This window comes from Oenanthe melanoleuca, chromosome 2 (genome assembly GCF_029582105.1).
Source record: "Oenanthe melanoleuca isolate GR-GAL-2019-014 chromosome 2, OMel1.0, whole genome shotgun sequence".
Lineage (NCBI taxonomy): Eukaryota > Metazoa > Chordata > Aves > Passeriformes > Muscicapidae > Oenanthe > Oenanthe melanoleuca.
In genome coordinates this window covers 144527941-144816062 of record NC_079335.1, presented here as the reverse complement: position 1 = coordinate 144816062, position 288122 = coordinate 144527941, and the positions used below count along the sequence as shown (strand labels likewise).

The 288122-nt window shown below is 43.6% G+C and overlaps 1 protein-coding gene across 2 annotated transcripts; it reads left to right on the top strand.

Annotated features, from left to right (window-relative positions):
- Nucleotides 1-123833: 123833 nt before the first annotated feature.
- Nucleotides 123834-256041, top strand: CRHR2 (corticotropin releasing hormone receptor 2). 2 transcript variants are annotated; one of them, XM_056485584.1, is made up of 13 exons: nt 123834-124253; nt 136960-137053; nt 163922-164041; nt 195169-195254; nt 201743-201849; nt 216852-216969; nt 219410-219563; nt 222194-222254; nt 226340-226412; nt 236715-236800; nt 239268-239403; nt 240643-240684; nt 253861-255543. In XM_056485584.1, the coding sequence occupies exons 1-13, from the start codon at nt 124188-124190 to the stop codon at nt 253999-254001; spliced, it is 1284 nt and encodes a 427-aa protein (XP_056341559.1). In that variant the 5' UTR covers nt 123834-124187; the 3' UTR covers nt 254002-255543. The 2 variants fall into 2 exon arrangements, with proteins under 2 accessions (XP_056341559.1, XP_056341560.1); XM_056485585.1 differs by lacking the exons at nt 123834-124253; nt 136960-137053 and adding an exon at nt 163316-163782 and having other exon boundaries at nt 253861-256041.
- The last annotated feature ends 32081 nt before the right edge of the window (nt 256042-288122 follow it).

Genomic DNA, 288122 nt, shown 5'->3' with positions numbered 1-288122 from the left:
CTGCAGTGCTCCTGCCCTGGCTCGCTGTGTCCTTTGCCCTTCAGAGGTCCCTAAATCATTCCAGGTGTTTTTTTAAGCTCAATTACTTCTCTGTTTTAAGTTTTGGAGTACTGTAGATGTTCCCAGTGTTGTTTCATTTGTCTCAGGGCTGTGGCCCATCGCTTCCTACAGCCTCCATCCCTGAAGCTGCATCCCTGCCCCAGGAAAGACCTCCTGGAGGCCAGGCTGTGCAGATTGTCACCAAAACAGGCTCTGTGGGCAGGTTAAGCTGAGCCTGAGGTGTTCTGGTTTCTGCAGAGCTGCTGCAGTGGAGCACAGGCTGTGTGCTAACCACCTGCACTTTTGGAGTTAATCACCTAACTTTTTGGGGGATGAGATTCCCATTCTCTGAGATTCCCTTTCTCCAAAGCCTTCAGAACGATTTTTGGTTGCATTGAGTAGCAGCATCTGCTGAGGTGAGGGATGATGCTCTTGAGGCACAGGGGTGCCTGCCCACCTCATCCCTGTGGTCCTGAAACTTGATTATTCTCCTTCATGTCAGTGACAGCTCCCTGCAGTGCAGCAAGCCCAATTTGGGCAGCACGATGCTCTGTGATCCACAGACAAGAAACCAGCTAGCAGTGGTTTCAATGAGGAAAAAACCACTTTTTTCTGAACCCATCAGCTGCATCCCACCTGCTCCAGTGTCCCAGCTGCTGCAGAGGGACTCCTGAGGCACATTTCCCACATTTCCCACATTTCCCACACTTCCCACACTTCCCTAATCTCTGTCTGAGCTAAGGGCTGCAGAGCAGCCACACTCCAGGGACTTGGCACTCCTGTCTGTGCAGGTCTGTTAATCAGCAGGAGCTGGGGCTGCCTTGTGGGTTTGTGGTTTTAATCAGTGCTGGAGCTCACAGGTGTCCCTGTCCCAGCTCCAGGGTCCCTGTGGGTGGCACTCATGGCACGTGGAGCTCACTCCTGTCACACAGCAGCTGTGGGACCATTTGGCTGGTTCAGCATCACCAGCTACTGATCATAAACATTCTAAAAACATTCCTCTGGTTAGGGGCTAAGGGAGGTGCTCCCAGTAATTTGACAGTTCCAGCAATCCAGCAAATGGGAGGTCTGGAAAGACTCCTTAAAATTGTCTTTGAGCATTGTGTATCTGTAAATACCATTTTTTCCAGAGTGGGTAACACTTAATGAGTGTAATAATTCTGGCTTTTAAGAGGCACCTGACAACTGTTAGCTGACAACTTTTTGCTAGAGAATCTGGAATTCAACAAAGCCTGATGCTATTGCAAAGTAATTAGAACAAAAGTAATTATGTATAGCCTGTATAATTGTACACAGCTAGGTGTGTGCTGCAGTTTGTTGACTCCTTTGTTCTCTGCTCTGTGCTTTGGAGAACATAATTGCACTTAATCTTGATGTTTTATACTCTACTTGTCTAGTTAATGTCCCTGTGGTCTTTTGTGGAAATGCAGAATATTTCATTGTAAGTAACAGCAGAAAGTGAAATGTATTGAAAGAAATTGAAATGTAAAATCCAGCAACTTTGTGTGAACAGAAGGCATTTTTGTAAATAGTGGGGTTGGAGAGTGGCTGATTTGTACAGGAAAGGAGCTGGCTGGTTGGTTAATCACTTTATTGCCAAAACATTTTTTGTCTCTTTTTTTCATCCCTTAGCTTGTTCAGAGGAGCTGGGGGGGAAACGAGTTAAAAGCACCAGAAAGAATCAAATGGGTCTGAGCCACAGAATAAAGAATAACTTAGCTGGGACAGTAGTTGGAAATAAAGATAATGAGGACACAGGACAGACCTGGGGCACAAAGACAGACACTGGCCAGCCCCTCCTAACTCCTGAGCTTTCCATTTCCCTTGTACCAGGGTACCAAAACTGTGTGTGACATTTCCCATGCAGAGATCATGGGGATGTGACCTAGTGTGATCAAAAACCCTCAGAGCCAAGGGGCTGAATAATTCCCCTCAGGCATTTTTCCTCAATTTACAGACTCTGTGTAGTTTGAATAAAAGTGTGTGATATCACATGATGGAAAACTTAGAATTTAAAGTTTTAGAATATAGCAATATATAAAAGGCAAGATGAAAGTTTTAGGATGGAAATTTCTTCTTCACCTTCTTCTTCATGGGTCTAGGTGGGATTTTTTGTAGCTGGATAAAAAAAAATCCACATTGCAGGTCACAGGTCCTTAGTTATTAGATTAAAAGTAAAAATCATTTAAGTGGATTTTCTTAATTAAAGTTAAACCTTAAAAGACCTTATAGCAAGAAAAATGCATTGCCATTTTTAACTTGTTAGCTGGAAGTACTGTAACACTCGCTGTAACATAAATAAGAATTAATAAACATCTAAGTCCAAACACAAAATATTGTCTTTCAAACTTTTAATCCCAATTTTGATTAAAAAAAAAAAAAAAAAAAAAAAAAAAAAAAGCCAAATAATGCTCCTTTTAGATGCTGCCTTTGCTGCCAGGACACATCATTGCTGACTAAGACCTCCACGTCCTTTCCTCACAGACTATTCCAAATCACCACCATTTCCCTCATTTCCCTGATGCACTCAGAAATCTGTTCTGGGAGGACCCATTTCATCATTTCCCCACCAACTGAAGGGAAGCTGAGCAGTTTGTGGGTGCCTGGGTAGAACTTTTGGCCCCTTTTTGAAGCAGCTGAGCCATTTATCTTTCATCAGTGGCTGAGGACCTCCCTGGATGCCGAAAACTGTTCCAAGATGTTGGACAGCAGCCTTGCTTTGATCCCAGTCATGGGTTTGACAAAAGCAGCACATCTTTGAGCCCTTAAAATCTACAGACATGAGCTGTGGGTGAGCTCTGGCTTTTCTGACACCATCTCCGTGTGCCTTGGCAGATTTGCTAAATTCCTTCGTTGCTCCCTGAGATCTATCACGGAGCTCCAGCTGTTCAGGGCTCTTGTGTTGATGTTCTTGTGATTTCCCTTGACCCATGTGAAGGAGCAGTAAGTGCCCAAGGGCTGGATGAGTCTGGCAGCTCCTCCTCAGCATCCCTGACCCAGGGGAAGCAGCAAATCTCCCTGGACAGAGAGGTGACTCTTTATCATCCCATGTGCCAGACCCCAAGGCAGGAGCTCTGGAATGATTTGGAGTCCTGATCACCACTAACATGAGCAGATAAGTGGTTTATGTTGGAGTCAGTGAGCCAGGGGTCTCTCTGAATTCCTGAGAGAAATCAGAGTGCAGGGATTGAATTAAAGCCTGTGGATGGATTGAAGTATATTAAGCTACTCACACGTAGGGTAGAGGTGTAAGTTTAAGTTTTAAAATAAGTTAGTGAGTCAGTAAGTTTAGTATGAGCTCTAAAGCTTTTAGTAAGTGAAAGGTTCAAATGCCAAAGTGAAAGTGTGAGTTCTAGTGAAGGTTGAAAAACACACTAGTGTTTTCAGTGGAGGCTCCAGGCCCACAGTTATCGACAGTGCTTAGACATACCAGAGCTATAGTAAGAATATTGCTGACATTTTTCAGATAGAAAAAGACAGGCTGTATGTGTAGTCTATGTGTAACCTGGAGTGTTAAGAAACTGGAATTGTAATAGGTTAAGGAGTGCAGGTCTGAGTTTGTGTCTTAGATGTTGGGAAGATTCTATATAAGAGCATGCATTGGGAAGAGTTGGTGCTTTTTGCAAAAGCTTTTTGCCATTGCTTTTCTGCTTTTCCTGCCATTACTTTTCTGCTTTCTTTTGAGACTGATGTGCTTTGTAATAAATAACCTTTTTAGCAACTATTAGCTGCTTTGCTTATTTAAGATGACCCAACAAATTTAGTGCCTAGAACACTGGAGGTTGTAACCTCACAGTTTGATTCTTGGCCACCTTCTGAAGTGTCCTTGGAAAGAGGATGAAACTGCCCTTTGAAGCCTTGTGAGAGGAGCTGGAACAGGTTGTGTGGTGGTTTGTAAAGACTTCCTGAAATTCTTCCCTGCCCAGACTTGGGCAGCTTTTTTTGGACCTGACAAGGATCAATCAGTGTTGGATTTTTAGTATTGACACATTGTTATACGAATAAGAAGTTTATGTGTTTTTCTGAAACACACGTGAAGACATGTAAAGACAAAAACTCTGGGAAAGCTTTCTTTCATTTCCAGTCTTTCAGAAGGTAACACCAACCTTCTGATTGGCCCTTAAGGCTGGTTTGCCTTCCTCCTAATCCTTTCTCTCAGCAAACAAATTTCAAATTAACAACCCCAAACCACTACAGCTGCCCAGAGAGCAATGGATGCCCCATCCCTGGAAACATTTGAGGTCAGGTTGGACAAGATCAACCTGATCTGCTTGAAGATGTCCCTGATCATGGCAAGGGGGTTGGACTAAATGGGTTTTAAAGATTCCTTCTAATCCAAACCTGATGGCTGTGTTCCCTGGAATTGCCTTGGGACTGACCTTCCTTTGTCTCATTGTCACAGAGACAGGTTCTCCTGTGGAACTGTTTGTGTGTGTTCTTTGTGTGTGTTCTCGGTCATTTGAGATCTTTGTAAGGAAGGATTGGGAGCTGGACTTTGATAATCTTTGTAGGTCCCTTCCAACTCAGGGGATTTTGTGATTCTCAGAGTGTTATTGACAGTAAAGATGCACCTGAGTGGATTTACAGAGTTTTCTGGATGGCTTGGTAGCACCTTAACTGATTGAACCAGAATCTGTGGTGAACCAGATTCTTTGCTGCTTAAAAAAACATAAATTACTGTATGTAGCTATAGTTTCACCCTACAATTTAAATTTCCTTCCTTTGTGTCACCCCATATAAGGATTGATCTTTGCATATCTGCATTTTATAGATATAATTTTCTCTCCTCTGTGATTCATGCTCTTTATTCACATGAATAATTTTCTCCTTTTTCATTATTATTTAATGCAACAGTACTTGAAATGCTCCATTTTAAGCCTTAAATTAACCTTGGGTGTGAGATATAGATTGGCAACATTGTACTAGGGAAGAACCTATTAAATAATTGACAGAGTCTTTTAAATTGGTGCTTAAGCTCTCGAAGGCTGTGATACCCCCTTCAATTTATAGAATTTGGATTTGAGCAAAATGATGCATTTAGCCTGAACTTGGCTCATTAGTGCAGGTATTGATTAGAAAAAAAATCCATTTTATTTTTGCAGCTGTACATTTTATTTAAAAATGTACAGTAGTTTGTGCTGGCTGTGAACAGGAATACAGGAAATTACTGCTGATACACTGAAAAAAAAAAAGAATTAAAACAGGGAAAGTGTTTTTGGGGTAGGTGAACTGCCCTTGGCAGCAGCTTTGCAGGTTCACATTTGAGAGAATGAGAATCAGTTCTGAGGGTTTATTGACAGCTTTTGTTTGGTCCAATATTTCTTGATTCACTCCCAAGTATGTCAGAGATATGGGAATCTCCCCAAGCTCTGTGTCACAAGAGCCCAGTAAGAAATTCACTGAGTGTTTTTGCTACATTTACTCCATCCAGAATTCCTGGTGATTCCTTAGCTGGCCTCCCACTTTAATGCTTTTCAAGAAATTCTTACCATGAAGCTGAGTGTCCACTGTAAGATGCTGTTCAATTTAATTTCCATCCTCTTAATTTCTTGTTTAGCTTTGACCTGCCATGTTTTATGCTTTTCTGCTCTCTACATGTGTGCAAGCTTTTCACTTCTTCAAATTCTGACCTTTTCCTTCCTAAACTCCCTGTTGAGGCAAACAAAAATTAATTGGATTTTCTTTGATCTTTTTTTCCCTTTGGTTTGTGTTTTATCTGGCCTTCTAACCCAGTATTCTGTGTAGTGCTTACTGTGTTTGTAGATGTGACAGTTCCTGCCTTTGGAGCTGTTCTTTTCATCATTTTCTTGTCTAAGAGCCTTGTTTCTACATTGTTCCATTTCTTCACATTTTTTAATCTTGTTCTTTTTTCACTCATCAGCTCTTTTCTGCAGCAACCCAATTTTGTTGTGAGCACCACTAGAAAACAGCTTTTCCAGTGATTCCACTTGACCTGTTTTCCAAGCACCACTCGAGTCTAAATCCAAAGCAGCATCTTTCCTGTGGATTCCTGTGTAGGTTCTTTGAGAAGTTTTGGGTTTGCATCTCATCCTGAAGAATTGCAGACCCATTTTGGGTACAGGCGATTTAACTGCTCTCAGTCCAAAATTTGCATTGTCTGTGCTCAGCATTCCTGGTCACTGTCATTGCCCTGGTGGGGATGCAGCTCCAGTGTTAAACTGGAATTAGATTATGGGATTCCTTACCTCAAGGGTTCTTCCACATTTCTCTTTTCCTAGAATATCTTCATGCTGTTACACTGCAAACATAAATAATTCTCTAGTGATTCATGCAGAGCACAATTTGCCTGTTTGAGGCTGCTGCAGTCCCAGCCCTAGGAGTCTGTTCTGGCATCTCCCTCCAGAGAATCTGTCATTTAAAGAGAAGATTTTCCAAGTATTATCTTGTTGCCTGTGTTTATCAAACCAACCTTCATTTAAGTGTTGGAAATCAAAGGGAGAAATAACTGGAGGAGTAAAACAATAATGGCAAGCAATTTCATAAAGCTTTTCAAGGATGAGATGTTAAGCTGCTGCTTGAAAGCTGTTACACTGCTTTCCTCCTCAACAATGCTGCTGTAAATCAGTGCTACAAAAATTAGCCTGTCACAATGAGACATGAAGAATGCACTCTTAAGGAAAAAAAAAATATTCAAATACCTCCCACTCTCTGAACACTTAAATACCAAGGTAACTTGCTGCTGCTGTGCTGACTGAAACCAGCAGTCCACACATGGACTCAGTTTATCTTGTTGTCTATTGATTAGTCAGTGTTGAATTGTAGAACCACAGAATGGGTTGGGTTGGGATGGATTGGGTTGGATTGGGCTGGGTTGGGCTGGGTTGGGTTGGGTTGGGTTGGGTTGGGTTGGGTTGGGTTGGGTTGGGTTGGGCTGGGTTGGGATGGGCTGGGTTGGGATGGGTTGGGTTGGGTTAGGTTGGGTTGGGTTGGGTTGGGTTGGGTTGGGCTGGGTTGTTGGGTTGGTTGGGTTGGGCTGGGTTGGGCTGGGCTGGGTTGGGATGGGTTGGGTTGGGTTGGGTTGGGTTGGGTTGGGTTGGGCTGGGTTGGGATGGTTGGGCTGGGCTGGGTTGGGCTGGGCTGGGATGGGCTGGGCTGGGCTGGGTTGGGCTGGGCTGGGTTGGGATGGGTTGCGTTGGGTTGGGTTGGGTTGGGATGGGTTGGGTTGGGTTGGGTTGGGCTGGGTTGGGCTGGGATGGGTTGGGTTGGGTTGGGTTGGGTTGGGTTGGGTTGGGTTGGGTTGGGCTGGGTTGGGATGGGTTGGGTTGGGTTGGGTTGGGTTGGGTTGGGTTGGGTTGGGCTGGGTTGGGATGGGTTGGGTTGGGTTGGGTTGGATTGGGCTGGGTTGGGCTGGGCTGGGTTGGGCTGGGTTGGGTTGGGTTGGGTTGGGTTGGGTTGTGTTGGGTTAGGTTGGGTTGGGTTGGGTTGGGTTGGGTTGGGTTGGGTTGGGCTGGGTTGTGTTGGGTTAGGTTGGGTTGGGTTGGGCTGGGCTGGGTTGGGCTGGGCTGGGTTGGGCTGGGTTGGGATGGGTTGGGTTGGGTTGGGCTGGGCTGGGTTGGGTTGGGTTGGGTTGGGTTGGGTTAGGTTGGGTTGGGTTGGGCTGGGCTGGGCTGGGTTGTGTTGGGTTAGGTTGGGTTGGGTTGGGCTGGGCTGGGTTGGGTTGGGTTGGGTTGGGTTGGGTTGGGTTGGGCTGGGCTGGGTTGGGTTGGGTTGGGTTGGGTTGGGTTGGGTTGGGCTGATTTGGGTTGGGCTGGTTTGGGTTGGGTTGAGTTGAGTTGGGTTGGGTTGAGTTGGGTTGGGTTGGGATATGTTGGAAGGGACCTTAAAGCCCATCCAGCCCCACCCCTGCCATGGGCAGGGACACCTCCCACTGTCCCAGGCTGCTCCAAACCCTGTCCAGCCTGGGTTTGGACACATCCAGGGATCCAGGGGCAGCCAAAACTAATTAGGATCCCTGATGAAGCCTCTCTGTCTGGAATTCCACTTTCCCGCTCTCCAGATGCGCCCCTGCTGACTGTAATCCCTCTCCAGACACTGAGCATCCTCTGCTGGATGTGAGGAATGGGATGGATTGAGGTTCCTCTCTCCCAGCAACTTTAGTTTAAAGCCATTATTATTATTATAGCCCCTGTTATTTTAGACCCTATTTGATAACTGTCATGTTGGTTTGGATTCCTCCAGTGTGGTTTGGTTAATATTTCCCCAAGAACTGTTTAGATGCTGGATTAAAAAGCTGTTTCATTCTGTAAAAAAGAAAAGGCATGGCACCAGGATTTTTTTCCCCCACCATTCCTCCCTCCCCATTAGTTTGAGGATTGGGAATAAAGGACAGTCCTTCAAAACCCTTCATTTTTACACTGCCTGGTAGCCTTGGCTGCTTCTCTGTGCAGTTCTGAGTATTTCAGAATAACAAACAGCGAGCAAGTAATCACAGAGCTGCCAGACTCAGTTTGAAATACAGCATCACCACCCTTTGTATAGCTCACAAACTGGGAGCTGTGGCATTGTTTCAATCTGGGGCTACATCCATCTTTCTGTCTTGCTCCTCTGGTGAAGCAGAACTGGTTTAATGGGCATCTCAGCTTTCTATTACAGAAAAGTTAGGAAACACAGGTAAAAATTAAATTTTTAGAAGAAATGAAAGCCAACAATATGTACTTGCCCACCAGTGAGTTTTATAATTGCATCCAAGGCCTTGAAAGGAAGGAGCTGTGTAATTTATAGTATTATTGTAATATTTCAAGTAGGAATATGATGGATGCTCTTCCTGAGCCCTGTTGTTAAGGAACTGCTGGAATCCTGAATCACTGTTAACTCTAGCCTCTGTGTAATGGCATGTGTGTCTTTTGGGTACAATGCTGTTATTAGTTTCCTAATATCAGGTTGTCATATCCCTGTGATAATTATAATTTAAATAGTTAAAAGCTAATTTAGTCAAAATCTCTGGGACTATTTGCTAATGCAAGGTGCAGGAGGCAGAGACCATTGTCTCACCTTAATGCTTGGAAAATAGATCTGAACAAATGTTGGCCATTATCCTGTTGGAAATATGGAATCAATGCAGCTGCACAGTGGGGCTGTGCTTGGAGCATTCCCACAGCAGCTGCTAACAGCAGCATTTGCTGCTCTTTCTTTGTGCAGCCCTTCCATGGGAGCTCACAGCCTCTTTTCCTTGTTTTCTCCCCATTTTTATCCCATCCTGTCCTATGGGTGACTGTCCTGATATCTGCTGAGCTCTCACAGAAATCCAACTCATAGTGTTATTTCTCCCCTTTTCACTGTTATTTTTATTCAACACTTTCTAATCTTGTGTCCAGTAGTTTTTTGTGGTCTGTTCATCTGTCTAAACCTCATCCCAGTGCCTCAACTTCTTGCAGACCTCAACAGAAGCACTCTGAGTTTGTGACTCACATAATTTTCTTGTTCTACAACGTTCTGCTCCTCAAAGATTTACAGAAATTTTGTGGGAATATTTCACTGCTCCTGAATTACCTCCAGTACCAGCCAACGTGGCTGTGTGGAAAATCAAGAGTGTATTTTGGCATTTAAATAGGAACTGGTGCTGCTGTCAGGAAAATAATTAACTTCAATCCACAGTGAACAATAACACCTTTTGGCACATAGACTGAGAAATAAACAAAATGCAGAATAAATTAGAGGGACAGAACACACAGGGCTGTCAATTCAGATTTCAAACAGCCTTTTTCTCTTTAAAGATTTTTTCCCTCAAGGTACAAGATATTGTTAATACAAGAGTGTGAATCAGATGAATACAGATGTTTTCTTTTTCTCTCATTGCCAGCAGAATAAGATGTTTCCTTGTCCCCATCATGCTTTTGCTGGCTTTGATGGGATCTGTCAGGCCCCCACTCTGGACTAGCCTTGCTCTTATATCTCCTCTGTAAACCTTTAAACCTTTATCCTTGAACATCACTTCTTTCAGTTTCCAGTTGTTCTGACTGAGATAGAAATAAGAGATTTTTATCTGAGATTTAGATCCCCTTTCTTTTTTTTTTTTTTTGCCTTTCAGAGAGGATTTTAAGGAGGACTTAAGATGCAGCAACCACCTGTCTTAGTCACAGGTCATGAATGAATTGAGACTTTCTTATAAATCCCACATGAAATATTTCAGATTTTTAGCTGTTGCTTTTCTTCCCGTTCCTTACTTCTCTCTTGTCTCTTAAGCTATTGAGTAAAACCCTCATTAACAATTTGCTAAGGGCTGTTCATGATAAATGCTGCTATCTTAGAGCCTGCAAAATAAACTGCAATTTATTGATTTAATATTGATTAATTGGCACCAAAATGTGCATCAAAACACTGTTAAGAATGATCAAAGGCCTCTAGTTCCCAAAGTTTTGCCCTCAGATTTCTGAGTCCATCTCAAGCTTTTCCTTCTCCTGTGAGTTTTGAATTTACGTATGAATTATCATCATCTTATGCCAAGTCATTATTTTTCTCTTTGGTTTATACACAGTAACACCAAGGCATTGGCACACTGAGTGTTTTTCTTCCTGATGCCATCCTACTGTCCCTTTTCTAAGGGAAAGTACAATTTCCTGCCTCTTTGGAGCAGTTTTGTCTCAGGTAAATGCCAATACTCCCCCACCATATCTGCAGGGTGGCTGTTCAGTGCTCTGCATGCTGCAAGACAATCTTTTCTTCTCCTAAAATGTCCAATCACTTTCTGACTGTTAAGGAATTCACCTGCTGTGGGAATGTGCCCGATGTCCTTTTTTTTTACTTTTTTCTCTCAGCAATGAGCAAACTGCAGAAGATTATACATCTGTCCTTAAAAATCATTTTTTGACTGTAGTTTTCAAAGGCTCTTTTTTTAGTTTTCAAAGGCTTGACACTTCCTTCTTTTCCTTTACTCTCACAATTTGCAGCCCAGTGTACACTTCTGTTGGAATTGGAGTGTTTGCTCTTCCTGGTACTTTCTGTCCTCTTCCTGAAGAGGGTCACTTTGCCAATTTACAGGGGACAGGCTGTGTAAAAAAACATGGGTCTAATTTTTTTCTTTTTCTCTAGACTGGGGTGCATTGATCATGGAATCCCAGAATGACAGAATGGGTGTGGTTGGGTTGGGTTGGGTTGGGTTGGGTTGGGATGGATTGGGTTAGGTTGGGTTGGGTTGGGTTGAGTTGAGTTGAGTTGGGTTGGATTGGGTTAGGTTGGGTTGGGTTGAGTTGAATTGGGTTGGGATGGATTGGGTTGGGTTGGGTTGGGTTGGGTTGGGTTGGGTTGAATTGAGTTGGGTTGGATTGAGTTAGGTTGGGTTGGGTTGAGTTGAGTTGGGTTGGATTGGGTTAGATTGGGCTGGGTTGAGTTGAATTGGGTTGGGTTGGATTGGGTTGGGTTGGGTTGGGTTAAGGTTGGGTTAGATTGGGTTGAGTTGGGTTGAATTGAGTTGGGTTGGATTGGGTTGGGTTGGGTTGAGTTGAGTTGGGTTGGATTGGGTTAGATTGGGTTGAGTTGAATTGGGTTGGGTTGGATTGGGTTGGGTTGGATTGGGTTGGGTTGGGTTGGGATGGGTTAAGGTTGGGTTGGCTTGGCTTGGCTTGGCTTGGCTTGGCTTGGCCTGGCTTGGCTTGGCTTGGCTTGGCTTGGTTTGGAAGAAACTTTAAAGATCATTCCATCCCACCCTCCTGCTGTGGGCAGGGACACCTTCCACTGTCCCAGGCTGCTCCAAACCCCATCCAGCCTGGCCTTGGACACTTCCAGGGATTCAGGGGCAGCCACAGTTTCTCTGGGCACCCTGTGCCAGGTTCCCACCCCCACAGGGAACAATTTCTCCCTAATATCCAATCTAACCCTGTACTCGCTCAGCTTAAAGTCATTCCCCCTTTTTTAGTCCTTACATGCCCTGGCATTGACCTGTTTGCCTAAAATGTGTTACTTTATTGGGAATTAAAATTAAAAAGGCACAAAGAGGAAGAAAAATTAGAAAGACAGCTGCATGTAGGCTGTATTTATGTAAATGGCTCATTTCTAAAAACCAGGTCATGAATTAATAGAGAATTTGGTATAAATTCCACATGAAATGGTTCAGATTTTTAGCTGTCACTTTTCCCCCTCTCCTTTCTTCTGTCTTGTGTCTTAGAGTAAAAACCTCATAAACAATTTGCTAAGGATTGTCCATGGTAAATGCTGCTGTCCTTGGAGCCTGTAAAATCAAATGTAATTTAGTTATTTGATATTGATTAATTGACACCAGAGTGTGCATCAAAACACAGGAGTATTTCCATTTTGTTGTAAAATGGAGACCTAGATGAGGAAGCATTTGTTAAATACTAACAGAAAGAAATCAGAGCTTGGGCAAGGAATTATTTGGCTTGTCCACAAGGTGGACAGCTGAAATGATTTATGAATACACCAAGTAAAATATGAAGGAATTTTTAAGCTCTTCACTGCAGTCTGATATTGGAACACTAGGGAGAGCTCCTGATTCATGGTTTCATTTTTCCAGAGGCTTTTTTGGAGAGCTGAGCCTCCTCATGTTCTCCTAACTGTAAATAAAGGAAAAACTTTCAACAGAATATTGCCTTTTACTCTATATCACAGCAAATTTGTGACTAGTTAAAGCTGAAATGTAATTTAATACAATAATTAAACTATTTTCTCAGCAGTGAATTAACAAAATGCAGATTTTACAGATCTTCCTCTGCTGCTTATTCTTTTATTTTTTTCTTACCAGTAACAGTTGCAGGTGTTAGGAACTCACTTAACACAGCTTTTTTTTCTTTTATTCCACTCTGAGAACAGCACAGGAGTTTCTTCTGCAATATTAGAATTTCGATCATGCATTTTTGGAATATCTTCCCTGTTGCAGTGGTCCCAACTATTCTGAATTTCCTTTGAGGTATTTGGGAGCGTTTGGGCAAATGAACCACAAGCAGTAGCAGCATTTCCGTTCCTTGATTGGATGAGCAGCTCTGGCATGAATCACATTCTTGTGTGTGTACAGATCCTCTCTGGAGCCTCAAATATGCACCCCTGAGATCTCCAAACTAATTTCTTATGAGTACTTCTGCTAAAAAAAGGAATGCCTGGATGTTTGCTGAGAGCCAAGCTAAAGTCTATCTGTCCCAGGCTCCTGCAGGAATCCCAGCCTTTTGTTGCACAGTAATTTGAAGGATTTCCAGTCCAGCAGCTTGCAAACTTGTTTGGGTTTGGTACCCAGGCTGTGTGACAAATTCAGATTATTGCGAGCTGCAGAACTACAAAATAATTGAAGATGGTTAATGCTTGGATTCAGAAATAAGGCTGAATCAGACATAAGTGTGCATAAGGCCTTGTGTATGTGGTCATGTGTTTGTAGATATATAAAGAAAAAACATGTTGTGGTTGCTGTCCTGGCCATTTTTTCAGCCCTCAGCATTGCCATCAAAAACAAGGCAATTTACCTCTATATTTGCACCCCAACCCTGGAGAATGGCAAGTTCTCACATGGTCTTCTCAAATATGTTTGACTCAGAATTAGATTAACTGATCCAGACCTTACTGCTGGCTTGGAGTTCAACTTTTGGACTTAAATCCATGTTTTGGAGTACCAAATGGAAAAATCTTAGAGTTTAGACTAGATTTACCCAGGTCTGGTCTAGTGGAAGGTGTCCCTGCCCTTCACAGTACAATTAGAACTAGATAATTTTTAATGTCCCTTCCAACCCAAACCATTCTGTGATTCTATGTTTCTATGATATTCCAAAGAAAGAGCAAGAAAATCTGCAGTGCACAGGCCTGGCTAAGTGAAAAAAAAAAAAAAAAAAAAAAAAAAAAATCTGCAGTGCAAGACCTCTTGCTTCTCTTCTCAAATTTTAATGACACCCAGCAGACTTCATTTCCATTGGATTCTCTCTTCTTAACAACAGTTCTGCTGGTGAGGACCTCCATCCATGCCTTGAAAGCAAAGATTCAGAGAATTTGAGTAAGGAATGAGTTTATTGAGATTCATGAGTAGCTGGAGTAGAATTTACAGCTCATCCCCATCTCTCCTACCAGGTGAGCCCCAAGAAGAGGAGCTTGGTTTGGATGTTACCATTTCACCAGTCACTTTTCCCATGTTCTAAGTGGGAGAAATCCTCATGGAGGTGAAGATTCCAGCAGCAGCTGGAGAACAACACTGCTCACTGCTTCCCAAGAGGCGTCTGTGGCCTCTTTGTTTTCCCTCATTGTTTGTGGGTGCTCTCAAAGTTTAGCCCTTTCTTTATTGAGGCACGTTTCCCTCCTAATGTGTATGCATGAGCAAATATCTATTTGCTGCAGCATGACTGTAATGTCACAGTTGTTGCTAACGTGAGAATCACTTCTTTTGATTGCTCTGTTTCCCGGGGTGTTTATTCCCCTCTAACAATGCTCTTCCTTTTTTTGAACGACTGCTTTCTTTAGTGTGATGTTGTTTAATGATAATGTCTAATTGTTAGAGCCTCTGCTTCCCCTTTCCAGATGTGTGGGGAGGTTTTGTTTGTGGTACAGGATTGTTTAGTGAAAACATTCATGGGAGTGGTGCTGGACTGGGAAATGGAGCAGGGACTGATTGCATCTCCACACAACAGGAACATTCAATTGAAATTAGGCACAGTGAAATTGCAGGGGAGAGTAAAACCTATTTTAATGGAGATTCTGGAGAAGAAGTAATGCCAAATGTTTCCACTACAGTTAACCTACAATTAAAATGTTTGGCCATTAAGAGCATTTATTTTCTATGATATCAAACTTGTGTTGTCTCTAAGTCAGTTTTGTTCTTCCCTCCTGTAACAGGACTTTTCTTCCCTCCTGTAACTGCCCCTGAACCTTGAATCTCTTTCAAAATTCAGAGGTATTTAAAATTTGGATTTAAAATGTATTGTGCCTGAGGGCTGTTCCTACTTCACATGTTCATCTCATTTGAATGAAGACCTTGAGGTCTGCCCAGCCATCAAAGGTATTGGAATTTGCTCTTCTGGAGAAACATTAAAATTTTTCACTGGGGGGAATGGAAAGGTAAAATTCCAATGGAAATTGTGTCCTGCTTTTCCAGCAGCCCTAGCAAGCATTTCTCATCCTGTTTCCCTTCCTACTGAAGGCATGCCTTCCATATTAGAAGCCTGTTATAAATTACAAACGTCCAGAAGGAAGCTTTGAAACATTTGTGGCTCTAAGATATTTCTGTGCTCTCTTTAGGATCATCACTCAAGCTTTATCAAAAATATCTATGCTCTTATGTTCATGTTTTTTGAGGGAAGCTAATTATAGATACTAAAACTAGCTGAAGTGGAGGAGGGTTTCTTTTTCTTTTTTTTTTTTTTCTTTTTTTTTTTTTTTTTTTTTTTTGTGGAGGCACCAAGCCAAGCTCCTCATAGAAGGTTGCACAGTTTGTTGCCTGTGTAGACCCAGGGAGCAGATGGAGGGAGGTAGAGGGGCTCTCTCAAGTAGAGCTGGCTGGGAAACTGTGCATCTGCTTTGTGAAAAACAGGGATGCTTTGGAAAACGAGTGGCTGCCAGCGTGGAGCTGTAGGGCTGGTGATGGATGGGGGGAGAAGGCAGCTCCCTGCAGCAGCAGCAGCAGCTCTGCTGTCAAAGACCAGCTCTCAGTGATGTCAAATGCTCTTTTTGCAGCAAGATTTGAGCCCAGGAGTTGCTGACCCAACACCCACAGAGGGGGGAATAAGGAGAAGGGTGTTTGTGTGTGCAAGTTGCTCTAAAATTATTGTAGTTATTTTTCTTTACTTTCCAGTTATTTGAAAGCATGATACTAAAGCCTATAATTTCACAGGACAAAGGGGAATGGCCTTAAAATGAAGGAGTGAAGGGTTAGATGAGGATATTATGAACAAATATTAGGAAGATATTAGGAAGAAATATTAGGAAGAGATATTAGGAATAAATTCTTCCTGTGAGGGTGCTGAAGTCCTGGCACAGGTTGCCCAGAGAAGCTGTGGCTGCCCCTGGATCCCTGGACATGTCCAAGACCAGGGATAGTGAAAGGTGTCTCTGCCCATGGCAGAAGGTGGAACAAAATGATTTTTCAGGTCCTTTCCAAGCCAAACCATTCTGTGATTCTCTGAAAATGCCACTGAAGACCTGCTCTACCCATGGTCTTGATACATTCTGGTTCAATGTTAACTTATCTCAGATGCTGAAGGATTTCCACTGTCCCAGCAAGGGACACCCTGTTCCTGTGGCTTCAGCTTCACATGGTGAAGGGTCTTGCTTGGATCATCCTTGCCTCTGCTTCACAAGGTTGTAAGAATAACAGAATTACAGAATTACAGAATAAATTACAGAATAACAGAATAAGAGAATTAGAGAATTACAGAATAAGAGAATTACAGAATTACAGAATTACAGAATTAATTACAAAATTACAGAATTACAAAGCTGTGTCTCTTCTTGTTAGAATTACAAAGCCATTTAGGTTGGAAGGGATCTCTGGAGCTCCCTGGTCCAGCCTTGGTTTCCAGCAGGATGCACTTCCCAGTCAGACCATGTGGCCTGAGGATTTTATTGGCTGAGTGCTGAAAATCCCCAAGGACAGGGATTCCACAGACATTCCAGGCCCCTGTCCCAGAGCTGCACCAGCCTCACATTGAAAAAAGCTGTTGCTTATTCCTCCCCAAATTCCCTTGGTGCAGTTTGTGTCCACTGCCTCTTGTCCTTTCAGTCTGGGTTTGTCTTCCCCATAACCTTTGTCTAGACAGCTGAAGGCAGGAATTTGATTCCTTGCAATAATCTTTCTAATCTGGTGTAATTGGGACAGGAAAGGAGGATGAGTGCAGCCAAAGGATCACTCATTTCAAGCTGGCCATATATTCATGGATATTTCCCTGCTGACCCAACTCACCCCATGGAACAGATTTCATCAGCACATCCCAATCCCTCAGGTTAATTCCTCTAAGCAACACACCCCAGAGAGCAGAATTTTCCTGCCCTTTTTATTTTAACTGCTCTAAATTAGATAATTACTTAGAATCCTGACAGATTTACAAGAGTAATTGCCTAATTTTATGATGCAGCACTACTGAAAACAAAGATTTCTTGATTTAGATCAGGTCCTGAAAAGGAAAGTCTCTCTGGAAGTGCTTGAATAATGCCTGAAAAATACAGTTCAGCTGTGCTGCACCCTGAAGTTCAGCTGCTCACTGGGGAAGAACCAGTTTAGGTTCAACCAGCTCCAGGGAAGCAGCACAGGGAACTGGAGATGCTTGGAACATAAAACCTCTCAGTACAAAGAGAAGTGTAGGACAAGTGGGAGGACACAAGTAAGGAGATCCACAATAAAGATTTAAAGATCTCAATGAACCTTTTATCAGCAAGTTGAGTTCAATTTCCAACGAACTTCTTGGGTTATTTCTATTTTTCTCTCCACTCCTAGTCATTCAAAACAACTGCTTGTTCCAGCAGTATCGACCCTGGGTTGAATTTGATCCTCTCTGTCCTGTTTCATTTTGACTGGCAGCATTTTTGGGTTCTCTAAGCAGTAGGACACTCTATAATAAGTGCATATATTGGAAAACAAAATAGTAAAATACACAATTATAGGAAATTTGTCTCTTGCTGTTTGGCTCAAGCATTTTTCTGACTCTCCTCACAACCGTAAAATGCCAAAATAACTGTTGTAAATCAAACAGCAGGATTTTGGCTTTTCTGTCCCTTCCCGATGTGCAAGGGAGGGGTCCCAGTTACTCTCTACATGTGGCATTTTGTTCCTCTTGCAATGAAATCAGCCCCCAGCTGAATTTCTTATTGTCTTTAGTGCTGCTTTCAGCACATCAGAAAGGATCCTGGAGCCAGGTATGTTTAAGAGAGTTATAATTCTATTGTACTAAATCACTTCAGAATCCATTTTCCATGGGCATGCTGGGAGAACTGATAATGGGCTTTTCTGCCTGTCCATGAGATCTGTGCCAAAACCAGCCTGCCTTCTGTCCTGGTTCGAAGGACAGGTGTCTGCCAATAAAGGCAGAAGTTTCTCTTTGAAATGGAGAATGTAAACCCCCTCCCTCCAAATTATTATTATAATTTTGAAATTAAGGAGCACTCAGGCAAAGATATGGGAATTAGGAATAACAGTTCTTTACTAGGAAAATTAAAATAGAAATGCAGGATTACAAAGAACAATCCCAAAAACACTGCCAGAGTCAGAATCCAAGCTGACACCCGTCAGTCAGTCAGGGTGTTGGCACAGTCCCATTCAATGGTGGCTGCATCCTCCTGCAGGGGCAGATGTGGTTCAGCTGGAGCAGTGCTCCTGGAGAAGGTGCAGTTTCCTCTGAAGCTCCAGGGATGATGTGGAAAGGTCTGGCTTTCCTCTGGAATCCAGTGGAAAGAAGGTGCCTTGGTGTCCAAAATCTCAGTTTTGATCTGGGTAGGAAAGGCTTGGCTCCTCCCCTGGCTGGAGCATCTCCCAGTGGGATGATGGAATTTTATCAGTCATGCCCTGGGACTCACTGGCCATGAACAGGAGATATCTCCTGGAGGGAGGATGGGCTGTGGGAAGATAAAGATGATTGCCCAGCTGGTTTAAAGATGGCCCATGAGCAGATAATGTGTGCCAGGAGATCAGGGTCACTGCCCCAGCTGGGTTAACAGATGGGGACAGAATTCACATTTCTGGTCACATCCTGTATTGCAACCCAAGACACCTTCAAATCAAAGAGGGCTTTGATTCCAAGAGTTTCTACCCCAAAGACAAGATCTAAGAGCTGTACATGTGCTGCAGTTTCCCTGCAAAGGGAATCCAGTGGGTTGAGGACATCACAATTCACCAGGTCACATAGGGAACTGGGTGGATTTTCTTCCTGCAACAGGAATCATCTGACTTGGACAAGGTGCTGAATTTCTGGGTGGCTGAGCTAGTTTGCCTTGCCAGTGCAGGAGGAAGGTGGGATTTGGTGAGTGGTTTGTGCCGTCTGTTCCAGGCTGGTACCTCAGATAGGTGGGATGAAGCACCTCCTGGAGGTGCCAGTCTCCCCATTTCCTGGAAATTTAAAATCTGGAAGAATACAATGAGATACACTGTGCTAACTGGGCAGCTGGAGTTTACTGTCCAGCTTAGGGGGAGTGAAAATCAATGAAATGGAACCTTCTTGGCTCACATTTTAGTTTTCTTACCCATCTTTGTTAAGACCAAACAGTTAAACAGCTAAACAGGATATTCCACTGAAAGCTGAAGGAATCCCAGGATGGTTTGGGTTGGAAGGGACCATGAAGAGAATCTCAGAGTCACAGAATCACAGAGTTGGAAGAGTCCTTCAAGATCATGAACCCAGCCCTAACACCCCAACTAAACCATGGCACCAAGTGCCACGTCCACTCTTTTCTTAAACACATCCAGGGATGATGACTCTTCCACCTCTCTGGGCAGACCATTCCAGTACTTTATCACTCTTTCTGTAAAAAATATTTTTCTAATATACAACCTATATTTCTCTTGGCACAGCTTAAGGAGATTTAGACTGCTTAGTGTCCTTCCTCCCTCTGCTTCCTTTCACTAGACCACACCTGGATGGATCTGGTCTAAAAAACATCAAGATTTTATTCTCTTGGCACTCCAAATTGTGGTTTTACCTCCAAAAGTTGAACTCCAAACAGCTTTTTCTGCTTTTTTGAGCATAAAGGCCCAGATGCAAATATTTCCACAGCAAGGAAAATAAATCATAGAGTCCTGGAATGGTTTGAGTTGTAAGGAATTTGAAAGATCATAATTCCAACCCTCTGTCCTGGGCAGGGACACCTCCCACTGTCCCAGGCTGCTCCAAGCCCTTAAAAGCTGGACTTGGACACTTCCAGGGATGGGGCAGACACAGTTTTTCTGGAGAACTTAGAGGAAGACCCTAAGCTTGTAGCAGAAGTAAGAATCACAGAATCACAGAATCACAGTGTCACAGAGTCATAGAGGCACAGAGTCACAGAGTCACAGAGTCAGAGAGGCACAGAATCACAGAGTCACAGAATCTCAGAATCATAGAATCACAGAATCATAGAATCACAGAATTACAGAATCACAGAATCACAGAATCACAGAATCACAGACTCACAGAATCACAGAATTATAGAATCACAGACTCACAGAATCACAGAATCATAGAATCACAGATTTACAGAGTCACAGAATCACAGAATAAGCTGAGTTGGAAAGGATCCACGAGGATCACTGAATCCAACTCCTGTCCCTGCACAGACAGCCCAACAATCCCACCCTGTGCCTGAGAGCATTTTCCAAGCCTTCCTTGAACTCAGTCTGTGCCCACTTTGATATGACCTGTTGGTTTCTACTCTTAGATAGTGACATTGCAGCTCTTTTATTGCTATTTACTGTGGTGGCTCCTCTGCTGAGCCAGTGTTTTTTTCAGTCCCAACTATCCCACTGCAAATTGCTATGGCAATAGAAATCAAGCACAAAAACAGTCCTGCCCAAACATGTAAAGATTTATTTACCCACATTATTGGACTGCATACTTTCTCAGGAATATTTTTGGGGTATCAGACTCAGAACAGAACGAACTGAAAAATGGTGTTTAGTATGAAATCTATGGAAGGCAAAATGACAGGTCCTAGATGCCCAGCTATCCCAGGAGGATTGACTTGCAGAAAATAGGTATTGTACATATTTCAAACAAACAAGAATCCTTCCTGTTACAACAAGGCCACTCAATCCCTGATGGTCTTATTTACTTTTTTGGGGGAAAAAATCACTCCAGTGTGTGCCATACTAATGAGGGACAAGTGTACCCTGTTAACCAACTGGGCTCCCTGCTTTCTATGATTGACCATGCTGGTTAATTCCCAGACCCTCCAGCAGAGCCCAAAATCAGCTCCTTTGGGAGTGAAGGCTGGGTTTGGTTGATTCCAGGATTTCTGTAATCAGCAGAGACAGGCTTCTGTATCATGTGTCCTCCAATTTACATCTCGAAATGATTCCAGGAGAAAAGCTACTCTGGCCATATGTGCCAGGGACTGTCAAGTGTTTGAGAGAATTGTGATTCTTTTAGTGAAAAATTAACAATTTCTCATTGAAAGCTGTGCCAGGGGAGGCTTAGATGGAACAGGAGGGAGCATTTCTTTACTGAGAGGGTTTTCAGCTGCTCATTCAGCAGGGGCTACTCTGAGAGCCTGGGGTGTGCCCTGCATTTAGCAAAGAAGTAGGATTATGATTAAGGGGGAAAAAATCCAATAAAACCCCACCAAACACATCTCTTGGTATTTTCAGACTCCTAAAGCCCAAATGTTCAAACAGAAGAGTTGCCTTTTAGAAATTCTGTGCCACTGCTAAAATGAGAATCCTTCAGAATACACTGCAGTGTTTTAGATGTGCTTCCTCAGCACCACTGTAAATCCTGTAAATCACCCCAGATTGTCTGAGTGCCACTTCTGAGCCACAGACTGAGATTTCTCTTTCCTTAAATCAAACCAGAGTTACCCTTAAAATGCTTTCAGTGCATGCTTTTATGTGAAAATAAATAGAGCTGAATTAAGTGTGGCAGAGTGCTTTCTTTCCAATTAAATCAAACATGTAATTTATCACTGAATTTTATTCACAAACTCATATTTCAACAAGTGATTTTTCATATCATCTTTTAATTAAAGCTGATTTACATCCCTGTAGAAGCTCTTAAAATGAACCACCATTATCATAAGTCCATAATCAATCACTTGTAGAGTGTTAACAGACCAGTAACTGCAGATATTTTCTTCCCAACTATTTATTAAGAAGCATTTGTTAAATTTCCCTATTTACAAGCATTTCTCTGTTTTGGCAATCAATCTCAGCATCAAACTGAGTCTAAACATTTGTAGTTTACAGCAGTGATGGTGCCCTCTGTGTTTGCTGGGAAGTGAATTTATACCACAAACTTAAGCACATTTTGGAACCAAGAGTGGAATCATTTTGTGATTCGATTTTCTGCTATGAAAATATCTTCTGGGAGGAGCAGAGGCAGCTTTCCATGAAGACTTGGGGATATGGAGAGTGGAAGAAGCAGCTGGTTTTGGGGTGCAATATAAAATGAGAGGACCTGCACTTACCTGCTTGAATATGCCAAAAGAAGGAAAGGTGAAACTGCTGAACAACCAAAATGGTGGAAAAGTGTGAAAAACTATTACAGAAGGTGTGTTTCATACATCACAAATCAGGTGTCAGCTGGGGCTGCTCCCTAAAACATGAAAATATGTCATTTTTATCTTTTTGATATTTGTAATAGCACCAAGCTTGTGAAAGGTTTTGCCATAGAATCTTAATATGCTGCCACATTCTGGTTGTATCTCCTCAAACCTCACCACTGCCAGGGCTCTTGGTAAGATTATTGTACCTTCCTTGTAGGTAAGATGCAGCCAGGTGCCACCTTCTCCTTTTTTGTGCTCCAGAATTAAAATATATTTTTGGCTCAGACTCATTTTCTGGATGTATCTCACTGGCATTGACTGAATTTCTTTCCATTGCCTTTTTTTTTTTTTCATCACCACAATAAATTGACAGCAAAGTGAAGATGGAGGAAGGAGTGATTCCAGGAGAAAAGCTGATCTGGCCTTATGTGCCAGGGACTGTCAAGTGCTTGAGAGAATTATGATTCTTTTAGTGAAAAAGTTACGATTTCTCCCTCAAAGCTGTGCCAGGAAAGGCTTAGAGAGAACAGGAGGAAGCATTTCTTTACTGAGAGGGTTGTCAAACACTGGAACAGGCTTCCAGAGAGGTAGTTGGTGCTCCAAGATTGTCAGGGTTTAAGAAGCATTTGGACAAAAAGACCTTAGCATGAGTTTTGGTCAGCCCTGGATTGGTCAGGCAGGTGGATTAGATGATCATTGTAAATCACCTTCATCTGATATTATTCTATTCTATTCTATTCTATTCTATTCTATTCTATTCTATTCTATTCTATTCTATTCTATTCTATTCTATTCTATTCTATTCTATTCTATTCCATTCCATTCCATTCCATTCCATTCCATTCCATCCCATCCCATCCCATCCCATTCCATCCCATTCCATTCCATTCCATTCCATTCCATTCCATTCCATTCCATTCCATTCCATTCCATTCCATTCCATTCCATTCCATTCCATTCCATTCCATTCCATCCCATCCCATCCCATCCCATCCCATCCCATCCCATTCCATTCCATCCCATTCCATTCCATTCCATTCCATTCCATCCCATCCCATCCCATTCCATTCCATTCCATTCCATTCCATTCCATTCCATTCCATTCCATTCCATTCCATTCCATTCCATTCCATTCCATTCCATTCTTTTCTAGTCAAGTCTAGTCTATATACAACAATCTTTTTAATATAATTTGGGAAAGGTAATGTTTTATTAATCACAGAATGGTTTGGGCTGGAAGGGATTTTAAATTCACCCAAATCCACCCACTGCCATGGGCAAGGACACCTTTCCCTTATCCAGTTTGCTCCAAGCCCCATCCAGCCTGGCCTTGGACACTTCCAGGGATTGGGCAATCACAGTTTCTCTGTGCTAGGGCGCTTCCACCCTGACAGGGAAGGATTTCTTCCTAAAATTTAAACCTGCCCACTTCTGTTTATTGCCATTTTTCCATGCCCTTCTTAAAAGTCCTTCTCCATCTGTCTTGTTAATATTTTTTGTGGGGCTTTTTTTTCCATTTCCCATCTGTCAATCCTTAATATCCTTATTAGGATGACATGATTTGGAAGATGATGAAGAGACCTGAAATCTTTAGCATTCCTCCAAGTTCTGTGAAAATCTGTGAAAAGTGCTGTCCCCAGTGTGGGTGCAGAAGAGCAACTCCATTTCCAGCCTCAGCAGATCCAGTGTGGGAGAGAAACCCCAGGGATGCCCTGACAGCAGAGCTCTGCCAGAGCTGAGAGAGGCTCAAAGCTAAGCTTTGCTTGGGGAAGGACAACATGGACAGAAGATGTAAAAATCACAATTAATATTTATTTATTTTTATTTTGAAAACTACTTCTGTTTCTCCTTCGAGGTGAAGTCAACACAGCACATTGGGAGTGTGCAGGAACCTTCTCTTCTCAGCTCAAAACACCAGCCCATAAAAATAAAGAAAGCATCTACCCAGGAACTGATACTTGCATTTTCTCAGCTGTTGTAGAAATGTGCCAAAAAGATGCTGTGCAGCATTATTGAGGGCAATTCATTGAAAATGAGTAAATAGTCCTGCTCCTCCAGTCAGCTGGGTGTGCTTGGAGGGCTGTGGCTGGCCAGAAACCAGAGCCTGTGTTTGCAGCTTTCTTTGGCTGCTTCCATAATTTAATGAATGAAATAATGCAGTCAAAGGCTGCCATTGTGAGCTGCTGAGTGATGCCTTGCCAAGCATACTGTAGTAGTGATTAAGACACAAAAGGTGGTAAAAATGTGTATAATTACATCATGTGCAACATGGCTTAATTGTTCTATGCAAGAGCCAGAAGAAATTTCCCCTGTGAAGTGTTACTTCCTTGGATTGGAGATCCACTCTGGTTTTCTTCTTAGTAACATATTCTGATCCCTTCAAGAAGGGGTGTCAGGGAACAATGACTCCTCCTGGGAAAATCACATTTTTGAGAAGCATCTCTGTACCCTGATACACCCAGAAAACAATCCCTGGCCTCTGTCCTGAAGCCTGTGGGATGAATTTTCCAATACTTTAATAAGGTCAGTCATTAGTGAGCCTTGCTTGGGCTGAGGGTGAAAACACCAGAGGATTGTTTTCCCTCCTGAACCGTGTCCTTCCATGATATATTTGCTGTCACTGCTGTTCTGCCTGGTGTTGATCTTGGAAGCTCAAAATGCAACAGCAGCTTTGTTTTACTACTGCAAGTCCTGTAGTTGCTCTTGTCAGTGAAACTGTGTGAGGAGCTGGTTCATTATCCACATAACACAATAAAAGAATTGCTAATGGAGACTCCCAGGAGTTAAACACTTCTGGCCAGGGGCAGGAAGCAGGGGAAGGTGCTTTGTGACTTGTAGCTGCTTCCTGAGCTGCTGTGCAGAGAATGACAGCAGAGTATGGATGTCTAACTCCTACAGCTGGGTGAGATCTGATCCTGCTGAGTGCAGGGCAGAGGAATGCTTGGCTTTCAGAACCCTTTCCAGAGCAGCACTCGTTTCCAGTTGGGATGATGTGATTCTGTGTGGAGAGCAACAGCAGCTTCTGCAGCTCTAGGCACTCTGACCCCAGCTGGGGGCACTGGGAGAGCAAAAGCAGAGGGCCTGGGATGCTCAGGACTGTAATTCCACCTTTCTTTACTCCAGCAGGCTGCCAGCTCGCTGTGTTGTGGTTTAACCCTGCATCAGGAGCAGACCCTGCAGTTTCCCTCGGAGCTCTCGATTTTATGGTCGCTGCTGCAGCTGGATTAAACTGGAGCTTGGGACCACGAGTGATCAACCCAGATGAGAGAATTATCTTTAATTAGCCGTAATTGAATTTGGGAGGGATTACATCAGCGGGCTGAGATGATGAACCACTCACAGCAGCTAATTTTTCTGCTCTCCTGACTCTGTTATCAGAATTTGCCTTCTCTCTACTACTGTTTAATAATAATTGAGACTGGGACAACGGAGAATTGCCAATCTGTGCCCTGGTGGGAAGCTGCAGGAGCTGCCTGACACAAAAACCAGTCTGTGCCTCAGGAACTGTGTTCTCATTCCTGATGTGTGTTTATTTGGTGTGAAAACTGCCCAGACTGGGATTGCCTGCCCCATGCAGCTGGCAGCTGGGCACAGTGAGCACAAGGGGAGCTGGACAAGGTGGAAAGTCAGTCAATAGAAGAGAAAAAATAAAAGCAAGGATAAACCAGCCTCAGATGCACTAACTTAAACAGAAAGCCTCTCTCCTTGAGATCTGCACTTCTTTATCACCCTCTCAAACTATGGCATGGCACAGTGGACAGGAATTTGTAAGATTTGGGTTCCCTGGTGGAGCAGTTCTCAAGGGTGCATGAGAGCATCATTCTGTGGATAACCATCCCTTGCCCTTGTGATAACTTCTCAGTGAGAACAAAGAGGGAAAGGCAGGTGCAGAAAGAGAAATCTATTAAATTTAATCTCTGCAGCTTGCTGGAGCAGAGTGGAATGAACACTGCAGCATTTCATTCCCTGGAGCTTGGGCAGGGTGCAGGATGCAGGATGAAGGATGAAGGATGCAGGATGCAGGATGCAGGGTGCAGGATGAAAGGTGCAGGATGAAGGGTGCAGGATGCAGGGTGCAGGATGATCAGCCCTGCTGAGGAGCTGCAAGCATCACAGGCTACCCCAGCACAGCCTGTTGCCTCTTTCTCTCTCTCTGTGCCATCCTGCCCTAGCATGGGGATTTTTTGACCTCCTCCACCCTGCTCTGCTCTCAGCCAGGCACCACTTGGGAAAGGAAATGTGGGTGCCTCCATTTCCCCAAACCCATCAGTTTTTGGCACTCTCAGTCTCTGGGAGCCTGGGTAGGCCAGGGAGGCTTCACAAAAGAGCTGTTCCCCTCCAGTGGCAGCATGAGGGTGTTTTTCACACCCACAGGAGTGTGAATGCACCCATGTACAAGTGTGGGAGAAGAACCAGTCACCTGAGCTGGCCTCTGTGTGTCCAAAATAAACCATCCCCACGCTGCCCTTGTCACTGGTGGCTGTGGGACCTGCAGCACTTGTCCCTCTGGGTTGTGCCCTTTGGGATGTGCCTGCCAGGAGGGGATTCCTGGGTGGGCTGTGACATGCTGGACGTGGTGCCAAGGCTGAGCTGCACCCTTGGGGAGGGTGGCTGGTGTCTGGGGTGGCTGGTTGTGCCCCACAGTGCCCTGGCAGAGGTGTTTGGGAGGCTGTGATGCCTTGGAGTGGCTCCCTGAAACAGAGGCGGGGCAAGAGGAAGAGAATAAAAGCAGGTATTTATTAAATGCCTTCAATAGGTGCTCGTTGGGCAGTCAAAAACTTCTGAGAGTGGCTCCACCCAAGGTGGATGGTGGTCATGAGTTTTTCATACAGTTCTAAGCTTGGTCCATTTACATACCTGGGGTCAACCCTCCAATTACAGCTTTGGGTAGTGAAGTAATTTACTCCAAGTTTTCTCCCCAAATTCACTGTTGTTTGCATCTCTTGGGACCTGAGACAGCAAAGTGTCCTTGAGTTTCGGGCCTAGACAGGAATTGCTTTGTGTGAATAAAATGGGAGAACAGCAGCTGACAGGTATGGAGTTTTAGAGCTACACACTAAAGCAGCACAGGACCTGAAAAACAGAAAAGCTAAAGTCCTAAAGCCTCAGCTGTGGTGGCCTCCTGCTGTTCCCTCTGCAGCAAACCCACTGTGCATCCCAGCCTCCCAAAAAACAGAGCAGCAGCACCTTAACCCACCCACAGGGAAAGGGCCTGGCACTGGGAATGCTGCCCTGGAGCGTGGAAAACCTCACTCAGATTTTCATGTTTTCAATCCATTATCAGCACTGAAGGTTTTAACAGCAAACAACTGCTTGGATGCACTTCCATCACCCTGTAATAATTTTTCTGTTTTGTCTCGATGGGTTTTGTTTTGTTTTCAAGCACTGCACTGAAAGAAGCCACTTTGGAGCAGAACTATTTCATCCTCTCAATTATTTCTTTTGTGTGAGGCATAACTGCCATCAATTTTGCCATAAAAATAAAAAACTTGTTCCTGGAAACTTAGGAATTAGAGAAATCATGGGTTTTTTTAATCTTTTGAAACATCAGACTTCATCACCTTTGTTGCAATTTTCTTTGGCTGTTTTTCTGTCAATGCTATTAATGCACAATAGTGTTTTGAGAGGGAGGACCTAATAAAGTAATTTAATAATGGCTTTATTAAAAATTGAGGGTTTTTTGGGGTTAGGCTCCTTGACATGTCTCATTTCTTCAATTCCTTCAACAGTTTCATCCCCAAGTTCCCATTTCTGTTTGAGAAACATGTATTTTCTGAATATTTTATATCTTGGTTTGATCATTATCATACTCACATAATAAATAGGAACTACTTGTGGTATCACTTTAAAATAATCATGTTTATGGTGAGCAAGTGGGGATATTAATGTTTGGCCAAACAGAGTTTTCTTGGTGCCACATGAAGCCTCTTTCTGCTCCAGGGCTGGTGTGTCACTCTTGAGTAGATGTAGCAAATAAATCCCTGGGTTTGCATCAAGAGACACATCAGGTATTTTTCTGAATATAGTTGCTCAAACCATTCTGATGAGGGAGAAAATAATCAGATTCTTAGTACAGTTCTGAGGAAATAGTTTGTTACAACTCAAATTTCAGCAAAATTTTGCTGCTGTGAGATGAAATAGCTCTCAGGTTGCATTAAAAGGAAAAATAAGGGGGGAACCCAGTAGTTTTAGCAAGGATGAATTGGTGGCCAATTTCTGACAGAATATGGGAGATCAAATGCCAGGCTGCATTCAAGAGGAAAGAAAATTACCAGCTCTAATTCAACTGCAGCTCACATTTAAGGGTAGGATTAGCACTGAGCCAGTTGCAAACCCTTCCTCTGCTACTCCAGGGCTCCCAAAAACTCAGAGGGTCCCAGGGTGGTGCAAAGCTGCTTTTTGCTGCAGAGGACTCTGAGCTGAGCCTTGGCTGGAGTGTGCTGTGCTGGGGGGAGGATGCTGCTGGGGCTGAGATGGGGAGCAGTCCGTGTTGTGGCTCTTGTCAGACATTTCCACCTATTCTACAGAGGCTCCAGGCTGTCAAAGGGGGAATTTTCTGTCTGACTTGAGCAAAAATAGAGTGAAAAAGGTTTACCAGATTGGTGCCAAGGACAAACAGCCTGGAGATGTGCTCTGAAGAGACCAAAGATGTCTGGACTCTGTTCTCAGCCTGAAGGATTTTTTTTTTTTTTGGTGGCTCTTTGCAGAAGCCTTTAAATCATTTTGCCCCTTGAGTCTCCCAGTATAAAACAAGAAAAACTGTCCCTGTCTCGCTCTCCTTCACTCTTTTCTTTTGGCACCATCTCCAAAGGATGCTACAGCAATTCCCCATCTCAGCAAGACCCCTGATGCTGACATAATTAAGAAAATTAATGGATATTTTCATCCTTCCCTGGAAGTGTTTAAATTTTGCAGCACACTTTGGAAGGGACCTTCAGCCAGCAGTGATCATTATTTTTTAAAAAAAAATTTAATTGTTTCAGTTGTTACCAACTTTTTTGCTTCAAGAGATGTTTTGCCAGGTAACTCAGGGCACCAGTGCTGTAAAACTGACCAGCATGGGTGAAAAACCTTCAGGCTAAATGAGCATGGAAATGATAAGGCTTTTGCTTTCAGGGAAAATGTGCTATTTATTGCACAGAAATTTCTAAGTAGCTCTAAGAGCAGCTGGTGAAGCACTTATTGAAGGCCCAGTGTTACCTCAGAGCTCCTGGTGCTGAAAAATCACCACTTCTACCACAAACTGTACTGGACAGACACAGAAATGGTGCAAATTCCAGGTATCATCCTCTCAGCAAGGAAGGTTAAATAGCTGCTAAATACCTAGAAAATGGGAAAAGAATCAATGCAGTGGTTTTGTCTCCAGCAGATGTGTGTAATTCTGCCTTAGTGTCAATATACTTGTGATAATGAGCTTCTCTGAAATTCATTTCTATTCTTACCCAAGTAGGCACCTAAATACAGAGTTTTTAAATTGCTCATTCTTTGGGAGTGAGTGCATTCATGGCTCTAACAGTGTGTGGGGTCAGTATAATTTCTTGTCCTTGTTTTAAAATTACTCATAAAAATGGAATATGAGTTTCACTTTTCTGCAAGGACAGGCTGAGAGCGTTGGGGTGGTTCAGCCTGGAGATGAGAAGGCTCCAGGGAGAGCTTAGATCTCTTTTCAGTGCCTAAATGGGCTCCAGGAGAGCTGGAGAGGGACTTGGGACAAGGGGTGGAATGATGAGACAAGGGGAAATGGCTTAAAACTGAAAGAGGAGAGGTTTAGATGAGATATTAGGTAGAAATTTCTCAGTGTGAGGGTGGTGAGATCCTTGCACAGGTGCCCAGAGAAGCTGTGGCTGCCCCTGGATCCTTGGAAGTGTCCAAGGCCAGGCTGGACAATGCTTGGAGCACCTGGGATAATGGAAATGTTCAACTTGGTGGAACAAGTGAGTCTTTAACCTTCCAACCTGTTCTGGAGGGAACCAGTCAATAATTCAGACTGGCTTTATCAATGTTTCTAGGGTTGCCCTGATACTGATGCAGACAAGACAGGTGTGGGTCACCTGGCCACCCATCCAGGAGCAGCTGGCAGCAGGGACAGAATTAAGAGCTTTTGAGTATTAAAAAACACACAAAAGAAATGAAATTTCTCATGTTCAGGCTTGGTTGTTTACTAAAATTAATCAAAAGTACAGAGTGTTCAGCAACACTTCTAGCTACCAGCTAAAAGCCAGCAAAATGGAGAGAGATCCAGCTGCTGCAAGGTCTCTAAAAGCTAAACAGTCCAATGGAGAATTAACTCCTGTATTATTTGTTCTTTTAACCCAATAACCAAATTCCCATGACCCTCAGTGTGACACTGGCTGACCAACCAGAAACTACTCCTGAAATCCATGAAGAAGAAGATGAGAAAGAGACACCATCCAAAATCCTCCATCTTGTCCCATATCTATCACTATACTATAAAAACCTCAAATTTAAAACCCTTTACCATGTGAAATCACACACTTCTATTTAACTACACACCTGTGATTTTAACTTCATCACTCCAATTTAAAAGCCTTCTCTGATGCCTCAGGTCATAAGCAGTGTTCTCCAAAAGGTCAGTACCTGACAGCACAAAAACTTCAAAAACCCTAAGTTTCTAAAATCCAGCAGAAGTTAAGCTTTTTTTTTTGTTTTTTAAGATTAAGGTTGAGACTTGCCCTAATCTTTCCCAGCTATCCCATTTCACAGTGTTTTTGGGTCGTAGTGAGTCTGAATCCAGATGTTCACCCAGCCTTACCCTGGTGATTTGCACAAATTGAAGGTCGTGTGCCCCTCCAGGTGGCTCCTCACAGTGGGACACACGTCAGATGCAGGAGCCCAGCTGTCTGCTCTGCATTATTCTTTTACTTTGCACATGTTTCTCATCCATTTCTGGCTTTAAAAAATAATACTGCGCACTTATGGCTAAAAGGCACATGGGAAGTTGGAGTTCATGAACTTCAACTGATGCAAAAAGTAGGATGGAAAGTCAAGAATCAAGGTGGTGATGGGGAAGCTGCTGGAGTGAAATTTGGGAAATAGAGCTAATTCTTGATCTGTTGCTGCCAGGAATGTCTGTAGAGGAATCCTCTATTTCTGCATTTTGTGGTTTTTCAGAGCAATAAAAATGCCTTATTTTATTTCAGCTGGAGTCTGTCTTATCTAATGGACTTCTGAATTCATAAAGCTGGAGCCTTGACACATCTGTGGTCATCATTTGGAAAATCATGAAACTCTTTGGGTTGGAAGTGACCCTTAGATTGCCTGTTCCCAAAACCTAGCCCAGAGCAGTGCTGGCTTCTATCCCAGACCAGGCTGCCCAAGGTTTTAATGCAATTCTGAAAATCTCCAGTGATGGATTGTGGTTGAACATTGTGGTTGAACATTGGAACAGGTTGCCTCAAGAGGCTGTGGAGTCTCTGATTTGGAAATATTCAAAACCCATCTGGACATGGTCCTGGACAACCTGTTGTCACTGATCCTGCTTAAAAAAGGGGTTGGGTTAGATGATTTTGAGAAGTCCCTGCTAATCCAAACCAATCCATGATTCTGTGAGGTTTCACACCTCTCAGAGGCTCCATTCCTGTCCTGGTTTGAAGGACAGGTGTCTGCCAATAAAGGCAGAAACTTCTTTTTGAAATGGAGAATGTAAACCCCCTCCCTCCAAATTATTGTAATTTTGAAAATAAGGGGCTCTCTGGCAAAGATATGGGAATTAGGAATAACAGTTCTTTACTAGGAAAATTAAAATAGAAACACAGTATTACAAAGAACAATCCCAGCCCTGCCAGAGTCAGAATCCAAGCTGACACCCGTCAGTCAGTCAGGGTGTTGGCACAGTCCCATTCAATGGTGGCTGCATCCTCCTGCAGGGGCAGATGTGGTTCAGCTGCAGCAGTGCTCCTGGAGAAGGTGCAGTTTCCTCTGAAGCTCCAGGGATGATGTGGAAAGGTCTGGCTTTCCTCTGGAATCCAGTGGAAAGAAGGTTCCTTGGTGTCCAAAATCCCAGTTTTTATCTGGGTAGGAAAGGCTTGGCTCCTCCCCTGGCTGGAGCATCTCCCAGTGGGATGATGGAATTTTATCAGTCATGCCCTGGGACTCACTGGCCATTAACAGGAGATATCTCCTGGAGGGAGGATGGGCTGTGGGAAGATAAAGATGATTGCCCAGCTGGTTTAAAGATGGCCCATGAGCAGATAATGTGTGCCAGGAGATCAGGGTCACTGCCCCAGCTGGGTTAACAGATGGGGACAGAATTCACATTTCTGGCCACATCCTGCATTGCAACCCAAGACAGTTCCCATGCTCCACCATTGCCATGGCAAAACCAGTTTTTCTTTTTCAGCTGGGAATTTACCTCCCTTCACTCTGTAACTGCTGTTTCATATCCATCTGATGTGCCCTGCTCAGCAGTCTGGCTCCCCATCTCTATTTTCTCCAACTTGAGAGTTATAAGAAGTCATTTAGATCCTCATTGGCCTTCTCCAGGCTGAAAAAATTCTTCCAGGCTCTCCTCATCCCCCATGTTGGTAGACCCCAAACCACCTTCATGTCCCTCACTCAAATTTCTCAACACCTTGCTTGTGCAGGAGAACACACACAACATTGCCACGTGTTGTTTGCCACGTGGAAAGGAATAATAACTTTCCACAGCCTTCCCACAGCAGGCAGCATTTTACCTGAGCATCATTTGCTGTCACCCTGCCTGTCAAATCCTGCCAGCAGTTTAAGATGTGAGTTCAAAGGTGGCTGAAGTGAGGTGAAATTAATCTCATCTCCATCTCAAAAGGAATAATTGATGCTGGGCTGGGCCCAGTTTCTCCTCAATCACTCTGGCATCTCTCTGGGTCTGCAGGGTTTACCTAACACACATGTGCAGCCCAAGGCAAAATCCTCATGCTGTCCTGTGACAGATGGTAAAAAATCCAATATATCCGGAAAACCTGGATATGAGGTTGGCATGAGGAGCCAAAGGGGAATCAGAGATAGAGGGAAATTGCTTCCAGTTACAGGCATTTGTAAAACATCTGGGGGAGAAGGAAGAGTAATTTATTGAGTTATTTTATTATTATTTTTGTTATTGTTTCTGCTATTACTGTTATTTGGCTGTATCACAATGCTCATTTCTACTTTGCACACCTGAACCACTCATCATTTTTTAACTACACCTCACAGTTTCTCCCACAGCCCACTTTGCCTGGGGTGAATCTGCTTTCTGGGTTAAGCTTTCTTGTCCTGGGAGAGAGGGAAGACCTGCAGAAGGGAAATGGATAGATTTGAGAAAGCCAAGCTTGCCCAGCAAAGTAAACGTTTTACATTGCTTCTGGTATTTCAGGAAGGAAAATGTTTGGAAACAATTCAGGTTTTTCCAGCTGGAAAGAATAGCTGCTGAGCTCATGGAGCAGTGAGTTGACAAGAACAGGCTTCCCCTGGCAGCTGCTGCCCAGTGCCTTGACTGAACACGGAATTTGTGGAGTGATCAAACCAACCTGGAGAATAAATCAGGATGCTAAAACCCAGTGGGTGGTGGTAGACTTTCACTAGCCAGGGTGGGTCTGGTTCCAACCCCCATACCATGGGCCTTAATTCCATTAATCATTAATCAAAGCACTGAGGAGAAAATCGACAATTTCAAAATTCATAGAATTTGTTGAATTTTGAAACGTGAGTAATGCCTGCAATATTGCATAATTTACTATATGCAGGGAAATGGGGACCTCATGCCTACTGAAGGCTCTTCCTCTCATAGAAAATCACATTTATCAGCCTGTTTTCTGTCCTCTCAGAACTGTGCTCCCTTCAGGGTATCCACGTAGGAGAAGTTAGATCAGCCCTCTGGGCCAATATCCAGAATAACATTGCAAGAGATAACACAGAGAACAATTCTGATCTGAATTATGGGCAGTCTGGAAGTGTGGGCAAGCAGGTTCCTGCCAGCTGTGAGGTTCAGGCTCTGGGGTCACACGAGGATTTTCTGCCATGTGAGCACCTGCTGGGGTCAGTGGCCCATTCCCAGCACTAATGTGGAGTTCAGGATTAACAAGGTACCTGGGGGACTAAAGATCATTTATTGTCCCCTTCACCTCCACTGCACACTGACACAGGTCCTGCCACTCAGCAGTTTCCTGCTACTCCCACACAGCAGTTTCAGACCTGGAGCTTGTGGGGGAATGATGACAAAGATACCTGCTGGAAGGCAAACCCTAACTCCCAGGTGACTTCAATATTATGGACTTTTCACCTCTTTCTTCTTCAAGAGTGGAAAAATCCAGTCCCACCCCAGACTCCAGTGGGATTTCATTCCTGCTGAGTGCTGAGATGAAAACAGGCTGCCATGGATTTGGCTGGAGCTGGGTTTGTCTGTCATTAAGTCTAAATCTGCCCAGAGGCATCTGTGGCACTCAGAGCTCCTTTCTGTCACAGCCTGCTTATCCAGAGATTGGCTCTCAAATAAGGTTAACTGATTAGGAACAGGTTTAAATACTTATCCATTAGAAAGAGGAATTAAAACTGAATGTTTTGGTGTTCTCTGGCATCTAAATTTTACAAAGCCAGAAAATTCTGCAGTCCTTGACTTAGAAACAATAAAAGATTAAGAAACACTTTGAACAGACAGGGATACATTAACATGAAATATAGAGGACCTGATATTCATCTGGCAAACCTAGATATGGCTCCACTGGGTTTTGGGAGCTGCTTGCATCAGCTAAGATCCAAATCAGGCTTGATAGAGGCTGGGGTGCAGGTTTTGTAGCCAGGAGGTGTCTGAGGGTGATGGTTAAAACAATAAATTCAACCCCATTGTGGTCATGGCCCTTCCAAGAGCAAGGGGGGAGATGCTGACAGATCAATGGTGCTGCAGTTTCTGATTTTGTAAGGCAAAAGATGGTGCCCTTTGCTTGAGGGCTGCCTTTGAGGTCTCCTGATAAAAAGAGAGTTTATAAAAATTAAATTACATTATCATTTCTTTCTCATGGTCTGTGAACATCTACAAAACTTCACACTGCCCTTTGTGAATATCACATGTACCTTGAACACTTGCTGTGCTTCTAAAATTTATACAAAAGGCAGGAAAACTTTAAGGAACAACTTTAGAGACTAGAGCTCTTGAAACTAAGACAACTCCAAAATATTTAAAATCCCTGTCTTTGGCAGACTCTCTTCTTAGATCAGCCTTGTGTATTTTGTGCAGTTCTGTACTTACAACACAAATTTGAGATGACATTGAAGAGATCAAATTGTTTCATTATTGTTTGGGGGCTTTTTTTTACTCACTTATGAAACCTGTAGTTGCTCTGACCATAATCAAAGCCCACCATGGCATTTCTAAATACACTTCAGCAAAATAGTCCTGAAAACAATATGTTCCTGGTGCTGATTAAAGCCAAGCTCAGGTAATCCCAATTAACCCCACTACCAGAACCTGCAGAGTGCTGCCCTGTGGCAACCAGGTCCCATTTTTTTTTCTTTTCAGCAGCCTCAAGTCAGCTGCCAAGAGCAGCTTCAGTTCCCATCTATCAAAGGTGAAACAGCAGCCCTCTGCCCTTGGCTTTTTGGCTCCTCAGCTGTGCGTGGCATGGGGCCAAACCTAACAAATGGAAAGATTGGAGCCAGGAAATAAACACAAAGCAGTCCCTGCTGCTGGGACAGGGGGAAGGCACTGGTGGGGACAGCCCCAGGCTCTGCTTTGGACAGGGGTGGTGTCTGTCTGCAGGAGCAGGTTGGGGAGTGGACAGTGGCTGTCAGCTTTGAAGAACAGCCAACCTGCTCACATCACCATGAAATGTGGTTTTTGGGGGTGAGAGCTGCTCTGATGGAACCACCTGCCCCAAGGGAGCAAAAGGAGCCGTCAGTGGTTGTTGGTGGTGGGAATGACCACTGGCAGTGTCTGGGTGGAAAAGCAGTGTTAGGAGGAGGGTGTCAGTGCTGGCAAGGAGATGTGCCTGCAGTGAAATCAGCTCTCACCCAGCTGGGCCAGAGCCAGGGGCAGCTGCCTCTGCCCATGGTGGTGCTGCATGGGACTAATGAAGCTGGAGGGTTTGGCCATTATGGATAGAAAACCTGACAGGAAAAGTCAGCCCTGCTGATGGGAATGAGCAAGTCAAAGCCCAGGAGATGGCCTTTGGTGCTTGCTGTACACAGTGCCTGTTAATGCTGACACATGTCAGCAGCAGCTCCTGTGCCAGGGCTTTGCCTGGTGCCCTCCCCATGGCAGCTCTCACCTCCTGCCCTTGCCTTATCCCTCTGTTTCCTGTGCATATCTCATCTGGAATTCTTCTTGCAATATGCCTGCATCCTTTAATAGCTCTCTTTTTAATCTTTTATTCCCTAAACTTCTCTTATTTTCCCATTATTTCCCTTTGTAGTGCTTTTTTGTAATGTAGAACTGTTGTAACAATGAGGGATTATAGATACTGAGTTAAAAATGTGCTGGAAGAAACAAGGTCACAGCATGGCAGGTGGGGAACTCTCTTTCCAAGCTCAGGAATAAGGACCTGGAGTATCTTTCCTGACCAAAGGATGGCAGATGGTGCTGGGTGTCTCCTTTTGGCCATAGTTGCAGTGTTCAGAACTCTAATCCATGTTTACAGTGGCTCAAAACTCACAAACCAATTGTGGGGTCACCTGTTCAGTTTGGGGGGTTGGAGAGAGATGATCTTTAAGGTCATCCCCAACCCAAACCATTCTGTGATTCTATGAACCAAGCTTCAAGCCAGCTGTTAATTTGGATTTCTGAACTGCAGAAACATCTGCTCTTTCCCAAAACCTGCTCTTTCCAGAACCACATTTGAGAGGAGGTCACTGGCCTGGGCTGGGTTGAAGAACCAGAAATCAAAATCCAGACCAGGGTACAACATGCTTTCACCCACAGGGACTGACACAAAGGGCAAGATTACAACTTCTGAATTTCTTTCAGTTTAATGTTTCACTGCACTCCAGCTAGTACAAATTATTTAAAGTGTCTGTTCCTTTTACTGAGGGCTTTTGTGCCTTCTTCCTGCTCTGTATAATTATGCAGTCATGCAGCCTGACATTTATTTATATAAGTGCTTGTGGAGAGGTACTGGAGGCAGGATCAAAAGCTGTGCACAATGAGCTCTGGAGCAAGGGCATGGTGTCTGCAGGGCACGGCTCAGAGCTTGCCTAATCCTCACAGCTTTGCCACACAGTCTGCAAGGCTCTTTATCCAGATTTTACAGATGTCAGGAATTGAAATTCTACCCATTAAATACCTTGAGAACTGCTGGTACAGCATTTGGGCTGAGGATTTGTCTTCTCCTCCTGGTGGGTGTGCCAGCTGTGTCTGGGCTGGGCAAGATGAGAGGATGACTCTCAGCTCTGCCTCTTCATGTAGGATCAAATGCATTTCTTAATGTTTGACAGGAGTAAAGGGCCTAAATGAACCTTTCCTGGATTCTCACCCAGCACTGTGTGTGCTCTTTGCCTCCCTTTAGAGTCACTGAAAGGTTATCTGCTGATTTTTGCACTTTCCTCTCTAATTAGCCAGAGGCTACATTAAAAACTGCAGTTTGAAGTTTAGAAACAATATGTTCCAGAGATTATTTCCCCCCCTCTTTCCTTTTTCTAAGCCTTGACTTTTAGCCACTCTTGGGTTTCATGTGGTTTTGGGGGTAGTGGCTTCTGAAGATGCTCAGTCCTTGTGATGCTCTGAGAGCTGGAGCCCCTCTGCTCTGGGGACAGGCTGAGAAAATTGGGATTGTTCAGCCTGGGGAAGAGAAAGCTCCTGGGAGAGATTATTGTGGCCTTCCAGCACCTAAAAAGGGCTCATAAAACAGCAGAAGAGCAGCTTTTTATAGAGGCAGATAATGATAGGATGAGGGGGAACAGTTTTAAACAAAAAGAGGAGAGATTTAGGTTGGATTTTAGAGAGAAGAACTTTACCCACAGGATGCTGAGACCCTGGCACAGGTGCCCAGAGAAGCTGTGGCTGCCCTGGATCCCTGGAAATGTCCAAGGAGAAACCTGGGATAGTGAACCAAGCCCCATGGAAAGAGTTTGGAACTGGAGGATCCTCCAGGTCCCTCTCAACCCAAACTATTCTGTGACAATCTTGGCAATAATGGCCATGAAACAGTAAAGTCCAAGACCCTAATAAAGCACCCTACAAACCCTGGATTTAAAGAGAGTGGAATTCAATTTTAATAGTATAACTCTTTTTTTGTACTGTCTCTAGCTCTGGACTTTATCTACAGAGCTGAAATTCTTCTGTTAAAAAAAAAAAAAAAAAATTAAAAACCACAAAAAAAAAACCAACAAAAAACCAACCAAGAAAGGAGGTCACAAACACTTTTAATTTCCCAAAATGTGTTTCTGCTCTCATGAGAGGAAGTGTGTAAGTCCTGAGCTGTGAGCAGAGCTCTCTAAAGCTGTGAGACAAAACTGTTCACAGTGAGAGAAGTGGGCTAACTCATCCATAAATTCAAGTGGCAAACATCAGATATTTCTTGAAACCTCTTCTGTGGCTGTGAGTTCACACATTTGTGCTTCCTTGAGCTTGCAGTGATAGTGTGAAGTGAGTGGCCATGCAAAGCTAAGCAGGGACATTTCTGGAGGAAAAATTCCTTCCAAATGCAGTTACCTGTGCTATGCTGAGGGGATGGTATTTAGGTTGCTATGGTGATGAGCAGATTATAGAATTATATAGGTAGACAAACAAAGTTAGGTTTGTGTTAAGGTGTTTAAGTGACTGAGGAGCTGGAACATCTTTAATTCAATCTCCACTGCAGCTCAGTCTGACAGAGCCCCTGTGTCAGAGCATCTCTGAGAGTGGGTTAAGCCCAAACAATTGGAAATGTGACATTTCTTTGGGATTCAATGGCATGTGTGGCAGCACTTTTTGAGAACTCAGCAAGGAGCTAATTTTAGAAGTTTAAGTATCAAATAATCTGGTTAACTACATGCCAGTTTATTGGATTTCCAGCCCTGAGCAGAATTAAGTAAAAGCTGATATGGGATTTGATTAGTGAAGGCACAATGCAATTATCCTGTGTGCCAGCATGGCTTTATTGAACATAGGTCTGTTGGACACTTGATCAAGGGAAATTGCAAAGATTTGTGCATAAATACTCCAAAGCATCTTTCAAATGCTTTTAATTAATATTGAGCAATATTTTGGGCAATAATGAGCAATAGATCATGTGAATAGATATTCTTATCCACAAAACACTTTCAAATGATTAAGAACAAGGGTGACAGCATTCCTGTAGCTAATGAAATGACTTTTTGAGATGCTTTACTGGCACTTTAGGAGATTGGCTCTGAGCCCAGCACTATCAACAGTGTCATTAATGATCCCAAAGTAAATATGCAATCACTGTCGATAAAATTTGTGGGTGTCAAAATGATGAAGCACCTATAAATAATAATGAAGACAAGACATTTAGAGGGGGCAATTCTGACTGCTTGTCAGCCAGGCTTGTGCAAATGGTCTTTTTATTGCAGACAAATGTAATCTGCTGCCTCTAAACACACAGGCAATCCTTGGAGAATACAGTGTTTTGCAAACAATGACTCTGAAGACAATCTTGTATAAATGTGTATAAATCTGAGCAGTTCAGTCTGCCCTGGTAGTCACAGACTGAGAGTTGTTTGTGTGGTTTGGAGGGAGGTGTCTGATGGAGCTTTTAGGTGTTTGAGAAGAGGAGCAGTTGGGTAAAAACCTCCTTAACTGGGAGTACTGGTCAAATCCACATGATATCTTTTGGTTTCAGCATGTGGATAAACTAATCAGGGAGGAGAAGCAATATACAATTATCAGAGGCTGGGGAAAGCACTTTTGGATAGTGATTTAAGGAGCTCAGTCTCTTCAGTTTGTCAGAAAGATGATTGAGAGGTGACCTGATTGCAACCCAAAAATTCAAGTTCCAAAATAAAGGGCAAAGTGTTTGAGAGGTTATTCAAACTAACACAAAATAGGAAGATCCAGTGTTGGATGGCAGAAAAAAACCCAGGCAGCAAAGGGTTTTTTTTACCCCAGAGGAAAAAAAATTATCATTGCAGCCAAGGAGCAGAGGGACTGAAGTTCTGAAGTCTCAAAACAAACTGCAGACACTGTGTGTGAGAAATGCTGCTCCCAGGAGCTGCTGGGCTGTGACCCAGGGCAGCAGTGAAGTGACAGATGCTCAGAAGTGACGGTGATGGGTGATGGGTGACAAGCCCTGTCTGCTGTTCACACTCCCAGAGCCTCTGCTTGAAGTCCTGGCCCAGGATCCTGAGACAATGTGAGTGGTTTTGGGCAATGTCACCACTGCTGGAGCTGTGACTTGTACAAAGAGTTTCTACAGTTTGTTAAATTGCTTGGAGGGGTGCAGTAAATGACAATATGATCACATTTCTTCCTGAAACAGCTTCCAAACACAGAGGGACAAAGCCCTGTGTGAAGCACCTGCCCACCAGGAGCAAGCCAGACCCCTCTGGCCCAGGTAAACCCCCCTGGAGCCTGGTGCACCCTCTGCAGGGTGGGTTGGAGGCAGAGCACTGCAGCCCTGCCTCTGGACACCTTCCTTCTGCACATGTCCAACCCAGGTGCTCTCTCACCAGCTGGGTGCTCGTGTGCTGCTGCTTAATCTTCTCTCCAAAAGCAGAGAGGCTTTCAGATGCTATTTCATTTTATATATCTGTGTAAAAGGCTTCTTTTTATAGCTGAAGCTGCTCAGCTTCACAGCAGTGCCAAGCTCCATCCTCCCATTTCACTGCTCGTTCCCCAGAGCCTGGATGTAAAACCTGCCTGTGAGCTGCTCTTAATGTGGTGCAGTCTGTTGCTCTGTGTTAACTTGTGAATGCATTGTCTGGCAGGCTCCTTTTCCTGCTGAAAGAGGAGAGGAAGGAGTGGGGAAGGGAGGGGAGGAAATAGTGTAAATGGAAGCAGCAAGATAGGAATGGCAGAAATCGTTTATTTGCTGCACAACTCTGGCTTTTGGCAGAACTCCCCCAGCTGTGGTTCAGGTCAGAGTTTTCAGTGGCTCTGCTGACCCTTGGATGAGACTCTTTGTGCTGAGGTTGAGCCCTACATTCCTGCAGGTTAGTCAGGTATTTGAAGCATCCACTCAAGTGCACCTCTGCTCCCCTGAAGGGCCACTGGGATCAGCTCCACCTCCCAAACACAACCTGCTCCAGGTCATGGAGTAAAGTCTGTACTCCTTTGTGCTGGAGACAGCACAGAATTGTGGAATCTCCTGAGCTGGAAGGGGGCAGAAGGTCAAGTCCAGCTCCTGGCCCTGCCCAGGACACTCCAATAATCCCACCCTGAGCATCCCTGGGAGTGCTGTCCAAACTTTCCTGGAGCTGGGGCAGCCTTGGGAACTTCACTGCTCCTTGGGGAGCCTGCCCAGCACCCTCTGAGGAAGAACCTTTCCCTGATCTCCAACTCTAAACTCCCCTGACACAACTTCAGGTCTCTCCCTTGGTCCTGTCACTGTCACCAGAAAGAAGAGATCAGTGCCTGCCCCTGCTCCTGTAAGGGTATTACAGACAGGGCTGGGGTGGAGAGAATTGCCAGAGGACAGTGAGCAGGACATCCCTGATGGTGCCTTTGCTCTGATGATGCCATCCTGCCATCACCTCCACCTTACCCTCATCTGCTCTCCTCCTCTGGGTGCTGGAGGACAAGTTTGCCAGGGTTGGGAAGAAGTCAGGGAGGTGATAGCACAGCTTTGGGTGAGAGAAGGTGAGAGAAGTGGGGAGGGAAGCAGCAGAGGCAGGATCAGAAGTTCAGGGAGAAGCCAGAGAGAAAATCACAACTGGGAACATCCAAGGTTTGAGCCTGGAGCAGAAAGAGCCTCAGTCAGCAGCTGAGCCCTCTGCCACAGGCACCTCCAAGCGTGGGGGTAAGAGGAGAGTAACAGCTCAGAAGAGGCCAAATCCTTCCCTCCATCCCCCAAGGAGACACTGGGCCATCTGTTTACAGCTTAAAAAAGAGGATGGAGGAAATGGAAAAAGCTCTGAGTGATTTCAGTGGATCCATCCCAAGGGCAGTTTTAGAGATCATCTGCAAAGACTTCAAAGAGCAGCATTTAGGAGGAGCCCCAAGCCCTCTGCAGGCTGATCCTGCAGCTTTATTGCCTCTACAGCCTCTCAGGCAAGGCTGGGGCACTGGCATAACCCAGCCCAGGGTGGAATTTTATGTGCACCTTGTTGGGAAGGGACCAGCTCTCCCAGCACAGCTCCAAAACAACCAGTCCCTTCAGCAAAAACTTGGCTCTTAGCACTCAGTTATTTTTATTAGTTTCCTAAAATACTGAGCACTTCAGAGGAGAAACAGATGGGCAAAGATACCCAGTGCTACAAGCTCTCATTTTAATGTTAAATATAATGCATGTTTTGGAGAATGAGTTGAAAAGACAGCTTGGAGGGTGCAAAGGACAGTCTTTGCAGGAACATAACAACATCTGTGTGCTGTTGCTGCTCTGTCATTTTATCTACTTAACTACCTGCTTTGTGTTTTTCTAATTCACTTTAAGCCAAAAACTACAGGATTTTACACTGAAGGCTTAAGGTCAGAGAGATACTAACAGACCCAGCTAATTTATACCCTCAAAATATGACCTTAACGTGGGAGCTCTGAGACAGGATACAGTTTAGCCTTTAGGCACTTAATTTTCCCCAGAAATCTTGCTAAAGCTGGGATAGTTATAAAGGTATTACCAAGGTTCATGGCCTTTCCTGAGAAAGCTGCTTCCAATTTGAAGCACACCTGGGCTGTTCAACAGGTTTGCAAGGATCTGGAGCTCAACAGAAAATTCATGATTCTTATTAATATTACTTTTTGGAGACCTATCTCTAAAGGAAATCCTAGTAATTTTCTTTGTGCTAGAAATCAAAGAAAGTGGTAACACCAAAACAGGTGAGTGTAACTATAAACTTACATAGTCCAGACTTCCTTCTTTTAACTTTGGGATCCAAAGTTTTTAGTGAAGTTTGACTATTTCATAATATTATTTATGAATCTACTACAGTAACATGTGTTCTACAGTTCAAGGAAATGATATTCAGGCCAATACAGAGAGCTGACAACTATTTCCAGATGGTTCAAGGAACCAGATGTGGCATTTCCTCTGTGGAGACAGAGGGCACACAGAGATGAAGTGAAGCCTCACAGGGTCTCACACAAAAATCTGAGTCAGGTTTGGGAGTTAATTCTGTGTTAAATCCAGTGGGTTGTTGTCAGCTGGAGTGTTTGTGGCAGGCTAGCTTGTGGGTCTGGGCATAATGTGGGAAGTCTGACATTTTCAGGAAGGATTGGGCTTAATTCTCACCTGGTGTAGACAGATCCAACATTTGTGGTCGTTCTGAGCACCAACAAATCCACAGCTGGGATGAAGCCTCACATTCCAGGTGGTCAAAAAGCCCAGGAAGGAACTCAGGGCATGTCCAGTGAAACCTGGGCTTCATCAGGGTCCCATCAAACCTTGAGCATCCCTGTTTGCTAAAGCAAAGGCATCAAGGAGTTGCAGGGGGCTGCTGGTGGGGCAGTGTCAGCACATGCAGCATCTCATCTGTGACTGTCCCTGCTGCTTCCCCAGCCACTGCCAGGGGATGCTGCAGTTCAGAGCACTTGAAGCTGTCAGAGCTCTCTCAGTGCTGAGGTGCTTCAAGGACTCATCAGCTGGGACTCTTCTCTTTAATTGGCTTTGTGCTGTGTTTTTAAACAGTTCTCTGCCAGGCTGTTCTCCCTCCCAGGTGCAAGTTCAGCTCTCAGAGACAAAGCTGCAGCCTTGTCCTATCACTCCCAGTCCTCTCCTTGTCTCCAGGCAAAGCTGGGGTTTGGCAGCCAGAGAAGGGCTGTGCTTGGCTTCACCCCAGCCCAGCCAGCAGCCTCTGGGGGCTTTGTGCTGTGCCTGGCCCTCCAGGAGTGCTGACTGGGGTCTCAGCAGCCCCAGGGCTCTTCCCATCACAATAACTGCGTTCAGCACAAGCCCCACAGTCCATAAAGACTCTGGGAAGGATGTCAGAGATCAGAGCAATGTGGAATGGTTTGGGTCAGGAAGGACCTTAAATATCATCCAGTTCCAACCCCCTGCTGTGGTTTGGCAGCTCAGCTGATCAGATTCAAAGGTCTGAACAGGGCTGCAGGTTGCAGTGAGATCAATTCCATTCCAGTCAGTACAACCCCAGCTCAAACACGAGTTAGGGCAGCCTGGCTGGCACTGAAAGACCTTTAGGAGTGGAGATAGAGAGGAAATGGATCAAACACCTCTGTCTAATCTACATGCCTAATACCTTTTAATCCTGAGGTAAACCTCCTTAGGGGATTTCAGAGGACTGCATGAGGACCACTTGAGGGCCAGGGATGCCTTTTAGCAGTGCAGCACATCCCTTTTATCAGCTCAACACCTGCTAAATTCCAGTCTGAGCTCACTGGATGTCTCTGGTCCAGCTCTCATCCAAGTGTCCATTTGCATGGCATCACCTTCCACTCCATGGGGATAAGGGAGGGTGAGGCTAAGGCAGCTCTGTGCCCATCCAAGTGAAATCTCAGAGATCTGAACAGCCACAGGGAGCTGAACTGCCTTTGATTCCTGGATTGATTTTTGCTCCTCTCAGTACTGCCACTCCTAAGCTCCCTGAGCTCTCACTGCACACAGGGATTGATGCTCTGCCCTTTCCTGCCTGTGTGTGCCATACTCTGGGAAGGCTCTGGCTGTGGAAGGGGCTGTGCAGTGCCCTGTGACCCCTCACAGTGCAGTTTAATGCTCACCTCTCCTAATGCTGGCTTTGCCCTCGGTGTGGCTGTGATGGGGCTGGGCAGTGTTTTGTTTGTGCTCTAGAAGCTGTTTCTCTCCCAGATTCTCTTCCTTTTGCACTGCTGAGTTGGTTTCTTGTTACTCCAGCAGCAGTAAACATGTGACAGATATTAAGGAATCTCAGGGTAACATACCTTTGGGACAGGAAGAAATAAGGAAGCACAGCTCAAGCTGGAGCAGTGGTAACTCCACAAGACCCTTTTTAACAGCACTCTTCATTTTCACAAGAGATTTACAATGCTGGCGTGTCCTGACAAGAAAAGCAAATTCCAAAAGAAATTCAGCTGATAAATCCATGAGTACAAATGTTATTTTGCTGCAGGACACACAGGGAGGAGAAAGGCAGGTTGTTTTCAGGGAGCTGATGGTGATTTAATTTCCCATCTGGGTAAGGACTATAACTGTGTGTTGGATGCCAGAGAAGGAAGGGCTTTGCACCTAAAATTAAAGGTGTTTTCTTGAGGGATTAGAGCATCCAAGCACTCTGATCCTCCCACTGTGGCTTTCTGGAATTAACACCCAAAGGGACAAATGGTGACTTGATCCTGTTTGCTGTTTTTCTTCTTATAATTCCACTGACTTGACCAAGAGATAATTTAATCCAGCACCCATTATGCCTGAAATCTGTGCACTGCAGAGGCATAAAAAGATGCCATATGGGTCCTTTCTCACTTTATGACCTCTCTGAAGTGCTGTGCTTTGCACATGCATCTTCCAGTCAATTTATTACCATCAGATTTTATAGATGTGAAACCCTGCACAAGATCAAAGAGCTTGAACAAAATGCCTTGTGGTGATTCTGCTAAAAACTCCAAATATGTTACAAATGTGGGTAAGTTCCACCTCAAAGTTCTTGCAGTGAGGAAATCACTCAACAAATGCATAATGATGGAGCTTGGATAGAACTGGAAGGTCTATCAAAAGTAAAATTTCTGTTGTTAATATTAGAGTTGGGATATATTTGCAAACACAAGTGAAGCTGACTCACTTCTCCCTGCCTAGAATGTCACCTGGCTTAGGAACAAAAATGTGTTTAGAGTGGGAAAGAAGGAAAGAAATCACAATTTATTTCTCTTGGAATTATGAACTGACCATGGATGCTGATACAAACTGCTAAATTCTGAGTTCTTTGGGGATCTGTTGTGTTTGCTACAGAGGCCACTCCTGTGCTGGCAGTGCTCCCAGGTGCTCCAGGGCTGTCTCAAACCAAAGCAGAGGAGGTCAAGGCAATCTGCACACCTTGCTGTGTCCATGGATCCAAAAATCCTCATCCAGCTGGACAAGAGGAAGGTGGTGGAGGGCAGACAGCTCCTGGAACCCAGCTCCTGATTATGCTCATCACTCTTCAGAGCCATTGTGTCTGTTTTGGTGGCACTGGTTGTTTTTCCAAGGGATTCTGGCCCTGGCACAGGAGATCTCTGCACCCTGACATCTTCTGTGGCTTTCCAGACACGTTCAACCCTCTCTCTGAAAAGGTTTTTATAAGGAAAAGCCCCTGGTTTGTCCTAAAGGAGGAATGAACCCACACTGGAGGGCTGCCCTACCCAGTGCCATGGTGTGCACATTTGGCTTTGGTTCCACTTAGAAAAACACCTTAATTTCACCTGTCTCAGGTGGAAATGTTTGCTGCCAGCACCAAATGTGGATACAAGGCAAAGTGACAGCGAGGAAAATGCCCTGCTGCAGTTTAAATCCCCAATTTAAATGCACCCCCACTGCTTGCAAGCCCCCAGCTAATGGGCTGATGTCAGGAGGTGATGATGAGTGTGCTCACTCTGCTGAAGGTGCCTTGTTACTCACAATTTGTGTGTTTTGAACCTGAGACAGTATCAGTGAAGTTAAACATGTTGATTCAGTGTTGATTCCCAGCAGAAATGCATCTCTTGGATGAAGCACTCCAAAAATAAATTAGCAGCTTTTCTTTGACACTGACATTTCCTGCTTGCTAATAGCAAAATCCAAACAATAACATTGGGTTTTGTCAGAGTGAAATAGCTGGCACCAGTGCAGCCTGAAAAGGAATTTCAAAATGTTTTCCTTACGATGAAAAATTCTAATTTTCGGCGACCTCGTTCATACTTTTTAATGATAACTCAAATGAAAATTAGAATGTTGCAACAAGCCCTACATACAAAATCTCTACTTACCTGGTGGATATGAATATATTTGAATGCCATAATGGAATAATCTGATTTCATTAGTCACTCTGAGGAGAGTATGATGAATGCTGAAGTCTAGCCAAGGTCTGATAATGCTGATAGGCTTATCTGGGCTTAGTCTGATCAGTCTTAAATGTGCCACAGAGATGCAGAGAATTCCAGGCTCTGACCTCATTTGGTCTATTCCACCTGGACTGCACTTGCATGTGCTTGAGCTCAGGGAAAGATTTAACAATTTATCAGTGTGCCAATTAGAGATAGTTTTGCAATGCCTGTTTCCATCACTTTGGAGCAAAATGTTGTGAGATTTGCACAACTCAGCCTCGATTCAGCTCAGAGTGAAGATTCACAATCTGCTCTGGGGCCCAGATGCTTCCCTCTGCCTTTGGCACCGAGAATTCCTTCTCCTGCTTAAAATACTTCCCATGTTCCCACAGACTCGTGAAACTTGACAGAAGTTAGCTGAAGTCTGAATGCTCAGGCAGTCCTTAAATTATCCCCGTTTAACTCAAGGAGCAGAATTCCATGAGCTCTCCAGGCACCTGATGGCATTACCAGACATGGGGACCTGTGTGCTCCAAAATTTAGGATTTGGAGAAGCAGCAAGGGGCAGGACCCACCCACAGTGCCTGAGATTATGACTGGTGCAAAACTGGGAGCTGAATAGGCTGCACATTCCCACATCCTCCTGTTAAAACCTTTCTGAAAAGCTCTTTTCCCTCCCATCTCATCTTCTCTCTTTGTTTGCCCTTGCAGAGCTCGTGCAGCCCAAATTTTCTTTTCTCCATCCCCTAATAGTGAGATTTATTTTCAGAGCCTGTAACTGGATCTGTCTGGGAACAAAGATGTTTGGGAGGGAGTTTACACTGGAGAGTTTTTTCCAGGTTTGTTTTTGGGTCTGTCTTACTTAAATAATCAGTAGGATCAAACCAAACCCCAGAATGAGGATATGTCTTGGTTAAAACTGGTTTTCACTCTAACTGTGTGACTCATCTGTAATTCTCTGGAAGTGAAGAGCAAGTGAGGTGGCAGCTCTGCCACCTGTTCTACCTCACCCAGCTAGTTTCTCTTATTTCTTTTATTTGTTGTGAGGGTAAATTAGAGGCAGAGAGACTCTTCCAGTGGGTGATTAATTCTTCTCCCTCCCCTTTTAGCATCAAGGGTATCTCTCCTTGGAGAAAGCTGCCCCTTTCCATTGCCTGGGAAACTCATTTAGGCCAAAGTCTAAACTTAGGGTGAATAAATATCTTCTAAGTGACTTGACCAGGGTTTTCCAGGGGGGCAGTGGCAGAGGAAGGAGTGAAACTCTTGCCTCCTACAATCCAATGCACTTTATCAACCATTTCTGCTTGAAATCAGCCTAACTTGTACATAGAGCATGATCAAAACTCTTAGAAAGATCTTTCCCATAGCAATTCTAGTCTGGAGAGTGAAAATTAGAGAGGAGCTTGGGGGTTTATTTATGCATTTATTTATTTATGCATTTTTTAATATGCCAGAATAATTTAATAGAAATCAGTCAGTGGCAAAACAAAGAGGAAATTCCATTCAGGAATGGAGTCTGACTCTATGTGGTATCAACACCTGGGTAAAAGACAACTGCTGGAATACCAGGCAATTTCAGTTCATGAATAATGTATGTGCACTCTCCAAAACACACTGCCATGAGAAAATTAGCAAATATGTCAACAAACTCATCAGGAGTGCTGCTGTAATTGAGTAAAGGATCCTGTTGTTCATCTGAAACACAAAACTAATTCAGAAAGAAAAGTCAGAGACAGGCACCGAGGATGGTGTGATTAGCACATCTAAATGTGCACTCAGGCTCATTTCTGGGCTGACTCTTTCAATTGAAACACTCTCAGTTATCCCCTCATTCCTCAAAGGTGACATTCACACCTTCTTAATCATGTCTGGTTAAGCAAGAGTCAATGTTAAGGTGATTTATCAAGGCTGCAAGGCAGGAAAATGATCAATTTTGTTACTTGCTGCAGTTCTCCCAGGCTGGCCCTAGAGCCCAGCTCAGCTCTGATGGATATTGTCAGGAGTTGAATATTGGCAGGTGTTGGATACTGGGATAACAGAGTTGTCCCTTTTCACTTGTAGAATTCATGACTTAATTTTCAAAGGGACTTACTCTAAATTATAGAATCCTAGAACAGCTTGGGTTGGAAAAGACTTTAAATATAATTTATTTCCATCCCCATGCCAAGGGCAGGATACATTCCACTACCCCAGGCTGTTCCAAGATCTCTCCAGCCTGGCCTTGGACACTTCCAGGGATCCAGGGGCAGCCACAGCTTCTCTGGTAACCTGTGCCAGGTCCTCATCACCTTCACAGGGAACAATTCCTTCCCAATATCTAAAGTAAACTTGCCTTTCTTCAGACCTATCACTCCACAGGAGTAAATTAAATTTCCCCAGACATGGCTCTACTTTGGGAAACCAGCCTCTAATACCTGGTGAGTTTTAAGCTGATCAGCTCATTGCTGTTTATTCCTCAGTGAGCAGGTTTGGGAATGGTACCATGATGTGAGCCAGTGCAAGGGGAAGAAGGGCTCTGCTTCATGTTTAAATTACTAATTAAATTCCTGCTACTAGTTCAGGCTTTAATATCTAGAATCAAAGGATAGAATCATAGCTCATTAATGTTGGCAAAGACCTCCAAGCCCTTCCTGTTGGGATAAAACTCTCCCCAGTCCTGTTGAGAAACTTGCAGCACTGTAGGAAGGCTGTGAGCTACTCTTGAAGTTGTGTGGGAGATGTTGCCCTGAACTTTCATTGATGCCAGGTGGGATTTTTGCAAACTGTCTTTGAAGCTCTGCAGAGGCTCCACGCAGTGGGTAACCAAGATTTCATCACGTCCAGTCCAAATTCTCACCACTTCTAAGCAAAAAAAGACCTAATTGCAGCTCCTGGCCATCAGGCAAAGAGCCCTGTCCATATGAGAAACAGCAAACAGCCCTAAAAATGCCTTGTTAAGGTCAAATCTCTGGCTGCTGGAAATTAGCACAGCTTGATTATTACTTACATGCTTTGAGTGTCAAACACCAGCTGAGACCCTGTAGCTGGAAGCTCCTTGTCCTTCTGGCTTTTTCTGGGCTGTAAGAAATGTGAGTTTCAAGCTGAGCAGAGGCAGCTAATGAAGGCATCTCTCTCTAGAGGGGGTGATGCCTTTCTGCTGGAAGAAATCTGTTCCTGTGCTCAGAGAGAACCATCCCCATTGCTCCCTGATGTCTGGGTGAACTGGGTTCACCTGCCCCAGGGACAGAGTTTCCTGAGCCACTCATGCATTTGCAAATGCTTCAGGTGAAGGGATGTGGATGGTTTTAATATCCCTTTAGGGCCCCTTGGAACTTTCTCCCCTAAGATAAGAAATCCTTCCTTAGGATGACTCATGCTAGAGAAATGTTCACCCCCTGTAGACCCTGTGTTATCTTTTAGAGTTTTTATTGGTCTTTAGCTCTTCTAGGTAATTGGTCATTCTTTACCTAAAACCTTAAGGTAATTGGATAGCTTTCAATTTATAATTCTATTGGTCATTTTCCAATCCACCTTAACCCTCTAAAACCCCTTTGATATTCCATGTATTTGGATTTTGCTGTCGGGCCCCTTCGTAGAAATTAAGTTGTCTACGGAATCTTTGTGCAGCATTCCCAGATTTCTACTTCTCTCTCTGCCTTAGAGAGTGCTGCAAGCAGAAAGGGATCACTAAAGAGCTGATGGCCTAAGCCCAGGCCTTGCTTGCATTAAGCACTCTGTAGCTGATTTCTGCCTTGAAGCAGCCAGGACTTCTGTTCTATATGGAGCATCTATCCAGGCTTGCTGTGGCAGCCTTCAGGGGGAGGGAAATGAGCTGAGTCTTGGGTTGTAATACAGGATGTGACAGAAATGTGAATTCTGTCCCCATCTGCTGCAGCCGGGTGGGGCAGTGACCCTGATCTCCTGGCACACATTATCTGCTCATGGGCCATCTTTAAACCAGCTGGGCAATCATCTTTATCTTCCCACAGCCCATCCTCCCTCCAGGAGATATCTCCTGTTCATGGCCATTGAGTCCCAGGGCATGACTGATAAAATTCCATCATCCCACTGGGAGATGCTCCAGCCAGGGGAGGAGCCAAGCCTTTCCTACCCAGATAAAAACTGACATTTTGGACACCAAGGAACCTTCTTTCCACTGGATTCCAGAAGAAAGCCAGACCTTTCCACATCATCCCTGGAGCTTCAGAGGAAACTGCACCTTCTCCAGGAGCACTGCTCCAGCTGAACCACATCTGCCCCTGCAGGAGGATGCAGCCACCATTGAATGGGACTGTGCCAACACCCTGACTGACTGACGGGTGTCAGCTTGGATTCTGACTCTGGCAGGGTTTGGGATTGTTCTTTATAATACTGCATTTCTATTTTAATTTTCCTAGTAAAGAACTGTTATTCCTAATTCCCATATCTTTGCCTGAGAGCCCCTTAATTTCAAAATTATAATAATAATTTGGAGGGAGGGGGTTTACATTCTCCATTTCAAAGAGAAGTTTCTGCCTTTATTGGCAGACACCTGTCCTTCAAACCAGGACAAGCTGCCACCAGCCCTGCATGCTCTTCATGAAGTGGGACACCTGGACAGATCTGTGTCCCTGCTGAGGGGATGTTACAACCCAGCCACTGCTTTCCCTGGGGAATTAATTTTTGGGGTTTTTTAATGCTGGAATATACTGAATCAGAAATAACAGAAGCTTTTTTTCCAACCCACAGCCCTTGACCTTGTGTTGTCTTCCCATTAATTTTATCTTGTCATGATCCCAAATCACCCTATGGAGAGAGATCCAGAATTTTCTTGCTGCCAGTTTCTGCAGCTCTGAACTGCCTCACCTTCTGCACATGGCAAATCTGAGCCTCTGACTGCTTCACCCACTGAATCTGAGATATGACTCAGTCCTAATTTCCCAACTCATCTTATTGACTGCATCCTGATTAATTAGACCACTAAATCGTCCCATTAGATGCAAAAATGCAGCTATGATGGTTTTCAATATTAACCCATAGGGACAGCTAAAAACCCCAAATAACAGCTCTGCCCCCCTGAAATTGCCTCTCCCACCTTGCAATCACCTCTTTCCTCCTTCCCTCTGCCCTGGGCTGGCATTCTGCACAGTTTGTCACCTGCTCTTGTAGTGTATTTGGGAAAAAATCAAATGTTTCATGGGCAAAGAACCATCTTGTAATCATATTTGCTATTGATTTGGAATCTCTGGAGCAATATTCAGTGGAAGGTGTGTGAAAGAAGTCCTCTGCTGGTGACCATCATAATTAATGTGCCACTGGGACCAGATAATCAGAAGGTGCCATGAGGCAGCACAGCTCTGTCACCCAAATGGCTTCTGGTTGAATTCCAAATTCAATTCCACTTTGTGACTTGAGTGGAGTGGCTCAGGAATTGGGAAGGGTTGTGTAATTATCCCTTCATCCCTCTCACCCCACTCCCTCTGCTCGTAATGTAAATTCAAAGTGGGTCAGAAGGGAGTGACTGGAGCTCTCTTTTTTTATTGATTTATTTCATTTATTCCTACTGCTTAACATCCAAGGCTCTTACTGCATCATAGAAATATGATCCAGATTGCTTTTTTGTCCAAGGATTGATTAGTTTTTGTTGCAGAGATGGTCTTCTGTGGGTCTTTGCCATCTTTGATTTGTGATTAGATTTGTGATCCAATGTTGCAGGTAATGAACCCCACTGACACTGTGGCTTGGTTGTGGCTGTAATTTTGTTAAAAAATCTTCAAATCCTTCCCAGTTTTACAGAGATGACTTCAGTCATGGAAGTCACTTTTTGTTTTCATGTCCACCTTCTGGAAAAAGAAAGGACCAGAAGAGAAAGGACCAACCCTGTGCCTCATCAAAAAAAAGTGCTTAGCTCCTTTTCAAGCAATATTTTTATTATTCTGTATTTTACATCTGTAGCTTTGAGCTACCCCACTGAAGGGAATAAAGCCTAAAGGAGTGACCTGTTATCTGTGGTTGCACAAATTTTTTCTGGCCACTCTTTGACCTTGAGTCTCTCCTGTGGCATTGCTTGATAATCAGCATCAGTGTTCAAACATCCCAGAGGTTCAGCTTTTGGGCCTGCAGAATTGCTGCTCAATTTTCTTAAAACAGTTGTGAAATGGATTTTTGGTCTTTACAGCCCCAGAGGACTCTTTGGTCACAGAGGATTCTTTAATGCAGCAGGTACATGAACAGCTTCCATTTGGGTTTTCTGTAAGGGGGTCCACACAGCAGCCTCCCCTTCACCCTGGAGATTTTTGGGCTGCACACAGGAAAAACTCAGGGAATTTAAATCTTTAAAATGTATGGCTCCTCAGTTACTTTATTTTCCATGATTTCTACTCATCTTGAGGCCACAGAGAGGCTTTGCTGGCCCCATCCTCTCATGGTTTTTGTGGTGCATCTTTGCTTCAGAGCTTGGGAGGAATAGCAGCAGTAGGTCTGTGAGGAAACTGAACACTCCCCTCAGCTCAGCAGCTTCCCCAAAATTCTGCTTTCTAGCAGACATCTCCAAGGCAGTGAGATTGTTGTGGGTGAGTCACTGTGAAGAGGCTCTCAAGAAGTCCCAGGAAATGGTCTTTGAAGAGCTGGGAGCATCCAACAGCTGCAAGAGAAAATGAGCACATTTAGCTTTGATGTGTTTTGATGCAGGACCAGTAATTTCATTTTTGGCATTATTATGGAAGCAAAACATCTATTAACAGGGCGTAATTTATTTTAAAAAGGAGAGCAAGAATGTTTACTGTCTTCCTGGTAATGCAATTGGGCTGTCCCATGATCATCTATCATCATCTCCCAATTTTATGCAGATTTGTTATTTAAGAACATTTTCTGTAGGTGCTGAAGGGGAGGGGGTGTTCTTTCTTTTAGTGTACACCTTTAATTTATTTAAATCAGAACTTTCCTGTAGGGAACTAAAAATAAAATCTTTGTTTTTGCTGCGTGGCAGGAGCAGAGTTTGCAAAGACAGACTCATTTCTTGTCTCCTGAGAGAAACAGCATTGGCAGGGTGGGACCTTCTGTGCCCTTCTGAAATCTCCACTGAGACTTTGATCAGCAGAGCTACAGCCAGGGTTTGGAGGCTTTTTCTCTCAACTTAAATATTAACAAAAGCTGTTCCAGTTTGATATTCCTGTCTCTTGGGAGGGATGGTGAGGAGGGCTTAGGGACACTTTGGAATCACAGAGGCATGGAATCATTAGGGCTGGAAAAAACCTTTAACATCATTGAGTCCAGCCCTCCACCCAGCACTGCTTGTTCACCCCTAAACCCTGTCCCAAGTGCCACATCCATGGTTTTGAACATTTCCAGGGATAATGACTCCACCACCCTCCTGGGCACCTGTTCCAGTGCCTGAGCATCCTTTCAGTGGAGAAATTTCTCCCTGTTTAAGAGCTGTGCTCACACCCTGCTCACTCAGATTCAAGTTAAATCCCACAAAGCCCCACAAAGTCTTCACTAATTTTCTCTCCCACTTTCCCACTTTTCCCTGCCTCTCTGCACAAAGCCATGGAGTAAAATCCTTGTGCAATTAGTGGCAAAATTCCCATTGGCTTCAGCAAGGCCAGGATTTCACCTTAGACCCTTGCCTGTAAATTCCCTTCTAATTAAATTAGTGGGCTGAGCTGTTCTCAGTGGTGCATTGAGAAAGAAAAGTTCTTTCCACTACAGGAAATGGCAAGTTCAGTCCTACGTCCTGCACTATTTATAGGGGACCCACATCCTCCATCCAGCCTTTAATGCTGGTGAACTTCCATAACTTCTTACCAATGGGAATCTCTTTCCACCTCAAGCTGCTGGAAAGGATTAGCCCATAATTACATTTCTGCAGTTAAAGGCCATCTTCAGCATATGAAAAGTCTGCCCTTTTGAGAACTCATAATTTCTCTGCTCAGAATCAGAATAATCACAAAGTAATAGATATGCTTCTATTTTTTATTATTATTTTTTTCCAACACAGAGTGAATGAAACATTTTCTTTTGTGACACCCAGTCTGGCTAATTGATGTTATCTGGGAAGTTTGCCCAGATGTAGCATGTAAGACATTCTGTGTCTGACAAAACAAGAAATACCTACAAACAAACTCATCCCCCTCTGCTCTCTGTGTCTGAGCTCACAATGAGAATGTGTTCAAAGTATCCAGAAATGTGATGAAGAACACAAGAAGCCTGAGCCTTAACCATCCAGAACAGGGGAATTCCAGGGAATTTTTTTCCCCTCCAGCAGATGAAATATTTATTGCTCAGCAATTTTAGAAAGAGAAAGTGTTTTGCATGTTTTGCATCCCTAACACTATTTCCCTTGGCACAAGTTAAGGGGGCAGCAGAACTACCAGGCAGTTCTAATGAGCCAAGAGATCATAATTTACAGATCTGCCTTGAGAGACACGGGCCTGGCCATCTGCACTGCACTTTGCTGGGTGTGAAACTCAGCTCAGGAAATCTGATTTCACACTGCTCCAAGGTAAGCAATGTCCTTCTGCTGCCTCGTGGCACCCAGCCAGCCTGGTTCTTCCTTTCTGCTCCTCCTCAGAGCTCACCTGGAGGCTGCAGGTACAGAAACACCTTGATAGTCCCTGGGATCTTGTGGGAAATTTCCATGTTCTTTTGGCAGGATCCATTGTGTCCAACCTGGATGTGGTGAGAGACCTGGAGAATCACAGAACCACAGGATATCCTGGGTTGGAAAGGACCCACAAGGATCCTTGAGTCCAACTCAGTCCCTGCACAGGACACTCCAACAATCCCATCCTGTCTGAGAGCATTGTCCAAACACTTGCTGGACTCTGGACACTGAGAGATACTGCCCTGAGCTCACCTGAAAATGTAGCCAGCCTTGCTGGTTTCTGAGGAAAAAATAAAAAAGGAAGGGGCAGCAAGAAAATGTTGCATTTCAGAAGGTTTAATTCTATATTGGATAGAATTGCATTAAATTAAATTATTGGTGGATGAAACACCTTTGCAGTGCAAGGGAGTGCAGGGTCTGTCCATATAATCCATTTAAACTTTGCTCAGCAGAGATGTCATCCCAGTAGCTGGACACAGAGGTCAGGAGCCTCACAGCACATTTTTCGCAGGTTTCACAGATTATTCAGAGTTGGAAGGGACCCACAAGGATCACCAAGTTCCAACTTTTCATAGAATGGCACAGGTAGGATGGAACCTGTGACCTTGGTGACATCATCACCATGTTCTGACCAACAGAATTTGTGTCACAATTTTATTTGTGTGACAATGTGTTCCTGAGCTCCCAGCTGTGCTGGGTTCATGCCCCCAAAATCTCAGAATCACAGAATAGTTAGGGTTGGAGAAGACCCTGAAAACCATCCAGTCCAGTCATGACCCCAACACCACCATGTTCACCCTCAGCCCTGTCCCCAAGTGCCACACCCACATGGTTTCTGAGCATCTCCAGGGATGGTGACTCCACCACTGCCCTGGACAGCCTCTTTCAATGCCAGACCACCCTTGCAGGGAAGAATTTTTTCCTAATATCCCAGCTAAATCTATCATAGCACAACTTGAGGCTATTTCCTCTCACCTGTCACTTGTTATCTGGGACTAGAGACCAATCTCTACCTGGCCACACTTTTTAAACAATTTCCAAGGAAAATAACTGTTCTAATTGCCTCCTTAAGGAATGTGAATACCACATTCATCTTCTTGAGAGCTGTGGCCTTTGCTTGTTTGAATGTTTGAATAGCCAGTGGGAGCCAGTTCACCCCAGGGTGGAACATGTTCCCAGTGGAATTGCCAGCAGAAACAGCCCTGCCAAGAAATGAGCCAGCCAGGCTTCTGCTCTGTGGGGACTCCCAGCATTTGTGCACTGGGAGACTTGCTGGTATCTGATCCTGCTGGGAAAAAAAGCATGGAAAAAAAAACAACCTCCATCCCAGGAGCTGTGTCCAGCCATACCACAACAAAAGTCCTTCCCCTGAGGTAAGGACTCACTTTCCAGCAGCTGGATTGGTAGCTCTGAAAAGTCCAGATTGCCCTGGCTCAGCCATTCCCAGGCAGTCCACGGGCAGGTTTCCATCCTGCAGGATGGAATTCATCTTTCCCATTCCCACACATGGGCTGTGCAAGGGAAGGCTGTGCTGGGATCAGGCATGGGGTTGATTGTTCATCATTTCTCCTGCAGCACCCACAGAGCAGAAACCCACAGTGTGCCCTTCTGTGTTATCCCAATTAAAAAGTGGTTTTATTTTTTCCCAGAAGGAATTACAAACCTCAATCTGTGCTCTCTCTTTAGCACTGGAGGGAGATGATGCTTTATAACCAATCTGCTCCTTTAAAAAAAAAATTCCAAGGGTTCTGTGCATTCCTTGGCATATTTTCTATACTCTGTATTTATTTTTCACTCCTGCCTGCAGCTTCAGTTGGAGATAATTGCTCTTTCCTTGTCATCATGCAAGGTGAGCCAGCTCCCCAGTGTGTTTGAAGACCTTCAAATGCTTCCCAGCTAGTCCAGGAGCAAGACAGAATGCAATGTAAAATAGTTGCTTGCCACCCCCAGCAGAATTTGAGCATAGAGAATATGACAGATTATTCAACCTTTAGGTAGCCAATTAAAGCAGAAAAATACCCAACTCAGCAGCAAAACTGTGCTGTTATAGCTGGGACAGGATTGCTTGAGAAAAAAAGACTTCAGTGTCATCTAATTTTTGGAAATTGGTAGTTGCAGTAGGACTGGCTTAGAACAATGTCCCTCTATTTTATTATTTTTTTTAATTTTTCTTTTTTTTTAAAGGAAACTTTGCTCTCCCTAGAATTGCATCTTAGGTATAGCAGTGTAAGGGAGCAACAGAGGAATTGTCCTGCCTTGCTCCCAGCCAAGTTTTACTCATCAGCTGGAGATCCTGGTGTCAGTCAGTGTCAACTCCAGGAACAGCTGAGAGACATCCCTTGATCCTATGGTAAATGTGCCCCAGGAATGGGCTGAGTTAATTGGATTTTGGAAAAATCACCAAAAGGTTGGTTTGAGAAGCTTGTGACCCAGGTGATTCAAGATGTGCACAGAAAGGTCAATTTTACACTGTCCCTTCACCAAAAGAGTGGTTTAGTGTTGGAGCCCAGAGTTCAGAGCTGTCTGTGCTTTCTGACACTGACCCCCTGGAGAGCACTGCTTTGACCTGAGGCCTTGGAGAAGGCTTCCAGATTTGGGTGGTGGAGGATTTGGTGCAGCTAACCCATCACAGGCTCTCCAGGGAAGTGGGGGAGTCACCACCTCTGGAGATGTTGAAAAAAGGGGTGGATGTGGCACTTTGTGATTTGGATTATTGGGCACTGTGGACTTAGGTGGAAGGTTGGACTTGATCCTCTTGGAGGTCTTTGCCAGTGTTCCTGTGATTCTGTGAGTGGTTCAGCCCTGTAAGCTGCCTTCCAAAATCTTTATTTCCCATCTGGGAAGTGCAGTGCAGGGGTCAGCCCTGATATGATTTTCTGCAGTTCTGTACATCCTGGAAAAGAGAAGGATCCCTCCAAAGGCTGCTTTGGATGGAGGGACAGGGCTGGGGCCCATCCACTCATCCCTGGACAAACACATCAGCAGCTGCAGAGGGTGTTGCTGTGCTCAGTAAAGAATCCTTCACTGCATTCCAGGCAGAGCATCCAATAAATGGGAAAACATTCTGCACTCATAAAACGCAGTGATAACTAAAACACAGAGTGACTGAGGCTGCAGCAGCTCTACTCCAGCCCTATAAAAGCAGGAGTCACACAGAGATTTGGAAAAGGCTGTTTATTCCCCAACCTGGCAAGTGCTGTCTCGAGCAGTGGATGCCAAAGCCAGGAAGCCTGGGGGTGCTGCCTTGGGAGCTGTGAGTTTGTGATAACCCAGAGGCTCTGAGCTAACCCAGCCAGGCTCCTGCATTACACCCTGCCTCAATCACATCTCATTTGTCTCAGCAGAGGTGTCAGTGCTCCAGCTGCTGACCTGATCCTTCCAGTGCCCACTGCTTCACTGCCTCTGGCTCCCAGTGCTCCACAGAAAAGCCATTACTGGGCTGCAGAGATACTCTGGCTTTTCCTTTTTAGGCAAAAACAAACAAACAAATAAAATATTCAGCTTTGCCTGCGTGGTGCCTTTGTGGTTTTGAGGAGGAAGGGGAGTGGTGGGGATTTTTTTCCCAGTTCCTGCCATGAAGTGTTTCACTCACTTTTCCCAAAGTGCTTGTGATTTGAGGCAAGACTAAAAAAGGATCTATTAAAAAGTGCTAATCTTTCAGCCAGTCTATCTGATAGACACATGAAAGGGGGACATGTCTTTATTTGTCATCCAGTAGGGCCAAAGCTGCAATCCCTAGTGTCAAATTGATCTGTTTTGCAAGTACTGGCTGGAAAACAGAGAAACTTTTTAAAGCCTGTGGCTCAGTTTATAAGAATAAATGCAAAACATATAAGAAAGGTATGAAAAGGGATCTGGATTTTTCCTGCTGTTTTGCAGAGAAAGGTCACAACAGTGTTCTTGTGGTCTGATTCTGATTTTGCCTCAGGGCTTTACAGCAGCAAGGCCTTGGAGTGTCCCACATCCTGAACTTCCACATTAATTATTTTCAGAAGTAGCACAAGGAGCCCTCCCACCATTTTCTTCAATGGGTTCTCAATGAAGACCTGAAATAAAGCAGATATTTGGGACCTCTGAAACAGCCTAGAGAAGCTGTGGCTGCCCCTGGATCCCTGGAAGTGTCCAAGGCCAGGTTGGACACCTAGAATATTCCATCCTGGGATAGTGGAAGGTGTCCCTGTCCATGGCAGGGGATGGAACTGGATGAGCTTTAAGGGTTTTCCAACCCAAATCAATCTGTGATTTATGATTCAAACAAGAATGGGAGGCCTTAAGCCACTACAGTTTTTCACATCTGGCCTAATTAAATTTTCCCAGTATCCTCACAGAAGAGTAAGAAAATTTACCTTGGTGAAGTCACACATCCTCCTGATGCCTGCCATTGCAGATGCAGCATCTTTGTATTGTCAAACTCTTGAGGAATTCCACCCACTGGCTTGATTATTATGCACTTTGGGACTTATTTGCTCACACAAACAGGATCAACTTGTGACTTTAAAACCCAAGTTTTGACATCTAAGCAAAGGAAAAGATGTTTAGGTCCCACCATGGGAGCCCTGGACCACAAAGATGAATTCTCTAAACCTTCCAAATTCACACTGCACCTCTAGGCCCTCAAGCTGACCACAAATATTTGAAATAACTCATTTGTCACCTCAAATGAGTCATGGTGTCTATTTCTCACCTACATTTTTTAAAGATGTGATTTAATTTCATCAAACAGGCCAAAGAGAAACAATATTGAAACAAGAGAGGATGCAGCAAAGTTTGCTGAGAAAGTTTTCCCAATGCAAATTGCCACAGCACAGCAATCAATCTGACCCCCAACTCACATTTACTATTTCTGAAATGTTTTAAAACCATTCCCACTAAATCAGTATGGTAAATGCATTTAAACCTTGAATAAATAATTTTGAGGAATAGCAAGCATCTTGTTTTTAATTATGACACTGTCATTTGGGAGCCTGGAGGCTCCTGTGCAAATGCACTTTGTCATCACCTGCTGCACACCTGTCTGAGTGCTTGTCTCTGCCTCCCAGGAGACAGTGAGAGTAAATAGGAGCTGATTTGAATTTCTCCTTTCCTAAGGGACTGTCCTGGTTTGAAGGACAGGTGTCTGCCAATAAAGGCAGAAACTTCTCTTTGAAATGGAGAATGTAAACCCCCTCCCTCCAAATTATTGTTATAATTTTGAAATTAAGGGGCTCTCAGGCAAAGATATGGGAATTAGGAATAACAGTTCTTTACTAGGAAATTTAAAATAGAAATGCAGTATTACAAAGAACAATCCCAAACCCTGCCAGAGTCAGAATCCAAGCTGACACCCGTCAGTCAGTCAGGGTGTTGGCACAGTCCCATTCAATGGTGGCTGCATCCTCCTGCAGGGGCAGATGTGGTTCAGCTGGAGCAGTGCTCCTGGAGAAGGTGCAGCTTCCTCTGAAGCTCCAGGGATGATGTGGAAAGGTCTGGTTTTTCTCTGGAATCCAGTGGAAAGAAGGTGCCTTGGTGTCCAAAATGTCAGTTTTTATCTGGGTAGGAAAGGCTTGGCTCCTCCCCTGGCTGGAGCATCTCCCAGTGGGATGATGGAATTTTATCATTCATGCCCTGGGACTCACTGGCCATTAACAGGAGATATCTCCTGGAGGGAGGATGGGCTGTGGGAAGATAAAGATGATTGCCCAGCTGGTTTAAAGATGGCCCATGAGCAGATAATGTGTGCCAGGAGATCAGGGTCACTGCCCCAGCTGGGTTAACAGATGGGGACAGAATTCACATTTTTGGTCACATCCACCCAACACAGGGACAAACTGCTTTCTGTTTACCCCCCAGTGCTGTGCTCAGGAATAAAAACACCCAGGCAGGGCAGGCAGTGTGCAGGATCTTGCTGGTGGGTCAAATCCTTGGAATATCAGTACATGCAGGACCCAGATCTTCAAAGGGATTTGACTCCTTCTGATTGAATCAATTTTGGGGACTCGAGACATTGTAGTAAATTGATGTTCCACGCTCGTATGTCACAAGTGAAAATTTGATTTAAGGTCTTACAGAGTGTAATTCTTGAAAATGTTACCACTCAGAAACATGACTTATCTGGGCTAAACAGCCTTTAAAAATGATCACAGTCTGGCTCCATGCCTGGAACCAAAATGAAAGGCAATCTCTTGGCCTGGGAAGAGCCAGACAAGCCTTGCAAGGGTAATTTTCAGCCATTTTCATCTGCTGTGCAAAGAGAAGATAAGGGAAAGACAGCAATCAGGACTAATAACAACCTGTGCTTTCTTGAAACTTCTAATCTCCATGTTAAGTAAATTAATTTTTATATAGGGGGATTTATAAGAAAAACATTAATGCTTAATTACACTTAGTGCTTTGCTGCTAAGGGCCACGCCAAAGCAAATGTTTTTGTTGATGTCTGTGGTTTTAATTGCACACATCTCAGACAGGAGTATCTGAGGGATATAAGGAAGAAAGAACAGCCTTGCTTTTAGAAAAAGGAGAAGAACTGGACTTCTGGGGCACATCTGCAGTGCTTGAGGCCACCTGAGTTTACTTGAACAGTGCTTTAGGAGCACCTGGAGTATTTGGGGTGGGATCTGCCCATTTGGTGGCAAATCCCTGTTAATTTTATTTGCTGAAAATTTATTTACTTTAATTTATTTATTTATTTTATTTGCTGAAGTCCTTTGCCATTTTGCCCATTTTGCAGCTGGCAGAGACTCCCAGCTATTCTGCAGTGGTTAGACCTGAGTACTCCCCTGCCAAAATGGGTGAGAAGAAGCAGTGTGGACAGTGGGTTTTTCCTGTTGCTGGGACTGGAAACCATGGGAAGAGTTCTCCTGGAACAGCACCTACCTGACAGGAGAACCACAGTAAATAAAGAGTAATTTTGAGGGAGGAACTGGGGTAAAAAGGCATGAGTGGATGGATTAGTCTGGGAAAGAGAGGCTGAGGGAGCTGGGCTGGATGTGAGTATAACAGGAGTGCAGGGGCTTTGCACCTCCTAATCAGTGCTTTGTCTCAGTCTCTGTTTTCACTCAGAGCCAGGATTAACAAAAACACAATTTTTTTCTCATGTTCAGCTTGGATGTTTATTATATCTTATCAGAAAGTACAGAGTATGACAGCACTTAGAGCTACTTGCTGGGAGTGAGGGAAAATGGCCTGAGATGCAGTTGCCACAAGGTTTTTTAAAGCCAAATAGTCCGATAGAAAATTAACACGTATTATTTATACTTTTGACCCAATAACTACTTTATTTGTACTTTTGACCCAGAAACTACTACCTGAAACCCACGAAGAAGAAGGAAGAAGAAGAAAGATGAACAAAGAGACAGCAGCCAAAATCCTCCATCTTGTCCCATACCTACTGCTATACTATAAAAACCTCAAATTTAAAACTCATCACCATGTGAAATCACACACTTTTATTTTAACTATACACCCATGATTTTAACTCCATCACTCAAATTTGGAAGCCTTTTCCAAGGCCTCAGATCAAAGCAGTGTTCTCCAGAAAGCACAGAAAGCTCTAAATCCCCAGGTTTCTGGGATCCAACACATTAGGAAGAATTTCTTCACAGAAAGGGTCATTAGAAGTTGGAGGGATCTTCCCAGGGATGTGGTGGAGTCATCATCACTCAGTGCCATGGTCTGGGTGACAAGGTGGTTTTAGGCCACAGGTTGGACTCAGTGATCTCAAAAATTTTTTCCAACCTGGCTGATTCTGTGATTCAGGCTGAGCAGGGCTTGGGAGCTCCTCCCCTTACCTGCAATTTCCAGATAAAAGCTGTTTATTCTGGGTTTATCCCATCCCAGTGTGGGCTCTGGAGTAGGGAAAGGTTTTCTCAGGGGCAGGAGAGTGACAGCAGAGAGCACAGTCACATCTTTGGGATGTCTGGACTGGGACAGGAACCCAGGGGAGCCCTGGTTTATCCTTCTTGGGCCAGGCCAGGAGCTGCCTCACTGAGGGGCAGCTCTGGGAGACCAGGGAATATTCCAAAATAGAGGCTACAGAGATCCATGAGCAGCCCCAAAACTCTGGGGAGGCAGGAGGACAAACTCAGAGGCACCACTCCCTGAGAAATGCAATGAATACTCAGCCAGATGAATTCCTGTTCAAGAGCAGAGAGTTTTCACCAGCTGAGCTGGAAGCAAAGCAGATGCTCAGCCCAGCCAGGAGGCCATTACTCTGTGATTATTATTTCCATGTGCTTAATTTCCAGTTCTCTGGTGCCTGTCAGTGATGGATGCTGTGACAAAAAAGTGCTCAATCCTGCAGATAACTGAAGCACACAGAGACATAATCCTCTCCCTTTATTCTAGTAAATCTCTATTGTTCAGGTAAACCATCTGGTCTTTATCCCACAGCCACATTTAGGCCCTGAAGGAATAAGTCCAAGTCAGGATAATCCACTGCTGAGCTGACAATGAGGGGTGACACGTGGTAAAATTAATTATTTTTTTTATAGTTAGGAGCATTAAAAAGCTATTCAGCGAAATGAAGTTGTTGTTATCACAAATAAATTACAGTTCAGCAGGAAAGAATTACACTGAAAACTGATTGGCTGTGAAATTAATAATGTTTTGGGCAATGTGCCTGCTCTTGGCACTTCCCTGAAGTGCCAGCCTGTGGCAGTGCTCACACCAGCCCTGGATATCCACACCCCACCTTCTAGGAATCATGTGCTAAGTCTTGCTCCTGGGTATCTGGCACGAATTCCCAAATATTGTGAAGAAATTTAGGATCTGGGCAGAGCTCCACAGGGGACATTTGCTTATGTGGATGGCTGGCAAAAACACCTCTGTGCCTCCTGCACCCTCAGAACGGGGAGAGGCAGATTTTGTGAAAGGCATTTCCACGTCAGCTCTCTCAGGTTTGATGTGTGGTCACACTGACAGCAGGGGAGGAGGATTTTTTGTTTGTCCAAAGGTGAATTTTAGCTTGAGAGTCTGGACTTTCAGTGGAAGGGCTGTCTCTGAGGCAGCTGACAATAACTTGAGGAACAGTGGCCACATCTCCCTGGTGCCCAGTGCCCTTATAGAAACAATTCCAGCAGCAAATAAGGGCCAGGACAACCTCCTTCCCATGGAGAGATGGAGGAGCCATCCCAGAATCTGTCTGTTGGTACAAGATGTGTCTTCGTGCAAGGAAAATCCAATTTTCTTATACAGACCCCAGAATCCTTGAGCTTCCATGAGATAATCCAAGTGTGTTGTGTGTGCTCAGGGTTTTTTGTTTGTTTGGTTGGTTTTTTTTTCCTGTTCTATCATAATGTGCCCATTTAGGATAATACAAGCAGGATTTTTGCATGAGGATTTCTTATCTTGATGAACTCTCATTTCTCAGCACTGAGGGTGGTGCTGGGGTCAGGACAGGATGGACACAACCAATATCCTGCCCCAGCTTCTACACCAAAACTCCTGTCAGAAGTTTGGATGCTTCCAGTCTCCCTCTCTGTCACTTTATCCTCCTGCCCACCCCATTGAGCAGGACTGATTTCCACCAAGAACTCCCCAGAGTGGTCTTGCTGATGTCAGAAAATCCAGTTCCTAATCCAGATTGCAGGGGCACAGCAGTTAAATACCACAGCTATGGTGTCATTGAAGCTGTGCAGAGAGGGGAATGTGTCCTAACGAGGCTCTTTGGAATACATGTAACTGTGTCAGTTGAGTCTCTTTCAGCAAATATCAAGCCATAAAAATGTCACTGAAGGTTATATATATATTCAAGGGAGAAACAGTAAGAACCATCTGAGTTCACAAATCCTCTGCTCCACAATAAAAGTCTCATCTGTAGTAATCATTCATTTTTAAAGTTGTTCAAATCTAAAGTTGACTTGAAGTTATTTCTTGTTTCTTCAGTTTCAGAACCAACTGCAAGAGATTTATCTACTTCCAAATTGTCTTTGCAAACTGTCAGTACCAAAAGGCAATTAAGCTGGAGCTCAGTGAGATATGATGAAATAAAAATTAATTAGAAAAGGCATGTTCCAAAAAAAAAATTAGTTTTCTGGCAAAAATACATCTGTCTTTAAATTCAGATGTGTTACAGGGATAGAGCTGAGCTGTTTGACTCCACTTGTGATATTCTCATCAAACCCATGACACCACATGAGACAAAGCCAAGCTTGCAATTCTTATTCCAGCATTCCAGAGTATACTGGAATTCCAGGCTGTCCTGTAAGTACAGCCTATAGCTCAGGCTTGCAGCAACATCTGGAGCTGATGTGCATCTTCTCAGCTTTTTAAAGGCCACAGCCTCCTGTGGCTCCAGCTGTGTGTAAGAAAACCAAAGCTTAGCAAGTTGTCCCAGTGCTTTTTAAATAAACCTCCATCTCCTCGAGCTGCCATGCTGTGTGGTGACTGTGCACACATTTTTAAGCTGTTGGTGCCATTGCATAAACCCCAATCCAGACTATTTGAGGTGCTGACAACACAGAAAATGTGTTTTTCCCTCAGCCTTATGATTTTGGTTCCCAAGTTGGTTTCCAGACAAGAACTTTTCAGCTCTTGTCTTGAAAATGTGGGCAATGTGAAATTATGAGACACACACACACAGGAGTAAGGGGGAAGCAGGGAAGGCAGCAGGATGCAGCACCTTGATGGGTTAGGCTGGGTTCTGTTCCTAAATCAATGGTGTTTCTCAGCTGCAGATCCAGCTCTGGAGCGAGGATCTGCCTTTGGATGTGGTGCAATGGAAAATTACCTCAGCAAAGTGAGTTGTCATGGAGCAGGGGGTGCTGGTGTCACACTGCAGCTCACTCTGCTCACCTCCCTCCTGGTGTTTTCCTCCTCCTCCCTGCTCCAGTGCCAAGGCTTGGAGGAATCTTTCCAATACATCCAGTGGGACCTGCAGTGACACACTGTGCTGATGCAGATGGAAAAGTGGCAGTCAAGGCTGACATCACACCTTGTTCTTGTATTGTTCCCAGCAAACACAGCTCAATCATGTGAAACCCCCAGTGCTGGTCTTCCCAAGAGGCTGCAGGGATTCATGCAAGGACAAATCCCGTTGGAACACTCAACAGCAGATGGTGAAAATGGCCCTGGCTGCTCTCTGTGCTCCAGGCAGTTCATTCTCCATGTTACCTGCTCCCTTGGGCCTTGCACATTAGAGCCAGAGGCAAGGGACAGGGCTGGAATTCCATGGAGTGCTGGGCTTCCAGCAGAGTGCTTGGATTGCTCCTTTGGAAAGGCTGGTGCCAGTGCCAGGCAGCTCTGGAGCTATTTGTGTCCTTCCCTGAAGTGAGCAGCTGCTGTGGCATCCCTCCCTCAACCCCTCATTCTGCACCCCAGGCATCCCAGTCAGCCCTCCCTGCTCTGCTCACACTTTCTGGAGCTCTTGGCTCCTTTCCTTCCTGGATTTATCAACTCTCTCAGATCTAAAACCTGTTGGAACCCTGGAAACTGAAAGTTTTGAACTTTGTGTGCTCTGACCTCCAAAAAAACACTGCTTTTGACATTAGACCTTGGAGAAGGCTTCCAAAATTGAATGACAGAACTAGAATTACTGGTGTGTAGTTTGAATAGATGTGTGTAATATCACATGGTGAAAAATTTAGAATTCACAGGTTTACAATATAGCGATATATGGAAGGCAAGATGGAGGTTTTAGGGCAGAGGTTTTCTCTCTTCTTCACCTTCTTCTTGGATATAGGTAGCACTTTTTTAATTGGATAGAAAATGCCACACTGCAGGTCATGGGTGTTTGGTCATAGGGTCAAAAGTAAAAATAAGTTAGGTGTTAGCTTTTAATTGGACTGTTTTGCCTACAAAACCTTGTAATGAGAGAGATACATCACCATTTCTTCATTTTTAGCTTGTTAGCTGGAAGTGCTGTAGCACTCACTGGGACATAGATAAGAATTAATAAACATCTGAGTCTGAACATGAAATTCCCTCTCTCATGCTTTTAATCCCAACTTTGGCTGAAGAGAAAAAGGAAGATAAAAAGCAATACATGACCACTGCCTCATGCTTCCCTCCAGACCCACACTTTGCCTTTCAGTCTGTGGGTCTGTGTCCTCTGTGTGCTCCCATCCACACTCAGTGGATTTTATTTTGGGGGTTTTTCCTACTTTATCCTTGATATAAAAATAATTAGTGATTAAAGCACCTCAGCTCCAGCCCATAAAGGATCAGATTGCTGCCTCTGAAGTTCTATGGGTTCAATTCCCCTTTAATGAAAAATTTTGGCATCTTTGTGAGGGGGCTTTGGTCTGTGGCTCTGCCCACATGTTGTTGTATATAAAGTGTATATTCACCACACAGGAGCTGGAATGAGGGGAGAACAGGGAGGCTCCAGAGCTGCTGGATTATCATGGACACAGTTGCTGAGACCCACATTTGAGTCCTCTAAAAACAACATATTTGAGAAAAATATGAAATTTCCTTATTTATTCCCATATCCAGAAGTGTGTTTGTAGGGAGAAGGATCAAACTTGGCAGCAGCTGCAGCCAGATGTGCTGTCCCAGTTCCCTGATCATTGCATGGCACATCTTGGGTTCAGTTCTCCTTGGTCTCCTCTGTCTCTGCAGACTGGCTGGAAATCCTAAAGTGGGTAGGAAGTGAAGAATGTTTGCTGTGAGCAGCAGCACAGCACATGGCAAGAGGAAACTCTGATAAAAATCTGCCTGGTGTTACAACCTGGATGGACACAACCACCATAGATGGTTCCCATCAAGAAGGTCTGTGTGCTGGAAATTTAGATAAAATCTCTCAGTTCCTGGCTTAGATCTGTGTATCCTGTTCTGCTTGCACCTAAACTGCATCCACACACGTGGGAGGATCCCAGGGTCGTTGCTTTATGTGATCTGGGCCATTTTCTTGGCATTCCATTTATCACAGAATCATGGGATCATTAAGACTGGAAAAGACCTCTCAGATCACCAAATGTTAACCCAGCACTGCAAGCCCCCCCTAACCCATGTCCCAAGTGCCACACAGCTTTTGAACACTTCCAGGGCTGGCAATTCCACCAGTATCCCAGGAAATGTTCCAATGCCTGACTACCCACTCAGTGAAGAATCTTTTCCTTAGATCCAACCTAAACCTCCTCTGGTGCAGCTTGAGGCCATTTCCTCCTGTTGTGTCCTCGTTTTTTTTTGCTGACTGTATGAAACCTTCTCCCTCTCACAGGGAATGTGTATCAGACTCTGTCCTCAGGCTGGAAAGGCATTGTGGAAAGGCTCCCTTCAGAGCAGGGATGCTGCAGAGCCTTTTCCATCTGTGAGGAGGCTGAGCTCATGTGTTAGCCTGAATTAAAAGCAAGAACCTCCCTGTGGCTGCACCATCTCTGTCTCACTGCCACGGAGCAGGGGAGAGGCAGACTCACTGTGGGCAGCCTGTGGTCTGACAGAAACCATCTGTGTGGCTGCTGACTCTGAGTTTAAGCATTCTTTTGCACCCTTCCAAAGTCTTGTTGCAAGGAGGAACATGCAGGAGATGCTGAGGAGCTCTGCAGCATGGTCAGGGGGGCTCTGCCAGCAGATATTTGCTGCTCCTGTGCTGAGGGTTTGTTATAAAAGTTACCTTCCAGGCTTCTTGGAATGCCCTGTGCTCTCCATGGAGCAGGTGTTTTTAATGAACTGTCAGCATTTGGCACAGCAAGCCAGTGAAGGATTAATAAAATCCTGGTGCACAAGCTGGTGTGCAGAATTCTGCTGAACACCAAATACCAGGAACAGGAGATATGGAATAAATTCACTCCCAGAGCAGGCTGCTTCAAGCACAAAGCCAAGCATGAAACATTGAGCTATATGCAGGTTCTGTGTTTGTTTAAAATTCAGCTTTTAAAACATTTGTACTCTGATATCCTTCTTGAGATAAGGGATATCAGATCAGATTCTTAAACCTCAGAGCAGTGGAGGAGTTCCTGCCACCCTTACAACCAACAAATGCCTGGAGAATATATACCAGCAGCACCTGCTGCCTCCTGTGCCCTTCTCCTCCCCTTTCCCTGGAAGCAAGGAACAGTTTTGGTCCATAATCACTTGATGCTCTGCAGAGGGCTGGAGGACCAGGAAATTTAATATCTCAATGAAATTCAAGTCTCCATCCTGTGAGCTGCTCAGAGCCCTGCCAGCACGAGGAGTGGAAGGATTTGTCCCTGTTGTGTGTTTAGGACAGGCAGGAGGTTGGTGACAGATCTGCACAGATTTTTCTTTGCTTTTCAGCTTGTGTCAAGGCAATTCTTCCAGTGCCCCTGGGGAGTTCAGAGTGTCAGACAAATGCCAAACATTCCCTTCCACCTTTCCAGACCAATCACAGCCTTACCCCAGCACATCTCTAGGGATTCATACCTGTCTGATTTGAATGACAGCAGAAAAATCTGTGAATTACTGATGAGACTCACACAAATCTGCAGAAAGAGGCTTCAGAACAAGGGAGGCAGCTCTGTCCCCACTGTGTCCAAAGCCAAGCCTTGCTGACATCCCCAGCTGTGCAGCAGATGTGGAAGCACCTCTTCCAGGCTGGACCTGCCACCTTGAGCAGAAGGAACTTCCCTGGCTTAGGGCCCAGCTGTACCACCCAAGAGAGCTCAGTACACCAACATATTAGCAAAAAACCACCTGATTTTACACAGCTCAGGATGGGGCAACGTCTACATCTAACCATCACCAGATGCCTAAGCAGGCTCTGTGTGCTTAGCAAAATTTGGTGACACAAATAAATAAAAAACTTTTCAATTCTCCCATTGCATCATAACAGAGAAAAAGCTGAGGTTGCAAAAAAAAAAAAAAAAAAAAAAAAAGGTTGAGCATGCTGACTTCTAGCTTTAGTAGGACTGGGGATAAAATTCCTGCTCCCTGTGGTGTAAATTGCTGCTCAGGACACTTTTCCACTAGGGTGTCTCAAAAGTGGAAGAGGTCCAAGGAAAAGAGAAAGATGCAGCTTTCAATTTTGGCAACAGCTGGTACCAGTGTGATTTTAGGGTCATAACAAGGCCAGGTTGGACAGGTCTGGGAGCAGCCTGGGATAGTGGGAGGTGTCCCTGCCTATGGCAGAGGGGATGGAACTGGATGAGCTTTAGGGTCCCTTCAACCCCAACCATTGTGTGATTCTGTGATAACACTTCATTAGTTGGGCTTAGATCAAGGTGACAGCAAGAGGGTAACTGGGATCCAGGGAGCAGCTGCTGGATAGAGTTTGTGTCTGAGCCCAGCCACTGGAGGAATTCACATTTGGTGTGTATGTTCTACTAGCAAAATAAATCTATGAATATATATGCATGTGTCTATTTTTATGCACATATTTCTGTATAAACACATGGCACAAACAGACTACCATCCTGACTGGAATCATAGAATCACAGAATATCCTGAGTGGGAAGGGACCCATAAGGATCAGCCCTGCAGACACCCCAACAATCCCAGCCTGAGCATCCCTGGGAGCAGGAGCATCTCCTGGAGCTCTGGCAGCCTTGGCTGGGGCTATGCCCATTCCCTGGGGAGCCTGGCAGTGCCAGCACCCTCTGGGGAAGAACTTTTTCTGATTTCCAGCCTGCCCTGCCCTGAAGCAGAGTTTGGTGAGAGGAGCACCAAGGTGGGACCAAGCTGCTGTCAGTGAGTGAGGGTTTGCACATCCATGTGTGAATTCCTGCAATATCCTCCTGTCTGGGTGTGCTCCCATGGGGAATAAAGGCTCAGCCTCACTGCAGGCAGGATCTGAAGCTCACCTCTGCCAGGTGACTGGATTTGGCATTTCCCAGCAATTAACACAGCAGCTCATGCCTTCCTGAAACCCTGGTCTCTGCAGAATGGCTTTTTGTTGGCTTATGATATTTTCATTCATTTTACTCTTCTCTTTCTTGCTTTCTTCCTGCAGTCCCTGTGGTGTTTGCCTGGCAGTGCACAAGTGCTCTGTGCACAAGTGGTGGTGAGACACAGTTCCCTTCCTGTTCCTCCAGACAAATCCCACTGGGCTGTTGTGCAGGAAAACTCAATTCACAGTTTTCTCCCCATAGTATTCCCACTGTACTTCCATCCTGCCAGAGTTAGAGGCAGCTAAGTTCTCCCTGACAGCCACTATTTTTGATATAAAGGCCCTCACTTGCACATGCTACTTATACCAAATTGCATAAACTCAGCCCCAAAGTGACTTACAAGTTATGATGACAGCTTAATCACGAGAACAAACTGCTGCTTTAAAGCCCTGTAATTTAAATTGCCTGTAAGTAGGATTTGAATCTAACAGTCTACCATTTGAGGCTCAACAGTGCAGTAATTGCAGCTGTACACAACATACAATCAAAGCACCAAGGGGGAAAAAGTTAAAAAAAAAAAAGAAAAGCCATGACAACAATACCAGAAAAAGTAATTACCACATCAGCTCAGGCACTCTGAGGTGTTGGGCACTTCTGCAACAACATGAGCTTTTCCCAACTGGCTGTGTTTAACAGAGGTAAAACAGGCAAGAACAGAATCCAAGGCAATATAGGAATAAGAAGCACCAATCCCCTTGATCCCAGAGTAGTTGTGGCCTCCCCTTCCCTGGAAGTCTTCAAGGCAAGGTTGGTTGGGGCTTGGAGCAACCTGGGATAGTGGAAGGTGTCCTTGCCCATGGCAAGGGTGGAAATGGATGATCTTTAGGGCCCCTTCAAACCCAAACTTGTCTAGGATTGGTTTTATTCACACTACAGTCATTTAAATTGCACCAGAGATTTTATATTTCCAGAAACAACCCCTTGCTCAAGACATAGGCTTAAAACTGCCTCTCTACAATACTTATGTAAAAAAATGTTTTGCTTGAAAAGAGTAAAGTTCCTGATTTCCCTGCTTGCTAATAAAGATGCACTGGGTCATACAGACTGATCTGCTCAATCCAGGCTGTGTGTCCTATAAGCCCAGCACCAAGGGTCAAACTGAACCTCCTAACTCCCCAGGAGATGCTCTTTGTGCAGGATATGACAGGAGGAAAGCCTCCAGTACAGCAGGTCTGAAAAGGAGAGTTGGAATAGGCAGGCTCATGTTATCCCATCAGGTGATAAATCTTTTGATCATGTGTGAAGAAAAACCCAACAAAAGATGAGGAAGAGTGGATGTTCCCAGTACAGCAGAAAAGAGCATTAACAGATCAAGGATATGCAACAGAGAAGCATGAAAATGAGGACAGGGCATGTTTTTAATATCCAGGGTATCATAGATTCAGCAGGAAAAGCCTAACAGGGAAGAGCTGATACAAACACAGGAGTGAGGAAACAGACACTGAGCAGCTGCATCTGAAACCTGGAGTTGGTGAAATGTAGGCATGTGCTGGTTTGAAAGCAAAACCAGTGAGAGACTCCAAGTCAGAAGTACAGTTTAATAGGAAAAAGAAAAAAAAAACAAGAAAGAAAAAAACCATGCAATAGTACAAAAGAAAACCATTGACAGAGTCAATACAACCTGACACGCCGCTGGTTATGGTGGTGGTAGCAGTCCAGATGGAGTGGTCTTGTTGAAGCAGTGATCCTGTAGGAAGGTCTGGTAGCTCTTGTCCTCTGGAAACCAGTGAGTGAGAGCTGCACTGGTGTTCCAAATCTCAGTTTTTATCTGGGTAGGAAAGGCTTGGCTCCTCCCCTGGCTGGAGCATCTCCCAGTGGGATGATGGAATTTTATCAGTCATGCACTGGGACTCAATGGCCATTAACAGGAGATATCTCCTGCAGGGAGGATGGGATAAAGAACATTGCCCCATCTGTTTTTTAACACATGGCCCATTAGCAGAGGATATCTCCCACAGAGATAAGGATCACTACCCCACCTGGTTTCTGCAGATGGTGACAGAATACAAACTTTTGGGGACATCTTTACATTGTAACCTAGGACAAAGTGGCAGCAACCACTCTGTCCTGGGACCCCAGCCAAGGCAAGACCAAACACACCAGGAACTTCCCTGATATGTTTGCCCAGCTGTGAAAAGACTCTTGTTCTCCTCAGCACCATTTACCCCTGAAAGCTTTCCTTTGAGTCCAATTTAAATGTTCACATGGCATTTTCCTTCCATTTTTTTGGTTCAGTGGATTTGCTTTCCCTTCTGCTGCAGCGAAGTTTTCCACACTGGCACATGGATCAGGTAAAAGCCAAACTCCCAAGACAAAATTATTTGAGACTGTTCAGTTCCAGGCAGACTGGTTTAAATATGCTGCAAATTCAGACTTTCTCATCTAAATTCAACAGATTTTGGGTGAACAAAGTGAAAGTGCTATTTCAGCTGAGTACTTAAGCAAACTCAGCTTCTTACAGCTCTGTGTCTATCTGCTCACTTCCATCCAACAACTTTTGAATATAAAGAAATTTAACAGAAAATTTCTTTCAAGAATTGCAAAAATCAGCACCTGGTGATGATGAGAAACCCAAATCAATGGTCACTGAGAAAAAAAAAAAAAAAAAAAAAAAGCAGGAAGTTCTCAGCTTAACACTTTATTTTAAGTGTCTGGCTTTCCATTCACTCTGGAATCCCTGCACTCTCAGGGCTGTGGGGGAGGACTGGTGTGTTGTGGTGGGCTGTGGTGGGCTGGTGTAAGAGAAAACAGCCTGCAAATCTGGAGGAACTTGGGCTTCTCAGATGCCACTTCTTGATTTCCCTTTGCAGGACATCTGCCCATCAAAGAGGAGCAAAGCTGCCTCGAAAAGCAGAACAAGGTTTGGAAATGATTCTGCTGATTTCAGGAGGCAGAAGCAGCTCCTGCACACCTTGGGGCTGCTCATGTTTCCTGAGAAGGCAGTGGCAGAGGTTTGGCACTGATCTGAAATGCACATCCTTGAGCAATGGTGCAGAGCAGAGGGCAAAGTGATGATGGAAGGCAAAACCCCACAAAATTTGCCAAGCTCAAGGTCAGACTTGATATTTGGTTGAAAATAATCCCTCCTCAGGTCACTTCTGGTGGAAGGTTTTATCAGCATGGCTTCGTTTCAATTCCATTTTTCCAGTCTGTGGAGTTGATGCTTCCAGCTCCCACTTAGCACTTTTCAGCATGAATTAAAAATCTGACAGCTTGTCTTGGGTCTGCTCTTCCCTCTGCATTGCCAGAGTGAGGTCAAAGAAGGCATTAAGGATAGTTTAGAGGGCCAAGGGCTGTTGTGCAGTGGGAGGAAATAATTTGCTGCTAATGCACATGACAAAGTGAAACATTAAATGTAAAGGTCATTTTGGGGGTTGGAAAGGAATCAGTGCATTTCTAAATCACTGCCTCATATGCCTTAAAATGACTGAATATCTCAGGAGACAAAAGGCATCTGGAATATTTTGTAAAAGTCTGCAGGAGGGCTTCATGGGTTGAGGAGGGTAATGAAGATCTCCTTCTCCAGCCATCCTGGCTTGTGCTGGAGACCAAAAACAACATTACAATCTTGGGGAAATGCTTGGCCAGAGTCCTCTGAGGTAAGCAAGGAAAAAGGTTTTCTTTTGCTGGACTTTTTCTGGGGGAAAATGGACAAGGATTCAAGTTTAAAGATGAAGACATTGATTCTGATGAGAAGCAAAGAGTCCACGTGCTGTGACTGGAAGATGGTTTCGTGTTAAGCAGTGTGGAAGCAGCTCTCAGGAACAAAAACCACAGAAGATTTTAAGGAATTTTTCAAGAGAGGAGCTGGCAAAAGTCATCAAATTATAAAGAGCATTTAAATCACTAATTAAAAGTCAGTTCTACAATTCAAATAAAATACAGATCACAAACTTCACCTGGAAGGGAACTTTTAGAGAACAATCTGTGCAGCACCCCTGAAACAGAGCACAGTGACCCAATCTAGTCCTGAGATCAGAATATTTAAAAGGGAGCTCCAAGTGAGTGGAAATCCTGAGCAGGAGGTTTTTCACTTGTCAGAGAGAGGGAGCTGAGGAGAATTGCCATAATATACTCAATTTGTGGGATATTTTCTATCATCTTTGGGAAGAGGTCTCAGAGAAGGAGACAGGCTGAACTACAACAGACAGATGTAGTAAAGCAGCATGCAGAATTTGGAGGATGATGCAGAAGAAAGGCCAAGCTGTGAGCAACCCATGAAAGTAACTATTTCATCTGTTATTTTGAGCCCTTTCAGTTTATTTTGCTGTTTACCCAACACCTGCAATTCCTTTGTTTTTCCCTTATGCCCCATGTCTTTGTCTCTCTGCTTATTCTCATCACTCAGTTTTGGAACATTTCCAACTGGGCCACATTTTTCTTAACTCATGGCTAATCCTGTGGGTTTTTTCTTGACATTTTGCTGAGGACTGTGGTTTGCTATCTTGGGCTGAAGAGGACTTCAAAGCCATGGTGCTCACTGGGTAGGAACAGCTGTGACTAAAAGTTTGTTTTTGACACCTGAGAATTGAACCCAGCCCTTTCCACTGTGCACCTACACCTGCCTGCAGAGTATTTTCTGTTAATTAAAGTCAGGTATCAAGGGAATATTTTAAAAAAGTCAGTTAGGTGAGAAATACGTAAATTCTCACTTGGGTGTTATTTCCTTTTCTTCACATCAACAGGGTTTTTTTGCATCTGTAGAGGTGAAGTGGAATTTCTCTGCACTCTGCTCCTTCTGTTTCAATCCCTTTAGTCCAGGCTCCTCATTTCTGTGCTCTGGGGGTGGCAGTGTTTGATGCTCAATACACCCACAGCCTTCCCTGCGACCTCGTGTTCTTACAAATCCAGTTCCCCGGCAGCACAAGGGGCTGCTGGCAGTCAACAGGGAGTGTGGAATCGTTTATTTCCATCTCAGGTAAAAAAACCTGAACTGTGTGGGCAGGCAGGGCTGCTGCTAAATTAATCAGACATGGAGATTTATTCACACAGAGCAGCGTGGATCTGCTGCTTTTCTCCAGCCCAGCACCCCGTGGTGCTCCCTCCCTCACCAGTGCTCCCCACCACCCCTCCCAGAATTAAATATCAGCTCTCTGCTGAGCTCACCAGGCTCTGAATCATCCTCTGGAACCTGCCTGGGGCTGCCTGCAAAGTTTGCTGGCTAAACTCTGTGACTTTGGGACAAGAGTGATAAAACTTTGGGCAAGAGATGCTGCTGGGCTGAGCTCACTCTGCTTCTGCTGTGTGACAAGACTGAGATCCCACACAGCCCCTGGGTGCTCTCTAAGCTCAATTTTTAGTGAATTCTTCCTCTTCAAGCCCCATGTCCTGGAGCTCCTGTTGGCAGCTCCTCTGGGGCTCTCTGTTTGCTCAGGATATTCTTGGTGCAGGACAAGACCTGCTGTTCATTCACTCCCTAAGCATGAACTAGAAATAAATGAAAAAAGATGACACCCTCCAGTCACCCATATGATTTTCCTAAAGTCCCTTATACCATCCTTCAGGGTCTGGTAGCAAAATGATATTTTTATTTTTAATTTGGAGTGTTTCTGGATATTTTCCTTCTTTCAAAGAAACAAAAATAGTAGTGCTTCAGGTTAGTAAATATCAAGGATATCCCATGCATGAAGTAGTTCATGATTATCTGCTGGTAAAGGTTCCAGGACATTATGAAAAGTACAATTTAAATACACATTAGCAACTTTTCATGGTAAGGCTTCCCTTATATTGTTTTTGAAATCACACACACAAAAAAATTACATTATTCTAAAAGGTATTGTTCAGCACAGTGACAAGTATGCCTGTAAAACCCCAAGATATTATTAGCTCTAAAAATAGATCTTTTATTTAAAAAACCCTAAAAAGATGGGAATCTGCTTGCTAAGAAACAAGTATCCTGCCTATCTCTCATACAATACTCAACCAGTTAAAGTGGGGGAAAAATCCAGCAAATTTAAAGAAAGACTGAAATCCTCTTCAGAACTGTTCCACCAAACTGGGTCAAGCTATTTTCAGGCTGAAGTAGTGACAGATCTCACCAGGAATATGAAACAGTGATGTGGCCAGATTAGCAAACATCATTGGTTTGGAGAGCTGCAGGTGGGTGTAAAACTCTGTCCATTTTTCCTGGGAGGAAGCAGCTGCTCCAGGAAATCTTTGCCTATTGAGAGAAGGAGAGATTGTGTTAGATATTTACATTTACATTTAATATCTTCCTATTTTAGAGGTCTCTATGATATTTCAGAGGGCTGATGGAAGGTGTTGGCTGGATGGAAAATCCATGATATTGTAGGATTAGGGATTGCAGCAGGAGGTGAGGAGTGGCCAGTGCTGGAGGATGATCTGAGATTGGACTCAGAATGGAAGTTGAGAGATGGGAAAAGGAGCATAACTTTCAACATTTCTTTCCATTTTAATATTTAACTGTCTCCCACTTGCAAAAACTCTCTGAAATCTGAAAGACTGGGTGCCTCAAGCAACCATGAGCTCCAGTGGTGACTCAAATATTTAGTTTTAATTCATCCATTTAACTTCAAATATTGAACATCTGGCCCCAAGTTTAGCCTAACACCTCATGCAATGCATGGGACATATATGACATAGATTTTTGAAGAAAACAGATATTTGTTTACTAGAAAATGTGTGAAATTAATTGAAATTGAAATTGAAATTGAAATTGAAATTGAAATTGAAATTGAAATTGAAATTGAAATTGAAATTGAATTGTGATTGACTGGGATTATGCTTTTGTCAGGCTTTATAGTTAAATATTATTACAACACTGTCCTGCTTTTTTGATGTCCTCACTGAAAATCACTAAAAATACATCACATTTGCACCTCTTGGTTATTTCTCCATGGAAATTTGAAAGCTATTGGTTTAAAGAGAAAAAAAAAAAAAATGCTGCATTGCATCTCTTCTGTCAGACACTGTGATGTGACCAAGAATAGCTGAGATGTGTAACTAAGATTTAGCCTGGATATCATTCTTGGTGTTTCCCATTTGATTTTTGATTTGATTTTTCCTAAAGCCTCTACAGACTGAACCGTGTTCCCTTTGCAGAAAGATTTCACATATTAGCACAGATAATCCAGAAAGAAGGGAAATCCCTTCCCACTGTGGTTTGCTCCTATTCTGGCTGTGTCACAGAATCCCAGAGTGGTTTGGGCTGGGAGGGACCTTAAAGATCCTGCAGCCCCAAGCCCCTTGTCCTTGCCCAAGAGCTGGACCCTATTGCTGAAGGAACAGCCCCATTATTCAAACTCAGAGAACTGAAGCCTCAAACCTCAGCCTTGCAGATCCTTAGAGGTCCTGACTGGGAACTGAGAGCCTGAATGGGGTTTTTGGGGTGGTTTTGGTCATGGAACAATCCCTCTCTCTGTTTTACAGATTGAAAATTACTGTTTTCATAAATGTCTAGGCAGAGACCAGTTGGATTAAGAAATTATTTAGTAGCATAGATAGAAAATGAATTATTTGTCTGTGATAACAGATTATGGGGAAGAGTTTTGCTTTGCCCTGACTCTGAAGACAACAGGATAACTCAGAACTTCTCCATGTTCTTTACTTCATTCTCCTGGTTTTTAACCAGCTGTCAGTGAATATCACAGCTCCACTAAAAGTGACCTTTCATTCTCATGCACCCATCCTTTGTAGGTACACAACATTTATACTAAGAACAGGAATTGTGGCAAACATGAGGCCACTTGCAGTGTGCAGAATTAGGAAATAACTGGGTGCCAAAGATGTTGGCAAAAGCTTGCTTTATGGTGTTTTTTTTTTTTTTTAAAATCTTCCCTTAAAGAAGTTCTGTGATGGTGTGTGTGTCTGTGTGCTCTCCATTTTTACCAGGCAAAAAAAGAGGCAGCTCCCAAGGATGACAGATGTCTGATGATTCTGAGTTCCTAAAATGAAACCTCCTCAGAGGTGAGTGACTTGTGTTTCCTGAATATGTTTCCTGATAAAGATCTTTCTGTTCTTTGACATTCCCTACATTTTTCCCTCCTGAATTTTATTCTTGGTGAGGACTGCCAGCATTCAGGGATTGCATTTTGCATTCCATAAATCTCAGAATGTACAAAAATGACAACAGCACACATGGGTTTGTGTGAGAGCACATGCACACATTATTCATGGCACTGGCTGGATGCAGAGCTTTGCTTTTCACTCCCAGCAATTCTTAGCTGAGGCAATCTCACAGCCATAAACTGACTGCAGAAAACATGCTAAAACTTGGGTGAGAAATGAAAAGCCTTTAATTCTGAAAGTGTAAATGTATTCAAGCTGAGCTGTGTGAGCAAAATATGGCTTTTAAATCCTTTACCCTGCCCTATTTTATTGCAGGTGCTTCTGACTACAGGGGTTTTACTAAACCATTTTGGCTGAGGCTTGGCTGACCTTCAGGACCCCATGGAGCCACCCCTGTGCCAATCAAATCTTTTGGGAGCAGGTTCTACAGAGAGGCTGTGGATTCCCCTTCCCTGAAAATCTTCCAGGACGAGTTCATGGGGCTCTGAGCAGCCTGGTCCAGTGGAAGGTGCCCCTGCCCATGGCAGGGGGTTGGAACTAAATGCTTTAAAGAACTGAATGGGTTGGAACTAAATGTTGTCCTTCCCAACCCAAACCATTCTGTGAGTCTGTGATTCTGTCCCCACCACCCCATTTCTCTGCTGGTGTCACTCCACAGGCACTGGTGCTGTGTGCCATGCCAGTGATGTGACAGGGACTCAGGGGGAAGAGCTCTTTGGCACAGATTTCATTTCCATGCTCATCCTCGTTGCTGTTTTGGCTTCATTTCCTCACCCTGGTGCATTCCCTGGATGGATCACTACAGGGAATGTACCTGTTCCCTGCTGGGTGCATCACTCTACACACCTGCTTTAAAATGGGTAATTATCCTTATTTCCATAAAGGAATTGCATTGCTCAGGGAGCACATACCCATTTCCATCACTGTGCCATCGTTTTAATGAGTTTTCAGGGCTTTACCCAGGGTTTATCTGCAAAGCAGGTTGCTCCTTTCACTGCCTCTCTCCCAGGATCGTGGTCTCACCACAGGTAGGCACGGGTTCAATTTGGGTGGCATTTATACTGGAGCAGGGAATTTCAACACAGCTCCACCATTTCTGAGGCCAAACCTTGCAGTTCCATTTGTCTGTGCTGCTCTCTGATGATACAGACAAGCTTCTTTCCTCCCTCAGAGCAGAAATCATCACAAGTTTAATTTAGAATCAGCTCCATCTGACTTGACAAACAGGGTGCTTGAAAGGCAAGGCACAGACCTCTCCCATGTGGTTTGGAAGAGCCCTGTCTGCTCTTGGCTGGTCAGACCCCACACGAGGCAGTGTGAGACAGGTGCCTGAAGGTCTCTCTTGGAGCAAAGTGGGAAACAAGTGGCACTGAATGAAACAGAAAATAGAGAGAGATGCTCCTTTTTTTTTTCCATGAATAATGATCAGTGCAAATGTCGCTGAGAACAATGTGATTTTGCAGAACACATTTCCCAGTTTGCAAAAGCCATTAGGATGTGACTTCAGGCAGCACTATTAACTCCCCTATGGCTGTGGACTGATTTTGTAAGTAGTGGTTGGAGCTGTCAGTTTTCACTTGCTGGCACAGGAGAACAGTGATGGCAGAGAAAGCCATTCACTGACAGGTACTGTCTTCAGAGCAAGCCCATGCAGCCAGGCCTGCCTGTGAAGGGATGGATGCCAGCAGCCCAGCACCCCAGTCAGTGCCTCCTCCAGCCCCTGATGCTGCTCTTTCTGTGAAAAGATTTGATTTCAGTGCAGGAAGGGATGACTCAAACCTCCTGGAGATTGAAGTCACCTGTGCATTGCTCAGCCCTGAGCAATCCCTTTGGCTTTCCGGGCTCAGCAGCAATTACTGCCTGAGCTGATCCGGGACAAAGCACTGATATTAATTAGGATAACCTCCATCGGCAGCTGTCTAATTTAGGCACCATTTCCATTTCCTTTTGTGCCTTTATGAAAACACCAGGATGTCTTTTTTCCTTCTGACTGCATTGGTGTTCATTAAAGTATTTCAGAAAGGAACTGAAATATATTTTCCCTCTCCATAATTTCTCTCATCAATAACAAGTCAGTGCCTGGATTCCAGCACAGCACCCTGAGTCATACAAATGCATAACCAGGAGAAGGAGGAGAAGGAATTACAATATTTAAACCAAATTCTGTGGGGAGTTCTCAAGTGACAGCAACCTTTGCTACTGCCATTCATTATGGAGGCTTTTTGTTGAATGTGTAAAGAGAGCCATAATTATTGATTGCTCAGCAGGCTGCAGCTGACAGCTTAGTAAGGAGTATTAATAACTGGGATAAAGAAGTGACTAAGAAATCTTTTTTTTTTTTTTTTTCCTGGGTTTATTCCAGGGATAAATTGCAATTTTATAGCCCTCAAGAAAATCAAGTGCAGGAGCAAAAAAGGTCTGCACACACTTTCTGCCCAAGGAAACACAGAGGTGGAGCAGATTGGTTGTAAGTTAACATTCACCAGAGGATGCTGAGCATTAACACTGAGCTGTTTGGGTGTTATTTCACTTTTCCCAAGCCACTGCATCCAGTGAATTTACAACTCATTTATGTTTTCATAAACAAGTTCTAAGTGCTCTAGTAATGCTCTGTATGAACCATAATCACTGTGAACGTTAGGAAAGAGAGAAGTGGATTTAGGTATTGCAAATATTTCAGTAAACTAGGCAGTGAATTTATTGGAAAATAAAGTTTAGAGAGACTAAAGCTATGTCTGGCTCTTGGCCAAATTTGGTAAATAACTTTGGACTGAAAAAATCTTGGAAAAGAACACGAAGAGCAAAGTGTGGCTCTCAGATTTGCTGAAAAAAATATTTGCCATTTCATTTTGAGAGCAGTGCTTTAGATTGAAAAACGACCCCAAAAATTAATTGATTTATTCCCTTTACATTCATGGAACATTTCATTTCAGTTCAAACGAAATTATTCAAAAATGAGCTCAAATTAATTTTGACTTCACTTCTTCTTTTCAGATGGTTGGGGAAAAAAAAAAAAAAAAACAACATAAAATGAAAATCCTGCATATCTGTGCTTATCCCCTGAGCTGAAACATCCACAGTGCCATCTTTGCATTAGAGAATTCCAGATGGAGCCAGCCAGGTTTTCCTGGGATGGGATGAGCAGCACTGCAGGTCTGGCTCAGAGCATCAGTGGAAGAGGTTGAGAAATGGCCACAGTAGAAACAAACAGGAATTCACAGTAGGATATTGTGAGCTAACACCCTGCAGCTCCAGGACTGGGAATTCCAGGGTTGGGAATTCCAGGATTAAGGCCAAAGAGAGAGAGAGGAACCTCCTGAAGGCATTTCCCATGGCTCAGCCCTGTCCTGGAATGGGTGGGTGGGTGAGGAGATGCAGAACCTGCAGATGAGGAATGGCAGCTGGAGGTGGGAAATGATCCTTTGTGGTTTCTTCACAGCCTCAGTCAACTCCCTGCATCTCAAACTTAGAAAATGTTAGTCCTTAAACTTAGAAAATATTGGTCTTTACAGAACTATTGTTGGTGCTGCTCAGCTCTCACCTGTCACCTGTCTGCACTGGATACCTGATTTACTGAGCCAAATGAAGATTAAAATTAAGATAATCCAAACTGTTATTTTGAAAAATTAATGATTTATTCTATTAAAAACGGCCTTCTGGAATCACAGTTCATTGAGTATTTTATTGGCTGGCATTTTTGTTTCCCTCATCAGGGAGAAGTGAAATTTAATACATAAACACTTAAAATGTTTCCTTTTGGAATAAAGGATGCATGACAAAGGTCAAAACTACATTTACTGTAGTTTTCACTCTGGTACATTGTTAAAATAATGCCTCAATATTATTAGTTTGCTGTTTATTGATTCTTTGTGCTCCATCTCTGATTTTTCTGTTTCCTGCTGTGCTTGGTCATTACTGTAATACTTGGATGTCAGTAATCAACTCAGATTTTTTACAAAAGCACACGAATTTGGACACATGCAGCCCAATTCTGTGTCATTTACATCACAGAAAATAATTCATCACTGCCTCTGCAACCACTGAGTCTTGCTGGGAATGCTCCCAGAGCAAGCCACAACTCCAAGAATCTCAGTGGTGGAATTAATAGCATAAAATATAGCTTTAAACTTAAGCATTAAAGTGTGCTGAAGTGAGTCTCATATCTCTTTGATATTCAGTGAAACTCAGGTCCATAAATGCCTGTCTGACTTTTAAAAAATAAGACTTACTCACAAGATTTCTGGAAAATAAGTATTCTGAAGCAATTTGCTGGGTAAAATAGATCATTCCAGGGAGGAAAAAAATAAAGTAATTTGTGCTATCGAACGAGTTAGAAGGTCATGGGTTGTTCTTGTGCCACACAGCAATCTCCAGTCCCTCTCCACCTCTCAACCTCAACATAAAAAATGTCAAAAAGTTCAAAACTTTCTCCTTTAGCTGCTTGAAAGTTGGCATAAGGCTTGAAAACTGATGGTCAGGATGAGAAATGTGGTTCCCTTGCAGTGGAGAGAGAAAACCAAGCCCAGGGTCTGCTGAGAGCTTGAATTTGAAATTGAGCCCCAGGACAAATTTCCACCTGACTGGAACTGGGGGCCCAGGCTAAGCAGAGCCAAGGATTGTTCTTTCTCCTTGAAGATAAATAATGTGGCATTGTCTTCATCTTCAAACTGAACTCTGCCCTGCTCCTCATCTCCAAAACCTTGTGGCTTCATTCAGATTCTTGTTTTATCTGAAAGTGTGGAAAAGGCAGAGCCACCTGGGCCTGAAAAAGCAGCTGCTACAATAAGAAAGGAAACAACAAAAGATTAATTTTACACTGCTGGCATTTGTGAGGTATTTGACTATTCTATACTTAAAAGATGAAAGGCTTTGTTGTACCAAAGAGAACAAAAGCCCCTTGTCAATCACCCTGTGTCTTACATCCCATTTTAGTCACTTTATACACTGATTTTCTATAGGTTTCTACAGGAAGCCTCTTTTCTGTAAGGAGCAGTGGTTAATTCTTGTTGTATTTTCTGTCTCCTTTAATTTGATAAAATAAGAATAGCTCGAATCAATCACCAGGAAGGATGTCAAATCACCAGAAAGGATGTCACACATAGCAGCTCAAAAGGAGATGGTGGGGGAAACAGTGAAGGTGGAATTTTTGAGGTGAGAGTTGCCTGGAAAAGCAGGAGCTGCTGAGTCCCACTGCTGGATCCCTCTGGCTTGGCACAGCCCCTGCCTTGAGTTCCTGCTCCCTGTCCATGTGACAAAGGGCACTTTGCTCCCTCTGAGTCTCCTGCTCTGACTCACAGCTTAATTTTGAACCTTCAGGCTCCTGTGACCTCAGTGGGTCTGCTCAGCATCCAGGTGAATCCTCAGGATCCCAGAACTGCAGTGGGGTCCCAGGAGCTTCTTGGATTTCATGTGAGGAACTTCTGCTTCTGCCCAGCTCTTGGCACCATGGAAGGGATGGGGAAGCCCTGCCTTGGGTACTGCAGGGTACAGGTGAGGGAATATGGAGTAATGAGAAGTTTGGGCTGTGAGCTGGGATCCCAGCTAGAGGAGCCTCTTTCCAGCTCCATCACCAGTTGTCTTTGGAACAGGGCCCAGGGCTTGTCCTGGCATGTCAGATACTGCCCACATACTCATTAACCCAACCTCCAATTTGCTGTATCAGCTTAAAAGAAGGTGCAATAGCTGTCACAGTGCAGGATATCCCATGTGCCTCCCTAAATCTTCCTTTATTCCTGGCCTGTGTCCCCTGTTACAACTTCTTTCCTGCACCTACATGTTCACCAAATGGAAAATTGGTCCTTTCTGTCACCTTCAAATGTGTCATTTTGGCTATCTTGTGTACAGTTCTTCCCTCACCCACAACAGGAGACAAGACAGTTTTGTGTCAATGTTCAAGTTTCTCATTTGGCAGCTCTATGGAGATCTACTGACATTACCAGAGACTTATCAAAGGGATGGGACTTTTCGTGTGAAAACACCCTGTGCCCATTTCTGGAGCTGGAGCAAAGAGTCCTCCTGCCCAGAAAACAAAGGAAAACTTGTGTCTTAAAACTCCAAGAGCAATTATTTAGAATCATGGACTCACAGAATCATTTAGGCTGAGACAACATTCCCTAAGCACTGCCAAGTCCATCCCAAGTGCCACATCTACCCAACCTCTGAACACCTCCAGGGATGGTGGCTGCCCTGGGCAGCCTGTTCCAATGCCTCTTCACTTTTTCAGTGATTTTCCCTAATATCCAACCTAAACCTCCCCTTGCACAACATGAGGCCACTTCACCTCATCCTGTCCCTGAAGTCTGGAGCAGATCTCAAAGTCCCCCAGTTTCCCCCTCCTGTCAGGGAGTTGTGCAGAGCCACAGGATCCCCCCTGATCCCCCTTTTCTCCAGCTGAGCGCCTTTCCCAGCTCCCTCAGCCTCTCCTGGGGCTCCAGACCCTTCCCCTCCTCTGGACACCCTCCATCAGATTTGGGATGTCACAGTGAATTCAACCCCTCTCCCTTGGAAAGCCCCAAAACTGAGGAGGATCCTATGGTTCTGCCTGGATGGGACAGTGCTGACCCTGGAAATCAGCTCTTTTTCTTGTCTGGGGCTTTTTTTCTGCTGTGAAGGCAGCAATGGGTGCTGGAAGTTTGCAGGTCAGGAGCAGAGAAAGGACCCATCCCTGTGGAGATGCTGCTCAGGAAGGTCCTCAGAAACCCCCCACTCTCCCATTCCATCCTGTACATTCTCTTTGTTATATGCTGAACCCAAACAACCAAATTCTTTGCTCCATCTCCATAAGAAACACTGTGGAAAAGACTGGACTATTCCTCTGAGGAATAACAAAGGTGGGATCCAGTCTAGGACAACAAGGAGACCATCCTGGCTGACCTTTGAAGTTTTTCCAAGGTCATTCTGGAGTTTTCAAATTGGTATAATTAATTTATTTTTTTTTTTCCCCTCCATAATTACTGGGAAACGATTTGTACTGTGGCCTCAGAGACAGGGAGCACTGGGAGAGCTTTGCAACTTATTATTCAGTGTGAGAGGCTTTCAAAGGAATTTTGAATGCATAATGAACTGTGAACATGGAGAGGGATTTCTCCCCCTCTCACCCTTTCTCTAAATTCCCAGCACAATGTGGATAAAATGTGAAATATCAGGTCAAGACAAATGTGGCTGCTAAACTGTGCAGGGAATAACTGTGATCCCTTATAATAAGGATTCATTTCCCAATTGCATCTGTTTAGCAAAAATTGCTCCTGCAGCAAGATTTGGAATTTGGTATTTTCTTAAATATCCTTTTTTCTTCCTTGTATTGCCTTCTTAGGTAAACCTGTGTCCTGAAACTAACAGACAGGAGAACAGGCATGTAAACAAACAAACAAAAAATACAAGAACAAGAGAAAGTCTGAATATGATGGAATTTCAGGGAAGTGGTCTGAGTGGTAACTTCTTCACCAAGAGAGTGAGGCACATTCTGGCCTCACTCCATATCAGAGGTGGATTTGTTTCAAAAATTAAAATTAATCTTTTTTTTTAGCCCCCTAATGTTAAGCTTCATCAGGCCTCACATGCACCTGTGTGAAGGGGAAAGAGTTTGGTGACCTCAGTGCCAGCCCTAAAAAACAACCTCTGAGTAAACATGGCCAGCTCAGCTCAACTTCATTTTCTTAAGTTCAAAACTGCACCAATAACAGAATCAAAGAATTGTTTAGATTGGAAAAACTCTCTAAGATCAGCAATTCCAGCCACCAGCCAGCACTGCCAAGTCCACCACTGAACCATGGCCCCAGGTGCCAAACCTACACAACTTTTCAATATTTCCATTGGTGATTCCATCACTTCCCTGTTCCAATGCCTGACCACCCTTTCAGTAAGGAAGATTTTTCTTTATACCCAATCTGGACCTCCCCTGGCAAAACGTGAGGCCATTTCCTCTTGTCTTCTATTCTGTCCCTTTTAAAAAACACTGGAATGAGCTAATTAGACAAACTTCAATATTGAGGCTAAAATCTGCTTTAAAAAACACATCTCCAGTTAGAAGAGATGATTTATTAAGTACAAGCAGCTTGGTGATTAGGCAATGTTTTGTGATCTGGAAGTAAATTTTAATAAAAAATATGTAAGACTGTGAGTAAACATGCAAATTAAGGAACAAGGAATGCACAGCTGATTTTAGTGCTTGCAAAATGGAGCTGAAAAATAGGAATCTCCCATAATAATATATATCTATATGCACAGACATCTACTTAATGCACAGTTATCCCATATATTTTAAACTTGAAGTGGTGAGTGTAACTCAGAATAGTAAAGAAGATGTTAATTTGACTGTGTAACAGAGAGGGAAAGGCAAAATAGAGGAGTGTGAAGTGCAGGCTTTGTGTTTTAATGGAGAAAAGCAGCTCAGCTTAGGCTGTGTCCATCTGCAGCTCAATGAAGCTGTGAGAATGTGCACACTTTGCCAACATCTGCAATATATCTGCAAATACATTATCACTTATCTGTGGTTTTGTTGCATTTACAGCAGAAAAAGCCCTGCTATTTCCTGGATTGCTCCTTTTCCTGCTTCACAACTTCTCCCAGCTCCATCCTCAGGTTTTGTGTGTCGCCATCTGAAGGAGACAAAGCTCATAAATTATGAAGTTTAAAGACAGGTTTTAATTAAACTCAGTGGTCTAACAAAACTCAAGGGTGCAGTGCTGTGGTGGGGGCTGATGTCCTCCCCTGTCAGCGGTGTCAGCTCTCACTGTCAAGCCAAGGTCTTTCAAACCTGGCTGAGACACTTCCCTGGAACCCACAAATTAAATAATACTGGGAATTTAATGAGTGCACAGCTCATAGAGACTCTCTTGGCAATCCTAAACTCAGAGCATCTGTGGTCCCATGGAAAATGAGCAGCACTCATATTTCCCTCTGAGGAAGTTGCAGGACAAATATCCCATCCCAAATAAACCCTCCTCTGTTGCAAGGAAACCCAAAATTACTTTTTCTTCCTGCTCTGTTTTATGTGATCCCCGGAAGAGAGAAATAACCCAAGGAAAATGGCTTGAGTTATTCAATCTGAGGAGAATATTTGCACCCTTAGGCCACCAGTCCTCAGCTTTCATTGGTGTAGAAAATGTATTTTGTGCCCTGCAAAAGTTTCTTATCAGGGTCACAGTCCCATGTGGGGCTGCAAAGCAGTGAGAGATGTCTCCCCTCTCACAGGGCTGGTAATTGTGGCCAGCAGACCTGATCAGGGCAAGCTGATAGAGAACAGCTGAGAGATCTGCCAAGCCCAGACAGAAAGTGAGCACTGCAGCCCCAGGCTGAGCCCAGATGGGTTTCAGGGCTGGTCTGGGACTTTTCAGAAGGAATAAATTCCAACCACAACAGAGTGAAGGAGGAGACAGGTCCAGAGAGGAGGCAAACCAAAGGCAATGGGGATCTGTGTGCTGCAAAATGAAAACACAACAAATCCTGATAATTTGCATCCTCTGGATCAGAGACATCTGGGGTTTGTTTGCATTTGATGGATAGTGAGTATGAATCAGGTGAAAAAAATTCAACAGCTTAAGCAGATTCACCATCCTATCAGTCAGTTCATTTTTATTTATCACTCCCTTTGATATAAAGACAACTCAGATTTACAGCCAGGTTCATCTCTTTGGTAGCTGGTGGGGCTGTGGAGCTGTGGGTAACCAGCTCAAGGAAGGGTTTTATATCAAATCCTCTCAAACCACCTGAGATGCCTTATTTCAATTATCAATTTGAAAATAGAATTGGTTCTTTATTCCCTGATCCACTGATTCCTGCTTGGGTTATGTTAGAATCTCATTGAGGCCCAGGGGCAGCAAGAATTTAATGAGCATTTAGCTAAATGGGTGATTACTTGGCTGTGTCTTTTCCTTTCTTGAAAGGCTAAAAGATGTGCTACACTGCTTGAACTTTTAAAAATACATCACCAGGTTCTAGTCTGCAGGTAAAAAATTTTTTTTTTTTTTTTTTTAAACCCCAAAGCTATAACAGATAAAAGTACTTAAGATTTGGTAAGAGGTTGCTCTACCCAAAGCTTTTACTCAGTCCCATATCCTGCTGGAGATTTTTTTCAAGGTTTTTTAAATTTTTTTTTTTTTTCCAAGAAAAAAGGTTTTTTCTTCATTAGGAGAGCTACTGTATTTCAGGAGGAAAGAGTAAAGGATTTCCTTAGAAATTTGGCCTCAGTTGTGACTTAGACCCCATGTCATGGCCCTCCCTCTTCTCTGCACATGGCCTTGATCCCCCACTTTATTTGTGTGAGGTTATGAGCCCCTGGTGCTCTAGGCACCAACTTCATTGGGTTATCTTAAATGAGTGAAGCAGCTAATAGTTGTTAAAAGGTTATCTATTACAAAGCACATCAGTCTTAAAGGCAAGCAGAAAAGCAATGGCAAAAAGCACCAACTCTCCCCAATACCAGCTCTTATGTAGGATTTTCCCAACAAGCTAAGACACAAATTCAGACCTGCACTCCTTAACCTATTACAGTTATAGTTATTAACACTCCAGGGTATGTCTAGACTATACATACAACCTGTCTTGTTCTATGTAAAAAATGTCAGCAATATTCTTACTACAGCTCTATTATGTCTAAGCACTGTCTAAAACCCCAGTCATGGAGCCTCCACTGAGAACATCAGTGTGTTTTTCAACCTTCACTAGAACTCACACTTCTACTCTGGCATTTGAACCTTTCACTTATTAAAAGCACTAGAGCTCACACTTAAACTTACTGACTCACTCACTTATCCTAAAATTTAAACTTACACCTCTGCCTTATGTGTGAGTGGCTTAATATACTTCAATCCATCCACAGGCTGTAATTCAATCCTTGCTCTCTGATTTCTCCCTAAAAAATTCAGAGACCCTCAACTCACTGACTCCAACATTTGGTTGTTGCCACAGTCTGACTCCACCAGAGCACTGTAGGCAGCAACAACACCATCCTGAATTCTGTGTGAGATGTGGGATGTGAGATCAATCATGCATTCCCCCTGGCAGCAGCATGTGCAAGAACAAGTGGGCATTTAGGGCCAAGGGGGGTGAGAATTTGGGGCTCTTGGAATCTAAAAAGTTTTCCTGTAAAGGTTTCCTAAAAAGGAATCACTGTGATGACAAGCAGGAGATGTCTGTTTCTCCAGGGAGAGACTGGGGGGATTTCTGGTGCATGAGAAAGGCAAGTCAATAAATAAGCATTTGCTGAAGAATAAAATAGTTTATGGCCTCATCAGGAAAGCAGCTTTCTCTAAACATGGATGGCAACATTGAACATCTGTGTGGGGCTTGTCTGCAGAACAAGGAGAATATATAGAAAATAATAATGTTTGAGAGCAGGAGGTCTGGGGTATTGGGGTTTTTTAGGGGGGTTTTGGTTTTTGAAGCAGCTTTCAGGCAATTTGCCCAGAGAAGTCTGCAATACAGATATCTCAGGGATCTAAGCTCTTGTGTGAAATTGAACTGGGCTTAATGTGTGTTTCTCTGGCAGTCAATAAAATGGGAGAGACACAGAGAAATTTCATTGTTGGGAAAAAAACCACAAATCTGAAGGGCCAGGATTGTCATTTGAAGTAACTGAGGGCAGACAAGGAGACAATTGATTTTTTAGGTCCTGTGGTTAAAAGCTTTTACCCTGCACACAGAGGAGCACAGAGACACACTGGGGGGGGGGGTGACAGACCCCAAAAACCTGCACAGAGGAGCAATCCCAGAACCCTGCTGGTCCCAGTGCTCCCAGGAGAGCCCCAACCCCACAAGCCAGGGGTGACACACATCCCATCTCCAGATAATGCAGAAAAGAGGCTCCTTGTGGGATGTTAGGGGAGGAATTAGAGGGGAAAGGGAGGATGCTGGCTGGTTTGGGGGAGGAACAAGAGCAGAAAAACAGCGGGATAAAGGGCAGGTCAGGGAGATGACTTGGAATCCAGGTGCTGGGATGGACAGAAGTGTGGGCTGGACATGGGAGAGATGCAAGACTGCTGAGGTGCTGCTGGGGGACAAAGGGGTAAAAGCCACAGAGAGCACGAGCTGTGGAGCTCTGCTGAGAGACCTTTTCCTTACTCATGTGTCTGTGCATGAGGCAACTGGAGAGGAGAGGATCCAAGGTCAGCTTCTGGGTGGGCAGGGTCCTAGACCACTTCCTGGAGGCACCTATACTTTATTTTTATTTATTTTTATATTTTAGTATATATTTTATAGATCCTGGAGGGATCTACATTTAATTTATTGCTGTAGGAATCATCTTGCTCTTGGAATTGCATTTCACACACCAGAGCAACTGCTCTTCTCCTGCTTTGCTTTTCCACTGTCACATTCTCCAGCTGTCCTTACCCAGTGTGGTCCTTTTGGATAAAATCAGCTTTCTAGAACCATCTCAGCACCACTGCCTTGCCTCCAGCTGCTGCTCCCCACCCTGCAGGGAGAGTCCACTGAGAAATGTCACAAAGTGATCCAGGTGTCACTGGATTATTTCCTGATCCTCCAGAAACTGTTTGCCACTTGTTTGATCCACAGGAAGTTCTAAATAGAAACTTGACATAAATCCCCACCACCAAAAATTACTTTTTCTGAACCCTGAAAATGCATCTGGAAGTTTTCAGGGTCATTCTGAGATCTGGAGTCAGATGTGGTTCAGGAAGGAATTATACAGGCAGATATTTATCTGGCTGTCTCTGCCTAATTTCATTCCTGAAAACTACTGCTCCTTGTTGGGAATGGGTTTTTTAAATGAAGAATTTATTATCACTATGGCTTGCTTTCTTTTCCACTATTTTCTAAGAAATAAAACCATTTATAATTTCACACCACATCACTGAGCTTTTCTGTCATATTTTTCATGTTCTTATCATAAAATAAGCTGAACTGACTGGTGGGTAAGTCCAAATTCCATACAATGAGGCAGGATCCATTTCTTTCTTCCACCAGTGTGGGCAGACTATTTTATGTATTATTTCAGGTTACCATTTCTGATTAAATAAAGGTTTTAAGCATTTCTTTGAGTTCCTTAATATATTGGATTTAGGATTTTTATAGATCTTTTATATGGGAAATGCTGTCTGGAGATTGGGACAGCAACCTGAGAGTCAAAAATACTAAATGGGACTTCTGAGGTTATGGGCAACTTCTGGTAGATGGATTTTGTCTTCAGATTCCTGCTATGGAAACAGGGAAGGAAATGGAAATGCTTTCCAAGGAGAACCATGGCTGTATTTATAGTCTGCATATTAGTGGAGTGTTTGGAGACCTTTGGAGCAGAAAATGTGAGAGAAGCTCAGAACATTCAGGGCTGTGAACAGCTCCAGTTCTGAGACCAAGGTTTGCCCACACCTGAGTGCCCAAAGTTTCTTTGCCAGGGCCAAACACAGCACTGATAAATTCCTGCCTTGGAAATCAGGAGAATCAGAAGAATCTGCTGGGGGGAAAAGGGAGGCAGCTGGGAATGAAACAGGGAAATCAATCTCCATCCTTGGAAATACTCAAAACTCAGCTGGGAAATGTTTTGGGCAGTCTCCTCTAACTCTGAACCCAACCCTGTCAATGGGAGCTTGCACTGCAGGCATCAGAGGTTCATTTCCAATCTACATTATCATAAACCATTAGAGTCCCTGGTCAATTCATATTCTGTATTTTATTACATTTTATGACATTTTATGACATTTCTGATCTTTCTATGAGGGCTTATAATAAAATTTGGGAAATTTTATAACTTTATTAATCCATTAAACTGGAATACACACAATATTGATCTGTGTATGTGATGCCTAACTCCATCCCAGCCTGACCCAATGCATTTGGAAATGGGGGACAAGTTTCCCTTAATTTATTTTATCTTCTCCTCCTCATTTTCTTGTCTTCTTTCATAAAGAACTATTTTCTGAAGCTATTTAATTCATTGATTTAATGCACAAGGAAGTGTCAGTCACTGAGGAATATCCTGTCACTTCACACAGTTTTTCCCAGATTTCTCAATGGAAATGTAGATGGGTGCTTTAAAATTATCCCTGTAACTAGAATTTGGCAAAAATTCATATATATATGTATATATATGTGTGTGTGTGTGAATGCAAATAAACACAAACCAAAACTAGCAAAACATTTCATTAAAATGATGCTACAACAGGAGGTTTCCACAGTGTTAAAGTACATTTTCTTCAACATAAAAAAAAAAAAAAAGAAAAAAGAAAATTTTTAGTAAATCAATCTAGTATCTTGGGGAGGTTCAGGTTTTTTCTAATAGTGTATTTTCATAGAACAGTCATTAATTTAAAAATATCTGTTCTACTGATGGTGCCTTCCTGAGTGTGACAGGGCCAGCTATCTTCCAACAACAAGTGGGGCAGATTAAGTTGCTCCCATGCCCCAAACTTTTGTGATCTTTGCACCAGGAGACAAGGAAGCTGTTCCTGAGCTCGGGGAGATCCCCAGCTGCAGGCACAGCCTGTGCTGTGGAAATTCCATCAAAAGGGGGGAGGGAGCTCACACCTCTGCAGGGAGGATTGCTTTTCCCCTCCCTTTACAAATACCTGCCTTTGCCTGAAGATGAAGATGAGAACACCAAAAATGAGAAGAGGCCCATGGTCCATGTGACGTGGTGGTGCTGGAGGAAAACTTCAGAAATTCCAGAGACTTGGACAGTCCCAAGTGCAGGAGCAGAATAAAATCTCTCACTCACTTAGGAATGTTTCCTTGCCATTTCCATGCCTGTTTTGCCTCTCTTGGCCATGCTGGCCCTTTACAAAATCCATGCAGTGCTCTTGAGGAAGGCTCCAGTGCCTCCTCAGAGCCCTCCAGCCCTCCTGGAGGAACAGCAATGAGGGAAGGAATGCCAGACTCCAGGAAGAAATTCTTCCCTGTAATGCCACTCTTTATCCTTGGATTTTGTTTGCAATGCTGTGGAAGAATCTGCTGTGGATTTAAAGGTTTGAGGGGATTTTGTTGAAAGGCTACAGAGAGGTATTTAAGGGCTCAGGTAATATTTAAGTAAACTTGTAATTGGTGAGCTCTGGGGTGGACTCCACCTGCTGACAGTGGTAGGGATGCACATTATGTGTGCTGGTGATGCTTTTCTAGGGGTTAAAAATGGATCAGGTTTCCCATCTCTGTATTTTACCTGCTGGAAGAAAACATCCATGAAGCCTCTGAAGCCCTGCCAAGATGCAGATGCAAAAAAGCAACAACAGATTTGTCTTTTTCCTTCTTTCCTACTATTCCTTTAATTGATATTAGTGTGTTTTTCATCCACAGGCAAAGATCTCAGATTTTAAGGGGCTATTCTTCCTTCACTGAACTTCAATGCTAGGTTTATTTTGCAGATGGTCTCATTAGGCAGTAAAACCAAGAGTAAAAAGATTCTGCCTTCCCTTTTTCCAGTCAGTTCCTCAAATGGGTGCTCAAGTGAGCTCTGCCCATCACCATCAAACTGCACATGAGGCTGGAGCTGTTCAGCACTCAGAACACTCTATTCTCATGTGGGCAATGACAGAAAAGACTTCTGCCCAGAGATCTGTGTGTTCTTAGAGAGGAAATTTTCCATCCAGCAGAATTTGTGTGACACACACACCAGGAGCCCCCAGCTCCTCTCTGACTCTCCTGTCTTCAGCAGCATCTGCTCCCTGCTCAGCTCCAGAGAACATTTGGTTCCTCTTGGTTATTCCTGGAGCATCTGCTGAGGGCAGGTGCTTCTCTCCAGCCCTGCATCACACCAGGGTGTTGGGTTATCAGTCTGCCCTGACTGGGGGGATCAAGTGCATCTGAAATACTCTGGTGTGCATCAAAGGGGACTGACCAGCTGGTTTTAGCAAGGTGTGGGATCAGAACAGCAGTGCAGGGAATGGGATTTGGCAAAGCTCTTCATTGAGAGAATGCCTGGTGCTCCTGGAGAGCAAAGCTGAGTGACCTGGGAAAGACTGGAACAGTCTACCAGAGGAGAAAAATCCCTTAAGGAACAACAAACAGATGTTTCATTTTGCTTGCACTCAGTGCTTGATTTTCTCCCCCAGCTCCCAAGCAGCTTTCCTGTCCCTGGAGATGGTCAGTCAGGACCAAACACCAATATCTTGCTCAGCCTACACACACTCCAGGCCCTGGACAGGGAATCTGGAGCCACACAGGTGTTGGCTGCAGGGCTCAGGTGAGTGCAAGGGGAATAACTCCAAGGAAACCCTGTCAAAGCCAGCAGCTGTGTCTGCTGTGGGTCTTAGAAAATACATGGATTATTCCAAGGTGTCATTCTTGGCTTGGTGGAGCCCACTTTGCATGGGAATGTCTTTGTGGAGATTTGCAGCTGAAAGAAGTTTCTGCTTCCCACTCCTGTGAGTGCTGTTGAAAAATTAATAGCTGCTGGGTTGAAAATCAGATTTTTCAGGAAAGTTTCCATGAGGTCATATTGGTATAACAGGGTAAAAATGAAAACAAACCAACAAACAAAGAACTGACTCCAGGAAACACTATTATCTAATGTCCACATGGCTTTTAATTTTTTGGTGGAAATTTCAGTCAGGGTAATTACTGAGTAACCTATTATATCAGCAGAGGGCATTTTGTGAATCCAATGGCATCTCACCTCCTTGTTCCTGGCATGTGTCCCTATCTTAAAAAGAAATTAAGTGATAAGAAGCAGAGAGGGACATAAATCCTTCAAAGTAGAACAGCAGGGACTCCAGTGAGGTGGATGTGATCAGCACAAGAAATCCCATTAGCTCTGGACCCATTAGACTTTAACAGAATAAATCTGGAGAGAAGGATGCACAAGTGTGGGGGGGATTCCATCAGCAGACTGAAAAGTGAGCCCAGGACTTGCAGACAGAGATAATTTTTTGTTGATGGGATGTAGAGTACACATGGTGGAACTCCAAGGAAACTGAAGTCCTGTTTGGGATATTCCTGCAAGAACAGAGCAGGATCTGGATATTGAATTATACAAGCTTTCACAATCTGAGGTGACTTTTGGTAAAGGTTAATTAAAATTGTAAGAATAAGGAGAGAATAGCATTGACATAGTTTTTTTTAAAGGTCTGGTATTTCAATTAATTAATGGTTTTCTTCTCAAAACCTTAAATTGGGAACTTGACCTGGTCTCTTGCTGAAGGGTTATTCCAGTTCCTGTACAGCAAGTCCAAGTCATCCTCACAATGCAGTTTCTTAGACCAACAGGTCTTTGTCCATATGACTGACAACTTAATTATTGATTGCTTATAAATATTAATTTCAATATTTTGTATTTATTATTTGTTAATAACCCACATTAGTTTTGCTGTTAGCACTGGATCACCCCTCTCAGCAGCATCACGTCCCCCAGATATCCCTGGTGGAGGAGTGTGGAAGGAACTTGAGATGCTGTTGCTGGCAGCAGAAAACAAATTAGGAGGAGAGCTCTGACACAGAAAGTGAGATCTGAGAGCCAAACTCTTCCCACCACAGGCAGTGGAGATAACAAAAGGCAACAACCACAAGTTGCAGATGGGCAGCTCAGGCTGGACACTGAGTGTGACATTTCCACCAGGGCAGGGAGCAGAGGAACTGCTGCTCAGAGAAGCTGTCAGGTTTCCATCCTTGGCCCAGCATCCAAAACTCCCCACACCTGAATCAATCCAGTGTTTGTGGTTTGCTTCAAGCAGGAGGTCAGGCTGGAGGATGCTTCCAGGCAGGGAGGAGAGAATTAATCAGCAGAAGTTAATGGCATTTTATAAACCCATCTTCACACTCAACAACCATGTTCACTGAATCTTCCCTCCCTCTGTTTATTGCTTAACTTTTATTTTGCCCCCTACATGTGGCAAGGTATTCTTAGGAAAATGGTGTTCAGCACCTCAAGATTCATACAGGAAATTCCTGGGAAACCTCACAAACATTTTTTCCTGACAGTCTGGAGGTCAGAACAGGATCATTACCAGATTCCTCACTGGCTCCTGTCCAACAAGCACCTTCTGTGATGGAGCCCAGCTCTCAGCTCACACAGCATCTTTACAGCCCATGGAGCTGCTGCTGAAACTGCTTTTTATCTCCAGTACACATTAATGTATCTCCTTATTTAGGATTTATCAGGGGAGATGTTATTTTCTGGAGAAAGGCCAAATATGTTTTTCAGTTGGTCTGTGAGTTGGGGCAAGCAATAACAGCTGCAGAAGTGTTTTTTACCTTGCTGCCTGACACTGTTCTTTTGTTCCCCACAGCTCACAGGGAGCCTTGTTGAACAGAATACAGAACACAAGACCTTTCCTCATATTCCCTTCTTATGACTGCCCTGAGGACTTAAAAATGCCATCAAGCTATTGAGGCTTAATAGGTTATCAGAGTCATCTGAGATGTCTGTGCATTTGTTCTTATCCCAGGGCAAATGGCAGGGGATACAAATTATTCCAGGCTCCCTTCATTGACAGCCACACACCAAAATAAATGAGCTCCTCCAGCCCAGGGGATGTAAGCACACACTGTAAGCACATGAAATGGGCAAGGCTGTGGATGTCCACAGCTGAGGACATTACCTGGTGCTTCATCTGTCATTCCAGAGAAATGGGAGCTCTTAGGGCACAAGTCACCTGTCAGGTTTGAAAAGTCTATTTAGGGCAAGATGAATAATGCTCAGCAAGCAGCTCTTCCTCTCCCATTATCTATGCAGAGAAACCAGGCAAAAAGCTCAAAAGGCACTGTGGTCATCTGGCCTGGTGAGTCTCACCCACTGCCACTTTTTAAATCACCTTAATTGAGTGTCTGACATTTAAACTGGCAAAAAAAAAAAAAGAGGAGAAAAAGAGGTGTCACACATTGCCAGTGCTAGGAGTCAATACACCAGCAAGGACTGGGTAGACAATCTGGATGCTTTCTTTATCAAGGTCCTGCTCCAGGTTTGGTTTATAAATACAGCCATGTGGTATAATCAACAGATTTCAGGGTGTTAAATGGATTCTAAGTGACATTCTGATTGAAGAAAGTACCTAGAGGACACATATCACAAGTGAAGAACAGGTTAAATGTCTGTCAGTAAAGGATTGCTATTACACAGGATATTTGTGATTTTTTTCAGGAATTCCTGTTGGTCCTGGTGCTGTAGAAGATTTCCTGCCACTTTTTGGGTATAGATAAAATGATGTGTGACAATGAGGACAGATGAAGGCAGGACAGCAGTGCCCAAACTTTTCCTTTTGATGCTTGTCATAGAAAATCATCTTCCTTTCCATGTCCAGGTCTACACACTGACCACATTCCACACCTGGGATGAGGACATGAGAGGATATTTGGCTCATTTCCCTCAGTTTTTCCCAAAAGTGGATGCCAGGACTGCAGTCCAAGCTCTCTCCAGAGAGGCATTCCCTGATTCCCTGATGGGAACAGCCAATATCTGGTCAAGCAGGGCTGGATTCTTTGGTAACAAGAGACAATTTTGCATCATGGACAGAAAATATATTAGAGGCTTTCTCCTCCACTATTCCTCTCAAGGAAAGAATGTGGTCGATTAAGTATCTCATTAAACTGTTTCTTTGGTGATAAATGTTAATTAAATTTTAGCACCAAAGAGGAAGCCTTGTCCATCCTATTGCCTGGTGTCCACAAACCTTGGGAAATTATGAGATTAGGTCAGTTCTTCAAAACTTGTCTCTATGCCTGACCTAGTACCCCCTTGGGAATTTGAAATCTTCCAAAGGATTTGCTGGTCCTTCTTGCAATGAGCAGAGAAGTCTCCCAGTGCCTTCTGGCAACTTGTGAAATTCAGTCTAGTCCCAGCTATTTTTGGCAGGTGAAGCTGGTTTAAATATCCAATTTGCCATAGTAGCAGTGGTGTGCAGAGGGGAAAAGAAGATGAGATTAAGCCTGGTTTGAAGCATGGAAACCTGCTGAGCAGGAGATCCAGCTTGAGCTGAAGCTTGTGGCAAGTTTTCCTTGTGGGATAAATTGTAATTTGATTGAGCTGAGGTTGAACAGTCTGAATGACTGATCTGGAATATTTCTATAGTGTTCTCCAGGTTCTATATTCTCTCGGTGTGTCAGATGCAATGCAATTAACTATTTCTTGTTTCTGTAACTGTTGCAAGGAGGTTCTGAGGTAACAGAGTAGCTGTGAGAAAGGAAGGGCAAACTGGACAGTCCAATGTCAAAGAAAAAGATAAAATCATCTGCTGTGCTTGTGGGAACAAAACAATTTGGGTTGGTGCTCAAGTGTGTTTGCAGAGAGCATATTTGAAATTTGTAAACAGAGTTATTCCCTGAGGAAAAGACATGCTAAAAGTTCTGTTCCCTGTGCAAGGAACCAAATGCAGAGCAGCTCCCCAAGACATGCTGAACTCTGATGCCTGTGTTCAAACCTATGGAAAAAATGCTTGTACAGAAAGTGCAGACTTAGAATCTCTCACAGATGTGATCTGACAAATAAATTCATTCTCTGGACTGTTTGCACAAAGCAAACATGGCAGGGATATCAGGATAAACCAGGGTTTATTTAAAACCAGGAGTAAATATTTGCTGGACATCTCTTGCCTTTTCATAGATAAAAGGATCAAAAATAAAAACTCTATCTGCTCTGCTGCTTAATGATTCTCCTCATTAATAAGCCTACTTATTTTTAGTATTGCTAAAAGTCTGATTTCCATGTTCTGTGTGCACCCTGAAATAAAATGTTCTAACCTTTGGCTTATGCATCATTCCTGCAGCGGAATAAAGGTTTTTCTCAGCATAACATCCCAAGTTTTTCACCATTCCTGAAGCACTTCACAATTTAAGCTTGTCAACTGTTGACACTGAGGCAGCAAAATGCTTCTGTTGTGGGTGGGTGTGGAATCTGAGCCAGCTGTCTCCCACATCCTCTTTCCAAAGTGATGAGCAGGGAGGAAACCACCCTTTGAGCACTGCAGCTCAGTGGCACGAGGTGCCCAGACCTCAGGCCAAGGTGATGTGCTCTCACCACAGCCATGGCTGCACACTCAGCAGTTACCCAAACAGGATTTTTTTGTCTGTTTCAATTGATCTTTTGTCTGTTTCTCTGGTGTATTTTTGTTTGGGTGAGCAGCTGCCTTTGGGCTCATTGGCAGTCATCACCCACACACAGCTGGGATGGTGCTACCCAGAAACCATCAGCATCATGATTTGTGGAATTATTTGGGTGGAAAAGGCCCTAGGATCACCAAGTCCAACCTTTAACCACTAAACATTTCTTCACCTGCCACATCCACACATTTTTTTGAACATTTCAGTGCTGGTGACTCCATCACATCCCTGGGCAGCCTCTTCCAGCTCTTGACAACATTTTTTGTGAAGGAATTTTTCCTTATATCCAATCTAACCTCTCATGGCACAGCTTGAGGCTGTTTCCTTTCATCCTCTCACTGATTACCTGGGAGAAGAGACCTCCTGTCATGGATTTTTAGAGAACTACAAGGTCTGTCCTGAGCATCCTTTTCTCCAGGATGAGCCCTCCCAGTTCCCTCAGCTGCTCCTCATCGACTTGTGCTCCTTGGACCACTTTAAAAGCTCTTTTATTTCACTGCCTTCTGGATTCCACAGTGTTCCAGAAGTTTTGTTAACCTGTCAGAAGTTCAATGAGGAGAGATGATGAATTGTCACTTATTGCCTCTCGACTGCAGGAAAGAAACCATTTCTGCTACATTTACATATCTATTTGCAGGACTCTGATTTGTGCTGCAGCTTTGATAATATTTATTTACAGGACCAAATCATATCAAAACCCTTCTTATTTGGTAAATAACACCAGAAAATAAATTAGATTGAGAAATGGAAGTGATTTCTCTGGGAGATACTAATGTGATCCTAAAAATATTTGATAAAAAAAAAATCCTGGCAATTTAATTTTTCCCTTCAAAACTACTAGTGTTTTATGGAAATGAGCACAGCATTTCAACAAGGCTGTAATGTCTGGTCAAGTAAGGGTCTGACTGAGGGAGCAATAGTTCACTGTTCATCCCAGGAGCTTTGGGAGTGAAATTTAAATCACTGTCCTGTCAGGTTTAGGCCAGGGACCTGTACTCACACTCCTGTGTCACCAAGGTGTGCTGATGCTGATTTATCCTTTAATCAGTCAACACCATCTAAGAACACTTTAGTAAAATAATTCTTTTATTCTGCCATCCCCTCATTGTCCTATAGACTCCCTCTGCTTTAGCTTTTTGCTTATTTTCAGCCACACAGTTTTCATGTTGGCTGAATGAAAACAATAAAACAATTATCAGACATAAAGGAACAGCTGTACCCCTGCCCAGCAGAGAGGATTATGTGGGGATGTGTGTGTCTGAACAGGCTGGCAGTAATAGAGAAATGACAGCTCTTCTCCCAGTCAGTCACAGCTCTTGGAAATACAAAGACTCAATACCCAGGAAACAGCATCCTGGTTTCATAAACACATCCACAACAGGGAAAAGCTCTCTGGGAGGAGGCAGAATGAGGCTGCCATAGGCACTCACACATGGGCTGCTGTTGGTATTATCACTGCAGGACCCTGCCAGCACCCTGGGGGGAAATTTGTCAGGAGATCTGCTGCAATAATCCTGCACCAGGCTCAGGTTTGATTAGCAGCCACTCTGGCCTGTCCAGCAAGGCCAAGAACTGCCAGCTCTTCAAACTGGATGGCATTCTGCCTTTGTGAGTGCAGGGAAAGCACAGCAGGACAGAGCTGGGAGCATTTACCCTCCACAGAGTGTGGGGCAGGACAAGGGGTGGCTCCAGCAGAGAAAATTCTCCTGTCTGGTGTCAGCTTGGGGTCACTGCTGGTCCAAATTCTTCACCAGGGCTGGTCAGCAACCATGGAGCTCTCTGGATGCTGCAGCAAGTGTGGAGACCACCACAGACACAGCACTGCTGCTGGAACCAGTGCTGCAGGGGATTATCCACAGGTGCAGAGCAGCACTGCTGATGGAACCAGTGCTGCAGGGGATTATCCACAGGTGTAGAGCAGCACTGCTGCTGGAACCAATGCTGCAGGGGATTATCCACAGGTGTAGAGCAGCACTGCTGATGGAACCAGTGCTACAGGGGATTATCCACAGGTGCAGAGCAGCACTGCTGATGGAACCAGTGCTGCAGGGGATTGTCCACAGGTGCAGAGCAGCACTGCTGATGGAACCAGTGCTGCAGGGAAATATCTACAGCTGTAGAGCAGCACTGCTGCTGGAACCAGTGCTGCAGGGGATTATCCACAGGTGCAGAGCAGCACTGCTGCTGGAACCAGTGCTGCAGGAGATTATCCACAGGTGCAGAGCAGCACTGCTGATGGAACCAGTACTGCAGGGGATTATCTACAGGTGTAGAGCAGCACTGCTGATGGAACCAGTGCTGCAGGGAAATATCTACAGGTGCAGAGCAGCACTGCTGATGGAACCAGTGCTGCAGGGGATTATCCACAGGTGCAGAGCAGCACTGCTGATGGAACCAGTGCTGCAGGAGATTATCCACAGGTGTAGAGCAGCACTGCTGATGGAACCAGTGCTGCAGGGGATTATCCACAGGTGTAGAGCAGCACTGCTGATGGAACCAGTGCTGCAAGGAAATATCTACAGGTGCAGAGCAGCACTGCTGATGGAACCAGTGCTAGAGGCGATTATCTACAGGTGTAGAGCAGCACTGCTGATGGAACCAGTGCTGCAGGGGATTATCACAGCTGTAGAGCAGGGCTATTATTTTCCCCCACTGCTGCCCAGAGCAGTGTCAATAACTAAAGAAGTGTGGACAGCTCATTTGTAATGAATATTGCAAAACAATCCTGACCAAAAAAAAAAAAAAAAATTAAAAAAAAAAAAGAATCCTCCTGGTGTACCTGGCCATGGTAGAGGGATTAGAAGTGCCTGATCTCTAAGGTCCCTTCCACCCCAAAGCATTCTGGAATTCTGGGATTAGTAAGGGCCAAGGAAACCCAGCACCTCTCACAATAAGTGACAGAAAACATCACACACAAGAACTCCTCCCTTTCCAGCAGGCTCTGGTGGCTTGGAACAGAAAACAACTGCTTGTTCCTCAATTAAGTTTTAAGGTTCTTAGAAGTAGAAAAACTTCTTACTCAGAAAAGACTATTTACTGTTAATTTCTCCTTTCAGCTGGTGAACATGGCTCTTTGCAATCCAAGGAAAACCCATCTGAAGAGCCATCCTCTTCCAAGGGGACACAGAAAGCTGCCAGGGCCTTTCAGAGCAGGCTGGTTCCTCCATGCCATATATCACAAACTGCTGAGGGCAGGTCAGAGCCTGGGTGTTACTCTCTGAAGTGTTTCAATAGGAATTTCGGGGAGGTGGAAAGGGGAGAAGAGAAATGAGAACAAAACTGTTGGACCAGGGCAATTTACAAGGAGAAACTGGAGAATAAATCACTCATCTAAGGGTATTTGTTCAGTGCTGATGAATGTGCTACAATTCCCTTTATGCTCTCTTTCCCTGTATTGCCCTGATCAAGTTATGCTTGACCTTCTTTGTCTTTTTCAGCACGACATTGACTGTTTCTATTTTTATTGATCCATATAATCCCTTCATGGACTTGGTGACATTAATATCCTCAGGGGTCTGTCTGGGTTCCAAGTCACTGAGCTGTTTTGCTTTCCCTTTCCCATCTGTGCACAGCAATGGCATTGCTCCTGACAATTAATTCAATAATCCACTGGATTGAGGAACGCCTTTCCAAGAATCTTGTGTGAAGTGTCTTGTAAAAACATCAGGCTTGATTAGACTTTCAAACTGAGCATTCTGAGCTGACAGTGAGCTTTGTGGTTTAGCAAGTACAAACAAAAATCCTGATTTAATCTGTCTAATTTAGAGCTGAAGGACTGCCATTAAACTGTGAAAGAAACTAGAAAGATGTCACTCGTTTTTTAATCCATAGGATTGGGAAGATTGTTGAGTTTAAAAGATCAGCCTACTGGTACAGGACATAATTTACTGAAATAGGGACAGATCCAAGGTTGGGACACTGAGATTATTAAAACTTGGCATCATTTATGACCAATAGGAAATCTGAAAGAAGAACACAACAGAAGCACCTTCTCCTCTCAATTCAAGTACTTTTGAGTACTACTTAAATACTGCCACAAAAACAGGGTTCAGAGCCCAGAGGATCCCTGAGGGTGGATGTCTGAATCTCACATGGCAGAGTAATATTCCCCTTGGATTCTTTCTAGAATTAAATATCCAGGAGGGACAAAATCCCCCTGACTTCAAGGTCTATTAAGGTTTCCACTTCAAGCTTTGCACAGTGCTTGGCTTGCAAGATAACTGGAGCAACATCTGGGGCACATCTGTGTGCTTGAACCATCCTGAATGTTCACTGCTTTGCTTCAGCTCCTCAGAGAGCTCATTCCTTGTGCTGGGGCTCATTCCTCATTCCTTGTGCTGGGGCTCATTCCTCATTCCTTGTGCTGGGGCTCTCTCCTGATGCTCAGCTGAAAACAGCCTGACTTTACTCCTGGTGAAACCAAGGCAAAAGGTGTCATTTTTCTGCCTAATTTTATTCTGTGCTACTGTCACCACAGTGGTGAAACATCCTCAGTATAAAATCAGCAGGAAAAGCAGTATGTGACTCTGAGTGGAGCTGGGAAGGAGCTGGGATGCCTGGATCTGCTGCTGCACAGTCTGGTTCAGTATCTTCAGCTTTCTTTACTTCTCAGAATTTACCTCGAGCTGCTCCTGGGCAAAGGAGGACAGATTTAGACTGTTCAAAGCTGCCTTTCTAAAAATAAACCGACTAAAGCACTCACCATGAGGGTCCTGCAGCTGCTGGGATTTCAAGGAAGAATTTGAAAGTTTGGCTCCACCTTCAGGGTCAAAAAGCCTCGTGCTGACACAATGGGAAATGCAATGGTGAGGGAGGATCCTGTGGCAGGGACAGGCAGGCAGTGTTCCCAAACACACACTGCTATTTTTAAATGAAACAGATGACTTAGTGCTGCAGTCTCAAACAGGAAGTGTGAATGTGTGTTCTGCTAGCTGGGCAAGCAGCAAGATTATATTAATTATTATTTTTGAAATGGAGAGACAGTGGGTGCTGTCACCAGGCTGGGAAGGGTTGTTAGGATAGAAGAGCAGCATCAAGTCAAGCCATGAATATCCTGAATTGAAAAAAAAAAAAAAAAACAAAACAAAACCAATCCCTAAATCTCCTCAAAATTTCATGGCTATTATATTTCCATTACAAACTCTGAAAACCTGATCAAATAAGCTTTCTGCTTCTTCCTGGCTGGCACACTGTACAAAGCCATCAGTGACTCATGATTAATTACAGAAATTCTCTGGTAACTTTGTGCTACCCACCCCTGTGGAAGAGAACATGGATTTCATGCCACACCACAATTCAGTGCTGTTAATTCACACCCTGCACTAGGAGTATCCAAATAGTTCACACTTCACTTGTTTCTCCAGATTCTGTAACAGAACCACTGGGAAGAAACTTAGTGAAGAAAACCCTCAGAGCCCTCCAATTCTACATTTTTTTTCTTTTCTTTTTTTTTTTTTTTTTTTTTGGTTTGGTTTTTGTTTTTGGTTTTTTTTTTATCTTGACTGGTTATGAAGAGAGTCCTGAACACTTGGTGCAAGAAGAAAAGAAATTGCCTATAAATACACTGAGAAACTTATAAATAAGCATCTTCAAACCCTGCCTTTTAGAAGACTTCTCATGGTTTCTAAAAATTTAGCACTGACAAGATCAATTTTAAAAAATCACTTCTGATCTGGGTATTTACCAGAAACTGCCCAAGAAACAGAGAGTGTTAAAGCCCAGGGCTGGTTTAGCTTGCTGTGCCCAATAATAATAACAATAATCAGAGTCAGGATTAGCTTAGCCTAATGAATGAGACTTGGCTGTAGTTTTTTGTTTTTTTTTAATTGGTTTGGATTTTTATTTGTTTGATATTTTTTAAGTCTTATTAAAAGCCTTTTATAGGCTTTCCAGCAATGAATGCAAAGCCTGATTTATGATGCTTAATGGAAAAAAAATCTACTTTTTTTTAAATTGTTTTTGTTGTTGTTTCATTGCCTGCTGGGTCCTCAGTAACCCTCACTGTCATCACTATTTCAGAGGTGTGATAGTTTCATCCAAGCAGAAGTCCTGGTTCTTTCTGCCATTTCACTTCTCCCAAATATCACCTAAAAGCTCCTCAGGTGCACAGCTTTCAGGAGGCTGATGTAAATGGATTTTTTGACCATAGACTTTGAATGCTTTGGGATTTAATCTGGAAAATACTACTTGCTGACATGTTTCAGGCTGATTTGGCAAATATTCTTCATCTTATCATCAGCTCAGCCTTTAAAGAAAAAAAACCAAAAACAAACAATTAGAGACCATAATCTCTTCTTCCAGCTAGTGCCAAGAAATTCAAGATTCATTCATCTTGTTACAGAACTAAACAGCTGTTTCTTGAAATAAAGGAATTATGGTCCCATCTCAAACTGACTTCTTGCATTTGCTGCCTGTATAAGGATATCCAAATGTGATCAGCCTGAGTTTATTCAGGTAATGTCTCCTGGCTGAAGAAAGAGAGGGGGAAAAATATCTGTTAATAATAGCTATGTGTTTAACTTCTATTTTAACCTACTGGTGGAGTAATGCTTGGCTTAAAGATCAAAAGTTTATCACTTAGATTTATAAAAGTACTTCAGAGAGGAAGCTCTAATCAGTCATTGAATAAATGCTCCTCTGCAAACTATTCCACAATTTTGTCATCACTGCTACCCAGTAGCACAAGATCATTTTTATTTTGATCATTTAGAAGTGCCTCTCTCTCCCCACAGCTGGGTTTTGGCAGGTGGGATTGGTTGCCTCAGGGATTTGGAGCTATGAGATGATATTTAAGCCAGATCCCAAGTAATGAAAAATTGCTCCCCGTTTTGGGGGGGGGGTTGGCAGTTTTTGTGATTTTCCTCTCCTGGTGCAGATGCAGGTTGTAGCAGACAGCTCTAAAATGCCCACAGCAGGGAGCAGCTGCTTCCCAAGGCAGGGGGAGCCAGGAGCTGAGGGTGACAAAGCAGAGAGCAGCACTAGCACCTCCCTGGCCCTGATCCTGCACCCCAAAGGGAGCCCAGCCCAGCCCAGCCTAAAGTCCAAAATCCTCGGGCAAGCTCATGGTGATGAGGCAAGTCTGAGGTTAAGGCAGGAAGTCTTAGTCTTAGTCCTAGTCTTAGTCTCAGTCCCAGTCAAGGCAGGATCAGGTGTGGATAATCCTGTCCCTGCCATGCTGGCCCATGGGGACAAGGCAGCTCCCAGGTCAAGCTGGCAGAGTCCAGAGCAGTGGTGTCCCTGCCCAAGCACAGCTTGGACTGGCCAAGGGCACAGATTCATCCAGTGTGACTCAGGCCAAAGCTGGAGGAGCAGGACTGGGCACAAATGCAGGTGGTGCCCACAGGAGTGGCTGGTAAAGCCCCTCAGTGCCCCCAGGACTCTGTTTCTGTCCCCTGGCTATAAAGGGAACAGAGACAAGCTCAGACACCTGCAGCTCATCAGATGCATCTCCCATCAAATCTCACATCCATGTTTTCCTGGGAATGCCTTGGTTCATAGCCTAAAATGAAACCCTGCCTCAAAGGAAACATTTCACCCCAGTTAGAAGCAGGGCACTTTTGAAAACTGGAATACCAGTTATTCATTACTACTTAGCTTCCATAGGAGGGATACACACTGAATTAGACAATCCTTCCTTAGGATCTTTGAAGATCTGTCTGCTCCTGTTTGCAGGGCAAGCAGCAAGCTGAGGTCAGTGAAATCCAAGCTGATGGTGCTGAAATGCAGTAACCAAACAGGAAAACTAGAATTTGTATCCATGAAAAGCATAGCAGGCATTATTTAGGAAGGTGGCATGAAGCTTTCATGAATAGTTTGACTCCTAAGTCTTGGAAAATTCAGATTTTCTTATTGTGTACTGCACCTTTTCTGATGATTGCCATATTTTTCTCCTGCTAAACCTCAGGAATCCATGCATTTATCTCCTTCAGGCTGTGCTGTGGTGGCTCTCTCACAGTCACCTGGAAAGCAGCAATAAAGAACATGACTATTTGTCTCTCCAGGGCTCTGCCAATTCAGTGTCTCCCAAACCAAGCTGTGTAAAATCCCAGGATAAATTCCTGTGTGCCATCCATCTCTTTCTATGGACAATCTGCTCAAGAATTCCCAGCAGCTCCATTCCCTGGTTTTCTTACTGAAAGATTCCAGCCCCTCAATCTTGGAGGAGATCTCTTCCATTTTGAATTTCTCCCACACTTTCTCTCACCACCACAAAACAAAATAACTGAGCCAAAAAATCAGCCTAGCCTTAAATACACTCTGAATCTGGGAAGGAGAAATGCCAGAGAATCTGTGGAATACTGCTGTTGCTCCTGATCCTATATGGAAAGCAATAACATATTTTTGTGATAGCTGACAGCAGATAGATTATGGATCTGTCTCCTGGGAAATATCAACGTTCTGCCAAGGCTGAGATATTCAGTCTAGTCTCAACTAAGCTAATTCTGGACATGGAAACAATATAGTTGTGTCAGTAGGATGTTCCACTCAGATTAATTAGCCTTTGCAGCTGACCCATGCCTGCTCCCATCGAGAGGGAGGTGGCCTGGGACACGATGAGTTTCCATGACTGTCATCCCCAGCTTCCCACAGGCAGGAGGGCTCACACCAGGACACAGCCATGGCTAAAGCAAACCAGACTCAGAAATAAAATATGCCAAATTACACAGGGATTAAATCATGTGTTCTTTCTTCATTGCTAAAATCAGCCTAACTTTTGGTTATTTCACTGGAGTACAGCCCATACCTGATAAAGTGAAGGTGTTCATGTCCATGGAGATTTTTGTGCAGTCACACAGAATCCCAAGGTATTTACATGTCTTTGTGCCTTAAAACCCTTCACAAATTGTTTCTTCTATGAGTTTACCCTTTCTATTGCAATACTTATTCTAATTTTCCTTATTAAATCTAAATATTTTTGTGTTTTCCTTTCTCTTTCTGGGAGTGCCTAATTATGGTGAAAAATACACATTTCTCCTGTTCTCCCCAGTTTAACAGCAAAGGAGAATTTGAATCATCTTCCCCTTTTCTTAAATTAGGATATTTTGCCACAGCTACACACTGAGTCCTCAGCACCTCCCACCATGCACTTTAACCATTCCACTTCTGATTTGGGAAACACATGTTTTAATTAAACCTGAGAGGAAAAGATATTTTCTTTTTCACTTGATACAATGAATGGGGGAAAAAAAAAATTTTAAATGGGTACTAGAGAAGCAAAATTCCCCATAAAATTAAATCAACAATTGCATTGGATACTATTTTGGGGGGTGGAGGGGCATTAAAAATGTTTAATTATGATTGCCCCATCCCTGGAAGTGTTCAAGGCCAGGCTGGATGTGGCTCTGACTAACCTGGGACAGTGAAAGGTGTCCCTGCCCATGGATCATCTTTAAGGTCCTTTCCAACCCCAACCATTCCAAAATCCCATGATCTATGATTCTATGATTCCTGCTCTTTTTTTAAACGGGAAATAAAGTAAAAATAAAATCTGATTTAAAATGGAAATCACACCCTGCTGCTCCTGAAAGACTGTCAGGAGAATATTTCTATGGCAGTGTTCTATTCTGATTTTTCAACACGGTGTTTTATCAACTTGACATATTTCCATGATACAATTTTCTTTTGACAGGTTGACATTTCCTCGTGGGAAATTCCATAGGAATGTTTCTGATGGGTTCCTTCAGATGATCTGCAGTTCTAAAAGTGAAGGCACAACTTGTGGGATGCTGAAAAGAGTTATAATAATTCTGTGGGGGGAGCTGGGACCAGACTGATCCCTGCATTTTGTGTTCTACCTTAATTAATCTATAAACAAATTACAGGGCTTAAAGCAGCAGCTGACCTGGTGCCTCTTTAACATGAGAGCAGAGATGCTGTACAAATTCCTTAATGTGAGACTTAATGCCTTGGCTCTTAATGAGCATTCCCTCATTAATTGCTTAAGTCTCCAGATTTAAGCTCAGACACTGAGAAGGCAGAGTTTGCTATCAGTGTAAAATACACTGCCTGAGAGGCATTTATTCCTTGAAAACAAATGAGCAGGATTGGGATTGAGCTTCCCCACTGAGCTGATGAGAATTCCTGCCTTTTTTGCATCAGTGAGGGCCAGGTCTGGCTCAGCAGCTCGAGCATTTTAAAAGTCTGAAGCCATTTTCTCACTGGCTATGAAAGCAGAATAATTCCAGCAAAGCTGGCTTGCTTCAGCATTAGCACATTATTTCTCTTCTGCTTTAGATGATGATCACACAAAGGCCTGTATTTTTGTCATTATTAAAAAAAAAAAACCAACTTGTGTGCTTTTATGTCCTCTACAAAATGAATGTTTGTGCTATTGCTTCTAGTGACAATCTGTCTTCAGCCATTGAACTTTTAACTCAGATGCATGAACCTGGCAGTCATTATGTCCTCAATTCTTAGACAGCCAGAATTATTGATCTTGGACCTTGAACTATCAGAGAAGGACAGGATAGTCTGTTAGCCAGTGGACTACAAATGGCAAATACAAAAACAAGGGGATATTTGCTAGGTTACCCTATTTTCATTTCACAGTTGTATTCTGAGGCTTTAAAATGGACTATATTGCAAACACCACGGTGTCTGAAAGACTTGGAGCCTTGGAAGGATTTGGAGAAGGTGGTCAGGGAACATTTGTTTACTGTTTCATGCCTTGAAGAACTAAGAATTGTAAAACAAAACTACCAAGAGTCACTGCCTCGAGCTGTGAAACTGCTGTGCTCACACAGACCTCTCCAGGAATCAGTGACATCTGCATTTTGTGTTCATTGCAGACAATCTGGTTCCATAACCATTTATTTCTCCCATCTGAGCAGCCAGGTGCATCATTTCAGATTTCAGGGTGGGTTTGTTTGCCAGTAGGGGTTTGTGCCACTGAGATGAGCAGAGCAGATCTGCTCTAAGTTTGAATCTGAGATACAAACATTCACTAAACACACTCACCCTGATCGATTTTCCATGGCTGTGTTTCCTCAAGCTCTTGGAAAGTTTATCAGCATGTTTGTCATTGAAGTTTCCACTAACTTAAATCACCACTGCCTGTTGCTACATGAAATTAATCCAGACCTATTCACCTGACTGCAGACCTATTAATAACATTCTTTGCATGCTTCAGTAATCACAGACAAGCCATACATCTAAAAAGTGCTTTGGAACTACTGTCAAGCTCCCTTTTAAAGCTCATTAAGATTGGATTACTTGGTTACATTAATCCTGGTGGCCTTGTGCCAGTGGGCCTGACTCACAGCAGTTATTGTGACACATTGGCCATAAGAGTAGGGAAATGGCACATTCAAAGGTGAGACCAAAAGAAAAAGAATCACAGAATAGTTTGAGTTGGAAGTGACTTTTTAAAGTCTGGTATAACCTCCCTGCAATAAGCAGGGGAAGCTTCAGCCACATCAAGCTGCTCAGTGCTCAGTCCAACCTGACTGAATAAATCCAGTTTTGCCACTCTCATACAATAGCTCTTTCTTTATCTAATCTAAGTCAACCCTTCTTCAGTTTAAAGCTGTTACCCCTTGCCCTGTCACTCCACACCATTGTAAAAAGTCCTTCTCCAGCTCTCTTACAGCCTTTTTAGGTACTGGGAAATGCTCTAACATCCCCCTGGAGCTGTCTCTTCTCCAGGCTGAAAGAAAAGCAAGAATTGGTCTCCATGGCCCTTTGAGTGCCACAGGTCAGATGAAGTGAGGAGGCAGCATCCTGTGATTTCAGCATTCAATTACTGTGCAGCTGAGGCACACAGAGCTGCCTTTAGCTCACCTCCAATAAATTCAGTAGCTGGTGCACCCACCATGCAGTGGAAGGGAGCTTCCTGCCTGCCATCCTAGCACAAAAATATTGTTTATGGATATAAACACCACATGTTCCATGCTTTGCAAACTGATGCTGAATTTCATGGTAACAACAGAAGCATTTTGGATCTTTCTAACTTTGAAATCAGGGAAAGTAGAGAGACTTAAAACACATGTCAGCAGAGGAGTGTGTGAGATTTGAATTCCTGGCTCTTGTGCCCTTGACATTAAACCAAGGTGGTCTTTCCTTCATTTTCTGTTTTGGGTTTTTTATTTTTTTCTGAATCCAAGAATCAAGATACCTGCTACTTTGTTAGTTTCTGATGATCATGGGAATTACATGTTCTAGAAAGTCTCATAGTGTAAATCTTGTTTTATGGGAAGAGGGAGGTGAGGGGAGGATGGCAAATAATGGGCTTCCCACACAGACAGACTGAGAGAATCCAGAGTATTATATCCTAACCTTTGGAAAATTTGATATAATCTACCATTTGCATTTTGAAAATCACCTATCAGAATCATTAGAATCATAGAACCAATTAAATTAGAAAAGACCTCTAAGAACATTGAGAGCAACCAGTAACCCAGCACTGCCAAGTCACAGGCTTATGAACAAAGGGAGGAGAAATGGGCATTCCTAAATATTCCCCTGAGTCCCCTTGGATATCAGTGAGGAGAAATTCTGTCAAAAATGAGCCTTTTTGAATCTAGCACCACAGGGATAGAGGCACTGCTGGGAGGGTTCCTCTGCTGCACTCACCACTGCAGTGGCTGATCAACAAAAAGCAGATGTCAGGTGTGTCTAAATTTGCCTTTTCTTGGCTTTAAGTGTTACTTGTGTACCCTGTAGTCTTATTCTGTAAAGGGTTTCTCCACTCAGCTCATGAGGATAAAGCCTGCTGCCTGTTTTAATCCTGATTGCTGCTTGAAGTAGAACATGATTCCTCTGGACAGAGGGGTCAAGGGATGAGTTGTTTTTTTTTGTAGAAGTTAGAAGACAGGTGTGGTTCTATGCCAGAAAAAGGGATGAATCCTCTAAAGCAGGCAGTGCTCTCTGGAGAGAGCTCTGGGAAAACCCCTGTACCATAAATGCCTTTTCCTTTCTTTCTGTACAAATATTTTTAACTGTGTTTCACCCTGTGGCTCTGTGAACTCTGTTTTCTCCCTAATTTTACTTACATAAAATTCACTCTACTTTCCCTGGCTCCATTTGACACCATCTTTGGGAGGGAGGTGTGTGGAAAGCAAATCCAGGTGTTGAAGGAAGCAGGATATCAAGCCCATCCATGCTACACCTGGCTCCTGGTGTAAATCACACAGCAGAGTGTGACCTGACAAGGACCACAATCCACTGATGATAATCACACTTCACTTTTTGCTCCATCAGGATTTCTACAAAGATTTTTTCCCGAAGGAAAAATGTAAAATAAATTACAATGAAATACAAAATCATAGATAAACTTGGTTGAAAGAAACCTCTGGAGGTGTTGACTCTCACTGCTGCTAAAAGCAGGGCTGACTTCCCAGTCAGGCTCAGGGATTTTTCTAACGAGGTACAGAAAATCCCCAAACTTAGTTTTTAAATGCATCAGTTCCCTGTGGCACTGAGAGGAACTCTCTGAATCTCTTTTCCTTAAATAATGTAGAATACATTGGAGTTCTTCCCAATTTGGATCAGAAGCAATGTGCTAGCATGGTAAGAGACAACGTTGGTTTCATTCATTGCTGCTGGTTCTTTATGCCTTCACATAGGGGAATTTCATGATTTATACCTTTTTTTTACTGAAAGACTTGGAATTCTTGTGGGGCACCTGCACAAATTTTAATTTTAAAAATATCCAAACATCCAGATTTTAATTCAAGCCCTAAAAGGATGGCATGGTTTTGTAGCCCAGCTGAATTTTATGCTTATTTTATGCTTATCAGAGATTCCCAGGCTGGTGTGCAGGAGCCACTGCTCTCAGGACATGACTTGTATCTGCACATCTCACCAGCATCCTGAATTGTTTCATGTGGCTGGAAAGAAAGGTGGGGTCTGTCTGCCATTCAGCCACTAAGATTGACAGCTGCAGGTATTTGGGGAATATCCACCATTACATGCTTTATCCAGCAGTTTTGAAGATTTCAAATGAATACAGCCTTTGTTAAGTCTGTCAAACACCTTCTGTACCTGTTCTTGGAGTCAAAAAGAAGTTGAACCATTTTAGATACAAAATTTCAGTCCTATACGGTTTTGTTGTGGGTTTTTTGATTTTTTTTTTCTGGGATGAAACTCAAGATTCAATCATGTACTCCTATCAGCTAATTTGGAAATAGAGTGTCTGGCTTGCTTTCCACCTGAAAAAAGAGCACAAGACAAAAATTACACACCCTGAAGCATTTTAACTGCAGGTGTTTTTAGCTTAATCTCTCTCCCTCTGTTTTCATTAGAGGGTAAATTGCCCCAGCACTGACAATAATCTCTTCCTTTCCTTTCCATGCCTCAGGATGTAAAGCAGCATTTATTGACAAACAAGCAATACCCAGGAAACTCAATTTCTGAGCAAGAGGAAATGCTTTATTACCATATCTCTGATAAATAAACATGAAATGATTCGCCCCCTTCCTGCTACCATAACTCACAAAAATGCTGCTTGCAAAGAGTGCTGACACAGCAGCTCAGTACACACTGGACTAGAAAAATAGGAGAGTAGATGGATGAAAAGATGGTTTAGAAATGCAAAGTGGGGAGCAACCAGCATAAAATTTTGTTCCTTAAAGTGCTGGAAGGAAATTTCTCTAAAGTAGCTTCAGCTCTGCAAGATGCATAAGTGGTGGAATTTTAGAGGAGTGTTTTTATATTTTTTTAAGAGCTGTTTTCCTGGTTAATCCACAGGCTGAGTCCACCCACTTTGCCACCTTCTCTGCAGTGTCCATGGAAACACTGGGGTAAAGCTAGAAATGAATTTTATGGGCCCAAAAAGCCAAATTGTTTTTATTGCTAATGGAGGATCCCCTGCTAACTTCATCTGACCCTTCAGGTGAGAGGCTCCAAGCCTTACACAGGAGGTGTAGCCTGGAAAAGGCTAATCTAAGGCAGTGTGAACAAGGCCATTATATCTGCATAAAAGAAGTTGTGAGCTAAAGAAATCTGATGCAGAGATGCTCTGGAAAGGGATTTTGACTGATAGTCAGCCAGACCAGAGGAAATAAGACAAGAAATCCTGGCTGAGCCACAGTAGGCCCCCAGCATGTGTTTTAATTAGGTACTGCCTGAGTGAAGCATTATTCTGCAAAATTTCAGACCCTTTGAAACTGCTGAGGCTGATTGCTGCAATATTTAGAGGAGAATTAACATGAGTGACTAGCAAGTCCTCCAGCTCTCCTGCCTGGAAGAGCTCTCATGTACAAGAAGGCAGCACAAACAGCTTTGATTCACACTCTGGGAGCCAGATGTTTGTCACAGGGAAGTGTTGCCAAAAGTGGCACTAATTAATTGCTGTGAACAAGATGGGCTTCAGAAACCAAATGCACTCATGTCTAAAACTGGGGCCTCTCAGTGAGGATTTAAAGGTGTGGGGCCAGAGCATCAGTCACTGTGAACTGTCCTAATCCTGTGGCAATGAGGAACAGCAAAATGTATGGCAAGCTGTAACATCTGCAGGGTGATTTCTTCTGTCACTAAATATTGGGTGGGATTCACCTAATTTCAGTTATCTACAATTCCCACCTGAAATCACCGTTTTAAGCTTCTTTCAGACACAAGGAAAGAAACAGAGAAAAGCAGGATGAGCCCTCAGATGGGCCACAGAGCTGAGTTTAGGGGGCTGTGGAGTGAAGCTGGGCTGCTCTGTGTTGCTCAGATGCTGCAAAGGGAGAATGGAGAAACCTGATCATTTGTAGACACTTTTTAAATAACTTTTTTTTTTCAGTCCAATCCTACCTGTGATGGTAATTTGTTGAGCCATAAGATGTCTTAGGAACTGACATCTCATTTCCTATGTCCTTGTTAAAAGTTTAGGGTCCCATACTGGACATCTTGTGAATGTCTTATGCAGAGACTGAAACACTAACAGGAACCTCTGCTTTGTATTCAGTCTGTGTGCTTGCATTTATTTCTATTTATCAACATAATTTCTAGACCCACTGTTTACCACATGGAGCTTTGTGCTGCTGCTGGCTCCAGTGACTTGCAACACTGAAACAGCTGAAGGGCAAGAAGTAAAAGGAAAAACAAATCATGATGTGCAAGTCCCTTGTCTCTCCTTTCTACCAGAAGATAAATAAGTTATTTGTTTATTTATCAGTGTCTTGGCAGCAAGATTTTTGCAAGCAGTTGATATACCAACGGAAAACTGCAAAAGCAAACGGTCACATTTAGGGTTTTATATATCTGTGTCCAACCTGAGAGTCCTGACTCACAGGGCTGCCTAATTCTCACTTTTTAAGAACATGTTACACTGGCACAGGCTGTCCAGAGAAGCTGCTCCATCTCTGGAAGTGGCCAAGGCCAGGCCACTAGTTTAGTGACAGCTGTCCCTGCCCATGGCATGGGGTGGAATGAGATGAGCTTTAAGGTCCCTTCAAACTCAAACCATTCTGGGATTCTGGGATATTGAGTTCTAAGTCTGAAGTGACACAAATGCATTTGCCTCCCTGCTTTGAGTCACTTCAGGCACACAGAATAGAAAAAAAATGCAGCAAGCATGATCCAAAATAGAAGGCAGCTATTCCTGGGAAAAGAGTGATGCTTTTCTTCAGGGATGACACAGCACCATTAGGCTAGAGATAAAGAGAGATAAATCATGTTGACAGTTGAATTCTAGACAAGTGGATGTAGACAATCCCCATTTCATGCATTATTCCATTCACTAAGCCTGGTTTTCCTGTGTGTACCTCCAGTGTGGATTCACTGAAACCCACATGGCTACAGAGTGTAAAATTGGAGTATTATTGCTGTGACTGACAAATGAATATTTGTAAAACTGCTTCTGATTCATTCACCTGCCAACTGCTGAGTCATATTTCCAATCCTCTCCACTAACACTTCCAGTGTCAGGCAAGAATGACAAGAAATATCATGAACCTTTTTGTTTGTTGTGCTGTGAGCTTCCAGAGAGCCTGCAAACAGTTCTTGGGGGGAAAAGAGAAAAATAAGTGATTTTCAAACCTTCCACTAGAAAAGGTAAGCAAGCAGCATTGTCAGATGATGGCAAGAAATAAAACAAACATTGCACTGGCAGAAAACAGTTTTCCAAGGAAATTCCTGATGTGCTGAGTGATAACCCCACACAAGGAAATCCTGAAGTGACTTGGCACATTTGGGGACAGAAATTGCTGACAGCTCTGCTGCTAAAATAATTGAGTCCTCAAGGAATTCAGAGGAGCCTGTAAAGGGAAGAATCCTCCCAAAACTTTGTCTGGTGAAGGTGCACTTCAGCAGGGAAGTTTCTCAGGCAATGGTGAAGTTTGTCAGAAATGTGAGTGAGCCAAAACAGACATCTCTGTTTGGCAGAAAAGTACTTTTTTGGTTTCACTGGGCTCCCTAGATCTCCACTGATTACAATATGAGCTCAGCATTAAAATATTGAGACACCTACAGTTATTTATCTCAGTTCACAAGAGAAATCCTGTCCATAGTAACATTTAAATTGCAGGACTAGATTGGGTATCTGAGCCTCAAGACAGAATGAAAGCTACTTAACATGTACAGGGACATGGCAAGCTGAAGATGAGTAACTTACTTGAGCCCTAAAATCCAGACATTATATTGAACCAGAAAGATCCAAAGAGGAAGGGAAATGGAAGAGGAGAAGAATAAGTTCTATGCATTTCTTTGCAAAGCAGCAAATCTTCCAGTTTTGCTTTATGTTCCCAAAAATATTGTAATAAAAGTTGTTTTTTTATTGAGGCTTCAACAGTAAGCTGTAAGTGATTTTAATCTAAAAGGACTGGGGGTTTAGCCCTTAAGTTGTGTTTTTTATTTTAACTTTAAGACTGATGATATTTTAAAAAATCACCCCTTGAAGAGTGAGCATTGTATGAAGACATTGCCTGTCAAGGGGGAAAACAAATACAAAATTTAGGAAAGAATCCTAAAAACTACATCCTGAAGAAAGAACTTCAGCAGGAAATACATGAGTCAGATTTCAGTGTAATCACAATCGATTAAAGCGGGATGCAGGAACTGTCTCAGTCTTCATTTGATTGTCCAGTGCCACATCTCCTTCAGTGGGGTAAAATACAGGTGAACTGCAATCTAAATGCAAAAGACATTTCTGATAAAAGAGTGAAAGAGAGAGGCTGAATCACTCATTTCTCTCTGCTATTTGGAAATCCAAGATTTATTTCCACTGAAGTGACTTGAAAGTTATTTGGAAATAATCAGGTTGTACCAAGAATCCACCAAAATGTCAGATCTACTTAGAGGTGTGGCTCTACTTACTCAGTGTGACTTGAAATTCTGAACCCAAATTAGGTGATGCCTCTCATGACACATTTCCCTTCTCCCCCACTTTTAAGGTGAAACATCTCTTGATAATACTTTTCACCATATTTTTAAAATGTATCTCTGAAACTGCTTTGCCAGGGAACTTTGAATAGTGTTCAGGTTGCCAGTTGTCCTTCCCAGCCTGGAGCAAGGCACCTGAAAGCTCCAAACACCCAGATCAGCATCCCCAGATGTGGCAGCTTTGCTGTCCCACAGCTGGCTGGGGAAAGGGGAACACCTGGCAGGGCTTGCAGGAACCAGAACAATTCTCCCAGCCCACAAGGGCTCAGTGCTCACTGAGGTTTGTGGTGCCCTTGGGAAGGGAAGAGCCAATTGCATCTCCTTGGCAAAAGGATGTGCCAAACACCAAGCACAGGAAAAGCCCTGGGTTATTCCATGAGAATACAGCAGCCACATGAGTTCCACAGGAAAGAAAGCCAGAAAATCTATTTTATGCCGAAGGGGTGATGCTTTCAGCTCATTTTCCTTCTTTCTCCCCACTCCCAAGGTTTATACTACACCCCAGAGACTTCACTATTAGGAGCCATTTCAGACAATGGAACTTTCTTTAAATATCACAATTTTTTCCTCCATCCTAGTTACATCCCTCCTTCCAGTGCAAGTGCAAGTACTGACCTACTGAAGAGGAAGAAGCTCTCTGCCTTTGCTTTGTCAGAGCAATCTCTGTTTGCCTGAGCTGAGCTTGTTACCAACCCTGACCCTCCATTATTTCAGGAAACCATCACATTCATAATTAATAAGAGCCCTCCAGCTAACTTTCCTCCCTTGAAGAAATGATTCTGGTTTCAAATGTCACCGTGGCATTCACTCACCCTGCAAGGAGCAGGGGGAACTGCTCCCATTCCTTCTCCCAGCCTGGCCATTTCCAGGTCTGGCACTGCCAGATCAATTCCCTGCCACTCTAAAACAGAGCTGAAACCCAGTCAGGAGGGAACAGGGCAGGACATCACTTCCAGGGAATTGTAGCTGTTCTGAGCTGTCACATCTCTGAAAGAGGTCTAACTTTATTAGTTCAGGAGATGAATAAAACATCTGATATGTAGTCTAAATTCGATTTACTCAGATCCTGCACAAGAGACCTAAAACCTATCCAAGTTCCAAATGGGGATCCACAGAAGAGGGCACTGGAACTCACGTGGAGGAATGTGTTTGATATTTTCTGATGTTTCTTTTTAACTGAAAGACATCTCATCCCTCTGAGAGATCCTCCAGTGTTTCAGAGAGATAAAGCTGTCCCCTGATTCAGCCCAATTTCACCCTTTGGTCATTGATGTCTTGTGTGATACTTGTGGTTACTATTAAAGCTGCTTTTCAAATTATTTCATTGTATTGTAGAAATTCCTCAGGGTTATGGCCACAGCACTTTGCTGTGTTAGATATGACACCAAGAGCTGGCCATGCCCTTCCTCCAGTGAGGATTCTTTCTGTACAGCTTCATCACTGAAAGCAGTGGGAATACTTAGAGTTGACGTCTTTCAGGAGTTTTAAAGAGGAATAAAAATCACCACTAAACAAGCAAAGGGGGTTATCCTTGTATGGGCATGACTGCAAGCCATGTCTGGAAGTCACTTAGGCAAGAACTGAGCAATTGGATCCTTGCCATGGTCCCATGTGGAGACTCACTCCATCCAGCTGATCAGGATTGTCTTCTCCTGCATTCCTGAGCCTCTGAGTGTTGATCTCAGGGGTCTTGCTGTGTTTCCTGAAAGAACTAGGTTTACATTTCTCATGCCATATCCACACATGGGCATGTGGACATCAGTGTCTGCACATCTCTGTTTCCATGTTCACCTTGACCAGCCTCACCCATAAATCCAGGCAGGAGGATTCATGATCCTCTGTGTTTTAGAAAAGGACATTACTGGGAGAAGAGTCCAGTGAATGAAGGAAAAGCTGCAACATGAACTCTACCCTGAAAGAATATCCAAACAGGAGTTTGCTTATAAGCAACCCAGGCAACAAAAAATCTTTGGTAGGACTTTGCAACCCAGCTGCAAGGGGAAAAGCCTCGGGCACAAGACTGCAGGAATGATTTGTTTAATCCTTAGATAGTCACAATTTTGGGGTTGTTTTGCTCTGTTTCAATACTTTTCTAATTACAAGGCTCTGGACAGCACAATAAACACAGATAAATCATAACAGAAAGTCATGAAAAACCTTCCTGCTTCCAGGGCACTTGATGTCCGTGCACAGGCAGCTCCAGGCCTCTTTTACCAATTCCCATGAGTTCATGGAATCCTGTCACGTGTGAGTTTCTAGTCCTGGAGGTGGATGTTTAAATGCAAATAAAAATTGGGCTGGATTTATCCCTCCCTTTTGTATTTTCATGAACAAACTCATATTAATTGGAAGCATGCAACTTTGGGATATGGCTTTGTTTTCTTTTAATAATGAAAGGAAACAAATGCTGGTGTGCAACAGGCAGAAAAGGGAAAACTAGGCAAGTTAAATATTTACATGTATTCAAACTGTTGAATAACCAGAGGAAAGTGGAAAATAATCCTGCTTTGTGAGAACTTTTGCAGTCTCTTAGGAGGATTCCAAGTTTTCTAGTGTATATAAGTGCCCATCTCCTTGCTGTGATGTTCATGCTGTCCTAAATGGGATTCCTGGAGGAAATTTGGAATGTAAGTGTTGTTGTAGGTGTTTTAGAGAGGGTCAGAGGCTGTTTTATGCTTTTGTAAGCAAATAAAAAAAAGCAAAATAATTCAGCAAGGTCATAAAGGAAGATATCCAGGTATTTCTGCATCTCAGTCAGGCTTGCTAAGCTTTTGCAAACCCTGAGAATTTGCTGGAACTTTTTCTTCTGTGCCACTATTACCTTTATGCTAATTGATCTCGATTTAAGAAACCCCAACAAACAATAAGGAGGGTTGTGGAAAGGCACTGTCTTGGGGAGGAAAAGGAAGAAAAGGCACCATCTCCCTGAAGGAAACAGCTGGCAACAGGTGACTACCTGCGGGAGACTCCTGGATTCTTTGTATCAGGGTGGACCAGTGGAACAAGACTCAGTAAATGATAAAAGCTACAGTTGCAGTTTATTATAAGAGAGTCTGCAAGGAGCTGCCCGGCACAGCCACATGCAGGTTAAAGAGAAAAAAGGGGGGAATGAAAGAGAGAAGGGGGAGGGTAGAGAGAGAGAGTAAAGAGGGTAAAGAGAGGAAGAAAAAGAGGAAGAAGAGGAGGAAGAGAGCGACTTCCCGTTTGTAACACAATAAATCAATTTCCATCATGAATATTCTGATACTTAAGAACCAATCTAATACAAAATACTAATTCTATAGCATTTACATACAGCCTATAGGAATCCTTATCTTAGCATAGCGTGGGACATTCTAAACTCTAAGATCTAATCTTGGACCCTGATAAGTCTTTTGTGTCTTTTGGCCTTGCCCTCTGGCCGAGAGCATTGTTTTGACAAGAGTGGATTAGCTTCAGCGAGCCATCCTATTGTGTACCTGGTTATTTAGTAACTAGGGCTTTCCTGTAACATCTTCCCCAACAATTCCCAGAATCTGAGCATTCATATTTGCAAGATTCCTCCTTTTCATCTTCTCCAACAACTACCCAGGCAGGGTATGGCACTGCTCCCTGAGGAAATGCAGCTGGTCCTGTCTGCTCCTGCCCAGACCTGTGACCCAGGGCTGTGTGCTCAGGACACAGCTGGGCTTTTGGGGACAGTCCCAGCTGCAGCTGGGGGAAGGTTCTGACTGTGATTCACACACAGCTGGCTGTCCTCTGGGCAGATGTGGTGGAGCAGAAGGGAAAATAATCTTATTAGGCTCATTGCTGGCACTGGGAAGCCCAGGGCTTGGCCTGATGCCCACACCTAACAATGCCACAGACACATCCATTGTGTGGAGAGGCACAACTGCACATGGAGGGCAGGGAGTGATAACCTTGCTAGACCCAGGAACTGGGCCCCAACAGGATCAGGCATTTAAATCTGTAAGATTCCAATTCCCTGATCAACATCCACCCCAGAGCAACCAGAGGGCCAGAAGCTCCTTGGGCAAGTGAGCAGGAAGATAAGGGGTGACCTTGCTCTGCCTTTCCTTGCACAGAGGTCTAGCCTGGCAAGTATCTGTAGATAAGAGCAGGACAAATGTCTTTTGTTTCAGAAACCAAAAAGGCATACAGGCAGGTTTGGGGTTGCCTGGATAGAAGTGTGTACATGCACTGGGGAGTCCTAAAAAAGGCTTGGTGCTGGGAAAAAGGGCATGGCAGATGGGAATAGCAGAGAAAGTGCCCCACAGCCGTGGAGACTTTTGGAAAGCTGTGCTCATTAATTTGGTGACCAGTAAGCCAAACTTTTTTGCCCTGGGGTACAGAGGAAGCTGGGAGATTTGCTTCACATTATCTTTGAGGTGGAGATCCTCGTCACACCTGGCAATGTTGTGTCATGGGCTTGGGAGGGGGTCCTGGAGGATCAGTGGGTGGTTCAGAGTGCACAGTGTCAGGGAGGATTCTCCCTTTTCTTCTCAGGTTTGTAGGGGGCCACAGAATCATAGAAAGACTTGGGTTGGAAGGGACATTAAAATCATCTCATTCCAACCCCCCTGCCATGGGCAGGACACCTTCCACTATCCCAGGCTGTTCCAAGCCCCAATATTCACCCTGACCTTGGACACTTCCAGGGATCACAGCTTCTCTGGGAAACCTGTGCCAGGGCCTCACCATCCTCACAGGGAAGGATTTCTTCCTAGCATCTAATCTAAACTTTTTAGCTTAAAAAGCATCCTACAGCTATGTGCTCAAGCAAAGACTTGCTCTCCCTCTTTTTACAGAACACCTGTAATGCACTGTGTGCACAGTGCAGTTTGTACCTGGGCAGCAGGGGAAGCCTGTTGCTCCTGAAAGTTTCCAGACAGCGGAGTTAACATTTTACCTAATGCCTGGCAGGATGGGGCGGTGGTGACGGGATTATTAACGCTCCTGAGGTGCTGTGTGGGGTGTGTCCATTACACCTAATTTTGGAAAACGATCCCCATGCGCCCAGAGCCTCGGCAGGGAGAATCCTCTTGCTCCTGGGCGCTTCGGAGGCAGTGGAATTTCCAGTGTACGGGAGAGTGGAGGAGGACCCCCGCTATTTCTGGGAGCTGGTGTGGAAGGCGTCCCCGCTGCCTGGGGGAAGGGGGATCTCCATCCCTGCCGGAGCGCACAGCCCCGCGGGCACAGCCCGGGCCCGCTCGCCGCCCTGAGGGTCGCGCTCCCCCGGGGGCCCCCCGCCGCCTCCATCCCCGAGGAATCCTGGGCGGAGGGCGGGCTCGGCTCCCCCTTCTCCCTCCCTCCCTGCCTGCTCTGGGACGCGCCGGCAGCTCCGGGCTGCGCTCCGGGACGGCGGGCCGGGGTCAAGGGCGGCAGGCGGGGAGGCGATGCCGGCGCCGGGGCAGCGCCGAGGGTCCGGCTGAGCCGCCGGCACCCCCGAGCCCTCATGGCGGGGCGGGCGCCTCAGCGCAGCCTCCCCGCGGCGGCGGCCGCCGCGCTCCTGCTGCTGCCCGTAAGTGCCGGGGACGGGGACGGGAACGGGAACGGGGCTGGGGTACGGAACCGGGAGCGGGGAGAAGCGGGAGGGACGCCCCAGGGCCGCGGGGGGCTCAGGGCTCCGTGCGGGGACCGTGCCCCGCGCCCTCGCAGGTGCGTCCGCGGCTGTGGGAGGGCCCGGGCGGGCAGCGCTCCTGCCAGCTGCTGCTGGGATCCGTCCGGCCCCGTGGGTTTGCTGCTCCATCGCAGGTGCTCTCAGACACCTCAGAGCCACCTTCGCTTGCAGAGGAGTCCCAGCTCCCCGCGCTGCGGGAAGGGTGCTCGCTCCCCGCCGGTGTCCCCGGGCCGCGGCGGTGCCTCCCGGCACCGTGTGTCCGGCTGGCCACGGGCAGGGCTCGGCCCCCGCTCCGGTTAACGGAGTGAACCCTTCCCGCCTGGTCCTGCTCCACCTCCGGCATCGCCCTGGGAGATGCTGGCATCAGGTGGAGATCCGCTTGGCCTCTGTCGGACTGGACTTCAGAAGCTTTGCCAGTGCTTTTTGGTGGCTTGTTTGTTCTGAGCGACGGTTTCAATTTTCTTGAAAAGAAAAAGTGAGAGGTTAAGCAGGAGTAACGCTGATCCCGTGCAGAATTCCTAAAGGCTGTTCCCACAGCTTTAGAAAAGTGGCACTTCTGAACCGCAGTGTAATTGGTCTATCTTTAACATTCCCTTAGATAAAGAAAGAAAATCTGTTTTGTTTCCTTAAGTTCTGTCTATTTTGCTTTGGTTTGGGTTTTGTTTGTTTGTGGGGCTTTGTCTGTTTATTTTGGGGCTTATTTGGTTTTTTTCTCTCCTCTCTAACCTAGAAAGAAAGAGAAAGCCAGGCCAACAAGAGGCTTCAGAGACAAGCAACAATTTAATTTTTTTTTTTTTTTGCAGTAGCTTTCTTAGAAGTGAGAGAATACTTTCTCACCTCTGCCAGTGTCAGGTTTTTTTTATCCCCAAAAGAAGGAAGAGATCAGTGCACATGAGATCACAGTGGAATGAGTTTACACACTTGCTGTTTTCAGCCCCAAGCTGCTTCTTCGTGATCTTGGTTTCTTAGTCCCTTTTTTCTCCCAGTTTTCTCTTACTGATTTATTTTGGTCCATAAAAATATCTCAGTTTATCTTTAGAGTGTGGGACTTGACAGTGAGGTTATCAGAAGTACTCAGGTACTGAGTATTTCACCAGACTAATCCATTCTCAATGGATCAAGAAATGTCATGTGTTTCTTTCGTGGATATAATCCATGGATTTTCCAGTTCTGCTGCAACTTTGTATTTTAATTATTCTTGCAAATTTTGGTAGTTGTGTCATTGCTTTAAAGACAAAACTGACTCAAATGAAAAGGAGAAAAAAAGATAGATTAAGGATGAAAAAGTGAAATTTCCATAAAATCTGGTTAGTGCAAGAAATGTGAGCTCTGAGTGTATTCTGTGTGTTTTTATGGGGGAGTTTGCTTGGGAGGAACATGCTGACAGGGGCTCATGTATACCTGGGTGGGAAATAACATTTTGAATCTTCACTTTCAGAACAGCTCTGGTTGCTCCACCTCTAGCAGGAGCTTCTGCTGCTCCTTTGGGGAGTGTTTTAATCCCTGAATGTTGTCAGTAAATCTGGATCTCTGCTCTACAGCTGGAGAGAACTTTGCACCAAGAAGCTTAAGAGCAGTGTTTTAAAACTTTGGCTCAAAGCCAAAGCTCTTAACTTCTTGTTTAACTTGAAAACACTCGAAAGTGAACTCCAAGTCAGTGACTTTATTCACATTTGTGGATTTGAGGAAAGGAGTAGCTGCTTGTGGGAGCAGGCCCTTACCCAATTAAGGGAGTTTTAAGTTTTCACAGCAGCCGAGCAATTGTGTTTTATGGGAGCTGCAGGTTTGCAACGCCCACGAGATGAGGCAACTTTCTGGTACAGAATTAGATCTGCCACATGAAAATGCTGGTGCAAATGACCTGACAGATTTCACAGGGCTGGTCAGCAAAAGGGTGAAGACTTGCACAGAGATTTATCTTCTCTTAAAGGAGTTCTGGACGTGTGATGCACTTGAAAACACATTTAACTGAATGTGGGAAACAAAAAGCAAACCATAAAATGAAGGCAAATGAGTCTTATGACATTTTTATATAAATTCCTTGCTAAGTTCACATAATTTGGAGAGGGGGGGATTATTCATCAAAACCAAAAGCAAAGCTTGCTATCATTTATTTGTTCTCCTGGAGCTGTTAAAAGAGTGTGAGTGTATCAGCCAGCGATGACAAGTTAAATAGTATTCCTGGTCTGAGGCTGCCAAAATTCAGCCCTTTTGTGAATTAATGCTGCATAAACATCTCATCAGGAGAAACCTTTCCTGGGGCAGTACTTTGTCAGGGTTTATTCTGTAACCACCCCGTGGCAATTATGGGATGTTGGAGGGAGGTGGCTGTGTGCTGGTGTTGGCTGGCTGCAGTTTTGCCATAAAACATTTCAGTGATGATGTTCATCACTGCCCTTAGCCAGCAAGAAAGCAGCTTTAGCTTTTGTGCATATAAGGCATCTGCTTACATATTATTATCCTGTCAAGAGCAGAGGAAAAGTCATGATCAAGTCCTCTAAACTCTGTGACCTTCATACTCCAAGCCAGAGTGTGGTTGTGGAGAAAGAGAGAGCAGGGATCTCTTTGCAGGCTGTACATTATCAGGTGCAGAATTTTAATTTCAGCCTCACATGTTCTAACTCCACTGCTACATCAATATCTCCAGGAAAGCTCTCCAGCTTTCAGAAAAAAAAAAAAAAAATGCCAGAGAGTGACTTGTGCTCATGTGATTGAGCTCCTTCAGTTTCTAAGCCAGGGAGATGCTGTGCAGGCTGTGCACAGAGCTGGTGCTCCCTAGATCCCAGACCATTCCCAGGAACTCTGAGATACCCCCAGATTTCTTGGGGCAGAAACGTGGCCAGGAGCCATTCTAAAAATTTAACAGCAGAAGTGATTAAGGACTTGAAACAGACCTGTGCACTGCTTGATTTATTGTCTTAGATGGAGAGTGCTGTGCTGCCATCGCTCTGGGTTCACTGAGCACCTCAGGGAGGGGTTTTCCTCTAAGGACAGCTCTTCATCACTTTGAACTTGGTGATCAGCTCTCTTTGTGTCAGGGATTGCTGCAAGTTCCTGCTGCTGATGTGCTGAAATGAGAGATTCCCCACGAGAAAAATGGAGTAGTGGATGATATGGACTTATTAAGGATGCGTTTTTCTGTTTTCTTTTTATTTTCATTTTGCCCCATATATTAGTAAACCAAATATTTTAAAAATATTGTATTAGAGCAAACATTTGCACATTTCTAGATTCTTTTAATAGCTCTGCAGATCTTATTTTTTGGGGAGAGGAGGAGGTGAGGAAATGTGGGTGGTAACAACAGGCTGCACATGCTGCTGAATCTGTTCCTTTTTAGTTTATATCACTTTCAGGTTTTGCAGCACTGCAAACCCAAGAAGGAGATTTAGGGGGAAAGCTGATTTACTCTAGATTAAAAGTTTATCCAGCAGATGATTTTTGTGCAGGAATTTGCTTTTCCATGTCTACACAGTGTCTATAAATTGCAACAGATTGTGTCCATCTCCTTCTTTCTTGTAATTTATGCCACTTTTAAACCCAAATGTAGTCTGCTCTTCCTTAAAGTGCAAACCTTAATTGTTGGATGTAAAGCTGGAGCTGTCCAGCGAGCCACTCTCACCTCCCTGCCTCATGTGGATGCTCAATTATTAAATTGTATTAAAGCATTGCATTGTCTTTGCCTCCTTATCTTTCTGTTCATGACAACCAAACACTTCATGATGGTTTGCTTTATCAAACTATTCCTTTATACAGAATTTCTTTCTATTAGTGTTAATAATTTTTTTAATCTTAACAGCTTTGAAAGTAGTTGTGTTTAATTAAAGTTGGCAAGTGTTGGGTAAAGTGCTTTAATTTCCTTCTCTGAAAGGTTGGATAAATTTGGCTGTGATCCTTGTTATAAGAGAAGACATAGAAAGTAGATCAGTCAACAGACAGAATTGTCCTTCAGGTGACTGTCTGCTCAAATCTCGTCAGTCATGTCCCAATACATGAAAATTTCATGTCCAGTTTGTGGTGCCAGCGTGGGGATGTTTGTGAGATGCTCCCTGCAGTGTTCTTTGACACAGAGCACTCAGTGCTAAGCACTGCTCTGGCCCTGGGATCATCTCTGTTGGCTCTCACAAGCAGATGTTCTGCTGGATCTGCTCAAAGGTTGGTCCTTTTGGGAAGGGCTGTGGGAGGGAGAGAGAAAACCACCTCAAAAGAAGAATTTTAGTGTTCTGTCCTGACCTCTGGCTCCCACGTCCCTCCTTGCTGTGCAGGGGAGCCAATATTGAGATTCAGGTGCTGGGAGTGTGCTGCTCATTCCCCAGATCTGGTGTGGAGCTCAGTGGCTGGAGAACTTGGAATCTGCCTTTCCAAACATCCCTTAAGCCTCATGTGCCTGCACAGAAACTCAGCATGTTTGCACTAAATAAGAAAGCAAATCCATTTGATAATTCAAGAGCTGACAAGTGCTTCTTCCACAGAGCCGTAAGGAAATGCAGGTAATGAAATGAAGCCAATTAAAGCTCTATAAACCTCTGCATAGTGCTGGCTGAGTTACTGTCCACTCTGGTTGTGTATGCTGGGAAAGTAAACAGTGAGTAATGCAGATGGAGATTAAAATACATGAGCTGTCCTCACTGCAATGCTAAACCCTTGCCCTGGTAATAGTAGCTGAAGTGCCAGAGGACTGGAGAGGAGCCATTTGCTTCGAGGGCAGTGGGATAATCCTGTCACTGTTCCCCAGGTCCTGGGATGCAGGAGTGTTCCTCAGTGCTGTTACCTCTGCACTGCCATGGTTTGGGAAGTGCTGTGCCCTGGCAGGGGTGGCTTTTCCAGCACAATGGAAGGAGGAAAGAGGTGAAAGGGAAGGAAGGGAAGTGTGCTGATGGGCCTGAGCAGGTTTCCTGTGGGGCTGCCAGCCAGGCTCTGCTCGCTGAGGTATCCATTCCCTTTGAGTGGCAGGAGCAGATCGCTGCCCCAGCCATGGCTTGGGTTTCAGGGGGCTCAGGCCAGCAGAGGCTGCTGAGCCATGCCAGGGCTGTGTCACAGCTCTTCCCTTGCTGCTTGCTTGTTTCATGAGCAAAAGTCCCTGCCAGGGGCCAGGCTGCTCCTTCTGCTATCAACTCTTTCAAAGCAGAGAGCAAGCCCAGGGTGTCCCTCTGGCTGCTGAGAATGGGGGTTCAGAGCTCAGCAAGGTGTTTTCACCAGGTGTGCTTCCAGTCAGATGCACTGAGGATCTTTCCTCATCCTGCCTCTAAACTCTCCTGCTGGGAGATCAGCTGTTTAGTCCAGCTTGAACTTGAGACACCTTCCAAAGAATCCCCTATTTTATCAAGACAAGTATCTTCATGAGGATTTTGAAGTCTTGTCTGACTTGCAGTATTTCTTTCCTTCAGAAAGGAAAAAAAAATTAAAAGTATATCTTTAAATACAGTAATAATTTTAAAATAACTTTTCATAGTATTTGGCATATTTGAATTATAATTATGTGAGCAGAGTAAAAAGTCTTAGAAACGTGAGTGAGAGAAACCTCAAAGCCTCTGGATTGATGATTATTGTTCAAGATACAGTCTGTAAGCTGTTTACTGCACTACCCATTGAAAGATTTGGGGAATAATTGTTGTCTGTGATTCTTTTTACCATAGGGACCACAGATCATATAGAATCAAGGAATGAAAAAATAATTTGTGTTGGAAGGGATTTCCAGAAGTCTTGTACCTTCTCAAGGCAGGGTTAATTCCAAAACCAAATCATTCTCATCCAGTTAGGCTGTGAAAATCTGCAAAGATGGAGCTCTCCCAACATCTCTGAAATGTCTTTTTACAACATCTCTTTTCCAATGCTCAGTCGTTGTCATGGTGCATAATCTTTTCTTTATGTTCTGTGAGATTTTTCCTCACTTCAGCTTGTGAATGATGCCTGTCTTGATGCTCTGCTGTCAGCTTCTGAGAGGAATCTGACTCCTCAGAGAACTGAGTCTGTGATTCCCCTTCAGGTAGTGAAAGATAATTCCAGACCTGGAGTTAAATTTCGCTGTGATACTTGGCTTTCAAATCTAAAATTGGGCTCCCAGCCCAAGAATTAGCAGTTTAAGGAAAGATAGAGAGAAAGTTCACTGCTGAAGTGACACTCCAGTGCCACCTTACTGGCTTGTTTTTAAATCCCTGTCAGGAAATCTTGGGACAGATTTTGTGGAGGATACAGAGGTACCACTGTTGTCATTCCATGGGAAGCTGAGCAGGTATCATTAGCTGATAAAGTCTTGATGCAGATATGTTTTTTACCTTTTTCAAGTGGTAGAGACCTGAAAAACAAAGACTAGGAGCTCAGATTTGTTGATCTGAAGCTGGGAGAGCCTGTGAGGGGTGGCTTTGGAACACAGTGTACACAGAGTGCAGTGGTGACAATGGATGGGTGAAGGATCCTTGCAGAAGCTCTGCATGTAGACAGGAGTTAGATCAGGGAGGTTTTGCCATTCACTTGGGTAAATGTGACTTCTAAACTTGAGCTAGTTTGGATTCCCTGGGTGTTTTGTCTCCAGTGCATCATTATCTCATCCTGGAGTCCAGTTTGAAGCCCAAGGGATAGATTGTTCCTCTACTGTGCTTCCTTCTTCCACTGAGCATTAGGGAGCCTGAAGCAAAGCCTGCTGGAACAGGGGTGAGGTGAATAGCATTGGAGCTGCTGAGAGGATTCAGAGGGATGGGAATTGGGTGGGAAAAGGATACTCACAGGTTTGGTGTGCAGAACTAAGGAGAGGGCAGACATGAAAGCAGGAGTCTCAAGCTGTGCCAGGGGAGATACAGGTTGGATACTAGGAAAAAGTTTGTCACCTAAGGAGTGATAAAGTACTGGAGGTGGTGGAGTCACCATCCCTGGATGTATTTAAAAAAAGACTGGATGTGGCACTTGGTGCCATGGTCTAGTTGGGTTGTCAGGGCATGGATTGGACTTGATGATCTTGAAGGTCTCTTCCAAGCCAGTGATTGAGGGGCTTCTCCCCTTCCAGGCTCTGACTATTCCCCAGGTGTGGGGAATAACCAACAAAACTCTTCCAAGATGTGAAATTGAAAAGTCCTTCCATTAAACAATTTTATTTCAGGAGAGCTGCAGCTTGTGGTTCAGATGCAGTTATGCTCATTTTTAATATCTCAGGTTGCCATGGAAGGGCTTGGAGACCTGGCTGGACAAGTCCAGCTCATGGGTGGCCTTCACCAGGTTTGGTTTGTATGTCCTGACTCAGAAAATCCCTCAGCACCTGTGTGGCTTTCAGTGGATGAAGAACCTCCCCTCCAAAAGCTGCTTCAGCAGAGCATGTGGGCAGTGCTCACTGAAGGCAGATCTCCAAGTTTCAAAGACAACAGGGAAGTTCAGTGGTGGGCTCAGTGTAGCAGATGCTCGAGGGGTTTTTTTAATTTATTTTTGCGTAAAGATTGATTTAATTTCATGCCTTAAAACTCAGCATGTGTTTAGTTGCTTTATTGAACTGAGGTCCTAATTCCCATTCCATGCAGACTTTTAGTCTCTTTTTCCAGATTTCCTGGAAGAGCTGCAGAATACATCTGGCCTCTAAGATCGTGGAGCAGTGTCTCCTGGAGCATTTGGTGTTCTCTAGCAAGTAGCAATGTTTTATGTGGCCACTTGAACAAACTCAGAGGGAGTTTAAAGAGCTGAAGGATGACTTGAAAAGGATCCTATTTTTCTTGAACTGTGCTCAGAGTCTTTCCCTTTACTGTAACCTTAGCTGGCTCAGGTTTCAGGTTGCAGGCTCCTGTGAAAACTTGTGTTTAGACTTTCTATCCCAAATGGAAATTATTTTTCTGGTGAAGCTGAGCCAAGCAATTGTACACTGCCAAGTGCTGCTGCACGAGTGATTTTAAGTTACTGGGTTTAGAAAGGCCAAAGACATCTTGATGCAGAGGGATGACCTTTTTGCTTCTCCAAAAAGCAAAGTATTTCCAACACACTGGCCCTCTGAGTACTGTTCTTTAATAAGCATTTCTTTCAGATGCAGCTTGTGGATGAAGTAACCACATGGCAATGGATATAAATCCATCCTGGCCATTGTAAAGGTGACTTTCCTGTCCTCTCCTGTGCCAATCTCTGTTTTTGTCCTGAAGAGCTTTCACTCTTCTGATTGTGCATATTCCTTCAGGTGATTAGTAGTCAGCGAATATTCCAGCTCTCCTCATTCTTTCCCGTGTGTTGCCATCTCTTACAAGGAAGGAGCTGCTCAGATGAACACTGGCATTTGTTACAACAGCATTCCAAGGAATATCTGGTGTTTCTTCTCCCAAAGCATCTGTTTCTCCACACCAGTGATGTAGAACTTGCCAGATGCCCACCTGCCCTGGAAACTGTTTAAACAGAGGATGGATTTTGTCAAGGAAGTGTGGGATTTGCTTTGATTTTGCTGTGTTGAGCTCTTTCACTAATTACATTTTCATTGTGGAGTTAGATTTGTGTTTCCCTAAAATGAACTTCTGTGGACACAAACTAAAAAATTTTGCTTTTAATTGGGCCACTGTTCTGAGCGTGTCCATCCCAGAAGTTGGGATGAGGACTCAATCTCATTGTGAAGATGGAGTGAATTTATTTCATTGCCTAATTGAAGAACTAAAAATTAAATGCAGGTTTCCCTTTTCACTTGCACTCATTCCTTTTTTTTTCCCTGACTTCTGGGGCAAAGCTACTAAGCATCAGCTTTTCTGTGTGCTGAACACAGTTTCACTATAATTTTGATGTTGAAACGAGGTAGCACTTGCAGCCTCAGATATGTTAAAGAAACCCATGGGAAAAGTTGAAGAGTTTTAAGAGCAGTGGAGGTTCCCAGAGATGAAGGGTAGGAAGAAGCATCCTCCTGCCATGATCCATGCAACTGCCAGTGGTGGTTTCTCAGGAGTGGAAATGCTTTGCCTTTATAGAGAGACAGTGGATAGTTCAGGGTGAGACTTCATTCTTGTGTGGCAAAGAAGACACAAGATGGATTCTTCTCTTGTCAGCTGTGGACTGGGCACATTTTGTGTTGATAGCTCCCACATTTTTCCATGTTAGAAGGTCACTTCATCTTGCTCAGTAAAAGAAAGAGCACAGATGATTAAATAAGATGGTGATGTGCTCTTGTATTCTGCAGCCACCATCTCTAGGAATGTTGTGACCTCTCCTTTTGTAGGAAGTAGCTAAAGAAAATTTAGGAAAGATGCTTCTAAGTGAGACTCTGTCCTTACAGTGCATGAGACCCAGCTGATGCAGTCAGTGGAGGCCATTCCAATTTAAAGATTTGAAATACTGCAGATGAACTGCATCTGGAAAATTCCTGCTTCTCTTCCTGAGTTCCAAAGGAATCCCTGTGTGATCAGCTCAGCTGCTGCTGTGTCTGTTTTCCATGTCCCACTGCTTTTCTGGGAGTGGCTTTCTGCTGAGATGCTGTTGTACTTTCATGGGATGGATTTCTCTGGGACCTTGGGAGTACTAGAAACTACTTTTTTTTTTTTAAAGAGTTTTTGCTCTGTTGCTTTGAGGCGGTGTCAGATGTCAGCACCTCTCAGCATGCCACCAGCAGATGTTTGACAGGGAGGCCTGACAACTGGCTTTTATTAGAGCACGAGAATATGGCATCTGGGAATTCTTGTGTGAGAATGGGAAAGGGAAGTGTGTGCATCTCTCCATGTTTGGCACTGCCTCCAAACTCACCTCTACCTTGGCAAGGGCTGTTCCACTGTCATGGCTCATCTTTTTCCACTTCAATCCTTCCCTTCAGCTTTTACTCCTGATGACTTCACCCACTCTGCTGCTGCCTACTGTGAGGTATTTAAACTTTCCAGATGCTCCATTGTATCTCTGGGGTAGCCCCATGCTTGATTTGACATTTCTGATCCTGTCCATGGCTTTGGGGGCTGCTTTATATTCCAAAGCCATTCCTTTATATTCCTGTAGCCATTTCTTCCATGTTTGAGAGGAGGAAACACATCTCCCATGCAGATGAATTTTACAGCACCAGTGTTCATTTGGTTTTATATTTCTCTCAGTATTCCAAACCAAAATTCTTTGTTAATTCTTCTTAAAATGAAGTTTCAAATCCTCTCTAACCTGGATGAAATAACCACAAATTCTGGTGGAAACTGAGAGGAGGCAACACTTGTGTCTCACAGTTGATGTCATCTGACAGAGATAAAGATCTTTCATGAATTTAATGAAGAGCAGTGACCATGTCCAAGGGGAAAGGTCCAACAAAATGCCCGTGAGAGAGGCAGACAGTGACACACCAGAGCAATTAATCCTTTTCCCAAAGTCCTCTCAGATGTGAGTGGGAAGTTGACCAAAGGTTCTGTATTTTTTTCTGAAGACTCAGAGCTGGCCTGCTCTTGGTTGGTGTCCCTGCTTTGGAAAGTAAAGGATTCATTTCCACCTCAGTCTTTGACTCAGTGCATTAGTTTTATTTGTTCATAAATGTCCACAGTGGCTCAGAGGAATTAAGTTGGACATTTCTGTGCATGATTTAGGTAAATTGGCAGGACAAAAAAATAACTGATTTGTTGGGCAGAGGTTATGGAATAGCTGTTTTAAGAGAAATGCAGTTTGAGTAAAGTCATGCATTAGTGACCCAAAGCGATTATTTCAGTACTTCAGAACATAATTTCTGTGCAGTCAGGGGCCCAATTATTCATCTTCACAATTCTACATTACTGAAATGTTTCTCTTTGTTTGTTTTGCTGGTTTTTATTATTGTAAGAGGGTTTTTTCAGTCTTTTGGGGTTTGTCTGCTTTAAATACAGTTTTTTTAAAAAGAAAAGCTTCGTACACAGCAAGACTGTTAAGCATGGTGAGCAGAGAGAAAATGAAACCAAAAGTAACATAATATGTGGAAGGCACTTTTCCCCCCTGGCCAAGTTAACCTGAGCTCACCCTAGGGCAAATGTGACATTTAACCTTTCCTATTGCTGCCCAAGCTGTGCTGAGCTTGACCTCTGTCTGTTCTTGCCCATCCCCTGGGGAGGGCACAGCTGAACACGCCGTGTATTTACAGTACATGGGGATGGCTCGAGTTTCCTCTTTGAAGTGAGGCAGTGCTTTGGCCTGGGACGTGGCAGAGGGGTGAGGGATGGAGGGGAGGAGATGCTCTGCTGTGTCAGCTCACCTGAGTGGCTCTGACATGAGGTGTGGCCACTGCAGATCTGGGTTTTGGGAGCCTCGGGAGGTGGAATCTGCCCCTGGCTTCACAGCAGCCTTTGTCTGCTGCCTTTGACCTGACCATGCATGGAGGTTTTGCTGTGGGAGGCAGGAGTTCTGAGCCTCCCTGGAGGAGAAACAGCAACTTCATGGAGTTTGTATGAAAAGAATGAAGTCTGAGAAAAGCTTTCTGTTTGTGCTTCAACACTTCCTAGTTTGTCAAATAACAGCAAAGTGAGAAATAGATAGAAAAAGGTGCTGTACAAAGAAATAACTGTTCTTTAGAGACCATCACTGCTGATGGATTCTATTGTCATGAGCATTTACCCTCCTTTTTATTACGTGACAGAGACTTCAGTGATACAAAAGAGGTTCCTCAATCACTTAACACACCTTAGGGCAGTGAAATATAACATCAGCCTTCCAGGAGTAGGGTCATTTCCCTGCCAGAATTGTGTTGGAGTCATTCTGTGTAAATAGAAAAGCAAAGCCATTTTTTGTGTTACCATGGCTTTATATCCCCCTCAGAAAGAGTCAGAAGGATTTTGTTTCATAGTTTGAAAATGGAATTCTCTGTCATTGATTTGTCACTCCTGAACTTTCCTGACACGTTTTGTTCTGACTTTCTTAAAGGGATTTCCAAGAGCTTCCCTTGCTCCAAGCAGGATCCCAACTTGGCTCTATATTTTGATGTGCAACTCTGTAGGCTTCTCTCTTCTGTCTGCATTGGGCACTTCAGTAATTTCATTTTGAGTGTGAAAATGAAAATATCTCCATTGATTTTCAATTCTGTTTCCTAAAATTTACTTGGGGTTATACTGTTACCTTGTACTGAACGTACCTGCAGCTTTCTCAAAGTGCCCATGTTGGCATTACTGCTCTTTCTCACTCTTATTTGCCCTCAGTAGAAGGCTCAGCCCTGAATGCTGAGGGTCAGAAACTTGTATGTCATTCATTGGCTAAAAAGAACCACAGGACACCTTACAGAGATGGCAAATTATCCTATATATTCCATGGAAACACCTTCTTCAAGCCCTCTGGACTGCCCTTTGCCAGCTGCTGGATCTCTTGAATGTGCAAAGATCTTTGGCCCCCACATACCAATTAAAGCTCACTGAAAAAACTCAATGTGTAATCTTTAGTGGGATGTGATTCAGCTCTGCTATTTCAGGCATCCCTTTTAGGTGAGACAAAGTGGATCCTGATCTTTGTTAAAGGCATTGAGCAGCTGCCACAGGAGAGATCCAGAATAGGTGGTTAATTTGCATTAGTGATGTGAATTCCATGTGGAGCCAGCAAGAATAACCACAAACCTTCCAGGGGGTGTCTGCACCTGAATAAATCATGAATGGGAACTGCTCTGAGACTGCTGGGGGTTGTTGTACTCATGAATGAGAAAATCTGTCCTAGGCTGCTGCTTCACCTGCTTGGTTTCTTTCTGTTTATCCAGATAGTTCTCCACTGTGAATCCTCTGTGAACCTGCCCTTGTCTGTTCTGCTGGAAAAGTACTGTGAAGCTTTGTCAGCCCGCACCAATGTCACAGGTATTTATTTATTCCTCCATTTCTTGGTGGCTTCTTGTTACTGCAGGATCTGTTTCCAAAGTGCCCTTGCTCCAGGAACATCTTTTCCTGCTGAGATAAACATACTGTCTCCAGCCTTGGCTTTTCCTTGGTGACAATGTGGTGTGACAAGGAAAGAGGACTTGGAATTTTACACACCTGGAGAGAGTTTCAGGGGAGCTGCTGACAGCCCTTCCTCATAGTTTAATCTGTTGAATTAGCTGTACTTACTGACTGATGTGATAGTTGAAGATTGGTGTAGTTGAAGTGTCTTGTCCATTTATCCAGACCAGTTTTTAGAAGCAGAATCTGTAAGAGATGTGTAACTGGATCCAGCTTTGTTTCTCAAGTGGGAGAAGCACACTCAGAGCCACTCAGGGGGCATGTACTGCAATGAGTGGTGCCTCTGGGGGAAAAACTGAATTTCTTCCCTTCCTCTTCACTTTTTTTTTCCTCCCTGTGGAGGGAGGAGTTTAAAGTATAATGTAGGTATTAGCATTCAGCCAGTTCTTCATCTCTGGGAAACAGCAAGGGAAACAAGGCTCAGGGAATTGAAAATCTTTCTGTAAAAGGTGTCAGATCAGCGGTGTTCTGTTCTGACTTTATCAATTCCTTAAGGACAATAAGCTGATCTAGATACCAGACTGAAGTGTGAAAGTTGTGGTGCCTTAATTGCCTCTCAATTTCCATATAAATGGGTGTGTTGACCTGTATTATGAATCTGGCCCAAGCTCTGCCCCTTGGTGCCATTGTGTTCCAGGGAGCAGCTCTCCCTCATGTACCAGATTTGTTTATATCAATTTAATGCCCATCTATTCCATTCCTTAGCAGGAGACAAAGGGAAGATAAATGAGGTTCTGTATTTGGGCCTTTCTTTTAGGTATTCCTTACCTTTTGAATATGTTTGTAAATATTATCATAAAACTTGCCATTTACTCATGAAGTGTTTTTTCTTGTGCAGTGCTTTTGTTTTAGGAAAAAAAAAAATCATGTCAGGCTGTCTCAGAAGTCAACAAACAATTTATTTTTCAGTTGTTGACAAAATATAATTTTCTGGGGTGTTTATGTGATGCATGATCTCAGGGCATCTTCTCCAGTGGAGTGTGGCTACTGGAACAGAATTCTAATGGGAAAAGGGAAGGGAGAAGCCACAGAAGCCTCTCTTCTCTTCTATTCCAGAATCTTGGTGAGGTATCACTGATCAGAGGTAAAGCAACGCTCTGGAATTAATGAAAGTTGATTTTTATAGTCTGTCCAACCTGCAGCTTTTTTAGAAGAAACTTTCCTGTGCTACTTTAAAATCCTGTGAACCTGTAGTGGGTAACCTGTTTATGGGTTTTTACACATAATAAACCCCAAATCTTGTACACCCCAAATCTGCTCAATGGTCAGGCATAAGCAAGAGATTTGGGACATCCTAGGGACAAAAATTCTCTTTTTTGCTTAGCATGGAGCAATGTTCTTCTCTCACTGTGATGGATCATCAGCAAGAACATGGTGGTTCTAACCATGACATGTTGGTTTTGAGCTCCATGAAAACTGGATCTTCCAGACATTCTCATTAAAAACAGAGGTCTGCAATATAATTACCACCTCTTCATGGTCAGTAGAGTTCTCCTGGTACAGTTAAAGACCAAAGCACGATTTAATCCTAAATTAAAATTTAAAATGGAGCAGAAATGAAATGCTTTTTCTTTATTGGGATCCAAGGGTAATGAGCTTCTGTGACTAAGTCTGCTCTAATATTTCAGTGACCCAAATGAGGTGAGCAGTGTTGCAACCCTCATTTTGAACCCTGATGATGACAAGGATGTGTTACACAGGGACATTGGTGAGCTCCATTCAGCTGTGTGGATGGAGAGAACCAGACCACAGAGCCTGCACTGTCTGAGTCTTTTCTCTGGCTCCTGTTCTTTGACACAGTGCAGATATCATATTTTAGAAGGGGGAAAAAAAATATCAAGAAAAGAAACCCAAGGAGAGCCATATTGAACAATCTTTATTTAGCTGGGAGAACAGTAAACATTAAGCTTTGTAATTCGTTATCTTCCCTGTTTCTTTTCCAGAAGATGCTGTTAATTAGTCCAATATGTTAATTTCCTCCTCTTATAATTACTAATTTCACCCCCCAAATATGTTCACATTAAGTATCCCAAACAGATGGCATAAAATGCTTTTGAGAATGTAATGCATGGGTAATTTCCCAGAATGGCTGAGAAAATGACATTGTAAATTCATTCTGAAGCAATTTAAACCAAGAAATACTTTTTCAGAGTTTGAAAGGAACATAACTCATTTTCTCTTTTGGGCATCATTTTCTTGAAAAATCCATGGATGGCACCTTCAGGATTGCTTGGATTCAGTTCCTGATCTTGATGCTGTTGTCAGTGAGTGGTTTAAGTCATTACAGAATCACCATCAAAGCCATTAGCAAAAGTATGTATAGCATGAATTTGTAAATGTGAGTTAGCAAAGTTCAGTGTCAAGGTCTATATCACTTTTTACATGGATGAAAGAAAGGAAAATCGAGTTAGAATTGAGGTAGAATGATTTACACAGAGATGAAAAATGCAGAAGGGTAAAAGGGACCCTTCTGCTGAGACATGAGGGTCAGAACAGACCTGCCTTGGTTGTTAAACTCATTACAGAGCTTAGGTGCAGCTCAGTCCAGTCTTAGTCCCAGACCTGGTCCATGGTTTATATCTAAAGGATTACACATGTAATTAATTAGCACCGCCTAAAGCACCACCATCAGACATATCCCAGCAAAAGGTGATCTTAGGATGTTGCAAAAACACCAATTCACCACACATGGAATTCTTACATGGCTTCTGAACCAGCAGCAGTCTGAGGTTTGTTCACAGTTTTCAGGTGGATCACAAGATTTTTAGCAGTTCCTAATCACTGACAATTTTAACATTGACAGAGGCTATATTTATTACAGCAATCAGTAGAATTTATTACAACTACAGTAATCAATCATTCAGCTAAGATGCAACATTCATACTACACTTTCTGTAGGTATCTAAATTTCCATCCTGTCCACAATCTGGTTAGGTAATTACTGGATTTTTTTAAATTCCAGTGACAGTGGAAGGTAAGGAATGTTCCCAGGCTGTCAGGGAATGGATGAATATTCTCACTGTCATTCCCCACCCAACATGGTCTCTGCTCCCACCCTGGACACAAAAAGTCCTTGCTATGGAGTCAAGGGACACTTCACCACCAAACTCATTTCCAAAGGCCATGGCCCAGCAGGAATTCCTGGGTTCACAGAACAATCCAGAAGAGATCTGGGTAATGGGGGAAATGCACCACTCCACATGGGGAGGGTCTCTGTGTTTGTGAACCTGAAGAAAAAAATGTATTTAATTATTACTTTGCTTTCATATCTAAGAGGAATTGGTTGAAATAGCAGTATTTCTTTTTTTAGGGGACTCAGCTTAAGATCTTTCTGATGTTGTAATTTCCTGGTCTGGTTTGATTACAGTGAAATCCAGGATGAGCAGGTGGCATTCTATACAATTCTATACAATTCTATACATTCAATTCTACAATTCTATATATCTGTATGATACAGGCACTGAGTTACAGCTTGAATTTTTATAGGAACTTGGAGAACAAAGGTTCTCAGTTCACACTGATACTGCATGCACTGTGGAATGTTTTTGCATTATTCCCTTCACATCCCTTGACTTTCCCATCTAATATGTTTCCACAAGAGACTGCAAGTCTCAGCTTGCATCTGATCCTACTTAATTTTGATCTGCATGGAAATCTTTTGTTCCCTATTTGTTCCATTGACACATTTGACCACACAATCTTTAAGACCTTTTCAAAAGACAATTCATCTGAAAACAGGAATCTTGTCAAAAAAAAAAAAAAAGAAAACTAGCATGTGGATGGCCAATGCTACTGTGCTGTATCAGTATACAAATGACATTTTCTGGTTTTCTTCTCTTTCTTCCCCTTCAGTCAGTTTGAAGGTTGCAGTTTGTGTTTATGATGTTTAAGTGTATTCAGACAATCCAGTAAAGGAGAGGCAGTAAATCAGATGTCATGCATTTCATTTCAAGAAGTCCTGGGATGCACTGAAAGGAAAAATGATTTGTTCCTCCTGGTGACTGGATCCTCTTGAGCTGGATGTTGGTTCCTAGCCCTCATTCTGGTCCCTTTGTAGTGAAAGGCTGTTGTCTCACAGAAATGGTGTAAACATCCTCATTCTAAGTGGTGAAGGATTCTACCTGCACAAATTCAGGATTACACTACTCCTGTGCTGTTCCCTCAAGTCTCTGGTGAAGCTGTGATTTAAGGAAAGTGTTGGTGGGTGTGGGAGGAATGTATCCAGGGATGGATCCCAGGGATGGATCATCAAAGATGCTCATCAAGTCTCCAGTTAAGCTGACGTCACTTGGAGTTTGCCATCATTTTCCCAGTTGCTGGGATGGTGTTTTATACCAAAGGCTCCTCCAGCACTTCCAGAATCACAGAACTGGGAATGTATGAATAGTGTTGTTCTTGGCTGGCTTGTTGGTTTTAAATAATCTATTTCAATCATTCTTGAATCAATGATCCTTTTAGTGGATGACAGTTTTATGACACACGAGCATATTTGATAATTTACTTTCCATCCCGAACTGCAGAGGTGAGCCCCTCTCTGCTCCAGGGGTTATTTATTTCTGTACATCACATTATTCTGTTTCCTGGAAACAAAAGATTTGTCATCATTACATCCCTCAATATCCCTCCAGAGTAATGGTATGGCAGCAATTCTCTCTGCTTCCCTTCTGGTTCTCCCAGCAGGCCACATCAATGAGCAGTCCCATTTAGAATGGGACTTGGATGGGTTATTTATTTCCTCATGTGCTGTCACTCCCTTGGCATCAGTGTGCTGGCTGCAGCTCCCCTGCTGCTCCTGCAGCTGCCTGGGGGCAGGGTCACATCCACAGCACCCAGTCACTGCTCCCAGGCAGAAAGAGAACCTCAGACATCAGTGTTTGCACCATCACCACCTGAGCTGGACACCAGCAGCCTTCCCAGCGCTTCCTATTTTCAGATGTTGCAACTGCACTGTTTAAATAGAGCTGATGATGTTGGTTTACTTTCCCACTGCCCCAAATGACATACCAGGCAGTCTAGCTCTGCTTGCTTGTGCTTCCCAAAATAAAGCTGACAGTGCTGGGTGTTGTTGAGCAATTTGCATTACTGCCCTTGTAATTTAAAAAGTTGCATTTTTTTCGAGTCTGGTGCAGTTCCAAACTGAGGGTATGGAAATCCCTTGTGTATTAGGAAACTGTAGCCAGTCCAACAACTTTTGTTTTTCTGGTCCACTAGAGAGGATTATTAAAGTAATAGAAAAATTGAATAGTGCCAAGGTTGTGGGTTTGATCCCTGTATGGCCCATTCACTTAAGAGTTGGACTTGATAATCCTTGTAGGTTCCTTCCAAATCAAATTATTCTGTGATTTAGGTTGGAAAAGGCCTCTAGGATCATCCAGTCCAACCATTAATAAAACACTACCAGGTCCTCCACCAAACCATGTCCCTAAGCACCATATCTGATTTCTACATCTGCTGTAGAAATAAAATATTTATGAGGGGTTTTATTTTTTTGGGTAAATAATTTATGAATGAGATAGATAAACACATCTGAAAGTTCCCACATGTATTCTAGGTGTCCAGGGCCTGATGAGTTCTTCTAAGTTTACAACAACAAATCTCTAAGCTGTGTAGAGGAGGCTGTAAAATGCTGAGCACGAAACATGTTTCAGTGAGAAGTTGCCCCAGTGTCTTAACCATGGAAAGGTGTTTTTGCAGAACCTCAGTAAAGCCCCAAAGGAAGTAAGGTATGTAAAACCCTGGGAATGGACCACTGAGGTTTTGTTCATATTTCAGAAGAGTGGCACACCTTAGTCTGGCTCTGTCACTTCTGTCTGGTGCATTCCCAGCAGATCCTCAGTAGTGACTGTTACAATGTCCCACTCCACCAAATTTTTGATTTTATGTAGTTGTTACAATAAACACCATTTGCTGAAAGTGGTTTCTAAATTAGGTACCCATTTTTGCCCACCTGGTAGATGATGATACATGCTGTAGAACCTCTCATTTTGTCAAGTTCCACAGAACAGATTGAGTGCCTTTTCTGTTCACACAGATTATCTCAGTGTGTCTGCTCCTAAAAAAACCACTCCCTGTCCTTTTAATCAGCATTTCTCTCTGGGTTTGGGGGATGATGAGCCCATCAAGGGTTAAAATAAGACTGTGGCCAATCTAGGAGTAAAGCCACCAGAGGGGTACTACAAATGCACTATTCTGAAGGATGGGTGGTTCAGGGGATTCCAACATCTGCAGTGCTGCAGGATCACTGTTATTAGGAAATGGGAGAGATTGGGTGAGATTTTTGAGAGATTTTTTGTTGTTGGTTCTGATTTCAGTTAAGTGCCTACAAACCCATGACTGAGTCAACTCTCCAGGTTAGGAATGAGCCTTTAGATGTGCTCTTGTTGACACTCAGTCATGGTCTCACCTTTGTCTCCCTGCTCTGGACAAAGGGGATATTTCCATGCTTCTTTTGGAGGGGTGTCCTGAGCCACACTCTAAGCCAGATTCACCACAAAGCCAGACCAAGGTGGGGCTGAGCTTCACCCATTTCCCTGTGAGGGTAAAGTCCGTGTGTCTTAGGCCTCTGTGTATAAAATTGTGCCTGCCAGTGCTGCCTTCCTTCACTAGCAGCTCTGACAGCAAAGAAAAGAGGGTGACCTTCCACCATCCGTCCTTGGTGTGTTCAAGATGTGCCCAAAGGTATTTGAGAATCCACCAGTGGCTGCTTTGAGGAAGAGAAAGTAAAAAGATGCTTCATATTTGCAGGTGCTGTTCTGGCTTACCTGGACTAGAATTTGAACACAGAAAATGGATCAGAGATTCAGCTTGAAGAAATCACCTGCTGTAAAGTTGTAGCTGGCAGCTTCTTGTTTAACTCTGAGTTGCATCACTTGGTTGAACTTTGGTGAATAAACTTTGTTTTGCAGGGAATTAATTTGCCTTGACTTTCAGCCCTGAGATGAGAACATCTTATTGTATAGCCATAGAACCATAGAACAACAGCATTGTCTATGACCTTTCAAATCACTGAGTCCAGCCTTAACCCAGCACTGCCCAGTCCTCCACTAAACCCTGTCACCAAGTGCCACATCTACACCTTTTAAATTCCTCCAGGCTGGTGACTCAGCCACTTCCCTGGGCAGCCTGGTGTCCCATGTACAAAAATAGTTAAGCACTAAAGCTTGTCAAAGTGCAAAGCAACCTGTAAAGCTCCAGCTCTACATTGCTCAGCTTTCTTATTCCATTACCAAATAAGAACTCTAAGGGTTGGGTTTTTTTCCCTCTGCAGGCATTCATCTTCCTCGTTAAAGTGTCAGAGGGTGGGCATTGGCTGTGTAAGAAAGAGATAATGGAAAATGTTAACATGGTTTATGTAAGCCACTCAGACTTGAACTGTTGAACACTTCACCCTCTGTGCATCCCTGTTTGTAGCAGATTCATTCTCTTTGTCGTGCTACTGCTGTGCAGAGATGGTCAGACAAAAGGATTGTTTATGGATGCAGATATTTCAGGTTGCACACAGCAGTAGCTAAGAGGTGACACAAATGAGAAACAGATTGCTAAGGGTACAAAATGCTGGATGGTGTCTCAGCTCCACTGATGTGGAACAGAAGTCTGATTTCAGGGCTCCCTTTTCACCCTCTGGACTCTCCACTTTGTTCAGATATCCCTGATAAACCAGGCCAAGCATTTAGAAGCTGATCTCCTGCCTCCTGACACTGTGAAATACATGCCAGAGAAACCTGGTCCTGTGCAGGAAATCCTCTGGGATGAACATGGGAGCTGGGAGAGTGTTCATTGATCTCCTGTCTCTGTGTTGTTCCCTAAATATCCACTGCTGGAGACTGGAAGATGTAGTAGGTAGACCCTCAGGCAGAACCAAAAGGGCTGCTCTAGTATTTTTTAACAAGCCATGGGGTTTTTTTTATTTTTTATTGAGTTTAAAGGCAGCCTAAGGCCTGCTCAGCTGTAGATGCCTGCTTTGCAATATCCAGAGTTACAGGAAATTAATCACCCCCCTAAGAACCTGCTCTTTCTTTGAAAGTATCCCTGAGGTAATTCCACATAGGTGGGAGACTATTACTCACTGCCTTCTGTGTAAATAAAGGGGAAAGAGTGAATATCAGAAGTGAGATGTATTTGCAGTTTTGCTGTTGATCTGTTCAAGGAGAGTGCTGCTGAGTTCATCCCTGTGAACGTGGGTGTGAAATCTGTAGATGAATCCTCAGTGTGCAGCCACACCTCAGTGGCATCAGCTCCTTGAAATTTGTATCAGCTAAACACAAGATTTCTGACTAAGATGGGCAGCTTCTTATCAGAGCAATTTGTTGTTGGTTGTTAAATATACCTATACCTAGATATGTATAAAAATATGCACATATAAATATATAGCAATATCTGATTATTTTAGAAATGAAAAATATCATGATGCTGAAATTGTCCTTCCAGTAACCACTGGGTAAACTTCCCAGTTCCAGGATTTAGGAGTATCATCAGATTTTTTGCTGTCTTCTCTCCAGAAAAATGTATCTATTCTCTTGTTTGAGTTAATTTAAAACTTTGCACAGACATCCATTTTCTTCATGGATAAATGAACTCAATTTATGCATTTATTTATGCAGGATGCTCACCAAAATTTTTTTTTTCCCTTGTTACTCCTAGAGGTTTTAAAAGTCTTGATTTTCAGAGGAGGGAAATGCTATTTTAATGCCACTGTTGCCACCTAAAGTACTTGTCACTTCTGCTTGGGTGAGTGCCCAGTTCACTCAGATGTGGCTGGTGTTCTCTCACATTGTTTTGATGGATTACTGGTCTTCTTTTATTTAATTTCTTATGAAACCTTCTCAGATCCAAATATAAAATTCTTATTAGCAGAAGAAATACAGTTTCTTGGGTTGCTGTAAAATAGCTTGTTGTGGTACAGATCTCTGAGATCAATGATACAGAAATTCAACCAGTAATGTGCTTTTTAAAAAAAGCAATTATTTTTTACGTGATGACCATGAAAATTAATGTAGCCATACATGTTATTAAATTTTTTGGCTATTATTTCCCCTACCTGGAGGATAAGATTTTATGACCATTTTCAACAGGGTGACAGAGAGCTCAGGGGCAGCAGCTGAAACATGCACAATAAAAATTATTATGGCTTCTATTTTTCTGTTAAAATCATCAGAATTTTATCAACGTCCATGAAACAATGAAATAAACATGTCTGTTTGGCTGGGGAAAACACACAGTAAAGGAAAAATCTATGTAGCATTACATGGTATCTGTTACCTCATTTTTCTGCAGTCCAATAGTCCACAGATGGAACAAGCAAAGAATACTCGATTTTTGATCTGCATTGCAGATTTCAGAGCACTTTGTAACTCCTTTTCTCCTTCCAGGAGACCTGACTGTGGTGCATTATGTTAAGTCCACAATTTTGCAGTTACTTCTCACTCCCAGTGTTACAATAAACAGAAACACTTCCTTCTGGTTAACTTTGTGTAATCTAAAACTTAAAAAACTCACAGCAAAAGCAGAATCCATGGAAGCTGAGGAGTGGGTATTTTTACCTCTGTTCTATGAAAAATGAAATTATTTGCGAAGGATTCAAAGCCAGTCACCAGAATATCAGAACTTGAGGCATTCTCACTCTGCAGGCTGCCTGCAGTGCTTGCTTGGGACTGAACCCAGAGAAATTAAAAGCAAGCAGCTGACATTTCTGCATTGCAAAAGTTTTAAATATTCTGTGGTAGCCTGGCAAGCCCACACATGACCTGAGAGTTTTCTAATTGAATGGTGCAACTGCTCTTGCTTTTGCTGCATCTCTCAAGTGTTGATATCTTCATTTGATCTTCCTCAGAGATGTTGAAGGCCCCAAAGGTGAAGCTCACAGTTACAATCCATGCTAAAAGAATGGATTCCTTTGGATTTTTGGTGGCTGGTGTGAAGTTCCAGGGAATAGAGGTGATGACTCTGGAGAAGGGAGTGCTGAGGTGTTCACAATGAATAATGCAGTGACTGCTGGAAGCTCAAATGAGGGCAGTGGAGATAACTTGTCCAAAATCCCAGCACTAGCTGGAGCTGGGTTTGAAATTCCTGTCTCTCCTCCCCCTGCTCTAACAACCACTCTCTTCCTGTATGAAATGTGCCACTTTCGTATTTTGATGTGGAGAAAATAGAATATGAATATTATGCCACTGGCAGTGGTGGGTGTGTTTTGTGCTGCAGGAAAACACCTTTGTGCCCTACAAAAGAAAGTGTTTAAAAGGTTTTATGGAGCGTGGGGAAGGTGATCAGCATTATAAAAACATCTGTGTTCTTTATATGTGCCATGGATACAGCTGGTTATTGATATGGAAATGTTAATGGTGGATGCTGTGATGTGTCTATAGGGTAAATATATTTGCTTAATTAATTAATAGGCAAGGTCAGCAAGGCTGTCATGGGAGAGAATAAGGACGTGGGCAAGGCAAAACTCTGACCTGGTCATGCCCAGCCTTTGTGTGATCTGAGCAGCAGCTGACAAGGAAAACTGAAACACAGTCCAAGTGAGTTAAAGAAAGCTCTTGAGTGACTTTGGCATTGGCAGACCTCACAGAACTGTTGCAGAATATTCTGGCACAAAGCCTAGGAGGGGGTCAGCTGTGGGTTTACCTCAGAGAGGATTTGCCCAAACACTCAGCACAGTCAGTTCCAGGGTTTGAGGTGTGACAGAAGTGCTGCTAACCTTGTTACCATGACAGCCTTTGGTCTGCCCAGCCCTTCTCTCCTGGAGTCTCACGGGGTGTCTGTGAATAAGCAGCACAAGTGCTGCATTCTGAAGCTCTTTTCTTATTTCTCCTCGTGTCTGTACAGTCTGAGCCAGTGTTTTCCTTCACCTTCTCTACCCTGTTCCTGTAAAGATCCAGTGCTCATTTGGAAATTCCACTGGGTGGGGAGGGTCTGAGCAGCTGGGGCACTGCTGAGTGTGTGCCCTCTTCTCCAAACTTTCCTGAACTCCCTTCCCTCTTCCTTCCTGCTCCTTCCCAAACTCCTGAGATGTAAGACCTCCATCTCTCACTCCATCTTCCTCTTTTCAGCCTCAAGTCCTCCTCTACACCTCACTGCAGATTTATTTCTAGGTGTCCCCACCAGTCTTTACTCATCTTCCAGAGCCTGCTGGGCTGTTGGAAAGATGGGGGTGCTGGAGATGAGATGGAGCAGGATCTAGAGCTGGACTGTGCTCTGGAGATCAGGGGATGGATGGAGATCTGGGACTTTCTGGGGTTTTCTTCTCCTGCTGCCATTTCTGCCCAAGCTCAGTGGTTTAAGACTTCATGGACAGGCAGCTGCCACGGGATATTCCAACAAAAATTTTCTTGCAGTTCCCCTGATGTAGTGAGGGATTCCCAAGGAGAAAATATAATTACAGCCAGAGTGTTTCCTGATCCTTTGTGTTTAGTAATATAAAATTTCTTTTTATGAGAATACAAAATTTCCCATAGGCAAAAACAAAACAAAACAAAACAAAAAAACAAAATCTGCTTAAAACTTCTGGTTGCTAATCATTGCCTAAGTGAGAGTAAACCACTTTTTACCTTTAGGAAACTCCAAATCATGCAGATATAGAAATGTGTTTCATTTTCAACAATTACTGCTAGAGATTAAAAAAAAATCTTGATTTCCGTAAATGTAAATGTTTTCTCTTAACAAGGGAAAAGAATTTAAAAGCTTGGAAAATCCATTTATTAAAAAATATCATATTAAATCCATAAAGGAAAAAATGTCCATAAAATCATTTTTTTTTCCATTCTGTCTAGTCAGAAAATTATTAGAAAATGATTCAAAAATGATTGGACAATGATTAGAAAGTTAGAGGCTTGTCTGAGTAAATGCAGAAGTTTCCACACTTTAAAAAAAATGAAGGTAATTTTAGGCATCCTCACTCTCCATTGTGGATGCCTAAAATTAGGAGAGAAGAATTCTGCCCCTCTTTTTATCATTCTCTTCTCTGCCTGCATTCATTTTAGTGCAATTAAGAGATCATCAACATTTCACAGCCCTTGGCTTGCATTTCTGTGTGTTTCTCCAATAAACTGAATAATAAATATCCAAGGAAATTGCTGTTCTGAGCAACAGGGGTTCAATTAAGGAAAACAGCAAGTTCGTTTTGAAGAATTATCCTAGAATTCTTGGAATAATTTGTGTGGAAAAGACCTTTACAGTCATCAAATCCAGCATAAATCCAAGCCCAGCACTCAGCCATGTCCCCAAGTGCCACATCTATACAGTGACTCCACCACTTCCCTGGGCAGCCTGGCTCAATGCTTGCAGTCCTTTTGATGAGGAATTTTTTTCCTAATATCCAGTCTGAACCTCCCCTGGTGCAGCTGGAGGCCATTTCCTCTTGTCCTATCACTTGCTACTTGGCATATAACATTTATTTTCCATTGCTGTGGGCTTCTGCTCCCACAATTTGTGCACCACTGAAGCCCATTTTTGGTGATTCATAATGAAGGAATCTATTGCTGAGAAGACACCATTTTTTGTGTCATCAGCACACTTGGGTGTAGATTATGTAGTTCAGAAACATAAAGGAAGGGGCTGTTCAGCTCTCTGGCTTCTTAGAACTGGAATTGTTTTTCAAGTGCAGGCAGAATTCTGTGAAAACCTTTCAAAAAACATTTTGTCAGTAGTGAGAGGGACAATTTGAGTCGGGTGATGAAGCCAGGGAGGGCTGCTCATGTTGCTGCAGCTGGGAGAGGAGCACACATCATGTCCAAAGGCAAGGGAACGGCCTTTAGGCAATGGAACAAGGATAAAAAAGATGCAGAGTCTGTTTCTGTCCTCTTCATGCTTCAGTCTCAATATTTTGTCTTCCTGGAAAGGGCCAGGTCACCCAGGTGTCTGCTTACCTCTGAACCAGCCTTCAGTCTTGACTGATTTACAGTCAGGATACAGAAAGAGGCACCTCCAGAGGGATGGCTCCTGTCAGGAGCAAATCACAGGATAAAATAAATGGATTCATGAAGGCATTAGTATTCCTTGCTGGAAGGTTACCAGCTCTTTTTGGAAACCTTCATTTTCTATATCTGCTTCTTTGCAAATCCATGTAAGCTCTGCATTCATAGATTCCCAGCTGCTTTCTATTTTAATGGTTTTTCCTTTGTTTTTACTATTTCAGCCCATTAATGAAAGCTTTTAGGAGACCAATGAGTTCTCATTTTCTAGGGCACTTCTAATCTCAGAGATGGAAACTCCAAATCTGTCTCGTGGTTCTAAATCATACTTTTATTGTTAGGATTCATTTTCTCATTAGGATGGGATCTAGAAGCTAAACCAGATCAGAATGTCTCTTGGGATAAACACTGCAGATCTCAACACAATTAGAATGGAGGAGAATTTAATCCTTTAAACAGTATGAGTTTATAGCTGCTTGTTTGCCTCCTTCCTTCCCTTTGTGTTTATTCTGGAAAGGATGTGCTTCAATGAGATTTTTCTTGTCTTAACTGCTGCTCTTAAAAATTACATCAGTCCCAAACTGATGGGCTGTATTAACAGTACAAGTGTAAATGCTGAAAAATTAAAATCTCTTTGCTATGCAAATGGAAGATACTCAGCAGAAAATCCCCCAAATCAGCAATTTGCAGTAGCTGAGTATTTCTAAATGCTTTGTAAGAAACTGGCAATGTTGAGTTCTTAGTCCTGAGCAGTTCAACTCCTACTGACTCCAGAAAATGGGGCAAAATGGGTTGGTTTAGTGCCGTTGCTTAGCTGGCTATTTGTCACACATGCTTCAACACAGACCATGGGTTTGTGAAGTCAGCAGGTGCAGTTATAGGATACAGCTCATTATTCTAATTATTTCTTCACTTCCCTCTTAGTTGGTGCTATTGGTTGATAAGAACAAATTGTGGAGTTGTGGAATGGTTTGGGTTGGAAGGGATCTTAAATACAGTTTAGTTCTCCTCCTGCCAGGACAGGGACAGAGGAGCCCCTTCCATTATCCCAGGTTGCTCCAAGCCCCATCCAGCCTAGCCTTGGACATTCCAGGGATCCAGGGGCAGCCACAGCTTCTCTGGGCACCCTGTGCCAGGTTCCCACCCTCACAGGGGAGAATTTCTTCCCAATATCCAATCTAAGCCTCCTCTCTGGCAGTGGGAAGCCATTCCCCTTGTCCTGCCACTCCAGGCCCTTGTAAAGAGCCTCTCTCTATCTTTCTTGTTGGCTCCTTCAGGTGCTGGAAAGCCACAGCTGGGTCACCCTGAGGCTTCTCTTTTCCAGGCTGAACAATCCCAGCTCTCCCAGCCTTTCTCACTGCTGAGCTGTTCCATCCCCTGATCACCCTGGTGCCTGCTCTGCACTCATCCAGCAGCTCCATGTCCTTCCTGTGCTGGGGACCCCAAGGACATCATGGGTAGGAACAGGATTCCTGTGCAGCCAAAATCAAATCATCACAGAAAATTGTACAGAAAGCAAAAGCCAAAGCAAAGCCTCAGTGGAAGAGTTCAACTCTGTGCAAAGTGAGGCTGTTTTTACAGGAAAGATCTTCCAGGCTGACTCCAGTTTTATTTTCCCTACAGGTGGAATTCTTGTCTCTCAGTTCAGACATTTGTAGCACAGACATGTCCCAGGGAGCAGGTCAGCCCAGGTTGTCTTTGTTGTTAATGGTGAGAAGGAGACACTTTTAGAAGACAATTTATCTGATCCAATTCAAGTGCTTCCTTTATGGTGGCAGAAATCATCCCAGAGAGTCCTTTGACTTCACAGAGTGGATCCCTCTTGACTTTTAAGGGAACATGGAGAGTTCTCTGCCCTGACAGCTCCTCTGCAGACCATAAACTGAGACAAATGATCCCAGCCACATCAGCTGCAACTCAGAGGAGAGCTGGCACGAGCAGTGCCCATCTATCAACTTTTTATGGACTGCTTAGTTTATATTTTCTGCAAGTTTTTCCTTTAGGAAAGACTTTCAGGGAGCATAATCCATAAAAAAAAGTATAATTCTGCTGAAGAGGGGTGGTGTTTTCTTCTAAAAAGCATAAATTGCTTATTCTTATATAAGAAGTTTCTTATAAGGAGATGATGGGGTTTTTTTATCTGGAGGGGGTAAATTGGGCTGTTCTTTCATCTCCATAAAATATCACTTATTTTAAATGAAATCGTGGCTTTCTTGGTGTGAGGGAACACTCAGCTATTGATTTCTGTGGAGAGCAGAATTTTAATGTTAAATGCACAAGACTGTGTTGGAGAAATAACCTTTGTTAATAATCATAGAATGGATTGCAAAGAACTTTAAAGTTCATCTAGTTCCAATGCTATAAAAAAAAATAGTAATAATAATGTATATAAAAGTCTATATACAGAAATCAAAATACCTAAAATGAAAAATAGAGGTGGAGAAAGAATTCAGCTTTAACAAGTTAAATATAAATAATGTAGACAACCACAGTTAAGTCAGACACCTCAGACTCCACTTCTGGGAAATTGCAAGTGTTGGAACAGGTTTCCAACAGGTCCAACCTGGCCCTGAACACTTAATCAAGATCTAAAATGTAAGGATCCCAACCATTTATTTCATTTGGGAGGCTGCAGATTTCAAAAAAATCTAGGAAAGCAATGTAAATTCCTGCTCAAAATTTTACAACTTTGTTCTTCTGTCTGCATTTTCTGTCACCAGGAAAGCTAAAAATCCAGTACAATTCAGACTAAATAATTAAGGTGTAATTTAAATGACCCCTAGGATGTTTCAGCTGAACTCTAGCTAATTTTATATTCAAAGACAGAAGCAGAGTAACAGAGGCCAAGAAAATCTATTTGTCCATTATCATTGGTATTTTTTTCTATCTGTATTAGACTGTCTCAAAGGATTTGGGATAAAATGACCACAGCCAGGTCTCTTTATTCATAGCTACTTCTAATTCATGGAAAATGAAGTATTTTCTGCCATGCCTGATGGGCTGGCTGGCTTGTATCTCACTTAGAATTAAAAATATTCAAGGTAAGTCAGAGGAGCCATACCAGGATAATGGCAAAATCCACATTCCTCCCTGATTTTAGCTCAGGATATGCCCAAGAGTTTGGGTGAGCTGTGAGTGACAGAGGCGTAGGGCAAAACTGAGTGACACAGGGCTCTAGAGCTGGCTCTGCTTCCTCACAAGGGAAAGGTCATCCCAAATTATTACTCTGGGGTGATCAAAGCTACTTGTCTTTTATTCTGGTATTCAGTATGGCCTTAAGAAAAGATAGAAAAAATCCTTCTGTTTCCACAGAACAATTCAGATTTAATTAACTCAGCCCTTTTGACCAAAAAGTAACAAGGCAAAAAGAAAGAGTCAGAAATTGTCATTTGTCATTTGGCAGTAGTCTGCAGGTACAGCAGTGTGGGCAGAGCATCCCTCTTCCCCCAGGGGAATGGAAAACCTTAAACAATCCCCTCTTTCCACAGGAACAGCACTAATATGAAAAGGATAAGATGACTGATCCATCAAGAGCAAATGGAACCAGCAGGAAATTGGTACTGGGGTGGGAAATAAGTTAGAAATGAGCTGGCAGAGGGCTGAAATCACACCTAGCTGAAAAAGGAATTGGGCTGTGCAGTGGTTTGGGAGTGAAATGATGCAGCGTGGGGAGGAGTGGGTGATGAAGGCAAACATTGCTGGCCATCTTAAACCCATCAGCTCGTGTGCAATGAATAAACTTGTGGGAAAAGAAGTTTTCTCTTCAGGGAAATTCATCTCTTACTGTAGCAATGCTGTTTGCTGCCAAAGGCAGGACAGTAAAATGCATCTTTTTCCAGATGTGGGTCTCTGGATGAACCAGTGAACTCCTCCTGTTTGGATAGCTGCTGATTTTGCATTCAGGTAACTACCAGCAGGTTTTCTTTGCAGTGTTTCTGTCCTCAATCAGACGTTTCCTTTGCAGTAATGAAGAATTAGGAGAGCCCTCCAGTGGCCGAGGGAAAGGGATGAGCCCTGGCAGAGAGCCAGACCAGCCTAGAAACCAGGGACAGAAAAATCTGCTGCATATTTCAGAGGTAGGAACTTCCAGCCCTGCTAAGGATGACTTATACCCTGCTTACATTGACCCATTGATCCAGAGGAATTCCACAGCACCTGTGAGTGAAATAATATGTGTGTATTCCTTTGCTATTTGAGTGAAGAGGATAAACTTTAAGGATAAACTGACAGCTTATATACTTAATAACTTTACAGGAATTGAGAATTAAAAGAACTTGGTCCTCATAAAGGTAATTCTTTGTACTCAGAACACAATAACTGCCAAAAAAATCTCTTTGAAAGAAAATTAATAATAATTATTTCTTCATTTTGTAGCCCCCAGAGGTAAAGCCGTGATGACAAGATCCTTGCTGCCTGAAACATTGCTGTAAAGGATGATTCTGATGATCTTATTAACAGGGGAAGGGAAGAAATGCTGAAAAATATTCTTTCTTCCAGGCATCAATCACAGATTTTGACATCTGCTTATGATAACTGGCAGTGAGCAACATCATGGATGGGCACTCTGAGGGGTGGCAGGAGATTTGGGAAGGTTAACAAGGAGATTTGATGAATCCAGAAGAGAAGCATCACTTGCTTAGCAATAAGATGTTGTTATCTTGCCTTTGCAATTTGTGAGAGCATGTGAGTGGCAAAATGTTGAATCAGAATATTATGTGTTTTCCCCAAACTCATTCTTTAATGTTCATTGGGGTGAGACGTGCAGTTTTCCAAATAAAAAACACATTAACACATCCTGGGGAAAGAAACCCAGCTGTGCTGTCAAGCAGATTGGGAGTGCCACACTTCCCAGGATTAATTTGTTGCTACACCTGTTATTAAAATCTCTATCCCTTTATCAGCTACTTGATGACATTAAACCATATTTTACATCTAGGCTGAAATAAATATTTTTCAATGTTGGTGCTTATTTCAGTTTTCAGCTGTTTTGCTTTGAATTCTTGTGAGTTGATCCTCAGCTTATGTAAAAATCCATTGTACCCAATGCTGATGGAACCAGTTCTAGATTGAGATCTGCATATCCAAAGTCTTGATAAGAACAGAAAACCAACTTGGGTTTTGAGGTTTTAAACTGTTTTCCAAGGTTTATTCTTACTGTGAAAGTTCTTAGCCATAAAATGGACACAGGCAATTTAGAGGCGACTCGGAATGTATGATGTAAAATAACAGGATTCTGTAAGTTTTATATGAGATCATTAAAATTCAGATTAAAACATAGTATTTAAACAAATATGTGTGCATTTCAAAGCAGCATAAAATTTTAGTTTTCAGTTTCTGTCTGGTATGTGAGTATAACTCCAATACCCATCTCAGATATGTGATGTGTTGGCAGGTGAGAGCTCTTTCCAAAGGACAAATGTATCTTGAGGTGAATAACATCCTACTAAGGAGAATATCCAAGAGTTGTAAATTTGAAGATGATATTTGTCTCCAAATTAAATGAATCATCATTCTCTGAAAGTGTCCATTTCCCTGGAGACTGTCAGAGAACCTGATTTAGTCTAGACACCCAAATTTGAGGTGGCTGGAACGAGGTGAGATGAATTCTTCTGCCTGTAAGGAGCTCTCAGCCTAAGACCTGGAGCACCCTGAGCTGCAGAATCAAAAATACTGGCCCTGGTGGTAAAAACAACAAAGGGTAGTGAGCCAAGCTGGGGAGGAGATCTGGAGAGGGATTTTTTATCCCAGGAGGTATCCAGAATTATGTGAGGTCACTGATTCCAGACACAGGCACAAGCTGTTGCCACAGAATTAATGTCCTGACATCTTCTCTGTTCTTCTGGGGCTGCAAATGTGTGCAGTAGCAGTTTGAGGATCACAGATCAGGCAATTATTACATTATTTTTCCTCAGTTATCATAGCCATAATAATATTATGATAATCCATTTTCATGCCTGATCATTCCAGCTGGTGTCTGGTGTGATTGGATCCTCCTCACTGTCTGGTGAAAATGATGTGTTTGAGAACCACCAAAGTCAGTATTCTGCTCATGATTCCTGCCACTTCATTTCCAGGCATTTTCTCTGGTGTTTGCTGAGTAGTGGCTGGCAGAGAGATGCAAATCTATTATACAGTGTTTGTGTTGTATTGATTTCCTCTGGTAAACAATTCCACTAAATCTAAGACATGGAATCTCTAAACATAATGCTGCTGGCATTGTGATAGTCCTGTCCTAACAGGACATTTTTCTTCTCATAGTTATTCCTGATGTGTTTAATTTCAAGTGTTTTTGTTTGCTCTCCCATGAAATGATAGGCCCAAAGTTATGGGATTGCAGCTGCCAAACTCTCCAGGGAGACCAGGTGAGCCAGTGGGGAAGAGCTCAGCAAACAGTTTGATCTTTGTTCAGGGCATCTGGAATGGGATTAATCTGATTAATTCAGACATTTACATCAATCCAAGTTGGTTCCTCTTGCAGACAGCAAAGATCTACTCAGGGTTTTGGTTAGAACTGAGGACAAAGTCAATCTCACCAGGTGAATCTCATTGCAAAATTTCTTATTTTTTTCTGTTGGTTGCACACCTCAGTTACTTGGCATCTCTGGAAACATTTACACTGGGGACATCATAAGAGATGTGTCCAAAATCTGTCTTCTCTCTGAGATATGTTATAAACATAACAGTTCAACCAAGGGGAGAAAATTGTCAGGAAAACTTCAGTTGCCCTACAAGGCTACTGCTTGTGCTACTCTTTGAGTTTTAGGAGGTTTCCCACATTGATGAATTATTTAAATTAAGTAACCCAAGGAATAAAAATCTACTACATAAAGCCTAAGTAATAATGGTGAAAGACTGCCTGTGACATGCTGCTGATGGGATTATTCCCTTTTATGACAGGCCCAGGTTTTGCCCAGTCTGGTATCCACAGCTGTCTCAGAACAGTTGAGATGCCTGAGGACAAAATGTTTGCCCTGGGGCTGCTGCTTCAGAAGGGATGGATCTTCCCAAGGTCCTGGGTTTCTCTGCCAGCTTCATGTGGCTATTCCAGATATGCTGGGGTACCTCAGATCTTGCAGCCTACACACTTTTGGGCAGTGGAATCAGAGTTTAAATCCTTCTTGCTGATAAATGGCAAGCTTTGATAACTCATGGAAAGCAGGGAGGCAGAGCAGTCTTGAGAGCTTGAGCACTCTGCAGTGCTTCAATCTGTTACAAGTCCTCAGTTTTCCACTTGGTTTGGGCCCAAGGGAGTACAAAAGCCACTGGCCCAGGGTCCCAAAGCCAGACTAATGGTGCTCCTCAAAAAAAACCCCAAAATATTCAAATATGAGTTGGATGGTTTAAAACTGGGAGTCACGACATTGTAGCTACCATGTGTGCCAGCTGTTGAAGTTGCTTAGGAAGCCCTGATGATGAGATCATGGCAATGTGGAGCAGGCTGGTTTTGTTGGTGGCTTCTGATTTGGGTCATTTTTAGAGCTGGGATACTGAGCAGCATGATCATGTGTTATTTCTCTCTCTTTTTGCTTTCTGAGCTACCTGCTCAGAATCAGGCACCATGCAGTTCCTGAGTTTGCAGAGGAAATGAGGGACAGACTGCTGAACATTTTGGTGTCTTTTATTTCTGTACTTCCTTCCAGCCTATGATGCATGGGAAGAGTACTCAGATCTTCCCAGCATGCACTGAAAGGCAGCCCAGCAAAGCAGAATGGGAGACAGGGAGGGCAAAAATTTGGTATATCCTGAATTAAGCCACAAGGAATTTCGTGGCTGATGTGTTGTGAGGAGGAGAACAGGACAAGACCCCTGAATCTTTACATCCTTTTTGGCAGTGGTCCCATTGCACATAACAGAAAGAGTGGCACTAATGACACAGCTCCTCATGGTCATCATTTGTTCAGATGGGTTTTAACTCCCTTTTATCTTTGCTGGTTTTTGTGCTTATGCTGTAAACAGAGCACCAGGCATAGATAAATATATCAGGTGGATTCCTTTGTGTTCTTGTGTGTCTGTGAAGTACTGGCTCTGAATTTGACTGTGTATAAAAACAGAGTTATTCTGGAATGTCCCTGTGCTCTTATGCAGTAGATGATGCCCTGCACATTCATCCACAACAACTCATTTCAAGAAAAATAACTCTGGCAGTTTATTGGTGTGTCAAGGTTGGTTCTTTTGTGTGTTTTGTGTTCTTGTAATCTCCCTGCAATGTCTCATCATTTGTCTCATGTAGCATGATTCACTCACACAGGTTTTATAGCTGTAGAGAATGACAAGTGTATTAATGTGCCAAAAGAAATATATTGATATTATATCAAAATACATTGATTCAACAGCATAAATAATAAATGGCTTGTAGCCATTTATTATTTATGCTGTTGGATCTTTTTACACCCCCAGTAAATATTTTCAAGCATCAATGAAGCTGCAAAGATTCACCACCACAGACCTGCATTTATTAATTTTATCTTTGCTCAGTGGAGTCATACTTCATTTCTACCAATAAAGCATGTCTCCTGTTTCTAACAAATGAGTTGATCACCTGAAACAAAGATTTCTGTGTATCTATGTTTGATCTTCCTCTCCACATTTTTGATTCTGAACTTTCAGTGTATGTCCCAAGTAGATGCAGAAGGGACCAGATTTTGATTAAAAGTGTAGTTCTCAGTTTGAGAAATGGTTTTCTTCAGCAGCCTGCTCCTGTAGGAAAGTGGAATTCATTGTGAGGAGCCATTGTGTGGGGTGGCAGAGAATTCAGCCATATGTGCCATATCCATGGCAGTTCTAGAGCTGTCTGTGGAGATCTTTAAGCTGTCCTCAATCTCTTGCTGCTTGAATTACCTTGCTCCCTGTGGTCTGAAAGTGCTCCCACTCTGAAAATTGCATTTGCACATGTGGAATACAAAAATAAATATTCTCCCAGATCATGGTCATGTTGCCACTGCATTTGAGAAGTGCAGTCAGAGCAGTTTTGCAGTGCAGCTTGAGAAGGAGGGCCATGAGGTTTGATGTCCAGGAGCCACTTTGGTAAATTTGTACCTTCCTCAAAGTGTTGCATTTCTTACCAAGGTGAATAATCCCAGTAACTTGAAAGTTTGATGCATTGCAATAACACAGGATTACTGGGGGACACTTTTCAGAGAGGAAAATGAGATAAGAAAAAATGTATTGTGTCATTTGAAACCCTCCAGCCTCAGAAGTAAGAGCTCCCTGGCTGAGTTTACCAGTTTATACATTAGATGGAGGGTCTGGATGTGGATTTACACACCTGGGTTAGGATGAAGAGCCAGCACTGGGACTGTGGCTCAGTGTGATACCTCCACACTGCTGAGGTGAATTCCTGAAAGCCAAAAGGCACTGAGGTGCAGAGGACATTGGTGTCACCAGATTAATAGATGCTGTGCATTGCCAAGCTTGTTACAAAGCAGAACAGAGGTGGCTGCTGCGCCTGGAGAGCAGGAGCTCTTCACATTGACAGAGAGAGAACAGGAGTGATAAAACTGGCACTGGAGTGGGAGGCTGAATACAGTGACTTTTCTTGCTCTGAAGAAGGGAAATGAGGAGAAGAACGTGTGTTCTTCTTCTTTTTGGTTTTTTTTCCTCCTCTCAATAATCATCCTGGGTCTTGAAATGCACAGGAATTCTTGGTTTTGTGTAGATTGAGTGTCTGATGAGAAGTCAGGTGGTTCTGGAGCTCCTTGCATCCTCTCCAAACACTTACAGGGACTGCCTGAGTGTGCCTAGAGATGAGTTTTGATGCTGCTGGATAATCACAGCTCATCCTTGCTACTCATTATTAGTGGGGCAAAGTGAAGGCTGTGTTCTGGCTAATCCCATCAGCTGTGGCTTGGAGTGGGCTGCAGATTAAGAAAGCAGCTGTGTAAGAGTGGTGTGAGGGCTGACAAACAGAGGTTTCCATTGCCATTTATGAGCAGAGCTCGTTCCTTTCCCAGAAGAACTGTAGGTGACCTTTTAATAAGTCCTCTTTAAAGGGTCTTACTGAGCTCTGTGTGTGTGGACAGGTTTATTTCTCTGTCCTGTTCCCTTCCAGAACCTTGCACATGCACCCAACCAACCAGTGAACAGCAGTACACAGGAATGAGCCCACTTTGAAGTTTTTCTGCCTGCCAAGAACCAAATCCCAGCTTTCTTGGCATGCTGAGGAATTTCTAAGGCAGATGTCTGCTGCCTGGAAGGGTCTGATTTGTGTCATGTGCACCATGGCACCGGCAGAGAAGCAGCAGTGTCAGCAGCTGCAGGATTTCTGTCAGTCTTTCAGATAATTGAATTTGCTTCTTGCATAAAGAGCAACATTTTCACATCAAATGAGTCCAGGGACAGAGTCAGGATTTCACTAGATCCAGTCAGAGGGAAGCTGGTGAAGTGGTTAACTGTACCCAGGGATAGCTGCAAAAGTGGATTTTCAGCAGAGGTTACAGTAGAACTGGGATTATTAAATAATGGTGTTGATTTGTGGACTGAGGAACAATAAATTAGTTTCTTCATTCAGACTTAATCCTCAGCATTCATCCCCTCTATATTTATTTTTGCAGTGTATTATTATTATTATTATTATTATTATTATTATTATTATTATTATTATATCCTATGGAACACAGCAGGATTGTACAATACATATTGCTTCTGATTTTCCAAAGTTTGTATTCAGAAGATGGAAATCAGTTTAGATTGAAGATTTTCTAGCTCTTCTCACTTAAATGAAGAAATCATTCTCCTGATCCTGAAAAAATATTTAGTTTAATTCAGGGCTGTTGTTTCAGGTGTTAACCACTACAAAGAACAGAATTGAAATGAAATCCAGCTTAGTGTTCTACTCTGTAATATTTGAACCATTTGAAAAATCTTCAAGAGTTTGTGCTGGAAAACACAGGCAGCATTTAGGAACGTGAAACACTTACCAAATTTTAAAGTAGTTACTTTTCTTTGAAACTGTCATTCGTTTTTTGTAATTTATTAAGTGATGCATTCCTCAAAAAATTCAGGAAACTCCAGTGCCCAAAGCCTCCAACCAGGATTTTGATTCCAGTGTGCTGAACAAACAGTGTGAGAAAAAAGAAAGGGCAGACAGTAGGTGAGAAATGAAGACTTTTGGCCAGGCTATGTTATTTTTCTCCTGCAGAGAGGCAGCAGAAGCAGAAAAAAAATAATCTTACAAGATCCTGGACCAGTGTCCTGCTGACTGCTCAGTCCTGCCTGTGTGGGAGTGGCCCCTGGGCACCTCCAGATGCTGTCCTGGGAGAAGGTCTCAAAGCCACCCCTGAGAGGCTCAGCCTGAGGAACAAAAAGGAATTTAATGAGCTCAACTGCACTGTCAGGAAGGAGAAAAGAGGGTTTACAGCACTTTTATCCCTCACTCTTGAAGTTCAAGACAAAGGGTTTTCTCCTCAAAGCCAACCAGTAGCTGAGTGGTGGTCATGTTACATGAGTGAATCTAAAAAAAATTTCTCACCTGCTTTCTGAGGTTAAATGTGCATGGGACAAAGATCTGTTGGTGTTGACAAGGGTTAATTTGTTGTAATTGAGATTTCTGAGAAGGGCTGGAGTTTTGGGAGCATTCATTTGGGAAGGAGATCAAGGCTCCAAAGAGAGAAGCAGAGAGATGCATTCACTTGCCTCAGAATATCACAGTGTCTAGAGAGTCAGTACACTTGTTATTCTCGTGGGTTTTCACATATTTCAAATAAAAATACTTATCCCAAAACCACAGTGGCACTCCTCCCCTCTCTGCCACTGCAATCTGAAAATGTTAAAAAATCTTCAGATTCCCAGATGGCAAAATAGCATCCTGGCTAGTTCTCTCCTCAGTGCATGTTGTTAATTTATTTGTTGTTCTAACCCAGTTATTTTTTCTTTTTCCTTTCTTTGGATGCCACAATTCTTTTGGTCCTTAAAAAGAATAAAGCCCTTCAATCTTAAATATGAATAAAAGGCAAGTCCAGGCCTTTGCAGGGTAGGAGACAAATGTTATAGGAAGTCCTGCCTTGAGCTCCTTGTAGGTGTAAGCACCTTGTCTGATCTAAAGCCATGAACAGACTGTAAATATTTCATTTTGGGATCCATTTCTTTCTGTCAAATCTTCTTTCCCTTCTGTTTCTGCATTCCTTTCTGCCACTTCCATATCTACTGATCTTTGTCTACTCCCTAACAAGTCAGTTCTCTGTTTGCCTCCCAAAATTCTTCTGAATCTGTGATCATAAATGATCCTCCTTAGCAGTATTTTTGTAGGGATTTCCTCATAGCCTGGTGTAGCAGGTCAGAAAGGCTGCTCAGGTCTGAGCTGCTCTCCATCATGTCCCAGAGTGCAGACCTTCACCCAGTTGCCACTCTGCTGAGCTTTGATTTCCCAAAGATAACCAGCCTTCTGAGTAGCTCCTTCCAAACTTCTCCTTCCCCTTCACCAGACCATTCTCATGCTGTCGCACCCTGACCTCAGTTTGTCAAGCCTTTTGCTCTTTCCTCTCTCCCAGCACCAGGGTTTTCTTTTTAGAGGTTCCTCCTGGTCAGTCTGGGTGCTCGTTCTTTTCTGAAACCTTGCTCTCTTCTGCCAGTGGAAAATGAGAGGGGCATTTCTTTTCTTCCTTGTCCCCTGAGTGATCCATCCTTTGCTTCAGAGCTCTCCGTGCCTTGCCCTTCTCTATGTCCACCCATCCCATCTGTGTATGGCTGAAAGATGAGTTCCTTTGCTGCCTTCTCCCAGGCTGGGCTCCCAGCCCTTCCCTACTCTCCTCACTCTGCCTTTTCTGTGGGTCATTATTCCAGAATTTTTTATTCCAGACCAGGCTGGATGGGGCTTGAAGCAACCTGGTCTATTGGGAGGTGTCCCTGCCCAGGGCAGGGTGTTGGAATGAGGTGACCTTTAACCAACCCAGACGACCTGTGATTCTGTGATCATCTCCTTCATCCCTGCTTTTATTATTTCTCCTCTTTCTCAAGGCCTGCACAGCATCCAGCACTGCAGCTCCTGGACCGGGTCCCTCCTTCCCCCCCACCCCAGCATCCCTGCTCATCCTCAGTTCCATCAGCAAAGGCAGGAATTGCTTTGCTCCATTAAAAAAAAAACCGAGGAGTTCTACTCCTCTGATGGCTTTTCCTGTTCTCCCTGGCTTTGATTCGCAGCGAGTATTTTTGCAAAAGTGCTCATCCCCGGAGCTAACAATAAAACTGTGGCTCCGTGTCAGGGGGAGGGAGAGGGAGGGAGGGAGATGCAGCAGCACAGCGCTGTGGCAAAGTGAGGCGGCATCCGAGCTGCGAGCCCAGGGACCCCGGGGAGCCTGAGCCCCGCAGCCGGCTCAGCCCCATCCCATTGGCTCCCGAGCCGCTGGATTTAAAGGGAAGGAGAGCTCGCAGGGCTGAGCTGGCTCAGACGCACTCCCAGCCAAGTTGGCAGCGCGCTGCGAGCGGCGGAGCCTCGCACACACCGGGCTGCGGGCTGCCCGATGCTCCCCGCGCTCCAGAAAGGGGAAAAGAAGAGGGGACCAAAATAACACAGCCAGCTAGAAAGGGGTGAAGGAGCCCGATCCGGTCCTGCGGTCCCAGAGGGAATAATGGATGTGACCATCTCTCAGTTCATCTTAGAAGAATTTGATGTGAACTGCAGCCTCCTGGATCGTATACACGAGACTTTTTTAGAGAGTTCCTCTATCCCTTTCCTGGGCTTTGATGGTAGGAATTGTTACCTGGAGCAGAGCTCGGGAGAAGCTTTAGAAGCGCTGAGATTCGGTTCGTTTTGTGATGCAAAGTGCGTGGCTTCTGTGCTTTCTCACCTGCTCCTTTCTCCCTTTCTGTCTCGTTTCCTAACCAGGTCCGTACTGCAATGCCACCACGGACCAGATCGGGACCTGCTGGCCCAGAACCTCTGCGGGGGAGCTCGTGGAGAGACCCTGCCCGGAGTTCTTCAATGGGATCAAATACAACACCACGAGTGAGTACAAACTCCTTTCTTCTCCCGCAGATCTCGTGTTCAGAAGGCGCCTGGGCACACCCAAAATATATTTCCATTAAAGAAAAAAAAAATAATAAAAGGGGGAAATAATTGTTTGCTTGGGAATCAACATTTCCTCCACATTCCAGGCTGTATGTTCAAAATTCTTGCCTGGAATGATGCAGATTTCTCAAAAGCGCAGACTTGTGGACACTGTTTCCTCTTTGCTGAAGTACATTTAGGGAGATCCGGGCAGAAAATATCCTCTGCAGTCTGAGGAGGGTTTGTTGTGCTTTGTGTGTCTGTGCATGTGAGCTACTTACAGCTCAGTGTCTTTGTAGCAGTGCTTCAGCCACCTGGGTAATTAGACAGCCTTTGGCTCATGAAATGCTTAGTCCTAACACCTAAGAACTGTGTTTTGAAAGGACAGTCCCTTTTCCAGGCTGGCAGGGTGAGCAAACCGTGCTGGGAGTTGTATCTGACAAACAGAAAGAAGGCTGAGGGCTGGAATCTGTTTTAGTAACTTCATCAGGGACTGGCTGCTGAGGCTGGAGCTGCATCAGCTCTGCACAGGAGACAGGGGAGGAAATTGGGAGGCAAATAATGCTCAAAGCAAGGGAGTCTGGGGGCTCCTTAGAAATCTCCTGGATTCTTTATTCTTTGAGGTAAACAATCATGATGACTCACTACAAATTTATTATTCAGGCTGTGGGACCCAGGCACTCATTTCCTTTTCCTTATCTGTCTATACCCTTTGGATCTTTCATTCAGAGTTTTTAAACATATTACTTCCAAATATGCACATCCCCTTGTTTGTCACTCATTTTTTTCAGTGGTTTTGGCTGTAGAGATAATTTCATTCCATGTTTCACTCTGAGCTGTTGCTTGGGTGTTGGTGGTCTCATTTGCAGGTAGTGTTAATTTTGTGGGGCCAGCATTCTCCTTAGGTCCTGTAAAAGAGTGACCCTGATATTTTAGATTGTATTTTTAAACTTGTAGAAAGTGAATTCATTCTTTCCCCAGCTCTAGGTGTCATGGTCAGATAACTGCCCAAAAGTTTGTTGTGCTGGCTCTGTGAAACAAAGTCCCCTGCCAGATTTGTTCTTAGGGACGAGCTTCCTTCACCCCAGGCTTTGAGCAGAGTAAAAGGTTGTCTCAGAGAACAGCAAAATCCTCTTAAGCCCTCTAATCTCAGACCTGGGTCCTTGCAATACAGCAGGAGGGCACCTGGGTTGGGCTGGGTGATGCTGGCTTTGATTACAGCAGGTGGTTCATGACTTGGACAAATCTCAGCTGAGACCAGAAGAAAATTTCTGAGAAATAAGGGCAGTGCAGAACACACTGGAAAGAATTTAAATGTTTTTCCTATGTATGGAAGAAAAAAAAAAAATTGAATACCCCAGTTTGGTTTTCGTAAACTCTGATGCTTTCACCAGTTCATCAATGCCCTGATTTAAAGTTCTTCCCTGCTCCTCTCCTTCTCAGTGGTGGCTGATGCTTCTATTGCAGTGCTAATAATTTTTCTTGAATTCTCTGCTCTTAAAAGAATGGCATGTTGATTAAATTAAAGACTGATGGAAATATGTTATTGAAATGCTGAAGCATTCTTTTCTGAGGAAATGGATATTTTTCTCCTTTCAAAAAAATGTGACTAGCTATCTCCAGTTGATCTTAGACATTTCCATGTGTGTGGTTCCTCCAAGTTGTAGTGCAGAAAACAGAGGGAAGGATTGTAACAAAAGTTGCTCAACTTTTGGAATCAGTAGCTCCTTGGGAAATAATACTTAAGTAATTAAACCTTGAGAAAGCAGTAGGGACAGCAGGTTAAGGTTTGAATACACAGGTGCAATCTCTTTTGGCATTTGAAAAATATAATTACTGCATGCAGAACATGTCCAGAACTTGGGAAAACAAAACACTGACACGTTCTGACCACTTGCATGATTTCACCAGGTTGGTTTGTGGGCTGCCTCATTTGTGATGAGGCTCATTGTGCTGAAAACCTCAGCTGTGTTCCCCATGCAGATGATAAAATGAGCACAGACAACTGATTAAAGAATGGGAAATGGATCTTGCAAATCTCAGAGGTGAATAATAATACAGCTCAAAATGAAGGTCTGATAGGAGATGGCTTGAATCAACTTAAGATTTCTGCCTAGGACATGTAGTTTTCTTCTATTTTGTTTTGCATTTTGATGAGGCAGATGGAGAAATGATGGTTTGTTATATTATACTGATTTTTTTGCTTTTTTGAGAGCGAAATCAGACCAATTTAGAAAAACCACATTGCACTGCCTTTCTTCTACTAAGAACTTATCCAGCTCTGCTTTGTAACTCAGCCTTTATTATACTATCAGCTATCCCATGTTCATGTACCTTTTAGGAGCTGCAGCTTTTCTTTGCACTGATTTTGTGCATCTGTGAGTATATTTTGTACATGTGTGAGTATATTTTCTGGATCTGTGAGTATATTTCTCATTTGAAAGCCTGTAAAAATTTTGGATCCGTTTCAGTGATTTCTTTCTCAGTTTTAGAAATCAGGCTTTCAAAGGTTCCAATTTCCCACCAATTTTGAAAAAGCAGCTCATCAGCTGGAGGGAATGAACCCAGTATCATTCCCTGTCAAGGAAAGCTTTTACATTATAAACATTGGCAAATCCAGACTGGGAAGTGCCCAAACTATGAAAAACTCAGAGAAGCTCAAGACACTGATCCATGGCCACATTTTGGTACTCATGGGGATATTTCTGCACCTCACTGTATTCTCTGTGCATGTAGGGGATGGAATTCAAGACAAAAACAGACAGGTAGGTTCCTCCACAGATCAGCTCATCAAAGGCTTTGGATGCACCTCCCCTGCTTTGTGTCCATCCTGTCACCTCTCAAGCTTTGATGTTCACTCTAACTCAAATGGGGAATGCCATCAAACCATACCAATGCCAGCAAATTCAATGAAAAAGCTTTTGAGGCAAAAAAAAAAACAACAAACCCCTAGGAAAAAGAACTTGTGCTTTAAAAACTCCCCTCCTGTTTGCCACACTAGAAAAAACTGGGTAAAATATTTCCATCCTAACTGCAAGAAATTCCCGTGGTGATTCTGTGCCTGGGTCTGTGTTTCTCTGGGTCTCCTGGGAATTGCTGAGTGACTCAGATAAGTTTCAGCTGCACTCGTAAAACAAAGTCTGTCAGTCTGTGAGGACTTTTTATCCCTGACATTTTGTTATTTTGGTGATACATTGGGGGTTATTTTCTCCCTCTTTCTTTGGGAAATAAAATCATGTTGACAGATCACGCTCTGGTTACCCTGCAGTGTGATTTGTGAATGTTGGCAAAATGCTCTTTGACCAAGGATCTGAAAATTATGCCATCCACTTACAAACTTGCAATTTTTATGTATTATTCTCAAGGGGAGGGAAAAAATTAAAAGAAACAGGGAAAAAAAAAAGTCTGTGTTGGTGCAGTGTGTGACTGTGCACTTGTCTCTGCTCAGGTTCTATATTTAGCAAGAAAATGACAATATCATTGCTGCCCTCTAGATGTGTTTATGCTTTGACAGTGTGAAGCTTTTAGTCTTGTTTTGGGAAACAGATTAATTCACTTATTAGGATATCCTGAAGCTTGATTAATTCAGCAAATGGACTGTAATGAGTCTGGTTTTGCTGCTTGCTAAAAAGCAGCCATTCAAGCACTTGGAGCATGTTACAGGCTAAAGTATGCCTGCATTAACACTTCCCCTACAGATTTCCCTGTGCAAGGGGAAAATCCAGAGTTCACTGATGGACAAAAAGTGTTGACTTGTGTAGCCTCAGCTGATTTGTCTAAACACCTGCTGTGGCAGGAGGTGTTCTGTGGTGACACCTGGCTGCTCACTTTGCTCTGGGCTGCAGGCAGGAGCTGGAGGCATTTAGGAGGTCTTTCAGATTAATGCACAAATCTGGCTATTTCCAAGTAGTATCAACAGCTAAGGGAAGTATTTAAGCTCTAATACATGTCAGTGGGGCTCTAATTGACAGAAGGAGTGAAGCCTAGGGGGTTACTGAGCTCAGCCTAAATGAAGAGCTCAGCTCAGCAGCCCCTGCGGTAGTGAGAGTGCTGTTTGATAAGCCCAGGGGTATTTTTTTCCTGTTTCAGAGGGCCCAGCCTTGCTGTAGGTTTGTGTTTTATCTCCCAGGTCACACAGGTATTGCAGATGCTCAGTGACAAATGATCCTGTGCCTGTGTTCAGGCAGCTGAATTCATCCCTGGGTGTGGGTTGTGCTGAGCTGATCCCACAGCTGGGGATTGAGATCAAACTGCTTCTGTGATCAACAGGAACAAAAGGTCTCTGTAGCTGCACTCCCTGCCTGCAAACCCCTCTCTGTATCTCAGTGTAGAAGCTCTTTGACTGAAATAGCCACTTCACAGGAGTGGTTTGGATATCACAAAAAGCATCCTCCTCATCTTCTCCAGGGACTGTGCAGCTGGAAACAGGCACACAGTCACTGCTAACCCTGCCTGATGGGGACTGGGCTCCTCCTTGTTCTGAGGAGGTGTGCACCACCTTTCCTTGGCCCTACAAGCAGCTGCCTGGTGAGAAAGCTTTGGAGACTGTTGGTGGCTTAGCAACAGGGCTGATGTTCGTGTGATGGGCATGGGGGATGGAGCCACTGGCACATGGATCTCACCTGGACCTTCAGCAGGGCTTGCTCCACACTGGGAGAAAAAATGCCTGCAGTTCATGGCTATGTCACCTTGAACACAGAGAAATAATCATTTGTATGCTGGGGGAAGGGTGAAGAAGTGAATTAATAGCTCTTCTGGTTTGCATTTTCCCTCTTTCGAAAGCGTTTAAAGGGATGATTCAATTTTTAAAAGAGCTAATTTTCATAGGTTAAAACCCCTTTCTTTTATGGAGATCTAACCTTTGCTGCTTTTCCTTCTGATTAATTATTGTTCAAAGTTCTGGAGATGTGGCTCCAGCCTGCATATAAAACATGAGTCTTGCTAGGAAATCCTTGGTCTCAGAGTCTTGTTCATGTTTTGCAGGCAAGCCCTGTCCTGATAATTACAGAAATGTGCACTTCTATAAGTGGCTGGCCCAGAGGCTCAATTAACATTTTCACTTGTGTTGTATCTCATGTATTTTAGTGTCTTGACCACTTCTGTTGATCACATTCACATGACTTACTTGTTCCCCAGAGGTTTTTCTGGCTTGATTTCTAAAGGCCACAGTTTTGAAAGCACAGTCCTGCTGTGAATGACAGAGACCCCTGAAGTTCTGGTGGCTTTTCATCATTGTTGGAAGAAATAAAATGCCCATCATGGGCATGCATGTGTGTTTCCAGACTCATAAAATTACTATGAAACCTTAAAACTACTCTCACCTCATCTCTCTTCTGTAACCTTGTTAAATGTCCTGAAGTCTTTCATCCCACTGTTTTATGGCAGGGGATTTAGGATAAAATTGTTTTATAGCCAATTTTAGTTAAGGGGTCACTAGAGGAAGACTTTTTTTTGTTGTTGTTAAAAAAAGTCTGCAGCCCTGCAGTACCCATGTATCAGCCATGCTGGGGGGTAAAGCACAGTATTTTCAGCTAGGAAATCAAGAGTACATGAAAGTTAAAGGAAGGAGACTGATGAGAAATAAAACAAACTCGACAGTGGAAAAAAAAAAAGGTCCAGAATTGGAATTCTGGGGGAGGAAATAAAACATCATTTTTAAGCTCGTAAAGGTTCTCTCTGAGGAGATCAAATCTGCAGCTGATTAGGTCAGCTTGTCTCCAACAGCTCTGTGTCCAGTTTGAGATTTCACCCATTTTTGTTCATTTTCTCTTGCTGCTTTTGCAAGAGAAACACAAATACATCTTCACAAATACAGTGGGAGGCTCTGGATTTCAGTCATGCATAGATGGGAGAGGCTTCACTTGTTTCCCAAGATTTTCTTCTTTTTTCCCCTTTCCTTTGTGAAACATAATTTGTGGTAGGAGATGGTTCTGATTTTGCAGTCTGGAAGAAAATCATTGGAAAAAATATTTACAAGGAGGAATGAAAAGAATCCATTTTTCTTGCTCCCTCTACTATCATCATATAAAACATGTGATTTCTTCATTGAGCCCAAGACACAAGTTAATTGCATGTAGTAAAATGAGGAGATTGTTAATGTTAGTTCAGTCAACATTCAAAGACCTTTTCCCCAGCCAATTAAACACAGATTTGTACTTTTGTTCTTTGCTAATAAGTTTTGAGATGGCTTTGCTGTGGTCCTTTTGTACCTGATTTGGATTCTCTTCACTTTAGGCTTGGCTTTTGAGGCAAAATTCACCCAGACTTTACTAGAACTGGAACTACAGCTGCCATTCTGCACCAAAGTCAGTCAGAGCTGAGCAGTGGCACATCTTGGAGAGGGATTTTAACCCTGGGCCTTCAGGAGGGTCAGCAAACAAAGGGTTCCATTATTTTGGAGCTTCTTTTGAGTCTTTCTTTCCCTAAGGCCCCTGCCCCATCCATCTCTCTGTTGTCTAAGCTGGTAGAGACTTCCAGCTGGCAAACAGATGGACTGAAGTCCATTTCTTTCCACCAGTTTGGAATTAGATGATATTTGCAAAAAATGTGTGCTTCTGGAGCATGGGGAGGAAGAGGGAATGGTTCAGGAGCAGATGGGGAAGGGAAAGAATTAAATATATTACAGATCTTCATTTTACCATTTCAAAATGAGAGGGTAAATCCCACCCAGGGATTTCTTGTTTGGTTGTGCTTTATGGCCCATTTTCCATGCAGACAATCCCTCCATCCAGAGGTGGAAGCCAAAGGTGGAGCGGGGCTGTTCTCACCAGTCACTCAACCCCTGAGCCTCTCTGTGCCTCGGGGGTTCCAGCCTCTGTTTGCTGTCACAAAAGCTGGGGACAGTGTCACTGAGGGAATGGCCACCCGCCATTCCTCCTGCCAGCCACAGGGTGTCACTTAGAGCGCAGGTAAAGCCAGTGTCACCTGCGGGAGGGATGGAGGGGTGACCTGCAGGGTGACCCTGGGCTGGGCTGCTCTGCTCCCCTCCTGCTGCACGGCAGAAGAGCCTCACTGAGGTGAGAAGGGACAAGGACACGGTGGGGAAGGATGTTGTGGGAGGGACCCTGTGTCCCCTCCTCTCTGGGGGTTGCAGGTCACTGCCTGGGGCTGGGTGGTGCCTCTTCCCCAGGGCTGCTCTGAAAAGCTGAAGGGCAGTGCTGAGCTTGGTTGCCAGGCAGGTGTGCTGAGGTGGGGGATGTGGAGCCTTGCAAAGCACAGTGCAGCCGTTCAGGGGTTAAATAAATCCATCAGAGGAGCCTGAGCAGGCAGCAAGAAGCTGCCCTTGCATGATGCAGGGATTGCTTGTGCTGGACACACTGTGTCCATCACTGCTCTGCTGCCCTTTGCATCCAGCTGATCTCTGAATGCTCTGGAGCCCTTGGATTTCCCTCAGTGCTCCAGGTGCTCCCACTTCACAGAGGAACTCCCAGCTGTGTGAACAGTGGGGCAGTACCACCTCAGCTGTGACCTGCCTGATGCTCGTGCTCTGCAGAACAATTACATCAATAAATCAGTCAGATTTTGGTTCTTTAGGTTTCCCTCTGTCATGATATAGAAGTATCTTTGCTGTTCATAGAATGGTAAATTTCTGTGGCTTGGAAGAGCAGAACTTCAAGCTGCATCCTTGTCCAAACAAAATTCTCAGGCTCTGACAGTCATTCAAGGCTTTGGCCAAGGTTTGCTGTCCTGGGAAAGGGAACCTCCTACTCAGTTTTGGACCCCAACATCCAGACTTGACACCCAGATTAGAGCAGCCATTCTTAGCAGCTTGAGAAGTCAATGAGAAATGAGGTTTCCCATGGAAATTGAAGGGGAATGGATTTTTAGTAGATATTTTCTTTTTTTTTTTTTTTTTTTTTTCAGTGCGGTTTTCATTCCCCTCAGATGTTATTCTTGGAGTTCATAATTGGTAGCTCTTGGGACAAATTCATAAAATCAATAAAACTCAGATTGCTTTATGCTGACTTCTTTCTCTGCAGTGCTGGGAATAACAGAGGGCCAGATACTGCTCCATGTGAGACTTGTGCTGGGAGAAGCATTGCTTTGAAGCAAATTATAGGAATAGAAACTCAGTATTTAAAAAAAAAATAAATCTCAAGTATCATTGTGAGTTTTCCCTGGGAAAACAGAAGAAGGAAGAGCCTTTCCCAGTTTGGTTGTGTTGTCCCAAACCCCTGGTGGTAGGAAAGCCCTGACCATGCTGTGACAGAATTCATGCAGAGGAGCTGCATTCTCCTCAGTCAGCCAGGGAGCAAACAGAGCTTTGGAAAACACAAAATGTGTTGTGGAAATGAGACAAACACAGAAAATAGGAAATTACTTTGCTAGTGCATCATCACCATTTTAACTAAACTTAGATGTGACTTCCTAGGGACTCTTTTTTCTCATTTCTAAGAATTTTTATTTAACGTAGGAATTGCTGAATTATGCCAGTAATCCCTGAAACATCAGCATTTGTGTATTTCCAAGTATATCATGAGCAGTCAGAACTTGTTGCAGGATCTCCAGGCTCCACACTGATTCCTGCTCTGCAGCTGGAGCAGCTGATGCAGAGTTTGGAAGCAGAAGAATTTCGAAGATTGTTGTTTCTGGGCTGATCTTAACACACTTTAACGACTGAAAACACCAATCTCTGTGTGGGAACCAGCGTGGGAAATGGGAGTTTGGGTGCTGGAAATGGATTTCTGGGATTTGCCAGACAGCAGAGTAAAGGGCTGGGGATGAAGGGGACAGTGAGAAGCAGAGCTCTTCAGAGAGATTTCCCAGTGCTGGCCTTGCACAGAGAAAGCTCCTCACAGGTTCCTCCCTAGTGGGAGTTTTTTCTGTTCCAGGAGCTCTAGGGGAGAGAGACTCCTGATTTTGGAAGTCTTTTTGTGAAGGGCTTATTCTTCTTTTCAGGGTGTAGATGGTGGTATTCTGGGTGGGGTTGCAGGGATTTGGGCAGGGGTGCTCCTGCCTGGGTGGGGACAGGGACCCCATCACCAGCTGGCAAGGCCTTTGTAGAGAGAGCCCCTTTCATTCTTCATTGAGAACACTTTGGAGTAAAGAAAGGATCCCATAGGTTCACATTTTGGTTAATTTTGGCCATCTAATCCAAACTTCTATCATGTATAAACTCACTCCCTTACCCTTATGTCATTAATTACCAAAATAATGTCTGAAGATGCACATTCCACCAGAGCTGCCTGTGACTCAGGAACTCTCCTTAGCAGCCCAAAAATCAGAAAGCTTTTGTTTGGTGTGAAGGTGTGGGAAAGTATTCCCACTTGAGTCTGCTTTCTGTTTCCAAGCCTGTCTCAAAAGGGACAGGGATAAATCCAAGTGCAGTTGTGGTTCACTGCATCACCACTTCCAGGGAGTGGCTGTAGCAGTAGGAACACTGGGTTTTGCTGCTTCTTACTCCTTTTTAGGGAGAACTAAAGGATCCTCACAAAGATCTTTTCACACAGTTAAGTCATCCTTGTCCACCTACAAACCCATGCTCAGTTTGGATTTATTTTTTTCACCCTAATCTGTTTTTAATCCCTTCATCTCTCCTGTGTTCACAGCATGTTTCTCCTGGGAAAAAAAAAATCCAGCAACAGTAATAACAGCAGTTTTATTCTCCATGAGCACTTTGGTTTATTCCTTCAGTGAATGCTGGGGTGGGGATAGAAGGATCTCTGAGCTGACCCAGTGAGGTGAGTGTGTCAGAAGAGCACAGACACCACAGCAGTGTGATTCAGTTTATCCTGGGAATATGTACAAAGCTCTCCTGAAGCTAGAATTATGCTAATCAGTAGTTGGATTTTTCAGCAAACAGGTGCAAAGTCTTTCCTAGGGATTCCTGTTTTACTGATTCTCTGTTAGATCTCAGCTGCAAACCTGTGGCTGAGTTCCTGGGATTACAGGTGAGCACACTGAGCACACTCCCTGCAATTACAGGGCTTTGAGAGAATGGGGGGATTATTTTTTCATTACTTCTTTGAGTGGTTGGACACCTGCCTGTCTCCTGTCTGACTTCAGTGCTTTATCTCTCCTAGGCTCTTTATCCAACACCATTCTCATTTTCCCAGTCCCTGAGCAGGCACAGAAAGAGGCATGAATGGAGTAAATGTGAATGAGTCACTGATGCTCTGGGACCAGGTGAAAATCAACTGTGGGTGCACTCAGCTTCTGGTGCACCTGAGCTAAAATTCACCTCCTGAAATCTCAGGGAAAAAATTGATTTCTCTGTGCTAGGTCAGTTATATGTGTGTGTGAGTCTTTAGGCTCATGAGTAGCTTTGAAAACTTCACTAGGAGTTTATAATTTCCTTCATCCAAAGCACTTCTAGGAATTTCAAGCATGGAGCTGAAGAAGCTCTGGCTTTGCTTGGTGAAAATAAACCTGGTGTGGCAATAGGACATTGCAGGTTGGACTAGATGAGCTCTGCTCTACTTCTAACCAGGCATTTCTGTGGCTCTGTGATATCCCTGCAGATCTCAGATAGATCATTTAGTGGCCTCTATCACCAGCTGTTTGTTTTTCATGGACACCTGTGACTTAGTGATGGTGTTTTTTAGATGAAGAATTTGTGTTACCAGGTGTGCATCAGAGTGAGAGTGGTTTAGGCTCTTGTTTTGATTCCATTTACCTACTGATGTGTAATATCTGCTTTTCCTGCACCATTAAAATGGTTTATTTCATCCTTTGCTTGCTTTCAGGGAAATCAAGTGATATTCATGGGGAACTGACCTTTGTCTAGTTGCCATGTTACCTCAGTGAAAATCAGCTGGAAAAGGCAGGGCTAATTGCTTTGATTTAATCCTGAAATGTCAGTGATTCAGTGATGGCTCATTCATGGAAGTTATCTGCTCGAGGTGGAAGAACTGAATAAAAATAGCTTCCTTGGGATGAACTTTAAATGGTGGAAGTTTCAAATCATTGCATCAAAGAATGGTTTGAGTTGAGTCTTAAAGATCACCTAGATCTGACACCTCTGCTGTGAGAAAGGACAAAGGGCTGGGGCAAACTTTTGGGAAGCAAGCAGAAGGTATTTGTGGGGAGGAACTGCAGTGCCTCTCTGCCAGCTGTGGCACAGCAGGCAGAAATTGGAGTTGCCATCCCAGAGAAAAGCAGTGAGAGGAAGGAATTAAGGATTAAATACCAGATGTAAAGAATAAGGGTGATACTGTCCCTCATCCAAGGCAGGCAGCAGAGGATAACAGACACAGTGTCTGACTGCAGGGCCACCAGAGCCTCTGAGCAAACTAAAATTCAGCACAAGAAAATGTCAGAGCCAAAGTATTTGCCTTGTAAATGAAAAGGGGATGAGCAGCTTGATGTTTAATGTGTTTGGCCTAAGTCCCTTCCCATGTCTGAATGGGAAAGAGATGCTCATAAATTGGTTTTCTTCATTATTTTTCTTTCTGTCTCTCAGAGAATGTTCATGTCCCCTGATTTGCTGGGCAGGCACATGGCAGGACCACAGCCTCCCATTGGAACCAGCCTGGTTCTGGCTGGGTTTCCTTCAGGGTGGGTTCCAGGAGTGCCCTGGCACGGATCCATCTGGGCCATGGGGGTAGAGCCCTGTGCAGCCAAGAGGGAAGGAAGGAAAGGAGGCAGCTTGCAGCTTGGTTCTGTCCCAGCAGGCAGCACATGAGACCTGCTCACACCCTGCTTCAGGCTCCCATCCTTCAGCCCTGCCCTTCCTAAATGAACTCCAATTTTCTTTTTTTTTTTTTCTTTTTTTTTTTTTCTTTTTTTTTTTTTTTTTAGAGTGCAAGAAGTTCTCTGCTAACATGTCACCTTTATTCCTCAGCATCATTAATTTCTTTGGGGCTGAGCCAGGAGAGTTTTGAGGAGACAATCTGTGTTTTGCAGTGCTTCATAAGAGTTTTCATACAAAGACTTTGGGATGTACAAAGTGCTAAGCAGGCAGCTGGATTTCAGTGTCTTGATACTGTTCTCTCCAGGTCCCTCTTATAGCAGTAAAAAATCCTCTGTTCTCAATATGGAGATATGAACTGAATGGAAAGCCTCCCTTTGTGTGGGAAAACCAGAGATACTCTCATTAATACTTTCAGAACTGCAGAAATATCCATGAGCTTGGATATTTAATTTAATTTGTGATGGGTACAGTCACCAATATATTTGTGAGTTTAGCCATAAGTTTTCACAGCTCTGTATCTGTTTTCATGCCTTGCTGTCTTGGTGCAGACCTGCTGGTCTGTAGCACCTGCAGGTTTTCTGTGTGCCAGATGAAGTGCTCACTTATCACAATCACATTTATTCAGCTATTTGCTGCTCTTCTCTGCAATGCAGGGTTGTTTCCTAGGCTACATTTTCTAGTACAATACATATCCTGTTGTCAGATCCCTTCCAGTGGATTTGGCTCATTCCTTGATCCAGTGAAGATAAATTAGTGAACTGTCCTGCTTTATCAATGGAGATGGGCTTTTTTTTTCCATAAGTTGAATTTTATTTTTTCAATTACTTTTTTTTTTTTGAAAACACACTTCAAATACATCGTGCAACTTTGTAGCACAGATGAAGGGACATTTCAAACTCTTAGGCAAAATTATGTGAGACAAGGAAAGGAGGAAGCAGCCTTTGATCAGGCTCTGCATTGCCTTTTCATGCTGAAACCAAAATAAAATGCTAGAACCAAAATAAAATGCTGAAACCTAAATAAGAATGTACTGATTCCCTGAAGGCTTCTTGGTGTCAGCCCCATGGGTGCAGGGGACACTCTGGGTGTGATGAGCAGGGCAGGATGTGACAGGGTCAGCAGCCCACAAGTGCAAGAGATGGAGCAATAGTGAAACCAGCAGCTTAACTCTGGGTCCAAAAAGGGCAGAATCAGGATCTGTACTTAACAAGTAATAGGAGGGGAAACAAAGCTACTGTCAGAACAAGGAAGGAAAGAAGAGGAAAATAAAATAGGGAAGGAGAGGGATGAGGTTTTCCTGGGCTTTGTGGGTTTGATGCACCAGTGACTCTGGAGATGAGGTTTCACACACCCACCTGTGAGGAGCCTCTGGCAGCTCACACTGCAATAAATCAGAGTGTTCTGAGTGCCTGCAGTCAGTGCTGATGGCAGCTGTGTCTGGGACAGGGGGATGGGGCCAGGCAGTTTCACAGGTGCAATCCTTATTCCTCACTGGGTGTCATTAACTCTCCCCTCTGCCCAACCTTCCCAGCTGCTTTCACTGCCAGCAGCCACCCAGAGCAGCTAATTACACAGATTATGCAATTTTACTGCACATAATACATGTAATTTTGTAATGAAGGAGTGGTGCTATGTAATAACAGTTCACACAAACCTGCCCTTGACACAAGGAAGCTTGGCAGGAGAAACTTTGCATAAAAGAGTTAAATAAGACCATCAGATCATTGCTAGGGAAAAAGATCTCCAGACATTTCTGCGTTCTTTTGGAAGTGCTGATACATCCACAAAGATTTATTTTTTAATAGGTAGATTTCAGCTGCAGTAGTAGCAGTGTCCTGAATGCTCAGATGAATTTCATGAATACAAGCAAATAAATGATTCACAGAAGTCTTGATTTCATCTTTTTTTGCATGATCAGGCAAGAGATTATTTTTGCTTGTTGCAGCACTGTGACTTATTGTTGTGGTGGTGTTTGTTGCAGTCTTCTCTCCATAAAATAATAGAATAATTAAAGTTGAAAAGGACCTAAGATCTTCAAGTCCATCCATTAAACCAGCACTTCCTATTTGCTCCTTTCTGTATGGACAGGATTATTGATGGTAAAATTAGCTTCATTTTGCTGGCACTGCTGTGGGGCTTAAGGACCAGATTTTTATTTAATAAACTCTAAACAAACTCTGGAAAATATTTTCCCCAGGCAACTACTGGGAAGCCAGAGAGGAGCTGTACTGGTTAACATGGCAAAGGTTTGGTAGCAGAGGAATGCAGGAGTGGTTATTCTGAGAAGAGGTGGTCAGGGCTGTCCTCACATTTGACAGATCCAGATTAATTAACTGAATTGTTAATTACTCACTAAATTGTCTTTTTCTTATGCTGTGAGTTTTCTGTCTTATTTTATCCCCCTATCCTGATGAGGAGAGGTGCAGAAGGTGGTAGTAGTCAGCCAGGGTCATCCCACCCCATGGGGATATCAAATAAATGCAGGAAAATTCAACCTGATTTTTTTTTTTTTCCAAAATTCTTCAAGCCTGGGAATACAGTCATGAGGGCTGAACACTGCAGAGCACAGGCTGCTGTCCTAGGGAGAGCTTCCAGAAGGCAAACTGGGGCATTTGAATGGAATTTTGACTTGGAATAATTATTCAGTCTCATCTCTGAATGTATTTTGCAGCAGGTGGAAATGTTTTAAATCCAGCCCATGGTTTATAGCTAAATGCACTCCCTGGTTTTCAGTCTCAGAACACAGTCAGGATTTGGAGTGCTGACTCAGAGACATTTTTATCTCTCTGTGAAGTCAGGAGGAAATTCTCTGCCTGTAACAGATATCCTTTCCCAAAACAGAGACACCAGACTAAAGTGATGCTATTTTTATGTGAAATTCCAGCTCAGTTGTCTCACTTCAAAGAATATCAAAATCAGTCATTTTTCATTGAAGCAAAGGCACTGATCTGTGATATCATCACTCCTTACAAACATTTTTAAATTTCCCTGAAGTTTCTGCTGTCATTTGACATGCCATATCCTGTTTGGCATGGTCATTAAAATCCCCCAGTGATGAGTTTCTGCCTCCTCTAAGGTGGCTCCAGAGCTGGGGGTCTCAGTTTCCAGTCTGGTGCATCAGCTGAGTGTTCAGGAGCTGTACCATGACACCTCCAAGCTCTCCTTCACTAAATGCTCTCCATTCAACTTCAGGAACTTCAGTTTCTGCCACTTCAGCAGCATTTGTGAATCAAATTTCCCTCTCAGTTATCACAGGGAAGGTTGTCTGTTAAACTGCTACTGCTCCCCAAACCCTTCTACAAATGCTGTGTAACTCAGTGCTTCAGTTCTGAGACCAGTCACTTTAACAGATCATGAACAACATATTTCAGGATGGAAAAAGGTGTAAGTGGAAAGAAAGCTGTGAACAAAAGGAGAAAATAGATGTTAGAGGAGAGTTTGTAAACTGGCTGTGGTCACTTGTTATGAAGCAGCATTTCCTGCAGTCTGAAGCATCTTGTGAGTGGTTTTCAAAAATTATTTCAGTACAAAGGTAACAGAAGCCCTTGGAGTCATTGGCATGTGCACTTTAAATCTGTAAATCTGTTTAAAGAGATAATGAGCTGTACTCTTCTCTCAGACTGAACTAAATCCTAAATACTTCTCAGAAGTGAAATGTTTCTTCCTAACATATTCGTGATGTGCAGTCATGTATCAGCTAATTACAGTGATTAACTGCATTTCACAGATGATGACCAGAAGAAACTGTTACATGAGGTATATTGCATCTCCTTTGTGTTTCAAAAATAATGAGAGCAAATTTTAATTACCTTTGTACTGTCATTAGAATAATCTGCTAACCTTCTGCTGTTGATTAATCCAAAGATAAATCCTTGTGCACAGGAAAGGGAGAGACATTTTATCCTAAACACTTCATGTGTAATTACTTAAAGAATCTTCTATCTATAGAAAGATTTAGATTCTATTTTAAGAGGAGAAGAGTTTGAGGGTGGTGCATCAAATGATCTCATTTCACATGATATAATTAAGATCAGATAGCTGAGAAGGAAAAAAAAAAAATCTTGGTAATCATTTAATTTTAAAAAGTCATTATTGGGAACTACTCCAGGATGCTGTAGCTGCGTGACAGTAAAATCATCTTTTACTCACTAACATTTCATTTGGGAACTGTTATGTGGGAAATCTCTCTTTATAAGGCACAGCAGGGGAAGTGAAGGTTCAGCTCTGAACTCCCTAATCAGAGATCAGAGGATGGTTTGGGTTGGAAGGGACCTTTAAGATCATCCATTCCAACCCCTTCTGCCATTGCAGGGACACCTTCTACTGGGCCAGGTTGTTCAGAGCCCATCCAGCCTGGCCTGAAACACTCCCAGGAATGGGGGATCTCTGGTTTTGTTATGGATAGGATTTACAGAATCAGAGAATATTCTGAGCTGCAAGGGACCCACAAGGATCACTGAGTCTGATTCCTGCTCCTGCACAGCCAGCCCAACAATCCCAGCCTGAGCATCCCTGGGAGCAGTGTCCAAACACTCCTGGAGCTCTGGCAGCCTTGGCTGGGGCTGTGCCCATTCCCTGGGGAGCCTGGCAGTGCCAGCACCCTCTGGGGAAGAACCTTTCCCTAAATCCAGCCTAAACCTCCCCTGACTCAGCTCTATGCCGCTCCCCCAGGGCTTATCACCAGGGAGAAGAGATCAGTGTGTGCCTCTCCACTGCCTCTCACGGGGGTGTTGAAGACCACAGTGAGTCTCCCCTCAGTCTCCTCCAGCTGAACAGGCCAAGTGCCCTCAGCCTTGGTTTCCCTTCCAGACCCTTCACCATCCTCACTGCCCTCCTTTATTTGAGTCAGGAGCACTCACAAAAGCCATCCCTGCTGGGCTTGTGGCCATCACTCTTCTGGGCTCTGAGCTGTGAGCTGGGACTGGGACTTCTGTTGTGCATTTTGAAGTCTCCTCACTGCCTGGATCCTGCACCCAGCCTCCAGTTTCTTGTTCTTACACTGTTCCTCCCTAGCCTTAGCTCACAGAAATTTTGGAAAGGTGCTCATAGGAATTTTGGAAAGGTGCTGTTTTCAGTCACAGCACCATGAGGGTCTGGGTCCCTGCCTGAGGTTTCTGCTGCTGGAAGTGAAGCCAGAGCTCTACAAAACCACTCCAGTAGAGACTCTGATTCCTAAGACTCAAAATGTTCTTTTGTGGGTATTAATCCATCACTACACCTGCTAAAATCATAGAGGAATCCAAGTCCAGACTCAGGAAGTACTAACTGCTCCTCAGGCTGTGGCTTTCTGCATGGTGTGTGTGCACCTCAGGTGACCCTGCCAGTCCTGAAAGAATGTACAGTTTCATTTAGATTTTATTACTGTCGAATTCTTCTAAGCCTAGTGATAGAAAACTGTAGCACTGAACCTCAAGATCCAAAACAAGGGGGGTTTTGTCCATATGAGCTGGGCTTTACCTCACTGACCTGGAGCCATCTCTCAGTGACGACTCCTCAAAGTTTCTCAGCTCCACTTCTGGTCAACTGAGAGAGGTGAAGGGACCAAATGACCCTCTGAACATGTCCATCTTTAGCAATAATCCCAGAGCTAGGTTTCCACATCTGGACTGTTTCTGTGACTGAAAACAAGTGAGGAGAGCCTTGAAGATGGGTGGGCTCCTTGGATGGGCTTGGAGAGGCACCAGTTCAATCCAAGCAAAGGAGGAAGCTTACAGAATTATTTAGGTGTGTTTTGTGAACAGATAATTAGAATGTAGCACTGTGGACATTTGTATCAAGTTTTGTTACTTTTTAAAAAGCTTTTTCCCCCCTTTTCTTTATTCCTCTCCTCCTGTCTTGTTTAGAGATAAGGTCTGAACCACCTCAGGAATTTCATTCCTTCAGGGGTGGCAAACCCATTCCTGAAGAAGAACTGCAAAAGATTTTTGCCATTTGGCTTTGCTCTGAGAATGGGAGTGACAGAGCAGTTGGGCACAGACAGGGTCTCCCTATGGCACAGTTTTAAAATACAATTCACAGGGTAAAAATGGGAACAAACAGAGATTAATAGAAGAGCACTTACTTCATCCCTTGAGGCACTGGTCCAAAATGAGCATTTCCAGTGGAACTGTTAAGTAATTGCTTATTTTTCTTAGAGAGGAGGCTTGAGGATTTTGATGCTCATTTGTGCAGATGTTTTATGCTGCACTACAAATTTTTTCACGTTCACATTAAATTAAAAGTAGGTCTAAACTGTCATGCTAGCATAATATTCAAAAATATTATGTAGCTTTTCTGTGCCCCATTCATGATGTGCACAGGAGGGTTTTATTGTTATAAAATAGAATTCACTGCTCTTCAGTTGCAATCAATATTTCACTCTACCTTCAAAAAAAAAATAAAAAGAATGAAGTTACCTTTTAATTTGTCTATCAAAGAAAACAACTCTAGTGTAATCATATCACCTTTGCCACATTTGATATACAAGTCAGTAGCTCATCATTATTTAGCAGAGGAAGTCTAAAACTGAATTAATTTGATAAGTGTTGGAAATTTCAGACACTTTTTCATTCACTTCTTTGAAGTCCAAAGCAGTTCATCTGCCCATTCAAGCATCTTTTTTTTTTCCCTGTTATTTGTAGGTTTTTTGTTTGGTTTTTTTTGTTTGTTCTTTTTTCTTTTTTGTATTCTATACCACAGTTGTTCATGGCAAGCTTGGGATTCAAGGTTTTATGGTTTGGTACCAAGGAGAATATCAATTAAGCAGTCCTCACTTGACTACCCAGTGGTTAAATATTGCTCACTCAATTTGCTCTGGGGGAGCTCGTTTTGTAGTTGAAAGGAAATGACACTGGATAAATCTGCCTCAGTCAAAGGGATGTAATGTAAGAGTTTTCCGTAGTTTTTCTTGTCATAAGAGAAGACCTGAGAGAATCTGTTACCAAAATCAGTAATGTCTAAATGGCAGTCTCAGCTAAGTGGAAGTGAATGATGAGCACTAAACATTTCTCTGAGGTAAGTGAGCACTTCCAAACCTATTTTACCTGATTGCTCTCTTTGTTGAAAGGAGATGTAAATCTTTTTTTAAGACACCTTTTTTTTTCATCTAGTTTTTAAAACTTTTCCTGCATTGTCACTGTAAACAACCAATCTTAGTTCCCATCTTCCACATCAGCATGACAAGAAACCAGCAGGTGTTTAAGGAGCAAGGAAACTGAGCTCAGAATGACAGGAGCTTTCCTAGAACTGTACTAAACTAAACCTGGGAAGTGCTGACACATCACCAACTCCTTTATTCTCTTTGGAACACCTGGAACATTTCCTCCACCTCCAGTTCTTGGCTTATATCCTTGCTGGATGCAGCATTTCTGATGGAATGGTGTTGGCATAAGAAGACTGCCCTGATTCCCTCTTTTATTGTTTAATTTCAGTCCAGGTCAAATTTATTGTGCTGCTTCCAAATCCCTGGAGCCAGTGTTTATGTCAAGGCAATGGCCCAGGAAGGTGATACATAAATCTGTGGCTGGTTAAATTGGCAAATTTGGGGTTTGGAAACTTCAGTTCTGGATTTGAAGATTAAAAAAAAGAAAAAAAGGTGAAGTATAGGGAAACAGTGTTGAGGAAAACAGTGAGCTGAGCTGAAACAGTGACAGATGTCATTTTAGTGCTCTGAGAGGGGTCTGGAATATTGAGGGGGGGCTGTTCTGTCCTTTTTTGTACTGTGAGGAGATCTAGATGACAAGCCTAAGATTAATACCCTGAATGTTAAGCTGTGCAAGGTGTGCAGTGTTCAGTGGCAGCATGAGATGATTTATTCTTTATTCCATTTATTCATGGAACTGCATGGAGAATTATCACCCCTGTTTGCTGCAGTTCCCAGAGCTGTTTGAGTGGTACAGGCAGCACTGAGATCACAGATATCTGAGTCTTTAAAAGATGTGTGTGATGTTGGAGCTGCTACACCATGTTTGCCAGGCTGCAGTGGACCCAAAACCACGTGGGCTGGTTCAGAGATGGCCCACTTATCATTCCTGCTTGAAATAAGCTCAGGATCTTAAGATTCATCAGGGACTTTAGCCAAGAAATGAAGCTTTTCTTAGACTGTCATAGCGTGTGCTGACAGCTTTTTATGTGCTATAAAATTAGAAGAGATTTTAAAATTCCCTTTCTCCCTCCCATGCCATTTCAAACCCCCAAAGAGACAATAATTACCAGGTGATAAGAAAGCACCTTCCCACATAACAGCAGGCTTTCCAAACGAGAGGTGCATTGTATTAATCAGCTTATGGCAGAGGAACAGCTTCTCTACCTCTTTTCCAGCTGCCTTTTGCAGAAGATTCTTCAAGGTCTTCCTGGCCAACAAGTGATCACTCAGCTCCTTGGGCATGGGGGAATCTCTTGTGGAGGATCATTTGTGTGTTGGCTGAGATAGAGACCCAGCAGCAGTGCAGACAGTCCCATCTCCCTCTCACAGAGCCAAAGGGATATCTCTGATCTGCCTTTTCTGCTTCCTAAGGTGCTGTGGGCATGAAAACAACCCTTACAGAACAATATGGTCCTTCACAGTTCCTTCTCAAAATTTATCTCATACTTCTTCACTTCCTTTTTGATATCACTTGCAAACCAAATTTCCTGGTGGCTGTACAGCACTAGCAAACATTATATGAAATATTATTTCTCTCAGGTTTCTGATCTCACTTAAAGTTTCATTCTGTCCTGGGACTGGCACATGATTCATATTCCATGCTGTATTTTGGGAAAGTGTAGAAATGCAGCAATGGAAGCAGCAATATAAAGTATGGAAAGGGAAGTCTGGGGGGTTTAAGCAGTTGGTGAATTTCTAAATCCAAGCAGGTGCATCATCAGCCTAGAACCAGCTTATCTGCAAACTCAGCTATATCCTGCTGCCCTTCTTACCAGATAAAACATCTCTGGACACTGAGTTCCCCATAGCAGTGCTGTGCTGGGGGATTAATTCAATAAACTTTTTGGCACTGTTTTCAAGGATGGGAAGAGAAAAACTGAGAGGGACACAAAATTAGAGCTCAAAAGCCCAGTGCTCCTTATTGTAATTTTTTTAATGAAAGTTTCCTGTTCCTCATTGTGGCTGTGTAAGAAGGAAAGTCTGAGCTGGGTGTTGTTTTTCTCCTGGCAAGAGCTGTTTTTAAACCTTATTCTTCACCCAGCAGGAGAAGGAATTTATGTGGAGGGACAGCCCACAGAAAATGCAGCACTATTAGTGTCTGTAAAAGGTTTTTGAGACTTGGAATTACTGTAATTCCCTGTATTTGCAGGGACTTTAGTTTCTCATCTCAAGCAAACCTAATCTGTGATGGTCTAAAGAAGCTATTTATAACCTGCACATCTGCAATCTCCACAGTCAAAATTCAGCCTCTTGATGCTGCTGAATATTTTGCTCATCCTATAAAATTGTATAGTTAGGGAAGGGATTGTATTCAGACACCTTAGGTTCACTTCACAGAAATTGGGAGAACTTGCCCATTCTCATCCCCTTTTTAAACTTACATTATTAGAAGGGGAAATGTGGTTCAGCAAAATGGGCTCATATCTGCCAAGAAACATCTGGAATTTTTTATGTTCCTATATTAGGCTTAGCTATGAAAGCTGGCAGGGGCTGCTTTGGCAAATGGTCACCCTTGTGATGTTTGCAGGCTTTTTTTGTCTTGCAGACAGTCTGTTTCTTGCCTGCCTTCTCCTGATGAATATTTAGGCTTGGGGAAGACATGGAGCTTCCTGGCAGCCACACACAGCACGAGCTGACTGTAGATTATGTTGTCCCAAGAGTGACAGGACCTGTCTGAACCACCCTGTAGGGCTGTGATTTTCTGAAAGGCAAAGGATTCTTATAAAATGCTGGATGTATGATCAAACAATGGTTTGAAATGGAAAAAAAACAAACAAACAAACCCCAAAATCAACTAACAAAGAAAGTCCCTGTAAGGCCAAGCAACTGTTGTGGTTCCTGATGGGCATTCCTGTGGTGTAGGCAAACCCCCAGTGCTGACCCAGGGACAATAATTGGGTTTTGCAGATCTTCCTGGCCTTTTAGCCCAACCCATTCCCTGTGTTGTGTGAAATTTTGTCTCACCTTCCTGGGTTGCTCTTATTTTCTGTCTCTCCTGTGTGCTGCTTTCCTCTCACAGCCTCTGCTGCTGGACCAGAGGTTTCATGTGAATTCCTTGTCAAAAGGTATTTGAACCTTACCAGGCAGGTATCACATAAAGGGGTGCATTTTGGAACCTGCTCTCATCCCTCCTTTTCTCAGCCACCGTTATTTTTGCAGAGTTCTGAGAGCAGGTCAGGATTATTCCCAGTGAATGCTGACTCTGTGCTCCATTCCTACAGCTGCTGTGCTTTGCTTTTGTGACTGCAGCTCTTAAATTCCTGAATAAATTCCAGGCAGTGAAGGCTCTGTGAGAAGAGTATTGCTTCCCACATTGCCACTTTGCTGAGGCAAAAACTAAAGTAGAGGGAGGCTGCACACACTCCTTTCTTTCAACAGGTTGTGCAAATTGTCTTCTTGAGTCATCTGCCCTAAACTCCAGCCTCCAGCTCCCTTCCTCTCCCTCTCCCTCCTGTCTTACTCAGATCTCAGTGCTTCTCAATTCCACAGTGCTTTACTACAGGTAATGAAGTACAGTTACACCTCTCATTATCATTGCATTATCTGTGCATTCAGTAATTATGCCAGGTGACTAATTGAATTTTGAATTTCAGCTAAGAAGCAATTACCATAAAGATCAAACATGATTACCAGCCTGTGCCCTGCCAGCCTTCCAGGAGGGGGTTAGGGAGGGAGTTTCATGGCTCTGTGCTCTCCTGGTCTGTCAGGCTCAGAAACAAATTGTGCTGCAGCCCTGGGTGATGCCTTTCCTCCTCCTGGTGCTCTGCAGGAATTCACTGCCACTACACAGCAAAGGGGGAATTAATGACCCGTTGGACTAACCAGCAGGAAGAGCATTTCCTTAGACTACACCTTTCTCCCATGAGTGTTTTTAGGTAGCTGTGTAGGTGGAAGTTCCCTCTCTGTGTAGGTGGAAGTGTTCTGGGCTGGGGAATCTTTCCCAGTAATTTGCGCACGATCTGTGCAAACACAAGTTGGATGATTGCCTGTTCCTTAAAACAATTGCATTACCCAGAGTGAAATGAGGGAAGTCTTTAAAATAAACATAAAGTGATTGCTCCACATCAAATGACAGGCCCATCCAGGCCAGTGTTTTGTTTACCCCAAGAACCTAAATTTAGGAGTGAAGATGCTTCTATTTGCTGTAGGTGATTAAATCCCTCCAGTTGTCAATGTGGGGTCAATGGAAGAACAACTCAGCTCCATAAAGTAAATGGCCATGGATCAGCTGAAGCTGTCTAGACTGTGCTGGCTGCAATCTTGGGATCAATTAATTAGCTTAAATTTGAAAATTTAGTACAGTTTGATGGCCTGGATTGAGTAGACACCACGGACGTGACAGGCAACCTCAGACTCTGCTGGGTGTGTCTGTGGCAGCACTGGACATTTGTAACCTTCACTCACATGAGAGCATCTGCATCAGGACATCAGAGTTTCAGTGTCCAAATCTTGAGCTCATCATGGAGAGCAGTGTAAGAATAGGGTAAGGATGAAGAAAGACTCTCCTGGGTGTTCTTGTCATTTCCAGCAATCCAGGTGTCAGTGCCTTGCTGAAGTACAAGTCATGTCTGTGCATCTTCTTTTGTGTGTGTTTCCTGGCCTTTCAGGAGAGATTAATTTGTGTAACTGGGTGTGGAAATAAGCCCAACACAAATGCCAAAATTTTCTTTTGCAGCAGATTTTTGGGCAGTCATACCATTTCTGGTTTCTGTTCAACTGGAAGTAAAGAGATTTGGTTGGACTTTTATGTTTTTATATTTATTGGACTTTTTTTTCTCTGTTTATTTCTTTTTTCCTTGTGCTGAAAGCCAGGTGAACTGAGAAACAGTGCTTTGTAATCTCCCTCTTTTATCTTTCTTCTTAAAGCTATGTGGAGGTCTGAGCTGGAACCCTTTGGGTTCTGGGGATGTGCTGTCTCAGAGATTTACCTGCAGACTGCACAAAGCCTTGGGAGGCTGCAGGCAGGATTAACCCAGCATTTGTCAAGTGCTGCTGAGCCTCTTCACTGGGTTTTCTCTCCCTGTCTTCTGAGGGTTCCCTCTTCTGGGTCTTTCTGTAACAGCCCAGCCCTGAATTTCAGAACAAGTTTCCTCAATCACAAGCCATGAAATGATTTCTTAAGGAAATTGATGTTATAGAGGGATAATAATTATATAATTGAATAATAATTCTTTTATTACTAGTAGGAGGGTTATCACAGGAGCTATACACAATTTGGAATGAGGAAGGCAGTTTCCAGGATGACTCCCAAATCATCCTTCTGAGAGGAGTGATTGTCTTGGGAAAGGACAAGTTTGGGAATTTCCTACCACTGCCCTCACCTCAATCCTGAAACAATTCAAAATGAAGCTCTGAAGGAATAGAGTATTTGCTATAAAAGAGTTGTATTTTATGGAATAGTTTTGCTAACCTTGGAGGCATGAGGAGTGAAAAATATTGCAAGAAATTGTTCCTGAGATGAACCATGCAGGGATCAGAGAGTCAAACAGAAAGTGTGGGGGTTTTTTGTGAGAATTTTTACATTAGCAGGTATTTCATGGAACAAGGTTGAAAAGAGCCACTTTTCTGACAGTTCTGCCCAGTTCAGTCTATGGAATCTTCCTAATGTCACTGCTTGCTGCCTGGAGCCCCAGCCCGGGGCAAGGAGAGCTCAAGGCCAGGTTGGACAGGGCTTGGAGCAGCCTGGTCTAGTGGAAGGTGCTCCTGCCCATGGCAGGAGGTGGAACTGGATCATTTTAAAGTCTTTTCCAACCCAGAATATTCTGTGATCCTGTGTACAAACAGAATTCAGTACCTCAGGTGCCCTCAATCTTTGTAGGTCCCACAGAGGGTGCCTTGGGTTGGAAACCCAGAGAAATGTTTTTCTAAACTCTGAAGGAGCCTGGAGCACTTCTAAACTTCTGAAAGGTTCTGTTCCTGCCTTTGCTTTTGACCTGTTCTGTGACCTGGGTGAATCACTTGAGCTCTTTAGCAGATGGGAAATCGATGCAGCAAGTGAGCAGAATTAGGCTGCTTGAGCTTCTTGTAAACCTTTTTAGGATTTCTTGGCAAAGGAAAACAATAGAAAACTCATCACAGTTTCTAATGTGCTTGAAAGCCTGAGGACACATCAAGCTGAGCCAGACAGAGCTGAGTTTAGAAATACTTTTCTAGGGGAACACTTCTTGCCTAAATTATGATTTATCTACCTTCCAAGACTCTCCTATAAGTGCATTGTATTTCTGTATTTCACCCAGCTGTGACATCCAGAAAAAAACCTCTTGGTTTTCAGGTTGATGTTGGCTGATGTACAAAGCAGAAAGCATCAGTTGGACAACTGTTCTTGCCTCTCCTTATTTTTGTCAGAATATCCCTCATTCACAAATAAAATATGTGGAGAAAGATTTATTTTTTTTTTCCCCAGTCTCCTGGATGTCACAATTATGCTGCTGTCACTTATGATTTCTAGAAATAGTAAGCAGTTGTCCTGATGCTTTGTGAATCCTACCTGGCTCGAGCTTGTCACTGCAACAATCAGAAAAAAATAAAGAACCAAAGAGGGAGAGTGGCACATGAATAAATAATTTAGAGCCCCATGATTCAGCCCCTATTTTTAGAAGCTTGCTGTTTTTCTGAGACTCTGAAAAGGGGCTAAGAATAGTCTATACATGAAGTGATGTGTGCCTTATGCAACACAGGTTATTTTCTGTCTCATTTGATCTGACTCCTGTGAAATCTGGGCAGCCAATCTGAGGAATTTGTATCATGCAGTTCCTGTTGGATTTACTGGGGATCATGGTGGATAAGTACCCAAGAGAAAAATTTTTTGCTTAATACCAAGCAAAATGTCTTATTTTGAACATTAAATGTAAAAATTGTTTGGAGGAGACACTGGGAGAATCTTGCAATGTCCCAGTGATTAGAACCCCCTGTAAAAAAGGAATCCTTTAAACTGAGTTTGAATTCCTCATGAAATCCAACATTGGAAGAGACCAGAGTTGGACTCCATGTTGTGAGCAACTCCTGGGTTACAACATTCCACACTGGAATATTTTGGATTGTTTTCCTCCTTTGTTCTTTGAATGTATGTAAAATTTTTCTTCAGGGGATAAAAACCTAGGTCCAATTTACATGTACCAAACCTGTCAAGTGATTTTTGCTGCCCCAAAACTGTATTTCAAAATCCATTTATTCAGCTCAGAAGATGTCATCCAGCTTTAATTGTGGCACTGAGACAAAACAGGTTTTCTGCACTGGCTCTTCTGATTTTACAGACCAGCATATCACAGAAAGTATTTTGATTTATATCTAAGGGAAAACCTCACTTACTTGGGCTTGCTTTCCATTGGAAAATTTGGAAAATTTGGCACAAGCACCTTCATGCTGGGGGCACCATGGGCTGCTGTGCTGTGCCCAGAGTGGGAAGGGATTGGTGAGACATGAATAAGAGTGGCTGCAAGCTGATATTCTAAAATAACAGGGTTGAACTTCACCTGTGACAAACATGCAGAACTAACCTACCCTGAAAAGGATGGCAAATTGCTCAGCTAGGTCAGAGGGCAGTACAGAGGCAAAAACAGCTCAATAGTTGTCATAAAGTGAGGAAAAAATAGAGATATAAGATATCAAAAAAAAAAAAAAAAAATCGCAGTGGAGAGATGTACCAGACTGTCTGTAATAGTTTTACAAAACAATTACTGAAAATTCTTGGGGCTTCCAGTTTCTAATCTGGACTGAGCAATTAGGGAGGTGGATGAGGGGACCCACTGTGCACTGGCAAGGTGTTCATTGCACCTGTGAGTCTCTGCCACAGCCCCTCCTAACCCACTTCCCAAAACCCTGAGTGCTCAGGGAGTGTGTTCAGGGGGTTCTGGATTTCTGATTGATGGACCCTTCATTGCAGCTCAGCTGACATGGATCAGCAAGCTGTCAGAGCAGCCACACACCCTCAGCCCAGGGCTTAACAGGCTGTCTTATTTATTTATTCATTTTTCTGTTTCTTCCCTTCATCCAGTAGCTGATGAACTTGTCTCTTGATTCCATGGCCACTCTGTAGAATGCAGGAGATGAAAGGCACAAATAGCCAGAGAAGATTTCCATTTTAATAACTGGAAATGTAAACCTTGTCAAAAAGTCATCTACATGAAACATGGCAAGACAAGTAAAATCTCTTTCAAAGCTAGCTTGGTTCCAGTTGTCAGGGACAAGATCCATTATAGCAGTGCCTGCATGGAGTGTCTGCAATTGTCTTTCACTCACTAATGACCGAAGTGCTGAACTTCCTGCTGAGAATGACATCCACCTACCTTTACCCAGTGCTCCTGTCTCCTGTTTGTGTCGTGCTTTTAATGGACTTTTACTGACTAAACACAAGCCTGCCACCAGGCCAATCCATACATATTGAGTTACCACTACCTGAAAGGCTTTGTGTTCTTCAACAGAGTCAATAAAAAAAAAGAAAAATACAAAAATGCCACTCATCAAACACTTCCCTTAGCATACCCCATTCGGAAATTGCAGTTAGAAATGAAATTAAGGGCTAGGTTTTGCTTCATAAACTGATGTAGAACACTGTACCTGAGCTGTGTTTTAAAGCTGCTCCAGAAGATAATTTTATGCAGTTAATTACAGAACCAGGATGGCTGAGATCTGATCCAACCCACCTGCAGCCAGTTGCCCAGGAGCATGTTTTAAAAATGTTTAAGTATCTTCAAAAAGGGAGACTCCAGCAAAAAATATGTCAGTGGATTCTAAGGAGCAGACAAATCACAGTTGGGATGACAATTATTGGATGTTTCTGCTCTATTTCCTGTTTAGACACCACTGAAGGCTCTTGAGAAGAGTCTCTGGCACTGTTGTTAATAAAGTGTAATAAATAGGGGTGGAATTCATTTAACCTGAGTTTAGATGACTAAAAGACACATTCCTGTTTGGGTTAAAGGTCCTTGAGCTGATTTGTGAAAAACTGCTCTCATCCCATGCAAGTTTTGCCAGAATTAATCTGGTAATACTGGTGCTGAGTTGCAGGGATGCTGTTATGGGAAAACTGGAAACAGAGTTTGGATGTTACCCCCCTTTATCAAACACCAGAGTGTGAGAAGTCCTTCAAAACAAATAAATGTCTGTGAGTTTCTCTCATGTCCTTCAATGTCAGATGAAAATCATTTTCCATTATTATTGAAGTATGGGCTCAAATCTGGGTTGATCAGTTTCTTTTTATTGAAACAATACATATGCTGTAGTTTCTTAAAAGTTCTGTTTGTCCTGAAATCAGACAGAGTTGTGATTATCACAGTCTGCTTTGTTTGATAAATGCAACACTAATTTTCTTCTACATTCAAGAAACTTGAATTTCTCACCTGCTCTTAAATGGTTGTACTCCACTAAGAGTAAAGCTCAGGCTCTATAACAGCGTGGGTGTGTGGGCATGTGCATATAAATACATAAAAGTGAGACATTCCTGTAGGTGTTTGATTGTTTATCTGGATGTATTCTGTGAAGATCTGTAAAATAATAGACTGAGCTGGACTTTCCCAAGAGCTGGAGTCAGGGAGAATTGGGCATCCCACTTGTATTCCTGCCAAGGCTTTGCTGTAGCCATGCTCAGAGTTTTTACCTATTTGTGATGTGGAATGAAGTTTTTCAGTTGTTTACATCACCTTGGAGTCCAGGAGAGCTGTGAATGTTGGTGTTGCTGTTGTGTGTCTGGGCTGTGCCTGCTGTTCTTGGCTTTCCTGGTGGAATATGACTGATCAGCACCCCTGAGTCAGCCTAAGGGGAAATAGCACAATGCATTTGCAGCCTGGAGGGGCTGAAATCCATCCTGGGAAACCCTGAGCACTCCTGGATATTCCTTTGTGTTCAGGCAGTTCCCTTTCACCTCCCTGCCTGTCTCCTGGACTGATGATTGAGCAGAAGAAACCAAGAGCCACAAATCTACAACAAAAGGAAATCAGCATTTTCAAAGTGGGAGAAGAGACCATAGACTGAGGCCCAGGAGTGAATTTTGGATGATGTGTCAAGAGCTCTGTGCATAAAGGCTGAGTGCTGCCTGCACCATCCTGAGTCATCTGCTGCTCATCAGTCATTTGCATGCACATTAAATCTGCTTGGCCAGTTGTGTTGTACCAGTGCAAGTACACACACAGCACAAATAACCACCTTGTAACCACCAAATCTCTATTTGGTGTATTCCTTCTTGAGAGCAGTCAAGAAGGAAGGGGAAATTATAAGAATAGAAAGCACTCTGAGTTCTTCAGAATATCATTTGTCTAGGAAAATGAAATTTTACATGATTGTTTTTCAACTGGAAAAAAAAATAGTGGTGATAGGTATTTTTTTTTAAATTATTATTAGCTCTTGTTGTCCTAGAAAGATCATGTAAGTGTTCTTTTGTTCTTGGGTGTTTATTGTTTGTTTCTGCAATGGTGTTCTCCCCTATGATTCTTCCAGTTTTTTGGGTTTTGGGTTTTTTTTTTTTTTTGTGACAGTCATTAAGAAAATCTGAACTGTGTCTTTCTGCACTTCCAGGTGCCTCCAGTGAGGCTCTCATCCACTAAATGAAATGTTTCTACTTTAAAGCACTGGGTAAAAGAGCTGCATTATGTCATCAAAAAAAGAGAGAGATAGAGAGAGAGAAAAATGAAAGAGAGGGAGGTGGGGAAGGAAGGAAAGAAGGGAGGAAAAAAGAAGGAAAGGAAAGGAAAGGAAAGGAAAGGAAAGGAAAGGAAAGGAAAGGAAAGGAAAGGAAAGGAAAGGAAAGGAAAGGAAAGGAAAGGAAAGGAAAGGAAAGGAAAGGAAAGGAAAGGAAAGGAAAGGAAAGGAAAGGAAAGGAAAGGAAAGGAAAGGAAAAAGGGGAAGACGTTTACTGTGGGGTATAAATTAGTAATGACAACTGGAGATTGGAATGAGAGATTCCCAGAAGGCAGATCTGCTTGCTGCTGTTGTTTCTGGGATGTGACTGATACTGCAGGAGATCCTGGATGAGGGAAATGCAGTTTGATTTCCCCCCTCCTGTTCAACCCTCATGGTGTGGGAGATCTGCTGTGACAGCTCAGGGAGGGTTGCACCTTCCCAGTGCCTCACAGGGTGCAGTGTGTTTGTGCTCTCCACAGCTGAGCTGGAGGGATACAGCCAGGGAAAATGAACAGTTTGAATGAATAAAATAAGGATTTCATATGAGCAGTACCCTGGAAGTGGGACTCAACATCAGGCTAAGCATCAGCTCATCTGGAGAGTCAGGATTTTTCTGCAGAGGCTCAAAATCAGCCACAATTCTGCACAGAGAGCTTCAGCACTGGCCAAAGGAGGGGACAAAGGCAAGGGCTTTCAGGGATGTAAACCAGATCCTACCACCTAAACCCCACTCAGACTGTTTTGTTTAGTTTGGCTTTGGCACTCCAAAAAGCAACAGTGGAAAAGTGCAAGTAGACAACAGCAATTCAGTGATCTGTGTGGATACAGTGGCATCTGGAGCATCTGCAGGGATTATTTGTTGACTTCCCTTCTCTGTAAGAAGAAGCACCTGTTCAAAAGTCTCTTTACCTTTTTCAAAAGCACCTTTTCAGAAGTCTCCTTACCTTTTTCAAAGGCTGGTGTCAGCAGCACATTTAGGACCATTTAATTTTCCTGCACTAAATGACCATGGCAAAAGCCCAAAAAGAAATTGGGTAAAGGGCAGCAACAACATCATGCAGAGTCCATCAGGAAGTTGCCTGTATTTGTCCTTTGGGGATCTTTCTGGATTTCCTGTTTTATTTTAATTCTCGTGTTTCTAAGAAACAGTTCAAAATAAGAATGGAAAAAATCCAAGAACATCTTGCTTGGGGTTGGATGTGCCTTTGATGAGTGGAGGAAGGTTTGTACAGGAAAACTGCAGTTTTCTCTTGGAATTCCTTGGGATGAAGAGAGTGCTTGCCAGTAATTGAACTCCCCTCTTCACCCCAATGTTGTCACATGTAGTTCCCAGAGCCCTGCAGGGTGATGTTGAATTTGGACATTAAATCTCTGCTTCAGTAATTTGTGATTTTCACTTAGGACCTGTGAGAACTGGCACCTTGGGAAAACACCAGGAATGGTTTCAGTTGCAGTGTTTTCATACCCTTGCTGTCTTCTAAATTCATATTCTGTGAGAAAAAACTATTAATAAATACCTTTAAATACTTGTTCTGTAGATGTGTTTGTTATTTATTTCTCCTCAGTGGGTTTTTCCAGTCTTCACACAAGTGGGATAAATTGATTTGCCTTGTAAATAATCTGTTCTGTCAATCTTTTCTTAAACCTGTGAAATGTCTAGGCTGGTCCAAGTCCAGCACAGAGTGTTCATCTCTCTTTTATTTTGGTCTGTACCAGGAAATGCCTACAGAGAATGCCTGGGCAATGGGACATGGGCTTCCAAGATAAACTACTCTCAGTGTGAGCCTATTCTGGATGACAAGGTCTGTATTTTTCCCTTCATTCTTCTCAATTTCTCAGCATAAATGAATGCAAAACTAAACTTAAGGTTAACGTGCTAATTTGGGACTTCTGAGAGAGATTCCATTTCTGTCTCTGCAACAAAACCTCCCTGTGAATTGAGGCAAATCACTTCTCCTCTCTCCATATCCCCTACTCACATGGTTTTTTAAAAGGATGCTTTATCTTGCTCTGTCCCTGATGATGTGTGTTTATGCAGATTTTTCCTAGCTTTGTTCAGAGCCTACAGCTGCTACAGTAAATGTTAATAACAATAAGACCTAAAGCCTCTTTGGCTATAAAAAATAAGTTCAAGCAGCTGATTCTACCCTATATCTTCCCATTCTGAGATCTCATCCACAACTGACCTTTACAGAGCTCAGTGTCATTTCTCCTTAAGCAAATATGTAAAGGGGCAGCAACAGAAAAAAGCAGACTCAGGAGCCAGCTGTCTTTAAGAGATAAAACCAGTCTTGCATGACATAGGAGTTAGCAGATTTTAATGAGAATATGGGGTTAAGTTCCTTCAGAAGGGCTGTGAGGGATTATGCAAAGCCCTTTTCAGATATCTCAGAGACATCATAGACATTCACCCTCACACAGTTTAAGGCTTCAAGCCCTTCACACTCTTCCTCCTGTGTTGAGTGCTGTGGTGGGACACAACCCCACAAATAAAGACTTTGTGCTGTTTCTGCCAGGAGTGGCTTTTCCCTTTAGGAGCCAGGGTGGAGCCCAGAAGCTGAGACTGGTTTGTTTTGGGGTCCATTCAGCTCATTCTGTCCTTGTAGTGGTGCCATGCCAGGGACAGGCAGGAGGAAGATGAGATCCCATATTTAGTACTCAGGGCTCTCTGCAGTGGTGCTGCACCCCAGGATGTGCTCTGCCTGTGGTGCAGCATCCATCCTGTGAGATCCCTGTGCTTGGTCAGAGTGGGTTTTCACCAGTGAAGCAGGAAACAAGTACTGACACACCAGCTGCTGAAGGGGATCTTTTCTTACCCCCTGGCTAATTTAATCCCCCCTCCTTATCCTAGAGGCTTCTAGGGATCAAGAAAAGCTGTGCTAGTAGCTGACTGTCACCCAGAGGGACATTCCAGGTGTTCTAGCACTGTGGAGAGGCTCCCATGGCAGTTTAGCCAACCTAAGCTGGGACCAACCCAGTGCAGCCCCTCCTTACAATTCATTCCTATGTAAAATGAAAAACTAACTTGCTGCTGGGTCATTTTTTTTTGATGAATCAGGTCCCCAAACCATGTCAGTGCGTTGTTGCAGGAGTGCTGGGGCCAGCACAAGCTGGGGGGACTGGGAGGGACAAGTGGGCAGGAGAGGGGATGTGGGGCAGCCAGTGCTGATTTGGAGAGTGGGGAGCAGAGCTGGGCAAAGACAGGATATCTGTGATGTGGTTTGGTGTTACAGGAAACCTGAGTGACAGCACTGAGCTGCACCCACTCAGGAAAACTGCTGCATTTTAATAACACTTGTTATGTGTTTGCATGGCTGTCTGTGCATGAGCAAACACAGAGGGGTTTTATTTGAAGAGGCTGGAGTAGTGTTGTGACTAGAGGATGGGATTACTCCCTTGACTCTGTTTTTGCTTTTAAAAACTTTGCAGCTATGGTGATAGCTTAAAACTCCTTAAATAGCATGTTTCTTAAACAGATGAAAATGCAGATGTTCCCCCACCCTTGCTTACAGAGGCTTAAAAACTCATTTATTAGATCTTTAAAGATTTGTGACAAGCTTTGTAAATATTAATATTTGTGAATATTTTTGAAATCTCTCATAATGCTCAGTGTTACAGATGAATACTTTGTGATCTCAAAAAAAAAAAAAAAAATAGAATAAAGGAGCAATCTCTGCAGATTTGCTCCATTGTGATTAAAGGTGAGATTCAGGCACACAAGTGGGTCTGTTGTTATTTACTGAGTTTAGCAGATGCTAAACATCAGCTGGGGGAGTAATGCCCTGTGATTTGTGTTTATTTTTAATCCAAAAAAACCAACACTGTTTTTAAACTTGACTACTCACAGGCAGAGTGCCAAAGAATCACATGGTTTTAATTCAGTGGTTAATAACAGGGAATAAGAACAGGACTTTTCAACACCAATCCCATGCTTTATGACAGAGTTTTGGTAATGTAGCAATAGAAGTTTTAGGTTTTTTTCAGCTGTGGGTCAGTGTTAGGGGACATCAGCTCAGTAACACACATTTACTGGGTTATATTAATGAATCATTGCTCTGCTTGTGGTTCAGATCTGTGGCAGTAGCTGATAAAACTCTGCTCTGGGACTGATTTGCTGCTGGATTCCCACTCTGACTGAGATCTAGCCCCTTAAATGTAGTTGTGTGGTGTAGTTTAAAATGTCTCCATGCATCTGGCAGGTGACTGTCCTTTGGAACACCTGTGTCCTTCATGTCCAGAGGAGAGAACAGAGCTGGGGAAAGGTCTGGAGCACCAGGAGAGGCTGAGGGAGCTGGGAAAGGGGCTCAGCCTGGAGAAATGGGGGATCAGGGGGACCCTGTGGCTCTGCACAACTCCCTGACAGGAGGGGACACCTGGGGGTTTGGGCTCTGCTCCAGGGAACAGGGACAGGAGGAGAGGGAGCAGCCTCACTTAGCACCAGGGGAGGTTTAGGTTGGATATTAGTGAAAATTTCTTTACTGAGAGCATTTTCAGACATTGGAACAGGCTGCCCAGGACAGGGGTGGAGTCACCATCCCTGAAAGTGCTCAAAGAACTTGTGGATGTGGCAGCTGGGGACAGGGTTTAGAGGTGAACAGGGTGGTGCTGAGGGAGTGGTTGGAGTCAATGATCTCAGAGGTCTTTTCCAGCCTTCAAAATTCTGATTCAGCAGCAGCCATGGAGGTCAGCCAGCAGGAATGACAAGAGTCCCCAGTGCACCTCAGAGGACACAAGGTGCACTAGCCCTTGCCTTGGGTGGGTACCACGTGTTGGTGTCCTCATCTCACACTCAGTCTCAGCCTCTGAACAAATACTTGGCTCCTCCTCCAGGCACAGGAACAAGATACAGAAATGCTTTTGATCCAGCTGGCTGTTTGGTGGCACAGTGTGTGACAAATGGAAAGATTCTCCTCAGCCTACAAGGTCCTGTCTTGAAAGGGCCTTCACTGCATCTGACACAAATCTCTGCTCTTCTTAGAAGAAAAGTGTCTCAGGCAGCAAAAGATACATCTTAGCCTCCAAAAAGAGCTATAAATCAGAACTTTGGTGTTGTGGTCTGTGGCAGCTGTATGTGAATTTGCTTCTGCTGATGTTTGGAGGTGGCTTCAAGCTGAGTAGCTGAGTGAGCCCCACGCTGGGCTCAGACCAATGTATCCTGCACAGGAGCACGGTCACATCAGCCACAGCAGCTCCCAGCTGGCTCACAACAGGAAAACAGTGAGCTCACAGTCATCTGGGATGACAAAGATACTTTCCAGTTGCTTCTGCAAGTCTTTGGAGAGGTTTCCTTAAGCTGTGCTGGTGCTGAGATCATGCTGGCACCAGGAGGAGATGGGAAGTGAGTGACTGGCAGTGGCTGTGCAGCCTCCCAGGGAGACTGAGCTGGAAACACTGGCAGGGCTGTCAGTGACTTCTGTTAGAGGAAGCAGGATGGTCTAAGAGTGCTGTAAGGGTGGCTATTGATTCAAATCACTCACTGTAGGACAGGTCAAGCAGTCATTCTAGCTGAAGCAAGGGGAGAAGTGCCCTAGAGAATGATTCTGTCATTAGCCTGAAGCCTGCCTTGGGGAACCCACCATGCCTTAGATGTGCTGAGGAGTGCAGGTAAAGACACTGTGCTGCCATTCCTCAGCTCACCTGGGGGAAGCTCCTGGCAGACATGATTGCCATGTCTGATGTCCTGGAATGGGATTGCAGTGGTGAGACCTGCTGTGGCCAGGGGCTGAAACCATCCCTGGATTCCCCATCCCTGGATTCCCCATCCCTGGATTCCCCATCCCTGGAACTGTTCCAGGTTAGGTTGGACCAGGTCAGCTCTGGCATTTCTGACCACAGCAGGAATCATCATTAAGGTCCCTTCTGACCCAAACCATTCCAGGATTCCATGATCTCCTTCTCTAGCTCACTCCTAATCTAGCAACCCCCCTCCTGAGCCTGAATAGGATTTAAATCTTTGTTTTAGTGAAGTGAAGCATCTTCCTGAAAGCAGAAGGATATTGGGTAACAGGAGAAGGTTGTTGACATTTCAGATGTATTGGTGTCCAAGAGGGTGAGCCAGAAAAGAGCTGTGCAAGTATTTTACATGAGCTGAGCTTTGGGGAACAAACACATCATTTTCTGGGCACGTGCTTTTCAGCCCTGAGGGTGTTGCCTCCCATTCCAGCAGAGATGCAGACTGCAAGTAGCTGGTGGAAAGTGATCCTGCCACCCTGCCAGCTCAGCTTCTGTAAGCACCAAGGCACTTCTTGTTTCTGTGATGTTTGAATTTGCCTTCAGGAAACCTTGTTAGCATCAGAAGTAGAAAATATAAAAGTCGTGCCTGTTTTTCCTTCAGCATCAGTGCATCAAACAGGAGCTTAATAATTTTATTTTTCCAATTAATCTGCTCATGTTTTGAACCACACTTTCTTCAAACTGGAGTGAAGTTAAAATAGTGGTTAGGAGCCAAAGGAAGGTCAGACTTAAAAAGCAGGAACCTTGTGCTGGAAAAACCATCTTCCAGGAGGTTTCTAGCACTAAATGAGCAATTCTGAAAAAAGGTTCTTAGTCAGAGGGTTTGGGTTTTCATAGTGCTGTGAGAAGCAGTGAGTTGGATTCAATGATCCTTCTGGATCCCTTGAGATGTTCTGTGATCCTCTGGCTCTGTGAATTGAGCAGGAAGTCAATGAGCCCTGCAGTTTGCCAGGGCATTGCTGAATAAAACAGCATTGCACAGGTGGGCACATCAGGTCAAGTGAGCTTTCTTTCCCTTCAGGTGTCCCCTGGACTGAAGGATAAATAAAACACAGTGTGGAATTTGCATCCTGGAGCTTCATTCTGCTGCTTTTTTTCTTTTCACCTCCAGGCAATTCAGAAAATGGGCCCGTGGATGGGGAAGTTTATTTTAGGGGATTTTATAATGGACTTAAAAATACTCTGCGTGGTTGAGTTCTGTCCAGAAACAGCACATTACTCTGTGAGCTGAAGATACAGGCAGGTTTCATCACAAAAATGCTTCCAATGCTCCCTGGCTCTCTGGCAAAGTGCTGGAAGATGCTTATCTTCACAGAACAATGGAACAGATTAACTACAGCTGCTGGTTGTAGTTCCAGCCAAACATTCATTCACTGACAAATTCCTTTCACTGGAGTAAAATGTTAAGGGAAATTGTAAGGGGAAAAATGAAAAAAAGACATTCAACCAAAATTTAAAAAGAATGATGCCATTTGTAGGGTTTTTACTTTCATATTTTTATCACAAGGGAGGAAATGTAGGTGGTTGGTTTTTAAGAGTCTTGTTCTTCTGAAGGAGGGCAACATCCCAACTTGGGGAATGACTTGCTTAACTTGCAAAGAAATAAATGACAAAATTAATAAATAAATACATTTTCAGGGGCATTAAATCTTCCAGTAGCAAATCTCTTTTTAGCCAGCTTCAGTATTTATCTGAATAGTGTCTTTCCACTTCTTCCTAGCCAGGCAGAGAAAGGAGATGCTTCTCCTTTCTCCAAAGACAACAGCAGCCCACCAATAAAGATGTTTCTGCAAGGTCAGATTTTGGTCACTACATCTGTAAATTCACTGATTTAGATGGCAGCACTTCAGTACTTATTTTTTTTGTTTACAGGATCAAGAACCTACCAACAATCTCCCCCATATCCTAGGAAATAGACACTAAAACAGGAAATTTCAGCACATATTTGGGTTGCTGCTAAAAACAGCAGGATCCCTGGTTTGTCAGGCTCTCCCAGAACTGAAGGGACACCACCAGGCTCCAGCTCTTTTACTCTGCATTGATTCTGCCCTGGGCTTGAAGGATAAAGGTCATAGCCTGCACAGAATGTCCCTCAGAGGAAAATCTGCCTGTAGGGGAAGGGCTTGTTATTTATTCTTACTGACATTATTGTGTGAAAACCAAACCACTTGAGCAGGAAAATGGCATAACCTGGCTCGTTAAGACCGTGCTGTTTCCTAAGAAAACAATGTTTTATAATGTTTGAAACTCTGAGAAAATGTGTCTTTGGTAGGTTTAAAATAAGAACACCCAAGGAAATGAAGCGGGGGGGAAAAAAAGTGGGGACAAAATAACTTTTTTTGCAGATATTTGTGAGAAACTGTGGATAAATCCCAAACTGAAATGACACCATGTGCCTGGGCAGGATGTTTGCCCTCCACAGATCATCAGCCCTGGGACTATGATGTCAGTGTAAAGTTGAGAAAAGTAACTACTGTGTTCTGAAGTGATGAACTGTTCCTGAATGCAATGCTTGGGGACTGATGCTGATTTAATCCTGTTCTCTCTTTACCTCCAGAGGAAGTATGCTCTGCATTACAAGATTGCTCTCATCATAAACTACCTGGGGCACTGTATTTCAGTAGGGGCCCTTATAGTTGCCTTTATGCTTTTCTTGTGCTTGAGGTGAGTAATGTGTTTGCATGTTTCTAACTCGGTTGGGTGATGCTTTCTGGGCTGCTCCAGCCCTTTTCATGACTCTCTCCAGCTCGTGGATGGTCCTGAAAGTGGTCATGGCTTTGATGTTCCTGAGCACATCCGTGGTTTTGCTGACTAATGTGCTGGATGAGCTCCTCCTGAGCACAGGAGCTAAAGCCTGCTTGGATTCAGGGAAAGAATGAACATGTTTTATTGATGCAGAAAAAAAAAAAAAAAATCAGTGAGCACAGTGTTCTTCATTAAGGGAGACTGGGATCTGAGAGTGTCAAGTTGTAAGTTTTGGGGGCAAACTTTGTTTTCTCACAAGGCAGAACATGGTAATGTCTTGCGTTCCCTGACAGCTAAAAACCCAGATCTAAATCAAAGGAGACAGAACAAAATCTTTCCATTTTGCTTTGGGTTAATTTTGGTTTTTCTTTCATTAAAGGGCTTAGAAATTCTCTTAAATAAAAAGAGGAACATCATTAGTGTAGCTTAATCCCCAGCAGTGCTCATGAAATGAAGAATGCAAATCAAGGAGACTGCATAGAAACCCTTCCCTGATCTGGTCCAGGGTGCAGAAGGGAGGTTGGAAAATGGAGATGTCAGTGACAGCAGACTTAGGGCTACAGGGAAGAGAAGGGACAGGAGGGAAGGCAAAATAGAGGAAGTAGATGTGATCAGTCATTATATGTATGTTCACAGCCTGAATCACAGGAGTGTATTTTCAAAGGAGTGGCCTGGTGGGTTAATTCTGTATTATTTCTTGGATTCCATTACTGGCATTTCTGTATAATTTGTGCCGTGCTGTCCAGGAGAGTTCAACCTGAACTTAAAACCAGCTCCACTGAGGGCTGTGCAATGATAATCCTTAAGAAAAACCTTTTCCTAATAGCAGAGGATAAACTGTGGGTGGAGGACCAGGATTACAGCAGGATGATTGACAGTGACCTCAGTGCAAGAATTACTGTTTTCCTGGAGCAGAGCATCCCTGAAGTCTTACCTAAGTCTTCTGAGCATTCCTAACAAGGCCTTTTCTAATAACAGCAGGAATCTTTTCACACTCCAGCATATTTAAACAGAATAATCTATGCTAATGGAGACAACAACAAAAAAAAAAACCTTTTAAAAAGAAAACGTTAAATGAGAATTTTTATGATGCATCAATTTAAACTTCCATTTCAAGCCCTCTGTAGTGCATGTAAAGCTAATTCCCACAGTGCTTGGAGACCTGAATTAATTTGCATTGAATAAAGAATGAAAATCATTCATTGCAGTAACAATATTCCCTGCTTTTATGCTCAGTCTTTTATAAATGCTTGAGTAAATAGCACAAAAACAATTAGGTAAGATGATATAAATTTATCCAGCTTCAAACGCGGAGGTGGCCCAGCTGAACTCTTCTAAATTGTTCTTCTGTTATTTAAACTTTAAGGTTTAAATTTTGCAGTCAGCTTAAGCATTAGAAACAACATCTGAGTAGTGGTAATTAAGTATTTCCCTGAACATGTTGTGAATTAAGATAGTCCATCTTTTCAAACTCACATTGTGTCATGCAAAACGTGTCCAGTGTGCAGCCAGAGTTAACCAGCATGAGATTCCTCAGGGTGTGTTGATAAATATCCATTTCCCAAAGTTCTAGAGATGTTGCAGTGAAGGCAACCCAAATTCTTGTTTCATTCCAGGCTGTCCCTACCCAAATTTTGGGTTATAGACATCTTCATCACATTTACCTTTATAAACTGCCCCAAGAACAAATCAGTTTTGATAAATTCTGTTATTTTGAGGGGTTTTTTTAATGCTATTTTATTTTGGATGGAAGAAGATATGATGGAATTGGATGAAAGGTAATCCTGGCCAAAAAAAGCTAATCTGATAGCTCCTCATCTTGACCTAAAGTAGAAATCTGCCAGTTCCTTATTCCTTCCCCACTCCATCCATCTACCTCACTCCATGCTGAGGGTGAAAATAGAGGAGACCTCCAGGAAGATTCAGTTTTACATCTGCTCCCAATTTTTGTGCTTCTCTCATGACCTGCTCTGTCAGTGCAGGTGGATCCCAAAGGCAGCCCTGTCTCAGGGGGAGGCTGGAGCACACCTGCTCTGTTGGAACACAGCTGCTGGCAAGGCTTTGGGATCCCTCACTCTGGGATTTTTAGGAGCAGGTGAAATATTTGGCTGGCATGGCAAAAGGTGTTGCTGTGGTGTTCAGCTGGTCAGAAAGGTGTTCTGCTTTTGGGAATGAACTTCACCATCACTGGTGAGCCCCAGTGGGGCTCAGTCCTCCAACTTATTCCTCAGTTGTGCTGAACTGGGAAGGGGGAAGGAACTGGATCTTGACCCTATTTTTCCAAATTTATTCTGTCACCTTGTACCCAGTTTCATTCTTCTTTGATTCCTTAAGCAACTTCATCCTCCCATCACAGCCCACCCTCCATTTAGCAGAAAAGTCCTACTGCCCTAAACACTGAGGAATCACACACCTGATTTAAGGGGCAGGAATCTCAGATGGAGCAGCAGGTGTTGAAATAATCTGCAATTATCCATGAGATCCCAGCACAACTGGAGGGGATGAGAGCTCAGCCAGGGCCCCCCTTTTCCTGTGAAAACCTATTTTAGCCTTGTTTTCTCCAGTTCTGTCACATCTGAACCTGTTCAATGACAAACAAGCCAGTAAACATTTCATTTAGCACCTGAATAATAAAAAGTGAAGGAGAGGGCTTGATTGTTGTTGGCACACTGGCTGAATGCCAGTGTCACTGAGGCAGCTCCTGAAGGTTCAAGTCAACATCACTTTCTCAAGGTCTAAATGTAAGTGGTCTTAAAATTGTGAGAGCTGTGCTGTCTGTACCATGCAAAAGCAAACAACTCACAAAGGAAAGGAATACAGCAACAACAAAAAACAATTTGTGCACAAAGTGTGCTGTAGAGGTGGATTGATCTCTGGTGCAGCCCCTGGAGAGATGTGCTCAGGGCACTTCACTTGGCATTGTTGAATGGATCTGCACTGCTGGGATTCTCACAGTCTCTTTTCATTAATAGTCAAGGTTTGCTCCCTCCCTCAGGTGCACACAGGCAGCTCCCACTGACTCAGCCTCATCATCCCTCTGAATCACAATCTTGCACTGCTGAAGCAGAAATTTTCCATAGGAGGAATCCTGCTATCAGTAATACCAATCAATCTGAAGAAAAAGAAAATAATGAAAAGATCCAAAGGATTAAAATACTTATTTTGAATCACATTTTTCTTTTGCTGTTGCTGATAGTGCAGAAACCCAAATTGCTTTGTCCTGGATTTTCCCTTGTCACTGTGCTGTTAGAGCATCCTCTGAGACTAAGAGTCCTTTGTAAAACTCCTGACTTGTTATTAAACAATGTGCTGGCAGTGGCCAGCAGTGACCTGAGTGGATTCCATCAGAAGTTTTATTTGTGCAGTGGTTATCAGAGAAGAAGTAGGGGAAGAAAGGTATTTGTTCTGGGAAGCATCCACATCCCTGCTGAGTTTTGAATCCAATAAAGGACAGTGCTGACAGGAAGATAGGCTGGAGATTAAAAATGGCATGTCCTTGCTGGATAAAGGCAGCTCTAAAAACAACCAAACCCACAAACATTGTCATAACATCTTTTGTCACTACTATGGTGGCAATGAAAGCAAATGGAGCTTTTGAGGAAAATTCTGCTTTCCTGTTGTCCTTAAATTTAGCTCTTTCTAGTTACCCAGTAAAGCATCTGATACATTTTTTTTCATTGTCCTGAGGCACTGTCCCCATTCTTTCTTATGATTACATACAGATTTCCTAAATCCCACCTATTATTTCTTCCCAAAGAACTGGAATTTTATTTTTCCCTAAAATAATATAGTAATTTCTTTTTTTTTTCCTTCCCCCCCCCACCATCTCCTGTCTTAACTTTCCTTTATCCTCTCCTGTTCCAAGCTCCTTTGAACTACCCTGTTGCTCTTCAGTCTGGTGCAGGATTAGCAGGATTGCTGCTGTTTGTAAGACTGGAAGAGTTTGATTAAATGATTTGTAGAAACCTGTCAGGAGAAATGCAGAGCAGGTTTCATAGAGCAAAGTGATGTGACACCTCTCAGAAGCTGCAGACTGAGGATATCTCAGTGGGGAGGAGATCTGCACTATTAATTCTGGTTTTCATTTAAAAGGATGAGGTTTCTGATGTGCTAAGGCACAATCATCTCTTGTTGTGGAGCAAGAGGGAAGATGTCACAGATTAGGACATCACCTAACAGAGTTCATGTCAGTGCTCCATGTCCCCCCATCTCCTCCTTCCCCCCCAGCCTCCTTCAGTCTGTTCCATCTGCCACCTCAATAGCAGAGCCTTCATTAATGACTGAGGCAAGTTTAAACTTCACCAGAAATCCTGGGTGGGATGGCAGCAGTGCCTGTGGGTTTGAGCACAGCTCTGTCCCAGCCTGTCACAGTCCACAGTAAAGTCCACAGAGGAAGGCAGGAATGAAGATTATGGAGCTCTGTAAATAAAAACAAACCCAGTGAGGGGGCATCTTTAAATACAAAACATCTGAAGTGCCTGTACTGCCTGAATCTCTGGGAAGTCTCATCCAGTGAACTCAGATGCAGGCCAGGAACACTTCACCCATTGATTAACCCCAGGCCATTGCCTTTGATTCCCACTGCCTTTACTCACCCCCTTTTCATCTCACATCTGTAGGGTTTGTTCTTTACACTCTTTGTGTAGAGCCTACCCCTCAAAAAATAAAACTCCAGAGAGCAGGGCCCTCATGAGCTCCTGGAATAATATCAGTAATTGAAAGTGTGCCCAGAGAGCTCTGTTCTTAAATGTGAAAGGTTTCACAAGCTGCATCTGAAGCTGTGGTATTGGAACCTAGCACAGTGAAAGCCACTGAGGAGTGTTGTTGCTGCCTATAAATACCTCACCAGTGGATAAACACTGGAAACTGAAGAGCTGCTTCTGATCAAGGACAGTGTCAGTGCAAGCAAAATGGGTATGGGTGCTCTACAGCCAGATTGTGAGTGGATAGGAAAGGATGATTCCCACCCACAGAGCAGAGGGGACCCAGAGCAGTGTGGCAGAGGAAAAAATTCAGGTTGGAGTCAAACTAGAGTAACAGGGATTTATGAAATGTTTTTGTTCATTTCCTTTCTTGATGTGAGGTTTGGAGGCTGCTTTCCATCCTGTGCTGGAAGTATGTTACTGCTGGTATTTTTCTGTTGCTGCCAAGATTTTGGCTGAGAGTTTTTGGAGATGGACATGAACTTCTTTTAATTCTGATAATAGAATTGCTCTTACAAGATCTAGATCTATGTTGACTGACAAGCTAAAACTTGTCTGTGTTCTACTTCTGATGATGATGGAATGGGAACAAGTTTTCCAAGATTTTGGAGAAAGGAGGAAAGCAAAGTTGGGTCTTTGCAATTTATATATAAATCATACTTAGGAGTGAAATTTGATTAAAAAAAAAAACAAAAAACAAAAAACCCCACATCCTGAGTCATCTCTGAGAAGAAAAATCAGAGAATATGTTTACAAGATGATGTTTAGTTATGAACTGCAGATGCACCTGCAGCTGTTCAAGTGCTAAATGGTTCCATTTCAGTTTTCACCCATGGAATTGCACATGTAGGTCCCTCACTTACTCCACTGTAGTTGTTCAGCACTCAGGAACCTTCTCTTCTGCCAATCTAAAAGATTGTTTGGGTGCTGGAGGGTGTCCTGAGAAGGGAACAGAGCTGGGGAAGGGTCTGGAGCCCCAGGAGAGGCTGAGGGAGCTGGGAAAGGGGCTCAGCTGGAGAAATGGGGGATCAGGGGGGACCCTGTAGCTCTGCACAACTCCCTGACAGGAGGGGACACAGGGTGGGTCAGGCTCAGGAAACAGGGACAGGACCAGAGGAAATGGCCTCAAGTTGTTTCAGCGAAAGTTTAGGTTGGATATTAGTGAAAATTTCTTTACTGGAAGAGTGGTCAGGCATTGGAACAAGCTGCCCAGGGCAGTGATGGAACCACCATCCCTGTAAAGGCTCAAAAACATGTGGCTGTGGCACTTGGGGACAGATTTAGTGGTGCTGGGTCACTGGTTGGACTTGATGATCTTGTAGAGCTTTTCCAGCCTGAGCAATTCCATGGTTCTGTGAATTCTGCTGCTTCACATTGCCCTGTCAGTTAAAACATGAGAGAGGGGAGAGGTGGATTTTCTGTCACCCCAAAATGGGCCATGGACCCCCCTGGCAGCCTCTGGGTTACCTCTGCCCATTCTGGGAACAGCTTTCCTGGGGATGTGCCCCAGCTGAGCCACTGGACACATTTCCTAATGCCCAGTGAGCACCATGAGAGTGAGGAATTTACACCAAGCACAGGAATGATTATTGGGGAAGTTTCCAATCTTTCCTGACTTGCTGGCTAAATGCTCCAAAATAATTAAATATTTCACACCATGTCTTGGTGTAAATGAGGCCAAGGAGAGTGTGAACAGCAGCATCAGCAGCTCAGACTTTCCTCCTTAGTTTATCACCACAGTATCTGCAAATGTAGATAATGTGATAAACTTTGCTAATTGTGTAATTGTATTAAAACTAAAATAAAATTTAAAAAAATAATAACCTTTGAATTCACTAGCTGGTCATTTAAATTAATTTAGTTTCAGATTTTGCTTTTTTTTTTTGTATAATCCCATAAGGGGATTATGAATGAGGACATGCTGTGCACTGGTATTTCCCAAACAGTAGCTATAAGCTAGATCAGCTCCTCTGAGCTGGCACTGTCTGGCTTCTGAACTCCTGTCTCTGATTTGTGCAATCCTGCTGCACTGGTCACTCTCCATGGAAAACATTCATCTTTCCACACTGTGGGCTGACAAGTACAACCTGTGTCAGAAAACCTGAGCTGCAAGGTGTTTTCTGCTCAAAAAGACACTTTGCAGCCCTATTTTCTCTTTGTTTAAAAATTACTGACATCTGAGCACCATTTAGAGCAAATTAGAGCAGAGTCCTAAATCTTCTTCTTCAGCCACAATCACATGCTGCACTAAATTAAGTCATCTGTATTTTTATCATTCTTGTGAAAATCAGGAATTTTCTCCAGTGGATGACTTGATGGCACAGTCAAGGCTGGAGTTGTGTTCTCCAAGGCTGGAGCATGCAATTCTCCCTTGTTTAAGCAGTGAGCTCAGCCAGTCTGGGGCTGCCCTGCCTGCTGTGTGTTGTGCTGGCTGCATCCCTCCCACCCTGGAACACCAGTGCTGAAAGCCTTTGTGCCAAAGCAGGCAGGGTGCCCCATGTCCTGTGATTAAAAACTGGCTTGAAGGCAGGAGAGTGATGCTTTGGGAAAGACAAATGCACAGACAGTTCCACAGTGGGGTTATTTTTAGGGTCTTTGCACATCCTAAATGCTCACAGAAGCTGCTGCTTCTCCTCTTCACCCTGAGCATTTCACTCCTGTCCTTGTGATAAAGCTGTCACTTCCCTCCAGGCTTCCATTCTTCCCTTGCTTTTCCCCTTGCTGTTCCTGTGGGAATATTTACATTCCCCCAGGCCACTGCCACCAAGAAGCTGATTTTCCCTGCCAGCCTCTCCAGCTGCTGCTCCCATCTGGAAGCATTAAGAGTTCCAGATTTGTGAACTGATGGAGCACACAGGGAAACCATGGGGACCTCAGGGGAGGTTTCCATGTGGGTGAAAGCAAATAGGGCCTGACAGGCACAGAGCCTGGGAAATAACTTGCTGGGAGGTGTTCTTCCCACTCTGTGCCATTTATGGGCTGTACATGTGCTTTGCCTGCCCTAGAAAAGACTAAAGAGGGGAAATAATTTTTTAAGTATTGCCCATGATTCTCCTTCTGGCGTGTTCCAGGCATGGAATAGGAATGGCTCCATCAAAGTGCACTCCTGTTTCTTTTATCAGCTGTTTCCAGAGAGACTTTGGGACAGTAGTCTTAATTGAACATCATTATTAATGGAATACTACATGAATTAATAGAAGGTTTCCAAGCTTCCTTAATAAAGTTTTCATTTGCAATTATTTCTATGCAGATGATTCAACTAATTCAGCAAGCTTTCAACCACGCTGGCACATTATTATGATTGTTAATGTTAATTGTTTGTCTCATGCTTTGAATCAGAAAACAGTGGCTCTGTGCATCCCAGAGGAAAAATACCACTGTATGGATAGAGTGAGAAAAAAACCCAATAAATCAACAGAAAGCTACTTTGAGTTTTACCAGGGCTATTTATAGATGTCCATTTCTGCATCAATGAGGCCACCTTTACAGAAAGAGTTGATGTGATTTTCTTTCTGCCTTTCCAGATCTCACAATTTTGCAAGTCAAAGGAGTGGGGTTTCTATTCTCTGCTTTCTCTGTCGAATCACACAATTAAGGTCATTTAGTGGAAATAATCAGCAGGACATCTCTCTCTACCAACAATTAGAAGCTCTTCCTGCCCATCTCTGGCCCAGCTGCAGTGGGCTGCTGGAGAATTCTGCTTTTCTTTGCCTCTGCTGCTGTTTTTGTTTGTGAAGCCCAGCTCTGACACCCTGAACAGGCAGTTCAGGATGCTGGTGGTAGGAAACTGAGTCAGGAACAACATGGACTGTTCTGAGATCAAATGAAGGGGTTGTTGTGTGCAATTTCTCACAATACACCTCACTCTTGATTTACTAATTAGGAAGGCCAAGGAGAAGCATGTTGGCTTTCACCTTAATTGCTGCTTCATGTCCAGCCTGCTGCAGAGCTGAGCCCAGTGCTGTGTGTGTGGTGAGAGGGAGCTTTATCCCAAATCCCAGATAATCTCATTGGGTGTGGCCAGCACAGCCAGAGACAGGCTCTGGGGTCTGGATTCAATGCAATACACACACATTCTACAGACCCATGGAGATCCATTGAGGTTGGAGATCACTGACTCCAACCATTACCCCAGCACTGCCAGGTCCACCACTAAACCCTGTCCCCAGGGGCCACATCTGAATGTTTTCTGAGCACTTCCAGGGATGGTGACCCCACCACTGCCCTGGGCAGACTGTTCCAATGCCTGATAATCCTTTCAGCAAAGAAATCTTTCCTGATACCCAATCTGAGCCTTCCCTGATGTAACTTGGGGCCATTTCCTCTGGTGCTGTCCCTTGTTCCCTGGAAGCAGAGCCTGATCCCCCCCGGCTGCATCCTCCTGTCAGGGAGTGAGAAGGTCTCCCCTGAGCCTCCTTTTCTGCAGACTAAACACCCCCAGCTCCTCAGCTGCTCCTCATCAAACTTGTGCTCCAGATTTGTTTCCCATCTCTGCACAAGCTCTGCTACTGTTGTCCCCAAATTCCTGTAAATATAAAACAAGGCACTCCATATCTCAGTCTCCCACGAGAGTGTGCTGTCACTTGCTACACTCCTCTACCCAAAACCTCACATCATCAGCCTTTGAAACAGGTTTGGTGTCATGTAGATCGACCCATGATGAAAGAAACACAAAATTCTCCTGGTGGCACCGTGCTCAGAACCAGGATCTCTTCCTCTTCCTTCATCATTCCCTCCAACTGGAAGGATAGAGGAGAATGCTGTGTGTGCTTCTTGTCCCTTAACCAGTTGTCTGGGTCATGGAGACATGAAAACATCAGGATATGAAGATATGCAAACACCAGGATATGAGGACAGCTCTGCTCCAGCCCACAGCAGGACTCCTGTGCATCAGGCCCTCACCAGAAACTCCTTTTTTCAGGAGGAGGTGTCTGGATACCATTCAGCACTGGTTCTTAAGAAATCATGAGGAACCAATGAACCCTTTCATTTACAAAGCCAAGATGCCTCCAGTGGCAGAATCTTTTCTCTGCATGTCAGAAATTGTCTGTCATTTTCTCTTCTCAAGGAAATCCTTTTCCTGCTCCTTCACTCAGGGTGACACACACCCCTTGCTTGTGCCTGTGCTGTATCTCAGGGGGGTATTTCCTGCCCAAAATCTGCTGTCAGGCACAGCCAGAAGTGAAATTCTGCATGAAGTGTGTGGCTGCAGGATGCAGCACCAAGCACTCCTCCCAGCTTGCTCCCACAGCCCATGGATGAGCAGTTTCTTGCTGTCCAGATCCAGGTTTTTTCTGTCCTTCACCTTGCAGCTCCCAAAGGACAGGAGGGGTGCATTTGTGAGGAAATGCCTCCTCATGCAGCCCTTGGGAGTGGGCAGACAAGCAAAGAGGAACCCACACAGACAGAGGTGTTCTGCTGTGAATAACAGGTTATGAGCTCTTTAATCCATCCTGTTAGTGGAGCAATCCATGGTCTGACCCCAGTGAGCATAAACCACAAAAGGAGTCCAGTGACCCCTGGAGGAGTTGGGGTCACCAGTGAGGTCATTTGACAAGTTTAAATGCAGTCTCTGAATCAGGAATATCTTCTGATTGCCAGGAGCAAGGAGCTAAGAGCAAGGAACAACTTGCAGTTCAACTCCCCTCTTTCCAGTGCTCTTTCCCAAATTAATTTTTACTGATCCCCACAGGGACTGATTCCAGCCTCAATGGCACATTGGTCTGAGTAAACATGGAAGTTCTTATGTCTTTATGTTCCAACCTCAATCTAAGTCTGTGGTGAGTGAATTACTGCAGCTTCTCTCTTTATTCCATCCATCCTCAGACCATGCACCAGGGAAAAGCTACCAGAAGAGTCCTGCCAAAGCTTTGACCAGTGATTTTGGTCTGAAAAGGATTAGAGTAGGAAGGAAATAATTAAATCCTCCTGAGTCTGTGTGTCTTGTGATGTGCCAGCCTTCAGGATCTCTGGGTGGTGATTTGTGCTGCTGTTCTTGCACCATTCAGCACGTATCAAGGCTTGTAAAACAAGTGGAAATGGCATAAGTGATGTTACCTGACAAGAAGATGAATAGGAAACCTTCTATCATCAGATCCTTTGGGCTGGGGAACTCTGAAAGGCTCTGTAAATCACAATTTCTTCCAGCAGTGCTCTAATTGTGTCTGAAGCAGCAGTTCAGCATCCACTCCCCTCAGCTCCCATTTCTCCTCTCTCCCCTGTGCCTCTTTCCCTCTTGAGAGGCAGCTCTCTGCTCTCTGCTCTCATTTTCTTCATGCTGCCACTACCACCACTCCCAGATTGTGACATCCCATCCCCCAAATTTCTTACCTTCTGGATTTTGAGAGAATTCATTCATGCCAACCCCTGTGCCTCTAGAAAAGCTCAGTTCACTGACTTTTAACACAGCTTAATGTGTTTTAAATTCCACCTCCTGCCAGCTGCAGTGTGATAGGAATGTTACTGCTGCTCCTGGAGCACAGGCTTGGTTACTTTTCCACTCCACAGAGCCAAGAAAGTAATTAATCCAGGAGAAAGTAATTGTGGGCTCATTGTCATAGAAGACTGATATGGATGTTTAAGTTTTCAAAATGGGACAGGTCATTTTCATGAATAACAGGAGCATTTATATTTAAATTAAGGCTCAGCAATTTAAGCTACCTTCTATCTACAAAGAGCCAGGAAAAGACCTGGGTCAGGATAAATGGCTCCTGTGAGTGTTCTGAGGTTTTTTCCTCAGGCTTTGAGATGAATGAGTATGACAAGGTCAGCTTTGTCCTTTCAGCAAACATTAGCTGTGTGCAGGTCTCCTGTTGTTCAGCACTTTTGTTGCCCAGCGTGGGAAATGTCCTTCATTCAGCGCCCAGCTCAGACTCCAGCCTGGCTGCAGAGATGAGCCCTGAGCTCCTGAGCCAGCAGAGCAGTCCCACGTGAGTAAAGCCTGGAATGAGGAGACCTTTCCTCAGTCCCCCTCCAGATGCTTTACACCTCCTAAATTACAATAATTCCACCCTGCAGCAGTGCCTGCAAGTGAGAGCAGCTTTCTCAGGTGGCAGCCAAGAGACTGCTCCCTGTTCATGGACTGCAGCCCTGCACTGCTGTGCCCTGCAGCCTCCACACTCTTCATTATCCTGCAGATTCTCCCTCCCCACTACAAAACTGACACTGTTATTTCTCAAGCTTTCCCTGGCCTTGGCAGTGAATTGCATTACTGCCACTCTGATTTCTGTGCTGGGGGCAGTTAGGAGACAGAACCATGGGCTCTGGGCTTGTTGTGAACAATAATAGCTTTCAGTGTCCAGCTGGGACCCTTATTAAAAGAAAATGAAAAAAAAAAAAAACAAAAAAACAAAAAAGGAAAAGGTTAAAACCACTTTGTGCCTTGGGTCACATCACTGCCTGAGTTATTTAAGGAAGTCTGTGACACTTCCAGACATCTCTCAGATAATCCTTCATGGTTCTGTTAGCCCCAAGGACAGGAAACCTTTTAGGAGGTTGTTCTAGTTTGGACAAACTTAGGGAAAAAACTTCTAGAAGAGCTTTTCAGGGAATAAAAGGGAATGAGGGAATTCCAGAAGGGAATGAGGCAGTGGTGTGAGGGTACTCATACCCAAAATGTGGCTTTTGCTAAAGGCAGTGGGACAGGAGAGCCAACTGTCCCTGCTTCATGTCCAGAGCCAGAGCTTCACTTTGGTCAGTTCCAGCTGCTGGCCACATCTAGACTTTACTGAACTTTACACCAGGAGCACACCTTCCCTCAGCAAGCAGGGCTTTTTGAAAACAAGGAGTGTTTTGATAATTATCTGTTAGGGTTGGGGGTTTCCAGCACAGACCAGACCCTCTTGCTCTGAGCCCTGCACAGACATCACTGCAGGTCTGAAGGATGCAGGCTGATGGGCAAGGAGTGAAAACCAGTAGGAACCAAGAAACAGTAAGGAGGGAAAAGATCATGTTGGCACTAAATAAAAATGTATAACCATAGAATTGTTATGGTTGGAAAAGACCTTGGACATCATCAACTCCACTGAGTTTGTCTTAAGACAAAGAAGACAATGTGGTTTTGATGATTAGGATCTTCCTGGGTGAAAAAAATCTTGTTTATGAACTGAAAATCTACAACTCTATTTGATGCTGTTTGCCTGTGTGTCCAATTCATTGTCCTGCTGTAAATCTTGTGGCAATAAGATTTCCCCTAGCCAGGTTTAGTGATGTTCCACTATGTGGGATGATTAAACTAAATACATCTATATCTAAATAGGTGCCAGCAGCAAGGATTTTTTCCCCCACTGCTTTATCTTACATTTTCCTAGAAATACATTCAGGTGGCAAATATGCTGGATCTGTTTTGTTGTTAGAGCTCTCAGAGGCAATTAATTTCATCTCAATAACTCACAGTTTGACCTGAATTTCCTTAGTTTTAGTCCCCTACTTCCTTCTCTCCCTAGAAGCAATGTTTGAAACTAATCCTTTCCTTTGCTAATCCTTGACCTGGAGGGAGTGAATAACCATGTAGGTGAAGAGCAGCTGCAGGACATTTCTGTGCAGGATGAGTCCTGAGTAAGAGGTTTTTCAGAGCCAGGTGGTCTCCTGGGGCTCAGCTTGGTTGCTTCATTTCTTTGAAAGCCAAACCCTGAACCTCACCTTTTGTTAGAAGTGAAATTCTCAAAGTGAGATGTGCTTGGCATGTCCAAGAGCAGTGTCTTGGAGTTTGTAGCTTAAATAATAGAGAGAGGGTCTGAGCAGCTGGAGATTTGTTCTCCACATTAACTCATCATGAGTCACTGAGGCTCTCAAAGCAAATACCAATTTCATTCTGGCAGCCTGAGCTGTTAAACTCAGAGGCTGTTTTAACATTGGCTTATCAGGGTTATACCTCTGAGTGTCTCTCTGTAACTCATATGTGGGAGGTCTTCTGTTTGTTTTTTTTGCTAAATTGCTTGAAATTTCTCAGAGATTTGTGAGGCTGAAGAACATAACAGAATTGCTTCTGGCCCTAAGACTGACTAATTTAGTCCTAGGAAAAGTACTGTGAGTGTTTTATGGTAGGAAATAGTGTTTGTTGTTAAGAAGAGTGGCTTGTTTGCCATGCAAAGACCTGAGGCAACAAAAAGTTGGTTACTGGATTGTGACTGTCTTTTGCTGTCCCTGGGGTGAGATCAGTCAGTTCCAGCTGAGCAGCTTTGAGCCACTTTCTGTGTTTGTCCCACATTATCTGGCAGCTTCCCTGGCAAGCAGGGAGCCTGATACAGCCACTGCCAAATCCCAGGAAGTGCTGGAGCTGTTTGAACCCCAAGTGAAGTGATTTTCATAAATGGAGTGATTTGATTTTAGCTGAGAAAAGATCATTTAATTGAAGATTCTGTAACTGCAATGCTGCAGCTTGGTGCTTGCCATCCTTTACCAGTTCACAAAAAAACCAGAAGAGAAATGTTCTGGTCTTAAATGAGTGAATTTGTCACGAGTGACTCTGTCTGTCTTTGTTTTCTGGCAATAGCATCATGCCCCAAATGCCTCCTGGAACCATTTCCAGCAGCAGGTCTGTTTCAGATGTGCCCTCTTTTGTTTTATGGCACTTTGTCCCAGCTTACTGTAGCTCATTTTTTATATTGTGCTCATAATTTACATTGCACCTGAATGGGGGCTGGGGAGGGACTGAAAACAGACATAAATATTTCCTGATGAAGGAGGATGTGCAGCTCTGCCTTGTTTAAGGTACAGCCAGCCAAGCCCAGGATTGAAAACCAGGCAGTTCTTGCTCTCCTGTTGCATTAATTCAAACTCACACAGATGAGCCTGTTCAACAATTAACAAATGTAAACTATTCAGTTTTGCCACTCCAGCACAAATATTTGTCACTAATTCTCCTTCTGTGATCACTCAGCAGCCTCCAGGGCAGCCTGGTTGTTCAGAAGCTTTTCCATTTGTTCTGGAGATGGAGGGAAGGGGAGCAAAACCAATAACCAAGGATGAAATGAGCATTTGAATGTTAAATTTTTTCTTCCAGTACATCCTGTTACACTTGCTTGAATTGATTCAATTGGGTGGTCAAGACAAATTGTTGTACATGGTTTTGCAAAAACACAAACCTCCTGTTTCACAGTGTAACAGAGGGATTGGAGGGGGGTAAACTGCAATGAACAGAATTTACTCATTTGTTTTATATAGTTATTATGTGTGTATTCACTGTAGATGCTCACTTAAATGTGTTTCCCTGTTTAGGAGTATCAGATGCCTGAGGAATATTATCCACTGGAACTTGATCACCACGTTCATCCTGAGGAATGTGATGTGGTTTCTGCTTCAAATGATAGATCACAACATCCATGAGAGCAATGAAGTGAGTGCTGGGAGGTGCCAGGGCCCTGCCCTGCACTTTGGGTGCTGTTTCTTTGTGTAAATACTGCAAGGGACACTCATCCACGTGCTCAGAGACACTGCTCCCTTCATTTCAGTGTCAGCTGGGCACTCACCATCCTTGATTAGCTCTTCAAATGTGAGATCTGACATCTGAACTTCAGCCCCATGCTTTGGGAAAACAAATGGAGAAATCATTAATCCACATAGTCCATGCATAAATCTCTATTATTATTATTATTAATCCAGATGTTCCTTTGAGAAAATGTAAATTGTTAATTCAGTGTTTGCTCTGTCTGTTTGTGACAGTCTGACACTCCAGAAGATGGAGTTTTCATGAGCTTTATGGCCAACAGTTTCATGCTGTGTGACTTGCTCTCGTGATAATGCTGCAAATCTTCACTGAGATTTTCACAGTTTATTAGGAAAAATCTCTTGGAGACAGGACTTAAATACCTCTTAAAATGTGAGCACAAAGTGACAATGAAAATATAAACCTGCAGATATAAAGATGGATAATCTCCTGCCCCAGTTTTCATTAACTCATCTTTTCTTCTGCAGCCTTTTTGGGAAAGCTGCTTTATATAAGCTTGGTGATAACTTTGTTTTGTGATTGTGGGATAAGTCAGTCAAAATAACACCACCAAAATGAATGGGAACATCATTTATTCCAGCTATTGATGTGATCTCTTCTGTGCTGATCAGTGGAGATTAAATAACAGATACAGAAGCATCAATGTGGAAATATTTTGCATTAAGTTTATAATGCTTGCAAAAAAATCCAGAAGGAATTGGTGAAGTTATCTGGAGCCTAATGGAGGTTACATGTGGGGATCAAAAATCCTCATTGAAATAAAAATAAAGATGTGAACTAATGAGCTCTGCAATTTTGGTTTATTATTCAATATTAATAAAACCACAAAGGACTTGCTAAAAATTCATTTTATCCTGATCTCCTATGGAAGTCATGTAGGGGGAGATCTCACCACCATTATTTGTATTTGTCTCTGTCTGTCTCTGAATCTTCCCAATCCACCAGCCAGTTCCTCTTAGTTCTGACACAGGAAAAATGAAAAATTAACTTGGATATAATTGTTATTTTAAAGGGAAGGGAGAAAGGAAGGAAAGGAAAGGAAAGGAAAGGAAAGGAAAGGAAAGGAAAGGAAAGGAAAGGAAAGGAAAGGAAAGGAAAGGAAAGGAAAGGAAAGGAAAGGAAAGGAAAGGAAAGGAAAGGAAAGGAAAGGAAAGGAAAGGAAAGGAAAGGAAAGGAAAGGAAAGGAAAGGAAAGGAAAGGAAAGGAAAGGAAAGGAAAGGAAAGGAAATTTTGTTTAAACAAACTTTTGAAAACAAAATATTTCAGCTTCTTCTGGGTTGTTTTGGGCTTTAATCCTATTTTAAAGGTGAAGCCAAGCTAAATTTCAAGTATTAATGAAATAATACAGAAATGAAAGTGCTAACACATCCAAAAGATTTCTTCATTTTATTTCCATTCAAAAAACAGAAGTGATCACAGCTTGTGGATAGGCTGTCATTTTGTAACTGTGTTTCTTGCCCAGAAATTCTTAAATTCTTAAACCCCAGAATTTTACTGGGCTTGGTGGTGCATCTGTTGCTCTGTTGGCTGCCTGTAGACCATCAATGTGTCCTGCATATGAAGGCTAAAATAAAATTAACTGAGGGTAAAAGTTCCAAACACTTCACTAGGGTTAATTAAAAGGCTGGGGAATGGTGAGACCAAAGTGACCAAAATCAGATAGCAGAGAAACCAGGTAATTAGAGTTGTGCTTCAGGGAATGCCTGCTTGGTTGGAAGGAAGTTTCCCAGGTGAGCAGCACTGTGGAAATTACCCTGAGCTCCTTGTGAGCTATTGCTGGGATGTTCCCATCTGGAGCTAATTGTGCCTCCCACCTGTGCTCTCACTGCACAGCCATTCTGGGGAGGTGCCTCCACTGACACACAGAAAACTCCTGCTGAGCTTGTGGCAAAATTCAGACATGGTGTGACTTACAGAATGGAGCACCAGTGGCAGGAACAGAGGGGATCATTTAGCTGATAAAAACAATGCCTTTACAGTAATTTTTTCCTTTAAATATCAGTCATGCTTCTTCCCCTCAGTGGAAATGAAGCAAGACTGTGACACTGACACAGCTCACCTGTGCTCAGTGACCTGCTCCTCTTGGAGGCTTCTCCTAGAATTTGAATTATCCAGAAGGGTTTAGATACAGCAGATCCTGCATGTAATGGTCAAAGCCAGCCTCAGAAGGTCACAGATGCACCTAAAATATTGTGATTCCAAGCCGCAGGATAAATCTGCATCCCATGAATGAATTCTACCACTGATTTTTTAAGGGAATAACAACATGCAGAATCTTTTACATGTTCTCACCATGATTTTAAAATATTCTTTTCCATTCCCTTTCCAGCCCTGGTGTCGATGTATTACCACTGTCTACAATTATTTTGTGGTGACCAACTTCTTCTGGATGTTTGTGGAAGGCTGCTACTTACACACTGCTATAGTGATGACCTACTCCACAGATAAGCTGAGGAAATGGGTCTTTCTCTTCATAGGATGGTGTAAGTGACCTTTGTGCTTAAAATGGTGTCCTCTGGTACCTGGCATTAAAGTGTTAAAGAGAGGCAAGAATAAATATTATTAATCCCCCTGGGGTGAAATCTGGACCACTCAATCTGAACAGACACTTCTAAGTGAGGAGCTGACCTGGAAAAGAGCCTCATGATCTGTCAGTCCAGCTCTACAGCTGTTGTTGGGGATGCTGAGGGATTGTTCCCAGCAAACAGCCTTCAGCAGAGTCACACATCACCTTTGTACTGGCCTTGGGGCTACTCAGGGACTCAGCTGTGGCAAAGCTGCCTTTGGGATGCTGTGGCTTCTGAGGTCAGAAAGGGATGTGGAAAACTGGAGACTCTCCAGCTGAAGTTGTGATCAGGGATCCCAAGGACATGAGCTGTGATGTGAGGCTGAAGGAGCTGAGCTGCTTTAATCTGGCAAAGAGGAAGATGAGGAAGGATCTGTTTGGTACCAGGAGGGATTTGAAAGATAATTACAAAGATGATGCAGCCAAATTCTGCTTGGTATAAAAAGCAACTGGGAGGTTCCAGTTGGAAACAGTTGTTAACAAAACAGAAAAAATTCCAGGAGATGCTGGAACACTGAAACATGTGACTTAAAAGCTGTGAAGCCTCTGACCTTGGGTTTATTAAAAATTCAGGCAGGCTAAGCCCTGGCTGAGGTGGGTGAGTATTGATAGTTCTGCTCAGAGCAGGAAATTGGAGCAAACACCTTCAGAGATCCTTCCCAACCAACAGCTCCATGTTTTGAACTCAGCCAGGAGATGTTTGGCAGGACAAACAGGCAGTTTGTTCACTTGAATGAAAACCTGAGGTCAAACAAAACTAGTGAATCTAGCAGTTCTTTGCTGTTGAAGGAAGAAAGGTGGAAAAAAGTCACCAATATTTTCTTTTGTGAAAGCAGAATGACATTTTGTTCAGAAGTGCCTCTCCCCCTCTGCAGAAGTAATTGGATTGCAGTTCTGAAGGCAGAAACAGCCTTTGAAACAAAATATGTAATTCAATCCAAAATCAAATGGGAGGAAAGAGGAGTTATAGTAGAAAGAAGATGTTTATCTGGGGAGCTGATTGAATTTTTTCCCCAATAGTTTTCAATTCTCTCAGCAGACTGGAAAGTCAGCTGCTTACACAGCTCTCACTGACCCACAGACTGGTTTGACCCTGGTGTTTTTGCTCCCTACCTGTCAGAATCCTCTGGGTCTCTCATTACTAGTGTGGGAGTGCTGTGAGCTGAATAAACCTTTCCAGCCACCTTTTGGGTGCATTCTGCCTCTGCTCTGCCTCCTCATACACATTTTTTACCAGTCTAATTCTCAAATCCCTATTCTTCACTTAACAAGGAAAAGTAAAATGTTTTCCTTCAGGAGAGAGGATATGGCTCCATTTTCTCTGTCCTTTCTTCCCAAAAACTTGGGAAAATGAGTGCACCAGACCCTTTGAGTCTGTGGTGAGCAGGATGAAACAAAACTCAATCATTTGAAGGGCACAGGAGCCACCAGGGATGATGGGGCAGGAGATCAGAGCTGCTGTTCTCCTTGCTGAGGTTAAAGATGATTCCTCAGCAACTCAGCCCCATCCCCTCTGTGGCATGGCTCTCTTTCCCTCTCTTTAAAGCCTCTATTCCCACAGAAGGAACAGCAAGTGGGAGGTTAAAAGAGACAAATTTGTGTTACAGACAAATCCACCTCTGCTCCTCCCTGGGGGTTTAAGCCATGTCACTCTCACTGGGGTGGCAGCAGATACTCAGAGCTGGGGCTCTGTCCATGCACTCACATCAGTGATTTCAGTGGTTTCAGACACATGAACCTGCAGTTTGGATGGGACTGGACTTGTTTGGGTTTTCCTGAGGTGAGAAGTTAAAGAGGGAAAAAAATCTCCCCTTTTAATTGTGACATCAATCTAGTCCTTGCCTAAGTGTGTCAAGAGGCCACTTCCATTTATTCTTCCTCCCTCCCAGGTTCTTCCACCAGCAAATCCCCTCCAAACCAGCTGGTTTGGAAGGACTGACATTGTTAGAGAGTGCAGTGATGTCTGTAAAATTAATAGCTAGATCCTTAAGAAAGAAAAAAACCAAGAATTCTGCTACTGCAGGATATCAAGCTATTCTTTCTCACCATCCTGTTTCATAAGGAACACTGAACTAAAAAAAAAATGGTTGGAAGTTTTGAAGTTGTGCTTCATCTAGAGATCCCAATATGTTTACAAGCTTCTTGGATCCTGGGAAACAAAAAAACCTAAACACCCACTTCCAAGTATTGCCTTTTAAGATTCTGCTGTATCAGCTGCAGGAAAATGAAAAGGGACCAAAACTGCCTTTAAGTCAGCCAAAGTTCTTCTGGTCACTTCTATGGAAATATAGGTATTTATGTCTGTGTTTGTTAATATTTTTATTAACTTTCCTTATTGGTACTAAAGTTTTGTTGAGATGATCTTTTTTCCTTTTTAAATTAAAAGATCTTAGTAGTTGTGATGTCTCAAGCAAAGCAAGATAGGACCACTATTATTTAGATCTCCCATTCATCAACTCAGGCTCTCCTCACACAAATCTGAATTTATTTGGTACCATGGATACATCCATCCATGATTAACTCCTAATATTTATTTTGCTCCTGCAGGTATTCCCTGTCCAATCATCATTGCCTGGGCCATTGGCAAGCTGTATTATGAAAATGAACAGTAAGTGATGTTAATATTTGTGTGGCTCTCTAAAGAAATTAGGCAGTGAATACATATCTGAACCATATCCCAGGTCACATATTCCTGCTTCTCTGGCTGTGCATTTCCTTCTGCCTCATTTGAGGAGCTGGTCCTTGCTCAGCCATGCCCAGTCCCTGCCTGTCCTGCCTGATTTCTTACATGTGGCATTGGAGAGCTCTTGCTCTCAAAGGAAAATGTCCCTAAAGAGCTGCCAGGTCTGATCAGTTCCTCTGCCCCTAAGGACAGGGGGATCTCATCCATTAATTCTTCAAACAGCTGAAAGTTTAAAACCCAGGGTCCTGACTTTGCTCCTTGCAGAGCCTTTGTCCTTTTGTCCTGTGCTGCTCCCAGGAGGTCAGACCCTGACCCAGGCAGCAAACAGGGACTTGCCTGCAGCTTCCAAGTCTGTTTGGGACTGCCCAAATTCAGGAAAAATGGGAATTTCCTCTTTCTCCATCTGAGTATCCATTTCAGTTGTTTGGAGGTTCAGGTTGTGTAGGTCATTGTAGTTTGAAAGCTCAAAATAGAAAGAATTCTAAGAAAATGTTTCAACCAGCTTCCTTGCTTTTTAATCTTTGTATTTAATAGAGATCCTTTTCTGCACAGTGAGGCAACTATACCTGGTACTGTTAAATATCCTGTCTGGGGTTCCTCAGTTCTTTAGCAAAATATATAGCAAAAACTCTGAAAAAAAAGGTACATCTCAATTTAAAAAAAAAACACACATTATTAAGAGTTATTGCAGTAGTTTCATTGATGGGCATCTGTTAAGGGGAAGAATTTTAGTGAGATCCAATTAACAATAGTCATAAAACCAGTGGTGGGTTTGGTTATATAAAGAACTGTCAGGGAAGCCTGAGGAATATTAAGTAGTGCTATTCAACAGAAATGTGTTTTACATATCTGAGTCTGATCACAACTGTCTTCCTGAATTGTCCTCTTCAATATTCAGGGGGTGTTTATTTATCCTTCCAGAGGTAAAAAAAGAATAAAAAGTGTTTAAATGGCTTTTATTTCACACAGCAGCACCAAATAATTATCAGAGTTGCACCAAATAATTATCAGTGATTTAAGTTTGTCTTTTTGGTTTTAAAGGAATTATTTGATTGCAGGAACAATGGCTTGTGTTGGATTTAAAGTAAGAGTTCAGGTGATTGGCAGAGCAGTTTGCAATACCTCAGCTAAAAGTCCTAGTTGGAACAGTTAAGACTCTAAATATGAAATATTGCTAATCAATTGCAGACATTTCTAATGTTCCTGGCAAATAACTGTCTCCTTTGGGCGTTACTCACATGATTTAATTAGAAATATTTAGATTACAGTGTACCAGATCTGGTTTGTAACCTAATGAGATGAGCACAGATCTGAAAAAGATGTTGGGTTGTTTTTTTTTTCTCCACTACCTACAAAAGGAACCTTGGAGCACCAGCTCCCCTGGAGAGTCCTGTGCTGCAGAGTCTGTCTTTGACCACAACCTTGTTTCCTCAGTGTGGAAATAAATCCACATTAATTCTTCACTCAGCACAACCTTGGTCTAATACTTGACTTCAGTTAATAAATTCCAGCATTTTGGTCTTCCAGCTAAGCAACATTTAAATTCCAAAGAACAACAAGCAGCCTTTGCCCTGGAACCTTATCTGTGCTCTACCAGCTCAGTTCCAAATTCTTTGCTGATTTTTCTAGCCCACTAAGTTCTGCCACATGCCTCAGTCTGCTTCACATTAGTCCCTCTGCTAATTCAGCTTCCCAGGAACTCTTTGCTTCTCTTAGCTCTCTAAGTTTCAGGCAATAAAAAACAGTTCTCCCAAAATGCCTTTCAAAATCTCTCAAATGTAGATCTTGCAAGTTCTGGAGAAATTTGTTTCCTGCCCTGGCATATCTTGTAATTTTTTTTTTTTTTTCATGTCTTTCCAGCTACATAAAAAAAAAAAGTAAAATTCAAAAACACAGTTTCATTCATTTAAGGCTGCCCTGGGGATTCTTCTTGGATGATAACTTGGCTGGAGGAACTACCTTATTCCAAGTCTTGCTTTTATGCCCAAATTTCAGAAGATGAGTTGCAAAATTATCAATTCACACTCATTTTCAGCCAGTGCACCAGGGAATAGCAGACTTCTTTCACATTTCTAAAACACTCAAAGCTCCCTCATTCACTTGGAACTTAAAGGATGTAGGAATTGAGCCAAGAAAAGGCAAATAACTGTGAGGTGCTGAGCTGTGTTCTGATTCCAGCTGTGCACCTCAGCACTCCTGCCCAGTCAGAGCATCTTGCAATGGGCAAGCAGCTCCTCCTGTTTGAGCAAACTGCACTTTTTGGAGAGAGGCTTGGAGGGTGTGGTGTGATCCACAAGGATCCCATCTGAACCAGATCTTTCCCAATCCCAGCTCACTTCCCCTGGACTCCTGAAGTTCTCTCTTACAGATTCCAACCTCCTTGAGGCAACCACTGACATCTTGCTGCTTGTAAAAGTGCAAATGTGGCTCTGTGGCCTCCCTGGCTCAGGAGTTACCCCTGTTTCCATGGCTCCAGTGGCACTGAATTGTCTGTTTCACAAAGCAAACAAGGGCAAGGCATGAGTTTTTCTGTATGGATTTGTTATGGGGTATCCATAACAGGGAAGAAAACTCTCAGACCCTTGAACTCCAAAATCTACTTCCTATGGGATCTGGAGCTCCAGTGATCTAAGCTTTGAGGAATTATGAATGCAAAACTGTCTTTGCTTGGTGGAATTCTGGATCCAGACCTCGTGGCTGTATCTTTAATACTAAATTAGCTGGGCCTGGATTAATTTCTAAGGCTCGACTTCCAAATAGCTTGGAATAATTCACACCCTTATTATTAAATCTTATTGGCCTCCAAAATCAGGGGAGCTGCAGTTTGTGGACTATTGGGAATGTGCTCTGGCTCCTGCTAGCTCCAGATTTGTTCCCCAGGAATAGTTTTGGACTTGGTTAGTTTTTGGCCTGGAGCAAAACTACCCCAAGGGAAATGGAATGGTGTGAGTTCAGACCTGAGCCTGGTCTCTCATTCACTTGCCACCATAAACAGAAGAGATTTATTATTCTCAGAGAGGAGGGTGAAGTGAGTGTCAGTGTGAAATCACAGGGTTCTTGTGTTGTGTAACACTTGGAATCAGTGGAAGTCAGGCCAGTGCTTGCTCACGTGTGTCACATCCAACAATCACAGATTTCCAAGCCATGATGTGAGACCCCAGTGCTCCAAGTGTCACAGATCTCCCACCTTGTGTTGTCTAAATAGGATTTACTTGTGAGGGAATCTCTGAGTTCAGAGCTCTCCTCTGCTCTGATTTCACTTCACCTGAGTCCATTTCCATTTTCCATTCTGGGTTGTCCCAGACAGTTTGAAGGGGATGTTGGAGCAGGAATTTGGCTTTGAGTGATGGCTCTGTTCTATCTTCTGGCTTTGGTGACCATGGAATTATTTAGGTTGGGAAAAACCTCTCAGATCATGGAGTCCAGCCACTCACCCAACCCTGCCAGGTCCTCCACTAGCCCATGTCCCCAAGTGCCACATCTACATGGGTTCTGAGCACTTCCAGAACCCCAGTGGTCCCCAGATGCCTTCAAAGCCAATAGGGTGACTCCTTATCCATTCAGAGTTTTATTTAGACATCATTTCTATGCAATTTGAGACATTTGCTTTAATTAACAGCCCTTACTTTGTGGAATGTGTCTCTGGGCACTGCAATGGATAACAGGGGTTTTTTTCTCTTACACAGAATAATTCTTTAATCCCTTTCTTAGACATCTCCTGCATCCTTCTTATAGCAGGTTCTCATATTTTTTGTAAATATTTACATAGGCAATAGCCAAAACCATAGAGGGAACACAAATGTTCTGATGGAGGGGAAAGTGGGGCTCAGATCAGTGTCCAACAGTAGGTGATGTGCAGCAGAAAATTCAATTACTTGCCGATCATTTATTTATGATTAAACAGTGCAGTGAGTAAAGGAACATCTCTCTAAAGTGTCCTTCACATTACAGTCTAAAAGAAGTGAATTTACCTTTACAAATTGTTTTCTTACTTGTTTTGTTTTTTACAGGTGCTGGTTTGGAAAAGAGCCAGGGAAATATATTGACTACATCTACCAAGGGCCAGTGATTCTTGTTCTCCTGGTAAGTGCTCATGTGGGTGGGAGGACACTGTCATCTCCCACTGAGAGGAAATTTGATCTGTCATGTTCCACATCTGCTTTTATGGAAAATAAGACACAAACAAGGCCAAATATCTTCAGGTGTTCTCTGAAGTGGAAAACACTGCAAGAATTGGAGTGATTTGGGTTTTGCTGTTTCTTTGGGTTTGGGCCATTCTTTCCTCCTCCCTCTGCAGTGCTGTTTGCCTTTGTACAAGGTTCCAAGAGGTGGGAAGGTAAAAATGTTCAAAGCTGGGGGTGCATTACAATATCTGCTCATCCACTTGGGGCTCATGACAACTGCAGCAATTCTGTCTCAGACATTATTTACAAAAATGTAATAATTACAGTCAGGAATTGCATCTTGCACAGTCCATTCCATTTTCTCCAGCACCATCACTGCTGTGTTTGTTTCTGGGTTTCCTGTTGTGAAGTTTCCTTCCCAGAGCTGCCCACACTTACCAGGCTGTTTTTCTGTTTACCCAACACTCCATCTCTTGTGCTGACCAAGAGCAGGCAGAGGGAGAAGGAAGCTCATTCAGAACCCATTTTGAGCCTTCAGCTGAAGCACAGTGGTGCTTTCCCAGAAAAAAAAACCCAAAACTGAGTGTGGATGGAAAGTATTAGTTAGCTATTAGTAAGGAGAAAGCTGAAAAAAAATGATTCTGCTCTTCCAGGCAGGTGAACCAGCAGTGAATTCCCAGGGCTCAGTGGGTTCCCTCTCTTAGGGAGCCAAGGTTTGCTGTAGCTCTGCTTTAATGTCACTCTAATGTTCCCATGGGGAAGGTGCAAATGCTCCTGAACAGGCACCACTGGCAGCTTTCTCAAGGATAAGAAACCTCATGTTCTCACCTTGTCACTGCCCTGTTCATGGGATTCAGTGTGAAAAAAGTTTCTTCATTGCCCAGCAGCTGGTCTGAGTGTGTGTCCTGAGAGCAGGAGAGTTCATTTCTCTGTTAATTGTTAAGATACTGCAAAAAGTTCACCTGAAAACAGAAAAAAACTCCATAATAGGAGTATATTTTTATGTAAAAATACTTTTCTTTATTCTAAGGAGAGAAATAGCAATGGGTGTGATATATAAAATAAATTTGTGTTGCTGAGGGAGCTGTCACAAATCTAGATAGAGACTCACAGTAAATTGACCTCACTGATACAGAGATTCCCTCACAAATAAATCTTGTTTAGACAACACAAGATGGGAGATCTGTGATACTTAGAGCACTTGGGTTTCACATCATTGCCTGGAAATCTGTGACTCTGAATTTTCTATAACCCATTTAGTCCACAGGATCTGTAAAATCATCTGACACATACCACAGAGTCATGAAAATGGCTTTTTTCTCCCCAGAACAGCACTGTAAATATTTAAAGACCCAAAGAGACCCAGAAGAGAAAGGTATAGTTGGGAACTGCCACTCTTGATACAGGTCATTATATCTGCTACTAATTTGAAAATAGCCTTTAGATGACTCTAAACTGGGCCAGTGTGAAGAGCCCAGACCTGACACTGTGAATTGAACCTTCCTACCTTGGGCTGCCTGCACTTGAGCTCTAATTAAAACACTAATGAGATGACAGCAGTAATTGCAGTGTGGAGTGGAAAGGATAGAAATTACAGAAGTAAGGGTAAAGGTTGAGCCCTTGCTCCCCTCACCTCTGGGTTATTCCCCTCAGAAAGCCCTGCTGGGGGGGAAGCATCCCTCTGCAAACAAAGTCTGAACAGCAAATCTGAAAGCTCCTGTTAAACACACTCCTGATTCCTAAAATCTGCTCCCCCACTTTGCTTTTGTTTGTTTTTTTTTTTTTTAATTTAGACTGTCAGTTCGCTTTTGGAGTGTTTCCAATTAAAACCCATAACCCCAGGGTATCTTAAAACCTCTTGACATGCTCATTTTTTTTGATCCTTATGTGAATAAATTCAAACCAGATAACGATGGAAGCATCACTTGCTGTTGTTGGAGTCACTGACCCTTTCAAGGGTGCTGTGAAAAGTGCAGGATTCAGAGCCCTGAAATCTGATATCTGCCCTGATATCTGCTCACAGCTTACCCAACACTCCATCTCTTGTGCTAACCAAATGTTACAAGAAGAAATTAATGTTATTTCCAAAAGAGGACTAACACTAAAAGCTGAAATTCTAAATACTCCATGAAATCACAGCTGCTGTGCACCTGGGAACACTCCACCTGGGGCAGTTAAAATTGGCTTCACCCACCTGAGTGAAGAGCCAGGAGCTCAGTGTGCAGCCCAGGTGAGCTTTGGTTACCTCTCAGACACATCTTTGTGTATTCCAGAAGCATCACAATCAGTATGATTAGAGTGCTGAATATTCCCAGAGGGATAAAACTTGCTTCTAAAGATGCTATTCTGTTTTAAAGTTATTTTTAAGGATTTTTTTCTGTCAAAAATGATTTCCACTGGTTTTGATTTCTCATTTCCTTTCCTCTGTGCATTGAGCTGTTGCAGCACAGGATGGTGTAACACAGGGAACAGGTCATGCAGGAGCTCTGAGCCTCACTGGGAAATAAAGATTGGCCAAAAAAAGGCCTTTGATCATGGCATCAGTTCTCAAGTCCATCTCTAGATCACAATATTGTGTTGTATCTCAGGTACAAAAACTTTGAATGGGGCAGTGTAGAGTTTGATTGATTGATTGATTGATTGATTGATTTTCCACTTAGTCTGGAGAAAGAGTATGGAGATTGACTTGTGCTGAAAACAGGGAAACAATTTCAGAGACAATTTCAGAAATAAAGGAAGCTGAATATAAGTGCTGATTCTGTATATTGGGCAAGAAACTTGTATTTTTATTGACAAAATATCTGAGAGAGAATATTTAGGTAATTTTTTTTTTTCTTTCTTTTCATTCCTGAATGGATTTTGACTTGTACATATCCCACAAGAGAACTAATTCAGCACATTGGGTGCTTTGAAATTTAATTTCTGCTAGCACTAGAAAAACACTGTATTAGGTATTTTCAAGTGAGCACATTGGGGTTTTCTAATTCTGATCTGTTTTCTCAGTCACATATCTGAGTTTAATCACACACCCCTGTCTGAAGCTAAAGAATGGCCAAAGGGTTGGAAGAAAAATGCCAGGGAAGTGAATTTCCTCCTGATTTTATTGAGGAAAACACATTTCTTGTGTTCAGTTTTAGATGTAAAACTGCCAGAGAAGTGGTGAAACACAGCAGGGGCAGAGGAGAGACCCCAGGGCAGGGGCACCAGGGGCAGTTACCTGAGCTGCTGCTTCCCTCTGTAACTTCTGCTCTGAGCTGCTCTGCAATATTTCTCAGACCTAAAACTATAAATTTATAATTTTTCAAATAGGCAGATCAATTTTTTTTCCCCAAAACTTTTCATTCTGCTTTACTTGATTATTTTTTCTTCTTGTGCTTGAGAACTGAACAGTTTTGCAACCTCTGTGGTTTTGGTGTCTGGTTGAAAATAATTGACTACAAGCAATTAGCTGGTGGGGTGAGTGGGTGTATGAGGTGGGGGAGGACCTGGAGTTCACTTCTGCCTCTGCCTTCATCATTTATTTAATTTTGAGTAACTCAGATTGCTGCTCAAAACTCAGCTTCCCCAGCTATAAAGCTACTTGAATGATTACCTATTTTTAAATTATCTATTTGAAAATCATCCTCCCTTACTTTGAGATTCCTGGATGGCAAATAGAGGAGTTAAGGATCTTTATTTCAGTGTGGAATTTTGCTCAGGACAGAAAACCACAGATAGCCAAGAGGTCTTTATGATGTGCTGCTCATTAAAGATTTTTGTGGTGGCAAGAACAAAGCTGGCCCCAGTAATCGAGGTGTGACCACACAAATGGATTTTTACATCAGCATCCTCTTGCTTGGTTTATTTTCTTTCTCAGTAATTCCAGGTGGTTTCTCTGTTTCCTTCCTTCTGCTGGGAACTGAGATAAGGTTTCAGGGAGGCAGTGAGTGTAATTCCAGCATTTCTTTTGTGAATGAAACTCCCAAAGCTCACAGCTCTCCATGTAAATCTCAGACTGTGAGTGGTGTTACCTTCCCATCAAGATTTCCTGTGCCAGGTTATTGCTGATCAGTCACTCCCTGAACAGCTCTTTGCAATCAGGCTTGATTTTTGCTGTTCTGAGCAGTTTGATGCTGCTAAAAATCTGTCAGCCTGTTCTCCAATCCCTTTTACAGGTCACTGAGATTTGTGGGAAGCAGCACAGATCTGCTGGTAGCCTCTTTCCACTGAGAAATCAGAATAATATATGTGGGTATATACAGATATATATTTATAGGTATTCCTGTGCTTTTTTTTCCTTGTGTCCTTATGCATAGTGCTCTTCCCTTCAAACCTGCAACAGCCAAATTTCTATGGGAACCTTTGGAGTTTGGAATTTGAATTCCTTTCAGAGGATTGTCCACTGGATCTCCCTTGTTCTCATATTGACTCTTCCAGAGGATTTCACAAACCACATAATTCTTCTCTTCACACCTTGCTTCTCTTCTTTACAAAGAATTTGTCCACACCAGTTTCAGGTTTTGGGAAATATCAGTATCTCAGTGTAGCCACCACTGCCTGATGCTCTGGAAGGCTGTGACAGGAAAAAAAATTCAGTAAATACCTGAGTTAGCTCAGTTTTTCAGAACCAAGGCTATGGAAAGGTAGGGTGTAACATTTGTCATATCAGAAGGTAGAGGTGCTTAAGCTTATCAACAGAATCAGCTGATTTATTGATCAAAAGGAAGTTTTCATAAGTGAGAGTTTCCTTCCATTATCCCAGGGTGCTCCAATCCTCATCCAGCCTGGCCTGGGACACTTGCAGGGATCCAGGGGCAGCCACAGCTTCTCTGGGCACCCTCACAGGGAAGAATTTCCTCCTAATATCCAATCTAAACCAACTCTATTTCAATTTGAAGCCCTTCCCCCTTGTTCTATCACTCTCTTCACTTCTTTTGATCTTCATGGTCCATTTCAAACACCACAGTCCACAATGCTGAAGTTCTTCTGGTCTTCTAAAGAAATCAAAGTTTTCTCACTCACTGTTTTATGTATAGAAATATCTCACCTGAGTATGTAGCTGGATGCATTTCATTTATGGTTTTTTTTCTGAAAACATCCCCTAGTCCTGTGCAAGCATCCTCCTTGCTGATACAATTGCTTCTCTGAATATTTTCTTAGTTTCTGCTGACTCTCTCACACTTCTGTTTCCACTTCTGCATTGTTCTGTTCAGAGATTGAGATTGTATTACTGTCATTTATATAGTTTTTCATTTCCCCTTCTCCTTCCCATCTGAATGGCTTATGTCTTTTCTCAAACACTGATCAAATTAGTTTTGCTATTGATTTTTGAAAATTTCTTTTCTCTAAAGATGAGCAGTTCCTTCTCTGCTGCAGGTTTGCAGTTCATGACCTGGTAACATCCCTGAGTTGTTCTTGCAGGTGTTTTATCATAATTTCTGCTGGTTTGGATGCAGGTTGTGCTCAGCTGCACAGAGCACAAAGATAATATGCTGGTTGGATTACAGTCCATTCAGAATTTATCTCCAATTTGCCACCATTGCTATTACTGACCTTCTGTATTTATTTTTTGTTCCTGATTGTACATAAAAGTGTTTCCCAGCCCTTTGCCCAAAGAACTCCTCGTGGTGCCTGTGACCTTTGAAAAGGAAACTTTTGTGATGAAAAGCCCTGTCTGAGGATCAGGCCAGCATGGAAGAACAATTAAAACAAAGCATTAATTAACTGGCAGAGTGCTCATGCGAGGTCAGGATGGCAGCACCCAGAGCTCCCACTCAAACCTGCTCTGATCCCAATTTGGGTTACTTAACCCTGAGGTGATTTTAAACACTGCATAAAAATATGAAGTCTAAATAGAATATTTTTTACAGTTTCTGAGAGTGAAGAGCAACAAGCATTCTAGCAAGCACAGGAGCACAAGCTTTCTGTGAAGCATGAGACACAAAGCCCAGCAGAAAATGTGCAAAATAAAAGCCAGTTGTCCATTAAATTCTCAAAAGAAAGAGCAGAGCTTAATGACTTCCCTTTTAAACTCCTGGGCCTGGAGAAAACTGCAAAGCAGCTCTCAGAGTCAGCATTGCCTCTTCTGTGCACCTTGGCCATTTCATCTTGATAAGGGAGATAAATTTCCTCTCAAGTGGAGTTAGGTTTTTATGAGAGAAAAATTTTACCACTAAAATCATTTACTGGAAAGTTTCTTTTGATTCAGAAGAGTTTCTGGGCTCGTGTGTTCAGGTTGTAATAGAACAGTGCCAGAACAGATGGCTCAGATACTTTCTGGATCACTGGCTTGTAACTCCATTTTGGGGGTCTGAATTTTCATCCCCATTTAGAAATGGAAAGACCAAACTTCTGGCAAGAAATGAAAACTTTTTCTTTCCCATCTGTAGTTGTAGAGGGTCTTATTCCAGCAATATCAATATTCTTAGCATGGCATAAATAAAGGAGAAGAAATAAGCCACTTTATTCTGCCTTCAAGACTTTGCCTTTGGATTCATTTAATCTACCAGTAAAATGTCAATGTAAAAACCCTTAGTTATGTTGTCCATTAGGAAGCAGAAAACAGATAAACAAAAATGAATGAAAATAGAAAATTAGTCTAAAGAGAAATAAAAATGATGCACTGCCTGTCATCATTACCTCTCTTAAATGACCTTTCCTGAGTCTCCATTTATGGAACTGATGTGTGGGTTTGGGTAGAGCTGCCCAGCTCTGAGCAATTAATCTGCTGAACAGAGCTGCAATAATAACAAAAAAGTCCTTGACAAATAATGGTGTACTTTGGTCTATAGAGCACTTAGGCTCTTTTCTAGGAAAGCTCACTTTGCAGTGGAGTGAGACCCTTCTTCCCCTGAAACACTGTGATCTATCTGAGGAACAAAACCAGAGGCTTCGTCTTGTCTGCCTGTAAATCAGTCAGGTTGGCCACCAGAGCTGGATGGATTCTCTCCAGCTGAGGAAACAGCTCCATTTTCATCTCCAAGCCTTCAGCTCTTGCAGCAGTTCCCTGCTTGATTCCCAGATCCTGTCCTTTTTCCTGAGCAAACTCCCCCATCATCCCCACGAGCTGCGGTCTCAGGCCCAGCAAGGACAATTAAAACCCCATCTAATTATGCACTGAAATCTGATCTTCAGGTCAGACCTCCCTGAGTGCTGCTAAAAGGCCCTGCTGAGCCAAGTGTCTTTCTGAAATGCAGTGAGATTTTTTTTTAAAGAAATCCTTAAAAGTGAACACACTGAAATGTGCTTTTAGAAGGCAAAACCAAAACTAAGTATTTTGCTGTGACCACATTTTCATCTTTTCCCTTGGATTTTTTGCTTGCTAAGATCTGCACTGTAGGAGTGACCCTATCCAAGTCTTAAAGATGTCTCAGAGAAACCTTAATAGAGACTTAAAAGTGTTGATGCCTCCAAACATTTTTAAGCTTCCATAGACTGTAATGTCACAGAACCTCTGTCCACACAGCCCCATTCAGTTCACTGAAGCTCATGTGGGGTATCCTGGACAACCTGAAGATCAATGGAAGATTTCTGTGGGCAGCTGCTTCAAGCCCATTATCTATTAATCCAAAACCTCTCATTTAAAATATGTCAGATGGACCACTGTTGAAAAGTTTCTATTTCTTTCCAGTGAATATAAATAGATCTTGGGATAACCAACTGCTTAGTCTAAGAAGAAATGATGCCAACCCAGCTCAGTTCCTTATGCTCTTGCTCTTGTTATCCTCACTCTGGGATGGAATTGATTTATAGCCAAGGCCAAGTCACTTGGCTTTTCTCTCTTAGGTACTAAATCTAGAATGGGGAAGAATCAGTTATTCCTTTTCCTATAGAAACTGTGGGATGAAACCAGCAGCAGGAGCTGTGTGTGTAACAGGCTGCACTCATGTCCTGTCCTGCTGCAGCAACAGCTGGGCAGAGAAATTTCTGAGAAAGTGGAAAACAAAACCTTGAAGGAGCTTTACACATTGTAATGAAGATTCTGAAGCCAGAAGGAGCTGTGAATTCTTTTTCTAACCTCCCTTTATGCACTGAAAAGGCTGGAGGATTCTCCTGACTTGCTGGTCCTCTCCATCCAAGCCATCACCTCTTGGCCATGTACATGAGACCCATTCCAGTAGCTTCCCTCCAGCTCAGGGTACTCTCCTTCCACCTGCCCCATTCACCAGCCTGTAAAAAAACCTCAGTTCTCTGGTTTGTAGGTAAAGGCAGACTGCTAAAGGAACACTAAAACAATAATGGAAGAAGCAGAGTGAAAGTCACTCTGAAGTTCAGACTGAGATTACTCAGGAGGAGGATTCAGTTTGAGTGGCAGTGCTGCTGTTTCCTTCTCTTAGGAAATGGAATTGGAAATAATGTCCTGGCAGGGTTTTCTCTGGCACCTGGGCAGTTTGTTCAAAGGCAGCACTGCTGAACCTGCCTTCCTGGTGCTCCTGGAGGGAGCTGAGCTCTCTTGCCAGCTTGGTGTGACATGTGCCAGTGCCACCCACAGACTGCAGGCATGCAGGGGTGCCTCGGGTGCTGCTCTGCTCTGGGCTTGGGCAGCTCAACTGGGAGAATTACAGACAGACTTCTGTAGAGTGACATAACTCTGATGAAAAAACTCCCAGAATTTTCAGCTAGCAATTCTTCTGCACTGATGAAGCACCCCTCTGCAACTGAATTTCAGAAAAGGCCAGAATCCCTGATTTCCTGACGCAGGCTGTGGCAATTTGAATTTCCAGTTCAGGTGGCAGGATGCTGTCACATTGAAGTAGGACTCATGGAACTTGAAATGCCTTCTTCAGCCCAGTTCATCATGGTAATGATGCCATGTGATCAGTCCAACTGATACTTGGAATTTGCTCTTACCTAGGAATCTGTAATTCAGTCTGGCACTTTTCATTACAATTGCAAAACTGGCACATTTGGACTGGTGCCTTTTTTGCATCCTTGGAAAAATAACCCAAACATGGCTCTGAGCTGATAGAGAACCTCAAGATTTAGCAGCAGAATTTCAGAGGGGGAGGTTTTCTTTCTGTGGAGGTCACCTCCATTCACCTTCCACTGAGCAGATGCTGCCTGAAGATTTCTCTTTGTGTGCAGTCACCAGTGTGAGTTTAAGATCCAACTCAAACCCCAGATATGGAGCTGTTTTTGTCTCTGATAAATAAAGCATGAACCAGTTGACTTCAAACTCTTCATATGACAAAAACAAATCTGAGGAGAACAAACACACAAGCTGCACTGTTTTATTTACTTCCTGTACTCCCCAGGGCCCTGCTCTGCTAAGGAAATAATTTCCAAAAATGCCATGTTAACTCCCAGAACAGCCTTTTTGTATCTCACCTAGTGTGTTTACACAATTCCCAGTGCTGCCAGTCTCCCACTGTCTGCTCAGGTGTTTTATTGCTCCATTTGTTCCAAACCATGTAACAGGAGCCACAGGGAATGCTCTGATGGATGCCAGGAGATGTAAACATTGAAATACACCCCATAGCACAGGGGAAAAAAAATGTTTTGAGAGCACCTTTCAGCTCTGCTGTGGTGTTTGTAAATATTCAGATGTCAATCACAGAATTGTTCCATTCATGGGCTGAAAAATGCCTGGAACCCTGGGAACCTGGAATTGTGTTTGAGGTACATATTTTCTCACAAGCTGTGCTGGGACCTCAGCAGTTGTGTAGTTCTGATAACTTTGGGACAGACCCATGTCTTGTAAGCTGCTCTTACTTTATGCTCTGAATGCAACTCCAAACCTGGAGAGCCAAATCCTTCCACTGATCAACCTTCTGAACCTTCTCAACAGTCTACAGATCAACCTTCTCTTCAGTTTGTTTGGTTCTTTTTAATCTCCTGTTTGCACTATGCAGGAAAGTCACTAGCAGATGCTACAACAGTAATTAGAGCAAATATCAATTCTCAGTGCTGAGGCTGCAGCACAAATAATTTCCCAGCTCAGCAGATTGAAAAGGGAAGTGGCAAATCCATCAATCTCACCTTCAATTCCTCATTGCACCCAGAAAAGGAGAAAAGGGAGTAGAAATAATCTCCTTGTTATGGCAATAATGATGTACTCCATTTTCACTGCTGTTTTGGAAACATTAAGTGCTGTTGGATGTTTGCTGTATAATCTGGTATTTCTAGTAAACTTCTGAGCCTGTTGCAATCAGGGGTAAAGCCAAAAGGCTGTTTTCAGTCAGACTGAAACTGTGAAATGTGCCTTTTAGGGCATATCACATCCTGTAGGCCATTATTTTACTGACTGGTTGCAATTTTTTTCTCTCTCTCCCTTCTTTTCCAGATAAATTTTGTATTTCTATTTAACATAGTTAGGATTTTAATGACAAAGCTGAGAGCTTCAACCACTTCAGAAACAATCCAGTACAGGTAAGCTTGTGATTCCTTCTAACAAAACTCTGCCTTTTTTGTCCTGTCCTTTCCTGTCTTTGTCTTTCCAGGTGCTACTGTTGATGGAATTCATAAATTAGACTAATAATAATAATAATAATAATAATAATAATAATAATAATAATAATAATAATAATAATAATAATAATAAATCTGAAGGATTTGATCTCATGTGAGGACAAATTCATCAATTTCTATATGTACACAGGTGTAAATAAAGTGCTGCCTGCAGCTCTGGGATCCCCAGCACAGGGAGGAGCTGGAGCTGCTGGAGAGTCCAGAGAGGCACCAGGATGAGCAGAGGGATGGAGCAGCTCTGCTGTGGGGAGGGGATGGGAGATTTGGTATTGTTCAGCCTGGAAAAGGCTTTGGGGTGCCCTCATTTGGACCTCAAGGGAGCCTGCAAGGAGATGGAGAGAAATCATTTACAAGGGTCTGGGGTGACAGAGAGTAGAATTGGATGGATATTAGGAAGAAACTCTTCCCTGTGAGGATGGTGATGCCCTGGCACAGGAGCCCAGAGAAGCTGTGGCTGCTCCTGGATCCCTGGAAGTGCCCCAAGGTCAGGTTGGACAGGGACTGGAGCAGCCTGGGATAGTGGGAGGTGTCCTTGCCCATGGAACTTCAATGGATGATCTTCAACCTTCCAACCCAACCCATTCTGGGATTCTGTGGTTAATGTTGCATACAGGTATTTAATGCACCATTTAAAATGTAGGGAAGGGGAATGAGGGGTGATTGTGCCCCTTCCTTTCAGCTGCTGCCAGAATTGGTGTAACCACTCACTGGCTTCATCACAGAAATGATCCTCAGCTAATCAGTACCTTCATTTGGGTTTGGCTTTTCAGGTAAATCAGTTCCCACACCCAGCATAACCCCCCAGGCACTGGGATGGCAGAAAGGGAAAGTCAGCAGGGAAGGTGGCCTGGCCCCTTCAGACACCAGGCTTAGATCAGCCTGAACAGTCTAAAAGCAAATCCTCAGACACCAGGAGATGCTGGGTGCCCTTCTTTTGGCATTTGCAGTATCTTGCAAGATACCTGGAGGACTTCAGGACTAACAGGTCCTTGCAGCAGGAAATGGCACAGGTTTTGTGCAGTGAGATCAGTCACTCTAACTCATTTCTGGATAAAAACTCAGCATATCAAGCTGAGTTGCATCTTGATGTCCTCAGATCAGGCTGCACTTGACTTTGGAGGCAGCTTTGCTGCAGTGATGGGCTTTGTTGTTTTGCCTGATTCCTTCTTTTTACTCCTGTCAGGGTTTTGTTAGTGAAGTTAGTGCAGGGTCTGATGTTCAGACCCTTCTCTGCACATTTCCTGAGAAATGAAGAGAAAAATACCTTTTTTTCTTGCTCAAACCTCATGCCATAAAACTAAAACTGGCCTGAAAAATCCCTCAGTACATTTTTATCCCTTCTGCATCTTGCAGGGGAACATTAGAGACATTAGAGTGAATCAATCTGCAGCAGATGACAGTGATCTTACTCTTGCAGGCTCTGAGGGAATTGTCTTTTCCACAGCCTAAATGGAAACCTTTAGAATTCCAGCAAAGCCTGGGGCCAGCTTTGATGCTAAAGCAGAGCAGTGCAGCCCTTTGCTGGGCAGCATTAAATGGTGTGGGAGCTGTTCCTTGAGCCTGGCACTTTATCCTGGCACTGCAGTGACTTTGTGCTCTCCTGCCTGTGTTTATCTCCCTGATATCTACCTGCCTACCTTTATCTGCCTATCTGATCCTGTTGTGGGATTATGCAGAGATTTATACAGACCTAGCCAAATTTCAGCCTCTGTGTTTGTACAATGACATGCTGCTCTCAGCTGCCACCCCAAGACACTGTTACAGCACCAATAATGAGGATTAGCCCTGAATAAATCTGTTAATCACTGATGCTTCCTCATTCTCAGCCTGCTTTGTGGTTTGTGATTCCTGAGACAGCCTGAGCAGCCTGAGTTGGGTGGGCAGATGTTGCAGGAAGTGTTCACACTGCAGACAAAATGAAATGATGGGCACAGAGCAGGTCTCAGCTGAGCTGGGCACTGATCACATCTCCCTGAGGTGTCAGAAATCACTCACCAAACCTGCAGAGAACCCCAAGCCTTGCTGATAGACAGAAAGGAGGAAGAAAATGGAAAGAGAGGGAATGAAAGAGAGGGATATAAATATAAATATAAATATAAATATAAATATAAATATAAATATAAATATAAATATAAATATAAATATAAATATAAATATAAATATAAATATAAATAAATATAAATATAAATATAAATATAAATAAATATAAATATGGTTCCCATTCACCCCCTGGAGTTCAAAGGATTCAAAGGCTTTGCCAGGACTCTCCCCAGGTGGACAGGCAGGGAGGCTGTCACTGCTCCTCCTTCCCACTCCCAACACAGTTTTCCTTCCCTGTGCTCACTTGTTGTCTCTTCCCTGCCCACAGGAAGGCAGTCAAGGCCACCTTGGTTCTCCTGCCTCTGCTTGGCATCACCTACATGCTTTTCTTTGTCAACCCTGGCGAGGATGACATCTCCCAGATTGTTTTCATCTACTTCAATTCCTTCCTTCAGTCTTTTCAGGTAAGAGAGCAGGAATACTGTGTTCAGCTCCTCCCATAAAACCAGTAGAGAGAGAAGATGTTTCATTCCACCTGCCTGAGAGAGGATGAGGATCCCCCTCCTGAGGTCCACTTGGACTCAGTGTTGCTAAGCCAAAGGGAAGCAGCTCCTGCCTGTTGGACTTGCTGTTCTATTCAGCTTGTAAAAGTCTCCAGACAAGTTTATGTGCTGTTCTGTGCAGCCAACAGCCAAATTTTTAATTAATATTAGAAGTTATGTGATGTGGTTGTTTTTTAAGGGATGTTAGGAATTTATTTTAACTATTTTCTCTGATTCAGAAAGAAAAGACGTGGTGAGTGTAAGTTTAGAACTAGTGGGTCAAAAAGAAAATTAAAGCAAACACTCCCATAGGCAGACAACAAAACTTTAACCAGCTGCTTTCAGAGAAATTCCTAATATTTTGCCTTCAAAGATCATTCATGTTTCAAGGGATGGATCACTGAACAAACTTTTGGTGGAGCTCAGGAGTTGAACTGGGAGGAAAGGGACAGTGTTTCAGACACACATCAGCCCCATCTCCTCCCTCCCCGAGTTTAACTGGAGTTCTGGCAGGATGGAAAAGGAGTGGAATGTGATCTGCCCCAGCTCTGTGAACCTGACACAAACCTAAAAACAACTGAAGGATCTTCAGCCACTCCTTTCTGCCCAGCTGTGTCCTACAGCTTCACCTCTTGAACTGGGTGGGAATTTGTTTGACATGGATGTTTTTACCTCCAGTGTGCAGGAACAAGTGCTCTGATACCCAGATATCAGTACAAACATACAGCTGGCAAGCCAGATCTAGGCTTGGGTTACTGTTTTACTGATTGCATCCCACCAGAAATCACAGCTGAATATCCAAAATAAATAATGTCCCTTTGATCCTGTGAAGGAAAGAACCTTAGCCTTCACCTGTGAAGTAATTCCACACTTTTCATTCCCTAATATTGATTGCATTTTTAATCTGCTGTTGCTCATCATCTCAACAAAATTTGAGCTCAGGTGAATTTGAGCCATCTGCTGATGCTCTTGCCCTCCTGAGACCATCTAAAGCCATTTGACACCCCCTGTGAGTGTCCCCCAGAGCTGACAGCCCCTCTGAGGGCTCTCAGACATTGGCTGCTGTAGAGATGTTTTAGCCCAGCTGCAGGGACAATCCCCTCTGTCAGTGGAAGTGTTAAAATATTTCCCTAATAATTGCCTGCTTTCTCTTCTTTCCAGGGTTTCTTTGTGTCAGTATTTTACTGCTTCTTGAATGGTGAGGTAAGTAATTCACCCTTGGGAGGTGGGGTTTGTTTGAGTGCCTGATTACTGAGATCTGAGATGTTTTTGCAGGGGGTCACAGTTCCATCAGTCTCTTGTAGAAAGCTCTTCATGTGCACCTGAATTTCCCAGCCTTTATCCTCAAAACTTTATCAGTTTCAGATTATTACCTGTGAGGTCAGGGCAAGGGAAAGAAGTTTTGTCAGACTGTAAAATTTCTGTTCTTCATCTTAAGACTTCTTTGAAGTTTCTCATTAATTAAAAACATTCTTTCTGGCAATAGCTAATTACTTCTGAGCTGGACTCTTGTTAAGGATATGCTGCAGGTGACTCATTTTTACAGTGCCATGCTGAGCTGAGTGAGTTTGTCCATGTGGGTCACTATGTCTGGGGGATCAGTGCCTGTTGCATTCAGAAAAGAGGGTTGAAAACAGATTAAATCAGAATTAATTAATGAGGTACTGCTAATCAAGCAAGAAATGCTTCACTAATATCCCTCAGTGTTTGACTTCCACTCCAAAGTGTGAGAGATTGAAATCTTTCCCCTGCTTACATTGTCAGTGTCTCATTTACCTGCACTAAAGTCTTTATCCAGCTAAAATTTTAGTCTCTGCAGAAATTAAATCTATATATCACTATTTCTGCCATATTGGTATAAACTATGTTTGTGCTGCTTCTTAATTTCGTTGTGGGCTATGAGAAAGAGTGGGCATGGCTTCAAAGCAGCAGTATTTTATTTTAAATATTTTATTTTTTCAAATTTTATTTTTATTGTGTTTCTTTGTATTATTTTACATTAGGAACTTTCCCTCTTCCTCATTAATTCTGAGGTGATGTTGACAAGAAGAAGCTCAGTTTTCTCACATTAAGTACATGTCACTTTTATATCCTGGCAGCAGAGTTCTCAGTTCTCTTCCCAACTTTCCTTCCATAAATTGTCACCATTCCATTTGCCTCTTGAAAAGTAGGGAGTTTAAATCTTGCTGCAAAATACAGGTGCCTATAGAACTACATTTACCTCAGGCTGTGTCGGGGGAAGTTTGGGTTGGATTTTAGGGAAAGGTTCTTTCCCCAGAGGGGGCTGGCACTGCCCAGGCTCCCCAGGGAATGGGCACAGCCCCAGCCAAGGCTGCCAGAGCTCCAGGAGTGTTTGGACACTGCTCCCAGGGATGCTCAGGCTGGGAATGTTGGGGGGTCTGTGCAGGAGCTGGACTGGATGATTCTTGTGGGTCCCTTCCAGCTCAGGATATTCTGTGATTTTACTTGTCATATTCATCAGGTCTGCACTGTTAAACAGAAGGAGAATGTTCTTGTAGACAGCAGGCTTTTAAAATGTCTTTTTTCTTTCTTTCTTTTTTCTTCATGGTGTCCCAGTGACCATCAGGGGGAACCCAGGCCATGTGATCTCATAGCCAGTCAGGACTTTCTGTCACCCCACTTCCAGTTGTTAGCTGTTCACAGCAGATTTTCACTCCTTTGTTCTGGCATTCTTTCAGCTCTTCTTATTGGGAGAAATATCCAAATATCTCTCTCCCTTCAGCAGCCTGAAGCTGTCTGTCCAAAGCCATGAGCCAGCTCCCCATCTCCTGTAGCTTTGATGAGTTCAGACATCATCGAGCCTGTCAAAGGAGGATGAGTCACCTCCTGCACTTCTAGACCTTGGGAACAATCTACTGGGGAATCTGGAATGATTCCAGAGCTGATTTCCAGCTGGGTCACACTGCTGTCACAGTGGGAATGGGCATTTCTGAGGGAGTCAGTCCAAGGCTGAGACACCCAGCTTGGGATGTTGATTCATTTCCCAAACTCGGATATCCAGTGCTGCTGGGGAGGCTGCAGCAGATCTGAGGCATCCAACAGGATCTGGGGAACATTCACATCTCACTGGGAAATGGGATTCAATGGGGCTTCTCAAATTGTTTGTGGTCAGTAATTCAAGCCAGTCAATACAACCTTTTTGCTTTTTAAGCTTTACATCAGCTTAGTCTCCAACACACACCTTTATCTGCTCACCTGAGCAGCTCCAGTCTGGGCTGGATCTCCCAGTATGCCCAAGACACCCTCCTGGCATGTGGGCACCCAAAAAAGTTGAATTTGGGAGGGAAATCTTCCCTGTAGCATTTTTTGACATCTGCTGTGTAATTTCCACTTGACTGACTAAACCATGGCAACTCTCTTACTGCTTCTTTGAGGTGAAACATAAGTCCAAGCCTCCAAATATTAGAATATTGTCTATTTCAAAACTGTGAAAAAGCTTTGGACTCCTTTTGATGTATTGTGACAATGTTTTTTTGGAATGTCACAAAGCTTTTAAAGGATAACATTTCCTGTTCTGTTTTAATCTCAGCTTTGCACAGCACTGAGGGAAGCAGCAAACTCAGAGAATTTTCAGACCTTTCTGGGTGTGGAATTGCATTGTCCAGAACACAAATTTGCATTTTATAGTACACTATTTCAAAAGCTGAGCTGCTCCCAGCCAGGCATCCCTACTAGAAGTGGTGAGGAAGGCAATGCCACTCAGTCCCCATGAGGTAGCAGGTTTTGCTCAAAAAGGGGAAAATAACCTGTGAGGAGCAGCCTGAAAGCTTCACAGGTATCACTGAAGCCTTGCTATTATATTTTCAGTGAGCCTGATGTTCCTGTCTCTCTGATATGGGCTGATAAGCTCCTGTCTCAGAATGTTTTAAATACTCCAGGTTTTCCAGTTATAGCAGAGCTGAGTTCTTTAAATGCATGTAATGGTCTTTATCAGGTTACTCTCCCCCCACAGTGCCAGGAGTGCTCTGAAGGATGACACAAGCAAAAACCTGGAAAATCCATCAGTTTAAGCTTCAATAATGCTGTGATCTCAGCTGCATCTCTTCCACCCCCTATTTGATACACATCCCACTGGGTACTTACAAACTGCCAGTAACTGTCTGTAGTAGAGCTCAAAAATTATGGATTGCCCTCAAAAAAAAACCCCAAAATATCCTTCTTGAGATCTTCAGTGAGTGCTTCATGTCTGGGAGACTTGTCCCTTCACAATTTACGTGTTTCCTTTTGCTGTGGCACTAAAAGCTGCTGCATTTAGTGAGAGACAGAGGAAACACCATTGTGTGTTCCTCAGGTGTGAAAGAATGGCTGCAGGGATGTTCTACTCCCCAGGTAACCACATTAAAACCCCTGATCTGGGTTTTTTCCTCAGGCTCAGTGTGTGATTCCACTGAGTTTTCTCATCAGGAAATATTTTTGAGGAAGGAGAATAACAGGAAGTAAAGGAGCAGAGGTGATGTTGTTTTCAGCCACTGAGGGACTCATGCAAAATTCCTTCCCTGTCAGGGCTGGAATTGGATGCAGCCTTTGCACAGTTGTGCTGGATTTTAATGTTCTCAGAATAAGGAGAGGCTACAATTAACCCCAGTCCTTTATGAGGAAAGGAAATTGTGCAATGAATTTACTGCCTGTGCTTTAAAGTGCACGTAGAGATTTTGCAGTGAGACTTAGTAAATGTTGAGACTGTTTCTCAATCTGATGTGAAAATCATTTGGTTTGGGTACAGAGAAAGCATTAACAGCAGTTACTGGAATCTGAGCAAATGGCAGAAATATTACTTAAGGCTGCATTTTGGTAGAGTCATGGGAAATGGAACCATGTGTCCTGAAAATAAAGAGGAAAAATTCTACTGGCTCTGGTAGCTTTATGCTGTAGCCCTCAGTCAGTTCCCACAATATCTGAGCAGGGCTGTGTGGCTTCAAAAACCTCTGTGCAACTAAAACTGGGTTTAAAGATCAAAACCAGCACCTTAAAAACACTCAGGATGTGGGAGGCTGTTCCAAAGAAGAGTTTGCCTACAGAGCTGGCAAAGTTTGTACTCAATGATCTTTGTGGATCCCTTCCAAGCTGAGATATTTTGGGATTCTGGGATTCTGTTCTATGAAGTTTCTGTCCCTTTGACTTCTGTCTGTGAAGTTTGGAAATTTCTCTGTGACTTCCATTGATTTAAGCAAACATACCTTGAGGTCTAACCAGAAATGACACCTTGGTAACACCTGGTACCACCATAAAATGTCCTGATTTTCAGTGATTTGGCCTCACAAATGTGGTATCACTGAAGGGAAAAAGTGAAGTGATTCAATTGCAGTCCATGCAAAGAATTTCAAAGAGGATTTCTTTCATTTTTGAATAGATATTTGACTGGGAATGCAGTCACCTCCCTTGCCCCCATTTCCACAGAACACTGTGTTTAACAGCTCCTGGACTGGCTTTGTTGGCTGCAGTGGGAGAGGGTGTGTCAGGCCCCTGAGCTGGAGATAAAAAATTCACTAAATCAAAGAACCAATCTAAGATCATCAAGTTCAGCCATGACCCACACACTGCCAAGCCTTGCACTGAACCACGTTCCCATCTAGTTTTTGAACACTTCCAGGGATGGGGATTGCACCACTCTGTTTGCCAGCCTGTTCCAGTGCCTGGCCACCCTTTCAGGGAAGAAATTGTTCCAAATTTCCAATCTGAGCCTCCCCTGCTGCAATTTGAGGCCATTTCCTCTTGTCCTGTCTCTTCTGACTTGGGAGCAGAGCCCAAACCCCCAGGTGTCCCCTCCTGTCAGGGAGTTGTGCAGAGCCACAGGATCCCCCCTCATCCCCCTTTTCTCCAGCTGAGCCCCTTTCCCAGCTCCATCAGCCTCTCCTGGAGCTCCAGACTCTTCCCCAGCTCTGTTCCCTTCCCTCTTTACACCTTATAACAAATTATTGTAGTGACTCCACGGAGGAGAATAAGATTAGATTAAAAATTTACAGCTATTTATGTTTTATTGCTTCAGAAAAATTCTGAAGCTGTTTTGACTGAAGTGTGTGTGCCATGGATGGGCACAAGAGGCCGTTGGCACTTGACTCATTAATTTGTTTAGAGACTATGAATAAAGAGCTTTTTATTTTTTACATAGAGAAATACTAGAGGGCAAAAATATGCAAATTTCACTTAATCCAAGTGGAAAAGAGCATCTCTGGACTTCCAAGAAAATTGACAATGAGAGGTTTCTGAGAATTTGAGATGTTATAAAAACTGGCATAATGAAGAATCTGTGTGCATTTGTGTTGAATGCCACTTCAGAAGAGTGAATGCAGCTTGTGAACTTCTTTTTCAATGACTGCAAAGAACAAGATGCTCCTCAAATTCTTTTCAGTCAACTTACAGATGACAAGACTGAATTTAATTTCAGATAATACTGGATTTAAAGAAGGAAGAGTTTAAGATGGAGAGTTTTGGAGCAAGGATAGACTTTACAAAAGCATGTAGTGATAGGACAAGGAGGAATGGCTTCACACTGACAGAGAGGGCAGGTTTAGATGGAATTTAGGAAGAAATTCTTCCCTCAGAGGGTGGTGAGGCTCCAGCACAGGTTCCCAGAGAAGCTGTGGCTGCCTTGGATTCCTGGAAATGTCCAAGGCCAGGCTGGACAGGGCTGGGAGCAGCCTGGGACAGTGGAAGGTGTCCCTGCCCAGGCAGGGGGTGAGTTTGGATGAGATTTAATGTTCTTTCCAGGCCAGTCAATTCTGTGGTTCTGTGAATGGCTGTGAATGAAGCTGTGCTGGAGGAAAGCATTCCCACACAGCTCCTGCTGGACAATTTTCACTGCAGCTCAGATTTTCCTTTCAGTTCTTTAGTGTCACTCTCTGTCAGGGGAGGATGGGTACAGCACTCCCAGCATTTCTCTTCCACCTTTGACTGATTCCAGACAAAGCTGCTTTAAGGGAAGATGGATTTTCCATCCAGTTCCCTTACTGGTGTTGTGTCTACCTTTTAGCCAGACCTTCTGGTTTTCTCCTGAGACAAACTGAAGTATTTCAGAGAGAGGCACAGAGTGCATTCAGAGTGTTTTATATCCAAATAGGGCTGGCTCCACTCCTTCTGCCCCAGCAGTGATGGTGGAAACAAGAAGATAATGGAGGAATAAGAATCCCTGCCTAGAGATCACTCATCCTTGTCATTAGGTGCTTCATGCAATTTCCAATTAGCACCAGATCCCTCAGAGAGTTCTGTGATCCTTGCAAGCCTTGCCAGCCATGGTGGGGATGCCAGCACAGCCATCCCAGAGCAGGAGCTGAGGAGCTGGAGAACAACCTGCATCTGTAAAGGGCTGGTGCTTGATGAGGGCTGCTCCACTCTGAAACTGAATTAAGGGGACAAGGCAAGTCCTGATTAAACAGGGAAAAAAATGTAATAGTGAGGATGTTTAGGCACTGGAAGAGAGGCTCAAAGGTGTTCTGAGATCTGTGTCCTTGTTTGTGCTCCAAATGACTTGATAAGACATAATCTCAGAACTGGATAAAACCACTGGATGTGCTGTGATCATGGTGTGGGACCTTCTGATGTCCCTTCCAACCTTAATAATCCTATAACTCAGGAGTTCTGTGTCCATGATAAAGTGCTTGTCCTTCATTTCTATTCATATCCTGGATGGATACATAACCAGCCAGACCTGAGCCTGAAAACATCCTTTTAGAGCCTGAATTCTTAGCTCAGGACTCAGATTCAGAATTACCTGACCAATATCAATAACCATCTATGAATTGACTTCTAAAAGGGAAAGCAATTAACTGGCTTAGGGAGGAAGCATCATCAGAGAGGAATAGATCAGATGCCACTGTAAATTATTCTCACAACAAGGTGCTAGGCAAAGATGACTTTGTTTAATTTTTTTTTTTCTGTTGACCCTTTAGCCAAGCACCATCTGTCTCTCAAAATCTATTAAGCTCAAAGTGGCTCCCTTTGATCTGATCATCCTGGGAGGCTGTTGATTAGAGCTGCCAGCTCTGAGTCACCCCTGGAATGGTTACTCATCCCCCTGCCCATCACCCCAGGCAGGCTCCACATTATTCATCCTTAGCCCAAAGGAGATGCATTAACCATTCCTTAAAATCTCTGAATAAATATGAATATAGAGGTGGACTAGAGGGCTAAAATTTAATTTCATCTGCTCTGAGGGTCCTTCCCCATCCCATTTTCCTCCTCATGACACCACTGCTGATGTGAGGGTGACTCCACAACAAAACCACAGGAGCCTGAGGTGGGCTGGGTGCACCATGGCCTCCCTCTGCTCTGGGGAGTTCTGCTCCTTTGTGGACCAGAAGAAAGGAGCAGCATTTATTTCCACACAAAAATGCCTGGCAAATCTTTATGATTAGTCAGAATTGCTGCAGCTTCTTGAACTATTATTTATGATAACAAAATCGCACTGCAGCAGTCTTAGAAATAAACTTTGACATCCCAGGCTGGCAGATGCTGTGAAAATATCCCCAGATTGTAAAGAATTGCTGCCAAAGAAAAACAAACAAAAAAAAATAATAAAGGAAGATTGCAGACCAATTAAGCAGGATATTTTTTTAGGCAGAAAAAACCCCATAGCAATGTTACATAAATAGTGGTGTGGTGTAGGGTACCTGTTGATACAAAACCCAACATTCTACCCAAGCTTTGGTTTTGTTTCCTTTGAGCCCTGCAGGTTGTTTTGACTACATCCCTTCCTGACCTCAGGAGGATTAAATACTGCTGATGGGATCTTGATGGGGATGTTGAGTTCAGTATTTTGTGTGATGGTAACATGAGCACCCTTGGCCTGTGGGTTGGGTCTGTGGGAGCCTGGCAAAGCCACAGCAGCAGGGTAGGACACAGGAGCAGTTGCTCAGTGATGTAGTTTATTTTCAAAACATGGATAAAGACACTCCTGTCTCTCTGGGAGCATTAGAACTCCTCACCTGGAGATCCAGGACCTATTTGCAAGAAAAGGACAATCCAAGGGTCAGCACAGGCACCCAGCTCTGTGCTCAGGGATCATCCTGGTCCTCTCAAGCAGCTAAAGTTCCACAGAGTGAGGCTGATAATCTGTGTTCCCAGGACTCCTTGTGGAGCTCTAACCACTGATGATGCCTGGAGCATCCTTGGGCTGTGACAGGCCAGTGATGGCAATCTCAGGTCATAAAGGTGCTAATGCTGACTCTGGGCATGGTGCTGGCTCTAGAAATGCTTGATAGAGGAGGCTGCTCTTACAGATATTATCAGCCATGTTTGATAGTTGATATTTTGCACTCTCTTTTTCTTTTATCTTCCACAGCTTTTTTTTTTTTTTTTTGTGTGTGTGTATCTTTTAACACACTATTACAGCAGCCACAGGCAGTCTTTTTTCTTTTCTTACCTAAAGTTAACCTAGAATTTTGTTTCTGAGTTTAAGTACAAGATATAAATTTGACCTTAACCTCTTCTGCTTGCACTCTGATTACATACTAATTGCTGTTAATTAATTTGTCATTAAAAAATGCTTTGCTATCACACTTGAAAGTGCAGAGCCCATTTCCATGTGCCCAGTCCATTGGGAATGGCTCCACCTGTACAAGAAGACAGCATTTTTAGGTTTTTTTTAAAATCTTGTCTCAAACCCTCAAACAAAAGCCAACTGCCTGTTTAGACTCAGGTCTTTATCTCCAGGTGGCTCTTTTTGACTTGGTTGGCTTGAAGCACAAATGATAAATCTAATCTGGCTTCATTGCCTAAGTATCTCTTCACACTGGTTGCTCAGAAAAAAAATTAAAAATTCATTGCAGAAGAAAGGAGGAAAGTTTTCTCTGACAGTATCTCAGCATTCAGTGACATCTGGAGAGAAAGGAGCATTTGAGAAGCAGCATCCCTCTGCCTCTCAGTCTTCATGGGACACTTTCCATGGCAATGGTCTGACACTTCATGTGCTACCTAAACCACTTGTCTGAGGTGCCCAGCATCCAGTTCAGCTGGGTTTGTCCCCAGAGGAGAAAGGACACTTTGATTCCAAGTGCCACCCTCAGGGGAATTGCCTCTCTTTCTCCACTGTCTGTATTGGGAGCAGATCCATAAATAATGGATCCAATACTTGGATGGGGCTTGGAGCAGCCTGGAAGGTGTCCCTGTCCATGGCAGGGGATTGGAATGAGAGGAACTTTAAGGTCTCTTCCAACCCAAACCATTCAGTGATTCTGTGGTAATTGGGTAAGATAATTGTGAGTCTTTCAGGGGAGGTGCCTCCCCCCATGGACTCTGGCTCCTGGATTTGCCTTTGGGTGTGCACTATATCCTCCCTCCCATCCAGAATCAGGAGCAGGGATCCCTCTGCCATTCCAGGTGGAACCATGGTAGGTTTGCAAAGAGTGAATTTCTAGAAAAGTACAACAGCATGGCATGGCATTCCAGTGTTTCTCCTGTTTTCCCAGGAGGGCTCAGTGAGCCAGGGAGGTCAGTTTGGTCAGAAGGGGATGGTGGTCAGCAGTCCAGGCTGCTGCAGTCTGTGATTGAGTCCATCCATCCTGGCTCTGCTGTTTCATAAAACTGTGTCATTCAGCTCATTTTACAGCCTGGCCAAACCCCTTCATGAAACTGGTGGAGGGGTGTTGTAGCTGCTGCTTCATAATGAGAGGCTTTTCCAGAAATCCTCTGCACTGTTGTTCAACCACATTGTTCTCATTCTCATCTCCAAATCATTCATGATGATCATGCTCTTCCTGGCAGTGCTTTCCTTCCCTTTTCATTGGGTTTTTTCTCTTTCTGCAGTTCTATTCCCTCATATTCTTTGTTTCATTAGGTCCTGTCTGACCCCTACTAAGTGAAAAAAACATTATTATTTATATTGAAACAAATCATTGATTCAAAATTAGAAGAAACCCGGTGTGGCTTTCTCCTCCCTTCACCTTAGAAATCTGCAGCTGCTTGTCTTAAACCACAGAATCACAGAATCAGTTAGGCTGGAAAAGTCTGAGATCACTGAGTCCAAGCTATGACCTAAAACCACCATGTCAACCATGGCAGCAGCACAGATCACAGACAGCTGAGAAAACAACCAAAGAAAGAAATCCTCTGCTCTGATCTGCCCAGTCTCTGCATTCTAGAAAGGCTCTGGGTGGAAAGCCACATTTCCAGGTTCAGGATTCCCCTGAAAAGGCACCACAGAGGCAATTGCAGAATTGTTTTCCAGGCTGGTACTCATAAACCTGCAGTGGAGTGTGTTTCATGGACAAAGCTGTGATGAGAGGGGATTCTTTGCTGCCAGACCACAGTTTGTCAGCAGCAGTGCTACAGCCCAGGGCTCTGAAATGGGAAAACTGAAAGCAGCCAAGAGAGGGAGAGCAGTTCCCCCTTTCTGTGTCCTCCTTGTGAACTCTTCTATGTTTTAACCACCAGGACTTCACCCTGTTCATCTGGGACACCTAAAGCTGGCAGGGTGTGGTTTGGGTTGGGAAAACTTCCAATCCTGGAGCTCTTCAACTCATCTGAGCACTCTCAGACAGGATGTTTGAGCTGCCCTGAGGTGGGGTTGGGCACTCTGTGTGTCCCTTGTATTTTGTGCAGACCTCACTCAGCCCCTGCAGACAATCCCCAAGCTTTCAAAGAAATGAAAATAAAACAAGTGACTCTTCATCTCTGGACAACTTTTTTTTTGACTCCACCTTCCCTGCAGCACCAGTGGTGTTGCCAGACACACCCAGGGTGGCTTTGATTGACCTCAGGCAGGTGCTGGTAGCTGAGAACCTGTGCCAGCATGGGCTTCAAGGCTCTGAAAGCTCCTCCCAGCCCTTGTGCAGTTCCCATGGCAGCTGATCCCTTTGGGGTCTCCTCCCCAACAGCATCACTGCTGATAATACCCAAAGTTCCCATTGTCCATGGTAAAAACAATCCTTTACTTTTGGGGGATGCAGTGAAAACAAGTGCATTAAAGACTAAAAAATATCCAGGGTTAGATGTTAATATTACCTAAATTTATAATCCAGACATTTTAAATAGAGCTGGTTGTCTAGACTCACTTTATAACCAATTAAAGGAAATAGGTATTTTTCATCTAACCACAAATATCTGGCCTCTCTTGGACACCTGCTTTAGAAGGAGATGAATCATCCCCTTTGACCACACTGACTGGTTCCCTCTTAGTCAAAGAGGAGATCTAAAGGTTAGTAGTTGAGGTGCAATGTCTACATTATGTTATTTATAACCCCTCTTTGTAAAAAAATGTGGTTTTGGTAAAGGAGGCCCTGTGTTTCTTTCAAAGTTCACCAGATTTCAAGTTGGCAGCAGAACATCAGCATCCTTTCCAAATGTCATTAATACATCAGCCTTTGGACTCTCCAGGAAGCTGGGCCCAGATTCCTCTCACCTAATTTTGTCAGCTTATTTATCTCCCTGGGTTAGGGGTCTGAATTGCTTTCCTCTCACAGTAAGCAGATACCAACAAGAATATCCAGAAATTGGTCCAAATGCTTCATGCCAGGTTCTGACTTTGAATCTTCTCTGCCAGGGATTTGGTTTATTTTAGGAGTATTTCAGGCTTTCCCTCTCACTGTGTTTGAGGTTTAGGGCTCCTTTCTCCATTTTTTTTCTCTTGCTTATATATGTATATATTTCAGCCAGAGTTCTTGGGCTCTCTATGCTCCATGAAAAAAAAAAAAAAAAAAAAAAAAAGAAACAAAAAAAACCACTTAAATTCAAGGTTTATCTGACCTGCTTGAGGATGACCTTCTGCTGATGTGGAGCAACTTCCAGTGCCTGCAGAGGGGCTGCCAGGGCTGGGTCAGGTGTGCTTGTCTTGCTTGGTTAGATCCCCTGTGATTCTTCACATACAATGGGGATGGGGCTCTCCAAGAATTCCATCAGATCTTGGACAGACCTCGGATGCACCATCCGTCAGGTTTGTCTGTTCTGAGTGCTTCATTGAGTTGTGAATGTTTAGGACTGTTTGAAATGCTCTGGGGTATTTAAGATACCAGATATGAGGTATGAGTGTGGCAACAGATGTGGGGGTCCTTTCTGACCTCCAGGTGCTCTATAGGCACCCAACTCTGAGTTCTACAGGCTCCTGCTCTGAGCTCTTGGGCTCTTACTTGTCAGGTAATCTCTAAATAAGCAAAGCAGCTAATAGCTAAAAAGGTTATTTATTACAAAGCACATCTTATTACAAAGCACATCAGTCTCAACAGGCAATAGCAAAAGCAATGGCAAAAGCAGCAGCAATAGCCAGAATGGCTAGAAGCCAGAATGGCTAAAAGCAAGTGGCTAAAAGCACCAACTCTCCCAATCCATACTGTTATATAGGATTTTTCCAACAAGCTAAGATGCAAGCTCAGACCACGACTCTTCAACCTATTAGAATTCTGGTTTCTTAGCACACCAGGTTATGTATAACACTACACATACACTCTGTCATGTTCTATCTAAAAAATGTAAGCAATATTCTTACTATAGCTATAATATATATATTATGTCTAAGTCCTGTCTACAACTGTGGGCTTGGAGCCTCTTGCTGAAGATATCAGTATGTTTGCAACCTTCACTAGACCACAAGCTGCTACTGTGGAATCCAGACCTTTTACTTACTAAAAACATCAGAACTCACTCTAAGAGTTATTCAGTCCCTGCACTCTGATTTCTCTCTGTAGAATTCAGAGAGACTATAACTCCCTGACTCCAACAATGAGGTGTGTAAATCCATGTTTTTCCCCCAAGCCAAATACTCAAGAGAATATCAGCGAGTTAGAAGCTGCTGTGTGTTTCAGTGCCTTGGCAGTGCTGTGGCTCCCCTCAGCACTCTCAGAGGGAGCTGTCCCCTGATGCTGTCCCCTGTGTCTGTCCCTGTGGGGGTTGGGTTGTTGGACAGTCACTGGACAGACTCACGAGCTTACTGTTATCTGTTCTTCAGGTTTGCAGTTTATTATGAGGGTGTGGGTATAAGAAAGAGTGTAGAGCATGGAGAGTAAGAGATAAGAGCAAGGAGGTGAGAGAGAGCAAGAGAGAGCTTAGAGATCAGAGCTAAGGGGTAAGAGAGAGATTTCGCATTCACAATACAATAAGTATTCTTCTATGATGAATATTCTAATTTCTAATAACCAGTCTAATACAACATACTAATTTCCTAATATTTGCATGCAACCTATAGGAACTACTAAATTACCATGTTTTATGGCTTTCTTATCTGTAACCCTTATCTTCAGACCTTTCCTGCCAGGCTTGGGACAGGATGTCTGTTGGTTCTTTGGTATCATCTAAACAAAGGAAGAGGCCTCAAACCTTAACATGTTTTCAGCGTCTCTGTCAAAGTGTGCCAACACCATTTCATCTGTTGTTTCAGAACTACCTGCTGGGCACTTGTATGATTTCTCTGTTCCCTCCCCACCGTGTCCCCAGGTGCGCTCTGCCGCCAGGAAGAGGTGGCACCGCTGGCAGGACCACCACTCGCTGCGGGTGCGCGTGGCGCGCGCCATGTCCATCCCCACGTCCCCCACGCGCATCAGCTTCCACAGCATCAAACAGACGGCAGCCGTGTGACACCCCCCTCTGCCACGGCGCCCCGAGGCCTTCAGACTGCTCCTCCTCTCTGCACTCCCACCCCGGAGCCCTCTGCCAGCTCTCCTGCTCTGTCCCCACTCACCTCCTGCAGCGAGGATCCCACCCTGTCTCATCTCCCACGTCCGTGATGCTGCTCGGAGGAAAAAGCCTCTTGGAGTCGGTGGTGGTGGAACAGATTGGAAGAAGGAACAGGTTCAACCCTGACTGCATCCTGTGGAAGTTCACAGTGCAAAGTCTAAAACAGCACACTGGCAGGAATAATCAATTTTTTCCTCCTTCCTTTCAATTTTTTTTGTTTTTATTCCCCCTTTCATATTGTGGTGAACAAAGACTATTTTTAACACACTGCCCATCTCACCCTGTACATTGATTCCCAGTGATTTCAACAGTTTGGTGTATAATAGCCCATCCCTTCCTTCTTTTCTTTGTAAAAAGTTTCTTCTCTGCAAAACTGTCATTTGAGAACTTGTGGCAGCAAGAAAAGGAGCGTCTGAAAGGTGGTGTGAAAAGCCTGAGGTTATCTGCCTTCCCCATTTCTCTCTTGGACAGACTGGGAATTGTCAGGGCATGGCTGGACTGTTCCACACAGGGCACTTTGCCTGGCAAGCACCATGCCCTGCTCTCACACAGATTTTCAAAGGACAGGAGTAGCTCCAAATAACTCTACAAAATACTCTCATTCCTCTTAGCCCCACGCTTCCAGCACAAAGCCTTTGGAAAATGTTTTTTTTTTTTCAGCTCAGAGGATCAGGGTGGGGAAGGACAACTTTTCTGGGTTTAAAAAACATAAAAGGGAAGCACTGTAAAGATAATAATGATGAGAAGAAGATGTTTGCCTTCTGAGGATAATGCTACGTGCTGCACAAAGGTATCTATTGAGCATTTTGAACTAGAGCAGTTGTATCTACCAGGCTTTTTATGTGATGTTCAAAAATACTGTATATTTTCAATAATAAACACTACTCTGGGTTGGTTTCAATAAAACCAGGCATCGTTTTCTTTACTGTGGAAATGAAGAGGACACCTGTCTTGAGAGTGGTTTTGCAGCTAAAATCAGGGAAGGAAATCCTGTTTGATAATGAGCCAAGGAAGAAGAACAACCTTGTGATAAAATCCTACCAAGGGGGCATTTAAATGCAAGAAGAATTGCCTCCCTTCTCTTACACTGGAGCCCTGTCCCTCTGTGCTCTCTCCACGGGGCTTTGCCACAGCAGTAAGAAAAATGTGTTAAATGTTCTCCATCACCTGCACCTCAGCTGGAGTAATTTTCTCTTTCCACTTTTATTCTGAATTTTCTTCAGATGTTTTATAGGACTTTTCAGCATGAGCTCGACTTAAACCTCCAGATTTATGTTGCTGTAGTTTTCAGGGGCTGGAAAAATCTCTTGGAAAACACTGTTATAAATGCCCTGCTGGGGGGAGGGGGGTGGGGGAATGTCTGTCCTGACAGCTCAGTCTTATTCAAATTTGAGCTTGCTGGCAATGAACAGCAAATTTAAATAAACAACATTTTGTAACTTTTCCCTCTCCTAACTCGTTTGGATTCATGTTCCTCCAAGAGATAACAGAAGGAGGAAGGAAATTTGAGTTCCTGATGAGAGGACCAGGTCAGTGCTTCTGGCATCTTGTGTTTGAAGGGAGGGATGCAGGTTAGGAATACAGGTTAGAAATATGTCCAGTGGGCATCTCTGTGCTTGCTCTGGCTCTGAGCCATGCTGGGATGAAAAAGGGATTTGCAATGCAGCAGATTCTGTCAGAAATTGCAGGTTATTGGTGCTGCCAGGAGTGTGGCAGGCATCCAGACATGGAGCAGGTCTGAGTAGAGAAGAAATGTGGCAGCTGAAGCAGTGAACTAATGGTTAACTCTGGGGTCCTTTAGAGTTTTCCTCAGTGAAGCACTGGAATGTATCAGTGCCAGGGCACCCACTTTGTGCCAGTGTTTTGGGCTCCTGCTGCAATGCCCCTAGTTTCACTTACAATAATACTCATTTAAGAACATTTAAGACCAATAAACAGGTGAAGACAATTTGGTCTGTGTCTTAATAAGTCAAGTGGCTGATCTCCCTCTGTGCATGACACCTACCCAAGGAAATTGTGCAGCTTGAAGAAAATAAAAATGACCTTTTTGACTCTGCAAGGACTTTGGAAGAAGTTCACAGTTCACTTTCCTGACAGCAGTGGTGCTGCTCCTGTCTCTGCTGCACTCTCTGGTCCCACAGGTGGAGAGCTAACATCTGTCACCATTTGGCACCTCCAAGCTGGGATGACAGAATGCTCACCTTTCCTGGGAACACCAGCCAGAGCAGCTGCTGATGCCATCCCAAGGCATGGGGCTGCTCAGAAAAGGATTCATTTGAGTTTAGCTCTTTGGAAATCAGCCCAGGAGAAAAACAGATAAGCAAGAAAAAAAACAAAACTTCCCTTTTCCCTGGGCAGCCCTTGATAAAAATGCTGGAGGTGAGCCACACACCCTCATGTCAAGAAAACATTTCTGAATTTGCACTGAGTGATGTTCACCTTGGCTTTCAACAGTGAATTAATGGTTTGGTGATTATCCAGGACACCTGTGAGCAGAGCTGCTGGGACATTCCCCAGATGTCTTGGGCAGCAAAGGGGAGTTCTTGGCCATTTGTGCCCTCTCCTGAAGGTGAGGACTTGGCTGAGGAGCAGCAGTGTGGAAAAGCAGCCAGGGAGCTCATGGATGCTGAAATCAACCCAAACCAGGCATGTGACCTGGCATGTTTTGAGGGAAATTATTAATTCTCTTCTACTTTGCACTCCTTTGACCACAGCCAGCTGCTGTGCCCAGTTTGGTGACCCCAGCACAGAAGATATTAATAAACTAAAGCAAGATCAGCCACTGGGACACTGAGATGCTCAGGCTTGTGCTTTCCATGTGCAGAGATGCAAGAGGACCTGTTTCAGAACAAAGAAAGGATTTTGGATGGAACTAACAGCCTGTCAGTACCTCAAGGTTCTGAAAGACCCAAGCCCTTCACAGGGGCTGGAGGCAGGAGGACAGGCAAGCTGTAACAAAAAAGGGCCAGATGAGATACAAGGAGAAAGTTTTTCCTGATAAAGACAGCAGCAGGAGAGGTTTCCCAGTGAGGCTGGGAAAATCTTCAGAGATTTTTCAAGACCCAAATGGATAAAGCCTTGAGCAGCATTCTGAGCCTGCTGTGGGCAGGGGGTTTGGGCTGGAGACCTCCTGAGATTCCTCACAACCTGGATTATCCCATCATCCTTGTACTGGTATTGTCAGCCATGCCTCCAAGACAAGGGAAGAATGAACATGATCAAGGTTTGGCTCCTGCCTTTTTTTCATGTGCACTTGAGGGGTTTCAGAAACATGCTCATGTCTCCTCTCTTCAAAATAAACTTCTTCCTTTGCTGTCTCCTGGCAGGAAGGCAAAGATGAATGAAGTCACATCTCTCTAGGGAAAACTCTCCTCTTTACTTTGTGATCCCTTTTAAAGCCGTGTGTCCCTTTCAACAAAATAATCATTTATGGCACAAGTCTGGGATGATTCAGATGCAGCTTTTGGATCAGCAGGAACAGTCTGAGCTCAGCTGTGCCAGGAAAATGGTGGTGGTTGTGTTGGACTGACAGCATCTTGCATGTGTGTCTGTGTGTGTGTTTGTGCACACGTGTGTCCATGGCCTCTTGTGAGTTTGAAGAAAATGGATCAAATTTCTCTGGATTTCTAGCTTGCTGTGTAGGAGGAATACAAAGCTGCTTGTGTTGAGTGAGTCACTATGGAAATGAACAGCTATGAGCACTCAAGTGCTTGCAACAGGACTCTCCAAAGCTCTTCCAGGAAAATGTTTGCAGTGCTGAGCAGACCCTGTGTGTGCCAACTGGCGTGGGGCAGCAAGTGGAAGCTGACTTTGGATCTGGGCTAATTGCTTCCCTCTGACACCATTTAAATCTTTTTTTTTTTGCCTCTCCTTTGCAATAAACCCCCAGTTCCAGCTTGCAGAGACAGCTGTGCTGCAGGCTCTAGGATGTTTAGTTTAGTTTAGTTTAGGATTGGGTTTGGATGCTGTAACTGTGCATGTTCAGCAGAGCCAGGTTTGGGGTTGGTTCATACCCTGAACCCTGGTGGAACACACAGCTCCAGCTTCCAGCCCAGCATCACAGCCCCAGGGATGTGCCCTGCACTGAGAGGAGGTTTTGTGCTCAAGCAAATGGGTCTGGGGTGGGAAATGTGTTTAGAATGCTGGGATGGAGTCACTCAGGACAGTGTGGAGCAGGAGGCTGGGCAGAGGAGCTGGGAGGGGACAGAGCCCTGCTCTGACCACCCTGGGCTCTGGTCAGACTCATTTTGTTGGTACCTACTCCTGCACAGCCAGCACATGGCTCTTCTCTCAGTCCATGGAGAGAAAAAAAGCAATTTTGGGATTACAGTCCTCTGAGTACTGAGTATCCCAACATGGAAAGGATACTGTAGGTTCATGAGTGTGAAGGATCCACATAAATCCTTCAAATTTTCATTGGTTCATTCACTTTATTCCTTTTCTCATGTATGTCCTCCATAAAGCTGGAAGAAGCATCTCAGGAGCAACTTTTGGAAAAGAGATAATATCTATAAATTTACTGGTGGTAAAATATGTAGTTAAAAACCTGGATCACCTGGATAATCCTGTTGGGCTCTACATTAGTTTCTAAAGTTTCTCCACTTGCTAATTAGTGTAGGAGAAAGCAAATCCTTCTAGTTGGTGTAATTACCACAGAGCAGTGCTGTAGGGACCTTGTGCTCTGAGGGGCCAAAGCTTTAAAGAACTCCACAAAATTTAATGAGTTTCCCAGATGCTCAGGAGCCAGCCAGGAGGGCTGAGTGTGCCCAGCACTGCCCAGGGGCTGTGAAATGACCCTCCTGGCACATCTCCCCTCTGCAAGGGCTGAACAATTAATGACACTGCTGATGGGCACGTGTCAAATGAGTGATCCAGTCTGCTGAGGTGGGAGAATGACAAACTGCAGTGCTGCTGGTGAGGTGACAGGGAGCACCAGCACCCTGCAGGGGGTGTCCCCAGGGTCCAGCAGGGTTGTGTTCATTACTGGCACCCTGCTAATGAGCTGCCCCAGGCAGGCAGAGCAGGGAATAGTGGCTAAGCTGGCTCATCCCAGTCCTGGCCAGCCTAAAAGAGCACTAGCACAGCAGAAATCCTGCATGTCCCTCAGCTGGCTTGCCCAGGGTTTGCTGGTTGACTCATTCTGACCTTTGCTGGTTGCTGACTTCCAGCCCAGCAGGTCAGCCAGAGGCCAGTGGATCAGCAGCCCTGACAGGGCAGGGATCCTGGCACAGCAGGATGCCCTCAGTGTCAGGAACAGGGGCTGAAAAGATGATCTGTACAGGCCACAAGGGCAGCCCAGCTGCTTGTGGGGCAGAGCTGAGGTTGCTGTGGTTTTATATCCCCCTGCAAGCCTCCTTGTCCAGCTGCCAGGCAGGGATTGGCCTCAGGTCTGTAAATCACAGGATAATTTGGGTTGGAAGGGACCTTTAAAGGTGTCCTGGTCCCCTGCACTGAGCATCTTCAACCAGGACAGGTTGGTCAGAGCCCTGAGCAGGTACCTGTGCTCAGGTGCTTCAGAAAGATCATCAGGTCTAAGGACTAAAGACAGTCTAAGGATTAAAGAATCCTTCTCTTTAATAAAAGGATTGTATAAGCTTTTGGAGAAAAAAACCCAAACACAACTCATAGGATCATGGACCCTTTGGGGTGCACACTTCCCTCAGTGCCTGTCCACAGAGCAGCTCACACAGTGTGGGCTCTTTCTGCAATGTGCAACACCAAAATGCATGAAACCCATAACAAACTGGCAGGTTTGCACAACTCAATCCACATCTGAAACCTGTTGGATTTGTGTAGAAAAGGTGTCAGACTCAGCTGACTTTATGAATGTCCTCACACGTGCTTGTGTGTTTTTCAGGGTATGTGAACTTCTCTCATATTGCAGATGAAATTTCTGTCAAAAATACAGATTTATTTCTGACAGATCTGCAGATATCACAGATCTATCAAATCACAGAATGGTGTGGGTTGGAATGGGCCTTATAGATCATCTCACTCCAAGCCTTGCCATGGCAGGGACACCTTCCCCTGGAAGGAAAACACTCAGTCCTGCTTTGGAGAAGGAGAGTGATATTTCACTGGTCTGAGCTCCATCCTGTGCATGAAGGTGCATTGTCTGCACAAAGTATCCATTTGTCAACACAATTATCCACTAAGCTTGCTTGAAGTTTTTGTTTCTCCTTTTAATAAAATTACTCATTTTCCATGTTTTACACACTCACTGAGAAAAGTCTGCACCCAGCAATATTCCTCCACATCTGTGCTGTGCTCCAGGCTCACTTTCACCTTGTTAAAGCAGCTGCCTCTCTCATCCTCATGGTTTTCCCCTTCTTGGTGTGCACATGCTTTCAGTATTTGCTTTGCTCAGCACTGACAAACGTTGGGAAGCTGCTTGCAAAGCAAAAAAAAAAAGAGAAAAAGTTGCATAAAAACATTTTCTCAAAGCTGCCAGCATCATAAATCTTCAGGAACCATGCAGTCCCCTCTCCTGCTGAACTCATAAAGGCAGGGATGTCAAACCAAACAGCTCCAGTCTGCAGCCTCTCCAGTTTGCTGTTCTCCCAGGGACTGGGAGGAAAGGCTGGAGCCTGTGCAGCCCCCAGCTCAGCCTGTGCCTCCTGCCATAAATCAGCTCTCCCACAGGTCCTGCAGTGGCAGGAGCTCCCAGAGATGTTTGTGGTTCACGTGGGGCTCCTTGTGAAATGATTGCAGCACAAAGCTGAAATGCTGGGCACTCAGAGGCAATTAAAAACCAGAGCCATCAGACCTCCTGCTCCCTGCAAGTGAGCATCACCTGCTTTTCCCTGACACTTACACATCAGCATCTTTTTGGGTGGTGCTATTCATCCATCCTTCATAAAGGAGTCAATAAATGAACAATCAGACTGTCTCAGCTGGGTTGTTTTGCTGTTCACAGACACTTTTATTGGCACAACAGTGTGTGTACCACTGCAGTAGGCACATATATCCCATCTGTGTCACTGCTGAAATGAGGGTGTTTTGTTTGCCAGGACAAAATTAACATCTGCATCCACAATCATGTGGCAGACTCACCTCAAACCCTGCAGAGATTGTGCCAGATGTGGTTGCTGTTGCCACACAGGGAACATTTGGTGTGTGGGATTCAAAAAAGGTGGGGGTTTCCCAAATATCTTTTTGCTTTATGACAGCTCCACAGGGTTCCTGGCCCACCTCTGTCCCAAGCTAAGGAGAAATCTCAAATCTGCTGCAGAAGGTACCAACACCTCAATTCCTGCCTCTCTCCAAGGGCAGGTGAAGCTCCCACCTCTCCATCAGGATTCACCTTTCTGAGAAGGAAAACCAGGATGAGGTATCCCCAGGTCTATTTTCTACATCCCCTCTTTTCTGGTAGGATTAAGCTGAAAGGGGTAAAAAACAAAATAGAGACAGCAAAAGCTATAAAATAGTAGTAATGCACACAAAGTGCCAAGGAAAACATTCCCAAGTCACAGCAGAGCTTTTCACAACAGAACTGCTGGTCTTGGCTGCAGAGCTGAAGGAAGAAAAGTCCATCAGAAGCAGCTCTGAGGCTTTCCTGACTCAGCCCTGGGACTGGGATGTGCCACAGCACGTGGCTGGAAGGAAATCCCTGCTGAGCAGGAGGGATGGAGCAGCAATCCTGGATATCTCAGCCCTGTGAGCAGTGTGTGGGTGGGGATGGCTCCTGTGCACACGTGGAGAACATCTCCTGTGAGCAAAGGCTGGAGAATTGTTCAGCTGGAGATGAGGTCTCTGGAGAGACATCACTGCAGCCTTTCAGCACCTACAGGAATCCCAGAGAGGGATTTTGACATGGGCAGCAGTGAAAGGAGAGGGAATGGCTTCAGACTGGCAGAGGGCAGGGTTGGATGGATATTGGGAAAAAAATCCTTCCCTGTGACAGAGGGAACCTGGCACAGGGTGCCCAGAGCAGCTGTGGCTGCCCCTTGATCCCTGGAAGTGTCCAAGGCCAGCCTGGATGGGGCTTGGAACACTCTGGGATAGTGGAAGGTGTCCCTGCCCATGGCAGAAAATTTGGATGTGGTTCTAACACCCTTTTCTAAATACTCTTTAATAATGCCTTTTACATATAAGATCCCCTGGTTCACCAGAGAGTTTTTACCATTTTGCCACATGTTGCAGAAGAAATCTTGCAGTTTTCAGAGAATTTAATTGCCTCCTTCATGAAAGAAGGTTTCACATAATGCCAAACATGATTTATGTCCAGTCTTCTGTAGAGGTTTATTAGCTAATTCATACACAGCTTGGATCAAGAGTCACTATGGGCTCATGTTTTTCCAACACAAATTCACTGTAAGTAAAGAAAAATTAGCTGCTCACATTAGTGCTCAGCATAAAATTAAAAGGGAATTAATCAAGGTTTGACATGAATTAGTAAATGCACAAGCAGTGGCGTTTTAGAGTCAGACACAGGAAAGTTAAATCCTCTCTTCTGCCTTTTTCATAGATGCACATTTTATTTGTAGCATTTTGGAGAAATCAGTGAGTTTAACTGCCTCATGGCCATTTCATATTGTCTAATTCCACAACAACAGTCAGGCAGCTTTCAGCAAGTGCCCAAGTCTGAGGTGGAAAATCTAGGGTCCTCACATCCCAGTATATAGCTTTTTCCAGATTTTTTTTTCTTTCTCTAATGATCAGGAATATATTATTAAATATCTTTATATAACTGATCTATCAACAGGTTTTAGACTCTGATAATCTAGGAACAGCCTGGGATGGTGGAAGGTGTCCCTGCCATGGCAGGGGGGGCACTGAATGATCTTTGAGGTCCCTCCCAACCCAAACCACTCCATGATTAAATGACAGTGATGGCAGAAGCATTAATTGAAATAACATTTTCCACACTTGTTTTCTTTGTGCTGTTCCTGGCAGAGGGGGTGCAGGTAGCAGAGATTGGTTTTTAAGCAGCCATTGGTTTTTAAGCTTTTCCATATCCCTGAGGCTGGGAGCAGCCTGGGTGAGAACTGTGGAGGGTTCCTGCAGGAAGCTCATGCCAGGCTTTTAACAATGTTTGCTCTTCCAGAAAACCCTTATTATGGAAAGTTCTCCTTTGCCAAAAATTAACCCCTGATGAGATCTCAGGACTTTCCTCCAGTCCTTGTTCTTAGCACATGGGAGAGATCAGAAACATGGACATTGAGATAAAAACCATGAATCTTCTCAACCAGCTTTTATTGACACCTTTCCACTCTCAGGCAGCACTTTGTGGCTGAACCACACCAAACCAAATCATTCCAGGATGATGGCAGAATCCTTCCTGCTGCCACAAAGTTTGGGACAAAGCAAAACCTAAAATCCCTTCCCTCCCTGTGGCTACAGCAGTTCTGTCTGTCAAGAGTTCACTGGAAATCTGTCATTGCCGCAATAGCACAAATGAACTTCAGCAGAACCATCTCAAAGGGAGGGAAAAATAGAAGAAAACATTTTGCAACATGTTCATGAACTTGCTGGGAAAAGAAATTTCATTTTGGTGTTAGTCTTCTGAACTTTTATAATTTTTATCTTCTATGCTTTTATCACTTTGATCACTTTTAGTGAATATTAATCCAGACTTTGGAACCAAGAATGATTTTCAAAATGAAAAAAATTAAAACCATGCAAAAATGGGCAATGTCAGGAATGTTACAACAAATTAACTTTTGGTATTAAGAGCTTTTATCCCTTGAGAGTTTTCAAAACTAATGAGTTCCATCAGTCAGCTCTTCTTTCAAGTGCTTGCTACTTTCTAGAGTTTGATCAGAAAATTCAAGATCTCCTTTTTAATCTGTGGTTACTCTGTAATTTAGCCCTGTCTTAATTTAAACCTTGGCCAGGAGATTCTGGTTAACATTGAAATAAAACCCTAAATAAATTTGAAGTGCAGATCTTGCTGTCTTCATTCAAAAGTCATAGTGCCACCCCCCAAGTGCCTTGATTTCCTCTTTCTTTTTGTCATTTATGGATAGAATAAACTAAAATCAGTCACTTTAGCCCCATTTGGTGTTATTTTTGGACATGGCTTTGCCCTGTAGATGACAAACTCCAGCAGCTGCTGAAGGTGCAGTGAGGACACATCCTCTGGTGCTGGATAAAAGGAGCTCCTGAGGAATGTCCATGATGCAGAAATGTCCTCTCACAGGCACAGGTGAGATGAATTCCCCTTTATTCCTCAGCACAGAAATCATCCACATTCTGAACCTCCTTAAACCCACCTGGATTGTTTCACTGGGGTCTCACTTCACTTTTATTTTGGTCCAGTGTGATGGTGAATCACATCTATTGTTTTCCATGAGGCTCCTTCTGGATCCAGAGTGGTGTAGGTGGAGGAGAAAACTGCTAATGATATCATTATCATCCTTTTAGGGGAAATCAGCTCCTGAATCAGACTGTCACTACAAAAGTCGTTCTGCCAACTTGAACACTGCAATATTTATTTTATGCAGAAATTCTATGTGGGGAAAAGTAGATAGAGAAAAAAAATATCTTAAAAATCTGTCCTCAATGGAAACAATAGGGGTAAAGCAACCACTAACTAAAAAGAGAGAAGAAATCCCTTCTTCTGGAGGGATAGATGGTAAGAAATTAAGTAGATAGAATAAAAATGAAAATACTCAGAATCTTCATTATCTGTAGTTTCTTTCCCATTCATTTTCAGAAGAAGCAGCCAAGGAATACCTCAGGAGATCCTACAGGACAGAGATGCCTGAGTGCTGCCAAGGGAATGAGACCCTTGGACAGTGCCTGGGACCATTCCCAGTGGGAAATAAGCCTGTACAGACTGTCACAGCAGCTGGAAGTCCCCACCAGAGGCCATTGCCACTCTCAGAATTACTCTTCACTTCAACAGTTTTACTCCATTATAACCCCAGTGAGTCTGGCTGTGTTGGAAAATCCCAGCTCTACACACATGGAGCAACTGAGAGGCCTTTTTTACAAGATTTTATTCTATTATCAGTCTCATTGAAGGGTGAAACAAAAGAGATGCAAAACTCAATTCCATTCTATCAGAAACCAATTTATTTCCTGGTTACAACAACTTATAAATGTTGTTTCAGCCTATTAGCTTTTGCCACACAATGGTGCTAATACCTCTAACATCAATCACCTGTTATTTTACCCCACATGGTCTTGCCACAATGCATCTTTCACAGCTCTAATTGTCCAAAATATTGGTCTTTTTGCAATGCCATCATTTGAAGCTTGTTTCTAATTCAATCTCTCTCTCAACCATGTCTTCTATTTCGAAGTCAGCACACTTTATCTCAAAGTTTACATACAAATATACAAAACTGTATAAGCTTTCAGTCAAGCTTTAACAATCCTTTACAAATCTATTTCTCACACTGCTGCTCTGATTTATATCAGCATTTACCCAAAACATTCCCTGAACACCTGCAGGATTATTTCTAAATATCTCTGGTGGGAACCATGGGGGAATTTGGTTATGGAATCAGCTCTGATTTGAAGGGCATGGAGGACTAGAGTGAGATCTAGCACAAGAAATATTCACTCTGTCCTTTTTTTTGTACTTCCACCCCATGCTCCAGTAAAACAAAGCAATTCAGTGCTTTTGGAGCTCCCTTATCTACATGTCTGCTTATCCATCTCCCTGGGGCACCAAAGAAACACAGAGCACACAGATCTCCCCTAAGGGACAGGAAAATGCCAATTTGGACAGGGCTTGGAGCAACCTGGGACAGTGGAAAGTGTGGAGGCTGGAACTGCCTGGAACTAAAATCCTGGAATTCCAGGATTTTAAATTTTCCTGGTGAGGCCATGGAGATGGAAGAACCACTGCAGGAATTCTCTGCACAATTTCTTCTCCTGGGCTGGAAGAGACAAAGCATAACACAACTGAGCACCAGAGCAACTCAAGCACCTCTTATTTTTTATTTTTTTTAAGAAAGAAGCAACAGAGTGTGGAGAGAAGCCAAATTAAAGAAGAAATCAGAACAAAGAGGTGACCTTGTATCTCATCTCTGATTAATGCAGGTTGTTTATTGTGAATAGCACCACTAGAGACTGTACCTTGTGCTTAAGGCACTTTTCTGTCTATAAATAGACAGTGCTCAAGGCTGTTGAAAATATATATAAAAAATGAAGAAATAAAGCATCCCAGGAGATCAAGTTTTGGACAGATTAATCCAAGGGCAACTTCCACTGGAACTGAGGTCATAGAAGAGAAGGTACACAGAGATTTAGAGGTTTGTCCTGCCTCATCCCAGGACACTGAGATTTCTGGTGTCTTACTGGAGAAAAGGGAGGGATCTGAGATGATCTCTGTATTGCAGGTGACTTATCCTGAGCTGAATTCCCTCCTGGAACTGGGGACTCACTGGATCTGCAATACCCCAGGAGATCTTCAGGAGCTGGGAGAGAGGTAAAGCCAGCTGGAATAACCCAGGTGGGCTTCCCTGGGGCACAGAATCATCAAATAATTGAGGTTCAAAAAAACTTATCAGTTCCCAGTCCACTGCTAAACCATGTCCTTAAACCCCTCCAACAGCAGGAGATGCTGTCTGGGCAACCAAATCAGGACTTGTGAGTCTGTGTAATAAATGTTCTCAGTCTCCTCCACGTGGCATTTTTCTTTCCCTCTCAGCCCCAAGGAGCCAGAATCTGACAGGATCTGTGATTTTAGGTGATTTGTCACTGTCCCCAAGCACCTCACCAGCTCTGACATGGTTCTGCAAGGAGTTGTGCTGTGTCCTAAATGGACTCAGTGCATTTCAGGGATCATTTATGTCTGGGTGAGGCACCCACTGCTTTGGACTGTCACAGACACTCTAAACAAAAAATAACTTCATTCCTTGGGAATGGAGGGCATTTGGTATGGAAACACCGAAGTACAGAGCCTGAGCAAGGCTGATCTGCAGAGTCACTTTTCCCCAGTTTTCACCACAGAAGTTTTGCCCATCCAATGTAAAACTGTGTCTGCTCCTCTTCCCAGCCCCTGCTCTCACAGAGGGAAATTATTTCTGTGTGAGAAGGAGGTAGGGGAGGTGAGATCACATTAAAGCATTCATTATCTGGAGAAAACATGGCAGTGTTACTCGGGAGAAAACTAGAAAAAAAACAGAAGTAACAAAATTAATAATAATAATAATTATAATTAAAAAGAAAAAAAAAGCCTCACTGAGATAATCCAGTCCTGGAGGCAAGGCACACCAAGGCAGGGGGTGTTGGCCTGGTCAGACACAGGTTTTGCCTTGCAGGTTGGGTGGGGTGAGAGGAAGAGCACGGGGTTTCCACCCATCAGCTGAACCACCTTCAGCCTGGATCAGCAGCATCAAGGCTTCTTTTTTATGATCAAACTTGAGTGGTCTAACTGGAAAAGCTGCTTCTGTCAAAAGTCAGTCATTTCTACCACTCTGGACTCAAATTCTGTGTGAAATCCTGCAGGAGCAGCCACAGCATCCAGCTGCTGGCACTGACCTTGGGTGGAGAAGTGTCTTCTGTTTAATTGCTCTGTGTTCCTTCTGTGCTCTGTGGAGAGCCAGTTAACATCCTGAGGAGGCCAGAGCATGACTTATCTCATCTAAAAGAGGAATTTGAAGGAGATTTTGAGGCTCTGCAATTGTTTCTCTCTGATGGTAATAAAGTGAGCTGAGGGGGACTGGTCTGGGTTTAGACAGAGAGCAATTGAATCACAGAATCATTTGAGGTGGAGGGGACCTTTAAAGGTCTCAGAGTCCAACTCCCTTCAATTAAATCAGGTTATTCCAGACCCACAGCCTGGCCTTGAATGATGGGGCAGCCACAGCTTCCCTGGGCAGCTCTGCCAAAGCCTCACCACCCTCACTGTAAAAATCTTCTTTTTTTTTCATTTACTCAGACCTACCCTCTTCAGTTTGAAGCCACTGTCCTTGTCCTGTCCCTCCATCCCTCTGAATCTCTCCTGGAGCCCCTTTCAGGCACTGGAAGGGCTCTGAGGTTTCTCTGGAGCCTTCTCCTCTCCAGGTGAGCACCTCATCTCTCCCAGCCTGGCTCCAGAGGTTGTTTATATTATATCTGCATGGATCTGTACTATTCTATCATTTTACATTTGCTAAAACAGGGCTGGTTTCACAGTATGTACAGTCAGGAAAGAGAAAAAGCATTGCACATTTAAAACAAACATGGTATTGCAAACAGATTTTAAAATATTTCATTTTGAGCTTTGAAGGGCATGGAGGACTAGAGTCCACCCCTTATTTGTAGCTTAATTTATATCAAAAACAATTATATTCACACATCAAATTTAATGTCCCATGCTTTCTCATGTGATCTAGAATGAATGTAAGCAGTGACTTATGTTCAATGAACAATCAGTTTAATAATCAGCAAGATATTAACATAAAATTTATATTTCCAATATCCTATTGTTAAAATTTTAAAATTATATAGAATAGTTAAGTGCAGATTAAGTGCAATTTTGAGAAAAAGAACATGCTGGACTTTTTTAGGATTATTAGCAGGAAAGAATTAGTACTCTGACTCTGTTTTTCCCCAGCCCACACAACCTGCTCCAAACCCAGCTGAGAGCCCCAGATATTTTTTGAGGACAATTCTGTGGTGAGAGCAGCAGCCACCAGCCCAGCACAGCCTGTTACACACAGGCAGCACCAGCCAGAAAACTATGAGTAACAGCAAATTTCTTGTATCAAAACGTTTTGCTGACTTCAGGCTACAGTAAAAGGAGGGAAAATAGTCTTGAAGGTTTCTTTTTCCTGTTCAAGGTCCTGTTAAATATCTCCAGGTCACAAGTGCTTTGATGCAGGTCAGAAACTTCTGAAAACACATTTTCCTTGGAGCATCAACACACTGTGATCTAAACAAAGAGGGCAAGAGTTCTCAGCAAAAATCCCAGCCTCTTTAGGTCTAACAGTGTGTGCAATTTTAAATCCATTACCCACCAATCTACCAGCAGTGCTTCTTCCACCACTTTTTCCAACAAAAGTATTATATCAAAGGCTGGCAGCTGTCATATTGCTTTGATCCATCCTCAAATTGCCATTCTGGGTTTAATATGACATTGTTAGCTGAGTCAAAGCAAGGGAAATTTCTCTAATTCCAGCATTTAACAACCTTTGTGCCTGCTAGCCATGCTGAGCCATGGGGAGTGTCTGTGTTGGATCTGTGCTCTGAGACAGGCACTGCCCTAATTGTTGTGTTTCAGGCAGAAAATAAACCACAACACAGGCCCACCCTGCCTCTGAGGCTGCTCCCTGACTCATTTTTTAAAAGTAGGAGACAAACAGCTTTGACAAACAGCTTTGACAAGAGAATCCTATTCAGTGGAAGTGAAGGGGCTGATGAAGACAGAGCCAACATGCCTGAAATGACCCAACACCCAGTGCAGGGAGACCCACAGAGCACTGGCACCACTGCACCTTCCAGCAGGGATGGATGTCTGCATTTCCATGGCATCTTCCCTCTGGAGCAGTGTCCTGGTTTGAAGGACAGGTGTCTGTCAGTAAAGGCAGAAGCTTCTCTTTGAAATGGAGAATGTAAACCCCCTCCCTCCAAATTATTATTATAATTTTGAAATTAAGGGGCTCTCAGGCAAAGATAGGGGAATTAGCAATAACAGTTCTTTACTAGGAAAATTAAAATAGAAATACAGTATTACAAAGAACAATCCCAGCCCTGCCAGAGTCAGAATCCAAGCTGACACCCGTCAGTCAGTCAGGGTGTTGGCACAGTCCCATTCAATGGTGGCTGCATCCTCCTGCAGGGGCAGATGTGGTTCAGCTGGAGCAGTGCTCCTGGAGAAGGTGCAGTTTCCTCTGAAGCTCCAGGGATGATGTGGAAAGGTCTGGCTTTCCTCTGGAATCCAGTGGAAAGAAGGTGCCTTGGTGTCCAAAATCTCAGTTTTTATCTGGGTAGGAAAGGCTTGGCTCCTCCCCTGGCTGGAGCATCTCCCAGTGGGATGATGGAATTTTATCAGTCATGCACTGGGACTCACTGGCCATTAACAGGAGATATCTCCTGGAGGGAGGATGGGCTGTGGGAAAGATAAAGATGATTGCCCAGCTGGTTTAAAGATGGCCCATGAGCAGATAATGTGTGCCAGGAGATCAGGGTCACTGCCCCAGCTGGGTTAACAGATGGGGACAGAATTCACATTTCTGGCCACATCCTGCACTGCAACCCAAGAGAAGCAGGAACCAGGAGCCCAGAATCAGCTTTGTGGAAGCTTTGGTTCAGTGTAACTCCAGGCACTCACGTGCACACCCACAGTGTGCAAGACAAGCCCTTGGCAATCCCAGCAGAAACATTTGGGATTCAACAAGTGATTCTTGACTGGAGCTTCCCAAAATTAGCAAACTCACTCCCCACCCACAGAGGCCATCCCTGCCCAAGCTGTGAGTGCTTTTTTGGAGTAAAATAATATTTGTGTAGCTAGCAACAACCTCCAACACAGCGTGGAAAATCCTGCTTGTTCAAGCACCTTGTTCTGATGTATAAAAATAGACAGGGAATTTGTTATCCTTCCCTGTGAATTGGAACAGGGTGGGAAACATGAAAGGAAATTATGGAGGAGTTGTGCTGTGCTTTTGAACAGCCTGGGCTGGGACAGCAGCTGAGCTGACTGTGAAGCCACAGCAGGAAAGTGGACATCTCCTGGAAATCTCAAGGGAAGAATGGGACAAGGTTGGGATTTCCTGGAAATCTCAAGGGAAGAATGGAACAAGGTTGGGATTTCCTGGAAATCTCAAGGGAAGAATGGGACAAGGTTGGGATTTCCTGGAAATCTCAAGGGAAGAATGGGACAAGGTTGGGATTTCCTGGAAATCTCAAGGGAAGAATGGGACAAGGTTCGGAGATTCTGGAAACCTCAAGGGAAGAATGGGTATTTCCTGGAAATCTCAATGGGAGGATCTTCCTCAGAGATGTCCAGGAGCCAATCCCAATGAAAGCACGTGGAAATCATGGGATGAGGCAGTCACACACTGAGACTAAAGGGTTTATCTTGATGTTCAGCTATTAAAAGACAGCAGGAACTTCAGAGGGAAGGGTTTACTGGCTCCTCTCTGCTTTATGCAGCAGACACATCACCCATTTAGCTGGAGTGAGTGATAAACCTTCAGAATGGAACATAAATTAGGTTCTCAAAGGACCCAAATAAATGCATTAAACTGCTGAGCACCAAGTGAAAATGCAAAATGCTCAACACAAATTTCAGATGTGTACAGAAACCAGCCATTCCCAAAAACCAGACCAGAAACCAGGCAGCCCCTTCAGAAATGCCTCATTGAGAGCAAGCCATTCCCTGTAAGCATCCCTTCCTCAAGCTGGACATGTCACATTCCTGACACCATCCAGGGGCTCTTTATTGCCTCTGTGAAAACCCCAGGACAGAGCAGGACAGTCATGGACTCCTGCTCAGCCTGGTTTCACCTCACAGTGCTGCAGAATTGTCTCCTGATCCTTCCCTTGCATCTGCCAGGAGAAGCAGCTGCTCAAAGAATTCAGGAAATGCAATATGAGAGAAGATCCATCCTACCCAGGCTGGTTTTATGCCATGAAAGCCTTGAGAAGTTTTCTATTCCCATTGAGACGTTTTCTAGTTCCCATTCTACCTCTGAGCCTGAAATCCATGTTGGATTTGCAGAATCTGTTCTCAAGGGGCCATGGGGTGCATTGGACTGGTGGGGACTGGAGTTTTCTGTTCTCTCCCCATTTTCTTGCAGATGTAGAAGCCAAAGTTCTGCAAGTTCAAGCAGGGATTGGTCTTCCTGTTCCCAACCCTCATCTTTCCTTTTAGCCTCTCCAAAAAGACACCTGTAAGTCCTCCTTGAGGATAATCCCAGTTGGCATCTTCTCCAAACACCTTGAAAAACCCATGAAGAGAACCCAGATCCCCAACAAAGCACCAAAGATAAAATGTCACAGCTCTGGGAACAATTTTCCTCTCTGCAGACCAAAATACTCTGAGCCACCCACTGAGGGTGTTGTTGTTACCCAGGAACCAGCACTGGGAAATCTCCTGTGTGGGCTGGAAGCTGCCACTGCAGTTCTGGAGGGTCAGTCTGTCTGTCCCTGTGAGGTTCTGAACCTCTTGGCTCCAACTTCATTGGGTTATCTGAAATGAGCAAAGCAGTTAATAGTTGCTATAAAGGTTATTTATTACAAAGCACATCAGTCTCAAAAGACAATGGCAAAAAGCAATGGCAGAAGCAATTGGCAAATGGCAGTGGCAATCAGCAGATGGCTAAAAGCAAATGGCTAAAAGCACCAACTCTCCCCAGTACAAACTCTTTTATAGGATTTTCCCAACAAGCTAAGACACAAACTCAGACCTGCACTCCTTAACCTATTACAATTCCAGTTTCTTAGCACACCAGGTTATATATAGACTATGCATACAACCTATCTTGTTCTATCTGAAAAATGTCAGCAATATTCTTACTACAGCTCTATTATGTCTACGTCCTGTCTACAACTGTGGGCCTGGAGCCTCCACTGAAAACATCAGTATGTTTATTAACCTTCACTAAAACTCACTCTGCTACTCTGGCATTTGAACTTTTCACTTACTAAAAGCATCAGAGCTCACCCTAAAACTTACTGACTTATTTCTACTTAAATGTCTACTTTATGTGTGAGTAGCTTAATACACTTCAGTGCATCCACAGGCTTTAATTCAATCCCTGCACTCTGATTTCTCCCTGTTGAATTCAGAGACCCCCAACTCCCTGACTCCAGCCTGTCCCAGCCCAGCCTGGCTGTGATCCTGCCCCTCTGAGCCCTGACATCTCCCTCTGCCTTTCCAAGCCCTCCCACAGCCTCAGCTCCCTGCAGGTCATGCTGGCTCCAGCTTTTCCCCTTCCTAGAGAGCTGTTTCCTTCTCCACGTGCTCCCAGGCCTGCTGAGGAGCTCTCCCAGGAGTCATAAATCAGTTCTCTGCAGCGTTCCCAAAGCCAGCCCGGGCGCCGCCGTGTCCCTCCCGTCTCCTCCACACAGTCCAAGCTGCTCCCTGCATTCTCAGCCCCCAAAAATTCCTCCTGTGTTTTTCTCACTGCATTTCAGAGCTCCCAAGTAGGTGTTTGCAAACACAGAGCCCCACACTCCCCCATCCTGACTCCACTCAGCATCAGGGGGGATTTGACAAGCTGTGCATTATCTCATCCCTGCAGCAGCTTTCACCCACGCCCTGTCCAATCAGGAGCCAGCTACCCCCACTCAAAATGTCAAACCAGCTCAGAAAAGGATGCTCAAAAATACCTCATTGCTTTACAGAACCTTATGCATAACTCTTTTGAGTTTTTTTTTTTTTTTTTTATTATTTCAGCAGACTGGCAGCTCACCCCACCCTGTATCACTGAACAATCAGCAGCAATGAAGGAACACTTCTGAAGTTCCCATCCCAGCCTTCAGGCCCTGGTGGCTGTTGGTAGAAAAGTGATGCCTCACCCTGCCACAGCTGAAACCCACTAATAATCTCCTGCTGGGATATTGCTTCCTCACCCCTCCAGCAGCAGGACTGCTGAGAAACTCCCTGCCAAAATAAATGAAAACTCTGCCTGTCCTTCCCTGGGCTTTCCAGCACAGAGTGCCTTGAACAACAAAAAAAGTGGCACCAGGAGAGGAAGAGAGTCTGATAAAAAGCCCAGCTCTGACCTTATGACTGCAATGAGTCTTTTATAACACACAGGAAAGCAAATTGACACAGGAGAAAAGGAGGGAAGGGGGACCATATGTCTCACCTCTGAGGCTGTCAGAACATTTCTGACTTGTTAGAAAACCTGGTCCTCAGCCAAATGCTCTGTTGTCACTTTCCTGAGCAAGGCCTAGAGGGCACATCCTTGCCCTGGCTGTGTGTGAGATCCATGCTGACTCCACAGCAGCAAAATGCCCTCAAGAAGTGCAGTCAAAGGAGTGATGTGGTTTGGAGCTGCTTTCATAACCCCAAACCCTGCAAATAAATTCTCAAATATATTCTCAAATATAATTCTCAGAAATCTCAGCAATGTTTTGAATCCATCCCTCTGTGCTCTGAACAGATCTCAGATTTTAGCACAGCACCAGCACAATAGGATGCCTAACACAGGATATGTGTGCCCCTGTATTTTTGTATTTTCATTCTGGAAAATTGTACCCAGGTTTGGGACAGGGTGTTAGGATGCTGGTCTGTCACCCAGGTCCTCAGTCTCTTCCAGGTGTGCCAGGGAGAAGCAAAAACCCACTCACCCCTAGAGGGTAAAAGGCATCCCCAGAATGCCCTGCCTGGTGCCTGGGGGAAATTCCTGCCATCCAGCTGTGCCAGAGAGACCCCTAAAGCTTTCCATGAGTTAATCCCACCCCAGAATCCTTAGGGAAGGGTGGACTTGGTGCTCCTGCTGTGGCTGCACTGCAGAATGCCTCCATACCCCAATCACCTGGGGCTGCAGCTTTGCTTTCCCTCACTGGAGCACCTTGGGCCAAATATCTGCTGTGTCCATCCTTCTGAGCAGCCTCCCACCTTCCCATCTCAACTGCTGAAATTCCTGGAGTCTGTAGGACCCCCAGGGATTTTCCCTTTACCAGAGCACAGTAAGTACCATCCTGCAGCCCTTTCCATCTTGCTCAGCACGTCAGTCAATAAACCCCATCAAACTCCTCCCTCTTCCACCTCCTTCTGCTTTTCCTTCCCCTCTATCCACCAAATTGCACAAACCTGCTGCAGCCTCAGGTTCACAGCTGGTTTTTGGGGTCAGTGCACAGACCCATGAGATAAAGCCAGGATTTTTTATCCTTATGGCAGATCCAGGAGCCATAGCTGCTCTTTATCCAGGGAGATTATCAAGGAATAAATCTCTGGCCAAAACAGCTTTTAAACCTGAGTTAAGGTGTCACATTTCCTGGACTGTGAGCTGTAGCTTTACCTGTTAGTACAGGTAAAAAGCTTCCCACAAAGCCCAAACTGGTATCCAGAACTGTGCAGGGGTCCCTGGCCTGGGCTGACCCTCTGCTAGCACAGCCAGTACTTCCTAGGAAAACTCTGACTAAAATTAGCAGTGGGAAACACAGAAGGGCTGTCATAAATAAGGTTCATAGGCCAAAAAAAAAAAAAAAAGAATGTTGGAAGTAGAAATAACTTTTATTAAATTAACTGCTGGGTCTATAGAAAGTAAACAAACTGTTGGGTGCACAGGATGTTTCCTCCAGAAGCAAAAGCCTCCAAGCTGCTACTCAGCCTTCAAAATTCAATGTGATTTTGAGCAATCACACAGATTGTAACCAGTTGCTAAATCTGGCAGGAAAACAGGGCTTCCTTCTTGTCCCCAGTGCATATGGAATTCAGGATGCTTGCCAGGGAAAGGAGGATGGATGTCTGGGAGGGTGATGTGTTTGAGTGATGGGGAGAAAGCAAAATGTTTCGTGTTTATTTTTGTCTGGGTCAGTGTTGACTCAGAAGGAAACTTGGGCAAACAAACAGAAAATAATCAGGTTTTCTGAGGGTTGGAGCTGCAGGTGCTGAGGGAAGCTGGTCCCTGGTCTCATGAGTGGTTTAGAGGTGTGAGGACACAAAGCCCTGCAAACCAGCATGGGGCTGGGAAACCCACAGGGAGAGGTCATTGAAACCTGGATTAAATACTCATCCTTAGGCTGGAGATATTTTTAGACTGGGCTTTGTTTTGCTGTAGAATCTCCCACAAGCTCTTCTTAGCTTGATCCTTCCATCAGCCTGGAAACCACCAAGGGAGGAAGGAAAAGGAAGAATTTAGGGTCCCTAAAGCCACATCCACACAGCTCTGCACAAGGCTGAGCACCTTAGGCACACCCAGGACAAGGATGAAAGAACAACTGGGCAGCTCATCCCAACCTACACATCACAGAACACAAAATACCAGGTTGGAAGACTCCTCAAGCATCATCTGGTCCAGTATTTCTTGGGAAAAGCCCAGTCCAGACAAGATGGCCCAGCACCCTGTCCAAAAGAATCACAAAAATGTCCAATGTTGGGAATCCACCACTTCCTTGAGAGATATTATTCCAGTGGCTGATAACTCTAATTGAGAAAAAATTTTCCTTTTTCCAATTGGAATCTCCCCAGGAGTAATTTTACTCATCACCCCTCATCTTTTCCATGTGAAAAGTGAATCTCCATCTCTGCAGCCACCCTTTAAATACTTTGAAACACCAAGAAGACCTTGATTCATGGAATTGGACAAGTCCTGTGCTCCAAAATATCTGTGTGCCTGAGCTCCAGACCCAGAAAGTCAGAACTGTGAAGGAAAATAAGTCAGCCTGAGCCCATATTGCCCCTGGGACCTGAGCTTCAGACCTAGATGGTCTCTTACTTTTCTCCTCTAGAGACACAAAGTTTTCAGGTGTTCTGCCACCTTCCAGACTGCAATAGATTTCCATTGCCAGAGAAAAAGAAAAAAAAATCCATGTTCACCTGCCTGTACAGGTCCTGGAGGCATTTCTTTGGCAGGCAAGAAAAATAATCCCAGGGTAAAATTTAATCCCTAATGTAAAATTTAATCCCTGTTCTTTAATGAATCACTTCAACTGCAATTAGGCTAAAGCAGGTTTATCAGCTATCTGGGTCAGTCCTCCCCTTTCCCCTTCCATCTACCAGGCTTCACCTTCATCAGGCACAGGCAGTGATAAGGGCTGGTCTCCAGTGAAAATCTCTCATTTCTTTGGGGTAATTAGTGATCCCTGCAGTAAAAACACTGTTGTGCTTCCTCCTCACAAGCTTATTGCCTCAAGTGGCTGTACTCCAGTAAAGCAAATAAAACCCAGTCTGTTCATTAGCTGACAGGATGGATTTTCAGAGCTGTGACTGTGCATGAGGCTTTTCTGTCTCACATTTGCATTGTGCTAATGCCTGGTGTGAAAATGTAGAGCAGCACTCGTGGCCACAGCCTGGCAGGACTGACAGGGCTCCACGTGGTGCCATGGATTCATTTATTCATTTCTCTTGCACCTTCCAGGGCTCCTTGTGCTGTGCTAAGGAAGCATCCTGCAGGAATGAGGAGAGCCCAGAGGCAGGGACACTACAAGACAGGATCTGATTAATTACAAGTGGGAAAATGAGGTAAAATGGGGAAATTATAGACACACAGTACTTGAATATATAAAACTTCTCCAGGAATAAAAAAAAAAAAGTGTTGCAGTAGCAATGTCAGCACTGGCTCTCAGACCATCAGGGCTTTGGAGCTGGGATCAGTATCTTTTAGGAAAATTGCTGGTACACTCCCAGCAGAGCTTATCTTTCCACATTTCCAGAGCTGCTTTAGAGAGCTGGAGGGAGAAAAATTTCTAGGGAAACTTCTGGGCTCCTCTGGAACAGCATTTGCCCAGTATCCATGCCTCTGATTTGGGAGGACAGGCTCAGAGCAGAGCAGGGCAAGGCAGGGATGCACCTTGCACAAATTGTCCCCTCTTGGGAGCAGAGATCAGGGGCTGGAGCTGCTGGGGAGCCTCACAGTGCAAATTCTGACTGCAAAGGGCAGCTGACTCAGAGGAGGAGAGAGCAGGTCCTGTGTGCATCTGCAGTGTCCCATCCCAGAGCAGGGATGCAGTGAGGTGCTCATCATCACTGGCTGCTTTATGGATGGGCTGGTGACAATTTGTCTGTCTGCTTCTTATTTTCCACACATAGTCTATTACATACATTCAGAACATTTATTTATGTATTTATTTATTTATTTATTTATTTATTTATTTATTTACTGGGATTTTTTATATTAAATACACTCAGAAAACCTAAATATCAGCACAGCCCAAATAAACCCCAATCCCAGGACCCACTGTAGCACTACTGGCACTGGCAGAGGTGACAAGCACTTTGCTTGCTTGGTTGGAAATTGCAGTTTCCAGCTGTCTGCTGAGTCTTCTACGTCTCTGAGTCACCTTATAGAATATTAATGGCACACAAATTACTCTTTGGAATGCTCTTCATAGGCTGTCCAAGCCAAAACCAAGGGTGAATCCAACAATGTCACTGTTTAGGATGAAACTGCCTGGGTTGGAAGGGGAGACAGCAAGTCCCAGCTCTGGGGCTGCTCTCCTGCTGTTGCAATTAAATTTATGTGAAAAGGCAATTTGAAAAAAAATTAACCAACTGGTGTAGATTGCCAAGAGCATGCCAGTGTGGGTGGAAATATTTCAGGGGCAATATCCTCTGCAAAACTGGCCAACCACATTTGGGTAAATCACAACGAGCTCTGTAAAACCACACAGAACTGATGTGAGTCTCTGTGAGAAGCAGCACCAGCTGGGAACATATCAGGGGAATGAAGTCTGGGGTGAAAAATCCTGGAAAACTCCAGGTTGCAATTCCCCATGGGTCAGGTCAGCTTGCCCTGTCCCACACCATTCCCAGACACCATTTGGAGGTTAGCAGGACACATCCATCCACATCATGCCTGTGGCTGCACCAAGATGGTGTTCACCCCTTTTTTTTTGGAATATCTTGGGTGTCAGGAAGGGGTTAAATTAGGAACTTGTTGCTTTTTTTCAACATATCTGTATCTTTTAAACACAAAGGATAATACCTGCAATCATGTAGCACAATAGATGTTTTCTGCCAGTTAGGATTTTGCACAATAAGATTTCTTTGTTTGGGAAGGAAAAAAAATATTCTCTGCTTTAGGAAAAAGAAAGGAAGAAGAAAAATAATATATCTTCCATTTAGGCTTCTATTGAGAGAGATTATAATGAAAAAAACCCTCATTTTAAATGCAATCATTTCATTCAGCTCATTTGAGCTATTATGAATTGACACTAACAAGTGAAGAACGTGGCTCCTTTTTCATCCCTTTTTTTTTTTTTTTTTTTTTTCCTGTGCTTTTATACTTTTGTCAAGGTCAGAGCAATTAAGTTTTACTCTTTCACAAGATCAGCTGGTTGGAAGCCCAGGAGAGGAACAGGCTGACCAGGCAGAATGTGATTCCAAAGGCAGGATAGTGAGGAGAGAAAGAAGAGAAGAAATACTCAGGGGCCATTTCTTCAGATGAAATACAATGCTGGGAGACATTCAGCCCTTGCTCACTGCAGGAATGTGTGTGAAAGCTGGTGAGTTTTATTTTTATTGCTTACTTTTAATGATCAAGCTTGTGATCAGCCCAGCAATGACCTCCAGCACACTGGAGCATTCTTGGTGCCTTCTCTAGAATGCTGGAATTGAAGATTGTGGCAGTCTGCAGAATAAAGTGACAGAGTGGCTCATGACCAACATGGATTTCTCTCACCTGAATGCAGTGGTCAGGTCTATGGTTCACCTTCCCAGCCCATGGAAACCTCTCTGACCTTATTTTTGGGTGTTAAATGAGACAGTTTAGAGCATCCTGCCTGGCTGCTGACCCAGGTGGTCAGAGCTGACACCATTAGAAACCTCCAGCAGCTCTCATTAACTGAGTCAATCAAGCCCTTGTGCTCCAGGGACAGGCACTTGGACACCCAATTCATCAATAAACTGAGTCTGGACTCTGAAATGGCTCTGCCTCCCCCACAGGTTGTGCTGTCACCTCCAAAGGCAGCCACACCTCACTCACCACCTGAGTCAGACACCTCCAGGCCCATTTCAGCTCCTCAGAGAGAAACTGGCTCTTCTAGATCACAAATTACCTACCCTGGCTTTGGATGAGTGAGGTCTTCTTAGGAATTTCTAAGCAGGAAATACAAACTTATGAGTGATTGTCTCTAGTTGCATGAAAATGACATTTTGTCTTCTCCTTCCCAGTTATCATCAATGATTTAGGAAAACACTTTTGTTCCCAGTGGGAGGGTTCATGAGTGCCTTTTATCCAGGATTCAGGAGACCTGTTGGAGACAGGATTTGCAACCCATTCTGTTTCTACATAGAGTAGGTGGCTCAGAGGTGACCAGAGAAAAGCCAGCACCAGGTCAGGGCTGTGGGAAAAGGGATTTAATGGGATTGTTTAGAAAGCACTCTGAGCTCCCACTATAAAATGCAAGGTATGAGGAAAACATTTCAGCCAGGGGCTAGAGCTCCCCTTCTGTCCCTTGATGGCCTTCAGCATTTGGTGACTTTTCTCTTCTCTTCCTCTTCTCTTCTCTTCTCTTCTCTTCTCTTCTCTTCTCTTCTCTTCTCTTCTCTTCTCTTCTCTTCTCTTCTCTTCTCTTCTCTTCTCTTCTCTTCTCTTCTCTTCTCTTCTCTTCTCTTCTCTTCTCTTCTCTTCTCTTCTCTTCTCTTCTCTTCTCTTCTCTTCTCTTCTCTCTCTTTTCTCTTCCCTTCTCTTCTCTCCTCTCTCCCTTCCCATGTGAACTATCCTTCCTGGAAGGAGAGTGATTGTTTCCCACTGAGCTCTGCCTCCCTTCCTGTGGCACTCCAGGCTGGAACCTAAAAATGTCATAAACTACAAATAATGAAAATACACTACAAAGGCACAGAAGTCTAACACATCATCTCATCACACAGACTGCTCAAAGGAACCTTCCCCAAGCAATTCCACCCCCTCTCCTCATCCTCCTCACTTCTTAATATCTCCATTTATCATCAAAACATCCTGTGCCTAAAACCACAGATCTCACATCTGGGTTATCCTATAGCAGTGGATCTCATTTGAATGTAAAAAGGTGTATCAGAGGAAGCACCAGTGGTTTTAAAGACTCTTTCTGTGTTTTCATCCTCCTACTCTCAGGGAGCTGTTACTGCCACTCGTTTCAGGCAAGAACAAGAAGGAGTGATAAAAGGAAGAAAGCTTGTGAAGTGGCACCCTGCCAAAAATGCAAAACTTGTATTTTCCCCTCAAAAAGAGAGATCTACAAACTGTGAGTGTTGCAGAGACATAAATAATAATGCCAGGGGAGCAAAGGAATGGAGGCCATGGACAAGGAAACCCCAGGGACAAGGTGAGAAGGAAAAGGGCTCCTCAGAACAGAGTGTGCTGGTTTGGAACCTCACCAGGAACCACAAGGTGTGTCTGTAACATTGTCCTTTTTGTCTCAATTGAGTTCTTCATTTCTGAAAAAAAAAAAAAATTAAAAAAAAAAAATAAAAAATAAAAAAAATTCTTCAGTGATCTATCTCTTGAAACATGAAGGCAAAATATTAGAATTTTCTCTGAAAGCAGCTGGTTAAAGTTTTCTTGTCTGCCTATGGGAGTGTTTGTCTCAACTTTCCCTTTAAGCAATTATACTCACCATGTCTCTTTTCTGAATCAGAGAAAATAGAAAATCTCTAAAAAAAATCACCACATTAAATAATATCCTCTAATATTAATTATAAATTGGGCTTTTGGCTGCAGAGAACAGCATATAAACTTTTGGCTGGTGATTCTTACAACCTGCATACAGCTGCAAACATCCCTAAAATTCAATCATTCAACTTTCTAATGCATTCTCTTTTTCATCTCTTTTCTTTTTCAACTCCTTCTGTGTGTTTGGGAGCTGGAATGATTGACCCTCTCTGCAAACATCCCTGCCAAGACAGTGCTGAAGTTGTCAATTGGCTCCTGTTGTGTTCCCTGGCTGGGGATTTCACAGGCAAAACCTGCCAAAAGGAGCAGTCTTCTGTCTTAGCACAGCACCACGAGGGTTTTGCAAGAGGAAAAATGGGATTTTCATGCTTTCCCTATATTATGTGGGAAAACTAACTCATGTTTGGTTAGCTCAGCTCTTCCTGTGGAAATTTTTGGACTTTGGCCATGGTAAAAATCTTTTAAATGGTGATTTCCTGATGATAATTAATTACAAAGGCATCTGTTAAAATTGCAGATTGTTAAATTTCAGCATCACTTTTAGGCATTTGAAAGGGTCCATTCTGAAGCAAGATTTTGTCAAGCCCTTGCATGAAATCTCAGGACTGAACCCACAAAGTCCCGTGGATGGCTGAAAAAATGGGAGCTGGTGATGGGGGTTTGATTTTTGCAGCAGAGGGGCTGAATCTGACATCAGCCTTTGATTTTCTCCCTTTTATTCAACTGCCATGGGCAATGACAGGGCAGGGGGGTTGGCTGTGATTTCTAGAATTAGTGAATGTAAAGCTTGATAAGGAGCTGACTGATTAGAGGCACTTCTCAGCTAATGACCGTCAATTAATGCTAATTTCCAATGAGCAGCAGAGAAAATAATGGATTCCTGCAGGCTACACCCAACTGTCTGCACAGACAAAATGATTTCCTTCTCTGCATGGCTGCAAGAAGCAGAGGATGAAGAGTCTCAGAGCATAATTCAGAGAAAAGACTGGAGGCCTTATATAATATAAGTATTTTACTATATATTAGTGATTTTTTTTGCTTTTTGTTTTTATTTAGAGTTAGGATTGAAGTACAAGAGATATTTTAGTGTTTGAACATAGTTGTTTATTAATTTTTATTTATACTATAGTGAGTTTTATAGTACTTGTAGCTAACAAGCTAAAAGCAAGAAAATGTTGGTGGGTTTTGTTAGTTGTGAGGTTTTTTAAAGGTAAACAGTCTAATTAAAAGCTAACATTTATATTATTTATACTTTTGACTTATTGACTAAACTCTTGTGACTTGTACTGCAGGATTTTTTTATTTAACCAAAAACTACTGCTTAAAACTAAAAATAAGAAGAAACAAGAAGAAAGAGCTACACCTTTAGAACTTCCATTTTGTTTTATACTTATTACTTAAATTTCAAACTCTTCACTATGTGATATTACACAGTATACTATACACTAGTAATTTTAATTATATTACTTTAATTTGGAAGCCTTCTCTAAGTCTTCAAGTCAAAAGCAGTTTTTTGAGGGTTAGTGCTAGAGAGCACAGAAAGTTCCAAACTCCCAGGCTTTAGGGTTCTAACAGCAAGGGCAGGACCCTCTCACACTGCTGGGCTCCAAGAAGGGAGGAGAGGAGGAGAAGGGAGCTTGGCAGGTGTGGGGTTAAAACCTCCAGTGCTCTTGGCACTTCCTCCAGTTATCTTCTTAAATGAGTGAAGCAGCCAATAGTTTCTAAAAGGTTATTTATTACAAAGCACATCAGTCTCAAAGGCACAGTCACAGACACCAATGTCCATGCTGAGTTTCAGTTCAGAGTCCCAAACAGAAGCAGGAGCTGCTCCCTGAGGTCCTGGTGGGGCCAGTGATGCTGCAGCAGCTCCTGTCTTCTTCTTGGGTGTTGACAGGGAACAAAAGCAAAAAAGCAATGGCAGAAAAGCAGAAAAGCACTGACTCTGCCCAATACCAACTCTTATATAGAATCTTCCCAACAAGGCAAGACACAAACTCAGACCTGCACTCCTTAACCTATTACAATTCCAGTTTCTTAACACTCCAGGTTACACATAGAACTACACATACAGCCTGTCTTGTTCTATCTGAAAAATGTCAGCAATATTCTTACTACAGCTCTAGTATGTCTAAACACTGTCTATAACTACTGTCCTGGAGCCTCCAATGAAAACATTAGCATGATTTTCAACCTTCACTAGAACTCACACTTCTACTCTGGTATCTGAACCTTTCACTTGGTAAAAGCTTTAGAGCTCATACTAAAACTTACTGACTCACTTACTTATCCTAAAACTTAAACTTACACCTCTACCTTATGTGGGAGTGGCTTAATATACTTCAATCCATCCACAGGCTGTAATTCAATCCCTGCACTCTGATTTCTCTCTGAAGAATTCAGAGACCCCCCAGCTCCCTGACTCCAACAGGCAGGTGGGTGGGAATGGGAAATGGTGGAGTCACCATCCCTGGAAATGCTCATAAGGTGCAGGATGTGGCACTTGGGGACTTGGTTTAGTGGTGGACTTGGCAATGCCAGGTTAATCCTATAGGACTTTTCTAACTTTAAAAATTCTTTGATTCTATATTTTTCCTAAAAATCCTCCCCTCTCAGCAGAAATGTCATCACCAGCACTGAGAGATTTTCTTGGAGATTTGTGGAGGGCTTGTTCCTCGTGGGTTCTGTGGTGCTGAGCTGTGATCATCACCTCCCTGGAGCGTGGGTCATGAACCCACCAAGTTTGACAAGCAGCCTTTCCCCCCTCAAACTGCCTGGCATATGCTGCTCAAAATGAGGAGGAAACTGGATGGGGATCTTTCTGGGAGAGCCTTAGGTGTGTGAAGGAGGCCAGATGGAATGAAATAACCCAGAAGAGCTGAGTGTTTGGGAGCTTCCTGATTTTTTCAGTGCCATGGAAATGAATTTTGTGCTGCCCTTTGCTACAAAGGTCCCCTTGTTGATCACACATCCCCCAGAGAAAAGAATGGGGGAAAGATTCACATTTCTTCTCAGCACTCTCCTCCCTGCATTTCCAGCCTACAAATCACCATCATTTTCCTCCCTGTCAGGTTACAAACACATCCATTAAGGTGGGACATGATTTTTGCTTTGTTAGTTAGTGAAGGAAGGAATTCCAAGGCAAGGCAGAAGCAGAGCTGGCAATATCCTCCTTCCACGTTCCTGTAATCACTGTGGGTCAAATAAAAACCAGGAGTAAACAAGAACCATACAAACATGGTTCACTGGGACCTGCAGACACAGGAGCAGAAAATGTCCAATGCAGAAAGGCTGGGACAGCAATATTCACTCAGAAATAAATACCTGGACAGTGAGTACCTGACAAATTCAGTCACAAATAAATACCTGGCCTCCATCTGAGTTAACCCCTTCAGACCTGAAACCAGCTGATATCTGATCAGTCTGGGGAGGGACAGCTCAGACATGACCAAAACAGCCCAGATAAATCATGATGTGAAAGACATTATTTTGTGATTAACAGTGATTAACTCAGCTGCCTGCTGTGTGAGGATGGACAGTTGCTTCCTCTAAATTGGCTTTATTTTACTGGAGCCTTGATTTTTCTCACTCTCTGGACACTCAGTTCCTCTGTGCAGTGTGACTAAACAGTTCTGATCTTCCTGAAAACCTCAAGTTATTCTGTTTCACTCACTGCTGCACTGCTTGAAATCACATTATTACAGGGAGTCTCAAGCTTCAAAAGATGATTTTTTTTTTTCAAAATATAAATTCAGAGCAAACTTTTTTTTTTTTTTTCTTAAATCTTTTTTAACATATTTCATTATTTCAGAAGGAGTTTTAACTCAAATGTTTCAACTTTGGCATGTTCAGCCAGCATCTCTAAGGAGCTCCAATCTGACTGATTTCACAGGTCCTGTTGTCTTTGCTTTGGAGCAAAAAAAAAATTCTCCATCTACTGATAAAAATATACTGAGAATTCTAAATCCTGACAAGTATCTTTATTTCTGACTGATGTTTTTCCTCATAGAAAAGAGGTCAAAGCCTGCAAGTTATTGGAAGAAACAGCTTTCCAGCACAAATGTCCTCCCTTGGGTGAGGAAAACTCTTTTTTCTGCACCTCCCTTGGTGGACAGAGTGGCCTCCTGAGTGAAAATACCCATCTGTGAGGACATTTGGATCACAGAGAATTGACCTGTTTTTCTCAAGTGCAAGTTCAGCTGCTCTAATGTGGAAGAATATTCAGATTAGATGCTGAAGTGTAGGTGTTTAGTGTAGGTGTTTATTGCCTTGGCACAGCCTTGACACCCACAGAGGGAAGAGAGACATGACACAGAGATTTTAGAGATTTGTGCTTCCCTGGGGAAAAAGCTGGGAGATGCTGGGGCAGAGCATCTCAGAAGTCATGAAATATTTGTGTTTAATCCACTGAGCCAAACCCCATTATCTCTCTGAACCAAGCTCACAGATACCAAGGAGACTCTGCAGACCAGGCAGGGGATTTGTCTCCCCTTCTTTTGGTGGTCTGGGTGCCCAACCTAAGGCAGATGCCCAGAGTCCCTCTATGGTCAGAGCAGAGAAACTGGATTATCTAGAGGAGAACTTCATCCCTTTTTCTTGGGGTGGGCTAAATCCCATCATTTATTGACAGCAGAGGGACTGTAGTGAGCAAAATGCCTCAAATGCTGCAAGATGCAGCAGAGCTGGGAGAATTTTGGGATCTTCTCCACATCAAGATGCAGCAGAATTGGGAGGGTTTGGGATTTGTTCCACAGCAAGATGCAGCAGAGCTGGGAGGATTTTGGGATGTGCTCCACAGCAAGATGCAGCAGAACTGGGAGGATTTTGGGATGTGCTCCACAGCAAGATGCAGCAGAATTGGGGAATTTTGGGATGTGCTCCACAGCAAGATGCAGCAGAACTGGGAGGATTTTGGGATGTGCTCCACAGCAAGATGCAGCAGAGCTGGGAGGATTTTGGGATGTGCTCCACAGCAAGATGCAGCAGAGCTGGGAGGAGGAGCCAAGGCAGCAGGCAGGAGAAATGTGGAGCCAAAACTTGGAAATCATCTCCAAGCACATGGCTGGGATTGTGCCACCTCTGTGGATTGCTGTTGGATCAACAGCCCCATTTGTTTCAGGCACAGCACGTTTCCACTTTGCAAAAGCAACTGGAACACGCTCCAGTAAATAGACACAATCCAGCAGCCCTGTCAGAGGGAAATGTCAGGAGCTCATTACCCGGCATTAGAAAGGCTGTGGCATAAATTCTGCTTCCTTCTGGAATGAACACTGGGATTTATTGACTGAGAAGGCTGGAGCTTCTTCAGCTTCTTCATTCCTGGAGGTTTCCAAGCAGGTGTTAGACATCCCTGGATAATGTGAGCACTTCATTTCATTCACTTCAGCAGAAAGATTTGAAGTTTGGCTCATTTGGATAAAGCTTTCTTCTTGCAGGGAAATAAATGCAGTGGCACTGCTTTCTAAGCAGGATTGTGCCAAAGTAACACAAAAGAGAGGGATGCTCCCAGCCAGGATGAGTCACTGATTTCTGTTTAGCTTTTCAGAAAGTGCTGGTCACTAACAACAATAAAAAACTCGTTTAAAATCATTCCAAAAGTGAATTAAAGCACTGTAGCCTAGATGTCCTGTCCTCCCTTATTCACCACCTAGGAAAGTGGATGGAAGCTTGAGGTTTATTGCCAGCAGTGAGTAAAATGGCTCTGGGCCTTGTTTTCCCCACTGGTGAAACTGGAGATCCTGGCACTGACCTTCACTTCCCAGTGCCCTGCCAGGGAGCAGCAGGAGCCAGCAGCCCTGCAAGGTTTGAGCAGCACCCAAAGCTGACTGAGAGCTGAAGTGGATTGAGGTGCCACTGCTTTGGCACTGCCAGGAGTGGCATAGGAAACTGCATTGGGATGTTTTCTGCAGGGCTGGGGTGTCTGAGGGATGCTCTGAGTGCAGCAGCTCTGGTTCATGGACAGCAGCTCTGGTTCATGGACAGCAGCTCTGGTCAGTGGGACAGCAGCTCTGGGTCAGGGACAGCAGCTCTGGTTTATGGACAGCAGCTCTGGGTCAGGGACAGCAGCTCTGGTTTATGGACAGCAGCTCTGGGTCAGGGACAGCAGCTCTGGTTCATGGACAGCAGCTCTGGTTTATGGACAGCAGCTCTGGTTCAGGGACAGCAGCTCTGGTTTATGGACAGCAGCTCTGGTTCATGGACAGCAGCTCTGGTCAGTGGGACAGCAGCTCTGGTCAGTGGGACAGCACCTCTGGTTCATGGACAGCAGCTCTGGTTCATGGACAGCAGCTCTGGTCAGTGGGACAGCAGCTCTGGGTCAGGGACAGCAGCTCTGGTTCATGGACAGCAGCTCTGGTCAGTGGGACAGCAGCTCTGGTCAGTGGGACAGCAGCTCTGGGTCAGGGACAGCAGCTCTGGTTCAGGGACAGCAGCTCTGGTTTATGGACAGCAGCTCTGGGTCAGGGACAGCAGCTCTGGTCAGTGGGACAGCAGCTCTGGTTCATGGAGAGCAGCTCTGGTTCATGGACAGCAGCTCTGGTTTATGGACAGCAGCTCTGGTTCAGGGACAGCAGCTCTGGTTTATGGAGAGCAGCTCTAGTTCATGGACAGCAGCTCTGGTTCATGGACAGCAGCTCTGGTCAGTGGGGCAGCAGCTCTGGTTCATGGGCAGCAGCTCTGGTTCATGGGCAGCAGCTCTGGTTTATGGAGAGCAGCTCTAGTTCATGGACAGCAGCTCTGGTCAGTGGGACAGCAGCTCTGGTTTATGGACAGCAGCTCTGGTTTATGGACAGCAGCTCTGGGTCAGGGACAGCAGCTCTGGTTTATGGACAGCAGCTCTGGTCAGTGGGACAGCAGCTCTGGTTCATGGGCAGCAGCTCT

Coding starts and splice junctions, on each gene's coding strand:
- CRHR2 (XM_056485584.1), top strand. CDS start 124,188: ATGGCGGGGCGGGCGCCTCAGCGCAGCCTCCCCGCGGCGGCGGCCGCC. Junction 219,564..222,193: donor CTTTCTCTTCATAGGATGGT/GTAAGTGACCTT, acceptor TTGCTCCTGCAG/GTATTCCCTGTCCAATCATC. Junction 239,404..240,642: donor CCTTCCTTCAGTCTTTTCAG/GTAAGAGAGCAG, acceptor TCTTCTTTCCAG/GGTTTCTTTGTGTCAGTATT.